The sequence below is a fragment of the Sciurus vulgaris genome, assembly GCF_902686455.1.
Source record: "Sciurus vulgaris genome assembly, chromosome: 13".
Classification (NCBI taxonomy): Eukaryota; Metazoa; Chordata; class Mammalia; order Rodentia; family Sciuridae; genus Sciurus; species Sciurus vulgaris.
The window spans coordinates 58,869,208-59,157,565 of NC_136474.1; the positions used below are offsets into that span (position 1 = coordinate 58,869,208).

The 288,358-nt window shown below is 34.7% G+C and overlaps 1 pseudogene across 1 annotated transcript; it reads left to right on the forward strand.

The window, feature by feature from the left end:
* Positions 1 to 41,019: 41,019 nt before the first annotated feature.
* Positions 41,020 to 187,657, forward strand: LOC306643122 (lamin-B1-like; annotated as a pseudogene). The gene is made up of 3 exons: positions 41,020 to 41,185; positions 181,827 to 181,969; positions 186,333 to 187,657. The product of its transcript is annotated as a lamin-B1-like (transcript).
* The last annotated feature ends 100,701 nt before the right edge of the window (positions 187,658 to 288,358 follow it).

The following is a 288,358-nucleotide window of genomic DNA, read 5'->3' on the forward strand; positions in this document are numbered from 1 at the left end:
AAGAACTATCCATCTTACCTCCATGGTGCCCGGACATAGGCATTTATTTAGTATATTTTTATTTCATGAGTAAATGAGTGTGTGAATGAGTGGACAGAAGCTGACATAGAAGAGGGTTAGTGGTGTGTGCATATTTAAGACAATAAAAGGCGGGAATATCCTATAGTTAATCTATGTAACAAATGGATCATTAAAAGAACCATTCTTAACATTTTTATATACATTTTTCTGATGTGGTAAAGGGACATCATGTCAGGCTGCCATATATTAAACTAAGTTGAGGAATGGCTTTCTCTTTTCTCATTCTACATTCTTTAAGTCATATGTGATTGCTCATTTAGTTTCCTGATGACCTTGTAACTGGAGCACAACCAATCTGTACAAATGGGTCCCCATAACAGGAGATGTATTGCTTCTCAACTTTTAGACAAGGAATATTTCCTATTATAATTAATAAGTGAAACAATTATTGAGTATTTACACTGTCAGATGCTGTGACAGGTGCCTTACTTCCACCATTTTTAAGTAAGTATCTCAGTAACTCTATGAAGTGTTACTTCTTCCCAGTGATACCTCTTCAGTGATACAAAGCAGATAAAACCAATAAATATGTTTCTAACACCTCTGAGTGAAATCAGAAGTCATGAAGACTCTTTTAATAACATAATTCAAGGATAAATATTAGTCCATAACACACCTGAACACCATCAACAAGTATACAGGTATACCATTGATTTACAACTGGTATAATGAGAATTCTGATAACCATTCATTTCATATTCTTAAATGAAAGATCCCACTATTGATATTGTATGTTTCCAACTCACTCTCCGTGGAAGTTGTATTGTTCTCCATTAAAAAAAAATATAGCGATACAAGGAAACCAAAACATTATTTATAGCTTTCTCTGATAATAAAGGATTTCATAAAAATAATCTAGCCAACATGTAGAAATTATTGAGATTCACATATCACCTTTCTAGTTCACTAAGGTAGTATTACTTGTGAATAATAAGAATAATTTGCACCCCTTAAGTACAGAAAAGATTTGCATTTATAACATCTATGCTTCAATTTTGCCTGTTTTTAAAATCTAAAATGATTGTGGATGTATATAGTAATCACTGAACATAATGGGACCTTAACTGTTGGGAATGTTTTCACCTTTATAAATCAGAGAATACTTAACATTGGAGTCACATTCTGAATTTCTGAATTTCTCCACTATTACATCACTGGTAAAAATAAAAACCTCCTTCCTGCCCACAGGGTGATCAACAACATTGATTTTTTTGATTTCCTAATTTAAACATCTCTAAGTTAATTCATTTAAAGCATTTAAGGTGGGCTTTACCTGCTATATTCATGAAACCACAGAATGCACTACTACTATTTTAAAATGCTGTGTCTCTCAGTGTCAAGTGACCTCAGGATACTATGCATATCATAGAAAGAAATGGGATATGATCCACAAATATATGAAGAAATGGGAATTAAAAATATGTTTATGAGACTCCACTGCAAAACAAGCAATGTAGGAATGATTTTATCATTTCTCACAAAGGATTCCAAGACTGCTGGTGTCACCAAAGCCACTGCAATAAAGCCACTGCCACCTGGAGGCTCAGAAACAGCAACTAATATTCAATATAGTCAATTCATAGATTCACTAATTGAAGTGACATAATGCAGAATACAACTCTGAATTGGGCACTACCAAAGAGGAAATAGTAATACTGGCAGAAAGTTTGCTGAAAACACCTGGATCTTACATACGTTCTAGGAGGTGGACCTTCTGTAAAGCTAGCAATTCTCATGTGACAAGATTGTTTCACTTCTGTTTTAAATCTTTACTACTTTTCTTGTACATTTTCATTATCTTTGCTATGGGCACTTTTGACTCCATGTATAACTATTTTAAAACTATACCTATTCCTAAAAAATAAGAAGCAGCTCCTTTCTTTTGGGGGGAATGGGGAGGTACTGGGGATTGAACTCAGGGACACTCAACCACTGAGCCACATCTCCAGCCCCCCTTTTTTTTTTTTTTTTTTGTATTTTATTTAGAGAAAGGGTCTCACTGAGTTGCTGAGTGCCTTGGGGTTGCTGAGGCTGGCTTTGAACTTGCAATCCTCCTGCCTCAGCCTCCCAAGCCTCTGGGATTACAGGCGTGCACCACTGTACCTGGCAAAAACTCCTTTCTTGATCATTGCTTTTTTTTCCTTTTTAATCCAAACTTCAAAGTACACCTCAGTTCTGACTTGACCTCCCACAACCTCAGTGGTTCTTATGAAAACCCCTTATAACCCTGGCCTTGAAACTTTCAAGTGCCCGTTGCTATCTTAATTTTCCTCTATTTATTGTCTTGACTTCCTTGTATTTTCTTGTCTCTTAATAATGACTTTCTCCCAACCTGCTCAACTAGATCCTCTCTCTTTCTTTGTGTATACACACATACACATACACATGAAATATATATATATATATATATATAAAAGTAAATCTTTATATACATGTTCTAAAAGCCACAGTTATATAATTTTCTTTTAATTTTAAAATCAAAACATGGCCAATTTGGAAAATTTAGGAAACAAATATATCAAAATACAAATACAAATACATAAAAATGAAGGAAATCTTTTACTGCTTAATTGTTCCTTGGTACATTTTTCTGCTATTTATGTAGAAAAAGAGATATGGGCATAATGTATTGGTCATTTACTCTTTGCACTAGACCTTTCCTCTCTCTGCTCTGCTCTCTGTGGAGGGCTGAACCTAAAAACATTATCCATGTTCTGACAAACACAGAAAGAAAAAGATAAAAAGAGAGAATCTTAGAAGATTAGAAAGAAATAAAATATGATAAGCAAAACATAGGTCAGTACTATATGCATTTGTTTCTTCTTGAGTTTCCTAAACTATATAGTTGTTTCTCAGTACCTGCAGTGGATTGGTTCCAGTTTGCCCACACCACCCTGTTCCACACAGATATCAAAATCAATGGATGCTCAAGTCCCTTTTATAATGTGGCATGGTATTTGCATATGATATATGTGCATCTTCCTATGTTTTATTTATTTATTGTTTTATTGAAATATTTTTATTTTTACAGACACATTTTGATTTATTGTACACAAATAGGGTACAACTTTTCACTTCCATGGTTGTACACAATGTAGATTCACACCATTCATGTAATCATACATATACATAGGGTAATACTGTCTGTTTCATTCTACTATCTTTCCATCCCTCACCCCACCCACCCCATTTTCCTCTACACCATCCTTCATTCTTATATATTTTAAATCATGTCCACATTACTATAATACCTCATACATTATAAATGCTATGTAAACAGTTGTTAACCGTGTCCTTTAGGGAATGATAGCAAGAGGAAAAGTCTGTACATGTAAGTACAGATGCAAACTTTCCTTTTGAATATTTTCGATGTCACAGTTGGTTGAAGATGAAGATGTGGAAACTATGAATGTAGAGGGTCAATTGTATCATATAATGTTAACAAAATGAAGTAAGTATCAAAATAAGATCAAATTTAATTTTATTTCAAAAAGTTTCACCAGAGATTAAGTACATATTTTATTTCAATCCAATACGCCAGAAAGATATAACAATTCTAATTAAGTAGGCACCCAAAAACATATCATCAGAAGATATTAAGCAAAACTAATCATATAGTAGGATATTAAAAGAGGCTGACCAAATTCCAAAGAAAGAAAGAAATCAGTTTGTTCTCTGATCTTAATGGAATAAAGCTAGAGGTCAACAACAGAAAGATAACCAGAAAAATAATATGCAAATATTTTTAAGTTAAGGAACAGATTTAAAAAATAAAAATAAACAAAAAAACACCAGTCAGAAAAGAAATCTCAAATCAAATTAGAAAATATCAAGTGTTACAAGTGTTAATGAAAACATATGAAATCTAAACTTACACTATGAAGTCAAATTATTCCTAGGCAAATTTAGAGCTTTGAAATTGGAGAATCGATCCTCTAAATTTCTGTTTAAGGAATATAGTGAAAGAATAACAAACTAATCTAAAAAAGACAGAAGAAAGAAGATAAAGCTAGGAATATTAAATAGGTATTAAAACCATATTTACAAAAGAGAAAGCCAGCAAAGCCAAATGTTCATTCTTGGGATAGATTAATAAAGCAAAACAAAACAGGCAACTGTTCAAGACAAACAAGTAAAAGAAAGCCAAACCATTAAGGATAGAAAAGGTGGCAATGAATCCAATGTAAAGAAGTAATAACACTATTATAAAAAAGTAATGAGACTTTTATAAATAAATTCATAATAAATTTCAATGAAATGGACTTCTTTAAACAATACAACTTTATCTGGACTGAATTGCTTTCCAGATTGGCTGCATCATTTTACATTCCAACCAGGAATGTCTGAAAATTCCCAGTTTCTCCACATCTTTGCCAATAAAATTATGTGTGTGTGTGTGCATGTGTGTGTGTGTGTGTGTGTGTGTGTGTGTGTGTGTTACATCTAGTGGTTATGAAAAGACTCTCATTATGGTTTTGATTTTCATTTTTCTGATGGTTAATGATATTGAGTAACATTTTGTGTTTTTTTAAAGTCTTTTTTTAGAGCTCTTAAAAGTCACAGCAAAATTGAAAAGAAGGTACAGCGATTTTTCCATGCATGCCTAGCCTCCCCTAGTATCAACATCCCCCATTAGAGTGGCATATTTGTTAAAATTCATGAGCCTACATGATGATAAACATCATAATCACCCAGAGTCCAACAGTTTACAATAGGGTTCACTCTTGGTACTAGGTGTCCTATGCATTTGGAAGAAAGTATAATGACATTTATCCACCATAGTAATGTCAACTACAGTATTTCCACTACCTTAAATTTTTCCGTGGGTCTAAAAACTTTATTTAAAGGAAAATGTTAAGTATTGACCTGGAAAGGGGGTGATTAACTGGGTGGTGTATCCTTTCATGACTAAAGGAGACAGCTCTTACAAGTTTATTTGGAGGGTGGGTGTGATATTTGCATTTTTGCCAAATGAAAGTTTATGTCCTCAAAACTTGAGTTTTGGCAAAAATATAGCATGTATATCCATCATTATAGTATCATACACTTTCAATCTTCTCAGAATCTTCTGTTCTCTACCTATTCACCACTCCACAGCTTTCGCTTCAACCCTGGAAACCACTGATTTTTTACTGTCTTCACAGATTTGCTTTTGCCAGATGTCATATAGTTAGAATAATACAGTTGTGATGTTTTTATATTGGTTTGTTTTACTTAGTAGTGTGTATTCATAGATACTCCAAGTCTTTTCATGGCTCGATAACTCATTTCTTTTTAGTGTTGAATAATATTCCCTTGTGTAGATGTATTTCCATTTATTTGTCCATTCACCTACTTAAGGGAATCCTGATTTCTTCCATGTTTGGGCAATTACGGATAAGACTGTAAAATCTGTATGCAGATTTTTGTTGGATATATTCTCAACTCTTTTGGGTAAATATCAAGTAATGACTGCTGGGTCATACAGTAAGAGTATGTTTAGTTTTGTAAGAAAATGATTAACTGCTTTCCAGAGTGATATACCATTCTGCATTTCACCAGTAAGGAAAGAGAGTACCTGTTATTACATATGCTTATTCACATATAACACTGTCAGTGTTCTGGATTTTGGCCATACTAATAGATATGTAGTGCTGTTCTCATTGTTTTAATTTGCCTTTCCCTGAATAACATTTGATGTTGAACATCTTTCCATATGATTATTTGGCATCTAGATATCTTCCTTGGGGAGGTGTCTTTTAAGGTTTCTGGCCCATTTTTAGTTCTGTTTATATTCCTACTATTGAGTGTTAATATTTGTCTATATTAGGTAATAGTCCTTTGTCAGGTGTGTCCTTTGCAAATAGTTCCTCCCAAGTCTATGGCTTGTCTTCTTATTTTTCTGTCAGTGTCTTTCACAGAACAGAAGTTTCAAATTTTAGTGAAGTCCAGTGTTTTAGATACAAGCCTTCGGTGTTGTATCTAAAAAGGATATAGGACTTCTGTTATCTTCTAAGAGTTTTATAGTTTTGAAATAATTTTCTGAAGAGGTGTAAGGTCTATGTCTAGATTGATTTTTTGGCATGCTCGTCCAGCATCATTTGTTGAAAATACTCTTTTCTCCTTCATATTGCTTTTGCTCTTTTGTAAAAGTTCAGCTGACTACCCTTATGTGGGCCACTTGTGGGTTCTTTATATTGTTTCATTGATTTATTTGTCTATTTTTTCAGAAATCCCACATTGCCTTGATTACTGTAGTTTCATAAAAATCTTGATATTGGGTAATGTTCATCTTCCAACTTTTTAAAAATATTTTTTAAGTTGTTGATGAAACTTTATTTTACTTGTTTCATTTATATGCAGTGCCAAGAATCAAACCCAGTGCCTCACACATGCTAGGCAAGCAACTCTACCACTCAGCCACAACCCCAGCCCTTGTCTTCCAACTTTGTTCTCAAGCTGGTTATTCTGTCTTTTGTGTCTCCACATAACCTTCAGAATCTGTTTATATTCACAGAATAAATTACTAGCATTTTGAATATGACTGAAAGATGAAATTACAGTGAACTTACAGATCAAGTTGAGAACAAGTGACATCTTAACAATATATGTTTCCTGATCCATGAACATGGAATATTTCCATTTATTTAATTTTTCAATTTTTTCATTAGTTTTCCTCTTGTCTTACACATAATTGTTAGAATTATCTTTTTTGGTGCTTATGTAATGGTATTTTGTTTTAATTTTCAAATTTTTTCTGTTCATTGCTGGTATATAAAAGTGATTGACTTTTGTATATTAACCTTGTATCCTGCAACCTTGTAATACTTGCTTATTATTTCCAGATGTGTCTGTAGATTCTTTTATATTTTCTATGTATATAGTAATGTTATTCGCAAAAGAAGACAGCTTTATTTGTTTCTTCTTTATTTGGTTCTATGATGTTAGTTAGTAATTCTAATGTGTTGAAAAGCAGTGGTGAGAAAGAACGTCTTTACTTATGTTTGATAGTAGTGGGAAAATGTCTACTTTTCCCAAATTAAGCATTATGAAAGATTTCTGTAGGTATTACTTGTCAAATTGAGGAAGTTTTAACATTCCATGTGCTTATTGTATATTTTTATATCTTCTTTGGAGAAATGTCTATTTGAGTTCTTTTCCCATTTTTTAATTGGGTTGTCCTTTTATTGTTACTTATAAGTGCCTTTGTGCATTCTGGGTAATAATCCCTTATTAGATAAATTATTTTCACTTTCTTGATAGTGTTCATTTAGACACCATATTTATAATTTTGAAGAAGTCCAACATATCTATATTTTCTTTTCTGCAGTTGTACTTTTTGTGTCATATCTAGGAAATATTCACCTACTCCAGATCATAATGTTTCATTCCTACATTTTTAAGAGTTTTAGTTTTACATCTTACACTTCGGCTTAAAATTAATTTTGAGTAACTTTTCGCATGTTATTTGAGGAAGAAATCTTTTGTTTGTGGATATACAGTTGTCTCAATATTACTTGTTTAAGAACAAAAAAAAAAACATCTTTCTGCATTGTCTTGGCAGTATTGTTGAAAACCAGTTGACCATAAATGTAAGCTGTTTATTTCCAGACTCTAAATTCAATTCCATTGATTTATCGGTTCATCCTTATGCCAGTATCACAAAGTCTTGATTTCCAGTTTGGAGTGAGTTTTAAAATCAGAAAGTGAATTCTCCAACTTTCTCTCTCTCTCTCTCTCTCTCTCTCTCTCTCTCTCTCTCTCTCTCTCTCTCTCTCTCTCTCTCTCTCTCTCTCTCTCTCATTCTCTCTCTTTCTGTCTCTCTCTTTTGAGGAATATGTTTATTTTATCTCTCACTCGCTGTCTCTCTCTTTTGAGGAGTATGTTTATTCTCTCTCTCTCCTCTCTCTCTTTCTTTCCCTCCCTCCCTCTCAATCTGTCTCTCTCTTTTAAACATGCTATGAGTATTCTAGATCCATCAAATTTCCATATGAGTTTGTCAATTCCTGGGGGTGGGAACAAAAAACAAAACTAGGGTTTTCATAGGGTTTGGTTGAGTTTGTAGATCTATTTAGGGATCTATTTGAACAATGTCCATAACAACTTATCCATGAATATGGAATGTTTCTCTATTTAGTTTTTAGGACTTCTTTATCTTATGTTAAGAATATGTTAAGAATATTAATTTTGTACTTATTTTTAATGATTACTTAGTATTTTATTCTCTGATGCTATACTGATGGGATTGTATTCTTAGTTTCATTTTCATATTTTTATTGATAGAGTATTAAAATACAATTGAATTTTATTTAAAGATACAATTATTTGTGCTAATTGGTCCTGCACCCTGCTGAACTTGTTTACTAATAATAAATTTTCAGTGGATTCCTTATGGTTCTCTATGTAAAATCACATCCCCTGCAAGTAAAGATAGTTTCAAATGTGAATGTTTTTTATTTTAATTTCTTGTGTAACAATCCCAGTTGGGGAAAGTTGCAGTACAATGTTGGGGAAAAAACTGAAAGTAGACATTACATCCTCATTCCTGATCCAAGGGATAAAATAATTAGTCTTTCATTACTAAATATTTCAGTTAATGGATTTTTTTAAAAGATGCTTTTTATCTGGTTAGAAATTTCCCTTCTATTTCTAGTTGGCTGAATGTTTTTGTGAAATGGTGTTTGCTTTTGTCAAATGCTTTTATTGTGTCTATTGAAATGATCATATGTTTTTTGTCCTTTATTCTATTGATGTGGTGTATTACATTCATTGATATCCAGATCTTTGACTGAATTTAAATTTCTGAGATAAATCCCATTTGATCACAATGTGTATTTCCTTTTACATATTGTTGGATTTAGCTTGCAAGTGTTTTGCTAAAGAACTTTAAATCTAATTTTTTAAGTTATTGATCAGTGGTTTTCTTATTTGATTTTCAAGGTAATGTTTTCTCATAGAATGCATTAGAAAGTGTCCTAATTCTGCTCCTCTAATTCTGGGGAGAATTTCTGAAGAAACAATATTAATTAATCTTTCAATGTATGGCAGAATTCACTAGTGAAGTCAACTGGGCTTAGGCTTTTTTTTGTGATAATTTTTTTTATTACTTATTCAATATAGTTACTTGCTATAGCTATTTTTAGATTTTCTATTTTTTTTTTTTCCTTAAGTCAGTTTTGGTAGGTTGCATCTTTTGAGGAATATGTTTATTTTATCTATGCTATCTACTTTTTGGGTATTCAGTTATTATACAATTCCCTTATTTTTCTTTATATTCTTAAGTTTCATATTAATATCCTTCTTTTTCTCTTCATTTTAGTAATAACTCCTCTCTCTTTTCTTCCAGGACCAAACTTTGATTTCACTTTTTTCCTCTGTTATTTTCCTATTCTTTAATCTTATTAATTTATTGCTTCAATCTTATTATTTTCCACCATTTGACCCAGTTATCCCACTCCTTGGCATATATCCCAAGAACAAAATCAGCATTCTATAGTGATGTGGTTCATCAATGTTTATAGCAGCTCAATTCACAATAGCTAGATTGTGGGACCAACCTAGAAACAGATGAATGGATAAAGAAACTGTGGTATATATATACAATGGAATATTACTCAGCCCTAAAGAGGAATGAAATTATGGCATTTGTGGGTAAATGGATGGAACTAGAGACTATCATGCTAAGTGAAATAAGCCAATCCCAAAAAAAACCAAAGGCCAAATGTTCTCTCTGATATGCTGATGCTTACTCACAATAAGCCAGGTGGGAGGTGGGAGAATAGAAGTTCGCTGAATTAGACAAAGGGGAATTAAAGAAATGGGGGATGGGAATAGGAAAGACAGTAGAATGAATCAGACACAACTTTCCTATATTCATATAAAAATACATGACCAGTGTAACTCCACATCATGTACGACCACAAAAATGGGAAGTTATACTCAATGTATATATGATATGTCAAAATACATTCTAAAGTCATGTATAATTAAAAAAGAACAAATAAAAAATTTTAATAAAGACAATGAGTGGAAAAGGAAAACATGATATATATATATACACACATATGTATACACTTATATATACACACATACATATTAGTTTTATGCATTCATATATATTTACATATATTTAGTTTTATTATATTTTTCAACTATAAAAATAAATTCTGTCATTGTAAGAGCATGAATGGATATTGAAGACATATGAAATTAAATCAGACACAGAGAGACAAATACTGTACGATTTCACTTATATTTGGACCAAAAAAAAACTGACCTCAGAAGCAGAGAGTAGAAAAGTGGTCATCAAGGACTGCAGGGTGGGAGAAATGGGAGATATTGGTCAAAGGGTGCAAACTTAAGTTCCAAGATGAAGAAGTTCTTGAATTTAATGTGCATCGAGTCTGTTGATATAGGTGTTATTAGTCTGGTTGTGTAATCATTACCTAATGCATACAGATTATGTGCATATACAATCATTTCAATTTGATATTTAAAAAAAGAATTAGGCTTGAACCAGAGTTCAAGGGAAAAAATAAAGGCAGGGTTTTGAAAAAGTACATATTATGACATTTTTGTAGGTGGATTAAAAATTTTTAAATTTCAAAGATTCTCTGAACTTCATTTTGTAGCAGCACTACAGCAAGAGTGGAGATTTGAGAATCTTACATGCCCTAGAGATCTACTTCTCGAATAAACAGTTATGTGGTATTTTGTAATTATTTCCCAAGTCACTGAACTTCACTCCAATTTGAAACAGGCACAAGAATGACAAATACAGTAGAATTGGCCTAAACTATTCAAGTATCTTAAAGGACACAGAGAGAGTGTTTTTCATGATTTTTATATAATTGACATTTATTAGAAGTAGTAATATGTAGATTACATGTAAATTAACTTAAGAAAATATACTTTAGCAAAAAACTATTTGCAATTCCCTTTGTGCTTCATTTGAAAAAATCTTTTTATTAACATATTCATTGGCTATTTAGGGATATATCAGTATTTGCCAGACCTTGTTGCTGATCTCAGAGTATAAACTGTGACCACACTTGATGCTGTCTCAGAAAATCAATACTTACATAACACCTGACCATAAAGGCCCCAGAGCAGTGTGTGTGTGTGTGTGTGTGTGTGTGTTGTGTGTGGTGTGTGTGTGCAAGAGAGAGAGAGAGAGCGCCAGGAAAAGCTTTCTGAAGGAGATGATACTGGCAATGAGGATCAAAGCTGAGTGGGAGTATAGAGATCTGAATGGGGGAGGCTTCCTGTAGGCAGGTAGCATGATCAGAACTGTAGAATGGGAAACATCATGATATACAAAGGGAACTACATACAACTCAGTAACGCTGGAACATAAAGCGTAAAGATGGGTGACCATGGTTCAAATCAAGGATGAGAATATGACAAGGCCCAGGTTGTTGAAAGAGTTTGGATTTTGGAGAACTATTGAAGGGCTTTACACCAGTGCAGAGAAAAAGATTTGGGGGAATGGTAAAAGGAAAGACCAGACATTTGGAGACAGAACAGGAAACTGTTCAGGTAATTCAGAAGAAAAATGACAACTGTATAAATAAGGACAATGATAATAATAATGACTAACAGAATATACTAAACACTTGTTTAGGATGTCAATTACAAGGACTTGAAATTGCTCACCTTTGTGTTTGAATGGAAGAAGAAGAGTCTGTGAAGAAGACTAAGAGTAATGCACGTAGTGGTCAAGGCGAATGAGAAAGGAACAATTCTTCAGGAACCAAGAGGATGTCAGTACAAGGATACATGGCATCTTAACCTGCGCCTGCGACCATCAGACATTACCGAAAGGCCTTGTAAGTTCGTGATTGAAATGTGGCTTGTGCTTAATCAAAATAATTTCTTGAAAATTATTTACCAAAAGCATATGTTGCCTTTTGAATGAGACTGATAGTAACAGACTCAGATATAATAGTGGTTGTTGGAATTGCTATATATTTTTGTTTACTCTCTTGAAAACACAAATTGTGTGTTAATATATTTCTAATCAATATTTTTTCTATAATTTTCCCCACAAAGTTCAGAAAGCTAATACAGAAATATTTCAGTTATTTAGAAAAACTCTTTCCAATTAGCCTTAGTTTCTTATTTATTCATTTGTGTATAAATCACACAATGAAAGTACTCTGTCACTTTTCTAACATAGCTGACTAATAAGTACATCTCTCTTTTAAAATTTGTGTTCTTGTCTCTTAGATTAGGTAGTGTTTGGAATTTCCTCTCCATAGTCCATCTGGAGGATGTGGACGCTCTTCTTCATTCTCAGACTTTTGGAAACATTCAAATCCATTGGATACATCAGCTCTTTAACACCCTTTTTTTCTTTCATGGAGCCATGTTAAGACCAAGAATACAGCTTTATTTGAAGCTAATTGAGCAATAAGTTTAAGTTGTTTCTTATTAACTGATACATAATAAAATCATACACATGAACGGGGTATGATTAATGTAGTCATATAGGATTTTCAATATATATATATACAACTATGTAATGTTTAAATCAAGTTAAATGTATCAATCTCCCAAAACTTATCATTTATTTATAGTCAACATTCAAAATCCCTTTGTCGAGCTTTTGAGATGTACAGTGTATAATCATTATCTATAGATGCCCTACTGTGCCACAGCACTCCAGAACTTCTTACTCCTTTCTCACTGTAACTTAGTACCTATTGGTCCCACCATTCCCCAATCCTGATGCTACTCTCCCTGGCTTCTCAACTATTATCAGATCAACTACTATAGATCTACTCTCAGTTATTATGAGATCAACTGTTTAGATTCCACATAAGAGTGACATCATATAGTATTTTGTCTTCCTGTGCCTGGCATCTCTAACTTTGCATAATGATATTCAATTCCATCCATGTGTTGCAAATGACAAGATTCATCTCTCCTGAGGTGTATGTGTGCCACATTTTCTTTATCCTTCATTCATTTGTGAATTCACTTCAGTTGTTTCCATTTCTTGGCTCTTGTAGTGCTGCAGTAAACGTGGGAGAGCAGGATGTCTCTTTTACATGCTGATTTTAATTTAATTTGGATATATGTCCAGTTGAGGGATTGATGGATCATATAGTAGCTCTGTTTTTAATTTTTTGAGGAACCCCCATACTGTTTGCATTGTGGATATGCTAATTGACATTGCCCCCAGCACTGTGTAGTCTCCACATCCTCTTCAGCACCTGTTTTCCTTAGTCTTCTGATAATAACCATAACTTACTGGGATGAGGTGATATCTCAATGTGAATTTAATTCACATATCCCTGGTGATTAGTGATGTTGGGCATTTTTTTTCATACACCTGTTGGCCATTCATATGTCATCTTTTGGAGAAACATCTATTTAGAATCTGCTGGGTTTTTCAATTGGGTCATTTGGTTTTTATGCTCTAAAGATTTTGGAGTTCCTTGCATATTCTGGATATTAAACCTCTGTCAGATACATAGTTTGTAATCATATTTTGCCTTTATATATTTTATTTATTCTTATTAGTTATACATGACAGTAGAATGAGTTTTGACATATCATATATAATGGAGTATAACTTCTCATTCTTCTGGTTGTACATGATGTGGAATTATACTGGTCATGTAATCATATATGCAGATAGGGTAATACTGTCCAATTCATTCAACTATCTATCCTTCATATCCCCATACCCCCTCCTCTCCCTTCATTCCCCTCTACCCAATGCAAGTACCTCTATTCTTCCCTAGCCTCCCCTCCACAACCTTATTGTGATTAGCATCTGCATATCAGAGAAAACATTCAGCCTTTGGTTTTTGGGATTGGCTTATTTCACTTAGCATGATATTCTCCAAACTCCGTCCATTTACCTGCAAATGCCATTATTCATTCCTCTTTAAGGCTAATATTCCATTGTGTGTGTGTATATATATGTAGGTGTATATACATATATCACATTTTCTTTATCCATTCATTTGTTAAAGGGAACCTAGGTGGTTCCATAGTTTAGCTATTGTGAATTGAGCTGCTATAAACATTGATATGACTGCATCACTGTAGTATGCTGATTTTAAGTCCTTTGGGTATAAACCGAGAAGTGGGATAGCTGGGTCAAATGGTGGTTCCATTTCAAGCATTCTTAAGAATCTCCATACTGCTTTCCATGGTGGTTGCACCAATTTGCGGTCCCACCAGCAATATAAGAGTGTACCTTTTCCCCAATATCCTCATCAACATTTATTTTGTTTGTAGTCTTGATAATTGCCATTCTGACTAGAGAGAGATGAAATCTCAGTGTACTTTTCATTTGCATTTCTATAATTGTTAGTGATGCTGAACAATTTTTCATATATTTGTTGACCTTTCGGATTTCTTCTTCTGTGAAGTGTCTGCTCAGTTGCTTTGCCATTTATTGATTGTGTTTGGGGGGAGGGTTTGGTGTTACATTTTTTGGTTCTTTATATATCCTGGAGATTAATGCTCTATCTGAGGTGCAGGTGGCAAAGATTTTCTTCCCATTCTGTAGGCTCTCTCTTCATGGTCTTGATTGTTTCCTTTGCTGAGAAGAAGTTTTTAGTTTGATACCATCCCATTTGTTGATTCTTTACTTCTTGTGCTTTACGAGTGTTGTTAAGGACATCAGTTTTCTGTGCCTACATGAGTGTAGATTTGGGCTTGCTTTTTCTTCTAGTATGTGCAGGTTCTCTGGTCTAATGCCTAAGTCCTTGATCCACTTTGATTTGAATTTTGTACAGGGTGAGGTACAGGTGTTTAATTTCATTTACTACATAGAGATTTCTAGTTTTCCCAGGACCATTTGTATGTTTTTTGGCACCTTTGTCTAATATGAGATAACTGTATTTGTATGAGTTTATCTCTGTGTCTTCTATTTTGTATCATTGGCCTATGTGTCTGTTTTGGTGCCAAAATGGAAAAAAAAATTGAAAGCTTTCCTTCTAAAAACTGAAACAAGATAAGGATGTCGTCTTTCAACCACTTCTATTCAACGTCATCTTTGGAATTCTAGCCAGAGCAATTAGACAGAAGGAAGAAATTAAAGGGATATCAGTAGGAAAAGAAGAACTCAAACTATCCCTATTTGCTGATGACATGACTCTGTATTTAGAAGACTGAAAATATTCCACCAGAAAATCTATAGAACTCATAAATGAATTCAGCAAAGTAGCAGGATATAAAATTAACACCCATAATCAAAGGCATTCCTATACATTAGTAATGAATCTACTGAAGGAGAAATTAGGAAAATTATCCATTCACATAGCCTCAATAAAATAAAATATTTGGGAATCAATCTAATAAAAGATGTGAAAAACTTCTTACAATGAAAACTACAGAACACTAAAGAAAGAAATTGAAGAAGACCTTAGAAGATGGAAAGATCTCCCATTCTGCTCTTGAATAGGCAGAATTAACATTGTCAAAATGGCCATACTACCAAAAGTGCTATACAGATTTAATGCAATTCCTATTAAAATCACAGTGATATTCTTCATAGAAACAGCAAATGCAGTCATGAAATTCATTTGGAAAAAATAAGAGACTCAGAATAGTCAAAGCAATCCTTAGCAAGAAAAGTGAAGCAGGAGACATCACAACACCAGAACTTAAATTATAATGCAGAGCTACAGTAACAAAAATGGCATGATATTTGCCTATTTTTAGCTTTGTTTCCTGCACTTTTGGGGGTCTTAAATGAAATTGAAGTTATAAATACTCAGTAGGAAAGCTCAACTGAGCCATTTAGGAAACCATAAATTAACATCACTCATTTTTATGACTCAGAGTAATTATTTAAAGTGAAATAGGGATTGAAGTATGAGGAAGAAGCATTATTTCCATATTAGAAATCCTTTCTGTTGGAATGCAACCATTACATATAGGAATCTATGCTATGTGTATAATAATTTGAACTTCTCTTATTTCTCTGTTCACTGGAGAGTCAGTGGTACTTTAATTTTTATTGCCAACTGTGTAGAAATTGAATTGACCAGAAAGCATTGCTTCCTGTTTTGTCAAGAAAAGCACAATCATTCCAAATCCCTACAGATATTACCATAGTGAAAGATTATAAACATTTTATTTCTAAAAGTTTTATTTTTATGACAAACTCTAAAATGCTAGAGACTCAACAGTGTTCAGTTGGAGTGTGTAGAATCAGATAGAAGTATGGGTAGATTGGAAATGTGTGAATGAGATGTTTGATCCTATCTCAAAAGTGTACAACTCTATCAGGGAAGTTTGGAGTTGGACTGCAAAGAGGAGGTTATATCCTAAAAGTTTAACATGTGATCCTATACCTTTAATTTTCTTGTATCTTTAAAATATTGGTCTTTGCCTCACTTGATTTTCATCTTTCATTTTGATAGATCAACAAATTTCAGGCTCTTATATTTTAAAAAGGAGCAATTTGGAATTATGTTTCTGAATCACTGCCTGTCAGGAAATTCTTAGAGACTGTCTGCTGCACAACAGCTAAAACCTAGAAGGGTGCACTCTTTGGGGCGAGAAAATCTCATCACCCAGTAGGTAATGAAGGTCTCAAAGAATCTCTTCCCCTACCCTTAAAAAACATTAGAACAAGGACAGAGCACCAAGAAACTGGGGTATCCCCCAGGCCTGAATCATGGGCAGTGGAGAAGGGAGGGACTGCTTAAGGAAAAAGGCCACATCTAGCATGAACTCAAAAGACAAATGGTGGAGAATGGGACACTGGGACTCACACGCACCTCAGCCTCACAAAAGAAAGCTTCAATTTGAAGGAAGACTTCCCTAATCCTTCACATATACCAAAGGACTCCCACCGCCAATTGAGTTTAAGCAGTGATCTTGCAATCATGGATAACTGAGTACATAAGAAGGCATGTCAGCCAAGACAACAAACGGCATACTTACATGGTCCAAAGCTCATATTTTTAAACTGCACTAGGCAAAATGTAGGAAAGCTATGTATAAACTATTTTAAAAATTCGAAGTCACAAAGATAACCAGTCAAAAGGATAATATCAAGAATAAACAAAGAGATAAATTGTAAACACAGAACCTTCTAGAAATAGAATATATAGTTCTTCAAATAAAAACTTAATCAGAAAAACAGTTAATGAGCTAAGGAGTGTTATGGAGAATTATGAAAGGTGAATAAGATTTCTAATTAGGGTGAAGAATGAGACTGAGAAAAGAAATAATGAGAGGATAACAACCTTTCCATACATCCATATGTCAAAAAGATGAGCAGACAAATCATACATAGTTCATGCTTACAGTGTAATTAGGAAACAGAGAGACTGAAAAATGTATTTGACATGAAAATAGGGAAACATATTTCCCAAGACCAGTAGGTCCAGCTCTAGAACATACTGGAGTGAAGCATTGGACAGTGACCACGTGGAGGAGAGCATCCAATCCCTGCTGGTGGCCTAACAGTTGTCATCAAGAAGGGTTTTCCCTCAGAGGAGAAGGTCCATTCTCAAAGCAAGACTCTCTCGCAAGTTTGGGACTTGATGGTTCAAGTACCAGCTATTAAGTTAGTAAGTACATGGATCTTGAGGTAGCAATTTTGGAAAGGCACCATTTCAGGATGAGAGAGCTCCTTGTAAGTCTGATGTATACCTTGGTGAACAGAAGGAAATGAATGAATACAGTGATCCTACAGGAACAAAACAGTATCAAATATTCTTATATTTAAAATGTAGGCACTGATTTTTTTTTTTTTTTTTTTTTAGATTCCATTTGTCCTCAGAAGAGGGAGCAACTAGTTTGTAAAGTTAAGAAAGATATCAATTGTTTTTTCAGTCTATCCATCCCACAAGATCACCCACTATGCTGGTTTAGAATAAAATAGCATAAGAATTACCTCCAACAAAAACCACAAGCTACTATAAGAAGAAAAATAGAAAGAGAAATATTTGACAGAAAAAGAAAACGATCAAGATTACCAGTCAGAGAAAAACTGAAAACATTACTCCAATTTAAGTAAAATATAATTAAATGAGCTGATATATGAATACTCAAAATAGAAAAGAACAAACAACAGGAATGTGTGAATAGTGATCTGATGAAATTAAGGTACAAATTTAAAGAATGGGATAAAAAATATCTGAGACATAGCTACAAACTTACAAAAGGACCAAAATTGTAAAGACATACAAGACGAAAAAGGAGACCCTGAAGTAAAGAAGCCATAAAGACCAAAAGAAAAGTGATAAAGAAGACAAAGAAAACAGAATATTTATATATATAATTGGAATTTCTAAAAATAAAAACTGAATCAATGCAACATAAATGAAATGTAAAACTATCGCCATCTGAAATAAAAGACCGTCTACATATTGAAAAATTGTGCTGTACATACTTAAAAGAATAGACCCAGAGTGGTTACCTTCTAGATGTATCTTAATTAAATTACTGTAATTACAGATTAAGAAAATAATCCCTGTGCAAAAATTCCAGTTATTTAAGAAGGAAATAAAATCAGTAACTTCTCAACATTGACATGTTAAAGCAAAGTGACAACAGAATAATTTTTTAAAGTACTCAGGAAAAGAATGAACCAAGGAGTTATCCAGCCAAACTATTCTTCTATTATCAAAAATATACATGAAGAAACTGGAAATACAGCACATGTTTAGTGCCTCCTAAGGAATGTGCCAGTGAATAGACTTTTATCTAGGAACCAAATGAATAAATATTCCAATGGAAATACTGATCATTGATTATAGGTGACTGTGGATCTAAATCAAAACAAAGGTAAGGATGAGGAAGAATGATATGAAAATGCTATGTGCTTTGAAAAGTTAAAGTAACTTATTATAGAATTCCAAGAACTGATTACCTAGTTCTTAAAACATAAAAATTCCATTGAAAGAAAATGTTGAATTAATACTGCAATGTGGATTACTACAATCAAATTATAGACAAGTGTGTCGATGTCAACTGTGTTTGTCAGTTTTCTATTACTTTGACAAAATATCAAGGAGGAAAGGCTAATTTTGGAACACAGTGTCAGAGATTCCAGCCCATGGCCACTTGGTCCTGTTCTGTTTAGGCCTGTAGTGAGGCAGATCGTCATGGTAGGAATGTGTAGTAGAGGAAGCAGCTCACCTCATGAGAGCAAGAAAGCAAAAGGAGGGAGAAAGAAACCAGCATCCCACAGTTACTTTTGAGGGCACACACCCTTGACCTTAGACCTCCCCCTATGTTCTGCCTCTTAATGTTCCCCCACCTGTCAATAGCAGCTCAGGCTACAAACATTTCATACATGGGCCCTTGGGTGACTTATTCAAACTGTAGTATTAATCCTTTTTAAAAACATAGTAGGGCTGGGGAGATAGCTCAGCTGGTAGAGTGCCTGAGTTCAATTCCCAGTACCGCCAAAAAAAAAAAACAAAACACATAGTATACACATCACATGGTAGCACACACCTATAATCCCAGCAGCTTGGGAAGCTGAGGCAGGAGGATCTCAAATTCAAACCAGCTTCATCAAAAATGAGGCTCTAAGCAACTCAGTGAAACCCTGACTCTGAACAAAATACAAAACAGGGCTGGGGGTGTGACTCAGTAGTCAAGTGCCCTGAGTTCAATCCCCAGTATCCCCTCCCCCAAAAATCTTTGGTATACAATTATTAGCATTATAGTGTATATTTAAAGGAAGACTAAGTCATCAATAGATACCTTCTGTCTTCTATTTCAGTGAACTAACTGAAAAATTACAAATATGTAAGCAACTATGGTCATATTCCCATTATACAGAAACTGAAATTGTACCAAGAATTACTATAGGCTAATATAATACATGTTTTTGTTTTGTTTTGTTTTGTTTAACACTGGGAATTGAACCCAGAGCTATATCTCAACCCTTTTTATTTTTTATTTTGAGACAGGATCTTACTAAGTTGCTGAGGGTTTCACTAATTTGCTGAGGGTGACCTTAAACTTGAAATCCTCCTGCCTCAACCTCCCAAGTTATTGGGATTATAGGTGTGTACCACTGTACCTGAGCAGACTAATAGTGTTTTGAGTAGTGATCCTACCCTTCAGAATCAGATTTAAAAAGAATTATGGTATTTCACTAATACTTACATTTTCTAGGTCTTATGTATTTATGCTTTTTTAAAAAAGCAAATTTTATGCCTTGGTCTAAATTTACCACATTTTATTCTCTCCCTCAATTTCTCACCCTTATATTATTTGAGTTTAATTTGATATGTAACTAGATGTGTAACAGTATACTAGAGGAAGGCAATACAAAATTTTGAGATAATAGTTGAAAGTTTGGAAGTTGGACAGAATTTACTACTTTTAGCCAAATATATTAGTTGGAAAAAATTAAGTCTAAATGCAATAACATTTTAATCAGGTATTTCCATCATTTAAATTGTATTTATATAGTGCCAGATTCCTGTAGGGCTTAATAAAAGACATTACTGTCTTAATGTCACAGTAAATGATCAATAAGAGATAAGTTATGCCCCATAGTGTAGATTTTATTGTTGTTAGTCACACTGAATTTCTGGTGTTGAACAGAATTCTGAGCATGTAGTAGGTGCTCAATAAATATGTGCCAACTAACAATTTAGAGTTATTGACTATCAGCTTTTCCTGGTCATGTGCAAAGTCCTTGGGTAGACAAATATGCCTTCAGATTTGTATCTAAATAAGAATATTAGATTCTAACACTCACTAAATGTATGCCAAAAGTTTAATCTGAACTGTTTTGGCTTTCACTTGCATGAATTCTGAGGTACCACCATTGAGTAATTCTATTATATTTACATAGAGTTAAAATATTAGAGTGTTCTCATTTCCTCTAATGAAAATGCATGCATGACTAACTTCCAGAGCGGAAGTATCACAGGGGCAGCAGAGAAGCTGAAAGGTATCCCGATAAAAGGCTTTCAATATTTAGTTGGATGGTAGAAGATCTTAGCCTTTAAGAACGTGAAATAAATGTATGCACATTTAAGAACATGAATCATGAGGAATTAGGATTGATTTTTTTTTAGATGATTGTCAAAGGAATAAGTGATTTCTTTTTATATTTCAATATCTTATACTTGCATCTAGGTCTAAAAACCTTAAGATCCCTTCTCCCCACACCTGGAAACCTTGGGTAACTTGTCCAGGGACACACAACTAGTATTTGACATAGCTATGACTTGATCACAAAGCTGATCACTCACCCATTTCTAAAACCATTTTTAAATTCTGGTTCGTGATAGCCTAAACTCCTTTTGGGCAGAGTGAGAAAAACAACATTTTATGTCCTGTTTCAATATAAAATAAGGACAACGCGTACTTATTCAAAATGAAAAACAAAGGTAACCATAAGCAAAACAGGATATTGTCATTTCAGAATCCAAATACTACTACAGAACATTTGAAATACTTTGGAAGAAAAAAAATTAAAGTACATCAACTTTGTTATTGACTACTGTCCATAATTCAATGAAAAATGAAACAATCTATGTTTGCTCTGAACATCTCTTTCATATTCTCATCCAAAGATAATTTAACCTTTAATTACTAAAGTAAAACCATAAGTATAGAAGTATAGAAATACCTTATATAGCTAATGTATGCCCAACTTGCAATGTACATGATTTCTCACTTTAACTCAGCTTTGACATTTATTATATATGGTAAAAGCTCTGCATTAGAAATGGAACCGTGCTGTCTTTTGTATGCAGATATTTTCAGCAGTGCCAAGCAACGTATATAATTATTTTATAAGCCTTACATAATGGCACACGCAACTGGCTTTGCCTTTATGTCACTTAAAAAAAAATCAACTGTAAAAGCAAAGATGTCACAACTTCTACTTTAGCTGCTTCAGTCAGCTAAATAATCAGAGCAGAATTGAGAGAAAAAATAGAAACAGCACAATAAAGAAAAAGTAAATTCAAACCCCAGGCTCATGATGTCCCAGAGCAGATATTAATTGTCCTGTTTTCTCCAAGTTCATTCCTTCCCTTCTACAAACTTCTGTGTCTCGTGGTTTTAACCATTAACAAAGTGTATGTGAACAAAGTGGTAGCCTATATTTTGGGGGTTTCATTTCTGTGATGTATGTGCATTTTACTGACTAAGTTTGCTAAGTAAGAAACTTCCAGTTTCCCAATTGATGCCTCTAATTTTGTATATTTTGAGGCATAAAATATTCTTTATGGATGAAACTTTGTCTGCTTAATCCATCTGCCAGTGAGTTCTTTTTTTCTGGCCAAATATTGCTCAGGGCCTTCAAGTGCTTTTTCATCTGTGAAATGAAAAGAGGTACTTCCAACCTAAAATGCCCTGATCTTCATGTCCCCTTGTAAGTTCAAAAATCTTTGTACAGAGTTATACACTGCACAGTAAAGAGCACAGGGTTCAGAAAGAACCCTTAAACCTTAGCTTTCTTTAAGTCTCTTTTGCGAAGACCTAATGAGGAGCTGGGGTTTGTGTGTTTCAGTATGTATACTTCTTTGAGGGTGCTCTAAGCCAGGTAATTTGCTCCTCCAAAACACACGCTTAAAATATTAGCTTTGTTTTTTACAGAAAAGTAACTTTTATGCTTCCAAATATAAATGATCAGCTTTAAAGGTCAATATTCTAAAATGGTACATCACATTAGCAGTGGAATTCTGTCCCCCCACACTATATGATGAAGTCCTAATGCTCAGTATCTGAGAATGTGTCCTTCCTTGCAAATAAAGGTCTTTGCAGAGGTGATCAAGTTAAACTTAGTTCATTAGTGAGGGCACTAACCTACTAAAGCCAGGGAAGTTCAGACACAGAAACAGACGTGCACAGAAGGAAGTAGAAGATGATCATCTCAGAGCCCCAAATGCCTTAAACTGCTAGAAGCTAAGAGAAAGGCCTGCAACAGATCCTTCTCTAGTTCCTTCAGAGGGAACATGCTTCCATTGATATCTTAATTTTGGACTTCCAGTCTCCAGAATTATGAGATAAAATTTTTTAAAATTTCCCAAGCCATCCAATTTAAGGTATTTTGTTATAGTGCCACGAGGAAACCAATACAATGTGCTCAAACATTCTGACTCAGTTATTCAGTAATTCAAAGTATAATTTCAAAGTGCACTATTCTAGAATTTTCTAGAAACTGTTCTGGCACTAGAACTCCTAGACCTCACTTAGAAAATGACTTATCCCATCTCTATGCCCCCACAGAAACAGAAGCAGGTAAATGAAAACACTATAGGGATATCTTTAGAGATTAAATTTAAAATTTTAATGACATTGGAATGGCAAAGGGTTGCAAACTGACAAGAAGATGATTATTTGAGTAGGAATATCTTACCAAAAACTTAATTTACTATAAAACTGAGACCCAAAACAGTAGAGGATGAGTTAAATGCAAATTTTACAATTGAATATGTCATCTTCTTCAAACAAAGTGTACCGATGTCTTTCATAATCTTATAATAAGAATTTTTATTAAAAACAAAAGATTATGTTTTTAATTTATAAAATCGTACACTGTTATGGCAAATACTGAGAAAATAGGAGAACATATAAAGATATAAATAAATCAAAGAAATACCTTGTAACTCAATTATGCATTTTATTTGAAATTTGCATTTCCTATTAAATACACACATATACCAAACACAAATATAAATACATAAGTATTTTATCTAACATTATTTAAAACTTGAATATAATTATGTATTCACATATGTTCAACTATTTTTACTTGTGTATAAAATTTTAGCACTTTATATTATATCAAGGTAATTTCCATAACATTTGTTAACTTAGAACTTAGAGTTTGAAGCAGTTGTTTTTATATTTGGTTGTATAATTGTTGTATGTTTTCCTTAGCCATTTTCCAAGTGTTTGGCATTTAGTCTTAAAGGCTGGAAATCTCAGTGTATTTTATAGGGCGAATACTTGATAAATACCATTCGGAGCCAAGCTTAGTATTCTTAACTAAAACAAATGTGCACTACTAAAGGGCAGTAATAGAAAAACCAGAGAACCCTTAATTCTGTTCCTCAATGGAATTATTTTCCTGGAGCATTTTAAAAAAAATACAAGAATAAAACTGAGATCAAATTATAAGTTTGTTTAATTCATTGATGAATCAATTTCTATGGGAAAATAACTATTTTATTCATTGTAGTTTTTCAAAGAAATATAGCTCAGTTCATTTTCTCATGCGTCGTTATATTTTCTTAGGTGTGCTTACTTTTGGAGGTCGAACAGCAAAATGATCCTGAACACTAAATTTACAATAGGAACTTCAAGTTTGAAATAGTTTAAAAATAATTTTTTCATTATTCTTCAGAGTGGTCTTGAAAAACACAAGGCAGTCATTATTATTTTCATAACTTAATTTCATTGTCAAAGTTTCTAAGAACAGCAGATCACATTACCAATTTCATTATTAATCTAAGATTCTAAGAAGCAAATTGAAATACCTGGTGATCTGGGATGTGTAGAAGAGTGGATAGGGACTCCAGATGATGCACAGGGATTAAGTAGTAAAGTAGAACAGGATAACCAAAACAGATGAACAGCCAACTCCAACCCCACAGTCAACCTGGGAGGCTGAGTAAGTCAAGATGGTTGACGTTGGATAAAAGTCTTATGAAATCTATTTAGCAACCTTGTGGATTAAGAAGATAATGTGTCTTCTGAAATAACACATCTCATTGTTAGAGAGTAATGAGGCATTTGGAGAATATGCTCATTGATGTATGAACTTACCAGAATGGTCATCAAGAAAGAATTTTTCTCTATGCAGATCTTGCTTGTGGCTAAGCTAGAAGAAAGGGAATAAGATTTCTAAAAGCTCAGTCTGTTTAACTGTTCAGACTTGGTTAGCTCGGTTTTTCCTGATTACCAATGCTTTTACTCCTCACATTCTTTATAAGATACAAAGTTAACATCAGTTAAAATGCAGATAAGTATTAATGTTGGATAAAAATTCTCTCAAGAAAGAAATGAAGAAATTATAGGGGAAGAAAAGGCAGGAAGGCAGATATTCTGATGAGGGTTGGAAACTCTTTTGACTTAATAAGCTCCTAAGAATAAGCACTCCAAATGCTCTTTCTCATAGAAAAAGGAAAAACAAAGCCACTTGAGAAAGGAATCATCTCACTTTTCTATAAATCCAAGTGGACCTGAATTTATGTGATGCTCACCCTTCAAATAAATGTTTTCTAGTGACATGAAGATTCTGAAAATGCTTCAACAGCAATAACTGGGATGGACGCTGTGTTGTAATAATTTGGATACACTTGACTAATGCAGTTATTTGCAATGAGGTTGGCTCAGTGCCCAAAGCAGTGAGCAAACAAATATAGCTCGACAATTGTTTCATGCCTTCCAAGACAGCCAGAGAGGTTTCTGCTTAGTCCAGGGGGGCCAGTGGTCACTGCTGCAGATGCTGGTCATGAAAACCTCATCAGATATATTTTTAAAAGAGTCTTTGTTAAATTCACCAATGTGTTTTATGTAAAAATGCTGGTGAGGCACGAGTGTTTTTAATCAAATTAGTATGCAACATAAGGCAGCTGTGTATTCAAATGGGTTTTTTAGCAATTTGGTTGTTTTCCTTATAATAACAGGAAAGAACATTTTGATTTTGAAGGTGACAGAGGCAATATTACCAGAATTAAACAATCTGAATTAGCTTTTTCATGAAATGTAATATGTTTTATGCTTTTAGATGGGATGCTCCGGTGCTTTCAGATGAGCCTGCCACTGTCACAGTCAATGGCCAGGAACAGAATAAGCTCTGGAGGTAGGATTATCCTCAAATTTAATTTTTTTAGAAGAAGCTAATGGCAAATGTTTCTAGCAACTTTAGGTTCATCTATGTTATAACTAGAGAACCAAGACAGGATATTAAAAGAACAGATAAGTATAAAATTAGTAAACAAAGTTTGACATTTTGCTTATTCTATGAATTTAATGCTGAAAATGGATATAATCCCTAAGATCATAAACAGCATGCGTGTCAGACAAAAGCTGCAAAATTTCATTTCTTTGTCAACTTAGGTAAATCAGGACTACCGGCACATTAAGAGAGTAACGAGATTACAAATTTAACTTTGAGTTCTATGATAATAATATTTCCTGTAGAGAGTTTGCAACTAAAGCTGTTTAAACATGGAAAGAGAGGCTCTTTTTTGTTATTTCTACAACTTGTTGTGGATTAGTATTCAAACAGGCAGTATTCAGAGTCCGGCCATACCACTATTAAGCAGAAAAAAATTCTTGTTTCATATTGATCAAGAGGAAACAAAAGCCCAGAAGAGGATAAAAACATATCATATCAAGTTTAAGGGAAATTTGGATTTCTTAGAATAAATAGCTCTCATAAAAATTGTTTCTGACTCTGCAAGGCTATCCTGGGTGGCTTTGAAAATGAGAAGGAAGTTTCTGTGATAGCTCCCCATAAACTCATTGTTTCATCAGCCTTTTAGGGAACAGGGGTCTTATGACTTCTTAGTAAATAGAACTGCCTGTTATTGTTGATTGATTGATTGAGAGAGAGAGAGAGAGAGAAGAGAGAGAGAGAGAGAGAGAGAGAGAGAGAGGGACCACTGATAAGATAGTTTTTGCAATTCCTGATAGTGGTAAGAGCATTTCTTTTCTTCATCTTCATGAGAAAAGGTGATCTGAAAGTTCTTCCCTAGAAGATGCACAGATAGAAACTTTTCACCCTGAGGCTGGGCAAATAGTGATTAATGCCAATGATTGAAACACCGCCTAGGAGTCCATGCAATCGAGCTTCAGAAAAATATCTGCCTAATAGAATATAAGCGTGCGCACTGGGGACACATAGATGCTCTACGAATACTAAAGAGCAATGCAGCTGAACAGGCTGCTCGTGTTCTGGATGAAAGGATTTTAAAGGCCTCTGGTGTCTGGACATCAGCCCGAAAAATCACAGGCTTCGATCCATAAGATATCCATTTACAACAGTCTACGTACTGTGATGGCTTTCCCCATGGATTTGTTCCATTATCCCAAATCAGTCCCCTGTAACCTGTGGAAAGGTCTAAGTCATCAAGATTACAGTAAAGAAGCACTTGTTATTTCATTTTATGGGAGACATTTGTTATACCATTCAGATAGTTGAGGATTCCATACTTGGAGCAATGGATTCCAAACAGGCCAACATAGGTGATTCTTTAACAATGGACACTGAATTTTTCTTTATGAATTAATGAATTAAGAATACACTCGTTTGTATGTCTTGTAAGAAGGGCAAATAACTTCCAAATGACAGTTTCCATTGGAGGTAAAAATAACATTCAAAAGGAAATTTTTAAAATTCAGTCAACATTTACTGACAATATATGTCAGTAGAGACAGAGAATAAGTTATGGGGGTTTTCTGGCTCTTCAGAGATTATAGTCCAAAAAGAAAAAAAAAATACACAAATGGACCAATGTTAGTGCACAAAGTGTGATGAAAGCAACAAAGTAATGCTCCATGTTTAAAAATTTATGTCTCGAATTGTAATTTGAAATGTAATTTAGGCTTTAAACTTATTTGGATACTATTTTCTGAAAGTTTTTTGTTTTACAATTATGTTCTTGCTTCTTCAGAAAAATACTTTCCCCACTGGTAAATAAAAACTATATAAAACCTTTAAATTGTAATAATAGCATATGGTTTTAAGTTAGGATATAATTTCAGTAAACTATTAGTTTTCTAAAACTTAAAATGATTTTGATCCCAAAATGTCTCCTCTAGAGGTGAATACACTCATGGCAGGGCACCCGATGATTTTCCTTGTCCTTTATGTGTATTCTATTTCAGTTAAAATACCCCCCTTACCATTTTTATTACCTACTTAAGCATTTTCCATTAGAATGAACTGTCTTAAACTGAGTTCACTTTGCATTGAATATTCCTATGAGCTATGTCATCAAGTCAGATAAATATGTCAATCACTGCATTATTTTTTATACAGTGACTGCATAAAATTGGATCTAATCTTCTATTCTTTGTGATCGTTCTATAGTTTTACGGTGAAAAGCCTCTGCTGGCACAATAGAGCTATTCCTTCCAAGAGGGAAGGACAGCTCCTAGTTATCTTGAACTTGCCTGCCACCAACCTCACAGGAGCCTATACAGAGGTAGATTATTATAACAAGTCAATGGATGGTTTTGCAGAAATAGAAGAAATTACTTACGTGCCGTGGCCATCATTCCTGAACTACTACATGTGACTGAAATGTCAACTCTAACCACCATCTGGCTTTTTTGCCTTCATCTGGGTGAGGGAACAGGGACAAGAAGAGGGTCAATTTCCCATCATCAACTGATATCATCTTGCTATTGAATTGATGCCCTCTTATACCTGACTCTGATTTTCTTCCCGAATTATAATCAAATTAGAATGTCCAAATTCTTAATATCATGAGTCCCTGAATCTGTCAGTTTCCTCTCAAGAGTCCCTATCTCCTCACTTTTACTACTTATCTCTACCTGTATTTTGGATTGTCTATCCAATTTTCTCTAACTTCAGATTTCTCTTTTCTTTAAAAGAGGGGCCTGTAGAAATCCAGGCTGGGGAGAGGTCAGGTTAAACATAATTACTGCCCGGCATGTTGGTGCATACCTATAATCCCAGTAATTCTGGAGGCTGATTCAGGAGAATTGCAAAGTTCAACAAGGCCAGTCTCAGCAACTTATAATGGCCCCTAAGCAACTTGGCAACCCTGCCTCAAAATTTTAAAAAATGTTTTTCTTAAAGGGCTGGGGGCTCAGAGGTAAAGCAGCACCCCTGGGTTCAATACCCAGTACCAAAAAAAAAAAAAAAAATGAAAAAGAAAAAAGAAGAAAAGAAAAAGAAAAAGTAATTGCTACTCTGCGGATCAATGGATCAATGGGGATTTATTAGGTTTTAGGATATTGCAAACTGTCTTGATGTGAACATCCTTCTCTCTAATATTACAAAATTTTTGATCAGTTTCATTCTGAGAAGGTCATCAAATGTAGTTTCCAGCTCACAAATTGTTGTTGGCCTATTATCTGTATTGTTACTAACAAATATTGGTGAAAAAATATTGCTAAATTGGACAGAGACACAAAGTTATCCCTGTTAGGAATGACTCTTTACAGTAGGCCCCTCTCCTAAAGAGAGGAATCCAAAAGCTAGACAGGATTGGAGAAAATCGATAGAGAGATAAGTAATAAAAGTGAGATTAAGGAATCTTGAGATTAAACTGGGATAGATTGAGGCACTCAGAATATTCAGAAGTTGGGCAATCTAATTTCATCCTAATTTGGAGAAAAAAATTAGAAGCAGGCATAAGAGGTTGTATGTTCAGTAATCAAGAGAGACCCAGTATCAATGGAGCATAAACTCAGAATAAAGTAAAATAATATATATTTAATTGAGCATCGTGAATATACTTCCTAGTCTATAGACTATTATGTGCAGGATAAATCCTCTTTTGTCAAAGATAGATTGGAAATATATATCACATAAGGCTAAAAATGTTGCCTTTGATATTGGTATTGCAATGTTTTATAATGCTTTCTTTCTGATTTCCATAATAAGCACACTATGAACAGTATAGACAGGAAAATATGAAATCTTAAGCTAACTAAATAATTAAGCAAAGAGATTCAAAGACAATATTTATTCAGTATATATGGTGAAAATCAAGAGTCAGGAATATTCAGAAGACTTACTTGGGGAGCGACAGCATGATTCATAAGTTTGAAAGGATCATAGAGTATACTAAGCTTATTTAATAAAGCTATAACAGCATGTGCTGTAGGGGAAGAATTATTTCTATTTATTTTTGGAGTTTACAACCTACAGAAAATGGGGCTATTTATGCCTACCTTAATGAGTTGCTTATAAATACTAAGTGAAATAGTGTTTATGAAATATTTAGAACAATAATTCCATATAAAAACATTATTTTGTTAAGTCTGGAAATATCTTGATGAATCGCCCAGTCCATGGTTTTCCAAACTGTGGGTTGCAACTCATTTAGTGTTATGATTTAATTTAGACGACCTAAACAGCATGTAGAAATAAAATTGTAAAAACAAAACAGAACAGAAATGAATGCTATATGTGGACAGCAAAAATCGTGAACTCACATACATTACAAAGTCTCTAGGAAATGCAAACTAAATCCACAAAGGGATAGTACTTCTACTCGTTAGGGAAGCTTAAAATAAGAGAAAGACAATACCAAAACTATTGACAAGAACATGAGATATTGGAGTACTAGTCATTTGGAAAAAAGAATGACAGTTTGTGGAAAGGTTAAAAAATAGAGTTCTCTTATGTCTCAACCCAGTAATTCCGCCCCTTGGTATAAGGCCCCACGGAAATCAAAACCCATGTAGACAAAAAAAACATGAATGTTGATAGCAGCATTATTCAGAGGAGCCAAAAAAGTGGAAACAAGTCAAAATTTATCAACTACAAATGGGTGAAGAAAATGTGATCTATCCATGCAATAGAATATATAGAGCGAAGAAAGGAATGAACTTCTAAAATGTGGCATGATAGATGAACCTTGAAATATTACGCCAAGTCAAAGAAGCTAGAAAACCAAGTGGAACTGTAACTTTGAATCCTTAATGTCTGTGGTCAATATGAAGAGATGTTTTAGTACAGATGACCATCAAAAGTCCAAATGCTGGAGGACAGCAACAGCAAACCACCCGACGTGATCCATGGGTTGCTAAACTAGCCTCTTCAGAAGGCAGATGGTCAAGGGCCCACCCATGCAGAGACTGCACACACACACACACACACACACACACACACACAAATACTGCAAACCCTAATCTTATGAGACTAAGTCAGTATTCTCAAGGCCCGATACTCAAAGGACATTCCAGACTTTGATCATTGAAATGAAGGTGTTAATAAGGCAAGATGTCAGGGAATCTGTGAAAGTTAAAATGATGGTTGCCTGTAAATTTCTTACCTCCTAAACTTACAGTTAATCATTTGGAAACAGATTTTAAAGCATAAAGATACATATAGAGAGCTCAATTAAGTGTTTTTATTCCTGTTCTTCCTTTAACTCATTTGCCAAAATGAGTAGTGTACAATAATAATAAATAATAATTCCTATCTCACACAGTTTTGAAGATAAAATTTGATAAATGCACAATAATACTTAGAAGATGATCTATTTAGATTTCATCATAAATGTTCATACTTCCAATAAGAATAATTCAAAGCAAAATCAAGAAGTGCAACCCAAGACTTCTGGGTGCATAGCCCTACCTTGCAACATTTCACCTGCATTCCAGTTTGGTATTGGCAGCTGCTCACTCCACTGCATCACTCCTCACTTTCCTCAAACCCAGCACACCCAGACAGGACACATACCTTCTACACCCGATGCCTGCCATTAAACTGTATGACTGATTCAACTAAAGTGCTCTGTAATTTACACAATCACCCAAACCAAGGACATTTTCATGCCTCTAGAGAGTAGACACATGGCCCCAAATGCAGTAAAACATTATAAAAACTTTGATGAGTTAATGCCAGATCCATACTTCTATCTTCCTTCTTACCTGCACGTTATGAATCTTTGAGTTGTTACTTCCTAAATATTCTTTTTCCAATTTATACCCTCCACTTTCTTCTCATTGTCATTGTTCCAGCAGAACCTGTCATTACCTTTAACCTGTAATACTTAGCTACTTCCTAAGGAGAATTTATGTCTCCCATCAAATTCTTAAGTCCAAGTGTATATTACTTCAGGGGTGATTATTTTTTGAAACATAAGTTTGGTCATGCCATAGTCAGACTCAAAAGGTTTCACTGGTTTTTCATTGCCTGGCAAATAAAATTCAAGGTTATTAGTCCCAGCATGTAAGACTCCTTCTGGATTTGCCTTATTACTTCCCAGGTCTTTGATCTACTCTTCTCTATCATCCAACATTTTAGGATGCTACCTGCACATCCTTCTGTGCAATAGATATTTGAAGTTCCTTGTTGGCTCAATGCTCCCTCCTATTTTGTGCTAGACTTATGAATACTTTTCTCTAAAAGGTGTTTCTCTCATAGCATAGGTATCTACTTCTCAGTGAGGCTGGGTGACTTATAAGGAAACTCAAGTTCTGTGATTTCTTTAAGTACTATTTGTAGATATGTCATTAGAGCATCATTGGTAAAATGAGCCAGTCAATGAGTTTCTGGTTGACACATGACATTTTAAGGAAATTTAAGTGTATTGTCTTTAATAAATTTAGTCATTCTTGAAACTATATGTAATTCTCTGTTTAAAAATACTGCCTGAAAGCTTTTATATATCTTTGGGGAAACTCCATTGCTAATGGTGTTAAGTAATCACCTCCAAGATATAACACTGTCTTGTCTGAATTTTTAATGCCTAGCCAACATCTTATTTTCTCAATCTTGATTGATGAACAAATAAACCAATGATTTTGTGTCCTCTATGTACTTCACAAAAGTTTATAATTTTGTTGTTCTAATTATTATTTTTTTTTTGAGGGACAGACAGGGGTCTAGTAGGAGGGCAGGGGTGGTCAGCATGAGCGAGGGGTGGGAAGCGGAGGGAGCGAGTCCAGGGGAGGGGAGACAGGGTGGAGGGATGGGTGCCACATTTGTTCCCTGCAGAGTTGGGGGTGAATGGAGGCAGCATGAGTCCGTGAGCAGTGGGGAGGGCAGAGCCTTCGGTCTGGCTGCCCGGGTCTGGATCTGCTAGGTGAAGCCTTTGGGAAGTAATTTCTTATTTTTTTTTTTATTATTTCTATTTTAATTTTTTTAATGTAAACAAATGGGATACATGTTGTTTCTGTTTGTACATGGGAGTAACAGCATACCATTTGCGTAATCATACATTTACATAGGGTAATGTTGTTTGATTCATTCTGTTATTTTTTTCCTCTCCCCCCACCCCTTCAACCCTCTTTTCCCTCTATACAGTCCCCTCCTTCCTCCGTTCTTGCCCCCCTCCAACCCCTCATTATGTATCATCATCCGCTTATCAGCGAGATCATTCATCCTTTGGTTTTTTGAGATTGGCTTATCTCACTTAGCATGGTATTCTCCAATTTCTTCCATTTGCCTGCAAATGCCATAATTTTATTATTCTTTATAGCTGAGTAATATTCCATTGTGTATATATATATATCACAGTTTCTTTATCCATTCATCAATTGAAGGACATCTAGATTGGTTCTACAATCTGGCTATTGTGAATTGAGCAGCTATAAACATTGATGTGGCTGTATCTCTGTAGTATGCTGATTTTAAGTCCTTTGGGTATACGCTGAGGAGTGGGATAGCTGTGTCAAATGTTGGGTCCATTCCAAGTTTTCTAAGAAATCTCCACACTGCTTTCCAGAGTGGCTGTACTAATTTGCAGCCCCACCAGCAATGTACGAGTGTACCTTTTTCCCCACATCCTCTCCAACACCTGTTGTGCTTGTATTCTTGATAATCACCATTCTAATCGGGGTGAGATGGAATCTTAGTGTAGTTTTGATTTGCATTTCTCTTATTACTAGAGATGGTGAACATTTTTTCACATGTTTGTTGATTGCTTGTAGATCTTCTGTGAGTGTCTGTTCATATCCTTAGCCCATTTGTTGATTGGGTTATTTGTATTCTTGGTGTAGAGTTTTTTTGAGTTCTTTATATATTCTGGAAATTAGTGCTCTATCTAAAGTATGAGTGGCAAAGATATTATCCTACTCTGTAGGCTCTCTATTCGCATTGCTGATAGTTTCCTTTGCTGAGAGAAATCTTTTTAGTTTGAATCTATCCCAGTTATTGATTCTTGCTTTTATTTCTTGTACTATGGGAGTCCTGTTAAGGAAGTCTGAGCCTAAGCCAACAAGGTGAAGATTTGGACCTACTTTTTCTTCTATAAGATGCAGGGTTTCTGGTCTGATTTCAAGGTCCTTGATCCATTGTGAGTTGATTTTTGTGCAGGGTGAGAGATAGGGGTTTAATTTCATTCTGTTGCATATGGATTTCCAGTTTTCCCAGCACCATTTGTTGGAGAGGCTATCTTTTCTCCATTGCATATTTTTGGCCCCTTTGTCTAGTATTAGAAAATTGTATTTATTTGGGTTTGTGTCCATGTCCTCTATTCTGTACCACTGATCTACCTGTCTATTTTGATGCCAATACCATGCCATTTTTGTTACTATTGCTTTGTAGTATAGTTGAAGTTCTGGTATTGTGATAACCCCTGTTTCATTCTTCCTGCTAAGGATTGCTTTAGCTATTCTAGGTTTCTTATTCTTCCAGATGAATTCATGATTGCTTGCTCTATTCTGTAAGGTACGTCATTGGGATTTAATTGGAATTGCATTGAATCTGTATAGCACTTTTGGTAGTATGGCCATTTGACAATATTAATTCTGCCATCCAAGAACATGGGAGATCTTTCCATCTTCTAAGGTACATCATTAGGATTTTAATTGGAATTGCATTGAATCTAGAATCTGGAATCTTTAATTGGAATAACACTTTTGGTAGTATGGCCATTTTGACAATATTAATTCTGCCTATCCAAGAATATGAGAGATCTTTCCATCTTCTAAGGTCTTCCTCAATTTCTTTCTTCAGTGTTTTGTAGTTTTCATTGTAGAGATCTTTTAGCTCTTTGGTTGGATTGAGTCCCAAGTATTTTATTTTTTTGTGGCTATTGCAAATGGAGTTGTTTTCCTCATTTCCCTTTCAGATGTTTCATTGCTTGTGTATAAAAATGCTTTAGATTTATGCATGTTGATTTTATAGCCTGCTATTTTGCTGAATTCATTGATGAGGTCTAAAAGTTTTCTGGAGGAGGTTTCTGGATCCTCTAAATATAGAATCATGTCATCAGCAAATAGTGACAGTTTAAGTTCCTCTTTTCCTATTTGTATTCCTTTAATTTCTTTAGTCTGTCTAATTGCTCTGGCTAGAGTTTCGAGGACAATGTTGAATAGAAGTGGTGAAAGAGGACATCCCTGTCTTGTTCCCGTTTTTAAAGGGAATGCTTTCAGCTTTTCTCCATTAAGAATGATGTTGGCCATGGGCTTAGCATAAATAGCCTTTACAATGTTCAGGTATGTTCCTACTATCCCTATTTTTTCTAGTGTTTTGAGCATGAAGGGGTGTTGTATTTTGTCGAACGCTTTTTCTGTGTCAATTGAAATAATCATATGATTCTTATCCTTAAGTGTATTGACATGATGGATTATGTTTATTGATTTTCAGATGTTAAACCATCCTTGCATTCCAGGGATGAACCCCACTTGATCGTGGTGCATGACTTTCTTAATATGTTTTTGGATATGGTTTGCCAATATTTTGTTAAGGATCTTTGCATCCATATTCATCAAGGTTATTGGTCTAAAATTTTCTTTCCTTGATGTGTCTTTTCCTGGTTTGGGTATGAGGGTGATATTAGCTTCATAGAATGAATTTGGTAGGGTACCCTCCTTTTCTATTTCCTGGAATACTTTGAGAAGTATTGAAATGAGTTCTTCTTTGAAGGTCTTGTAGAACTCGGCTGAGAATTCGTCTGGTCCTGGGCTTTTCTTGGATGGTAGACTTTTAATGGCTTCTTCTATTCATTGCTTGATATTGATCTGTTTAAATTGTGTATGTCCTCCTAGTTCAGTTTGGGAGGAGCATATGTGTTCTAATTATTATTAGTAGTACTAGTAGTTGTCTGAAGTAGCATGTTCTTGCTGAGAACAAGTTATTACTGAATAGCTTTTATGCTATTTGGAATCTAGAATCAGTTTGTAACTGTCCCACTATTAGTGGATTCAGTGAACCTGATGCTTAAGACAATCATAATTCTAAGATTGACTTCAAACTTTCTCATGATATAAAGTTTGCAAGTTTGAAGTTCTAAGGAAAAAATGTGATGTATGTGTATTAGAAATTTTATAAAAATGGATTATTTCTCTCAAACAAGTGTATTCTACATTTTATATTAAATTAAAAATATGCAGAAAAAGCATCTTAGATATAGGTCTGCCACCAAAAAACACAAAAAATAACAAGCAAAACCAAAATATTTCCTTTACTAAAGCGATAACCAAGTGATATAAAGATGGCCTCTTCCAAGATCTACAAGCAATCAACAGGCATATGAAAAAATGTTCAATTTCTCTAGTAATAAGACAAATGCAAATCAAAACTACCCTAAGATTCCATCTCACCCCAATTCGAATGGCAATTAGCAAGAACACAAGCAACAATAGGTGCTGGGGAGGATGTGGGGAAAAAGATACACTCATACATTGCTGGTGGGGTTGCAAATTAGAGCAGCCACTCTGGAAAGCAGTGTGGAGATTCCTCAGAAAGCATGGAATGGAACCACCATCTGACCCAGCTATCCCACTCCTCGGCCTATACTCAAAGGACTTAAAAGCAGAATACTACAAAGATGCAGCCATATCAATGTTCATAACTGCTTCAATTCACAATAGCCAGATTGTGGAACCAACCTAGATGTCCTTCAATTAATGAATGGATAAAGAAACTGTGGTATATACAATGGAATATTACTCAGCCATAAAGAATAATAAAATTATGGCATTTGCAGGCAAATGGATGAAATTAGAGAATATCATGCTAAGTGAGATAAGCCAATCTCAAAAAACCAAAGGATGAATGATCTCACTGATCAGCGGATGATGACACATAGTGGGGGTGAGGGGGCAAGAATGGAGGAAGGAGGGAATGTATAGAGGGAAAAGAGGGCTGGGGGGAAGGGAAAAAATAACAGAATGAATCAAACAACATTACCCTATGTAAATATATGATTACACAAATGGTATGCCTTTACTCCATGTACAAACAGAGAATCAACATGTATCCTATTTGTTTACAATAAAAATAAATTTAAAAAAAAATGGCTTCTTCCATTACACATCCTGATCTCTGTGAACTACTGATATTTATGTTGGAGAAAATCTTCATATATTGCCAAAATAAAAAATTGCATGTCATAAAAATCTAGAAAATTACACATATTTAACATGTTTTCCCACCCATTAAAACCTAGAAATATCTAAACTGTCATTATTAGGCTTAATTAAATTTTAAAAGCATGATTATATTTTTAAAATTTATTCTTATATAACCCAGTTTTTGACAGTATTTCTGACATTTATCCATTTTCTTTTTAAACCCAAACTAGACAGATTCCTGAATAGCTTTTATTTCTAAAATGTGGACATTAAGGCAGTAAATAGGTTAACTTAATATTTGTTTATTCAATTCATTATGTTAAAAATACAGTAATCATTTCCCCATTAAATATAAACATCACATAGTAAAAGGAAATAACAATATGGCCAAGTTTTGATTTTCTGAGTAATGAGTAATAAATAATCTGTTTATTTTAATTTTATAAGTCTAAATACACTCGATCACTTATTTTGATGTTGAAAAGAAGGAAAGGAATCTGTAAACCTATTTGTGGTATTTTGAAAAATGTTTGGAATACGCTTTGAGATATACTGTCTATTTGTCATTCACTCTACCTCCATAAGGAAACTCGTTAAAAATAAATATTAGAAACAAAGTAGCACAGATTACACCGGTGATGAGGTAAGGGGTTAGAATGGGAAAACAGCTCTGCCACATCTCACAAAGTGGTTTTATTTTATTTAAATTCTTAGATGATATACATAAATATTCAAATGAATATCCAAATAAAAGTTGTGGTTTAGATTATTCATAAATTGTAGATCATTAATACGGTTGATGTGATGCTTTTCAGAATTTTGAGATTTGAAATGGTATACATCTACAGGGAATGTATACAGGTGTATTAGAGATTTGATCAGTGGAAATCTTGGATTCAAATCAGATAGGGGGTGGGGTCACCCAGTTCTCTAGTGAACAGGCAATTCAAAGACATGACTTGAAGTTTTGTGGTCATTGTGGAAATACATTTTTATTATAAAGGTGACTGGATTTAGCTTGCTCTGATTTTTCTTGCTGTTAAATAGTTGAGGAAATGATGTCAGATGTGAGTCTTGAAGCATATGAATTGGTGAAATTGATTAAAAGGTAAAGGAAGATTTTTTTAAAAGTTTTTGTTAAATACCTTGTATGTGGATGCCACCCTCATCTTTTCATCTTATCCTCCTACTTAGCACAATGGATGCTCTAAATTGAAATAAGGAGGATTAGACAAAAGCTTTCAGAGGTGTACATACTTAGCTATGTTAGGATCCTTGCAAGAAACCAAGAAAGAAACCTAATCTGGTTATGCAATGGAAGGCCAGAGACAAAACGAGGTTAAACTCAGAAATCTTTACGGCATTCAAGACAAGGCAGAGTGCTCTAAATTTAAATTAATTTTCTGAATAAAGACAAAAGCAAAGGAAAATAGGCACAAATGCATGGAGACACATTACAAAGGTAGAACAGAAGCTATTACCAACAGAGAACCATAAATATGGAAATAAATCTTCAAATCAATTCAGGAAGGGATTAGAAAATAAACAATTATTCTAAAAGACAGGGAAAGAAAATAACATGTGCTCTGTTGATGTTAGTTTAACTACAGTGAATTATCGAACAAGGAGGTTTATATAGTAAGTGGCAAACAAACTGGAATCAGTGACTTCTCTGAACTTTGTTTCAGGAAAAAGTAATTGAAAACTGTTGATCAGGTGAGCTAGCTAAGAAGGGCGGGCACAGAAGAATGAGTCAGCCACATCCACACCGAATAAAAAAAAGAGCTGTCTGTACAGAAAAATATGAGAATAGGAAAATCATCTGTCTGTATTAAAATCAAGAGAAGAATAAACTTCTGTCATAAGCCTTCTTTTCTAAAGATGAAAATAATTTGAAACAAGGCAAAATTTCTATTTTTAAAGAGGCAAAAGGAATCTGACTTAGTTACTTGGTTATCTGGGAAGACACCAGATATAATCAATCAAATTTTAATCACCTGGAAAAGTATGGGTATTATGAAATACCAACATGGTTTTCTGAATAGCAAATCATGCCAGACCCATTAAATCGTGTCCTGTGATAGCATTACAGGCCACAGAGACAGGAGAAAATGATAGTGATAATCCATCTTGTTTTCAGAAGGTCTTGGAATCTGCTCTTTGTCACATTTTCATTGACAAACTTGTGGATACACGACCTCAGACACATTATTTTTAGGTGGATGGATGCACAACATGCTTGAATGTTCAACCAAAGGACAATTGAGGCTTTCAATTTCAGTTGCACTAGTATTTTGATGTAGTTCCCAGACTCTGGTCATGGGACCATCTAATCAACTGCAATTAGATGATCTGCATCAAGTAATTAAGAGCCTGCTCATCAATTTTCTAAGTAATTATAAATCTACTTAGTATAAGTAGGAGACAAAAGTTGAAATGGTGAATATAATGCAAATACAGAATAGATATCTGTGATAAATTTTTCTTAACAGAATAATAATCAACAATGTGATGCTATTGTGAAAATTGCTGATATTCTACAGAAAATTCTTAAAAGGAGCATGACCTTCAAGGACTTGAAAAATATTCTTTTGCCTTTACTTGTTTTAGTTAATCACCATTAAAATACTTGCTTTTAGGTAAAATATCTGTGGGGATTGCTTCCAGTCTTTCCCAACCCACGAAGCTTGTGTCCCTCTTACAAAATGACACAGTATTGGCATATAACCCATGCACATACTCCTATTACATTCACCCTTAAATTACTTATAATACATAATACTATTAAAATGTTATGTAAATATCTATTATACTGAATTGTTCAGGAAATAACAAAATAGTACGTCTATGTTCAGTATACATGCGATCTTTTTTTCTGAATAATTGTTATTTGAAATTGGTTGAATCCCATGGATGCAGAATTCATGGATATGAAGGACCAACTATATTTACAAGATGAATACAGTTCAGGGAGAAAACCATTACCTTCATTCCCAAAGCCTCCTTTGATTCCATTCTTGTTACTACTTCAGGTAACTACTCTCCTAACTTCTAATACCATGGATTAGTTACCCTGTTTATGTTGACCAAAAAAATCACACTGTCGATATGGACTCTTGGGTAGGATTGCATTTTTCCATGTCTGTCTTCTTATGCTTCGGTTTTTTTGTTTGTTTGTTTGTTTGTTTTTAGTACTGGGTATTGAACCCAAGGGTGCTTAACCACTGAGCAACATCCCCCTTTTTATTTTTTTATTTTCAGACTCTCCCTAAGTTGCTTAGGGCCTCACTAAGTTGCTGAGGCTGGCTCTAACTTGTGATCCTCCTGCCTCAGCTTCCTGAGTCACTGAGGTTATAGGCATGATTGTGGGTTCAACCATACTAAGGCATTCACCTGAAGAGAGGAATATGGATTTTTAAAAGTGAAGGGATTCCACCCCTGAGCAGTGGAATACTCCAACATCTGGAAGTTGAGAGGAACAAGAGTTGCTAAGACATATAGAGTATGTGGGGAGATAGGAGGAAAACTTGGAGATAATCACATCATGGCCAATGGAAAAGTACTTTAAGAAGGGGAATTATGAACAGTGATAAAAAATTGTTAAGGTATAGATCAAGAAGAGGTCAGATATATGCTGTAGGATTTGACATCATGGAGGTCATTGACAAGTTATTTCAAAGGACAGAATTGGAAGTGATGTAATGAAGACTGCAATTCAGACAACGGGGTCCAAAATTTTTAAGAAAAATTAAGTGAGACAGGCATGGTGGTGCATGCCTGTAATCCCAGTGGCTTGGAAGGCTGAGGCAGGATGGCAAGTTCAAAACCAGCCTCAGCAACTTAGCAAGGCCCTAAAGCAACTTAGCAAGACCCTGTCTCCAAATAAAATATTAAAAAGGGTTGGGGATGTGACTCAGTGGTAAGTGCTCCTGGGTTCAATCCCTGGTACCCAAACCCACAAAAAATTTAGTGATCGAGGGAACATGGAATGAAGAATAGTTTTGAGATAATAAATACTGTATCACATTTCTGTGATATATGATGGTGGGAAAGACAGTGGAGAGGGAAAATGGGGATACAGAAAGATGTGTGGATGATGACTATGAGAACATGAAAGAGGATGGAATCCAGGGCACCGTGAAGATGACTGTGTCGGTGAGGACAGAAGTACTTCCATTATATCAGGAGAGAGACAGCTGTGGAATTGGTAGGTGCACTTGGTGAGGGACAGAGGAATACTCTTATGTTGCACAAAGATAAGAACTCTTTTCCCACACACTCCCCTACTATCACTAATCACTCATTGATCTTTTCAAAAAATAATTTGAAAATGTGTACTTGCATTTCATTTGTTTATGATTTTTAGGGAGTAGAGACATTGTGCCTATATTTATTGGTCATCTGGAATTTTGAAACTCATTAGTCAATCTGCATTTGTTGTTTTTTCATTCAAAGATACCTTCCTCTTATCATATATATAATAATAATTTGACAGGAAGCAACCTTCCTGGGTGCTTTAAATGTCCTCTAAAATCATGTAGATATTTTTCTAACTACCTTCTGTCATAAAATATTGTTGATGTTAAGTCTGAAATTAGCGTGGCACTCTTTCTTCTAAATGAATGCTTTCTGGAATTTTTTTTTTTTTCTGTATCCTTGGATTTTGGAATTTGGTAAGGAATCACTAAAGAAAAGCCCTAAGACTCCTGTCTTTTTACCTGGTGTGGTCCCATGCCGCCCTCTCACACAGGTATATGGTGCTGTTGCCACTGACTTGCATGGTACCAACAATGACTTCCATGGGGGATACCTCCAATCCTGACATCTCCAGGTACAAAAGATTCCATCCAAACTAAACAATCTGCTTTTCTTTTTCTTTTTCTTTTCTTTTCTTTTTTCTTTTTTTTTAGGTACCTGGACTTGAACTCAGGGTTACTCTACCACTGAGCTATGGCATATAACTCAGGATCTCCCTGCCTCAGCCTCCCAAATTACTGGGATTACGGGTATGTGCCACACTGCAGATTTACTCTTAAGAATATAAATCTTCAAGCAAGAAAGGGGATTTGTATCACAGTCCTTACCTCAACTCATGTCTCCACTGTAGGAGGACATTGGAGAAGGGGGTTACCACAATTCCTCTCTTTGCTTCAGTGTTCTTTTAGGAATGGCAATTTCTTATTATCAAGTAACTTTCTTCAAAATCTGTACTGTGCTTTGCAGAAACTCTCCTATTTGTGTGATATATTTGCCTTCAGCCTTGATCATTGTAATAATTTTTATAGTATTCATTCATGACCCCCTTGGAAACATCTTCGGTTAACCTTTTCAGTTATTGCAATACAGTTGGGGAGAGGATGCCTAACCCTAGTTGTGCTGCCCTGATGCCCATAATCTGAAACTCAAGTGTCCCTATCATCACATTTCCAGAGAAAGCTTTGCTTTTCTCTATATTTTCTGCTGAATGGTAACCATGGTTGGAGCTGTGGTTCTCTCCCTCTCCCCCCCGCCTTTTTACATATATACCTTAAGTCTTTAATCTGATATCTGTTGCAATCTCTATGGGATCAAGATATTCTCATTTGGAAAGATAAATTGGTCCAAATCACAGTATTGTATGAGCTTTTATTGTTGACTTGATATTCAAGACAATACAAGAATGTATCTACTTCACCTGATTCTTAAAGATGTACCTTTTGACTATGATTGACATGAAATGTTTCTTGTCCAAAAAAATAAAAATAAAAAGATAATCCCCTTGGGCAAATACATGCACTGTGGTCTGAGGCAAAGGGAGGGGAATTTTAAAGTCCCTTCCATGGGAAAGGTATTTTTTTCTGCTTGGATCTCTGATCATTGACCAGAAACATAGTCTGCCACTTCCTGTGTAACACTGGGCTTAATCACTTCATGATACACGCGCCCAATATCACAGGAATAACAAAAACTATTCAATTATATATAACTGAAATGCTTTTTGTACCTAAAGAGAAACAATGATACATAGTATTTGGATGAGAGGCTAGGCAAGGTCATGAAAAGGCAGGTAAGAGAAGCTATGGAGTAGCAGAAAGTCCACAGGCCAGGGTGTGACTCCCAGCAGTGATTCTCATTTATGAGTGGCCTAAAGGTACAACAAAGTGCCTGCTACGGGCTAAACTGTGTCCCTCTCCACTCCAAGTACATATGTTGAAATCTCACTTCAATAGCTCAGAATAAGACTGTATTTGGAGATAGGATCTTTACAGAGGTAATTAAAGTTAAAATGAGATTATGAGAATAGAGCCTAATTTGATATGCTGGTCCTCATAAGAAGAGGAAATCTGGACAGATACATGTGGGTAGGATAACGTAATGGCAAAAGGAGAAGACAGTCATCTGCAAGCCAAGGAGATGAGCCTGAACAGATCTTTCCGTCAAAGTCCTTAGAACAAATCAACACTGCTGACACCCTGGTCTTGGATTTCTAACCTCCATACCTGTGAGACAATAATGTTTTGCTCTTTAAACCACCCAGTTTATGGCACTTTGCTACACCTGCCCTAGCAAAATAAAATAGACAATACCTTAGTTATTTTTTTAAGGAATATTCTCAGTTGTTTCATAGAATTTTACAAATTAATAAGAACTATAATGTTATTTGTAATTGATTGAATATTTGCAATACATGTAGTACTCTATGCAATGTCTAGCATGGTAACCTCCATAGAGTAGAGTAACCATTCTTACTTATTCTCTCTTATTTATTGCAAGGAAAAGGTGTTGAAATGAAAACATGCTGCAGTGAACAGGGAGAAATGTAAAATTACAGGAAGAAAAAAAACCAGATTGCTGAAAATAGAGAAAAGAACCTAACACATTCAAGGAAGAAGGGAACTATGTCAGAGACTTTTTATAGCAGAGAGCAGACACTGAAGCAGTAGTGAGACCAGTCGATACCCAGAGCCCAGGGTGAGCAGGGAGAATGTTAGAGTACTTTGTAGAGGTACTTGGCCAGGACTGTCACAACATATCTAAGCTTTTATTTCCATGCGAACCTGCAGTTTCCATAGTGTTTATGTTATAATTGTTTTAACAATGTTAATAGCAAAGGTTATCATGAAGTCATATGTAACATTATGTTGACTGAATTTTTATTTCCTTTTTTGCCTTCTGAGTTACTGACACATTATTGCAGCAAAACATATGTAGGGTCAATTCAAGCTGAATAGTTATTAGAAACCATGATAACAAAAGTCATTACACTGCAGTTCAGTTTTGACAGTAAAATTTCTGCAACATTATCACAAATCCTCATGCATTAGTGCAATGATCCTTACTATAGTTTCATATTAGAATCAAAAGATTGCTGTAGCATGCTTGATACAAAAAGTCAAGCAAGCCAAATTCTTTTCTGCTTTTACAGATAACATTTTTGTTCTTTTTCTGTGTACACCATGCAGATAGTGGCTTTGTTTTATATACTTTTCTCTATAACCTATGAGTATATTGCACATATCTTTCTTTAAAATGAGAAAATTCCCTTAAAAGTCTACACAAATGCCGATACTCTGCTCAAAGGAATTAATTGTAAAATGATTTAATATTTGATAGAATCTGACAAAATTCTAAACACTATATTATTCACTGCATTATATTTTTTTTCCTCAGGTAAGGTGTCAGCTCTGTGTATGTGTTTTGTTTAATCAGTGTTTACCATGGGGAACTAGTATAAGATTTTTTAAATAATATTTGTCATATTCAGGATTACTTTGATAGGAGAGCTCTGAAGGTTATCCTTCAGTTTACAAAAAGAAAAGATTTTTAATGTCTATCTGATCACAACATTTTATCATATCACTTCACAAAGTCTTAAAAAATTAGACTACACAGCTAAATTGCATATATATATTTATGTTTATATTTGAGATGTTAGTTTACTGATGATCCATTTTAAGAAAACAGATGAAAATATAACTCATAAACCAGTGTCTAATAAATGAGTAAAGGAACCTCCAAAAATCAAGTCACTTCTTCCTTAATAGGAGAATCACATTTATTCAGATATACACAGAATATGGATAATTAGAGCACATTTCACTTTATGCGAAATACATTTTCTGGTAATTTGAAGATATATAAAATTTTAGTTAGTTGAGTATAACTGAAATGATTGTGGGACTTACTATGTTATTAGAGACACTCATCAGGTAAGAATGCTTAGAAAATACAAATAATCATCCCAGTAAGCTAAAAACAAATTGTCCTCATGTTTAGAAAAGACAGAAACAATAACTAAATCTGTTTAATCATTGCATTGTTTATATGTTTGTTGTTAATAAATATTATTTCATGGAGCTCCTCTATTGTCTTTAATAAAGTCATGAATGATTCACAGAAAGTGACAATTTTACAATATATTTGGACTTCATAAAATGTTTCTTAATAAAAGGTAATCAACTTCATTCCTACAATGATTTCATTGTCATGGTACAGGTTATGTCACAATTGGTATACAAACAGGGATATTAACACCAGGTTTGAGTCTCATCATTTCTTTATATACACTAATCAATCTGTGAAGTATTATTGCATAATCTCATTAGTAACACAAAAATATAACTAAAATATATGTGGCACTATGTGCCATTTGTTTGAGATTTTTACACATATTAATTCAGTTGTTCGGAAAACTCTACGAAGTAGGTTCTATTATTCTTATTTTACAGATGAGGAACCATAGGCTCAGAGGGGTAAATGACTTGCTTAAATTACAACTAGTAAGAAGCAGAGCAGGATTCAAACCATGGCCCTCTGGCTCCATGCTAAACTGTACTGCCTACCCTACAATCAGATCTTTGTTGAAAACACTATCGGTGCACATTTTGATAGTATTCCCTAGAGAAAGGGGATATAGAAATATTAAGATTCTTACCATATATTATCAAATTTTTTCCATAGAGAGGGTTTCAAATTCAATATCACCACTAGGAAAACTGCAAATTTTAGTTCTTCCCAAAAATAAGCATTATAAATTGATATACCTTCTGCTAATAGGCTGGATGAAAACATGCTATGGTGTTGTTTTAATTTATATTTCTTAGTTTATTATGGATGCTTTCCTCCCTTTCATTCATAAACTGCTTTCTATTTAGATAAGACACACAGAAGCAATACCTGTTTGAAGACTTTTTCCACTGTTTTGTTGGAGAAGCGGTCTTTTAAGTGGTTTAGAATAGCACTCTGTGTTGTGAAAATATAAGTTCATTGTTGTCACAAATGTTGGAAATATTTTCCTATACTTTTAAACCTACAGACATTTTAATTTTCATGTCAGAAAATCTGTATGTTACTTTTTAGGATTTGTTGATTGTAACTACATTGATAAAAACTTCCTTTATACCAAAATCAGATATTCAACTCCATTTCATGTTTATATTTAACTCTTTAATGCATTTGTGTTTGTTAATCTGACATGAGGTAGTGTTTATTGTAATTTCAAATATATATATTAGGTCTTGTATCAATTTGTTTAAAATAATGTGATGTGTGAATTTCTGCATTCTATGTAAATAATTGTTTTTCACATGAGGACCTGTAGGCTTTCTGTGTGACAGTATTGACCTTTCTGTCACTTTTGTAACATGTTATAGCTTATTGCAGTTTTATTGTTTGTTTCAGGAAAAAGAAAAAAAAAAAAAACAGAACAAATGTGCCCTCATTATTTTCTCCATATTTTCTTATCTGTTTTCATGTTTCAGTGTAGGATTATTTTATCAGAATCCAAAAAATATTATTTTGATTTATTTGGAATGCTTTAAAATTATAAAATTAAGATGCCAGATCCCATCAAATGAAAATATTGAGTATTGTCATGGCATGTGTTGTCTCATTATCTTCTCCATCTGTAAAATATTACGGATTCTCCATGAAGTTTCTAATGTCATATTTCCTGTAAGCATATTTCTAGGAAATTTTTGTTATGGATATTGTGAGAAGGGGATACACACATACACACACACACACACACACACACACACATACATACATATATACAAATATACACACATATGTGTACTCTAATTAGTGTTGGTAGTACAAGACCTGGATTAATTAATTAGCCTCTTTTAGCCATTTTGTCATTGCTAACTCTATTTTTCATGCCTAGTCAAATATATGTACATATAAATGATTTTCTATTCCTTGACCCTTTGTCAGATTTACCCAGCCTTTAGGTATTTATCAGAGCTCAATTCTTCACACCTACCTGTTTTTCTTGCTGCTTACAATTAGATCACTATTACCCTATGCGCCTGTCCTCTCTACTCATAATTCATCCCATATTCTTAGGTTACACCAACTGTTTAATACATATCATGGTCTAAAAGGTCATTTTATGATCATATAGTCACATCAAAATTTGATGCAAGAAATAAGGGGCATGTATTTATCTAAAGCATAATATGAATATTAGTTGCCCTATGTTCTACATGCAAAATATATATATATTGTGAAACACTATTCAAGTGCTTCATATTTAAAATATATGGAGTGGAATATATAGAGGAAAGTAAACAAAATCATATATAAAAGCAAAGAATGTGACTAGACATAGTATAAGATTTATAAATGTTAACTATTACTATATATATTTCTTAAAACAGTCCCTCTGGGAAGACATTAATATTTCATGCTTTCAGAAGTGTAGAGGGGTTAAATAAGTTGTCCATAAGTACTCTACCCCACCTTCAATAAGAATTATATTCTAAAGGAAAAATAAATGATTAAAGAAAATATTTAGTGTATGGATATGCATTTTCATAATAATACTTATTTCAGTGAATGATTATAAGATACATCTTTTTATATTTGGGGAAATTATTACAAATACAGTTGTTATTCAAGTATTAGGCAAGTCTAAGTAGAAAATATGTATCATAGGAATTATGTGCAATGAATATTTTACTTCTTTCATTATAATCTGAAAATGGATTTTGAATAATAAAAACAATATTATTTCATTTTGTAGTTTCACTGAGGAATTCTTTTAAAAGGTCAACATTCTGACTATGAATGGAGTCAAAAGAACATAACCTATGCATTAGAAAACATTTCAAGTTTTTTTAGGCTTTACAGATTATATAGAGAATCAGCAGAATTCCATGAAAATCCAATTTGTGACCTGAAAATTCCTCCTATTCTACATAGAATATATTTTCCAATGTTTAATCTAACAAATACCATGCTAGTAAGTTATAAATATATTTCCTAATAAGAAAAGTTTGCAGGGACGAAAAGAATTCTAAAGTTAACAGAGTTGACAAACTTCTTAAAATGTAATTTCTCAGAATTTTTAATATGAAAATATAGATTAAATCTTTAGTTTGCAGTGCTGCATATTATATTTATATTACATATTTATGGAATGTATGTTACCTCTGAGAGTGTGTATATATCAGAGCATCTTAATCTCAGCTTTGTTGAGAGTTTTGGGGAGTGTGTATAGGCATGTCAGGGTGAACAATCCTATTCATTTTAGAATGTTTAGGAGCATCCTGGTCTCTGGCCCCAGGATGATAGGAACAACAAAAAATGCCTTCAAATGTTGTCATATATCTAGGTCTCTACTAGGGGGATGAAATAGTCCTCTGTGGAGAACCATAAGATATATGTAAAAGATATATATGAAAATGTATATGTGATATATACACATATACATATGCAACACACATAAAAATTCTTTTCCTTGAATTTCTTTGATTTGTCAATGATTTATCATCATCATATTCCATAAATCACTTTTAAGGTGTTTCTAATATCAAAAATCTGTTCACTGCTAAGCAACTCCACCAGAACATACTTTGTTGCAACATAAGTTGCATAAAAGATCCATAAATCTCCAATTCACTTAAAACTGGTGCTGCACTGAGGAATTGGTTTGATTTAAACCAAGTTTACTTCTCTAAAGTACTAGCCAGCCATAAACTCCAAGATTTCAGTGTTGCCCTCATGAAGTGTGGACAATGGAAAGGAGAGTCATTACGATAAAATAGATTATCAGCTGTCTGCCTTGTGTGTCTCCTGAATCACAAAAGCTCTTCAGAGAAGAGCTCTTCAGAGAAAGGGGACAATAGGAATTTAATGGAAACTTCTTGTGTGTATGGTAACTCCTTTAGAAAAAATGTGTTTGATTGTGAGTGGGTGTGAGTGTGTTCTAAGAAACAGAAGCCAAAGCAGTACATATGCTGGCGCACAGACTTGTCTTCTAAGAAACAGGCAGAGACACTGACAGTCTTCAAACAGCTGTTTTAGGCAAACACTTAAAGACTTGTATGATATTTTGTAGAGAAGGCATGAATTTCTGTCTATACTGAAACAAGTCAACAGAAATCACCACCCAAAGCACAATTTTAATATATGCATGATAACAAGCAATAGGAAATACTTATAAAAAGGAGAAATAAAACAGCTTTCACATTTCTCTAGAAAAACAATTTTGTTTATTGCTAGAATAGACTCTGACTCCTCACCAAATCAATCTAAAGTGTTAGAAGAAAACATGTTTGAAAACTAATGAAAGAAGAAAGAAAAAACTAATTCAATTTGTGGATATGAGATTTTGAGAATTTAAGGTGGAAATTTCACCCACTAAGACCAGGTAATGTAAATTAAATAACAAAAATATATGATTCTTTCTGGGTGGGGTGAAGAGAGGATGCTTCAGAGTTCTGCTTCTATGCTATACTCTAGGAAGGAATCCCTGGGACTGGGGGATCACAGCTTCTGCATGGAGTCTGAGATGAGGTGACACATTCCTGTGTAGTATCATAGGTAATTAATAACTTATTTTGAATAACTCAATGAATACATAAATGATTGAATATATAGTGTTTGAATTCTATGAGTTGGGAAGTATCCCCTAGAGCCCAGCACACTTCTTTGCTGACAGTCCTCAGACTCATGTCCCTGTGTGATTCCTTCACAGGCCCACATCACTTAATGATGCTGTTCTCATCCAAGCACACCCATGACAGTTACTCTGATGACATCCAACTATTTGTTCACTCACACTATCAAAAAAAATCATAGCACATGTCCATATATAGTCTATTGGAGAAAGTATTTGAAACTTGGTTAAAACAACTCTGTTCTAGACTAACTTTTCTTCTACTTAACTATATATGATAAATCACCAAGATAACCTGCCCCTTCCAAAGCTCCTGAAGTGTAAAATTATTTTTTAAAGAGGAAGGCAATATTTCTTTTTAAAATATTTGTTCTTTGTAGATATACATGACAGTAGAGTGTATTTTGACATATTATATATACATGGAGTATAACTTCCCATTCTTGTTGTTGTACATGATGTGGAGTTACATCATGTATTCATATATGAACATAGGAAAGATATGTTAGATTCATTCTACTGTCTTTCCTATTCCCATCCTCCATCTGTTCCCTTCATTCCCCTTTGTCTAATCCAGTGAACTTCTATCATTCCCTCCCTGCCCACCTTAATGTGCGCCAGCATCCACATATTAGAGAGAACATTTGGCCTTTGGTTTGTTGAGATTGACTTATTTCACTTATCATGATAGTCTTCAGTTCCAACCATTTGCTAGCAAATACCATAATTTCATTCTTTATGACTAACATTCCATTTTGTATACATACCACAGTTTCTATACCCACTCACCTATTGAAGGGGAGTTAGGTTAGTTCCATTGTTTAGCTATTGTGAATAGAACTGCTAAAAACATTGATATGGCTGTATCACTGTAGTATGCTGATTTTAAGTCCTTCGGGTATATACCCAGGAGTAGGATAATTGGGTTAAATGGTGGTCCCATTCCAAGTTTTCTGAAGAATCTCAATACTGTTTTCCAGAGTGGTTGCACCAATTTGCAGTCCCACCAGCAATATATGAAAGTACCTTTCTCCCCACATCCTCACCAACATTTGTTGTTACTTGTATTCTTGATAATTGCCATTCTGACTGGAGTGAGATGGAATTTCAGTGTGGTTTTATTTGCATTTCTCTGATTGCTAGAGATTTTAAACTTTTTCCATATATTGTTGATTATTTATATTTCTTCTTTTGTGAAGTGTCTGTTCAGTTCCTTTGCTCATTTATTTGGGTTATTTCTTTTTTTGTTGTTAATTTTTTTTTGAGTTTTTTATATATCTTGGAGATTAATACTCTATTTGAGGTGCAGGTGGCAAAGATTTTTCTCCAATTCTGTAGGCTCTCTCTGCATGTTTTGGATTGTTTCTTTTGCGGTGAAGAAACTTTGTAGTTTGATACCATTTCATTTATTGATTCTTGATTTCACTTCTTGTGATTTAGGAGTCTTGTTGAGGAAGTCGGTTCCTAAGCTGACATGATGGAGATTTGAGCATACTTTTTCTTCTACTAGGCACAGCATCTCTGGTCTAATGCCCAGGTCTTTGATCCACTTTGAGTTGAGTTTTGTGCAGGGTGAGAGATAGGGTCTAATTTCATTTTGTTACATATGGATTTCCAGTTTTCACAGCAGCATTTGTTGACGAGACTATCTTTCCTCCAATGTATGTTTATAGTACCTTAGTTTAGTATGAGTAACTGTATTGTGAGTTTGTCTCTATTTCTTCTGTTCTGTACCTTTGGACTTCATGTGTGCTTTGGTGCCATTACCATGCCATTTTATTACTATGGCTCTGTAGTATAATTTAAGGTCTGGTATTGTGACGCCTCCTGCTTCTCTTTTCCTGCTGAGGATTGCTTTGGCTGTTCTGGGCCTCTTATTTTCAAATTAATTTTAGGACAACTTTTTCATTTCTATGAAGAACATCATTGGAATTTTAATAGGAATTACATTAAATCTGTATAGCACTTTTGGTTGTATGGCTATTTTGACAATATTAATTCTGTATATCCAAGAACATGGGAGGTCTTTCCATCTTCTAAGGTCTTCTTCAATTTCTTTCTTTAGTGTTCTATAGTTTTCATTGTAGAGGTCTTTCACTTATTTTATTAGATTGATACCCAAATATTTTATTTTTTGAGACTATTGTGAATGGAGTAGTTTTCCTAATTTCTCTTTCAGTGTATTCATCACTAATGTATAGGAATGCAATTGATTTATGGGTATTAATTTTATATCCTGCTACTTTGCTGAATTCAATTATGAGTTTTAGAAGTTTTCTGGTGAAATTTTTTGCTCCTCTAAATAGAGAATCATGTCATTGCCAAACAGATAGTTTGAGTTCTTCTTTTCCTATTCTTATCCCTTTAATTTCTTTTTTCTAATTGTTCTAGTTATAGAGTTTCAAGGACCATGTTAAATAGAAGTGGTGAAAGAGGGCATTGGGAAGCAACATTTCTAAAGATGCTTCTAGGTCATAAGTTTTATATTTGAGAGTTATGAAACCTATCTATAATCCCTACAGGAATCAAATATCTGCTTATTAAATAGGTAGTCCTCTCTCCTGAAAACTGTCATTGAAAAAAGTAGTTTCAGTGAGCTACAGTTGGAGAAATAACTAGATCAAACAATCTTTTTCAGCTGAATACCAGAAACATCTTATATAATTTATGTGGATTCTGCAAGGTTTTGTGAAACCGATGAGACATGTATAGAATGGTTTAATTGATGATATGGTAAGAGGTAGTATTATGATTAGGAAATGGGTTGGATGTAAGAAAAACTTGAGTTGCATTCCCAATGCAATCAATCTCCCTTTATTAGGATGATCTTATGAGACACTCAGTCTCAGTTCCACATCTTATATGGGGTATGAAGATGATAATAACAATAGTAGAAATTTTTTCAGGATTATTGAGGGGCATAATGTTTGCAAATTGCACAACGTAGACACCTGGTTCACACAAGTGCTTATAAAATGCTGGCTGATTCTTGTGATCATTTTTATTTCCTTAGTTTAAAAGCACTGGGATTTGAAGTAGGCAAGAGTTAAACTCTACAAATGGTTTATAAAAGAATTTTAAGATGTTTTTAACTAGTTTGGGAAGAGATCTGGTTTTCAGCCAACAGACCACATCGACATTTGCATGCTGGCTTAACTTGTCTTTTTTTGCAGGTCGAAGAATTTCAGGTGGCATTTCAAACAAATACATGATGATTTCATCAAAATATTCATGGATTTTTTTTAAGGGAAAATATTAAAAATGTATTTGAAAGCATCTTATTAAAATAATAAAAATGTCTATATCCATATAGAAGTAAAACCTGTGTTTCAGATTCTTTTCCTTCATTCATTTCTGGTGTTATTTTTAATTTTGACATTTGAGAAGTTTCAGATTGGATTTTCTTCTATCGTTACCCATGAACAGGGCAAATAAGAATTTTACATAATTGCTTTTGCCTGTTTCTGACTTTTAAAGGGGAAAATATCAATCGCTGCAAATTTTTAAAGTACAGAATGTATCAAGAAACATACAAATAAAGCAAACAAATATTATCACTGAGAATGATATTATAACATTCTAAATTTGAAACATCTGCATATAGAATTGTAGTAAGGAAGGGGACATTAACTTTAAGTTGTTATTCTGTTCCATCAGACTTTCTTTGCTACTCTTAGACTTATAATACAAAGAAATATACAAATATGTGGTTTTTGTAGGGAGAAAAATATTCCCTAAGTACAATAATTATAGCATAATTCTTTATCATAAAAAGAATAATTCAGGTTCTAAAGCAATGAAATCAACCTAAAGCAGGAAAAATACACACAAAATGCACAAGACTAAGGTCCATTTTATCTGACAAAAGAATTCAACAAGGGAATGGGATTGAAGATGCTTTCGTGTACCCCAAAATACACTGGCCAAAGGACTAAAACCTACTTACTTAGGAAATGCTGCAATATCAAAGAAGTGGACGAAAATATTAAAGGGTTTTCTCATTTTTGATGGCCAAATTTCATCCTGTAAGCAGTGCATTAGACGCTAATGACATACGATTTCTCACTGACAGATTTAACAGCATCAATAAGGCCTCTCTGTCCATTGCAGCAAATTGATCCTACATGACACTGACAAGGGCAGCCTGCACTTAATGACCTCCATCGCTGAAGGATGGAGATGAAAAATGATTGGAAGTCCAAATAAATCTTTGAAAGTTTCCCTGAAACAGGTGTGCTGAAAGTGATTCGTTTGAGGGATCACAAACATAAACCCGATCTCCTAACAGCCTCCATTGTCTGCTCATGCCAGGGCCTTCCTCCTTGTGTCAAGATTTGCTTTAATTTAAAAATTGTGATCATGATGATTTTGTCCTAAGGATGGAAATAGAATGCTAGGGTTCGCTCTTAAAAGGCATGGTTCTGCATTATTTTTGCAGGAATCTAATAACTTGACATTGGCCACCAAAGGATTCTGTACCAACTAGAAGCAAAAGTCTGTACAATTTGGTTTTGTTTTCCCTTTGATTCGAAAAGAAAATAAGGTAGAGAAATTGATCATTTTTCTTCCCCAGTTTTCAGAAACACATAGAACATGTTGAACTGTAATAATAATGTCAAACGCATGAAATGATTTGATACATTCCCCATGCATGCAGAGATACCTTTTCTTTGAACCTTGCACAATGGTTTGAGGACACTAAGATTTGGGGAGATAGTTGTTTTCTTAATTCTTTACTGAAAACATTTACGTCTTGATCTACCTTCTACTACTGTTCTCCTACTGTTTCAACACAACTCAAATTGGTGAGAGAGAAATATACCCTTCGCTTTCCCTGTAGATTCAGGAGATTCTACGCTCATCTGAGCAGATGGATGAGAAACAGAGGGGTGTTTATAAGCAGCATACCAGATAAATGCATAGTTACTTACACACAGCCTCACAGCATCCTTTTATTATCCAACTAACTTAATATGGGTATCTTTTTTTTTTTTTTTAATTCCTGAAAAATTGCCTGGTGAGGTAAATCTTTACAGATGAAAAACTGTAGGTTTTTCAACTGAGGTTGGAAAGGTTAAGTAACTCTCTGAGATCACCGAGTTTGTGATGGGGGAGTCTAAACTCAAATTCCAGCCTTCTGCTCTCCCAGTCTTCATAAGAATGGGAGGTAGATGTAGCACTGGAATTCTAAAACACACCTTACAGAGCAGCAGCATGGGCAATACCCACAGGAGAAAAGACACAGTATACTGGTTGTTGTAGGCAGGTAAATTGTTAAAAAAAAAAAAAAAAAAAAAAAAAAAAAAAAAAAAAAATCATGCCTCTCTTTTTTAAAATTCAAATCCTGGGGGCAAAGATTGATAGAAAATAATTGTATCTTGCCACTAAGTAATTGAAGAACATGGAAGTAGCTATATTTTATCACTTGTACAGTGCAGCTGTTTCTTCCTCTTTGGTATGTGGCATATTGTGTGATTCATTCTCTTGCTGTCACCATTATAGGAAAGTTTTTACAAATTTTTAGAATATTTAGAATCCCCAGCAATAGCTATCAATCAGAGAGAGTCAGCTAGTTTTCCAAGTTTCTAGTTAATCCTTTTATCAGATAAGCATATATCAAAAGGGGGACTTAGAGGTCAATCATGGGAAGTTACCTATACTTAGGATTGAAATTTAAAGACTTTGATAGCGTATGTAAATCTGAAAAACAAAAAAAAGAATTTGGGATTCATGATCACAGCAACTAAAAGCAATTTAGTATAGGATGGAGTAGAAACTCAGTTTTTCATGCCTCGAATATTCTTTCAAACTTCGACTTCAAGTTTTGATATAAATATGTAATAAAACTTTACAAAGAAAAACATGCTATTTTTTGTGGCCTAAGGACCACCATAACATTGAAAACCCCAAAACTGACCAATTCCTGCTTTTTTGTAGTAAACATATCAAATAAGTGATTTTTAAAAAATAAAAAGTAATACCTGTTTCTTATCGCTAACTGAAGCATCAACTGATAACTGTCTGCTGTATATATTGAAGTATTTGTCTTTTTCTACTAAGAAAGTTTCCAGTAGTTTTTGATACTCTTGAGCTAAACGTAGATTTTCTTTCAGGGAATTATCTTGCAATTCCTAGAAGATAAAATTTTGATCATTTGTTTGATTTTTTTCCCCATATTTAGAATTATTTAAAAGGGTTCTAATATATAGTGTAGAAAAGTAACAAGATAACCAAAAATTGTTTCCCCTGACATCAATAGCCATCTTGAATTTAATTAATTTTCTTTCTCAATTCAGGGGTTTTTTTTAGCATTGATACACGATTTATCGATTTGTCTACGTTTTGCTCTCTGGGGTTCCCTCCATCATGCCTGGAAGGAATTAGGCTGGGGAGTCTTTTCAGAATCTCAGTAGTTATTTTCCAGTTGCCCTTCCTCTTTTCCTTTTCTCTGACCCTGCACTCAAACCATCAGAATACACTGCTTAGAGAAGACACTGCTTCTAGAAGACACTGCTAAGAGGTTTAGAGTGCTGGCACTCACAGAAAATATTCAAAGCAGGAGGAAAGAATGAAAGACAAAGAGTAGGGGATTCAACATTTAGAAGTACCCAGAGTCATTATTTATTTTTAATATATTTTAGGTATTTTAAAGGTTAAATCTGACTTTGTGAGAGGTTCAGAACTTTATACACTCTCATGACAAATTAAATATTTGTCAAATCTAATGCAACCACTTTAGAAAATAACTTTGCATCACTACCCAAAAGCAAACTAGGAACAATCTATAATTTTATGTTAGATGCATGAATTCAGTTTAGTTGATGATTCCTTATATTTCTTGCACAGAAAATTTTCTTAAAAAATATGAAATTTATCAACTGCCTTGAATATTTTCAAACCTGGTAATCTAGTTATTCCTCTTATGGGAATCTGTTCTAAATTTTAAAAATCTTTATTCATTACAATACTATACATAGTAGCAAAGAAGTTTTTAAAACCCATAAATGCATATAAATCATGATAATGATAATGATGATTAAATTACTAGATACAAAAATAACTATTATGAAGCAATTAGAAATGTTTCTTTGTGAAAACTGCCATCACATCAAACCTTTAGTATAAGTTGTTAAAAAATATATGTGGTATGAGAATGTACATAGGGAAAATGTAATTTAGCAGAAAATTGCCTGTACAAATATTTCTGTATTTACACTCTTGAAGATTTATTAAGGTCAACAAACATATTTCTCACAAAAGCCTTGTATCCATATTGATCCCCAGAGATTAATACTATGTCATAGGTGTTCTTCAAAAAGACAAAATGATAAACTGAGAATCATTTAATATGCCCTTGTCCTAATTCTGGCACAATAATTTAGAACTTTAGAAACTTATATCTAGTAAACTTGCCTAAAATCATAGAGAATTATCTTTGGTTAGAAGGACACAGTTCTATGAAAATATTCCTTTGGTGGAGACACTTTTTTAAAAAAATGACTGGAGTTTTTTTTATACTTTAACCCTAATACTGAAATCCAATCCTCAAGTTACTGACTTGACTTGACTGAGATGGTTTTTGCACTGCTGTGACCAAAATACCTGATGAGAACAACTTCAAGGAGAATAAGTTTATTTTGGCTCATGATGTCAGAAGTTCAATCCTTGGTTCCCCGACTCCATAGCTCTGGAACCAAGGTGAGGCAGGATCTCATGGTAGAAGAGTGTAGCCAAGGGAGTTATTCAGGACACAGCAACCAGGATAAACAGAGAGAGAGAGAACTGTACTCACCAGGGACAAAATATACCAAAGTCACACTCCCTGTGATCTTCTTTCTCAAGCCTTTAGTTACCACCCAGTTGATCCATATCAGAGGATTAATCCACAGATTAGGTTAAAGCTCTCATAATCATGATTTCATAATCTTCATAATTTATTGAAATGATTAATTTCACCTCTGAACAGTTTTGCTTTTTCTCACACATGAGCTTTTGAGGGACAACTCATATCTAAACCATAACACCACAATATTCAACTGGAGGCAGAAGTAGGACTCATTCTGATTTTGGGGCTGGTTTGTTGCATATAACATAAGCACAGATCATATTGTTTTTCAGTTACTTTTCTTTCAAGTCCTAGACGGCTACTATAAGCATTTAATTAGAAAGGAGTATTATAAAAGTCGTGGGATTGGCATTAATCATATTTAGTGGAATTTAATGAGGAAATATTTGTTCAATTATGCTTGTATATAATACATAGTTCTATTTCCAAATGCATATACTTTCAATTTCTGGATGACATCATTCCTAACACTTTATATGCTACAATTAGAATAGACACCATTATATTGAATTATGTGGTTATGCCAATTGCCAATAAATCGTCAAAATATTGTTGCATCATTCACAATATCTTATATTGTCATTCCTTAGTAATGAACTAAAGAAGGATTTACCAGTTCACTGCGTGGTCCTGAAAGTCAGTGACCGTCAGAGGTGCAATGAAGTTTAAGTTTTTAAAATTTTAAATCATAGTATTTAGCTGACATTGAAAGTGTTTTTTTTATGTTTTACTATGGTTCCATCTCACAACTCTGACTCATTTAATTTTAACCAATAGTATTATAGTGTATACTATATAGTAGTATGCACATGAAACAAAAGAGGAATGATCATTTTTGCTGGCAGTATGCCTGGGGAGAACAATACCACCACGACTGAAGTGGAACAACATGTGAAAGGACAGCAGTAAAAGGTAATTAATATGGGCACCAAAGTGGAGGTCAGAAATATAACAAGTAAGAAGAGAAAGAAAGAATAAACTAACGAGAGAAGCAAGATGATTTTTAAGCCTTTAAATTCAAATCCAGCTGAATACTGTTAGTAAAATTTTTCAAGTTCTTTCTGACATGCAGATGCTAACACACAGTGTGGGGAGGATGGAAGTTCATTGGATTAGACCAAAGGGAGCGAAGGGAAGGTAGGGAGAAGGGAATAGGAAAGACAGTAGAATGAATCTGACATAACTTTTCTTTGTTCATATGTGAATGACCAGTGTAACTCCACATCACGTTCAACCACAAGAATGAGATCCTAATTAAAATAAATTGTGCATGAATAATATACCAAAATACATTATACTGTCATGTATATCTAAAAAGAACAAATAAAGTATGTGACATTTAAAAATTTTTTAAATTTTAAAAATCTTTCAAGTTAAGGTCTTGGATAAATATGAATTTGAGAGTATATTTTTAGATCTAAAGGTATTAATGAAAAGTTTGATTGCCATCTCTGTAAATTAAAATAACTGCATTGAGTTGATTTAGAATATTATTTCACTTATTTATTCATTAATTAACTTCATTCAGTTATTTATTCAAAGCTTTTAATTTAGTAACAACTGTCTGCCAGATTCTCATACACAATAGTGTGCCTCAAGGAGTTTGTTCTATGGGAAAGATCTTTATATAAAAGTTGCCCAAATACTAATTAGATGGTAAAATTTTAAATCTGTTGTGCTTTTTGTTTTCCATATTTATTACTTTTATCCAAAATTTCTAAATATAGCACTTTCTCAAAACTAAATTTATTGCTATTTATTCAATTCACATTATTAAGGATGCTAGTATAATTGGAATACATCTTGATAAAGAAAACAGGCATGCCAAACCTCTCTTAACAGTTTCCATATCACTTAGAATTTAGTTAGGAAAATATTTAGGTGGAAGATGATTTTTTTTTCTCTATTATTTCAAATTATTTGTTAAACCTCAGTGTCTAGAGGATGTGACAACTTCTTATCCCACTGTTTTATTAGGAAATAAAAATTATGTTTATAAATAGTTGAACAAAAGCTAGATTGTGAGTTCCATGAATGGTGAGCCCATCATTTTGCTCACCCCTAAAATTTGTCTCACAGAGCAGAGGTGCAGTGAGTAGGTGTTTGGGGTTTCAGCAAGTGAGTGAATGAATGAATGAATACACATAGCAGTTAGGACACACATATGTTTTGCATGTTAAAACCACACATTTTATTTGCCACCATCAATGAAATAACCTACTAATAATTTTTAAAAACTACCTATTATAATGAGCACAGTCAGTGACACTATTTGATACCACACTATTGAGAAGTAAAGATTTAAATATATGAAGAGAATTCACATGGTAAGTTTATGCCCTGAAAATTACTCTAAGAATACACCATGACATCTAGGCCTAACCCGTTGTTTATCTGCAGTACCTCAGTGATTTTCACAAGCTTTATGAAACTATGGCTAACACTTTTAGGGCACATACTCTGCCTCTGATACTAAAGTGTTGGAGAAACACTGAAGAAGAAGTTGACTTTCTTTCCTTCCCTGTCAGTAAAAGTGCTGGAAAAAGAGGCCAGACTGAGACCCCAAATATCCACATAGTTTTCCTCTTATTATTTTTTTCACTTGACTTTTCTTATTCTTTAAGTCGTATATTTCGCCTTAGACATTTCCTCCATTTTCTCCACTTTCCATTTATATTTCTCACTGCTTCATTTTTTCTTTCCCCGTCCCACTGAGTAAGTGGGGAATAAGGAATTTCCATCAGAAAACTGGGTTCTTTGAAGCAAAAACATGAAGCATATTTTATGTTTTACCTTGTGGTACATAGCCAAGAACTTCAAAATGAGGCCTAACTTGAATGTTACTCATGAGTTCCACACCTAATTGAAAAGAACTGAGACTGACAGTCACCTTAGCAAGAAAGAATACTATCTAGGACAATAAATCTTTATTCTAACTGGATGTATGATATAAGACAATAAGAAAATGATAATAAGATGCCCTTCAACAGATGAATGGATAAAGCGTATGTATACACAATGGAATACTATTCAGCCATAAAGAAGAATAATATTATGGCATTTGCAAATAAATGGATGGAATTGGCAGATATCTTGCTAAGTGAAATAAGCCAAGCCCAAAAAACCAAAGGCCGAATGTTTTCCCTGAGAAGTGGAGAATGATATATAATGGGGATGGGGGCGGGGAATGAGAGAATAATGGGGGAACTTTAGAATATGTAAAAGGAAACAAAAGGGAGGGGGTATGAAAAATGGTGAAATCAGACATCATTTCCCTATGTACATGTATGATTATACCAATAGTATGAATCTACATTATGTACAACCATAGAAAAGAAATTATGTACCCCATTTGTGTACAATGAATCAAAATGCAGAGTCTGTTAAAAATTAAAAGCTAAATAAAAAAAAAAGAATTAGAATAAGAGTAGCAGGTACCATTAGGGAGTGCTTACTATAACCAGGAAGTATTCTAAGAAAGCAGTATTTACTGAATTTATCCTCATATAGCAATTGTCTGAAATGTTATTATCCCTATTTTATAGACAGGGAAGACAAGGCAAAAAAGGAGATAGGTAGGGCAAATTGGATTTTCCAAAAATAGCCACAGAAATATTTTCAGTTCCACATGTTTTCCCAAAACTTTGTCTCTTTCTCTCAAAAGGTGGAGTTCTTTTCTCCTTCCCTGGACCTCTAGTAGATATGCAACTTCTGCAGCTAATCAAGTATCATAGAAATGATGCTGTGACTTCAGTGCTAGTTTATAAGAAAGTGTACAGTTGCTGACTGACCTTCTCTTTGGCACCATTCACCCTTGGAACCAGCTATCATGTTGTAAGGAGCCCATGCCCCATGGAGAGGCCAGAAAGTAGATGAGCCAGTAAGCATCCCCAGCACAGGTCTTGGCCAATAGCACCCACTGTGAGTGAAGGAATCATCAAAAGAGGAGTTCAGACTCTAGTCTCCAAGTTGTCTCTCCCTGGAGAGAGCCTAAATCTATTTAACTTTTTTTTTTTTAATTCAAGATGAACTAGCAGCTAAAAAATAGTTTTAAGGAAAACACTTCAAACATTCTAGAGAAGTGTCTATGATTAAAGTATCTGCACTGTTTAAATACATATAGAACATCCACATAGCTGTCTATAATTACTTTATTGTTAATAAAGTCATTATGGTGTCCATGATTAAACTTAGGGTAATATGTCATCTATGTGTTCAGTTACTCTTAATAAAGGCATCTGGAGCCATTTCACCAGTCAGAGGGGCCAGGTACTTCTTTCAATTATGTGTTTTAAGAGAGTTGTCATCTTCTGACCCAGTTCTAACTCTCCGATCCTGATGTAATTATCTGCTGCTACCTCTGCTGATCTTTTCTGATGACCTGTCTGTCATCTCGTGATTCTTTGTTATTAATGGTTTACTGCAGATGGCTCTTTGCTTTCTTGCCTCTCGCTGGAGCTCTGCTGGATGTTAATGCATGTCTGTATTCTTATACAAACTGCACCACACTTGCTTCGGTCCCATGACATGAAAAGAATTGACTTCCTGCCGGAACCTCCAGAAAACAAAAGTTGTATTGCTAGTATTTATTGATTAATTTTACTCCAGAGCATCCTCACATCTAGCTTTTCATTCATTTATTTATTTGTTCATTCAACCGTGTGTTTAGCAAACTCTTGGTAAGTTTCCTCCATGGGTCCAACTCTACAGCTAGTGCAGGGATTAAAATGGATAAGATATGATCTTGTTCACCAGGGATTATAGGCCAAAGAGTGGGAGGGAGAAGGGTACACAAGTCTATTTGAGGTGCATTGTAGAATCGATTCTATACAGTGGGGAAGCAGGAACAGAAAAGCCTTCATAGAAGAAATAATCCATGACCTGAATCTTAGAAGAGTCATTTTACTGTTCAGGGATCAGAGCTGCCTTATTGCATGAGCCAGTAAACATTTCAGGAAATTTGAGGGAGTGAAGAATCAAAAGCAATGTTTTCTCATCCCCTTCAGGATTATAGATTGCTATTTGACTATCTGTTGATTACTATCTGACTTGTGAGTTAAACTTTCACAGATAGTATATTCTGCTATATCTTGACTTTAAAATATTATTCACAGTGTAAACAAGGAAATGTACCGGCACACTTAGTATCCCATGCTGCCTAGCATTGTCACTAACGCTCAGTTCCCAGCACCAGTGTTTCAGTGGCATTCATCCCGTACACATGCTCACACACTATTGATCCCATACCATTGAATCCCCATGGTCCTCACATATGCCTTTGGCACATCTCTGCCAGCCTGGGGCATTGTATTGGTAGTCTTGCATGCAGTGATGCTCTGATGTCGTTAAAGCAAGCGTTGGCACTAAGACTGACTCACAGTGCATGCAGGTGAGACTTTAGACTAGATATAGGGGGTCTCCAAGTTTCTTTGTTAACACTTGTATCAGTGCTCTCAATTCATGGGCATTAGTATGAGGAACATTGGGATAGATTCTATACAGTGAGGAAGCAGGAACAGAAAAGCAAAATATTCAAAATACACACTAATTCTCTAACAGATATGTATACTTTATCAAATCCATCACCTACTGTGTGCATAGAGGTATTATCACATTGCTGTTCCCTTAAAATCTATATGCCAATTACTACCAAAAGCAAGAGTTCTCCCCAGTGTTCCAAAGGAGCAAGTCTGTAAGAATGATATGTGTCGATACTCTGAAGTCTCAGAGGAGCAAATAACTGTTTTAACTCTCCCAGGACCCACTTCCTTGTCTGTGCTGCCATGGAAACAAGTCTCTTGTCCAACTCAAGTTCCCCGATAATTAGTCTTAAAAGAACATTCTTGATTTGTAAATGAACAAATCAGTCCCCTGCATCAAGGTCGTTACATGCCTCAATCTCCTCGTATCATCACGTTTGACAAAACACTTCCTATTCACTCATTAATTCAAAAATACTTACTGAGCAGCTGGTATATGCACAACACTGGGAGGATGCTGTGGAGGCCAAGGAGTGCTTTCATGCCACTGTTTGATGTAAGCCTACCCCACGACATCTGATGGGGAAACCTGTCCCTGCCAGGGCCCAGGGGAATACTCTCATTAACTGACTCACCCCAGCACCCATATGTAAGCACACACAGTACTCCATATCTTAGCTCCCTGGTTGGATTACAGATTTAGCTACTGTTTTATTTATAAAATTTTCTAGTGGGCTCCATATCATTGCCTTTTAGAACTCAGAAGAGAGTCTTTGGAAATTTATGAATACTTTGTATTAACCCTTTTTGTTCCTTATCAGTTTTTGTCTCTATTCGTCATACGTACTTGACCAGGAAGCATTGATACTATGTGGGAAAAAACGCATAGCTTCAGAGAAGAAGGAGTTTGCAGTCAGATAAGGAAATTGAGGCACTCACAAATCTCACCATATCAGAATCCACTACACATGAAGAAGGACAAAATACAGTAGAATAACAAGAGTAGTTCCATGACAGATTGGTCCCAGGGAAAGTGATGAACAAAGTTTGAGGGAAGAGTAAGCTTTTGAGCAGGTTTCTGAAGATATTTCATACATAGAGCTCTGTATGTACTCTCAGGAGGGAAAACTTGGCCTAGAAATATAGGTGCCTGGTAAGTATTAAAATGAGTGTTTGTTTAAAAAAAAAGAAAAAAAAAAGAATATTAACCCACATGATGACTATAATATGCCTGCTATGACAACATTAGGAAAACTTGAGATAATGCCACTTATATTAGATATTAAATAATTTCTATGTGGTCCATCTTTCTTTTATAATTGTATGACCCATCAAAAATTTTAGTATAGCTAATTACAGGAAAAAAATTATGTAATAGGAAAAAGAGTAAAAACTGGTGTCACCTAAACCATATCCCCAATGGTTTTTTTCATTTTAAAGTACATGATTTAAATGGTTATGTTGCATAAAGTATGTCTTTGAATAATTCCTGAAACATGGTACATCCTTAGTATCTAATATTAATGGTAATAATTTCCCTAACTTTATTTTTACTTATAAAATAAATTTTACATTTTAATCCTGAATATATATTTGGGTTTAACCATGTTTTCCTTTGATATTTTTTAAAATTCTTAAACAGAGACATATTTATATATTATTTCCTTGTTATTTCCATGCATTACCCTAATTTACATTTCAATCATCAACACTTTATATTTTTTAAATGTTTTACTTTTTTAAGGAGACCAGCTGAAAGTCTGAAAACCATTTCTTTCTCATGTGCACCTCCTGATTTGAATAGTTTAAGATTTAGAAAGGTTTCCTATTTACTCACATTTTAATGATATACATTTCTACTTCACTGGTGGAAAAGGCTGATCAGTCACAGAAAGGTCAGTTAACACTAAATAGACCCTTTCTTTATGTAATTACAAAGAATAATATCTTTGTGCTGATGGCACTGCACAGGGAGTGGGTGATGCAGAGAATTAATGTGCTGCCTTGTTGGCCCATGGGATACAGATTCCAATACAATAACCACAACTTATTCTAATTATGCAGCTTTAAAAGGTCATCAGCAAAAAGAGTTAAGGAATTATCAACTAACTTTATCATAAAGTAATAATGTACTACATAAATGCAGAAACTGGAAGAACAATACCCAGAAACTTCATTATGAAGGAGAGAAAAACTGGCATAAGAGGTTCTGGTATATATGTTATGACACAAATTGACAATATTCTTTGAAAACTTAAATAGTTGATATTTTTCAACTTGTTATTGATGTGGTCAGATAACCTGATCTCACCGTTTATTTGTTAAAAAAAATGCTTATTTCAAAAAAATTTAATAGTTCATTGTCACATTCATGTTATATCAGAATTTAAATATTTTTAAAAATGCATTTGTTTTAAAATAGTACATGCTGATTATATTATATACAAAATACCATAGAAGTGCATGAAGAAAAGAATTGCAGCCCCTTTTCTCAACTGCTGTCAATTTTATCTCCAAGTTAGCATTAACAATTTGATAAAAGTCCTTCAGGAATAAAAAGTTTTAAGTAGATTTACTGGAAAGAAAAGACCATGAGCATCTCTACATATTTGATGTTGTTGCTCACATTGGGGCACATTCCAAACTTTTCAGTGTAGCTCAAGTATAAGTATGAGTTAAATATCTACTCACCTTGGGATGTACACACTCTCCAAAATAACTTAATCCCAGTATGGAAAAATATTATATAATTTCTAGATTGGTGATTATCAAATTATAACTTTGCAGTCAAATGCAGCCCCTTGCCTGCTTTTGTAAACAAATTTCATCGGAACATTATCACACCCATTCTTTCACATATTGTCTATGATGGTATTTGTTCTACAGTGGCAGAGCTAAGTAATTGTAAGAGACTGAGTGAACCCCAAAGCCTAAAATATTTACTATCTGACTTTTCAGAAAAAGTTGGCTGACCCCTGTTCTAGACTCTTAGTTAATATATTAGTATGTCGCACAACCAAGTTTTAACTTAGACCTCTCATTCAGTATCTATTTGGGTCATATTTAAGTCTTTTCCTCTCCCCACCGCCCCTACACACCGCCTGCTAGGAGGCATTTTCTTTTCTTTCTTGCTTTCTTCTTCTTCTTCTTCTTCTTCTTCTTCTTTTTTACAGCAGTGGCAAATACTAAGGAGGCATGATCAATCAATACTAACTTCAAAGATGTCCCCCTAAAAATATATTGAGTGTTGTTCATGAGTTTTTAGGTATTCTTGAAATGGATTCAGTAATTTTGCAGAGTTGTCAGAACTGTTAAGATACCATCAATCATATGCAAATGCACCGACCCCACCCATGCCTTGTTCAGTTAGGCATGCTTCATGTAGGTGGTGCATTCCCAAAGGTGAGAGCTGCTCATTTTTCTATTCTGCAACCTCTATTTTGAGAGTCAGAATTAACTTTATTTTGCCAAGCTGAGGTTTAATTTTGCAGGCAACATAGGTGTTCATTCATTTGCAGAATGGTAAGGTAAAAATGTAGTGATCACCCACCATGAAAGACTGCACAGTGATTAGAAGAAATGGAGTAGATGAACATTATAGCAACACCCAGTGATCTTTAAAATGTAGCACTGAGTGGAGAAAATGGAAACAGAATGATAAATATTGCATAATTCAACACACAAAGAGCCAGCAGGCAATTAGAGGGAAAAAGAATTAAAAATTAAAGATGGGGGAAAAAAAGTTAAGAGTTAAAAGTTTGAGGACATGTAAGTCTACATGGTGAACAAGGACACTGTTTCTTAAAATGATTAAGTGGATGGATAACTACATCTTTCTGGTTGTTCCAGGAAAACACACACACACACACACACACACACACACACACACTTAAGGTAAGTCAAATATCCAACAACTCCAGAAATACAGCTCTGTGATGATAGGTCCTCGGGGACCACAACCAGAGGATTTATTCTATCTCCTAACCACAGCTAGAACAAATGAAAGCAAAAAGAAATGTCAGCAAGCTAGCTACCAAATTCATGGTGGTTTCAATGCCTGCTTTTCCTCTTCCTGTTTCTTCAATTTCTCATTTGTTTCCCTTTCCTGTTTCTGTTTTTCTACAGTTTTCTCCCCTCTGTTGTCTGGTATAAAACATTCAGCTTTCTCAGGTCTTCTTATCATTCTTCCCTCCTGAAGACACTACCTTCCCTTCCTATCATCACCTCTATCTTTTCACATTTTTCTTCTGACGTTGTGGTTTGGAAATAGAAGTGTGTCAAAAGAATTAAAATATAGGCGATATTGAAAGATCTACTCTTTTTTCCTCTACAACCTAAAATGCTTCATGAAACTTGAAGGTAACAGAAGGAGGATGGTAAGATGTCAATTGTGCAATTCACTCCATGGCTGCTTTCTTTTTGATGTTAGCTACACACTAATTTGGATAGTGGTGGTAACAAAGATTGGAGATATTTTATCCTTTTGTATCAATATGACATTTCGACCTAGCAGGGAATACAAGAATGAAAGTGGCATTTAGAAGAATACATTGGTTATTGGGAAGTAATGTTTAATTGATTGGTAGCAAGTACTGTGCGTATGTATTGATATGTGATGAGATGTGTAAAGAATGACATTTTAAACTTTTATTTTATAAAACAGGCACTAGGAAAGGCACTCAGTAGTCAGTATTTCAATACTGCACTGTGTTTATCTACACTGTGATTACTATGTTTTATTACAGTTAATCACTTTGTATTAATTTCCCTACTTCTGTTAACTGTGCCATATTAACTTTTTGTCCTTACGTTGGGTACATAGTAGACCCTGAATAAATGTCATTCAGTTTAATAGACGAGAGCAGCTACATAATACTCCCCCCTTCTTGAGCACAGAGGTAACTGTACAAAGGAAATGGGTGCACTAAACCGAAATAATTTTTAGTTTTAAAAGTATCCACTTCAGCCAAGTGTTCTTAAAGAGTGACTTTTCAGAGGACTCAGGAATACCATTTTATATGTGTATTTTTTAAAATGTATTCTGTTGAGAAACATTTCACAATTCATGAACATAAAAACATAGGAATTTATCCATTTACATTTCGACTGAGAAAAATAATAAGGTTTCCAGTTCTTTAAATCCTAGTTTGCAAAGGCATGTTACTGTATAATCTCTCTGTGTTGTATTCCAGTTTACTTGTAGGTTTTTCTTGGAAGACTGACAGAAATCTAAACTACCTGCTTTGCTACCTTTACACACCTTGCTAAGCTGGGTTCTTAGAACTCAGGAGATTAGCATTTCAAAAAAAAAAGTAGAGAGAGTTTCACATGAAATGAATATAGTTGATTTTTTTTTTTTAATTCAGAGGCTCTTTACAGTTGCAGATGGATATAAATGCTCTCAGCAAAGTGAGAATTCCAATTCAGATTACAAAAGTAGTATGCAAATTACCTTATCCCAAATATTTTTGAACATAGAAATCATTAATTTACTGCTTTTTTCAATTACCTAAATATGGAGAAGGGTCCTATCTTTTAAATGGATGTATACTTTATACTCTGTTTTCTCTCAGCATGAGAAAGTCAATGCTACTTAGTTTCACAGAATTCATTCTTTGTCCCAGGACACCAGAAGTACCATTCCCTACCCCTACATCTCTACTAATGTCAGTCTATATATTTTTCTCCCTTATAAAATGCTTCTTTAAAATTTTCCAAGAAAAGAAAGGAAGGAAGAGCAAGCTTTCTGGAATTACATGCTACATCTACTCCAGAAATATTTAGTATCACCCAGTTTTTACCTTTCTTTGATCTCAGAGTAGTGATTGTAGTGAAGTAGCTACTGGAGAATAGCTCTCAACCTCATCACATGCAATCAAGGTTCTAAAATTTGTAACCACTCAAATCAAGAGACCAATGAGCTCAATTTTGAATTCTAATATTCATGAATGCTATCTTCATTCTAGGCAGCCCACCCTTCTTCCAGGCACCTGCATCAGGTGAGTTCTTCAGAAATTGTGTCCTTGGGGGTTCTCATGCATAACTGTTAGAGCCCTCATCCCTGGAACCTGTGAATATACTAGTGTATGAGGCTAAGGGGACTTTGCAATATGATTAAGTTTACAGTGTCTTCTAGATTATCTGTGTAGGACTATCTAATCACACAGATTCTTAATACTGGAGAATCTTTCTTGCCTGTCTGAAATTCAGAGAAATGTGAAGCAAGAAGCAAGAAAAATTTGAAGTGTGAAATGGACCTGAGACCCATCATCTCCCTTTCCTGGCATTAAAGATGGAAGAAGAAAACTACAAGCCAAAAAATGAAGATGCTCTCTAGAAGCACAAAATGACCTTTGTAAGACTTCTGACCTACAGAATCAAGAGATAACTTTATATTGTTTTAGTTTCTAAATTTGTGGTATTTACCATGCTAGCAATACAAAACTAATATGGTGACTCAGGTATTATGTTAGGTAGTATAAACATAAAATTTAATAAAATATTGCATGGACACTGACAGTTTAATAGTAGAAACAAACCAAACCAAACATTGCAGACTTTTTGCAACAAGTACTAGTTAAAAAAAAAAAAAAAACTTTGAAACTATTCAGTTAATGCATTCATTTATTCATTTATTTTGCATATAACATTTATTTTTTAATGGTATGTGAAGTGACTTGTAACATGTCAATAACCACTGAAAATCAATTCTAACATGATATAGACTATGTCATGATCTCCTAATTAAATTTGTTTATAACTGTAACATAGATTAAACCATCATCCCTCCTTGAAATAAATTATTCATTCACTTGATGAATTATTGACTACATTTTAAAGGTCTATTATTAAATTAGTGAGAAAATTTTGAGGCTTCTGTTTTCCCATCATGAGTAAATATAAGCTTGTATGTAAGAAGAACTGGCTATTCTGCTGGTACCAAAGTCTCTCTGTTTCATACCTTTTAAATGACTGACTGATGAGCTGACCCTGCAAACAAAACAAAAGTGTACAGTTTGAAAGATTCTGTTTTGCATGAGTTGGAATTCAACCTAGACATTAAAAACAAAGAAACTGATAAAGATGTTATTTGTGCCAGGGAAATCAGAAAAATCAAAAACAAAACAGAACACAGCTAATGTGCAAGATATCCCTGCAGGTTACCAAGGTCTTGCTTTCTCCCAGTGGCTACTCTGGATGACTTCCACTGGTGTGGTAAAGCACAGTAATGTGCTAGCTCTTCTTGATGGTGACAGCAGGGTCCAGTGTGCTCCTCTTCCAAGTGCATTTACTACAAGATGGACACAGTACCTACACTACAGCTTTTGACATGGTAAGAACTAATTTTATAAACTTCAAGAATATTAACCAACTATTACAAATTATACATATAGACAGAGTGCTGGCTTCTCAGACAACTATACTGCTTTCTTTCTTTGTATATAATACAAGGAAAGTAAACTTGTCACAATGACTTAAGTCTCTGCATGACAATATGATTAAAGATATTTTACTGTGCTCTTTCAAATCCAGAATATGTATTTAAAACTTACCTCTATTCCTTGTTATTAAACAAAAGAAATGAAAAACATTTGTATTTGGCCTAGATCCTTTATAAAAGATGGCAGATCTGTTTTCTACCCATTAAAATCCCTGTTAATACCAATAGACTTTTTCAAACTTTTTTAAATTGAGGTTCAGTATACATACTAGTTACTGGGATTGATAACATTTTATGAATGAATATACTTATGTAATTAACATCTACATCAAGTCTAGAAGAAAATATACCATCACCCCAGGAAATTCCCTCTCTTTTGCTCCCTTTCAAAAATTAGCCACACTCCCAAACACTGAAATTTTGGTTATTTTTATACTCATATAAATAAAATCTCACAGTATGTACTTTTCTTGTCTGGCATCTTTTGTTCAAGATTCATTCTGTTAGATTCATCAATATATTTTAGTGTGGCAGAAGTTCATTATCATCTATATTATTTCATTGTATGAATAAACCATAATTTAGGTACTCTGCTATTGAATTAATTCAGGAGCTATTACAAATAAAGCAACTAAAAACGTTTTGTATAAAACACTAACATATTTTGGTGCACAGGTGCACTAATTCCTGACATCAGGAAATGGAATTATATATACAATATGTTCAGCTATGGTTGAATATTTAAAAACAGTTTCACCAATTTACCCTCCACCTGAGTTGTCTGAGGGTTCCTGTTGCTTTACATTTTTACCTACACTTTGAAATTTTAGTCATTTAGGTAAGAGTGTAGTCACAGTATCGTAGTTTAATTTTGCATTCCTTGAATAATAAGTTGAGAGCATTTCCCTATGTTCACTGGCCATTTGAATAGCCCTTATGCGAAGTTATTATTGAGCTTGTGGTCACTTTTCTTAATTAGCTTACTTGTCTTTGTTGTTTTGTTAGGTATTACTTATTTATCCTGGATGAGAGTGCTTTGTTGGATACATGTATTGTAAGTATTTTCTCCTAAGATGAGATCTGTCTTTTGACTCTTTAATCATGTCTGTTGAGGAAAGGAAGGTCTTAATTTGGAAAGCACAACTTATGAACTATTTTTTCATGGTTGGTGCTTGTGTCTTGTACAAAATATCTCTGGCAATTACGAGAGAAATCAGATGTTCTCATGTGGTTTTCTCCAAAAACTTTATATAACTTTAATATCTACATATGTAATACAAGTGGAATTGATTTTTATTCACATCATGAAGTAGAAGTTCCAGGTTCTTTTTCAATTTTTATTTATATATTCAATTGATCATATACTGTTTATTAATTCAGTACCATGCAGTATAGCCTTTTATACTATATCTTGGTGGCATCTTCCTACAAATGAAGAGGCCATGTTTACTTTCTGGGTCTATTTCTGGAATCCCTATTCTGTTGTATTGTTTTCTTATTTCTGTGACAAAATCACACTTCCTTATAACGTGGCCTTATAGTAAGTCTAGATAGCTTGTAGTCTTAGTCTGAAAAGTCAACTTTATCCTTTTTTAAGGCTTTCTTCACTATATTTTGGTCCTTTGCATTTTCTTATACATTTTAGGAAAAAATGCAGCAATCTTCTGAAAATTCTGATTGAGATTTTAATTAGATTTCCATTACACATATAAATAAACTTGGGAAAAATTCATATCTTTAAAGTACTGAATTCCCAGGTCATAAGCTTGGTAGATTATTCCATTTACTAGAAAATCATTTTTATTAGAGAACTTTTGTAGTTTTCTGCAGAAAAGATTTGTACATTTTTTTTAGATATGCACCTAGACATTTGATGTTTATTCTATTATCAAAAGTATCCATTTTAAGTTGTTATTTCCTAATAATTTGTGACTCCTATTTAGAAATACAATTGAGTTTTATCACAACTTTTAAAATCATCATTTACCACATTATACAAGGTTTTTCTATTTCTAATTTGCTGAAAATTATCACAAATGCTTTTTGAATTTCACTAAAGCTTTTCTGTATCTATGGTGATCATTATTTGATCCTTTTCTTCCTTTTACTCTTATTGTGACAAATTATTACATTTGTTGACAATCTTTCAAGGCTAGATATTGTTTGCTTTAGTTTTGGATAATCCAAAATCCCACTAGCCAGCTTTGACTTATATGAGTTACCTTCTCAAATTCTATTTTCCTCCATGGATCATAGAAAAATTATCATTTACTGCAATACAATTAGTATGAGGACAGCAGTAAGAGAAGATATAATGGTACTAACAGGTCTTAAAATCTTTTGTATACTAGCTGTGTAACTGCTATTATCTATTCATAAAAATAATGAAATCAGCCCAGATGCCTAACATGGTGTTTATAAAGATAAAAAGACTGAGGAGAAGTGAAAAGGCATAGTAAAGTATAAAGAAGGATTAATGTGAACTTAAGTGGTCAATTTTTATTACATTGTTTATTAAAGTTCTACTTAATAATGAAATATGTAACTGAATCTTTCTCCCTAATACATTTATTTTTCTTGAACATTAAAGCAAGGTTTATCTGCTGATATCCACCCTCGTGGGAGGTATCCAAATTGTCAAAGCTGACAAATGAGAAAATTTCAATTCAATGAGAACTTCCCAAAATGTTATATTAAATAATCAAGGTATTTGTTCTTATTTCATAAATTCACCATAGATATTGTGAATTAACACCTAGGGTATATTATGAACCTAGTACTTTTTATATTTTGATAAGAAAAATATCATAATTTCTATAAGTTTGTAGTCTACACATAGCTTTCTCCCTGACCTGAGTAACCTCATAATACACAGTATAAGCACAGTCTCCAACTTTCTTCAGAGTATTCCCCACAGGGAAGACAGACTCTAACCCAGTTCTCTGCCCCATTTTGTTAGATAATGTCATATGCTAAATTTCTTATTTCCAAACTTTTTACTCCCTAAGAGTGGTATTAAATTTAATGATGGTAAATTCAAAATAGATGCTAGATGATAATTTCCAACTTCAACCTGCTAATCATATTCAAAAGTTAGATGTCCTTAAAGTTAATTGCAAATTACTTTTTGGAGTTTCCTTTCTGCTTTATTTTCCAGCAACTCACTCCTTTTCCTTTATTAGACAGCCTGCTGATGGGGTTCCAGGGATAGACTATCTTTTCCCGAAAGGTAAAGTGAAGAGCTCAGCAGTACAAGCGCCTGCATGCACAGAGCAGAGCTGCACTGGCTCTCCACTGAGTTTCACTTTGTTAGCTTTCATAGCCAGTTAGCTTTAATGTCGGGATCATCATAGGAATGGGGGGAGCAAGATCAGCACTTGGCCTCCAAATATCTTCCCTATTATTATTGCTCCATTGGTTCTGGTGATTATTCTATACCCTACCACGCTTACTTATAGCCAGGACAAACAGAAGATGATGGGAAAATTCCTGCATTTTCTACAGAGGGAAAATATGAAAATCAAAGGAAACCCATGCTGATTAAGACTCACACCTATAAACAAAAGGTCTTTGTGGGCCTAAGTTGACTATGACAAATACTTCAAATTTTTACTCATAAAAACTAAGGGTGTTTTTGTACAATTTTTTTTTTCCAAAAATAAAGCCATGGTCTTAAATGAAAGACATAGTCTTACATGAAAATTCCTTAAAACTCAATTCTACCTAAGCATTTCTTTTAAATTCCTCATGGAATGTCTAAAGATGAAAGAAGACACATACTCATCCAATATTAAAAGTCTGCTGAGGGGAAATCACAATAAACTAAATTATAATTTAGTTTTCTTGAACATTAAAATTTTTTAAATTATTTTGTGCTTTTGTGTACATTGAATTATTTAGTGGAAATTACTAAAAATAAATTTAACACTGGATATATTGAAAGGTATTTTTCTTTGATTACTTTTGTTGGACTGTGATTTTGTTGCTAAGAGACTTAATGGCTTGTCTGTGTTATGAAATTCCTTAATAATTTTGGAATAAACTAGGGTAAAAATCTTAAATAAATATAAACTCTGAAATAGATAATTTCTGAGGATAATAGCTATCTCTAAATGGTCACAACTACCTACTAGATCTCACCCAAATGAAATTCATTCTCTTAAGATTGAACATCTTGACAAAGTCTTCATCACTAATTAAAATAATAGCAATAGAAGAGCATCTGCAATTACTCTGTTTAGGGTAAAATTACAAGGGCTATAAATCTCCAAGCTTCAGGGCATAGTCTGATCACCAGCTGGGGTGAGAAAGAAATGTGTACCTATTGTGTAATTTTGCAAAATTAGGTACATTATACGTTTTACTCCCTCAGAAACATCTGGCACATACTTACTATTTGAGGGACTATTGGACTACACACAAGGGACAGTACTTGACTAAGATATAGAAAATATAAATTAAAAAATATATATACATATATATTATATATATGTATATATAATATATATATCACCTAAAATCCAGGTGCTTGCTAAAGGAATGGTGCATCTTAATGATATTGGCTTCAAATTCTTCTCAGGCTATTGATCAAAGGTCATTGCAAACGTCTGAATATGAGAAGTTCAAAAATGTTCAAATTGCATTGTTGGTCCCTTTGCCATAAAACAGAGTCAATATTATTGCAGATGATATTTAGTTGTTTCCACATTCTATATTTAGAGTTCTCATGAACTTTTGAGTGTCATGGGAGATTGAAAGAAAATGGAGAGTAGCAAATAATGGTCTAAGACAGCTCACCTCCCAACCCTGTCTTTGCTTGATTCTCAGACCAAATAGATAAAAATCTGCATAAGCAGAGACTAGAAGATCCCTTCTCTCCTTTACCAAGTGGGGTGAGAAGGAAGAGAGAGGGTGATAGAGGCCAGCTCTCAGAGAACATCTGTAGCACATCCAGCATCTGCCCTGGGAATGCTGTCCAGGAGGCATTCATGGTGGCCCAGATCACCACACGTTAGTTCAAGAACATGAAGCAAGGTAATCTGAGAGGTGTAGGGATAAGGGCCCAGTAGGTGAGAGGGAGAACACTGCATGCAACTGAGATTGCACAGAGGGAATTCTGAGATGTTAAAAATGGTTAATAACCATTAAAAACTTGTTAACTAATTACTAATGATTAACATCTCATAATTATTGATCTGTCCCTAAGTTAAAGAAGTCTGAGAAAATGAAGAAGCAGAGTACAAAGCAAATAACTATTTTTTCATGTTCAACTACCATCTATCAAATTTCTAAATCATAAACTTGGCAATATGTGGTCTAAGTTACATGGCTAAGTTACTTTAAAAAAACTTTTTTTAAATTAACTTAATGCTTTTAGGGTAGTATCTTTCCAATTTACCACAGTTCCTAATATCCCTTACTCAGTCTTAGCCTTCTTATATCCAGATATCATACTCATGTTCACAAAAGCACTAAGGTTTACAAATATTAATACAATAGTATCGTTTCAATATAGTTTTTAATATTTTACATAACTTGTTTTCTTGAAATGTACCACACCCACCATTTGTTTATAAAGTTTATTGTAAGAGAAGCCTATGGGAAGAAAGCCAATTTTCAATACCTTTTTTCCCCATTAGAATCAACAGTGGTCTCAAGTTTGAAAGCCTCTATTGCTCACACTCTGATTACCAGAATATTCTGTGAAAAATATCAAAAAACCTTGAATTTTTCCTGAGCCAGAAAGCCTGAAAACTTTTAGTCACCACTGGAGAGGACTTGTGTTTTTCTCCATAGGTGTCCCTACAAGGTTCTGTGACCTTGGCTATATCCCTCATGTCAGTGCTCCTTTGCTGATGGTCAGTTCCCAGACGAACCCCAGATGCTTTCCTGCAGACCTTTATGCACTTTCTGCATCAGTCCAGGCACATTTTCAATTTCCTCTGAAAGGAACCTGCTAACAGTTGTTATTTTAGGATAAATACATTCCAAGTAATCACAGTATAAATGATGACTGTATTGCAGAATAGATGAATTTTTATATACTTAGTAAGTTTATTTTGACTAAATGCATGTCAAATGGAAGTTTTTAAACAGAAAATATTACTTACAGACATTTCCTAATATTTTCTGATAGTTACTCTTTGAGAAATTGTCGCATTTAGATTAGTCATCGCTGTGATTATTAGGATCTGTGAATCATTAACCTAGATCTACCCCGCAGATTCCCACACCAGGGGTGTCTGCAAAGACAAGCTCCTACAGAAGTGGATTTATCTTCCTGAACTGCAAGCTACCCCAGGGGCTTCTGAGGAATGTGGAAGATTCTGGTCATAACTGTGGTGGGCAAACCTTCTCCAGCCTAATGCTGCCAGAAGCATCTGCTTTGGAGGCAAAAATCAAGGTTCCAAAGACTAGCCTAAAAGCCTAAGTAGGGATGATCTAAATTCACCTCATGCGAGTGAAATTGTGAATAGGTAAGACAGTGGCTCTGAACTGGGTTGGAATTGCTGCATACCAAATCACCACAAATTTATCAGATTGAAACAACACCCATTTATCATCTCACAATTCTGTAGATCAGAAGTCTGGGCATGGTCCAGCTTTATCTCTGCTCAGTGTTGGACCTGCAAGGAGGCGGCAGGACTGAGTTCTCATTCAGAGACTCCACCAGAGCTATTGTCAAATTCCTGGTTCCCTCAGACGGCTGGCAGAACTTATTTTCCTGTGGCTATATGACTTGGCTGGTTGTCAACCAGGCATTGCTCTCAACTTCTAAATATGTACTCAGGTCCTTAGCATGTGGCCCACCGCTTCAAGCCAGCAGTGGAGAACCTCTTGTCAAAACTCCTCTCATACTTTGAATCACCCTTTTAAAGCTGACTTAATTAGGTCACACTCACCAGGGACAATCTCCTTTTCTTAAAAATTTACTGGTTTGGGACTTTAATTACATGTGCAAAATCCCTTCACAGCAGCACATAGGCTAGTGTTAATTGAATGGCTGGGAAAAGATGTGTGTACACCAGGTGGTGGGAATCTTGGGTACAATCAGGGAAGAAGTATATAATCATGGATATCATATGGACATTTTGGCCAACCTCAGAATGCATATACAATGGTGGTCCCATAGATTAAAATGAAGCTCAAAAATTCCTATTGCCTTGCAACATCATAGCTGTCTGTCATAGTGCAATCTGTTATTCATGTTTGTGCTGATGGTGCTGTAAACAAACCTACTGAATGAAAGTATAGTACATGTAATTACATATATTATATAATACTTTATAATGATAGTATGTTACTGGTTTACGTATTTAATATATCATAGTTTTAAATCATTATTTTAGAGTAAACACCTTCCACATGCAAAAACTACTTACAGTCCCATTGTTAAGTGATATGTAACTTTAGGTAAATGATAAACAGATATAATCTACCTACTTATCATCTATTCATAAGTAATTACCTTACACAACTGGTGGGTGCTAGCTAGGCAGATCAAAATCCATAGTCAGGAAGGGGCAATTGCAGGAAAGCTAGAAAGCATGGCTAAATAGCTGTCCACAGGTAGAAAGGTAGAATTTCTTCTCTCTCTCAAAACATGCCTTTAGTTTCAAGGGATGTTCCCCACCACAAGTTGATTGAAAATTAAAATATCTCAAATCTGGTTTATAAATGATTCTATATGATATGCAGGCACCTACTGAACTATTTGATTGTATGGAACAGACACTCTGAATAAGGATTTGCCTTTCCTTCTACAAAGCACCTCAAATGACTGTGGTTCTTTTTGGGCCCCATGATGTGATCCAAATCTTCATTCCAAAGAGTGATGGACCTTCATTCCTGATGTAATTAGGCCATTATAGTTTTTCTCTGACTTCAATCATATTACAGGGAACTACTATGAGATACCCTGTAGAATCCCCTGTATTATAGGCATAGTCCTCATTACTTCCATTGTGTAGGAGCATCTCAATTTCCCTTTGGTAGTCAGAATCATACTAGCCAGCATAGTAATTCATGTCAGGCATCCATGGACTTATAGGATGCCCTATCCACTATCACAGTAATCTGCATTGTTTTTTCTGACAATGAATTCTTTTTATGGCAAGTGAAATAAGAATTGGGTTGATACTCATGAAATTCATAGATCTCATCATGTTCCCCAACATCCTGAAGCAGCCACAGATACAATGTCAGAAGGACCCTTGAAAGACTCAACAACTGCACCTTCTAGGTGGCAATGCTTTGCAGAGCTGGTGCAATATCCTCTAGAATGTGGCATCTACTCTAAGTCAGTATGCAGTACATGTTTCTTCCACAGTTAGTATTTATTAGTGCATGAATTGGAATATGGAAACAAATGTCTCCACTAAGTATTACCCCCAGTGATCTGCTAGTAAAAATTTTCTTCCTACCCCTCTGAGCACAGGTTCTGCTGGTCCAGAGGTTGTAGATCCAAAGGAAAGATTCTTTTGCTAGTGGGCACAACAATGATTCTATTAAACTGGAAGTTCAGACTTATGCCAGGCCATTTGGTGTTCTTAATGCTTCTAACTCAACAAAGATGCAGGTTATGACATTTACTAGGACTATTCACTCTAAGTGCAAAGGGTAACTAACACAATGGGGATAATGAGGAGAATCTCCTGAATAATGTCAATCCTGAGATGTCTCTTAGTGCTCCTATGTCCTTTGGAAAACTACCAAGTGCAAGCCAATTCAGGCAGGCTGCTTAATGGTTTATACTCAATTGGAATAAAGATTTGGGTTAACCCCAGGCAAAGAACAATGACTAGCTGTGATACTTTCTGAGGGGAAAAGGAATATAAAATGGGAAGGACATCTGTAAATCCCATCTATAACCATATGATCTGGTGCACAAATGAAGACTGCAATAATTATAAGGATTTCTTTCTTATTTTTGACATAAAATACAAAAATTATTTTAGCTTTCTTCCTTTTCCTACCTTCTAACCATTATATATATATATATACATATATATATATAAAATAGCTAATTTTATTATCTCAGTATTTAAATTATAGGATGTCAAAGTAGAAGAGTGAATATCATCCTCTTCTCTGTATGTGGGATAGCTGCATAATGTTGGGTGGAAATATCATTTTATTTTGGTTTTCATTGAACTTCAAACTCTCTTATTATAAAGAGCACCATGATCCAACTACATCATTTAAAAGATTAAGAAATATTAAAAAAAAAAAAAAAAACTCAAAAGAAGTAAAAAGAAAGGTTGGGATTTTTTTTTTAAATGACAGTCAAGAAAATTTTATGAAGACCCCTTAATTAAGAATGGGAAAGACCAATTTCATTCAATTTAACAAGACACATATGGGTGCCCAGTTGACAAGGAGTGGACTGTGATGGCTTTTTGGATGTCCAGCTTTGCTAAGCTTTATTCCAGTTATTCAAAAGGTAATTAGGTATTGCTGTGAAAGAATTTTGTAGATGTGATTAATAATCAATTCACTTTAAGGGAACTCATTCTAGATACTCTGGATGAGTCTTATTTAATCATTTGGAACGACCTGAAAACAGTGCTGAAGCTTTACAGAAAAAGTAGAGAGATACAGAGAGACAACAGAAAAGAAATTCCACATCTGTCCAACAGTTTCTGCTTGTGCCTCGAATTCCAGCCTCCCCACAATATTCCCTTTCTGACTGCCTGTCCTACAAATTTCAGACTTATTTAGCTAGTTTTCACAATGGTCTAAGTCGATGTATTATAATAAACGAACACATATGCGTATGTACATATAAACATATATGTATGTGTGTGTAAATAGATAATAGAACACTAGATGCTGTCACAGACATAGACATAGACATAGAAATAGACATGGACAAATATTCTTCAACCCCCATGAATATAGGGGTGTATTAATCAGGATTTTTGCTATTGTGACTAAATGACCCAACCAGCACAATTTTAGTGAAGGAAAAGTTTATTTGAGGGTTCACAGTTTCAGAGGTCTCAATCCGTAGACAGCAGTCTCCATTCCTTGGGGTTCAAAGTGAGGCAGAACAACATGGTGGAGGTAAGTGGTGGAGTGAAGTGACTCATGTTATGATCAGGAAGCAGAGAGAAACTCCACTTTCCAGATATAAACTATATACCCCATAGACATGCCCCAATTCCCACCTCCTCCAGCCACACCCTACCACTTCAATTAATCTCATAGGAGGACACCACACATCAAAACCATAATAAATGACTATCTTAGAATTATGCCTACTACAGGCTTTTTTGGAATATAGTAAGGTAATACATCAATCACCAGAATCAGAACTAGAAGACCTAGGCTTGAGGTTAGGTATTACCACTAAAGTATCAACTCTAGTCAAATCACTTAACCTTTTTGAGCTTCACTTATTTCTTCTACATTTTGGGAAACTAATTGCAGAATTGTGGGCATCAGATAAGAAAAACACAAAAGTATCTTAATATGCATTTTGGCTAAGAAAGTCTGTGTTATTCATGCTAATCTGCTTGCTGAAGGTGAGTGAAATGGAAGATGACTTGAACTTGGAGGAGCTCTGTGGCATGGGTGTGGGATTCTCAGGAATGCTTTGGATTGATTAATTGTTGCCCCAGGATTTGGAATATGAAACCAGAAATACTGATACCCCACCTTGTAAGGAGGTAAAATGTATGACAACTTTGAAATTATCGTTGCAGAATTGTCATGATTTTTATTACATTTCATGTTTATTTAACTTTCATAGTATGCATGATGCTGTGCTATTAAAATGAGATTACCTATGGAAAGACAAGGATACAATAAAAATATCTTTCCTATTCCTCTGCCACTTAGAGAAATTACACAAAACCCGCTTTCCATTCTCTCATATGTGAGATCTTATTCCTCTAGGGAATGCAAAGCAAACTGCCATGACCATAAATGATCAACAATGCAACGAGCACTAAATGCTATTCCCAGAGGTAACTCATTTCCAGAGTCTGTTATTGGCCTACAGAATTTCAGTGGATCCACTGAGCAACAATTAGTGACTGATTGCTTGACTATTTAACAAGTCTAATTATATTTTTATTCTGAGGTTGTTTTAAAATGATTTATTAACTTCTTTCAGGTGACCCTCAATGTTCTCCACCACAGTCCTTCAAACAATCTATCACACTCTTAAACTCCTCTTAGACCTGGTCTGTATAAATAACTTCCATTTTTGGTTAACTGGAGCACAAAGAATGAAGAACATATGTTCAAGTTGGAGTTCAGCAAAATCAGATGCTCTGTGACCTCAAATAAATATCCCTGTCTATAAAAGTTTAGCTGTAAATGTACAGGGTACCATTTTTATTATAGCCTTACTTTAGGAATAATTTCACTTTTATCACCATTGACAGACAATCCAAGTAAGCAAAATTATTGTAATTTATGTTAAAATTTTATTTTAAGGACTAGAACAAAAATCATTATCATAATTGTGTCCAGGAAATATTCTTGTAATTGCTACATCAGTGTACAATATTGATTAAATTATCACTCAAAATTTTTCATAACAGAATCATCATAAAATATTATATTTCTCAAAAAATTTGAATCAAATATATTAGGGAAAGTACTTTGATTTCTTAAAAGTATCTGAAAATTACTGGCCAAAAGGTCATAGCAAGTTCATTCCTTTTGAGAAGAGTGAAATTGTTGAATTGTGACACAGTACAGGATCCTATAAAGGTGACAGAGGTTGGTGCTCATGATGCAAGGTCCCTGATATATCTAATAAAAATAGGCAAGACCTAGAATGAGATAACAGAGCTTCAAGGACATTCCACGTACTAAAGACAAATTATCTAGACTCTATTCTATTCTACGTACACGTGTGTAACTCTTAACTAACTTTGCTCACAGAGTTTTAGAAAGCATCAAACATTTCATTTTTAACTACCATATTTAAGAAAAATGTATATGATAACTTTGTAAAAGTTAGACTTCTGTGATCAATAACATTATTTTTCTTCATTACTATGTTTTCCAAAAATATGAATCCATATAAGGATTTGGAATGTCATTTAATTTAAATGACTACATCTCTCTATGACAATTTAGCCCACAGAAACTTGAGTTGTCATAGTTACGTCACTTCCAATCCAAATAACAGTTAGTTAGATAGATCTGTACTATCTAGAGAGCGAGATGAGCTTAGCAAAATTAGCTTCATGACTTTGTCAAACTCAGGATAAAATTATGCAATAAGTTAATTTGGAAATAATTTCAATAAATACATTTGAGAGGGATAGTGCTGTTTTTAAAATACTAAAACATTATATGAATGCAAAACACATAAAAGCAATATGGCTTCATACAGAACCAACTAATTACAATAAGATTCATTCTTACAACAATCCTGTTTGCCTGGGTGTACCAAGACAAGTAGTACTGTATGGAGACTAAAATGATTTGCATAAAATGAGGATAACAAGGGCCTTCATTAAGTGACCGACACACTCTCAACAAGGCAGGCTTTACAACTTCCTTCAAATATGTATGTCATTTTCAAGTTTACCATTGAACTGTAGATTCCCTTACTATAAAAATCACCATAATCCAACCATATCATTTAAAAGATTAAGAAAAAAGGAAGAAAATCTCAAAAGGAATAAAAAGAAAGGTGGAGATTTTTTTAAATGACAGACTAGAAAATTTTATGGAGACTCCTTAATTAAAAATAGGAAAAGCAATTTTCTTCAAATAAGGCAACAATTTTGAATCTTAGACATTCTTTACTTTTCATATAAAAGCATGAAGGCAATTCTTGTGTATAGTTATAACTGGTGTCAATTCTATCAAATTCCAGATGAGACTTTTTGCCAGTTTGAGAGCTAAGGGAATCTATTAACTCAGACCACAAAGGGTTTCCTAAAAGGATTGAAGAAAATGGAAATCCAACACTGGTAAAGGAAATCAGCAAATAAATTACAAAAACTGTCCATTTGCCTGTCCCTTTTAATCTTAATGTCGTATTCAAACTATTGGGCATGTAACTGAATATCTCAACTGTACCTGAAGAAATAATGGAGCGTGTCTCTGCAGTAAAACAGAACGGCACTAAACTGATGAGTTTAACCCAGCAGAAAGAGCGGCTGTAAACATGACAAATGCCTGCTATTGATTTCAGGTTTAATTACTCTGTGCAGCACTGACAAAGCCCATCAGATGTTGTTGTGAAGTGTAAATGGAACAGACCACACTTCACTGCCCATAGGAAACTGATGGTGTCTGCAGTTTGCATTGTTTACTTTATCCTCCGTAAACTTCAGCCTTGATCAAATTAACAAGTGCTACTAACCTCCAACAAACTACAATGCACTATGGTTTTACAGCAACAGCCTTGGAACAACAGTTCAGCAGCATCTCATTGATAACAAATGTCAGTCTCATGGTTGCTGGTGAACCCTTCAGCCCAGGACCTGTGGGTCCTGACTCTGGGGCCACCGGGATCTCTTTCCACAGGTTTGATGTGTAAGGGAATGGAAAGATGAGTTCTTTATGCTGCTTATGATTGTGGAGTAATAAATAGCTGGTGCGATACGGCCCTTACCAGAGAGCTCCTACCTTATTTATTTTCTGATTTCTGGCAGTAGTTTTTCAAGACCATTTGTGAGTAATTATAACTAACTTCAGGTTAATTGCTTTTTAGATTTTCTCTTTTCCCTCTCTTTCTCAGATACACAAGTTATTTGTATTTTTTATCTTATTCAATTGAATTCAACCTTTTGAAAGTAGTATTTTACTGAAGGATATTTCTAAAACAATTGGTAATTCACAATACTCACAAAAGAAAATTTGTCTTAAATGGGAGATCCCTTATTTGATCTGTTATTTGCTTTTCTCCACAAGGCTGTGTCAGAATTTCCTGTTTTATCATCAAAATATCAAGAGTGTACTAAATGTTTATATTTCCAAATATTTGTGCAAACAAGTAAAACAATGAAATGAGCTAGGGATCTGTCAAAGAGAAGATTTCTGATATACTGTCTTTATGGCGCTCTCCTCAGTTCACGCCTGGCCTCAGGGTCAACTAAGCCCTCGAACCCTACCTGCACACATTTGCTGGATACTGTTGACCTGTTAGAACCTGTTGCCAGGATTATTTCCCCTGCTCTTGGCCACACTTAGCACAATGGTGAAGTCTGGCAGGCTTCAATTTTTCATCCTACCTTTCCTTCGTAATCTTCAAACTCTCTGAAATCTCATTTCATTCTAGGTTTTGCATGATATAATACATTTCAGAACAAACACAGGAGTTACTAATACAAGGGAGATTATAATAAACATATTAGAGACCAACACAGCAAAATTTTTAATAAGTACTAGGTCTTTAGCAGAAGATACTGTAATCATCAGTAACAACTGATTACAAAAGACAATTTAACAATTATAAAAAGAATGTTGGTGATAATCTTAAAAAAATCTAGATTACCTCATAAATGCCTAATCATTATCAACAAAATTAAATGGTCCAAAATATTTTTCTAAAAAAATGTCTTCTTATGACTTTAAGGTCATTTATTTGAAAATATTTATTGAGTGCCTCCTCCCGCTGTGAGGTGCTAGTTATCCAGTGGTAAAGAAAACATATCTTACCTGTAGTGGGGTGAAAAATTATTCGAATAATTAACTATATAGCTAATAAATGCTGTAGAGGAGAGATAAAGGGAGCAATGGCAATCTGGGAGAGCACACCTGTTTTAGATCCAGCATAACTAGATTTTCTCTGAGCAAGTGGTACTAACGCGGAGATCCTGAAACTGACAAGAGTGCAGGACAAGGAGCGCATGCGCAAAAGCACTCAGGCGCAAGTTTGAAACAAATGATTTGCTAAAAGCATAATGTACCTGGAGTACAGCCAACAAGACGGAGAGTGGCCTGGAATAAGACTGGGGTACTTTAAATGGACCAATTTGCATAACATACAAATATTGTCTCAATAAAGCTATTATTTAAAAAAGAAAGAAAGAAAGAGAAAAGAATGGGGAGGTGGCCATTGCCTGGGTCAAACAGGAAGCATCAAGAAATCTGAATTTCACGTTCTCAAGAGTCCAGGGAAGCCTTCAAAATATGCTTAGCACCAAAGATCCAGACAGATTTTTGTTTGTTTTTATTTGACTTAAGTTCATGCAAATTGCTTTGTAAACAACTCCAGATTAATAGCGGACAGGTGTGGTTGTAACAACAAATTAGGAGACTAGTTCAAGCAAGTGATGGTGGTGGCTTGGTGTGGACTGTGGTTGTGGAGATACATGGATTCCAGATAGTGCTAGGAGGAAATCAGAATATTTATCTATGTATGTGTGTGTGTATACACATATATGTATATATTTATGAAATTTACTATATGTAATAAGTAGAATATATATTTAGCATATTTTGTATTCAGTATATATGCATATATACTAAATATATTTACAATATGTATACATATGTCTATAATGCATTTAATATGTGTATATACATAATGTGGCATTTACACATTGCATGTTTATATACACGTTGATATATGCCTATATAATGCATGTAATATATTACATGTAATATGTATACATACTAAATATATATACTTACATAATTATATATGTGCATAAAATAAGGTTGCTTTTATTTTTAGATTTCTTTACTTGTATATGTTGAAATCTTCTGTTATTTTAAAAATAATGATTCTGACGTTCATTTTCTGAATATATGGATTCTCTATGAGCTCCTTACACACAAGTGGAGCTCACTCTCATAGCAACACTAACAATGACAGCATATGAAAGAAGAGTTAAAGATTCTGGTTTAGTTAAAACATGTTAGAGATCAGACTACATTTCTAGACTTCATTCTAAAAGACCAAAGCCTCAGTGAACAGCAAAAGGAAATCCCTGGAACTGTCTACAAATTTAGTTGTCATGGGAGGACACCTCAGACTGTCTCATCTGCTCTAAATGAACCACACTCAGCTTGGGACTCTACTCTTGGGAGTAGAGAAAGTGATGCCCAGATTTATCCCCAGGCAAAGTGGAGGATCTATGGGATATTTTTAAAAGGTAACCCTAAGCCTCCAACCTAGATTAAAAAAAAAAAAAAAATTGGGCAGTTTTATGAATCTAAAACAATTCAGACTGATTTAGAAAAAGAATTTTAAGCTTGGAATCCAATTCTTACTGTTCTTAACCATGCAGGAAGAATGTGGATCCAGTTTCTGAAGCTAAATGGAGAACATTTTCTACTTCTCTGTTCCTATTAATTACTGCATTCCTTTCACTTAGTACATAAACCACATGTCTACACTTTGAAATTGTTATCCTTGGCATTTTAAGGGGGAAAAAAGTTAATATGGTTATTAAAACAGTAAAATTGTGTACTACTACATAATTTTAATGCTTTCTTATTAACTAGTAAATGCCTGTAAACTGAATTCATGTCTCAAAGAGACATTGACCACCCCCCAACAGAGAAAATCAGAACTGAAGGTCAAATTACATAATGATATGTAGAAAGCCTAGAAGAGTTGCATATAACAGGTTAAGATTTTCTTTTTAAAACACCAGTAATTTTCTCAAAAATACTTAGCACCTACCAAGCACAAAGCCCTGAACTTTCTGGCCACCAGGGTGTTGGAATAAATCAGCCAAGAATCCAGTCCTTGTGCAGCTTATTTAGAATCCTGGGCACATTAATTTAAAACAGCCCTTTTATTTAATTCCTTCCCTTCAAATTACTGAATTGAGATGTCCAGAACTGTGATCGAATGAATAGAAGGCGAAGTCTCCAACGAAGCCTTTGGAAGGCATAATCTCTCTATCTGGAGAAAATCAGTGACTAACATTTTGCCCCGCACCAGGGACTGCATCACATAATCTGTCACTGTCCAAATACAATTTTCTTTTTTTGTAAATGAGTCAGTCTCAAACCTCTGATTGCACCATTTCAAATGCAAATAATTCTGTTCCAACTGCCTCTTTACATTAGCTAAATGAAGTCATCAGTAACCAAAATTGGAGAAAATCTTAACACAACTGCCGTAAACAACTTTTAAAGTTTTATATCCCATAAGAATGAAACTGTTATGAGATAGTTAAGATTCATTAGAGATATCCACCCCTGATATAACTCATATTCAAAAACAATAATACTTTCCCCCATAACCAATAGTGGCCAGAGCAAATTATAATCAAAGATAGATTTCTTGGAGGGTGATGATACCATTAGATTTAAGGAATTAAAAATACATGAAACTTTTGAGTTAATGAACAGGGTCCTTAACTGCTCATTTAATTCAAACAGCTGTTTGTTAATGCCCTAAGCAGTGTCATAAACTGTGAAAATACTGTTGAGTGCAAGACACTAGTTAATGCTATAAAGCAACACATGCTCTAATATTAAAAGGATTTAATGGGATTAATAGAGAATAAAACATTAACTCCCTATTATGATGTTTTAGAACCCAAGGGCAAATTCTGGCTAAAAAGGACTCTGGTTCTAAAACCACAAAAAAGTAAACTCCAGCACTGTACAGCAAATCATGGCAATTTTATGCCCTTGAAAAAAAGTGGAACCCTGATAAGATCACATCTGTTCCAATCACATACTGGATAAAATCACTGTTTACTAAAGTCCTAAATAACTAAAAATGTGGAACCCCAACAAGATCCCATCTGTTATTGCTACAACTTGGATATGGTCCCATTAGAAAAATTCCATATAATAATGTTCCAGCATAAAATAGTGAAGAATTTGGATTTAATTTTATCAATTTTTACTATAGACCTATATATTGATTTCCTGCAAATATACTACTATGTGATCTATAATACATTTTATTATGGATAGTTACTACAATTTTAAGAGATGAGCTCAAAACCAATTTGAAATAACACATTTCAGTCTTTTCCCATGAATTCTGGGAACTTTAAGTCAATTTTTCCACTATATTTCCTTCCTTACAATGAAATAGGAATGATTGTCATAGGAAACCCATTATTTAGTTCATTTTATAATACAAAACTTTTACTAGTGTTCTTTTTAGACATTTTAGCTATTTGCAGCTACATGAGAATTTCAGTTCTGGATTAAATATACAATTTCACAACTCACAGAGAAATGCATTCATATTTAATATTCTTGTACAATGTAATAGTTAACTCTAAGTATAGCTAAATTTCACTCAAGATAGACTTAACTTTTAAGGTAGTTTTATATACACAGGATGCTAAATCAACATACAAAAATCAAGAGCTTTCCTATACACTAATTATGAATTTGCTAGAAAAGAAATAAGGAAAACAATCACAGTAGCCCCAACAAACAAACAAACAAACAAAGAGAAAAACCCTAGAAATAAATCTAATCAAAGAGGTGAAAGATCTCTAGGATGAAAGTCATAGAACACTGAAGAAAGAAATTGAAGAAGACAATAGAAGATAAAAACACCTCCCATGTTCATGGATAGGCAGAATTAATATTGTTAAAATGGCCATACTACCAAAAGCGATCTAGAGATTCAATGCAATTTCCATGAAAATATCAATCAATGACACTCTTAATAAAACTAGAAAAAATACTTCTAAAATTCATTTGGAAAAATAAAAGATTTGGGACAGCCAAAGCAAAGCAAGACTGGAGGAATCACAATTCCTGACTTCAAACTATACTACAGAGCTATAGCAACAAAACTTCATGAAACTGGCATAAAAGCAGACACACCAATGGAACACAATAGAAGACACAGAAATAAGCCACACAGATACCTTTGTCTAATTCTAGACAAAGGTGCCAAAAATATACATTAGAGAAAAGAGAACCTTTTTAACACAACAAAAAGGCTAGATATTCATATATATATATATATATATATCTCACCCTGCACAAAGTCAACTCAAAATGAATCAAAGATAGGAATTACATCAGAATTTTGCAACTGCTGGAAGCAAACTCGGGTCAACATTCCCACTTCCTTAATAGGACCCGTGAGGGCTAAATGGAAATCATGACAAGAGCTAAAATATGGGATGGCATCAAGTTAAAAAGCTTTTGTACAGTAAAACAATTAAGAATGTGAAGAAACTACAGAATGGGGGAAAATATTTACCAGCTACTCTTATGACAAAGGATTAATATCCAGAATAAAGAACTAAAAAAAATCTACTACCAAAAAACCAAATAACCCAATCAACAAATGGACAAATAAACTGGACACATCTCAAAAGAAGAAATACAAATAGCCAACAAATATATGAAGAAAAAATGTTCAACATCTTTAGCAGTTAAAGAAAAATGAAAATCAAAACTACACTGAAATTTCATCTCACTCATTCCAGTTAGAATGGCAGTCGTCAAGAATACGGACCATAATAAGTGCTAGAGGAGATGTAGTTGTGGAGGAGAAACACTTTTACACTGTTGGTGGAATTGCAAATTAGTGTGGAGCTTCCTCAAAAGGCCTGGAATGGAACCACCATATAACCCCCTCCTATGGGTATCCTAAACTTCTTGGTACTTGTCCTAAAGAATTAAAATCATCATACTATAGTAACATGTACATACCCATGTGTATATGGCAGCACAATTAACATAATTGCCAAATTATGGAAATAGCATAAATGTCCATCAATGAATGACTAAAGAAAATGTGGCATATATACACATTGGAATTTTATTCAGTCAAAAAGAAGAATTAAATTGTGTCATTTTCAGGAAAAGGAAACTTGAGAGTATCATGTTAAACAAAATAAGTCAAACTTGGAAAGTAAAAGATTTTATGTTTTACCTCATGTCTGAAGTTAGAGTGAAAAATCTGAAAGGAGAAAGTAATCTCATGAAAATCAAATGGAAAGGGTAGAGTAAAGGAAAGGGACTGGAGAGAGGGAGAAGGAAAGGGAAAGGGGAAAGGTTGGAGAACAATATTTATCAAATTATATTTTATCATGCATATGTTTGCATATATAACAAATCCAGCTATTATATGTAATTGTAATGCACCAATACAAATATGACAAAAATGAATTGTAAGCTTAAATATATGGTCATTCTTGAAAAATAAGGATTGGTGATCTAAAGAAAAAGTGAAAATAATTTTGGTGAAAATGATGAGCTTAAGTAATTTAAAATGTCTTTAAAACCAGATTATAGTAGATTATAATTCTTAGAATATACTCTATCTTTTAGTCATTGTAATATTTTAATTTTCTTATGTACTGTGAAAATGTAGAGTTTTAGGTTTTTCTTAGGAGCAAACATTTAAAGAAAATATTGCCACCATTGTATTGCTCACTCATATTGTGCTATACTCTGTGCAGAATCATTTTAATTTACTACTCATAAAAAATTTCACAAATACATAGCACTGCTATACCCATTTTACAGAAAGGAAATTGAAATTTAGAAAAATAATCCCCTAGGTTTTTCAGCTAGTATATGACAGACTCAGGACTAAATTCCAGGAGTGTCTGATTACACAGCTCATGTTCATATCCACTGTGATGAACTGCCCCAGAAATCTGTGCTTTCTCTTAAAGGGCTTCACATCAGGCATGTAGTATCCTGGGCAAGATGATACTTTTTCTCCTTTTCAATCTGTTCTTTAGATAAGCAGTGAGTTTACTTTCATTGGACAAAAAGGAGTTTTACAATTCATCAAAATTTTCCTTTGCTTTTGCTGCCAGTAAATTTGAAGCTAACTGTACTTAAACACTTATTTAATATTGATGTAGCTGGAATAAGGAAGGTACTAATAGGGCAGGTTGCTTTTTTCTACTTCAGCATGGTATGTCCTTTGGTAGGAACAAGACAAAATTAAAATTTGTCCATTATGTAAGGGAGTTGAGTGTGGAACTTTGAGATAATGGGAGCCATATTTCCAAATTATTCCATCAATGCTTTATTGAATGACATTTTAATGATAGAATTCATGATGATTAATTTTCTATCTGAAAATATTCAAGAGAAAGTTAAAAGGTCATTTAAACTATCGATTACCATAGGTGTTCTCAATATAATTCCAGTATTAAGTCAGTCATGTATAATGCAGCACATCTAAATTATATTAAAATAATTTTTTGCAAATAAGTTCATTCACTAGGAAACATTCTATTTTAAAATATGTGAATGCTTACCAGTAATGAACCCATCAAAAAATGGAGAAAAATACCAATTCTAAAGAAACTATAAATATCTTAAATTTATGAACATAATGCCTTAATAATAGAAGGAAAAGCTATATTAAATAATATACTTACCCACTAACATTGTGCATTTCTTATAGAATTTACTCATAAAGAAAATATTTGCTGTATTGAAAGATTGTTTCACAAAAATGATTATGAACTTGGTAAACTTGTACTGATTGTACAGACCTGTAGGAGTTACTTAGCCTCACTGAGCTTCAGGTTTTTTGTTTTTTTTTTTTTCAATTGTGAACAAGATTAGAACATACAACATGGAAAACCACATTGACCAGAATGATTTAGCTATAACAAACCTCTAAATATAATGCCCAGCTGAACTCAGAATCTTGTGTAAGTATAGCTAAATTTCATTCAAGATAGACTTAACTTTTAAGGTAGTTTTATATACACAGGATGCTAAATCAACATACAAAAATCAAGAGCTTTCCTATATACTAATAATGAATTTGCTAGAAAAGAAATAAGGAAAACAATCACAGTAGCCTCAACGAACAAACAGTCTTTGCTTTCTTTGTGATGGAGTATTATAGAATTCTTCACCTTTGTTTGTTTGTTGTTGTTAAGATTGCCACAAAATGCAAAGCTAAACTTATTAATTTGTACTACTTATGGAGCTGGGATATTTTTCTCCCTTTTTTTTAATATTAATTCTGGTTTCATTTTTAAAATGACCATTTCTCAACCCCATGATCTCATCTATACCTCAATGGTGGATATGGTTTCTGGTGGGCACATAACAATGTTAGGGCAATGATAGATGAGTAAAGCAAGGATGAGTTTCATTAAACTATTCCATTTCAAAAGAATAGAATTGGAACCGTGAAATTGTTCCCTTTAGAAATATCTCCAAATTTTAAAAGGAAAAAAAAATCTTAACATAAAATTAATTGACCATGTATCCTTTTGAAATTTTGAGTTACACACGACTTTTCGAGAATGTGTATGACCCCAAGTATGTCTTCCTAGAATGTAAGTGACGGAATGAGCTCTTGGAAAACAAGGTCATGGTTCGTTATTGATTATTCTTTCTATTTATTAAGGTGTCTTTCATTTTAGTAAATTAAACATACATCCCATTCTCTGGTAAAGATTTGGTTTAAATAATATCTCAAATAATTAAAAAATATTTGCACATGTAATATTAATCTATAGTATAAATGACTGACAACACTCAAGTCTAAGAAGATAACAAAAAACTTTTATTTATATAAAAGTAACACACATTTTTAAAAAGTGTGAGCTTCTTTCTCCATTTGAAAACTATCTCTCTCAATATATTGCATCTGTTTCTCTTTATTGGTAAGAACAGCAAACACAATTTTTCTAAATAGTGTTAATAACACACCATTAACACAGTAATTCCACAAATAAAACCACAAATTGTATGTAAACAGTGGTGGCTTGCTGGAAAAATGCTTTTATAGTTTACTCTCCTATTTCTTTCATTACCAATTGTAATTTGTAATGATGATGTAGTAATGCACTGGAATTAAAAAAGGAAAGAAAACTTTACAACTGATTTCAATTCCCTAACCCTAAAAGTTGTTAAAGGCATTTTAATTTCCCAATGCAAAGGAGACCATTGTACACACGATTCTATTTTAAGTCTAACCTTATTAAAAAATAAAAACAACATTAAAGAAACCTATTCTCCATTTGGAGCAAGTGGAATTTATGTTAGTAACTCCAATTAACTCTAATGGGAGTTACATGAATAAATCTCAAAAGTGCTGAAAAGAAAAAGAAAGGAGTTTGGTACTATGGGGGATTCAGAAAGAGCCTAGATATGATTTCATGTGAACTTGGAGATGCTATTGAGAACATTGGTGAAAATCAGTTAAAAATGACTGAAAAATATTTAAAACTTAGACAAAATCCATGTCACCATAGAATCAAGTGTAGAGAAAATTATTGACCTTTAAACAGAATTTTAAGATAAGTTTTATTATTTTTTCTGAGCCTATTTGAAATTGAGGAATGGAGCTAGGTTTAAGAGAAAATACAGATTTGATTATGCCTAATGTCAGTGCCCTCTGGATTTTATGAAAGAACCAAAAAAGTTTACTTCTGATTATTGTAAACATGCCTATTCCTCAGGGCCTGTCGTGATGTATGCTTGAACTTTTTTTTAATTGAAAATGTCACCAAATCTTTCATCAGTAAATTTCTACAAGAAGCATGTAAAATATCCATTACTTTTATAAATTTTATATATTTCAGTGATTACAGAATTTATTAATAATGTGCCCATATTTCCCAGGTGAACCCTATAGATGCCTCCTCAAGTTTTCAGATCCCTAACTTTGGCACAGAGAAACCACACTACATTGGGTCCTTTCCCTTACCATCTATTTCAATATGTACCTAATTACAAATGGTAGTTTTAAGAACAGTGGTTACAGGGCCTTGGGGATATAACTCAGTTGGTAGAGTTCTTGCCTTGCAAGCTCAAGGCCCTGGGTTCAATCCCCAGCACTGCAAAAAAAAAAAAAAGAAGAAAAGAAGAAGAAGAGGAAAAAAAAAAAAAAAAAAACCAGTGATTACAATGCTTGATTGTCAAATTGCTGAGCTTTCTTACAATGATTAAAATATAGTAATTCATTCCACTTTGAATAGAAAATATGCAGATATTAAATAAGGAAACATGATGTCACCAGTTTCAAATTTTTGAGATACACTTCTGCAAAAGAGTAGTTCATATGATATGGGAAAAGATAAAAATCATGTAGTGTATAGAAATGGTGATTTTGCTGCTGCTAGATGCTTTTTGTATTTAAGTCAATCAATTCTGCATGCAATTGTAAAAGAAGCAAAAAATATGACACGTACAAAACTATTGAAACTCACGGATCAAAGTTTACATCTGAAAGGTTAGTTATAAACAATAATTTTATAATAATAATTTTAATAATATAATAATTTTATAATATAATATTTCTAGATCACTAGATATAATCGTTTTATAACATGTAAATCTATTCTTTCTATTTCTTTACATTCTACTTTCATGTATGGTTTTAACAAAACATTTTTCCTACATTTAAGGAGTTATCTTTTAAATGTTATAAGGGAGTTCATAATTGAGAGGATAATTTTTTAAAGAGTCTACCAAAAGATTATCCAATGTCTGCTTAGTTCTCAGGCCTATTTCAACATGTGCTATTTACAAATGGCAGTTTTTAAAACAGTGATTACAAGCCTGAATCCTTAATTATCTCAAATGTTTTGAAAAATTTTCTAATAACGATCAGAACATTTTAATGCAATTGAGAAAAATTAATAGTAGCTACAAAATGTTAGCTACTAGCTACTGAAACATGTAATTTATTCTATCCACATACAAGGGTTTTTGTAGCTGAGTTTTAAGAAGATGGCCTCTGCTTTCAAAACAAGATTTGTATTTAAATCCTGTGATAGATACAACCAGAATGTCCCTTTTATTTCCCTCCTCCCCTCTTTCTTTACTTACTTCTTCCCCTCTAACATTTATTAAGCAGCTAATAGGTGTCAGATTGTATGCATACCACTTAGGATAAAAACTTGTTCCCAGTATAATACACATGTGAAAAATTGAGTTTTTCTGTGTTTCTCTTTCAGTAGCAAAAGAGAAGATGTCAGCACAGTCAGAGCAATTATTGTCTTTGTGGTGGAATGCCAGAGAGCAGGTGCCAATTTTCATAAATGAACAAAAGATATTCTCCATTTCTTCAGTTCATATTTGTAATGCTCTAATCCATCATCTCATGAGACTCAAAACTGAATTGTCATTCTGTGGAAATGCCATATTAACAAAAAGAAAAGTATTTTGGAAAAACATCAAAATTAAAATGCATTGTTATCATTAGAATTTTTATCAGTTGCCCCTAAAGTGCTAAATATTGGTGCAATCACCTTTGTCTAAATCTAGAAATATAAACTGAAGTTAAGATGAAGGAAATTATTTAACATATTCACAAAGTTTTTAATTAATAGTGAAGAAAAGCCTCTTCTGCCACAATTACAGTTAAACTTTGAAAGGGTAACTTGCATAGGCAATGGTAAATTAAATTTTTTTCATTAAAAAAAATCAGTGGTCAAGATGTTGGCAAATAAATATGCAAAGTTTAATAGGAACAAATGCAAGACATGTAATATTGTTATTGTATAATATAGCATAAAATATAAAGTAAAAACTAATTGCCTGATTTTTAAGTATGGAGAAACATATTAAAGATGAATGCGATCTAGTACTAGATATAAAAAAAATACTAAATTTTGCTGATGCAAAATAACTTTCATTACAGAATCACATAGAAATATGTCCAACTGAAAGACTGAAAGAAGAAAATAAAAATCACAAAGTGATAATCACCTGTAAGTGACCTAGCCTATTCTTAGGTGGGATGAAGTTCAGATATTGGGTGCCTTTTTTGGCATGTACATAGCTTTTAATGCTTGGGTAGTTTCACTAATGCTATTGAATAAAACTGTTTTGAACTTTGCATGATTCATATGCTGAATTTGCCTAATTTTGACCATTTTTGGAATTCTCATCTGACTTGCTAATTGGAAAAGTGAGGCACTGACCATAACATTTGCCCTCTATGATAGATTAACTCTTTATCTTCCCTAGTAGGCTTCTACAGTTCTCCTTTAATAACAGACTCGGATCCTTGTCCACAGAAATAGGTTCATGACCTGAAGAAATTTTAGTTGCCTATTTCTTAGAAAACTTGGAATTTATGTATCAGTCTATACAAATGACCCAAAATATATCAAGCTGGTACACATTCCTAAAACTGACTATGATGAGGAGGAAAATCTGAGCATGTTGGACTTGCTTGTTGGAGACCAGATTCAAAGCTGAGTCTGACCCAGCCTCCCTAGGACTGTGAGCATTCAGATCTGGGAGGATGACTGTTCAGCATGTAAACCAAAAGATCTGAGAAGACAGAGAGCTGATCTGTGGGCAACCCTGACATACTGTGGTATGAAGCAAATGTAACTGAGCTTATATGGTGACAGGACACGTCTTCTTTCTCCCCAGTGCACCTTGGTAAACTCCTCCAAGATTAGCAGATCATCAGACCAGAAGTAATGTGGGCTACCTTTATCAATGGAAAATGTCTGCCTCAACTTTGGGAGCTCTCCAGGGTACCTATCAGAGTTTGATTTTCCCTCTGCTGGTTGAGAACACCCAGAGTTGATCCCTTAGACTGAGTAGTAAACCTCTGGAGGAAGGGGTGCTGGATTTAGTAATGGCAGGAGGAACACCATGGAGAGAAGATTAGCATACATGTGGCCTGCAGGAAAAAGGCTTGGGATTTAATTTGACTGTTAAAGAAGTGTGACCTCATTTTGGAACAGGATACATTTTTTTGACTCAAAATATTTCAAGTTCAGTAATGTTTAAATTCATTCATTTTCTTTAGTAGTATCCTATTTTTATAAAAAATAACTAGCTCTCAATAAACTTGAAGATACATGTGTTATTAAAGAAAGTTCATATAAATTATTGTAGAAGAGATGGGGCAAATAAAGAAAAATTGATCAATGTTTAAAAATCTACAAGGGATTATTTATTTAATATACAGTTAACATATTATTTGTTGAGCACCTATTATAAGATACCGACCTATCTTTTAGGTGTGGAGATTACCATAGTTAAGTAAGCAAAGAGACTATATCACAGATCTCAAATCTATGTGTGTATCATTTAGACGATACAATTAAGGTAACATGCTTTTGCTTGGGACCAATTTAAATGAGAAAAATAATAAGAACAAGATCCTGAGAGGAGATAGAGAGAGAAGATCAATTTGGAAGTTTGAAATATCTCTATTTCTATTCCAATACAAAAATGATGAAAGAAATTAAAATGCTTACTTCTCCATGGAATGGATTTCATTAATTCATTCAGCCCATTCACCAGCATTCACTGAACATCTATTATGCAATGTAATTACCATGTGTGAGCATTTTTTAAAGTAAACATATTGGGTTTCTATAATTTAAACTGTTTTCAAAAAATGAAGTTTAAAGTTAAACAAAATATTTTATAAGGAAATAAGTAAAAAATATTATCCTTAAATCCACTAATATTAAAGTGAATGTAAACCTTTGTTTTAGCATTTTTGTATTCACATTATAAATGATATGAATTCCATCATATATTTCATCATTCCATTCTTTGTAAAGAATCTCATCTACATGGACTGATGTTCGCTCTAAGTGTACAAAGATTCAAAACCTTTCCATCTTTAATCTAGGTAACTTTGTTTTATGTTCTATTTATACTTCATAAATCCATTATAAGCCCATCTGGAAAAGCAATTATTTCCAGGCATCAACTAATTTACTAGACTTCCTTCTCAATGGATATGTGGTTTCTACTTTAGACAACCAATTTCCATAGCAAATCAGGTGGATTTAGTTTCTACATCCCTGTTTATACATAAGCTAAATTAAGAATGTTGCCATCATAGATATAGCTACTGGCCAAATAGAAGGTGAAAGACTCACAAGCCAAAATCACTTGGGCAATTAATAGGAACCATGCCCAGAACACAGGTCCCCTGCATTTCACTTCAAGGCACTTTCCCTACATAAGGTACAATGAACATCTCTGTAATTCAATAATATAATAAGAAGAGGATGAGGTGAATAGTTAGAATCTATTCTCCAGCCATTTACTTTTGTTTGTGCTCGTCTCTTATCTCAAGGTATTTGAAGGTGTACATCTATAAAATGGAAATAATCATCCCTAGCCTGGTTTCACAGAAGTTCAAATGGGAAAAGGTACGTGAAAGGCAAAAAGCATTGCCATTTATGTCCACCAAACATTGGTGCTAGATACAAAGCCCTGATAAATGAGTGCTATGCTCTGCTATGCTGGTGTTCTAAACCTCTAGGAGACACCCAGTGACTGAAGATCAGTTCTTCAGTTCTTTGGGTATCAATTACTTATTAATGGTTGTCTCCATCTGCATGAGAAGTGCAGAAGAGTTCCTTTTCAATTTGCTAAGTAAAACAGCACTCCTGGCTTTAGTGCCTTAACAAAGACACAGGGATTTATTCTACTTTTATTAATAGTAAGAAGAATTATATGAAAAGTTTGACAGAGTTACTCATACCACATTGGCAGTAAAAAGAAATGAAAAACCTCAAAGGTAATTTACTGAATGTAATGTAATAACTTATATATGTGTGTGTATGTACTTTATGTACTCAGATGTGTGTGCCTATAGATAAATGTATATGCAAAAATTTAGTATTTAGATGCTACATTGAAAGAAAACCAAAGGTTTTGATAAAGTCATCTGACCTGTCTCCACTCAATTCATTTCTATTATTATAACAACAAAATATATAAATTATAGTAATCAAAATTAGCAAACTTTATGTAAACTCTCCAAAAAGATTTATGTAGGATCACATCATTTGATCCATACCAAAAAAATTATTTACTCAAAATTGTATGCTAGATAAAACCTTATCCCCTTCATTGCTAGGAGATCTGTTGATTGCCTATATATGTATGAATCATTAGTGTTTTAGGAATACATGTAGCCACTATGTTTTGGACAAAAAAAAATTTTATACTTAATATTCTACAAACTCATTTGGGTTTTATAGTTTTCTCTCGCTGGTCTGTCTCCATCTAATGTACATTTGTAAATAAATATATATTTAAATGGAGAATTTAAGTTAATGTAATAATAATATAAATACTCTGTAGGCAACTTTCCTTCAATTATTTTAAAAATACTATGGAAATTACATAAAAATAAAAGTTCCTTAATTAGGTATTAATATTACATAGAAGTAAACTACATATGTCAAATTTTAAAATTGGTATATATTTGTAAGTCTAAGAACATGACAGAATTCTAGAAGACATCTTAGATTTTACCAGGGTATACATAAAGCTAAAATTCAGCTCTACATGTTATCCACACTGAAAATATTGAGCAAGAAATAAATAGTTACATATGTTTTTAAACAATAAGATCTGGAACATTTTGCTCTAGCTTCTAAAATTATTTGTCCCAAATATGGGGAAGATATGACATTTATGCATGTTAAATTCTATGATTCAACTCCTCCAGCTTCTCCTCCTTTTCCTGGATTTAGTATAGACCCAGGTCCCCTTGAAATTACTGTGGATTATGAAACACCCTCTGGTCAATGAGAGGTAAATGCAAGTTTCCCTTCCCCATTTGCACAACCTCCTCCTTTTCATGTGAAAGAGGATATAATTACCTAAATCTAAAGGGGAGATGCCAAGAGAATCTGAGATGTCTTCCTATTATTGAGCATAGTCCCAGCAACTTCTCAGTTATAAAATCCTGTCAGTACAAGCAAACAAATACCCTGTAGGTTTTAAACAACCATTATTCAGTTTGGCTCAATACTTGACACTGCACATAAATCGAACCAAAACAAAAGTTAAGTGGATGCAAAATGATGTCTCTCACCTAGGGATGGTTTTGTCCTCCCCACCCAAGGAATTTTAGGGAATATCTGAAGCCATTTTGATGGTCACAGCTGGAGGGATGCTTCTGAGTAGAGGTATACTGCACCAAGGACAGACTTCCACAGCAAAGGCTTATCTTGCCCCAAACGTTAATGCCAAGGCTGGGAAACACTGAACACTGAGCTTGAACATGGAAGGCCCTCCATTGCGTTCAAAGGTATCTGTCCTTCTTTGTAGGCAATGCTCAGTCAGCATAGAACTCTGAACACTACGATATCATGCATAAAATGTTGAAGACAGAAGAGTACTCGGGTTTTATTCAGAATGAGCAGTTGGAAAAGGAGTGATGCAAAGTGGAAGTCTAGGGTTCAGCAGTCCAGTTAAAGGGTTGGTTGTTAGAACCTGATTCTTGGTGGTGAGGGAAATAAGAAGGGGCAAATTCATGAATTACTAGGAAAGAATCTGATGATAGAATGAAAGAAGAACATGAAAGAATTCAAGATGTAGCAAACAGATTGAGATTAAACATGTCTGTAGAAAATGTAGACATTTAATCAGAAACATTATTTTAATTTTGGTCGACATTCAAACCTCCCAAAACAGTGAATGCAATATATCTCAACAGAAAACCTTCTTTTTCCTTTATGTTCTGAGCTGGATGAGTGTGTTAGTGGGAGTTAAACATGAAAAAATCATAGGATCCATATTTTGAATGAAAGTATAATATTTTCACTACTTGAGCCCAGTAAAGTTTTTCTATCATATTACTATATTCTTCTTGAGATTACAAAAAAAAACAAAACATAAAGAGAAGGATATAGTATTGAGATTAGAGAACGACAAACAGAATCATCGAAAGAGTCAAATAGGGACATTGATTCCTAAATAAAAAGCAGAGTGGGAAGCTGGCATTATGTAGAGTTGATTATGTGAAATAGTCTTCACAAATAGTATGTCTTAACTAAATTTTGAGAAAGGCGAAAGAGTTTGAGACCAAGAAATCAGAAAGCATCTGTGCTAACAGCTTTCTGTTACTGCGACAAATACCCGAAATAATGAACTTATAAAAGGTTTATTTTGGCTCTCAAATTTGGCAGTTTTAATCCATGGTTGGTTAGCCCTGTAGCTGTAGGGTCTCTGGTGAGGCAGTACATCATGGCACATGGTGAAACAAGCTACTTAGCTCATGGTCATGATGCAAAATATAAATAGACTAGGTCCCAAATCCCTTTTGAGGGCACATCATAGCCTGAGACTGTCCAGGAAGCCCCATCTCTTAAAGTTTTACACCTCCCTATAGTACCAAACTTGGGACCAAACCTTTACCAAATGGACCTTTGGGGAATACTATAGCAGTAGTCAGGCATGGTGGTTCATGCTTATAATTCCAGTCATTTAGGAGGCTGAGAAAGGGGGATCACAGGTTCAAGGCCAGTCTAGGCAACTTAGTGAGACCCTGTCTCAAAATACAGAATTTAGAGAAGTAGTTCAGTGGTATAATTCATGGTACTGCTAAACAAACAAACAAAACCTACAGCAATATATTTTGAAAAAAAGGTAAAACAAGAATTGTCTTGAACATGCACCTTTGGAAGCACCACAGAATCTAGAAGCAAAATACAAATGAACACCAAAGACTATCTTCATGGTTGTACTTGGTTGGCCATATATGTTCTTTTCTTGGATAGAAGTGTGAAACTGTACCTATGAATATTTTGGAAAGGATCTATGTAATTTTTTGTGAATAGGCTGTAATTAAATAAATGTTATGGAAAAGAGAAAGCTAACATTCCACAGTGCAGCTTCAGATATGCTGCGGCCAACTCTAGTAAAATACCTTTGCTGCTATCAATTCCCTAGTTAAATAGTGCTCTCCAAAATTATTATATATTATATAGGAATACCTAAAGTGCATACAACTTATGTGAACCACAGAAGCAGCAATAGTTAGAAATATATTACAAAACCAGGTTTGAGCAAAGTAGCAGCTTTATGGAATATTGTAAAAATGTCTTTCTTCTTCTGAATGTGCCATATATTTGTTTATAAAACCTGATAAACAATGTATTAGTCTATCAGAATTTCTCCCATTCCTTATGATCTTTACATCAAAATTAAAACTCATCTTTTTAACCAGGGAATTTTCCCCCCAAAGGCATTAACCTAAGATCTTATATTAAAGCCCAGTAGAAAGAATATTTACCTAGAAGGGCTTCTGAGACATTTTTATTGACTAAAATCAGTATTGATGGCCCATACTCAGTATCCATGCTATGAGATTAGTTTACTAAATCACCTTTGTTTCTTCACTGTTGTTGCTAACGTGTAACAATACCCAACAATTATCATATTTTTGTGGGTGATATTTTTTCCCTACCAAAGTTACACTATATTGAGGACAGAGTTTTATTCAATAAGACAAGGGATTCAAGCTGCTCCCCAACTACCCGCAAGCATCCTGAAAGTTAAATAGCTTGTTTCTCCTCAAATGAAAGACTTAACTAAAATAAGCAGTATGAACAATCTCCAACTGTGAACTAATTAAAGACAATTCCCTTTCAAGGTTTTTTCACTAGATGTCATTTGTGATTTTATTTTGCTTTCCTTAAATTTGTCCTATTTTACATGCCTGCTCTTTCTAAGATTTATCCTTAAATGGCATGATATTTTAATATTGGCATTCTAATGGGTCACACATAAATTAATATGCTGGAATTATAAAACCAGAAAGATATTATAATTTTATGAAGTTAGCAGAAGTATCTGGACTTAATAGGTGACTTTCTCCTTTTCTAAGTCCACTGTTGGTATGTCCAGAAAAGGCAGAACAAAGTGACAATAATTAAAGTCACTAAATTGTATGCTTTATTCTCCCATAATCTCAGTTGCTTGTGCCCTTCTTCTATTTCTTTTTTATATTTATTTTTATTTATTTTCTTTTTTGGTATCAGGGATTGAACCCAGGGGTGCTTGACCCACTAGCCATATCCCCTGTCCTTTCTTAGATTTTATTTAGAGATAGGGTCTCACTGAGTTGCGTAGGGCCTCGTTAAGTTGCTGAGGCTGGCTTTGAACTCACAATCCTCTTGTCTCAGCCTCCCGAGTCATTGAGATCATAGGCATGTGCCACCATGCTAGGCCCTTCTTCTACTTATACTGCCAAATTTCTAACGTGGAAAAGGCTGGGTGAAATAATTATTGGAATTGTTTGGGGAAAAATAATATCAGGTTTTATATTGCCTAAATAACAGAAAGTCAGCAGTATAAAAGCAACATCTGAAGAAACGTTATAAAAAGACTTAGGGAAAAAAAAAATGTGAGCACAACAAAGGTCAAATGCTTGTCCTAGAATAACAGTGTCAAGAACCACCCACTAACCCACTACCAGACCAAATATCCCTTATTACTTCCTACATGAATTTCCTTCAAAGGCTATTAATAATTTACTGAGAACTTAAGAACCAGGCACTGTTCATTATTTTATGTATAATCCAAAAAAATCTTAGGTTACCATTTTTATATCCATTTTTATAGGAAAGGGTTTTTAATAATCAGTACAGGTGAAATACAGGATCTGAGCAAAAGCATTCTGCTACCAAAATCCATGTGCCAAATTATTACCTCACTGATTTATTTCTGTGTAGCCCCCATACTCTTCAGCCTTGTGTTCAAAGAATCTCCTTATTTTGATGGACAAGTATGTTAGTCATCTTTGACTAACTTAAACTCTGACCAAAATACCTCACGAGAACAATTTAGAGAAGAAAGTTTATTTTGGCTTATGGTTCAGAGGTTCAGTTCATGGTCAGTCATCTCTATTGCTCTGGGCCCAAACTGAGGTAGAACATCATGGTGGAAGGTGTAGGGGAGAAAAGCTGTTTAGCTCATCACAGCCCAGAAGCACAGAGAGAGATGGGGAAAGGGACCAGGGACAAGACATAGTCTCCAAGGGCTTACCCCCAGTGACCTACAGCCATGCCCTACCTACCTACAGTTATACCCAGAAATCCATTCAAATTATTAATCCACTGATGTTATACCTCTCATAATCTAATCATTTCAGCTCTGAACATTGCTACATTGGATATCAGGTTTCCAACACATGAACTTTTAGGGGAATACTTCATATCAACTCATACAAGATTTGCAGTTTTACATTTGATAATCTTGAACTTTATTTCCAAACATATAATGATTATTGAATTTAAAATATTTTTAAAAGGGTTGGACCAATTGTTTTAAGAATTAGTTAATTAGTTTGTGTCTTAGTCTCTGCCCTCTGATTCCTTTCTACCAAAGATCTCTTATGAATCCATTCCTAAATTTTCTATTTCTTCCATATTAGTGTTTTTTTCCTCAAACACATTATGTTTTTAGAAAGCACATTTTAAAAAGTGTTTGAACTCATGCCATTTTCCAAGCTCCAGGAACATTCATGTTTATGCAATATCTCCACTAATTCCCTAACTTATCCCTTATTAATATAGTCTTCTTGCTGAGAATATTTTGGTCCTTTTAAACTTTAAGTATGATTTACTGTGTATAGTACACTTTGAATCTACACAGACTATTGAAAAGCACCATATTGATTATGTACACTTTTTAAAATTATGGTAGCACTTGTGGGACACGCCGGCTGTTTCTAAGATATCTTTGGCAATCCTCCCATTTCCTTGCCCATTGCAATTAGGAAGGGCCAAGAGGCTAGTTCTGACCAGTAGGTGATGAACATAAGGTGAAGATGAACCACCCTGGAAAATCGCAGAGACCCAGTGAACTTCTTTGAACTAGAAATAATCACCAGTACCTTGTCACCGAGATTTGAAAATTGTTGCTGAAGTACAGCCTAATGTATCCTGAAAAACACTAAAAATTGATGTGATAAGTGGGTAACTGCTGTTGAAAACACACCTAAAACAAACAAACAAACAAAAAAAAACAAACTTTAACAAAATTTGTGAAATTTGATGAGTAGTCCAGTAGAGGGTGAAAAGATTATGCTTTAGATCATGATCAACAGCAGTATCAGATACAGATGCTAGTGCTGTTTGCTGTGATAACACCTAATGCCAATCATGTGAGCAATGAGCTCTAAACTTTGGAAAGTGGAACCTTGTGAGCATGGGTTAGCTGCCACCAACAGTGTTTGGCAAAGCCTTAAAACAAAGATGATTCAGAGAAGACTATCTGAAATATTGAATATTTGGTATATCTGACTGAAATCATTAATTTGGGAAAATTTATGTAATCATAGACTCCTAATAGTAAGAGATAAAATTAAAAATGCACTTGGGAGCCAGAGATCCATTAAAACTTAGCCTTGAAGACAAAGATCAGATTTAGAGGGTGGTCGCCACATCTGTTTTAAAATCTATCTCTAACAGAAATGCCTAAAGAAAAAACTGGAACTAAATAAACTTTCTCTCCTGAATGTGTTGGCCTCAAAACAGCTCTTCCTCACTATAGAGGAGTGTGGCATGTGAAAACAAAGGATGAGGATTTAAGAATGGCTCAGGTGGAACTATGGGTGTGATTCCTGGCAAACAAACTATGGAAAGCCTATTGGGTTTTGGGGAGTCCCTCTAGGGGATGGAATGGATATCTATTTGAACTATTTGAACTTCCTGGTCCTTGGGCTTCCAACTTTTCCACAGGTAAGTGTCCCCACACATCCCGCATAAGTGAAGGAAAGGTTCCTGTAAGGGATGCGCTGGCTGCAAAATAAAAGGCTATGAAATTCATTTATCAGGAATAACAACAGAAGACAGAATTATCTTAGAAGCAGGGGCATAACCAATTCAACCCTCGAAAAGGATCTGGCTCTAAAACAGGAAGGAGCCCATGCTTGGTTTATTTATAGCAGTACAGATCAAAAGGGAACTGGTAGGAGTTTTTTTGGCGAAAGGCAGAATAGTGGGTGGAGTTAAGAAAGTTATTTGGCTTCAGCGAGTCACTTTCACATCCAGGGCTTTGCATTTGAACTTTAGCAGTGAACCAATGTAGGAAAACCACATGACTCAGGCAATCTTAGACAATTTTTCATAATTGTGAGTTCCTTGAGGCCAGATTTTCCTGTGTAATCGCTCAACTAAACGTGGTTCACATACAGGCCATGGGTGGCTTCCTACAGGTAAGAACTTAATTTAAAGATTAAATATGCAACTCTGATAAAGGCATATTCCACAACAGCCACTTCAGAAGGCCAATCCAGAAGAAGATTCTAGAGCCAGGAAGAATAGTGAACAAGATATTCCTACAGAGAGCTCTATCTAGAAGCTGATTTACCCCCAGGCCCAGTAAGACTTCAAGATCTCAGAATTACTATGGACCAGGAACAGCTGGACTTCTCTTTCTGGAATGTGTTTGCAGGTTTCATTCTAACCCATTTCACCATTAAACTCTGAGTGTCCTGAGGTCAAGGAAATGCCAAAACCTGTGCTCTTAGTTCATCAGTCTGAACCTACAGGTCAAGGCATACTGTGCAGAAACCCTGAAATTTGAACTTGAGGCAGTGATGAGCTGAAACTTCAGTTTATCTTCCTGGGTGCATGCCACAACAGGAAGCAAAGAAATATTTTGTAACCCGGAAGGTCAAATGTGGCATTAATAACTGATGCTCACTGAATAGCCGAGTGTGGTTTCCTCTTCCCCAAACCCACACAGGCTATTTTGCAGTCCCCTTGTTGGGAACCACATGTTTCTTTCTGGCCAATGTTTAGGAAATGATTTGTATAACTTCTAGGCTGAAATATTCAAGAGTGAATGTGCCATCATTCTGTTCTCTTCCTGGGTCAAAACAGTTGTGTAGGGTAAAAGTCAATCAATAGAAACAGACCACAAAATGACCTGGGGTCAGGAAGATGAAATTTAAGAGAACTTCAAAACATGTGTTATAAATGTACTGTGTTCAGGGAAATAAGGAAAAAATGGAAATAATGAGTAAAAAAAAAAATAGGAACTTTAAGTAGAGAGTAATATTAAAAATATGCAACCATGAATAATGTAAAATAAGTAGATAATAAAATAGTTTACTAAATACTAGTGCAAATATATATTGTCTATATGAGATGAACTTTGAATATAAAGATATGGAGACAAACTAAGAGGATGAAGATGTAAACATGAAGAAATCAGTACTGTCATAATAATATCAGACAAAATATACATTAAGACAAAGAGTATATTGGTGATAAAGGACATTTCATAAAGATAGAAGGTCAATTGATTAGTAAATATGTGTGAATCTCTAACAAAGCTTCAAAATACATAACAAAGGGAAAATTGGGTATACTAAAATCATAGCTGGAGATTTTAATGCCCCTCTGTCAGTAATTAATTGAATGATTAGACAAAAAAAAATTACTCAATTTAAAGAAGTTGTAGGTAACAGCAGTGTCTGAGCATCACTGAGTATGTAGGATGCTACTTCTAACAACTGTGAAATAAACAACCTTTCCAAATGTACAAAGAACTTTTAACTAAATAGACATTGCATTTGTGTAAATCAGTGTTTTGTTGCTGGGACAAAATACCTGAGAAAAACAAAAGAAGGGCAGATTTATTTTGGCTTATGGTTTTAGAGGTTTCAACTCCAAGGTTGGCTGGCTTCATCCTTTCTGGACCCATGTTGAAGCAGTACCTCATGGCAAAAGGGTGTGGCACAGTTAAACGGCTCACCTCTTGGCAGCCAGGAAGCAGAAAGGGTGGCAGAAGGAGCAGGGGACATCCCTCAGGGATCATCCTCAGTGACCTACCTCCTCCAACTAGGCCCCACCTCTATGGTTTCCACTCCCTCCCAATAATGCCTTCAAATGTTAATACATCAACAGATCAATACACTACTGAGGTCAGAGTCCTCATGATCCAATCATTTCCCAAGAACCCCTCCTCTGAACATTGCTTCATTGGGAACCAAGCCTTCAACACATGAGCCTTTATGGGACATTTCAGATCCAAATCATAACAAAATTACAGTATAATATAAGCCTCAGTAAACCAGATAAATTTGTACAATGTATATTCTCTGACCATCATAGACTTGATTTTAAACCAACAATACTAAGATATCTAGAAAAACCTTAAATATCTGTGGATTAAGCAACCAATTTCTGAATGTCCCATGCCTTAATATTGAATGGGAATATCAACATTTAGGTTAGAATGAAAATAAAAAGATGAAATATCAAAATTTATATGATATACCTAAAGCTTTGCTTAGATTACACTTTATAGCATTATGCACTTGTATTAGAAAAAAAAAGAGGTTTAAAATCGATGAGCTAAATTTTCACTTTAAGAAAAGCAAAGAGGAATTTAGCACAAAATCAGTAGCATGAAGGAAATAATAAGAATGGAAATCAATCACATTGAAAGTAGATAGTAATCAAGAGAATTTCAGGTGCATTACTTTCTAGTAGTCTAATTTCAAATGAAAAAAATAAGAGGAAAAAATATAGTTACAAACACATGGTGTGTTTTCGATTGGTTCTCTGAAATATTAGCTATTTCAAGCAAGTTTCTAACAAACACTTTGTGGAAAATACTTGATCATTGTCTTCTTTTAGAAGAACCAGAGGAGCGAATGATTTTATTGTGGATTAAAAATGAAGAGATGGAGCTAGGGGACAGAGCTAGTATGCACATTAAGGTCAGGAGCACAGACTAGTCCACCCAGATGTGGAACAGATTCAGAAGCATGAAATCCCCCCAAGTACTAGGGGAATTTCATAGTGGTTAACTGATTGGAAAAGGTGATGACTCATGCTTAGTTGTACATACAATGAGGCATTTAAAATGCATTTTATCAGGGCCTATTTCTATTGTAGATGGGGAAGTTTTATTTTAAAATGGTGACAACGTTTCAAGAAAAATCTTTGGTTATAAAAAAAAAAAAAGCAAGCAGCTAGGATTATCATCAGGGACATAGAACATGCTCTTGATGGCTGTTTTATCTAGAAACCCCTGTTCTTTTAAATAATCTGAAATATACATAGAATATCATCCACAGAGGAAAAAGAAACATCTTTCAGGTGGCAAATTAATAGACATGTAAAAGCAAAGAAATAATAGTGCTGACTACCCTGTTCGTGATTTTAATTCTGCTTCTCTACTTAGGGCTGTTCTAGAGCATTGTAGCCAGTTCTTTTTTCTTTTCTTTTTTTAAACAAGTCTTGTTTTCTTTATTTCTCTATCATTTTTGCCCCCTACTACAACCTCCCAAAATGTAGTGAATTGTTCAAGGTGGTATAATTAGAATTGAAAGGTTTGGACAAAAGCTGGCATTATAGGCAGGGATGGAGAAGATTTCCACTATAGAAGTTTGTGATCCTGCTTTCTAAAAAATATACTGAAGACAAAAATAAGCTGGACATGACTTCCCGGTTTTCCTTCACCTACTGCAAAGTCTGATGGCAAGTTGGCAACAAAAAAAAAAAATCATCTAGCCTTAGTTCATATAATCTAATTATAGAAAAAACTATGATTATCTTTTTCTTGTATTTCTCTTAGAAAGGAATACTCTATCCATTATACGATGGATTCAGAAAGTCTACATATCAATAACATTTATACAATCATGTATAAATCCTTATTTGGTTTTAAACATGTCTAGAATTGCTTTTTACCATTATTAATTTTATTATACTTGAATGAATCAAAAAGATGTTCCAAAGAGGACCAGAATGTAGCATTATTTCTTTCCTCCCAGATACCTGTTTAATTTCTGTGATTTTCCAGATTGAATCAAGAAATACTTTTGCCTTTTACTATCCAGTCATACACATTAAAAAAATGTGATTTACTATCTCTTAGTTTCCTAGATCCAAGCAATCACATTTCTTGCATGTATGAATATTTTAAATGAAATATTTTAAAGGGAATTCGTAAATGTCCCCAGGTCGAAGTAGATGTTAGGTCCCATGCTTTCTACAACCTCCTCTTTTAATGGACTAACATGGTTTGTTCTCGCCAAATAGTTTGGGATGATGTTAAATGCAGACTAAAATACTAGAAAATGATTGTTACAGAAGTCACTTTCAATATTGTAAAATATCAACACGATTCCTTTTCTCATTTATAAAAGCAATGCAACAATGGTGTTTTCTTTTTTTAATACATAGACATAACAATTTTAACTCCTTGCTGCTGGCCTTAACGCAAAACCTTTCTGGGACCAATATGTTATTCCTATTCTTGAGTCATTACCCTGAATTTCAGTAGCATCCTATATTGATTTTAAGATCTTGCTTATGGCTTTTTAGGCATTTCATGGTTTAAATATTCTATACCTTTCAGATTGATTACTTCTATATTATCTGTCACTTTCTTTATTGTCAGAGCAGGGGACTGCTTTCTGCTCTGTTGTCACAAATGGATTCCCATGAGGCTAACACTTTTCATGCATCCTGCCAACAGAAATTGCTACTTCTTCAAGTAAGTAATTTGGAGCCTCTTATGGCTTTATAAAACATAGGTGGAATTTTTTTTCTACTGGATTTGTGATGCTCACTTATCTGAGAGTTTGCTCTTAAACTAACAAATGATTCTGGAGAAGCTTTTGTAAATACTAGACAAATTTACTTCCTGATAATAGTGTTGCCTTCATCTATTTCCCTTTTCTAAAAGTATGTCAAACAAGCAGATATATTTTCTGCAATTCAAGAGCTGTTTAAATTGCTTTTTATCACTGTTTTTTCTAATATTATTTGGGTGACTTTCTCCAAGTAGATGACTGTATTTCCATGATTTCTAAGGTTCTGAGTGATCTTACTGTTGTATTTTCCTTCTTCTCTAAGAAAACTATGAAAATGCCAGCAGTTCCAGAATTTCCTCAGCAAATGTCTGCCTTCCATCTATAGTACACAAAACTAGCTGTTAAATATGAATTTGATATTTTGTACTTTATTTCCATAAGTGACCTAAGTCAATTGAAATTTAAATGTCATGTATTATAAAATAGCAGCATAAAATGAGCTAATTTTAGAATTAAAAAATATTTTCATAAACATTAACATTATAATTTAAGAAAGAGAAAATATTAGACCAATTGACATTTTGGTACCAAATATTATCATTCCCCAAAATTAAACATCACTATTATCAACATTTCTCAAAATTGTAGACTCTAAAGGGAGCTTTCAAGATCATCTCATCCAAATTCATTATTTCAAAGATGAACATGATTCATCAAGGATAACTATCAAGGGAAAGAAGTAGAAATTTCATGGGTTTTTATTTTTAATGCTATGACTAGTGAATTTTCTTTCTATTAATGTATCTATCCCAGAAAATTTTTCAGGTTATTGTCAGAGTGAAGACGGAAGTTGGAAGAAAAGTTAAAATAAAATTGTTCTTATGAAATCCCCAGATTTGTCTCCAATTTAAAAGATACATCATCTGTATGCAGTAGGTTTATGGGCTGATAACCTGACAGTATTTACTTTTTTGAAACTGATGAGGAAAGCTATTATCATATGATAATTTGTAATGATTTGTATGCATAGTACAAGTCACTCACCTTTGGGCTCTGGAATGATGGGGGCCATATGACTCATTTACAGTGGATCAGAGTTACATAATTGTGGGCCACAAGAACTCTGCAGTCTGTGTAATGAAGGGCAAAAGTGTAAAAACTGACTGCAACAATAAATAATTTGCCAGGTGTTAGCACTTCTGTTAAAGAAGCTCATGCCATCTAATTGTTCACTAGGAAATTACTGGGAGGCAAAAATGTAAAATCTTTATCACTGCCTAATGCCATGTTATTGAACATTATGGTATTCATGTGCTAATGCAGCTATAACAAGTAACACAAATTTCGTGGCTTGAAACAATTCAAATTTATTCACTTCCAGTGCCAAAGGTCAGAAATCAGAAATAAATCCTATGAAACTAAAATCACTAGTTCCATCTGGAGGTTTGGAAAAATAATTCATTTCTCAGGCTGGTGGCCCCAAATTACATCTGCCTTTCCCATTATCCAGTTGCCCCTTTGCTTCTGTTACCAAATCTCTCAGCTGACACTTGTGATTATATTTAGGGTCTACCCATGTAATGTAGAATGATCTTTCCATCTCAAAATCCTTAATGTAATCACACCTTCACAACCCCCTTTTGTCATGTAAGATTATATCTACCGGTTCCAGTGATTAGGATGTGGATTTCTTTAAGGACTTTCAAATGGTATCATTTAGCCTGCCACTGTTAATACTAATTTTAAGGCATGTGATTTCATTTAAACAGTGCCCATCAAGGGTGAGAATAAATACCTACAATATCTTTGGGGATGATTATTAAATTCTAACCAATCCAAAAAAGAAAAAAGAAAAAGATGATCTCTGGATTCATTAATTATCACATTCCTATTACTAGATTAAGACAATGGCTATATATTAAAAACAAATGCCTTTAACTCTCTCTTTTGAAAGTTAGTATGGCTTAGAGCTGCTGAAAGAGAAAAGCACTATCCAAAGAAGTGATTCAAGAGAGGAAAGCCTTCAAATACAGCCCTCAGGAAAGCCACTCACTCCCATTTTCCCACACAAATGAATCTTCGCTTCAATGATTCAAGATAGCTGGGAGGGGGACATCTATTTTCAAAGACTTAATCCTGGCATATAATTTCAATTGGATTAAAATTTCTTATTCACATTCTTATTCAACTCTTAGCACAGTGGTTGGAAAAGGAAAGGTATTGATCTTTATTTTATACAATTGAAATAAACACTTGAATTTATGTTCCTAAATGTCCCCTTTTAGCTTCTTTGCAGTTTATGAATTTTCAGTGATCCCACTGATAAACAATCTGCACAATTAAAAGCTGCCTGTATTACAAACCATTGCAAATATAATACACATTATAATTGATATTCATAAGATTTGATTCTCAGTCTTGCCTTCAGTACAAATTTCATAATTAAATTCTTGGTTAAATATTCTCTTTCTTGAAGATCTGCTTTAATCACAGGATGCAGGTCAATAACAAAAGTGATTTCTCCTAACACCCTGTTCATCAAGAAAGCAGGAAACTTTGATTTGGACTCAGGATTCATTTCCTGGTTAAAGGTCAACATCATTTGACATTCACAAAATCCTTATTAAGTACCTCTTTTGAATCTGATTTCAGTCAAAGCCAGGTTCTTAGATCAAGTGTTTTTCTTTTCTAAGGGGTATGAGTCTTCAGCTATCCTTGCTTTAGAAGCCTTGGATGACTTTTTCTAAACTTTTGTAAGTGTTCACAATGCTCCTGCATTCTAAATCTCCCTAAAATATAGAACTTTGGCAAACAAACTATTTTATTTCCCACTTAAGTAAAAAAAATCCACAAAACAATTTCTAAAACTTAAAACATATTAACTGGTTTAACTTTGTCAGATATATGATTTTAAAGAGTAGAATTTCAACCTTAAGCTACTGAGAGGCTTACGAGAATAGGGAGAGGTAGAAGGAATTCCAGGAATAAAGAATAGTGGAGTTAAGTGATCAACAACTACATGCCCTGGAAAGCAAAGTGAGCTTCCTTGCGACTTGAATTGCCTCAAAATTTTTCTCTAGTTTTCCTAAAAATAGTCTTTAGGACATAGAAAGCCTAATGCTTAAAAGTATATAAAATGTTTTACCCATTTCTTGTACCCAATTTCCACATTGTTCTTAGGCTATCATACCACAAGGGCATTAGGACTAATGAAATCTACAAGTGTGGAGAAGTACAGAAAATGGGTGACAGTGTTTATTAGGGTTCAGCTCTATGAAATAAATTAGGAGTTTTCTTTCTTTCATAGAATTTTCCAAAGTTTTCTTGTAAGGTTCATGATCTCTTTTTTACTGATTGTCTTCCTATTACTATGATGATGTAGCTATAACCTCAAATTCTCAGTGAGCTTCCTTGCAATTTGAATTGCCCCTAAATTTTTCTCTAGGGCTGGGAGAAGTCATTCTTGATCTTTAAGAAATAGAAGCTTAGCTCAGGAGACTGAGGCAGAAGGATCACAAGTTCAAAGCCAGCCTTAGCAACTTAGTGAGGCCTTCAGCAACTTAGTGAGAGCCTCTCTCAAAATTTTTTAAAAAGCAGGGTGGGGGAGGTGCTGGGGTGGGGAGAGGTGCTAGGGATGTGGCTCAGTGTAAAGGACCCCTATGTTAAATTCCCAGTACCAAAAGGAGAAAAAAGAATAAAAATAAAAGTTTAGAATTATCTGAAATTTCCATTCAGTTATCTTCAGATTTTCTAGAGACTTACTTTAAGAATTTGTCAGACCTGATCTATAATAACTATCAATCTGAGTGATGAGTCTAGCTCAAATGTTATTCTTGAATATGATTTCAACAAAACTTTAATGTTCAGCTTTCAGAAATCAAGGGTTAAAATCTATAAATGTATACATATGCATACACACATATACACGTATATACACACATCCATATAGAGACATATTTACCTATATTTCTATGTGCATAATATGTATATATGTGTTTACATATTTATATATCTATGTGTGTCCATGTGTCTATGAATATATATATCAATATATAGATATATGTGTGTGTATAAACATATATATGCATATATATATATATATGTCTCCAACACTCAATCAGTAAGCCAGAGTATCTGTGATCAAAACACATAGTCCAAGTCCTAGAACACTGATGTAATTTAAATGTCTGTTTTGTACTATTCCTAAAGCAATAATGGTAACATAGAATCACACTCCTAACATACAAGATGGAACCAGAATTTATTTTTATTAAAGTACTGTCTTGATTATCCATTTTTACAAAAAGCTCAAGTACTTGATAGAAAAGAAAATGTCAACTATTTCAAATGGTCAGGTTTCATATGCAATAAATCAATTCTGTTATTCACAACTCTTTTTAAGAATTTTGACTTTGTTAAATTGCTATAGTAGTCCTATATTAAAATAATTTGTATTTTATATAAGGAATAATAAAAATATTGACTAGTCATGAAAGTTTGGCAGCCAAAACTAATCACTTGGTTCAAAATGTACTAAATTAGCAAAATGTTTCTTTGGTGTCAGAACTTTGTTTTGCCAAGTGATAGTGAAGTCTTGTGCCATTTTAAAGTGTGTTAGCTATGCAGCAATTATTTTTTCCAATCCCACTGCATCAAAACAATAACATTTGTAGAAAGTCAAGGTGAAAATATCTTTGAACATGTGTAACTGGGACTGACTAGGCACAACCTCTACAACTGAGCTAAAGCTTACCTCCATTGCATAGCTGATTCTTGCACCAATCATCAAAACCTTTCTTCCATCATGTATAGAAAGATCTATGACCTCAACTGGGTAACCTGCAGGAAAAAAATTTCTCTAGAGAAGTCTTCCCCCAATTTTTTCTTCTCAGAATCTATTTCTACTGTAAAACTTTTTAGGAACTTGAAGGACTTTTGATTATGTGGGTTATATCTATCAACTAATTACCAGTTTGGAAATGGAAACTAAAAAATTTTTAAAGTATGTATTAATTCCTAAAAATAGCAATAATGAAAATATTTATGAAAAAATAACTTTCATAACAAATATTTGGAAATAAGAATGGCATTGCCTCAAATTTTTTTCAAATCTCATTAATTATCTGGCTTAATAAAAATGACCTGGATTCCCTTATCAGTTTCCACATTAAATATATTCACACACACATGCACATATACCCACTGACATATGCATACATGTTTTGGTTATAGTAATTAGAGAAAATCTCCAGCATTGTATAGATATGTAGCTGAAAGCAGGAAAGGTATTTTTTCATATATTTTTCAGATAATGATGGATATTTTTCTTTGATACCTCACTAGAACTCAGCAAGTGGTAATTTCTTAAATATTATTTGCAGTTTGGACTCTGAAGTCATGTCAATAAGCTGTTCATACTGTTAAATTAAAAATGCATCAGTCATTTTGAAAATATTAGTTCACTGAGATAAGCAGATTGTGTTTTGTGTGTATGTGTGTGTGTGTGTGTGTGTGTGTGTGTGTGTGTGTGTGTTTGTTGTTTTGTTTGTTTGTTGGAATTTTTTTGGTGCTGGGGATTGAATCCAGGGCCTTCCTTGCACATGCTAGGCACATATTCTACCCCTGAGTCCCAGCTCCAAATATTGACATATTTATTATATAGTATTAAAAAATATCTATTACCATACTGATCTCTTGAGAATTCTCTTTACACCTTGAAAAAGCTATATAAGCTCACAATGGCATCTAAAACCTTTCCAGAATTCTAATTTTCATTTGGAAGGTCAATTTTTTTTCTCATGGGCAACAAATAGATTTTGCTTCCTTAGTAATGATGGGATCATTTTGTTCATTTACAAGAAAATGTATATCCAATAGTCAAGTCTGAATAACTATAGCTTGCCTTTTGATTGTTCTTTTACGTAAAAATGATGTTCTATGAAAAAGTGACTAATTCAATTCCCAACTCCAAATATCAGAGGAAGTGCTTTTCCAGGAGACAGCCCCTTGCCTACTTTGGTGTGCAGCAGAAGTGTTTTATGTGTACTCCTCATTTCATCACAAAGAATATTAAAAAGACATGTACTCAAGTGTTGAAATTTAATACAATTAATATTTACTACAACACCAAGTAAATCTTTAATTAAAGCTGGCCACGCATCGGCATGGTAGTGAGCAAGACAATGAGTACTGTGGGTGCCGCTGCCTTGGTTCCTGCTAAGGTTCCAGCAGCCTTACCCACCACTGCTTTTGCTCTACAAGTGCAAATGTCAACACAGAAAAAGACCATACATCTCAGTATTATTTAAAACCAGTTTATCTCGTTCAGACCAGATATTTTAGTTATTTGAAAATAATTTTTATCTTTGTCAACCTTCCCTTCCCCACAAATGGTCTTATGAACTTCATGGGATTGTAAACCACACTTTGAGAACTGCTGGCCTAGACAACAAGAGACACTGAACAAACAGAAATGCTTGCTGACAATTTAAAAATATTGTTTTGAAAACGCAATGTTCAGTATTTTCTGTGTTTACATAAAATCAAAGAAAGCATAGTTACTAAAAATAAATATTAAAAAGATCCACAGTTAAAAACAGATTATTATAAGCAAGAGCATTTGAAATGTAAGGTGGGAATACAGCTGTCACATTGACGGAAATGATTGGCAATACTCACTGTTCTGCTTCTTTCACCTTAACTGACTTAGCAATATGTCTCAAGGCTATAAAAGGTGAGAACACAGAGCTCAGTTATTACTTACAAATGATTCCTCATAGTTTGTAAACCTTCTGAGTGGACAGAATTTATTCATGCTCCAAATTTTTTGATAAAAGCAGAACATAAAATAATACCAATTAAAAATACTATATATGATTTGGTTTTTCAAATGTGGATTTCTTAGCCTACCTCCAGTTGTGGTTTTTAACAGTTCAGTGCATTTAAAGCATATGGTGATCTTCGTGGTAATGGTAAAATGGTGACTTATACCTGCACAGACAGGAAGTGGGCAACACCCCAAAGATAGAAGCATCCTAATTAAATCACTGCATCAAAACAGACCACTGGGCCCAAGAATCTAAAACTGTGGTTAGATTAAATTTGCAAAGAAATATCCTTTTTTTAGTTATTCGAGTTTCTTCCTCTATCAAGCATTAAAACCTAAGTAAAATGTGCATTCAAATCACACCTGTTTCAGTTTCTCAAAAGTGCAATTTCAGCTAATTTAACAATTCATTCCTCTTAGGGATACATTTTACTGGGAGATTTAAGCTGGTGAGATCAGCCTGAGTAAATCATGCAGTTAACTGATTTTTGATAATAGAAAAATTTGGCTGGTTGGAAATGCTTAAAGACTGTAGATGCACACAATGCGCGGGTCACTAGGAAGAATTCTGCTTCTATAACCAGAAGGCAAAGGCCCGAGTCTCATGTCACTAACCGCAAGTGTCATTCTCTAACAACCTATTCTTGGTCTATTACCCAAAAACAAGAATTAGAAAGTTGACAGAAATAATAAATTCAGGGTTGCACTGAAATATTATACTGAGGAATGCTTGAATATAACCAGCTTCTGTATTCTTCTGTCAGATTCTAACCATTGGCTTAAAAGTCTTAGAAAAAATGATATTTATCTGAGAGGCTGATAGCACTGTGCTGTTTCCTGGCTACACATGTCAGATTTTAAGCTTCAGAACAGTGTTCTCTCCCTGTAGTGTGGGAATGCATAATAATGTAATCACTTTATTTGAGGAGGGGGGGAGCCAGTATTATCACTTTCGATTCAATTGTTGAATGTGATGTGGTTATTCTGGTGCTCAGTTTAGGGACCACCTCTATGCATGACTGCATAAAGAAAACATTCATCATCAATTTTAAATAGTAAACAAGACCTTCCTCAATCTTTGTAGCGACATACATCAGCTGATCTTTTTTTCAAGACAAATGCCAGTCATGAAATTCAGGTTCACAGATGTCATGTCTTGTAGTACATCCCAGGCATTTGTTTGATGAAGTGGCTCCTCTACTTGCAGAAGGTGAGGAAAGCCAGGAAACATTTCCTCAGGCAAAATCCACTCACGGTAATCCAGAGTCACCTGGATGAAGTTCTTGTTTATGAAATATTGGTACAGGCTAACAAAAAGGACTGCAGAATCCATGAGCATAATTGTTTTTCTTCCCTTCTGATTTAACTGGGGTGTATCTTTTGGGGTCTTTTTCATTTTTTAATTTTAGTAATCACAAAATAAAATAATTACTCTGGAAAATATAATTTAAAATCTGTAACTTTAACTTAGGAAATATTTGGGTATTATACAAAAGAAAAACACAATGAAGCTAGGTGTGGTGGCACATCCCTATAATCCCATGTACTTGGGAGGCTGACCCAGAAGGATCACAAATTCAAGGCCAACTTTGAACAAGAGATGCTAGTTTCAAAGTAAAAATAACAAAATGAAAAGGGGTGGGGATGCAGCTCAGTGGTAGAGGCCCCCCTAGATACAACCCCCAGTACTGCAGAAAAATAATAAGCTTTGCAACAAATAAGTTAAAATTACAAATAGAAGTTTGAGCTATAATAAAGTATGCAAATGGTTACAAAATTAAAATCAATTTTATATCATATATAGAAACTGCTCAACATAGCTCAAGTTTTCCATCATGGAAAAAGCAAATGTTGTGCTTCTTGCTTGACAAGAAAACCAATTAAATTGATGTCTTAAGTTTATTTATAATGCACTGCATGATTCTGACCATTCTTACAATAACTTCATTCATCTTGTGGCATATTATTTCCTAGAAAAAATACTGTTTCTCTTTTTTATTACTGTCTTTCTATGAATCACTTATCTATACTAAACTATAAGCTAACTGGAGGAAAATTTCTTCACCATTCTCTTTGCATTGTGATGTTTCGTATATAGTAGAGTCTTTCTTTCGTTCTTTCCCTGCTTCCCATTCTATCCTAAGACAGAATTCACCTCTATTTATAGCACAAACACAACAGAATAAAATAAAAACAATGAAACTATCTGAGGGATAAATGAAGAAATAAAGAAAGAATAAACAATCAGTAAGCCTTGGGCATAAAATTGAACCCATCTACTTTTTGCATGCAAGTCCAGCTTTTTCTAGCAGATACTAATAGAAAAGAAACCCAGTCAAATCAGTGCCCCAAAGATCAAACCAACAGAATCTTCAGGATAAATACTATTCACACAATTCCTGATACACCTGACGGAAAGTTCTGGTCTAAAGTAAGTACTGTGAATCTAATGGACAGCCTCCTCTTTTGCAGGAACACAACAGTGAGTTTCATTGTAGCCATTACTTACAGTGACCCTTAAGGTAGTAATTCATAAAGAGATTTTGTATTATCTAAAAGAAAGGATTACTGAATAGTCATTCTGACCAAAGACTGTTTCGGTCAGGGGTTCGTAGCTAGAGTTTGGGTTTGTGCTCCTGACAATACCTGCAACGATCTGTGCTGCTAATTATAGAGGAAGAAAATGACCCAGTATCTAGTTATGCTTGGGTTGCAATGGACACCTCTGGGGGAAGGTGCAGAGAAGAACCATCTACCCTCTCGGAACAGAGTGGAGGGGTGGGAACTCAATGGTAGGCTCAAGGTTCCCTCAACTTCCTGTCTCCCTAGTGCCTGGGACAATGGTCGCCAATGAATTCAATTTGCTACACTATCAATTTTATGTTTGATATTCAACCTACCCCTTCGCCCATACCATGATTCTCTCTTTTAAAACAGAAAAGGCTTATTCTTTTAAAAATATAATTGATACCATTTGATATCATTTTTCTAGATGTACTAGTTCTTGACCTCCAAGCTATTCATATTTATGTAGATAGATAACAAAAAAATCTTGTTCCTAAAATATTCATGATTCAGATAATCTTAAAATATATTTATTATATATTTACATACATAGTTAAATAAATATAAATGCATATAAAATATATAAATATAATAAATAAAATATATTTAGATACTTTGACTCAAAAGTGAAGTACTCATGAAAAATGTTTATTCTATCATTTTATTGATATGGTTTTGATATAAACATGCTATTTCTTAATCATTAGAACATTATGAGTGGTATTCTACTTCTTTGAACAAATTTCATGGCCTTACCACCCTACCAAAATTTCACACAACCCTGACTTTCATAGTATTTTATTTCATTATCTTCATACCCTTAAAAGTACATTTGTTTTAGATTCTTGTCTTCCAGAAGATCTATAGCTTCTGGGAAGGGAGGTTCCAGAGTTTACTCTATCTGGTCACCTGTTTAACAAAACACATTTTGCTTTATCACATATATTTCAGTTCTTTCAAAGTTGGTGTTTTTATTTGTTTGTGGTTTTCAATGAAGGACGCATGATTTTTCTTTTACTTTCACTTATAAAGGTATTTACCTAGTTTAATATTCCCTTAACTGAGATAATATTTGGTCTTTCCATCTCCTAACAAATAATCCAAGATTCTTAATAACCCACACATATTTCATGTAACAAATTCACATGCTTATTCTCTCTGAAGAGAGAAATCAAATTAATCTTAATTTTTTTTTTATTGCCAGGGATTGAACCAGGGATACTTAACCACTAATCTATATCCCCACCCCCTTTTTATGATGCTATTTTGAGACAGGGTCTCACTAAGTGCCCAGGCTGGCCTTGAACTTACAATCCTTCTGCTTCAGGGTCTGGGGGTTTCTGGGATTGCAGGCATGCACCACTGTGCTCCATTTAATGTTTTCTTAATAGTCATTTAGTACAAACCTACTTGTTTCCATTGTTTGAAATAAATACTTGGCAATATTTGAGAGTTGTGTTCAGCTCTATATAAGCTTCTAATTACTTACGATTTTATTCCTTCTACAAACTACGTAAGTTTTTCATAAGCAATGCTACTGTGCTTTTCCTCAAAAATTTCAAAACTACAGGTGACATGGTTTTAGTCACTGGACAAGGTCTTAAATGAAGAAAAAACACCATCTGCTCCAGATGTCCTCCCTAAGGACCCTTCCTATGCCTTTTCCCTTAAAGTTAGAGCAATTTCTAAAGTTAGAGTTTCTTCTTCTTTCTCATTCCCATTGTTTCTAAGTCTTCCTTCTGTCTGGTACAAAGTGTTATTAAAAGGCAAAGATAGTCTTTCCCTCCATGTCCTCACACATTTGTATATTTTGAGCTAAAATTTCTGCCATGGCTATTCTTCCTTTAAGTCTTAAACTCATTAGAACACCTGTTCCTACACTTCTCTCTTTCATGTGTCCTAGGTTAGTCTGGAACTTTCTCCTCACACCATTTAGCATTTTGCTTTTATTGTAGTTTTTCACAGCTGAATCAAAAGACTAAAATAAGACAGATGGCTCTGAAGTGGCAGCACACCTGACTTTTGCCATGTCATGATTCCAGACTCAGAGAAATTAAATTACTTGCTCAAAATTGCTCAAAACAAAGTCTAGATGGCGGTTTGATATGGGCCCATTGGGCTCCAGAGTTTGGTCTCTAAATGCTTTATCTATGTGATTTAGAAAAGCTTCCCAAGAAGTGTGAATGAGGAACAGAGTATGTTTGGAATCACCACTGAGAGAACTGAGAGAGACTGAAACCAGGGACAGTCCCAGCATCAGCCACTGCTGAAGCCCTACACGGGAACCAGCAGGGGAGAACACAAGTCCTTTATTTTAAAAAGGAGTTTTCTGGGCATGGTGACACATGCCTGTGATCCGAGGTATGCAGGAACTGAGGCAGGAGGATCTTGAGATCAAGACTAGTCTCTGCAACTTAGAGAGACCCTATCTCAGATGAAATGCAAAGGGGGCTGGGTATGTAACTCAGTGGTAAATGGTCCTGATTTCAATCCCCAGAAAAAGAAGAGGAGGAGGAGGAGAAGGAGGAAATTGGGACACAACTGTCAAAGTCGTTCTATTTTCATAGTTTCATACTCTTGATTTTCCCAAATTACATAAGAACAAGTATTTAGGAGAGATCCAAGATGGCAGAATAGAGGAGGTCATATTCCTGGCTGCTCTGTGTCATGAAACCAAGAAAGCAGACAGGCAGCTTCTCCACAAGGTGAGTAAACAAAAAAAAAAAAGGACTTTAGTGGAACTTAAAACTGGACATTCAAAGCAGACCAGGGACACAGGAAGTTGGATATAATAAGAAAAAATCCCCAGTGGCATAGCCACTGCCACAGCCCAGCTGGAAGCTCCACCCAGAGGGGTTCCCTCTATAAGCACAGTAGAAGTATAGGGAATTAAAGGAACCCGTGATTTTGGAGGACAGAGGCATGTCTGGGTATGGAGTGTTTAGAGACCAAGGACATTGCCCAACAAACCTGAAGGATGCACTGCACAATATCCATGTGTTGGGAAAGAAGCTGCCATCTCTCCAGGCGGTGTGTGGAGGACAAAGGAAGGAACCATTTTGCAGTTTCAGTTGGGTGGCTGGCAGCGGAGAAAGCCGATTCCTGGCAAGCCTGAGTTTGGGCCGAAAATACAGGCCCAGAAACACACACTGCATGATGTAGAATGTGCTTAAGTGACCAGAAGAAAATCAAACATGGAGAGGGGTTTACACAGGGGACAAGGGCTCAAGGAAACCCATCTGGCTCTATCCCTCCAGCTCTAATCCTACTGCTTGAAGGACCAGCTGGGAGAGATGCATCTGGCAACATGGGAGGGCAGGGATGGGAGAAATGGTTTGGAGACTGAAACCAAGACCAAGAAACATAGGGTCTGCAGGCGAGATAGGAGACAAAGAATTGGCTCCTGCACCTCACAAGTAGAACCTGGGGAGCTCTCTGGGGTCAAGTCTTGCAGCACAGACCAGCAAATACTAGGTGCTGGAGGTGCATTGATTTAAAATCTTCAGACCAATTAGCATAAAGCAAAGAGCCTAGAGCCTGCCTAAGCCAAAAGTTCCTGCTTCCAGGAACTTGGCCTATGGGATTACCTCTCTCTAGCAATCCAGAGGGTGCAGTATCACACTCTAGAAGAACCCACCTAACACTGCTTGAGAAGAGAAGCTGAGAATATTTTGAACTCCAACTGAAAGAATTCTTTAACTTTTCATCAAGGTTTTTCTTTTCTTTTTAAAAGTCTTTTTCATATGTACCTTAGTGATACGTGGACATTTATATAGTTTCCTATTTTTTTCCTTCTTATTTCTAGCAGTTTTGAAGTCAGTTATTTTATATGGATTTTTTTTAAACTAGGATGTTTGATTCATATATTTTAGTTTTGTATTCTTTTATTTTTAATTGTTTTATATTTTTACTTTATATATATTTTTTTCTCCTCTTTCCCTTGATTTTCTCTTTTTTTCTGCTAACAGTCAATCTCTCTTGTTCTCTTATTCTCTTTCACTCTTCCTTTAATCTTTTACTTCTGTTTTCTCTCCTCCTCCCTCATAATAATCACATCCTATATCACTTCTGATCTCTCCCTGCCCACCATTTGAGAGTGTAAACCCTTTTGTAAACTTGCTATTTTTATTTTAGGTAATAACTGATCATATCATTTCTGTTTATTGTGATAAATAACATTGTGGATGTCATAGTAGGAACTGTTTGGTTTACTGCTGTAAATTATTTGCATTGGTCATTATTATTTGTCTCCCCCTAAACAGTGAGGTGCTAGAAACCTTCAGGGACACTGTAGGTCCACAGGGTAGAAATTACCCTGAATCTACTGCCTCAGATACATACTGTTAGATGGATAAATACACAAACCACTTGAAAAAGCAAGGGAGAAAATTGCCCCAAGCAAACCAAGATACTCCAATAACAGAATCCATCAACACCACAGAGGAAGAAATGTACATAGTTAAACTGATCTGAGAAGTAAAGCACTAGGTAAGAGAGTAAATCCAGGTAGCAAAATATCACTTCAATAAAGAGAGATTCTGAAGAAACAAAAACAGAAATCCTTTAAATAAAGGAAACAATAGCCCAAATTAAAAATTCAATAGACTGGACAACTTGGAAGACAGAACCTCAGGCAATGAAGACAAAACATATCATCTTGAAAATAGTTGACCACGGAGAGAAGATGTTAAGAAACCATGAATGGAACTTCCAAGAAATATGGGATGACATGAAAAGACCAAATTTAAGATTTATTGGTATAGATGAAGGTGTGGAGATACAAACTAAAGTACTGCATAATCTTTTCAATGAAATATCAGAAAAATTCCCAAATCTAAAGAATGAAATGGAAAATCAAATACAAGAGGCTTATAGGACTCCAAATATAAAAAATTACAACAGACCCACATCAAGGCACATTATAAAGAAGATGCCTAGCATACAGAATAAGGATAGAACTTTGAAGGCTCTGAGAGAAAAACATCAGATTACATATAGAGGGAAACCCATAGAATATCAGTTGATTTCTCAACCCAGACCCTCAAAGGTAGGAGGTCCTGGAATAACATATACCAAGCTCTGAAAGAAAAGGGATGCCAACCAAGAATCCTATACCCAGCAAAACTATGCTTCAGATTTGAAGAGGAAATAAAAACCTTCCATGATGAACAAAAATTAAAAGAATTTGCAACCAGAAAGCATGCACTTCAGAATATTCTCAACAAAATATTCCATGAAGATGAAATGAAAAAAAAAAAAAAGTGAAAACCAGTGAAGAGAGGAATTACACTAAAGGAATAGTCAATCAAAGTGAAACTAATTCAAATTAAAAACAAGAAATAAACCAAAATGACTAGGAATACATATCATAGCTCAATAATAACCTTGAAAATTAATGGCCTAAACTCATCAATCAAAAGACATAGACTGGCAGATTGGATTAAAAAAACAAGACCCAACAATATGCTGTCTCCAAGAGACTCTCCTCATAGGCAAAGACATCCACATACTGAAGGTGAAAGGATGGGAAAAAACATCACTCACATGGAATGTGTAAACAAGCAGTGGCTTCTATTCTTATATCAGCTAAAGTGGACTTCAAGCCAAAGTTAATCAGAAGGGACAAAGAAGGACAGTTCATACTGCTTAAGAAATTATATATCAATAAGACATAACTATCATAAATATTTATGCCTCAAACAATGGAGCATCTATGTACATCTAACAAACCCTTCTCAATTTCAAGAATCAAATAGACAACACAGTAATACATTTTCATACATATATATGAATACAAATGTGAATATATATGTAAAAATATACATGAAAATATCTAAATGAATATAAATTTGTATATAGTTATCTTTCTTTTGAGATGTTTATACTTCATTTTAGTTATAGTTTATGATTATATAACTGAATATACATGAAAATGTATGAGCAGGAATTTGGTTGCTGTTAGGGCATATCATATATATATATATATACAGATATATATGAACATATATAAACATATATAGAAATATAAATGGATATTCAAATTTAAAAAATGAAAAAAGAACAAGTATTTATTCTCTTCAAAAGTAAACCTTGTTTATATTTGACTATTTTTATACTGTCCTAAGCAACATAGTTACTTTATTCCTCCTTTTTTTAGTACATTAACCAAAACTTCTTGTTTTTTTAACGCGTTGTGTTCCCCACTTTATGTCTCAGGGAGAATATAAGCATTAACATGGAATTGGTCTTAAACTTATCTTTGTCCAAAACTTTATACTTTAAAATCAATCTCTTCCCTGCTTTTCCACGAGCTTTCAGTTGTCCTTTCACCTTTTCTTTCACATAAAGTCATTATTGCATTTCTTAATTCACAGGGCTCCAAACGATACCTACTTTCTTCTGGTTCTGAGCTTTGCAGAGGAGGGCTTTGCTAGTGTTCTCTGTGAACCCCAAGCAGAGGCCATTGAAGTGTCTCAACTACCTACAGAGACAGGTCTTAAGCCCTGCCAGGGAGGCTACTGCCTGGGCAGAGAGCCTTTGCTAAGGAATTCCAGGAAGAGGTGTAAGCCTGTGCCTCTCGCAGTGATGCCCCCTCTTCACCACCTCCACCTGAGGTGGTCCTTCCTGTTCTCTTTTTTCTCTTTATGCTTGTTACAATGGCACTCTGCTACTGTACTTGCCTTCCTCTCCAAAAATGTCTGTTCTTTCAGGAATCCCTTTTCTCTGATAGAGCCCCCCCCACTTCATACTTTTCGTGGAACAATCCTACTAATTATTTTTTGTTAACTGTAACTTGAATCTCCACTCAGGACACACTTGTAATAAGGGGTGTGGTTCGTCTTTTTTTCTTTCTTTGCTATTTTTTGCTCTTTCCAAAATTTCCCTTCAGCCTCCTATTAATCTCTTCATTTATAAAACAGGACACCCAGCTCTGACACACCTGCTAACCCTTCTTTAAACCATGGCCATTGGAACTTTCCTACTTTTGCTAAAGACTTCAGCAGCTGGGTTATCATCTTCTTTATAATTTAAATGCTGTCATTATCTTTGGTAATTTCAACATCCATGGAGTTGTCCATCAGATGCTTTATCTCAGGGCTGTTCAGCTTCCTCGAAGATCACACTTCTATAACCATCCAAATACACTGGAGCACCCCAACCTCTTGCCACCCAAAAAATGTTCCACTTTCAAAATTTTAAACCAGCTTATTTCATTTTGCGGGTACCATTTTTTTTTTTTCTCAAACTATCTTAGTTTGCAATCTGTTTGCTCAACTCATCAAGAAAACTGCTTTCAATATTTCACTGGTAAATAAGTTTTAAGTTGAGACCTGAACTGCCTTAACTCTTCCTACTAGGCCTTGCACACTGAGGTTTTCATAGCCTTTTTCCATTCTTTCTAATGTTTCCTCCCTCTCTAATCCTTTTTTGTCTTTATTTTTCCGTTCCCTAGAAAACTTTATTTTCTTTTACTTCCTATTCCCCTTAGAGATCATTGATATTATTTCAATTTCTTGCTTTCTATCTGAAGTACACTTTTGTCTCTTGTCTGTAGTGAGGTCTCTTGCAACCTACAAAATTGAAGCTCTGAATCTACAGAACCACAAGCATTTTCTTTCAAATTTGAGCTGACACTGAAGAAACTGATCTGCTGCAGCCATTACCAATTCCAGGTCTGTAAGTCAATTTGTTCCTTTAAGGCTTCCTCTAAGTCCTTACACAAACTTTTCAGGAATAAACCTCCTCACCAAACTCCTGGCCTCAGTCTATATTTCCTTTTTTATTGAAAGAACAAGTCATTTACACACTGCCTGCTTTCATACCCCTCTCGTCTTTCATGGAAGATATCCTTTCCATCTAGAGCTAGGGCACCTACTAGGGCTCTGTATGACCCTCTGCCATTCCATATGCTTGGGGAACTGACCTCTTGAAACTGTCCTTTACTCTTGCAGAAAGCATTAACATTTCTTTATTAGTTTTTCCTTCTCAGCAAATAATATGCTCAAGTATTCCTACTTTTTTTTTAAAAAAAGTCCCTATGCTCTATGTCTGTCCTGTAATTTACCACTTCCTGACATAGCCTATGCTTTGAAAGCATAATCTATACTGAATTTGTCTGTGTTCCTGCTTTCTAGTTTCTCTTCAGCCCACTGAAATATGGCTTCTGCCTTCACCACTCAATTAAACTTTGTTGGGACACGTTAACTAACTCAGGCTGACTCCTTACTCCCTGGCGAGTGAGCAAGATCAAGGCCTCAAAGGCGGTTTCAAAGGTTAATGATGATAAATCAGACCACCGTCAGGGATTGGTTAACAACAGTTCCACGAACGTGATCAGCTCGTGCTTGCCATATAGTCCTATGGGACTCTCACCTGCGTGGACCTTAAAGCTGATTGGTTCCAGCCTAGCCCACCACCCTACATAAAAGCTGTGTGATTTCCTCAATAAACGAGATTCCTGCTGTGCCTCGTGGGCTGACAGACCTCCCGGCTCTGGTGTGTTTCCTTTGCCGCAGACACTCATCATCCTGCTGGGCCCACATTCTCCTCAGGCGGGTCCTGAGGAGGTACATCAGACCTTGTTGCCCGACAGGGAGCAACAAAACTTATTAGAGTAACTATGGTCTAACTACTTCTTTCCTGCAATATTTGATGTGTTTGATTACTTTTCTGTATAAATCGTGTTCTGAAGCTCTTTACATTGACACTACTTGATTTTTAGTTTCCTTGTTATCTCTTTGTTCATAACTTCTCATATAGTCGTTGAATATTCACGCTTATGGAAATTCTCATGTTCTCATGAAATAACAGTGTCCCCCAAACTATTCCATATCCTTATCAAACTGCTCGTCCCTTTCTGTGCACTTTTCTTTTGGTACTTCAATAAGAATACACTGATGCTGTACTAAACGCCATCGAAATTCTTGTTGTTAGGTTATAGATATGCATACCGACATCTCCATTTGAATGGGACAGGAAACTCAACTCAGTATTTTCAAAGCTGTGCCACCCTCCCTCACATTTGCTCTTCTTAACAAAAGGCACTGCCTTTATAAGCTAGAAACCTGAGATTTATTTTGAACTCCTCCTTCCCATTAGTTCCTACAGCCAATCAGTGATCAAGGTTTCACCAAGTCTCCTCAATTTTTCTTCCTGAATTTCTCTTTCTTCTCTTATTCATTCCAATTTTCACTCTTATCTTTTGAAATCGTTGTCACATCAAGCCTGGATTGCTGTAAGAACCTCCTACCTTGTATTCCTGCCTCCAAAGTTTTTAAAATCGATCTTCACATTACTGCTCAAATCATCTCCTTCATAAGGACTAGAAACTATTGTGCCCTTTAGCACCTTAAAACCTATGACTTGCTTCTCCTTTCTTTTAAGACGATGTTCTAAATTGGTTTACAGTGCCATTTGCTCTGCGCTTCTTGACTTCCCACTGGGCTGTCACACACACCTTTCATTTTTGCTGACCTGATCTGTTTAGGAATATACCACATTTTCAACTTTGCTGTTTTCTCTGCCAAGAAGTACTATCCAAGTTTCTATCATATATTGATTTTACATGGCTAAATCCTACATATTCTTAAAAATTTAGATCAAAGTCCCATTTTTGGAGAAACCTCCCTGATTCTTTGTTTTGATACAGATGTTTCTTTTTGAACTAGTCAATGCTCCTCTTATTTATCATCCTGTACTTGGTGGTGTTTCTTATTACATTTTTCTATCTAGACTGTAAACTCAATGCAGTCAGAAACATGGTCATAACAATTTCATATCCAAGCTTCAACAAAATCTGACACATGTCAGTCATTCAAGAACTATTTAACAAATATATTCTTTATTGGATAAACAAAGCATATTGCTTTGAGAAATGTGTAGTAGCATGGAAAATGATCTACTGCTAAGTGAAAAATTGTATAAAATTACAAGCACACAATCATTGGAGCTTTGGGAAAATATAGACATGAAAAAGGGCATAAAATTATTTCAAACATTAGTGGTTGAATTATGGATCTGGGTCATTGATGAGTTTTCTATTTTTAAAGGAATTCCAATAAAAATATTAAATAATTCATACAATATTAAATAAATTATGCTTTGTCTTCATGTTGCATTATTGTTTGATCAAATTTCATCTGTATTTCATTCTCCTTTGTCTTCTATTTTCTGTTATAATACAAAGGAAATATAACCCACATATGGTTTGTAAAATGAAGCCAGAAAAACGGTCTCTCCCCAAAAGTTTTCAACACAGTAGTATAGAGCAATGTTTACCAATCAAATTGTTTATGCAAATAACTGCATGTAGATTGGCTTGTAACTAAGTGCAGTGGAAACTATCATTCACCTCTGATGAGCCAAGCAGATAGCATATGCAAATCTCAGAGCTGCATAATAGCTTTTTCTGGACCTCTAACTTCAGTTTCCTTTCAGAATATTAGTTTTAACACCACTAGTCTACAAACTTCATGGACATTAAGTGGACAGATTTTGGCAAGGGGATTGTTTTTTTTTCTGGCAGAAAGTTTTTCAGGGTATAAATAAATACATTACATGCAAATACATTTTTTTTATCACCTCAAATTATGGGACTTTAGACATTTTCTTAGAGGCTATATTAAAGTAGGTGATCATTTTTTTTAGTCTTAGATTATGTGTCAAATGACTTGTATGTAAAACACTTAAGAATATGACTTGAAAACAAATTTACATTAAATTTTCATTAAAGGAGTCCATGATTTATTTATTCTTTCTTAGTACTTCACATTTTTCTATGGAGTTTTAAAAACTGGAAAAAAATCTTTTAGTCTTACTTTATTTTTGCTACTAGTGATCTAGATATAAGAACTTTACATTACATATAGTTACCTTATTTTTTCTCTTCATAGATAACATGATGTTTCTTTATTTCTATTTATCCTTAAAGAAAAATGTTAACATTTCTCTTTTAACTACATTATGATTATTAGTGACTTTTGTCACTATTAATTCATAGATCAGTAACTTTGACATACATCATTAGATTTAGTATAATGCATCATAATGATTTGAAGAGGTATGCTGAATATAAAATATAATCAAAGGAGTAATATACCAAATTTCTCATAGGCATGCTGGAAAATGGATTTAAAATGAGATATATCATTTTCTCTTGTCTATTATATTGTTAGAATTTTTTTAAATGCACTATTGTTCTTATCCAGAATCATGCTTTCAATCTCAAATTGTATGTGACTTATTTCAATAATTCCTTATATATCAATCATATGAACTAAGTTAATAATAATCTTAACAATCCATGCAATCACAACACAATTGGTTTATGCAACTCAGGTACAATTTACATTGATGCACAAAGTTTATTTGCAAATTCCCTTTAGAAGTATGAAACAAAAAGTCAAAACTTGAATGTACTGCTTAAATTGTGAGAGAATAGTGGGGTAATTTCCTTCTACCCTTGGCCTATGCCACTTGTCTATGACAATAGCTTGCTATCAAATTTAAGACCCTTATTCAGGAGGTTAATGTGAGGTAGGAACTCCATTCAGTGTTATTTTGGCTTAAGGGCATAATGTCACAATTTGGTGCATCCTCTAATGACTTTTTTTTCTAAAGGCAGCTTACAGCTTAGACCTAGTTCAGCGAATTTCCTTGTAAGGTCCTTGGAAGACTGGAGGAAAAAAAAGTACAATTGATTGCGTGGCCAAATTTCTGTTCATGCCTGCTTACTGATTTTTGTTCATTTCACAAATAAACAAGGCATGAATACATCAACCCACAAACCATAAACAATAAAGAACTTCATCCTGTAAGTTTGCTACGGCCAGCAGTTTGTGGCTGAATCTGCTATTTGTCATAAGATAAATGATAAAGTGATTGCCATTTGTCACTGAATACACAAGAGGAGTGCTCAGCTGTGAACCACTCAAATGCAGACAACAGTAAATATTGCCATTCTTATTACCCACTTCCTTGAAAAGGGCCCCCCAAAACTATAAAAACAAAAGCGTATTTGTGTTTTGGGTGAAAATTCTTATTCTTTTAACCTAAGAAGAACAGTCCATGGAGTGAGAACTGTAAGTCTGAGTATGCCCAGTTAAAAACCCTGCAACATGGAATGCGTGCAAACCCAGGCCATCTTTTACAAAGAAGGGTGTTTTATAAAGTTGAACGTGGAATTTAATTTATATGTATTGTTCCCACTTTTGTACTGTTCAGTGATTTTTAATACAAACTTTTTTATGTTTCTGAGAATCACTGGTGCTTGACGGCTTTCAACTATATTAATAGAGGTTATAACAGCACCCATACATTAATACAGTCTGTGTTTTATCTAAACTCTGATTGAATTTAGGGAGTGCCTAAATTCTGTGTTGCTGTTCTTGCTGCCAACTACACGAACTTCATTAATTTCTTTGAAAGGCTCCCCAACAACAAAAATAGGGAAATATAAAATGCAAATGATATATCAAGAAAAAGAAGTGATGCTTAGGAAATCTCTAAGCTATAATATTATTTAGTGGCAAAACACCATGCCAGATAATGAAGGAGCATTTTAACAACAGCACCTTATACTAAAATAAAGTTGCTCAAGATTTGTAACTTATATATAAAATATAAGTAGTGAGAGAATTTGGGGGGGTTTTGTCCTTGTGACTTATAAGAAAAAAGCAAAAGTGCAAAAAAATAGTTGACACATATTATTTGAGATTTTAAAAAATGTTTATAACTCTCAGTTTTATCATGGAATATATCACTTTTCACAAGAGAACTCAGATTAAATAACACATAACCTGAAATATCTTTACACCATTAGACACCGCTCCTTCAAGATTAAGGTTGAAATATGCTGGTGGAGAAATGTAGGGAAGTATGCACTTTATAGTATCTTTAAATCCAAGCTGAATAACAAGTAGAAAAATAAGTACTTAGTGGCAGATATTTCCAGAAGCCCATCTTTTAAGTTCAAATGATTGTAATTTTTCTAGTGTACTCTAATAAGATTAAATTTTGAAAAATCAAATTACAAGTTTATCTTTTTTCCAATGCAACAAATTTAGTCCAATGCAACAAATTTCACACTCTTCATTCAAAATGTATTAGAAATAACATTTAAAAATATCAATCTTTATACCTTGTACTTAGAGCATATGAGAAATCTTTCAAATATTTGGTGCTGGAATTTGAGATTCCCTGACATAAGCTAATACATTTTTCATCAAGTGCTAATGAATTAAAATGGTTAGTTAGATCAAAGGAATGTATGCATAGTCTCTCACTGTGTCAATACTACATATTAAATTAATTTCATAAATATTTGTTCAGTTATTGCTCTATTATGCATTATTGTGGTATAAGATTAAATCTAAAGTCATCTAATATTATTGTTAATTTATGAACACTAAAATGTAAAACTATTAACATTTGTAGTATATTCATAAATAAATCATAAGTATATATCAATGTCTTAAGTTTAATGATCAATTCTTAAGTAGGAGATAATACTATTGTTTATAAGATTCTAATGTACATTAAACTATAAGCAATAAAAATCTGTTTTCATTACATCATACTGATACTTATTTCTCATATTCTTTTTCTCTGAAGAATTTACTTCTCTGTTTATTTCGGCATTATCTACCAGTCACTTTATTTTTCCATCTTGAGAAATGCATTTTTTAATGGATTAGGTTATTTCACTGATATATGCAATTTATTGCCTTTATAACATTCAAAATATTGTTTCAGAGTTCTTTTTTTTTTTTTTTGGTATACAAACAGAAAACAGAAAAAGGAAAGGCTGACTTTTAGGCTTTTGACAGGAGTCTTGTATAAGTGGAAGACTTTTAATTCTCAAATTGTTTCACTTCAATAACTCTTTTAAAGTTGTTGCGCCAAGATGCCTGGCGGATTAAGCTCCATTGCCTTTTCTTGTTTTGAACTAATGTATTCTTGATCACCGTTTAATGAAACTATATACCACATGGAGATTTCACATTAGATAAGCCATGTGAAACCCTCATCAGACAAGTAGCTCGGGCTGGTGGTAATCCTTCAGATGAAAATTTCAGACTAGCAGGTTTTCCAATTTAAATGAGCCCCTTTAACTATAAAAAATTGGCACGGTATGATTGCTAAAAATTATTTTTAAATTTTTATGTTGCCAAAGTGCCCTGGTGGCTGTAAAAAACAGAAATACTGCCGTAAATACAGAAAACATTAACTGGTCACTGAGGGGATCCAATTTACAACCCATAGAGACAACTCACACAGCTCACTGACACTGGAGCTATTGGGTTTGTGATAGGGCATTCAGCTCTGCTCCCCCCACACAGAAGCAAAGCTCATCTTAAATATGCAATTAAATAGATTTATTCTACAAGTTTCTCTAGTCAGTGGTTATTACTCACTCTTACTTCATTGCACTCTGATCTATAGAATTTTCATGATGTGTTCAGGTAGCCTTTAGGAAGCAACAGTACTTGTTATGAATTTCCAGTGAAAAATTATTTGGGGTGGATTAATATGTGCTATTTAATTTTTTATTAAAGTGATTCCATTTATGTTGAAAGACCATCTGTCCTTTATTTTTAGTCTAACCTAGAATCAAGGCACCTATGGAATGTTTCTACAGCTTGGATTGTAACTGGTGGAAATCAGTTATTCTCAATTTAAGTTTGACTTGTAGATTTGGATTTCAAGCAAGAAGGAAAAAGAAAATGTGTAGCTTTGTTTTCCAGTGGGCACTGTATTTTGTTTTAGTCTGTCTCAAATGCCAATGGTGTGGGCACTAGCACAGAATACAGTGAGTTATTCTCTTTTGTTTATAGTAGTTAATATTAATAGGTATCAGTTTTAAAAAAGAACTGATGAAAAATTTACTCTGGGATACCATTGTTACCTAACTGTGATATACAGTTAAATGTTTTACAGAGCAATGACACTCAAGAAGTCAACAAAGTTATAAATACTTACAAGGAACCAAAAGCTAAAGGTTTCAAATGTAAGGAATAGCAATAAAAAATGAAATCAATAGTTCTATGCAAGCATTGAAGACAGGACCAGAAAGAGACTGCGTAAGAAGTGAATCCAATATGTATTACTACCACTGATACTGATATTCACTATCACAAAATGAAGGACCTGGTAAATTTGAAATAGAAATTTGCTGCAGCCAAAGACATTTAATGGTGCTCTTATTTAACTACTAGTTTATATGGTCGGGAGGTGGGGGATTTCACAGATTTAGAATTGTACAAAATTCTGTCTTGTGAATCAATGGCTTCTAATTATACTTCCAAAATTGATGGACTGGATGTAATCCATGTATTCAGTAGAGGTGGAGTATCTTATAATTCTCTAAACAAATGATGGAAAACCATGTGGAATGATTAGCATCAAGCATTATGAATTGAAAACAATAAAGAGTACATCTTTGAAGGAGCAGAGTGGCCATTATTCAGGTTTACTTAACCTGATCACAATCACTTAATGAAATCAGGTCACTGCCGTGTTACTGACTCTTGTAACTAGTTGCACTCAAATGAGGCACAATAGCAAGGTCGATTTGTGTCTGTGCCATATGAGAAAGGCCCAAGTGAAAATCTGGACACAGCCTTTCCTCCCTAAAGTATGACAGCAGCAAGCACTGGGAAGATACCCATCAAATCTCCTGGGGTGAATGTCCAGGGCATAAGATTCCTTAGAGCCCCTCTGGTTGGAAGGGTACACTGCAGCTTGAAGAAATCATCTGAGGGGTTTGGGCAAGAGGCAAGTGCTCATCCTCCATCACAATTACTATCAGGAAGGGAAAGTGGGAAATACAAAGGAAACTTGCAGGGGTGAGTGAGCAGAGAAAACCCCAATCTTTCCCAGAGTAAGCAGTGTGACAGGAAAAGCCTTGCTTTAAGAACAAATGAGTAAGGAACCCACCATGACAAAGGAGGGGATGCAGAAAAGAGATACGGTTGAAACTGGATAGAAGTGTGTTGTGAGTTTATCTTAAATGATGGCAAATATGGAAAGTTGAACGACAACAGAAACAAACAAGAAATACTCCAAGATGCTACTTGCTAGTATATATTATATTTTCTACTGTCTTGCTTATATCAGTTATAGTATTAAACCATGCCATCTTTGGAAAAAATAATAATGTTAATTTCTTCCTCAGAAATGAATAATAGAACGTAAGACATACAAAAGCCAAAAGTGGAGGTTACTACAAAAGGAGATCAAAGTAGACAAATAGAGAAGACCCATTATTAAATTTTCCTGACAAAATGAAATTTAGTTATATTTAGGAAGAGGAAACATTCTGAATTGGTCTTCTCTGAATTCAAGGAAATCTTGAATACCCTTAAGAAGGAGAGAGAATTTAGGGGCTTGATATGTAAATGTTAAGGGAGATCTTACACAGAAATTAGCACCTTAAAATACCTATGGATCAGTAATTCTTACATTATTTTCCTGTCCTCATGGTTTACTAGAATGATTATCCCTAGAGGGAGAAAGTATAGATGGAAAGGAAAAAAACCACCATCATTACCATCACCACCACCACCATTGACAACAACCAGTGTCTTTAAGTTTACAGAGTCCATGTTCCATCTTCTACAGTGATTCCATATTTCACCTGTTCAGCATGCCTCTTAACAAGATTTTGTTAATTGCCTCATAAGTGCCAAATATTATAATATGTTCATGTTAAACTCCTGTGTTGTAGTTGAGGAAGCCTGTTTCAAAATGTGTAGCACTCACATTCACATATACACAATAAGACTTGGTGTTTGCCATTCAAGATGTTTAGAATTACACATCCTCTCACGAGGCGATTACCCTGATTTTCAATTCCAATGAGTTGCCTGAGACAAAGTAAAAGAGCAGATATATATATTTCACTATTTTAATATTGAAGAGAAACTTACTACTCTAACAGCTGTTGTACATGGTGGCAGCCAGTCCCAAACCAACTCTTCTATCTGTTGTACAGATAACACCAAACAAAATGTATGTTAGCACTTTCTCACATGGTTGTTGACCAAAACCTGGCGGAGATTATTTTTATGTGACAGTGCTCTAAGTCTGTATAAATAATAAAACAGAAACAAGAACACAGTGGAAGTTAAGGACTATAGATCCCTCTGTCACTTCATCAGTAGAAAACCCCTCCTTTCAGAGTTTCCTTGCTTAATTTCACCTTGGGGTATTGAGATTGTTACTTTTTCTTTCAGCAGATCCTCAGGAGGGAAAGTGAATCTAACTAGTCTGTAAAGGAAGAAAATTGCTCAGAGACTAAGATTTGAACCTGTCACAGGACTGTGCTATTTTCAATTTTGTTAAATTACAAGACTGTTTCCCAGAACCCACCTCCCGGCCTCGTTCCAGAGCAGAAGTGACCATGATGTTAACAGATTTGGAAGCCTGAGGAAAGCACTGACTCTCTCTCTCATTTTAATTTTTTTTAGGAGGCTACTGCAGTCAAGTAGAGTGAAAGAGGTCTTAATGAACAGACACCGAGATGCCCAGCTTATCTTCACTTCACGGTGCCACATTCAGCTCAGCTTCACTCCTGGCCTCATTTGCCAATTAAAGCCATCAGTTCAAGTTTATGCCTGTGGTTGCATTGAATTTAAAAGGTTATCCCAAGGCAAGTTATGGTGGTGCATGCTTGTGATCACAGTGACTCAGGAGGCTGAGGCAGGAGGATCGCAAGTTCATAGACCAGCTTCAGCAACTTGGTGAAGCCCTAAGGAACTTAGCAAGACCCTGTCTCAAAAATAAAAAAATAAAAAAGGGCTGGGAACTAAGCTTAGTGATAAAGCACCCGTGGGTTAAATCCCTAGTATCAGGTAAATAAATAATTTAATTTAATTAAAGGGTGGGAATGTAGCTGTGTGGTAAAGCCCCACTGGGTTTAATTCCCAGTACTCACCCCCCAAAGGGGGTATCTTGAACAGAGAGAATAAACCCAATATTCTTGGACAAGCCCCCAAAGTTGGTCTATAATAAAAGAAGCTGAGATTCTAAAACTTTCTAGGAATATGGAAGAAGGTAGTCAAACCTTAGGAAGAGCAGAATTCTGGAGGAAATTCATCTACTTATCAGCCTCTGCTTATGCTCCTGTACACCCCTGGAGCATCCATAGGACATGCCCTTCACCGAGGATTTGAGAAATGCAATGAAGAAGTAAACACCAGTATTCTTAAAGGGCTCTCTGGTAGTTAGTCCTTCTAGGAGAGACCATGGGAAATATTACCCTCAAAATCACTTATTTGAACACAATAGGAATAAAGGAATGCTGGAGAGATAGGATCCAAATCACAGCATCAAGCTAGCAGAGACAACTAGATGCACTGGTACACGCAGTGCCAGGGCCAGTTGTGTGCAAGAGCATGCAGGGTAGGATGTCCTCCAGGATGCAGTAAAAGCTCCGTAACAGCAATCAATAAATGGCCCGGGATTCATGTTTATGGCAGTCAAAATTTTAATTTTTTCCCCCAAATTTCCATCTTTTGATCATTCGATCTCTAGTCTCAGTACTGCTGAGAAAGGACTTTATAGATGGAATTAAAGACACTAATCAAAATGCCCTAAAACAGAGAGATCATCCTGGATTGTCCAAGCACACCTAATGTGATCACATGAGATCTGCTAAGGTCTGGATATGGTTTGAGTGTGTCTCTCACAAAATCATGCATTGAACATATGGTCCCCAGGGGCTGGGGATATAGCTCAGTTGGTAGAGTGTTTGCCTCGCAAGCATAAAGCTCTGGGTTCAATCCCCAGTCCCGCAAAAAAAAAAAAAAAAAAAAAAAAAAAAATGTTAAACATATGGTCCCCAATACTACTGGGAAGAGGTAGGATCTATCAGAGGTGAGGCTTAGTGCAAGGTGACTTGGTTCCTGGAGGCATTGACATTGAAGAGGATTCATGCAGTTTCTTGGGGCCTCAATTAGTTCCCAGAACAAGTTGTAATAAAAGAGTAAGCCTGACCCCTGTGTTACTCTGGTTTCCTGTTGTGCAATGTGATCCCTCTCTCTTGCATATACTTTCACTATGATAGCATCCACTAAGTTCAGACCCAGCCAAAGGGCCCCCTCATCAGAGGCTGAACCAATGGGGCCACCTGATCTTATACTTTCAGACTTCAAACCTGTGAACTAAATGACCTATTTTCTTTACAAAGCATTAAACCTCAGGAATTTTATTATAGCCATAGAAAATGGACTAATACAAGACCTTGAAAGAAGCAGAAGGCAGAAAGACAGCAAGAGAAATGAAAAAGAAAAAAAAAGGTTGGAGAGTTCACAGGTGGGAAAGATTTGATCCAACTGTTGGTTTTGAGGCTTAAGGTGATACATGTGAGGACCAGACACTGGTCTCTAGGATTAAAAGTGACCTTAGCCAATAACCAGCAATTAAATGACGATTCTTTCTTAATCACAAGACACTGAATTCAACAAATAACCTAAATTCAAGTGGAGGCAGACCCTCCCCTACAACTTCCAGTAAGAAATGTAACCCTGACAACACCTTGATTTCAGCCAAATCTGCCAGACTTCTCATTTGAGAGAACCATGAGATAATGAAATAGGTATTGTTTTAAGCACCTTAGCTTGTGAAAATGTATCGTGTCTGCCACAGAATATGAATATGATGACCCAGGTATTAAGGGATCAAAATAAGAAAAGTTTTCTCAGATGATAAAGCAATGGTTCTAAAGGAACTTAAGTTCAAACTTCTATTTGGTCATTTTAGGACCCTCATGCCAGTGAATCAACAAGGAAATAGTTGTGAACTCTACTGACCATAACTCTCAGAGGGAAATTGTGTCGTTACATAATACAATTATGCACTTAGCACTGCTGTGGCCCGAAACAAAAATAAATGGAAAATCACAACGCACACGAACCCCATGGACATGAATATTTGGGTCATATCAATAGCCAAGGAACAACAATACGATGAGGTGTCGTTGAAGTCAAAGAGTAAGTAGTAGAAGAGTGTAGTTACAAATGCCAACTGTGAGCATATAAACACTTACAGAAGGAAAGGACCATAGTAATTAGTAATTCTTTGTTTTGATATAAATATGTCTGTTATACATATTTGTTTTCACATGCATTTGTAAGTTCTTTTTCAGTCCCAGCCATTTCTGGGAATATTTAACATGAGAAACAGTTATTAGTCCTATGTGTAGGGACCCAGCTTGAGCTGACAACAGCTGTCTTGAGTCATAGCTACCAGGATGCCCTATGTAACCCTGGTCTGTTTTGCCTACATAATTTCCATGCATACTTAAAGAGCACAACCATTGGAGGGGTATGTGGATCTTTACTCCAGGCTCAGGTACCATCAGCACCAGGAATACGCCTGACATCTCTGATGTTAGCTCGAGATAAACCAGCATGCATTCTGGCTTGGATGAAGCCACCTCTGTACTGACCACTTTATAAACACCCTCCTTCTGGCCCACATCTCCAGATCCACTGGTCTTGCTGCTGCCCAGAATCATGCTTCTGTTAGTAAATCCTCTAACTGCATTCTGTGCAATCCTGGATCTGGCTGCCTCTTTCTTTGGTTTTATGGAAGCTTGGGTCCGGTTCTTATACACTGGGAATGAGTTCTTCCAAAACAGTGATTCATGGTATGGTAAAGGCTCAACAAACTTTTGTTAAATAATGAAAGTTTGCTTAGGAAATTTTGTTCTATAAATCTTCCTCATGTATTTTATAAGAAATCATTGATAATTATTTTAACTTGAACTCATTTTCAAGTATTATAAGAATGAGTTGTCTATTTTCTATGCTAAGAGAATTTAGTTTACAGCAGGCACAGTAAAACTATTCTCAGGATTCTATGAACATAATGTATCATACAAAAATATATAATGTTACAGATGTATTTTCTTTATTAACATTATCTGGAAATCTCACTTGTTTGTTGGATTTTTCACAACTATGTATTTGAAACTATTTCCCATAAATCTTTAACTTTTAGTTTTTAAATATTTATTGGATATATATGCCTCAGCATTTATATTTTTGAATAGTAATCAAAATAAATGTTTCCAAAAATAATATGAGCCAGAAGAAAATAAAAATGGTACACAGACTAATTAAAATTCAAAGATCTGGGCAAAAAGTTTAGTGAAGTAAATATATTTAAATAAATATTATTGTAGTAGTGTATCATCAAGTTTATCAATTTAAGTAATAAAAAGGATTATCTTAATTTTTTAAAAGCAACTGAGAAGTAGTAATACCTTAAAACATGGTCAAATTGTAGGGTTTTTAAATATGATACAAACTGAACAATGGTAAATTTTTAGAACCTATGTTTAGCCACTACTATAGTTTTTACAATCCCCTTTACATTTAATTTAGTTAAATAAATAATATCTGGTAGATAATGTGGTTGCATAGAAATAGTCTCTTCCTCCATGGAGCTATAGTTGACCACTAGACTTATATTACCTACAACTTTTATATTAACATGTTAATCTCCCCCAACTTGATTGTAGGTTTCTATAATAATCAAATATAGTATATATTCAATAAAAGTAAAGAAAAAATAATAGCAACTGTTAGGATGAAAACTTAGATAGGTTTATGGGTTGAACAAGGAACTTAGGTTTGGCCTTGGGTAAAGCACTAACTTCACTAAACTTTATTTTCTCATGACTTAAAGGGTACACAACTATACCTTTCTCACTGTAGTGGTCAAGATGAAAAATATATGATACAGAGATTAATATATCAATTCTACACCAAAGTACTCTGCTAGAAAAAGCTGTCCCTATCTGAAAGGTGATTACTACCCGGAACAGAGGCAGTTCTTATGACAACATTAAAATATATTATAGAGTGTAATCCTCTTTGGAATCCAGGGGAAGCAGAGAGGATGAACAGTCAAATCTAACAAGGGGGTCTGAAGAGACTTTAGAGGAGGCAGCAGGGATGCGGCAGAGAAAAGGAATCATGGAAATTAAGAGCATCCAAAGAGTGACTTTGCTAAACATAATTTAAAGCCACCCCAGTAACACATATCCATGTTTACTTGGAGAAGGATTTCATGTAGTAGACTTTTTGCTGAGGAGTGCTTCATTTAAAATTCTTCAGGGGAAAGGAGGAACTTTGGCTTGTGTAGAAGGAAATGATGGAGGGAGGGGGAGGGGCGAGGTATGATAGTAGACTGAGTCAGACATCATTATTCCTGTACATGTATGATTACATGAATCGTGTGAATCTACATCATGTACAACCACAGAAATGAAAAGTTGTACCCCATTTGTGTACAATGAATCAAAATGCAGTCTGTAAAAATTTTAAAAATACATAAATAAATAAATAATAAAATTCCTCAGGGTATTATGATTTCTCATAATTCTACATTGTCCAAAATACCACAATGTTTTTTATATTTCTAAAGTAATTTCTATAAAGTCTTATTTAACATAGATTTCTGAATTGGTTTAAGAAATTAGCTTTTAAAATATATCAGTGTATTTCCTGAATATAACATTAACTTCTTTACCAAATACCTCTAATAGCCACAGTTTAACAGATAAATATAACATTAAGCTATATTTAAGTATTTATACCTCCTTCATTCTTGATTTACTGAGCCTGAGTATGTTCATTCATTTGCATACTGTCTTAGTTGATACAATTATAACACAATATATAGGATAATTTATAATGAACAGAAATTTATTTCTGGCTTGTGGCAAGGGCCTTTTTGCTGCATCATGACATAGCAGAAGGCAGAAGGGCAGAGAGACAAAAGAGGGCCAAAATCACCTGTGTACAATGACATTAATCCCTCCCATGAAAATAGAACCCTCAGGCCCCAGTCACCTCTCAAAGGTCCCACTTCTTAATATTGTTACAACAATTAAATTTCAGCATGAGTTTTGGTGGGAACAAATATTCCAAGCATAGCCTTAAGTAAATGTAAATTAACCTTTAATACATAAGCACCAACATTTATTGAGTGCTTCCTATCTTCCAGGCAATTAAATAAACACTTTGTAAGTATCTTAGATAATCTTTATAATAATCATACACTTAATGGACAATTGCCACTTGACAATTTCCTAACTTAATAAAATAGGTAAACCCTGGAGTCAGGATTAGAACCAGGAGCCATCTGACTCCAGAGTTTGGTCCGTTGACTGCTGAAGTGTGGTGCTGGAACGCGAGCAACATCTTATTTTTTATCCATCTGCACAGACTCATGGGCAAGTATCAATACTTACTCCTAAATTCAAGTAACTCCCTAATGCTAATCTAATAGCTTGACATTCACCATTACCAACTTCTGAAACACACACACACACACACACACACACACACACACACACAAACACACCACTCACTTTTTTCACACCCAATAAAAGCAACTGTACATTTCTATTTTGTATTTGCCATGCTACACCTTCCTGCTTTCTTACTTTCTTTTTGTTCATCTTCTTGCTTTCTCCAATGAAATCTTTACATATTTATATAATCAAGTTCATTCAACATGCAATTTACATGATGATAGTTTGTTTCATTTCTCTGATTAACTTTTTCTGTAATATTTGATTATATGCAAATAAAACACAATTTCAACCATCTATACTAAATAAAGGGTTAGTAAAGTATGTAATTCTAGATAAAACATAATTCATATATGCATCTACATAATCTCCTACTATTTTCTAATTGATCTTTTATATTTTATCTTTGGATCGCTGAAGCCAAACTACATGGATTTTATAGCTAACTCCCTTGAGCTAAAAGATTATACTGCCACACTCAAAAATTTTGATACTAGAAAGGACCCATGAGGCAGCGTTCACCTTGTCATCGAGAGGTTGTTAGACCTCTCATTCCAGGACCAGCCTGTGAACATCACAGTCAACAACTATGTGACTTCATTCTGCGTCTTCATTGGTCAAGCCTGACCTTCCTCCATGTTTGGCAAATATATCTCCACCAATGTTATCATCCAGAAGCATGGATACTTTCGCCTTGAATCCTTACCCCAGACTCTGGAATAGAACTCAAGTAGTTCTCATCTAGTAGTCAAGTATCCCGGATCATGCTTGACCATAGAGTAATAACTCAGTAGCTCACCAGACTCTCTATATTTGAGTTCTATGGTAAAAACCCACTACATTGATTAATTTTTCCTTTTTTTTTTTTTGTCTATTTTTTCTATTTCTCTTACGAGAACTGTAAGATATATGTAATTTTGAATATTTGTCTGTGTCCCCCAGAGTCTGGATGAGGGCACGGACTTATGTTCTAAGATAAATGCATGGCTATTTCAGCAATAAGATGTATAGTACAGAATTAACCTTACCAAAAGAGAGTCCTGGCCTTTGCTTTACATGTTGGGAGGTGATCTTTAAGAAACTCTCTTTACTTATTGGGGAGGGGGGTGGCCACTGGAAAGTCTCACACTGTAATTTATGATGGAGACATTGGGCTACACAGTATCAATTCCAACCTATGGAAAATATGATGATTAGGCCAACCCCCAGGAGGAACTGGAGACTAAAGATCAGCCAAGCGGGTAATATATAATTGAAAATGTGGACACCAATGACTTCCCAGGCTCCCAGTCCTCTATGTGTTTTGTCTCACAGAATGGGAGACAAGAGATAATATTGTCCTTGGCTTCACAGGGAAGGATGAGCTGGAACTCTGCATCCAGACCCTCCTGGACCCTGAGCTATGTTTCCCCTTGGCTAATTTCAATTTGTATATTTTCTTCATGGCAGGACTATAATAACCAGCATATGGTTTCCTGAGTTCTCTGAGCTTTCTAGCAAATTTTCAAACTTGGCAGTGACTATGGTGAGCCCTGAATTTGTAGCCAGCTGGTGTATGAGGAGTGGGCATGCCCTCTGACTGTGCAGTGTGTTTAACTTCTGCCTATTTATAGGTACAGTGCCACCACATGAAGATATCGAGAGCTGAGCTCAAAAGCAACTATGAATTTGGGGTGTAAATGCTGGGGTACACTCTCTTACCTCTTCACTTCTGACAGTACCCTACCTTGCCTGTCTCCCATCACACCCATCAGATGGACTGGCCAAAACTGGAAGACACTTTGGTCCTTTGTGCCTAAATGAATAGCTGCTTGTGAACAGAAGCCTCATTTGCTAACATTTTTGGAAAACCTTGATCTAGTGTTTGAACTCTGCCTTCAGAACACTTAATCACTCAAGTTTTTGTTAGTCTTATTGGGCTTATTCTGGTCCCTCCACCATACCCACACCCACCCCAAACAAACACACAAAAATGAGTAGCCAACACAAGGCCATCTGGCACTTGTAGCAATAATATCTGACAGTTTGACTGTGTACTGAGGGCTTTCAGGATATTTGGTGAAGTAGGGAAGATCTTAGAAAAGCAACCCTTAGATTTGCAGATGTGCAACTTAAATGCTGTGTGATTATGGGAAAGTCTTGTTCAGCGTCTCTCAGTTTAACTTCCTCAAAGGCAAGTGTAAAATTAGAAAAAATGAAGCGTTTTCTGCCTACCACACTGGGTTGCTTTGTAAGAAGATAATCCTTTCACTTGAACCCTGAAATAGCAACTAAAGAGTTGCCAAAGGTAGGAAAAAAAAAAGATCATCTATCTTAAAGCAGTTCTAATTCAGAATTCAACTCTAATCTCAACCTATAGGCAATAATGCAGAAATTTGAGTCAAAAGCTAAAAATCTTTTTTGCTAATTTTTTTTTGCTTAGTAAATTCATTGTCTTTTTCCATAAAGTGTGTTTCACATTATAAAAATCAACAAAGGTTATCGAAAAACATTTTCATTATTTTATATAGTACTGAAAATGAACATGACACTGTACAATAGTTTATATATTCCATTTCCTTTCTCTTTATAGCCTATTTCATTTTCTCTCAAACTGTTATTATTATCATGGCACCCAAATTTGAGAGATGCAGCTCCCTCAGGAGGTCAGGTATACATGTTCTCTATAAGCAAATAAATCAGACAGTGGGAGGGCTATTTGGGTAATGTGAACAATATGCCCCACAGGACACTGAACAAGTCACTTTTGTGATATTTGTCAGAGCATTAGGGCCAGATTCAAAACTCCTAAGTCTAAAAGGAACATGTGGTGCTGTTACATCTGTGGAAAGCCACTGCTAACTCAGTAAAGACAGAGCGAGAGCCTGCCCCTCCCTCTCTCTCTCCCCCTCTCCCTCCTCCTCGCTCTTCCTCTCCCATGTTCCCAACTGTCTCTCCTATCTCTCCCGAAAAACTTAAAGAAACAGAAGCAGGACTGAAAATAATTCCCTGCCTTTAGTGGAACACTTTAGGCTCAGATCTATGTTTATGAACCTTATAACCCTGTCGATCTCTCATTTCTGCCACATTACATACAATTTTTCTGAAAGCAGTGGTGACCTTCCTGAAGGTAACAACTCAGAAGGTCCTTTGAATTACATGAACAACCAAGATTAGAAATATGTGTTATGCTCTTCGGCACATTTAGTTAATTTTAAGAGATGCATTTTTTAAAACTATGGATTATAGTATAGGCACTGAAGTGTAAGACCATAATTATAATTACATGATATAATGTGATTTTTGAAGAGGTGACACAACACTATACCAAATCTTAGAGGTTCTAGTAACTTGCTTGTTTTTTAAAGACTTTTTTGTAAAAGAAAAAGTGACAACAATGCAATTCCAATTAAAATCCCAATGACGTACCTTACAGAAATAGAGCAAGCAATTATGAAATTCATCTGGAAGAATAAGAAACCCAGAATAGCTAAAGCAATCCTTAGCAGGAAGAGTGAAACAGGGGGTATTGCAATACCAGATCTTCAACTCTACTACAAAGCAATAGTAACAAAAACGGCATGGTATTGGTACCAAAATAGAAAGGTAGATCAATGGTACAGAATAGAGGACACGGACACAAACCCAAATAAATACAATTTTCTCATACTAGACAAAGGTGCCAAAAATATGCAATGGAGAAAAGATAGCCTCTTCAACCAATGGTGCTGGGAGAATTGGAAATCCATATGCAACAGAATGAAACTAAACCCATATCTCTCACCATGCACGAAACTAAACTTAAAATGGATTAAGGACCTCGGAATCAGACCAGAGACCCTGCAGATTACAGAAGAAAAAGTAGGTCCAAATCTTCACCTTGTTGGTCTAGGATCAGACTTCCTTAACAGGACTCCCATAGCACAAGAAATAAAAGCTAGAATCAACCACTGGGATAGATTCAAACTAAAAAGCTTTCTCTCAGCAAAGGAAACTATCAGCAATGCGAAGAAAGAGCCTACAGAGTGGGAGAATATCTTTGCCAATCATACTTCAGATAGAGCGCTAATCTCCAGAATCTATAAAGAACTCAAAAAACTCTACTCCAAGAATTCAAATAATCCAGTCGACAAATGGGCTAAGGAAATGAATAGACACTTCACAGAAGAAGATCTACAAGCAATCAACAAACATATGGAAAAATGTTCAACATCTCTAGTAATAAGAGAAATGCAAATCAAAACCACCCTAAGATTCCATCTCACCCCAATTAGAATGGCGATTATCAAGAATACGAGCAACAACAGGTGTTGGCGAGGATGTGGGGAGAAAGGTACACTCATACATTGCTGGTGGGACTGCAAATTAGTGCAGCCACTCTGGAAAGCAGCGTGGAGATTCCTTAGAAAACTCGGAATGGACCCTCCATTTGACCCAGCTATCCCACTCCTTGGCCTATACCCAAAGGACTTAAAATCAGCATACTACAGAGATACAGCCACATCAATGTTCATAGCTGCTCAATTCACAATAGCCAGACTGTGGAACCAACCTAGATGCCCTTCAATTGATGAGTGGATAAAGAAACTGTAGTATATATATATACAATGGAATATTACTCAGCCATAAAGAATGATAAAATTATGGCATTTGCAGGCAAATGGATGAAATTGGAGAATATCATGCTAAGTGAGATAAGCCAATCTCAAAAAGCCAAAGGACGAATGATATCGCTAATAAGTGGAGGATGACACATAATGGGGGGGAGGGAAGGGTTAGTGTTAGGGTTAGAGTTAGGGTTAGGGAGGGGGGCAAGTATGGAGGAAGGAAGTACTGTATAGAGGGTAAAGAGGGGTGGGAGGGGTGGGGGGAAGGGAAAAAATAACAGAATGAATCAAACAACATTACTCTATGTAAATTTATAATTACACAAATGGTATGCCTTTGTGCCATGTACAAACAGAGAAACAACATGTATCCCATTTGTTTACAATAAAAAAAAAAAAGTGACAACTTTATCTAGTATAAGATAACTATCCTGTACCACTGGTCTACCTGTCTATTTTGGTGCCAATACCATGCCATTTTTGTTACAATTGCTCTATAGTAGAGTTGAAAGTCTGGTATTGTGATACCTCCTGCATCACTCTTCCTGCCCAGGATTGCTTTGGCTATTCTGGGTCTTTTGTTCTTCCAGAGAATTTCATGACTGCTTTCTCTATTTCTATGAGAAATGTCATTGTGATTTTAATTGGAATTGCATTAGATCTGTATAGCACCTTTGGAAGTATGGCCATTTTGATAATATTAATTCTGCCCAAGAACATGGGAGATCTTTCCATCTTCTAAGGTCTTCTTCAATTTCTTTCTTTAATGTTCTGTAGTTTTCATTGAAGAGATCTTTCACCTCTTTGGTTAGATTGATTCCCAAGTATTTTATTTTATTTTTTTGAGGATATTGTGAGTGGAGTTGTTTTCCTCATTTCCCTTTCAGATGTTTCATCGCTTATATATAAAAATACTTTGGATTTATGCATGTTGATTTTATATCCTGCTATTTTGCTGAATTCATTTATGAGGTCTAGAAGTTTTCTGGAGTTTTTTGGATCCTCTAAATATAGAATCATGTCATCAGCAAATAGTGACAGCTTTAGTTCCTCTTTTCCTATTCGTATCCCTTTAATTTCTTTAGTCTAATTGCTCCGGCTAGTATTTCAAGGACGATGCTGAATAGAAGTGGTGAAAGAAGACATCCCTGTCTTGTTCCAGCTTTTAAAGGGAATGCTTTCAGTTTTTCTCCATTAAGAATGATGCTGGCCGTGGGTTTAGCATAAATTGCCTTTACAATATTGAGGTATGTTCCTACTATTCCTATTTTTTCTAGTGTTTTGAGCATGAAGGGGTGTACAATGGAGAAAAGATAGCCTCTTCAACAAATGGTGCTGGCAAAACTGGAAATCCATATGCAGTAAAAGGAAATTAAACCCCTATCTCCCACCCTATACAAAACCCAACTCAAAATAGATCAAGGATCTAGGAATTAGGCCCAAGACACTTCACCAAATAGAAGAAAAAGTAGGCCCAAATCTCCATCACATTGACTTAGGACCAGACTTCCTTAACAAGACCCCCATAGTGCAAGAAATAAAAGCAAGAATCAATAAATGGGATAGATTCAAACTAAAAAGCTTTTTATCAGCACAGGAAACAATCAATAATGTGAAAAGAGAGCCTAAAGAGTGGGAGAAAAGTCTTTTCCACACACACTACAGACAGAGCACTAATCTCCAAAGTTTATAAAGAACTTAAAAAACTTTACACCCAAATTACAAAGAACCCAATCAATAAATGGGCTAAGGAAATGGGCAGACACTTCACAGAAGAAGATATACAGGTGATCAACAAATATATGAAAAAGTTCTCATCATCCCTAGTAATTAAGAGAAATGCAAATTTAAAACACCCTAAGATTTCATCTAACTCCAATTAGAATGGCTATTATCAAGAACACAAGCAATAATAAGTGTTGGCATGGATGTGGGAAAAAAGGCACACTAAAACATTGCTGGTAGAGTTGCAATTGGTACAGCCATTCTGGAAAGTAGTATGGCAATTCCTCAATAACCTGGAATAGATCCACTGTGCTTTATTCCAAAAATCCTCAGAATAGTTAGCAGTGTATGTTATGTAGTAGGAACTCAATGTGTATTTATCAATTAAACTGAACAATTATCCTAGTCTAAACCTTTCCAATGTGAACTCTGAAAGTGCCATTCTTTGGAAAACAAGCTTAGACAATACTTGATCCTCATTACAGGGTACTGGAAACAACTGTTCCCATTAAGTAAATCTGACCTAGAATTAAAGAAAATTAGTATTTCAAGGCCCCATATGCTAGAAGGTGATCCTCGCATAACCCTAGCTCTCCATTATTGCCTCTAAACCATCACTCCTCCAGACTCATATAAAAATATTTGTTTTGAATTTTATATTGTTTAAATTGTCAATTAATGGATTTCTGTTCATTTTTTCTCTTCTTGTCTACTCCTTGATCCCCATCATTCTGTTTTACTTCAGTAGCAATCTGGATGACCTCGCCAATGTTTTAATCTTAGAATTTATGGACTCAGTCAAATCAAGTTAACTTAAATTCCAAGTTCCACTAATATTCACCACAGTCACCTTCTGACTGTTATCACCGAGCATGACACCAACGCCTTGGAGGATTTGGCTCCTATACCTCACTTCCTGACTAAACCTCTCAGTCTTTTGCTTCCTGACTATAAGCTCTCAGTCTTTTGCTTCCTCTAAACTTCCTCCCTTTTCCATCTCATGCTCATCCAGTTAGGCCTGTGTCCTGATATGTTTTCTCAGTCTTCCCTGTATTACTAAGATTTCCTGAAGCCCTCTGATACACTGCCCATGCATATAATTTCCACAACCATATCTCCATTCAAGCCCTTGTTCTGTGAGTTCTAGATCCTTATGTTATATTGGGTACTGAGCTCTGAATAAATCCTCCATGGGTATGTCAATTTGATTAAATCCAGTTTCAAATCTATTTCTCAATCTGCAATCTCTTATTTTTTAGATGCTGACACCATAAATCATCTGTTGTTAAAGTCAGAAATATATGTGTGCATATGTGTATGTGTGTGTGTGTGTGTGTGTGTGTGTATGTATAGAGAGAGGGGCATATATATGGACAAGTCCTCTCACCATCAGTACCCAAAGAGTCAAGTTCTATGTTAATAAAATCAAAAAGAAAACGCACTTTCATTTCACTGGAATCTCTTCATTTCACCGCAAAATTTATGCTAGCACATCTAATCCAATATCATACATTCTTCTCCAACTTACAATTGATGGTGGTCAACTATTTTTATGTTAAGGAATACATAAAAACATTTACCTCACCACACTGGCATAAAGGAACATGCTTCTTTGATGAAAGAGGCATTTGAGCCCAATTTCCAGCCTTCTTAGGCCCTTATCAAATGTGAGGGCTGACAGGATCAAAGTCTCAGTTTACCTGCAGTCTACTATGTCAACAACAAACTAGAGAAAATATCTGCTAACTTCAGTGGTATTCTTCTCAGCTGCTTTGTGATCTTTGTTACCTTTCTGATCAACTGTTCCTAATGTAACTCACACATACTCCTAAGTATGACATTAGAGCCTTCGAGATGTGGCTTGCACCTGTAGGTATGACCTTTCTTCCTCTACAAACATTATAAACTACCTGACATTCCCTAAATACACACTAATTTGTGACACCTGTATGTCTTTCCTCCTGATATTTTCACTACTTGAAGTATTCTTTCTTGGCTATTTGTTTCAATTTTCTAAGACTTGGTTCTGTCATTATATTCCTAGCAAGACTTCCCAGATTTCTTCAAGCCTTTTCTCCAAGGTTCCAAAGAATTCTGTGCATAAGGTAAAAAAAAAAAAAAAAAAAAAAAGCATTTATTACAACTTGTTTTACTTTAATACCTCTTCCTTCCACCGTTGCACAGGAAGGCTAACTGAGAGAAGGTGTTGCCTTTCATTTGACACTCTCAGAATCTTATGTAAATTCTGACATTCAACACATGACTTCAAAATAAATAAATGGATGGATAGATGGATGGATGGATGGATGGGCAGACAGATAGCTAGGGGAAAGTGTCTTTTATTGCTGCCAAAGAAAACTGAAATATAAATTCCAACCTTTCACTTTTATGAGTTGCATCAATTTATTTGGACTTTAATTTAGCAAATGTTGAGGACTTATTACGTCCTAAACATTGTGATGGAATCTGGAAGTACTTACAAGAGTGAGGCATATTGCTCTCCCTCAAAAGCTTCATCAATTGGAATGGGAACCAAACATTAAAGTAAAACTGTGCCATGAGTATATAATGCAATCTTTACTTCAATCTTGTCCCTTTTGATTTTGCTAGAAAACAAATCAGATTTATAATTTGCAAACAAATAAATGAACATATAAATTCCTTCTACTACTAAAGTTCTTTAAGAGTATTCTAAAGCTGCCTTCTCTGATTCTTTCCATGCTTTTGCTTCTTTCACCTTTATATTTGATCTTCCGCTTTCACCAATGGACGGATACCACTCTTTCTGTCACTGATGCTCTCCTCACAGCCAAATCAAGAATGTGACTCAATACTTTGGTAATGTGTGCAGTTGGATTCCCACCTCTCAATTAATCTCATGTTGCTGGATGGGAAGAACAAGCTCTGGGAGGCTGGGAAATTGACTTCTGAGAGTGCTCCAGCTGGCTGGTTCTGCTGTCTTTACGCAGGGCAAGAAAGACAAAAAAAAAAAAAAAAAAAAAAAAAAAAAAAAAAAAAAATGCAGTTCTCCAGGTGTTTCAAAAGTTAAAGTTGTATTCTGGTGGGGCTATCGGAAAGCACTGCTGATTCATAAGATGAAGCTAACAGGAGCTGAAAAGAGACAGCAGTCTGCAAGGAAGCCCACAGACAGCAGGCAGAAAGATGGTTCTTCTGTGATCTTTTTGATCTCCCTCTAGGGCCCCCTATTGGCGGAGCCTGACTTAGAGTCAGTTGACAAAAGAGAGTCTGCCGAGTTCCAGCCCCTGGACTCACCAAGGTGAATGCGTTAGAGCACAATGGAGAGACAACAATGTAACAACTAGCATCCCAAGGTTCAGTCTCCAAATGTTCTCTAAATATTGTTCTTCAAAGCTTTAATGTGCTCCTATGGCTTCAATATCAACAGAGTGGCTGATGCAGAGTTCATATTCCATTCTTTCTCCTGAACTCTAACTTCATCTGGTGAATTACTGGGAATATGTTTCCACTTACATATTCTCTAGAATGTCCAAAACAGGCCATATTCTCAGAAAATCCTGGCATCAAAAGTTCTTTTCATTGCAAAAGCCACATAGTGTTTGCCAATAAAACACTTGCCATATCTTTGCCATATCTCCTATATTTTATTCTGTTCCTCACATATCACATCCTATTTGACATCAGTCTGTTAAGTCTTCAATCTAGTTCTTGTTCCACCAGTGCCTCATCACTCCCCTCTGATTCCCACAACACTGTTTTGTAACTTATATCTGCAACTTGTGCTTTCAGTTCATTTCTGTTCATCTTATGTAATGATATCCAATTGATCTTGCTACAGCCTGCCTCTGAGCATATTATACTCTTTCATAGAAAATTCTTCATGTTTCCCACTATTTTACAAATTAAGTATAACCCCTTCAACTGGATCTTCGTGATATATTGTGACCCTACATTCTCAGACTTATCTCTCACTGTGTATTTATGTTACTAATAAAAGAGCACTTAGAAGGAAATTCCTAAATAACCATTTTTGTGTAATTTTCTAATCATTTTCATAAGACATATTTGTAATGTTGAATGGTAGATCATAGCATATGTTCTTTCACAAGATTTTGAATATATATTGCAAAATTTCCATCTGGAAGGAATCTACAAATTTACATTCCCAATGCAGCTATGATGACTCTGGGTATTAGCATAATTTTTTCTTACCCTATATTAAAGTATCTAATTGTTGTATTAATTCAGGTCTTAGATTATCAGAAATGTTTAGCAATTTAATATGCATATTTCTTCTGTGAAATATATTTTCATAATTTCTTGAATATTCTGTATTGCTTTTTTATATATGAAAGTTCTTAAAAAGCTAAGGACATTATTGCATTGCCTGCCATATATTTTGTAATTATTTTCTTCTTCCTAATGAGTCATTACTTTCAACTTGTTTCTAAGTTTTGCTTTCCCGACATAATTTGTTTTTGCATTGAGTATTTCTTTATCTTAATTTATTTAGTGAGTTTATCAACATTTGCCTTTATAGTCCCTGCTATTAAAGTTATACCTAAGTAACAGTCACAATCCAAAATAATTTCTAATATAAATATTTTTAGTAATATATTGATTTTGTTATCAGGATTATTATTTCCATTACTATTAATTTTCTAGGCAGGACATGAAACCATTTTTATCTTCCTAAATCGTCTTCCTATTTCCACCCTGGTTGTCCTCTAAACCAGTAGCATCTCAGTGATTCTCTTAAAACATGTCAGGACTTATTACTCCTCTGTCCTCAAACCCTAAAATATGTCCTGCTTCATTCAGAATAAATGTCAAATTCCTAAAAATGATCCACATTATCTTACTGGCTATTCTCCCCATACTGCCTCTGCCCCAAGCTTCCTGATTGTCTTGCTTTCCCTTGAAAGTATAGGCATGCTACCATCTTAAGGGTCTTTGCTCTAGAAATGCTCTTCTCTGAGATATCTGTATAAACTAACTAACTCCATGTTGTGATTTAGATGTACTGTCCTCCAAACACTCACATGTAAGATAATGCAAAAGGTTTAAAGGAGAAATGATTGGGTTGTGAGAGTCCTAACCCAATCAATGAATTAATCCCCTGATAGGGATTAACTGAATGGTAAGTGAAGTGATAGGGTGTGGCTGGAGGAGGTGGGGCACTGGGGGCATAACTTTGAGGCATATATTCATATCTGGTCAGTGTAGTCTCTTTCTCTTTCTCTGCTTTCTGATCAACATGTGGGCTGCTTCCCTCTGCCACATTCTTCCACATGATGTTCAGCCTAACTTCAAGTTCAGAGAAGTGGAATCAGCTGCCTGTGGACTAAGATCTTGAAACCATGAGCCCTTAAATAAACTTGTCCTTCTCTACAGTTGTTTGGGTCAGGTCTTTAAGTCACAGTATAGAAAAAGCTGACTAAAACACTCCACATCTCTCTTAAGAGTCTACTCACATGTAGCCCTCCCAAAGAAATTTATATATTAGGGGAAGCTTACTGCTTAAACAGACAACCTCAAAATCCCAGTGTCTTTGAAAAGTTGTTTGACACTAACGTGAAGGACAAAATTAGAAACTCTCTTAGTATGACAAAGGGAAACCAAAAGAGATTTCAATAGCACAGAAAACAGAAAACAAAATGTGAACCAGGAATAATGTTATAAAAATTTTGAAAATCAAACAAATGTAATAAAAAATAATCATGGAAGACATAAACAGAAGCAAATTTTCTAAACCTTGAACTTAAAAATTATGAGTTCAAAGATTGAATGTCATATTGATCTGAGCAAAAATAATGAAAAATAGTTAATTTAAGGTACATAAAGGCAACATTTTAGAATATTACAAATGGATGAAAAATAAAATAAATATTCAGGAATGAAATATCATCTCTAAGGGCCATAAAATAATACAGCTTCAGATTTCTTCTCCACCAAACTAAATAAACAAATCAGAGAAATCTGAACAGTTTTTTTAAGGAGAAATAACAATGAAAACAATAAAACTAATGACTTAATATACACACATTTTCTGCCAAACTGTTCTAAGTGCCACAGTTAACACATTTAATTCTCACAACAACCTTAGAAGGCAGGTCTTACAATTACCTTCACTTACAGATAAGGGTTGAAACTGAGATATGAAGAAATTTATGCACTCCATTTTTTGTTGTAAGTTAAGACAACTTGGGAAAAGAGAACAACTCAATTGTTTAAAGGGAAAGATACTGAAATATGTAGAATAATCATTTAAGAAATATATCAATATTAAGATCTCTGAAGTAGGCAATGTGATAGTGTTGAGGAATTGTTAACAAATATGAAATCCCACTATACATGTAGAATATAATATAAACAATTTTTTACCAAATGGCACAAAATTAAACACAAGATGCTGAACACTCTGGAAGTGGCAATTTATGTGTTAGTAACAACAGCCGCATGTTCATGATAGGAACACAATAATTTTTGGAACAATTATCCACAGCAAGGAAACAAGGCAGTAGAGAAAAGAGAAGTAAAATGGGTCAATTGTCCATAGTGCTGGGGTAAGGTAAAAGTTTTTGATTCATCACTCCGACAATTAATAAAAATAAATTTAAGATTCCATTTAATCACTTGAAACAAGATCATTTATAGTGTTTCTATATCGTATTATTATCAATTATAAAATCAAACCTCAATGGTCAATATAACAAAAAAAAGACAAAATAGATAAGTGGTAGCAACAGAGAGAATTAAGCAAGGTAATAATAATGGGGATCATAAAACAATCATGGAAATCGAACCATCTAAAAGAATGGGTTAAAAAGACACATCTAGAAATTAAGACAGAATTTTTGCTATTAAATTACAAAATTAAATTAGTATCACATGCAGAAAAGCAGAAGTTAATAATATTAACTTTGAAATAAAACATAGTAGAAAAGTCATTTTATAAAAATATTACAATTCAAATGATCATAACAGGACTTAAAAAGAAAAAAGTAAAATTTGCAGGAAAAAAAATCAAGTAGGAAATTCAATGTACCACTACAAGACTATGACAAATCAAGTAGACTAAAATATAACAACTTTTTGATATGAATCTTATGATTAAATCAGTTGAATTAATGGTTTCATTTGCTCAAAAGTTACCTATGGAGCAAAAATTGCAGGGATCATATTTGATTACCAGATTCAAATTAAATAAAAATCATTTCACTTAAATTTAAGTAACACCTGTTACCCTCTGCTCACAACATGCTAGAGAAGAAAAAGTCCTCTAAATAATGATTTGTTTTAGCTATACATTTAATTGCATTTTTCCTCAAAAAGGTTCAAGACAACTAAATTCCCTTAGTTGTGACTGTGTCCACAAAGAAGGGAAAACATTAAATGAGTGTACTATATACTGAAACACCAAAAATTACATTCAGAGGGAGAGGAATCTCGCTCTCCAACACTAATCCTCAGAGTTTGCCACTCCTTTTTTCTTGATTCCAAGAGGCTGCTGTGGAGCCCACCCGACCCCCACACCAAGGTCAGATGCTGTCACTGAGCCTGCCCCCCAACAACAAGGTCAGAGGCCGGTAGTTGAGCCTACCTGCCTGCCTGCTCCCCTACTGCTGAGGGACACTGCGTCTGCCTCTGTGCTGACTCAGCACAACCTCGCTGGGGCTGCCCAGCTTCTTTGGAGGTTGGTGCAGGCATTTTGAATTATTCCTGAGGGTGTGGCCATCATCATTGGAAGGGCAGCTCCCTTCCTGAGACACCTACAGGAGAGTGGAGACCCTTTGACAGGTACCTCTATTTACTCACTTATATCCTACACCCTTTTCCATCCTCTTGTTCACAACTAGAAATATTGTAAATAGTAATTGAACTGATCCTGTTTATTTTAAAAATGTTAAAGATTTTATAGGGGCTATCTGGTTCAGGGCTACATTTTCTTTGTATTGGATGCTATTGGTATTGATCTCCCCTTCAAAGAAGAGGTAGTGGAAAACTGCAGGGTCATAAAAAAGCCTGCAGGGGACAAACTTCAGTACCTCTGATAATTACTGCTAGAGGGGAATATACAGAAACAATATGAAAAAACAGGGGAAGAAAGTGTCCCTAACAAACCAAGATGCTATTGTGATAGACATCAATGACAGCATAGCAGTAGAAATGACAGAAAAATAGTTTAGAATCTGCATGATTAAAATGAGCCATGAAGCAAAAGATGAGATAAGAGAGCAAATGCATGCAATGCATGACCATTCCAGTAGACTGTTAAAAGAGCAAATGCAAGAAGCAAAAGAACACTTCAATAAAGAGATAGAGATTCTGGGGGAAAAAAAAAAAAAAGAAATACTTGAAATGAAAGAAACAATAAACCAAATTAAAAACTCAATAGAAAACATCCCCAACAGAATAGACCTCGTGGAAGACAGAACCTCAGACAATGAAGACAAAATACTCAATCTTGAAAATAAAGTTGAACAAACTGAGAAGATGTTAAGAAGTCATGAACAGAACCTCCAAGAATTATGAGATATCATGAAAAGATCAAATTTAAGAATTATTGGGATTGAGGAAGGTACAGAGATACAAACCAAAGGCATGAACAACCTGTTCAATGAAATAATATCAGAAAATTTCCCAAACCTGAAAAATGAAATGGAAAATCAAATATAAGAGGCTTACAGAATACCAGGTGCAGAAAATTACTACAGATCCATTCCAAGACACATTATAATGAAAATACTTCACATACAAAATAAAGATAGGATTTTAAAGGCTGCAAGAGAAAAGCCTCAGATTACATATAAGGGGAACCCAATACGGATATCAGATTTCTCAGTCCAGACTCTAAAAGCAAGAAGGGCCTAGAACAATATATTTCAAGCTCTGAAAGAACACGATGCCAACCAAGAATACTATACCCAGCAAAACTAAACTTCAGATTTGACAATTAAATAAAATCTTTCCATGATAAACAAAAGTTAAAAGAATTTACAAATAGAAAGCCTGCCCTACAGAACATTCTTAGCAACATAACTGCCATTCTCTAATTAATGGAATACAATCAGAAATGAACAATAAAATAACAAACAAAAACTACTCATATACCTTGAGACTAAATAATATGCTACTGAATGATGCAATGATAATGGAAGACATCAGGGAAGAAATAAAAAAATTATTAGAAGTAAATGAGAACAATAACACAACATATCAAAATCTCTGGGACAGTATGAAAGCAGTACTAAGAGGAAAGTTCACTGCATTGAGCTCATACTTTAAAAAAATAAAAATCAACAACTAAATGACCTAACATTACACCTCAAAGCCCTAGAAAAAGAAGAAAAGATCAACACCAAAAATAGTAGAAGACAGGAAATAATTAAATTCAGAGCTGAAATCAATGAAATTGAAATAAGAGAAACAATTTAAAAAATTGACAAAACAAAAAGTTGGTTCTTTGAGAAAGTAAACAAAATTGATAAACCCTAACCACACTGACAAAGAGAAGGAGAGAAAAAACTCAAATTACTAGAATTCATGAAGAAAATGGAAAGATCACGACAGACACCATTGAAATACATAATATAATTAGAAGTTACTTTGAAAGTCTATACTCCAACAAAATAGAAAACATTGAAGACATCAACAAATTTTTAGAGACAGATGATCATCCCAAACTGAATCAGTAAGACATACACAATCTAAACAGATTAATTTCAAGCACTGAAATAGAAGAAACCATCAAAAGCCTACAAACCAAGAAAAGCCCAGGACCAGATGGATTCTCAGCCAAATTCTACAAGACCTTTAAAGAAGTACTGATACCAATACTCCTCAAAGTATTTCAGGAAATAGAAAAGGAGGAAACCCTTCCGAATTCATTCTATGAGGCTACTATCACTCTGATGACAAAACTAGACAAAGACACATCAAAGAAAACTTTAGACCAATATCCCTGATGAACATAGATGCAAAAATCCTTAACAAAATACTGGCAAATTGCATACAAAAATATATTAAAAAGATAGTGCACCATGATCAAGTGGGGTTTATCCCAAGGATGCAAGGTTGGTTCAACATCTGGAAATCAATAAATGTAATTCACCATATCAACAGACTTATAGTCAAGAATCACATGATTATTTTGATAGATGCAGAAAAAGCATTTGATAAAATATTGCATCCCTTCATGCTCAAAACACTAGAAAAAATAGGGAAAGTTGGAATATTCCTTAACATTGTAAAAGCCATCTATGCTAAGCACATGGCAAGTATCATTCTAAATGGTGAAAAACTGAAAGCATTTCCTCTAAAAACTGGGACAAGACAGAGATGCCCTCTTTCACCACTTCTATTCAACATCATCCTAGAAACACTTGCCAGAGCAATTAGACAGACCAAAGAAATTAAAGAAATACAAATAGGAAAAGAAGAACTAAAGCTGTCACTATTTGCTGATGACATGATCCTATATTTAGAAGCCAAAAAACTCCACTAGAAAACTTCTAGAACTAAAAAATGAATTCAGGAAAGTAGCAGGATATAAAATCAATACGTGTAAATCTAATGCATTTCTATTCATAAGTGATGAATCCTCTGAAGGATAAATTAGGAAAACCACTCCATTCACAGAAGCCTCAAAAAAAAAAATACTTGGGAATTAATCTAACAAAAGAGGTGAAAGGCCTGTACAACAAAAACTACAGAACATTAAAGAAAGAAATTGAAGAAAACCTTCAAAGATGGAAAGATCTCCCATGTTCTTGGATAGGCAGAATTAACATTGTCAAAATGGCCATTCTATCAAAGGCACTATACAGATTCAATGCAATTCCAATTAAAATCCTAATGACATTCCTCATAGAAATAAAGGAAGCAATCATGAACTTCATCTGGAAGAACAAGAGACCTTGAATAGCCAAAACAATCCTGAATAGAAAAAGTGAAACAGGAGTTATCACAATACCAGACATTAAACTATACTACAGAGCAATAGTAACAAAAACAGCATGGTATTGGCACCAAAATAGACAGGTAGACCAACAGTACAGAATAGAAGACACAGAGACAAAACCACATAAACACAGTCACATACTAGACAAAGGAGCCAAAAAACATACAATGGAGAAAAGATAGCCTGTTCAACAAATGGTGCTGGGAAAACTGGAAATATATATGCAGTAAAATGAAATTAAACCTCTATTTCTCACTCTGCACAAAACTCAACTCAAAATGGATCAAAGACATGGGAATTAGACCAGAGACCCTGCACCTAATAGAAGACAAATCTTCATCATGTTTTCTTAGGATCAGATTTCCTCAATAAGACTCCCAAAGCACAAGAAATCAAACAAGAATCAATAAATGGGATGGACTCAAACTAAAAGGGTTTTTCTCAGCAAAGGATACAATCAGGAATGTGAAGAGAGAGCCTACAGAGTAGGAGAAAATCTTTTCCATACGTACTTCAGATAGAGCACTTATCTCCAAAATTTATAAAGAATTTACAAAACTTTACATCAAAAATACAAAGAACCCAATCAATAAATAGGCCAAGGAACTGGACAGACACTTTACAGAAGAAGACACACAGGCAATTAATAAATATATGAAAAAATGTTCAACATCTCTAGTAATTAGAGAAATGCAAATTAAAACAACTCTAAGATTTCATCTTACTCCAATTAGAATGACTTTTATCAAGAACACAAACAATAATAGATGTTGGTGTGGATGTGGGGTAAAAGGCACACTTTTACATTGCTGGTGGAGTTGCAAATTGGTGCAGCCACTCTAGAAAGCAGTATGGAGAATCCTCAGAAAACTTAGAATGGACCCATCTTTTGACCTAGTTATCCCACTCCTCGCTTTATACCCAAAGGACCTGAAATCAGCAAACTACAGTAATACAGCCACATCAATGTTTATAGCAGCTCAGTTCACAATAGTTAGATTGTGGAACCGACCTAGATGCCCTTCAACAGATGAATGGATGAAGAAACTCTGGTATATATATATATATATGCAATGGAATACTATTCAGCCAAAAAGAATAATAATATTATGGCATTTGCAAAGAAATGGATGGAATTGGTGGGTATCTTGCTAAGTGAAATAAGCCAAGCCCAAAAAACCAAAGGCCAAATGTTTTCCCTGAGAAGTGGAGAATGATATATAATGGGGATTGAGGGGTGGGGAATGAGAGAATAATGGGGGAACTTTAGAATATGTAGAAGGAAATGAGAGGGAAGGGGGTATGAAAAATGGTGGAATGAGACAGACATCATTATCCTATGTACATGTATGATTACACAAATGGTGTGAATCTACATCATGCACAACCACAGAAGTGAAATGATGTACCCCATTTGTGTACAATGAATCAAAATGCAGTCTGTAAAAAATTAAAAGCTAAATAAAAATAATAATAATAAAAAAAATATATTCAGCATATACTTGATCATTTAAAAGGGTTTTTATTAATCATTAAATGAGAAAGAATGAACCAGAGTAGAAAATTCAACAGGCTAAAACAAGAAAAAGAAGAAAAAAGATAAATAAATAAATAAAATTATAAAAAAAACCATTCAAAAGAAATAATAAGCTATAATTAATTAGAAAATGAAAGTAATTAATCTGTATAATAAAGAGTTTGAAATGTATAGGAAAGAATCAAAATGCAAAAATTTATCAAGATTAATCAGGTGAAGGGAAAAACATGACAATAAACAAAATAACAAAGGAATAAGAAAGGTTAATGCACAAGAAAAGAAGCATCACTGTCAAAGCAGAAGAGATAAACTATATTTCACCACAATTTGTGATAATAAATTTGTAAACTTTGTTCAAATGATCTTTTCTAGAAAAATATAGCTTTCCAATATTAAGATAACTGGAAAACATCAATCACACAAAAAAGCAAAGAAAGAAGAAACTGAATATATTAATATAAGCTTTCCTTTAGAAAAGGACCAAGTTCACCTATTTGTTGGGGCACAGTTCACCATTATGTATATATAGTTCTTGAAACAACTTTTTAAAAAAATGTGTTCTAATTAATTATGACAAAAGAATGGATTTTGATACATTGCACACAAATGGAGCACAACTTTAAATTCCTCTGGTTGTACATGGTGCAGAGTCACACCAGTCATGTACATGTACATAGGGTAATAATGTCCATCTCATTCCACCTTCCTTCTCATCCCTACACCCCCCTCCACGCCCCTCACCTCTCTCACCATTGGATAGACCTTCCAAACAAAAACTAAACCAAGAAACTACGGAACTAAATAATACAATCAATAATTCAGACTTAATGGACACATATAGAGTATTTCATTTTATAGCTGCTTTTATCTGCTTTTATCTTTTTTCAAAGATGACTATATGGCAAATACAATGTCTTCTTCTAAGGCAAAGGTTGAACAAGTTTGCCAGAGGTCCTCTTGTAGAATTAGGGATTCCTACATTCAGAGTTCAGAGTTCGTTAGCTGTGATGGCAGAAATCTACACATGTATCATGCACACAGATCATTTCACAACAGACCTCCTGAGACTTGGCGCCCAGGGGATCCTACAAGAACTCCAAGCTCACACTACCTGGTATGTAGTGAGTATGAGTCCTTGTCTCTCAGCCTGAGTTCCCTATCCTCTACCAGTATCTTTGAGACTGCCATAAGCTAACTTGTTTGCTTGCAAGTGGAGTAAAATCTCATCCCCTTCGCATATCTTGATATATCATGGGAGAATTTCTCAGACATTTAAGGAACTGAAATACCCAACGCTATTTAACATAGGAAAGGGTGGGGGTGGGGGGTTCCAGTTTTATTTTAAAAACTGAAGCAAGTCTATAAAACCAACATCTTTAACAAAGTACAAAATGGAAGAAATACAGATATTCTAGGTTAAATTATTACAAATTTAATCCAGTAACGTATTAAAATTTTAATAAATCCTAACCAATTAAGGTGTATTTAAGAATGCAATTTGATGTTTCTAAAATCCATATAAAATTATTTTAACTGATCAGTGGGGAAACGCATTGCAAAACTGGCAGTCCCACTGGAAAACAAAGGTTACCTGAAAAAAGATTGTAAATATCTAAACTGTGTTCACGGATACTATCACAGCTACATAAAAAAATACATAGAAAAACTGAAATGGACTACAGTCAACTATTGTAATAGATGCCCCTAGGTAGTTTTAAAAAAGCTGAAAGTGGTGATGGATTACCAGTGCTTAAAAAAAAAAAAAAAAAAAGTCAAATTTTATATAAATAGTGCCTTAATATTTTATTAGCAGTAATTCTGCAGCATAGCAGCAAAGAGGGACATGAGGCTTCAGAGAGATGTAAAAATAAATTTCCTCCTCATTTAATAGATCATGTTCTAAGTAAACATTCAAAACATATTAAATTCATATTTAGGATCCCCCATGTCTGTGCTCCCGTCTTCCTCTCTCTCTTGCATTAGAAATCTCCTGATTTCTAAGTACTTAAGGTCACTGCAGCACTAGGTCTGTGCAAAAGCATGAAGTGCCCTCTGATATGAAGTCAGCACTCCTGCCACCAGTCCTCAATCAAAACATTCACTCCTCTAGGAGTCATAAAGTATTTTGAAAAAAGCAATATCATGAGGCTGATTCATATTATTATGTGTGAATAATGGCTGCTTAGTTACATCAGAGACATTTTAAAAAGAAATATGAATAATGTGCCTAATTTTTAAAAAATTTCACGTGACACTAAAATGGTTTTGGTGGTAGAAAGGTTATCACAAAGGAAAATCATTCTTGCCTGGGAAATTCATTGGTGAGTTCTTCAGTTTCCAAGTTTATTGCACATTCATTTCCCACTGTTGAGATCCCAGAATGTGTAATGTGCTTTGCTTACAATAACCCCTTACATTTCAGGGCAGGGGACAAGGGGCACCATTGTTTGTTATGTGAGTGTCATCACTATATTTAAGTCGATTTTCACAACTTCCATCTGCCTGCTGATGAATTTTTTAAAGCGAGGCTAGGGATTTTGGCCATCCAGGGATGAATGCCTCCAACACAGAAGTACTCATTGAACAGTTGTATGAGAATGAAGAAATGATGAGTGGCCAATAGGAGAATAAGTTAAAGTTGTAACAATCTTTAAAATTATCTCAGATTAAATTTCTTTCTGATTTTTACTACTTTGGTACTCGGCTGCCCAGGGAGGCAGTGACCCACTGCCTCTGCCTTTTCTGAGTGAAAGGGTCAAGAAATGATTTAATAATCAAGTGTGAGGCTGCTATAGCCGGGGGAAGAGATGTGTCCTGAAAGAGAAAAACAAGAAGTAAAACAAAAACCAATACATTCTAGAAAAATATTAGAAGATTGTCTTTTCTGGTACTTAATCTGGAAATTGTTCTTCCAGGACAGGGCATTGTAGCCCTCTCCTATATAACCTAAATTATAGAGAGGAGAGCAAAACTAAGAGAGAACACTCAGAGAGAAGTGTTGACATAGAGAAGGCAGTGGGCCTTCTGAGACAGCTCTTAACAGATTGAAATGCTGCAACCTCTACTTCTATATGGATCTTTCCAAAAGCAAAGAACAGTAGCTAGAGATGTACTACTAGGACAAATACGGTAGACTGAAATTTTAACCCTAAGCAATTGCATTTACAAATGATAAGCACTTAGTAAAAATGCCATGACATAAACTAACAAACAAAAAACTACCATGGAAATATGATAAGGAATTGTCTGCTGAGGAGAGATTGAATTTAACTCCAGACCCACCTTATATGCTATCTCAAGTTTGTGTATGTTTTTTCTTAAACTATTTTTATTAGCTGTTAATATTTCTAATACTGTAGTGTGTTTTTTTATATCCTTTAATAATTCTACAGTGGCTTTTATAGTCTTTCATTAAAAATGTCTACAGATCATCCATAATTGTGATCAGTTATTTTGCCCAGAGGGGACTACATTTGTAATGATACCCTTGCCAGATTATTTTATTTCCAGGAAGTGCTTTATATTACATATAGTTCCAAAGTTAACTAATCATGTTTATAAGAGATAAGATCAGGTTTGCTATGAGGAATTGTACTGTCTTTCCACTATTTAACACTCAATAATCACAGTCATACATCAATAGCATTATTAATGATGAGGCATATTAATCACTAAACCTTGCATGTTTGGGTCACATAAGGTGAACTCTGTACTTTGAGTCACATAATATGAACGCATAAGAAAGATCTAACTTAGAAACAGGCAAGAGACAACTTCATATAAAGTAAAGGTTATTTGATAAAAAGCATTATGATTCTTCATGAAATCTTTCAATACTAGAAAACAATAGACAATGTAACCATTTCAATAGTGAGAAAAGACTGGATGGAAAATTTCTCATGTTATTATCAGGAAGAGAGAGATTAAGAGAGAGAAAGAGAGACCCTGCATCTGTACATAGCATGAGTGTTTGGTAAAGTATCCAGAGAATTAGGTTGGTGCAGTATGGAAAATACCTTTGAAATACCTTTTTCCAGCTTCTGTCATATATGTGAACAGCAAAATCATCTAAACAAGCATTCGTTCATTCATTCATTCATTCATTCACTCAACAAGTGGATTTACTGAGTGTCTCCCCTATGCCATACATAGTTCTGAGCTTTCAGGATCCAGAGAAGAAAGTGGCAGAAAATTCCCTGCTCTCTTAGAGAATACATTATTATAGCAGACCACCAGACAACAAACAAACACAAATGAGTGCCAAAACCAGATCGGGAAAAAAGTGGGATAGATCATATGAAGCTTCCAGGAGCCTGGGGGTGAGCCCTTAGGAGTAGCAAGGCAAGGACTGGTTTCTTGATAAAAAGAAATGAAAATGTCAATAGTCTAGGAACTGGTTATACAGGATTCCTCCACCTCCCATAGCTCTCCTGCTGACCGTATTTTGCCATTTCACTTGTTATCATTGCTCCACTAAAATGCTGAAATGCCAGTCAATAAACTATGATTGAGGTCCCGCTACGTTCTCAGCACCAGTACGACTAGAAAATGTAGTTGGGTTCAAATAACTAATTTCACTGCTGTGATAAAATAGGAGGTGAGGAATACACTTAAGTCAATAAATAGCTCGAATCTTCTTGCTCTGGAAGGTGCTTTTCAGTTTTAGCTTCCCAAATCCATTCATCCCTCACATATGTGAGTTCCGGGAATTCCTCCAAGAGGAGGCATCATTTATTGCCACTAGATGGCACCAATTATTTTCAAAATTTTAGGCAAAGAAAAAAAAAAAATCTTTTTTTCTAGGTAATGACCACATTTAAAATGGAAGAATGCTACTTAGTCCCACTATTAATAAAACTATTATTATTTTGTTAATAATTTTACCATAGGCTGGACCATAGCAATAGCAATAAATATGGTATGTTCATTCACTCATATACTAATTTACTCAATGCATATTTATTCCAAAAAATTTTTAAATGTGTTGTCTTTGGATATATGAAAAGGAAATCATAATTGAATATGCTAGTATTATTTGAATGTATAAAAATCAGGATCATATAGCTGATAAAATATATTATGACTACATATATATTAAAAAGTTTTGCAGAAAGTGATTTTAATAAAGAAAAATTAATTATATTTTAGAAAAATTTCCCATTGCATCTCTCAAAAATAAATCATATTTTCATATTGTAAAAACCATGGTATTTATTAATTACAATTAATTGTAACAAAAACTATTGCAAAATGTTAAAATGGGATAGGGATTACCTAAATATATATAATTTAGTTACAGTCTGTACAAAACTTTAGTATGTTTAGCTTCATAAAATTTAATGGATAAAAATTTGGATGTTAAATATACATCTTTATCATATTATTTCCCTGTTTTAAAAAAGTAAATTCACAGTGTCATCAAAATATTATGGAAAAATTTTCTAAAGAAAAAGAGCTTGAAATAGTCTCATTTATCAAAAAAGTGGTTGGTAAATATTTAAAGTATGTTTATTCAGAAACAAAACAGAACCATTCTCACATCACCATTAAAAACATGGTGATTCCAGAATAAATACAACCTGTTTTTACATTAGTGCAAATAAAATGAGTGCAATAGTAAAATGAGAGTATACATTACATGCACTAAAAAGTACAATATGCTGCATGAATATGTTAATTACTTAGGAGAAAAATAGAATGTTATGTTTATTATGCTAACAAATGTATTTTTAAAATCTAAACATCCTTGCTACTTCGGCATGAAAAATGTGTCTCAAATTCACTGCTAATTTGACTATCACTATATTTCTTTTACTTAAGATAGTCAAAAATAATACTCACTTTAATATCTTCCAGAGTCTTTTGCCTTGTATTAAAGAGCACTGTAAATTTCTGGTCTTCCTCAAAGATTCTCTCTTCACAGACTTTTTTCTTGTCCATGAAATGATCAAATATAGATTGTGCATTCTCCCTTTTAAATCTTACAACTAAAAAGTTCTCCCTGTGAAGAAAGAATTTCATGTGCCACAAATCAATTCATGTTGCCATATTTAATGTTCACATGTAAATGTTTATGATACATTTTAAAAGACACAATCTTACAGCTGAAAATGTTCTAGTTCCTTTCAAAACCCTATGTGAGTGAGTGTGTGTGTGTGTGTGTATGTGATTTTTCACTTGCAAATAAATACATCCTGCCTCAGAGGCAAAATAACATTGATGGTGAACTCAGTAGTTACCAAGGAACACTACTAGTAGAAAAAGCATCAGAAAGTGGTTAAAACCATACTGGCAACAATGAACAAGCCTAAGAAAAAATTGCCAGAGTTAAGCAGCAACCCAGAATACAGAATAAGCATACCTGCCAAAGCTCAGCAGTCTTATACCACCCATATTAGCTGATGCTTCTACAGATATAGAAAATTAAATCACTAGCATAGCTAACTCTAAAGGCAGCAAGGCTAACATTCTTGGAAAGGTTCAAATGTTAAAGTGCTTTTAATAACATCATTTAATACAACAAAATCCCTATGAAATAATAATTGTTATAGCCATGTGCAGTTGAGGAACCTAAATGCACAATTAGGTTGTATATCCTTCAAGTAGGTAGTAAATGACAACCAGAATTCAAGATCAGTCTCTCTTTCTCTGCTTAACTCAGCAGTGGTGTGCTGAGTACTCGGCTTTCTGTCTTCACCATGGCTATTTACAGAATTTGGAAACAGGACTCCTTGCTCACATTTAGTACATAAGAGCTTCTTTTACATGGAATAAAGTTCTCTTTCATCTGCCTTCCTTTTTTTCTTCCATTTCTTCATTCATATCAACAACACCCCAAATTCCTAAGGGATGACTTATTTACGTATCCAATAATATTGACATTGTGTAGCACAGGGAACAAAATAAATTCGTACTGGAAGAAGCAATATGACCTGAAACATAAAACGTTCCCAGATGCCCCTGACAAACACTGCTCTATCTTGACATGCACTTTGTTCTTTACGCTAAGTTTTTAGAGATTGGATTGTATTCAATAGAGTATTACATTAATTATATGACACATTATATGTGTATGTGTGTATACATTTATCTACATAAATCATGTTTCTCATAATAATAAAAATAGAAAATTCTGGTCTTATGGGTCTAGTTTTGATCTTTCTACTTCCTGGCTATGAAGCAATTATAAAAACCAAATGAGAACCAAGGATAGCTTTGTTTATTATGGTTAACATTCCATTTTATTTGTCTTACATATACAAGATTTGTCTCTAATAAGCTCTCTTGCCACTTGAAGGTACACTTTTCATTTGCCATTTCTTTGTTGGGGCCCATGACTAGGCCTAATATGCATTCTCAATAAACAATTAATAATTTGATAAGGTCACCTATTGAAAATACCAGGAGACTACTCCTAACACAGCCTGTCTGCAGTCAACTTTCTTGGCAATCCCAGTTTAGAACGCTGGTATGCACAGTTGAGAAAGGCACATAGGTTGGAACAGAATGAAGCGAAACTGGAGCTGGTCCTACCACTAATTGGCTGTGTGATTGTAAGACAGTCATTTAAATTTCCTAAGTCTTTGTTTTCTTAACATTTATTAGGAAATAATGTATAATTTAAGAATTTGCTGTGAGAATTAGATGAAATGAGGGAGAGATTGCCCAACAAGTGCCTGGCCCTTTGTCAACATAGCTTTAAATATTACTGTATGTTATCCATCATGGACATTAATCTTTAACTCTGTTGTTTTCAGAGCGATACCCCAATATTGGCTTAATCTTTTTTCTCCTTTGCCTGTGGGAAGGCAGAATCTTGTCAAAACTAGAGAGGGAATTGATTCACTGGGACCTGACTACCACTCTTATCTGAAAAGCACTATAATGTAGCCATAGTATAGAAGAATAGTTTATGACTAAAATAGTAATAATCCTGAAGAAAATCTTCATCAGCTCCTTATTTAGGTCTTTATAAGTTTAGTATAAATTACATAATTTTAAGTTTACACTTTCGAATCCCATTATATTGTTATGAGTGTTTAAAAAATGCAGAGAAATGACTTTCAAAGTAAAATTTATGTTTCCTTACTTTTTTTAGAAGACACATCAAATATAATTTAGCTTTTTTTTTTTTTCAGATAAAGACTGTATAAGCATATGAAAAAAGGTTTTTTAACCTGATGATTATTGCCACACAAATCCTTGTTTGTGCATTGATTTGACTCCACTAAAGTACATAGTATCAGGCTATGCATTCTTTTTTTTTTTTTTTTAAAGAGTATTTATCCCTCGAGTAATATGATTGTGTAATGTTTATAATAACCTTCTATATTTAAATCAAACTATCATTCCTAAATGTGACCAGTACATATTCCTCCAATAGGTCTTGAAGCCAAGTTCTTAATGTTTTCTAAAAATAGGAAATAAGAACCAAAAGAATGGAAGAGGACATGAGTTCCAGGTGAGGGTCCATGGACACCCTGTGAAGTGCAGAGTGTGGTCCTTCTCCAAATCAGCCATACTACCTGGCCAGGTTTAGCCCCAACTGATGAGGTAACTGAATAACAAGATTTTGAGAACTGTGTGATTGAATTGTGAGACTTTACAGAATATCTATTCCTAAATTTTTACCTCAGAACTTTAAAAAAATGGTTAGGTAAAAAAAAAAAAACCCAAAATTATTAAAAATGGCACATAAATACTGAGAAATAAAAGAATATTTTAATATCATAAAGAAAAAAGTTCATATACTTGAGAAAGGAGACACATCTCCATTTATTAATAAAATAATAAATCTAAGGGAGCCATGAAGAATGAAAGCAACTTATAATTAAGCTTGTATAAACTGAAATGATTAAATATCATATATGTATTCAGCATAAAATTATGATGGAAAATGTAGATCATTTTAAGAATAAAATTTAAATATGAGTTTTATTTCTTCTATCCATAATATGCATACAGTTAATATTTGGATCAACTTTACTTACTTTAACTGTTCAATTTTCTTTTCAAAAGCTACATTTTCATCTTCCTGTTCTTTTAATTCTATTTTCAATTCACTTATTTTTACATTAAAAGCATACGTTTTGCCTTTAGTCGACTCTAACTCTTGAAAAACTGCTGAACGTTTTTCCTGAAAAAAATTCAGGGATGTTTTATTTAAATATTTAAATTCTCAAATCTTTGCAATTTAGGAGGAGACACAATTACATTGACTGTGTGAAAAATTAGAAACAAATAGTAACTTTTTATCAGTTTAGGTAACAACTCTCACGATTCCTTGTTTTACTAATATAAAGTCTATTTAATAAAACTTACTTTTAAAAATTAAGTTTAAAATGATGATGATGATGATGATGATGAAGAAGAAAATCATTCTAAGACTTCCAATGCTGATTAATCTTTTAGGTATTTCATTGTATTAATATCTCTGTTCTCCACTACATTGTGGCAAGACAAGATTTTAACCTCCATTTATTCATTAGCAATTCTCACTATTCTAAGACTGCACCTCCTCTGCAAAACTTCCCAATTCCCTCATCAGCCCCTGCCCCACCCCATCCTCTCACACAGTACTGCACTACTTTCATGGCTGTGCTCACAATATGTTGAGGTGTCTCTTTTCTGGTCTATTCCCTCCCTTGGCTAAAAACAATACTGATTCTGCCAGTTAAGCTTGGGGTCAAACTTCATCTCCGATTGAGATGGAAGTTTGCTTTTATCTAACTAATATTTTAAAGTATTCTTGATGCTCAGTTTGGGAAAACACAAAAAGAAAGAAACACATAGATGGACATGAACCAAATATGAATGGTAACTTCAAGAAACTCAGGAGAACCATTTCATTCTTACAGGGCCCTTGAGGCATGGAAGAGAAATGCTGCTTGGGGGTTATGCAGATACTACTATAATGCAGGTCACAATGTCCTTTATGAAATGAAAATAAAAATACAAATCTTGAAAAAGTAATTTTGGGCCTTGAACTGTACTTCTGATCCATGTATCTCTTATGTGAACAGTCGCTCCAATATGGTGTCACCTGACTTAGAAACCGTAAGCTCCAGGTTATCTTCACCAATGAAAACACAATGGATTGATTTTCTCTGGGAAAATAGAGCATCATTTTTCCATGTACAATGAATTATTTTATTTAAACCAACAAACTAAATAGAGTCCTTGCATACAGGCCAGCACTAGGATGAATTTTTAAAAAGTGACTTCATTTGGCTAAGTGAAGATATTTCTGGAGGACAAGATCATACTGGAAGTTGGTTTAGAATTTAAAGAACTGTATTTATTTTTATTTTTTTAATATCAACCTACATAACCAAATTATATTATAAATTAATATTAAAATAACTATGCTACATCAATGATTCAAAGTACTACATCTGAAAAGAAACTATTTACTTGTTCATAAGCATATTTATGTTAAATGTGAAATTTTGTAGTTTCAAACTGTCCCATTGGTGGATTTGGAACTAAAACAATAGATCTATGGCAATAGAAGTTTCCATTCATTAAATAAAACTACAATAATGTTATCTTTTACTAAGTTCAATTTCAACTCCTTTTTCTCCATTTCTTCTTTTCTTTTTCCCTCCCTCCCTCCCTCCCTCCCTCCCTCCCTCCCTCCCTCCCTCCCTTCCTTCCTTCCTTCCTTCCTTCCTTCCTTCCTTCCTTTCTTCCTTCCTTCCTGTTTTAGATCATTCAGGCTGCCAAAACAATATACCTCAGAACAGGTAATACATAAACAACATAAATTTATTTCTTACAGTCCTAGAGACTGGAAAGTCCAAGAAAAAGGCACCAACAGATTTGGTGTCTGGTGAGGACCACTCTGTTTCAAAGATGGCACTTTCTTGCTGCGTCTTCATATGGTAGAGGGGTGGGCAAGCTCACTTGGGCCTATTTTATAAAGGCATTAATACCAATCACAAAAGTGGAGTGAGCCCTCATGAATTAATCACTTCCCAAAGGCCTCACCTCCTAATATTTATTATTGCATCAGGAATCGTTTCAATATATGGATTTTGGAGGGACACAGACATCCTTTTTTCCTTTCCTTCCTCCACCCTCCCTTTGCTCTTTCCTCTTTCTTTCCATTTCCTCTTTTTCATTTCTTCCTTAAAGCTCCAGGCAATAGAAGCCTGCATGGCAGTTACAGAAAACAGTAGACTTCTGCGTTAGACCAATATGAATTTTGCTTTGAATTTTATCCTGAATAGGGGCTATGGCACTGAAAAACTAGACCAGTGGAAAAGATCAAAAGAATGCATGTGTGTGTGTGCTTATGTGCACAGAGGGTCCACTTAGTGCAAAAAATGATCGACTAGTTTTCATTGACACAGAGAAACTGCAAATTCAAACTTTTTGAAATTTAATTTCTCACCCCAGTTTCTATTAGTGCCTCACGGGTTTTCTTCCCCTTTCTTCGCAATTTTTTCTTTGTTTTTTCCACCTTCTTTCTAACAAATTCTCTTCTTTCAATTATGTCGTTCAGTAACTAGAAGACATTCCAATATTAAGTTGTACAACATTTACAACTCAATTTTAATAGTTTAGACCAAATAGTACCTAAATGACTGTTTTAATAATGACAATATTTGTTTCAGTAGAGGGAAAGAATCACTACATGGATTACGAAAACATAGTACAATGTCCCAAATCTTAATATTCTATTTGTATTACCTGAGAGAACCAAAATCTAATCCACTTTAGTTATGTAACAAAAACAAATAAAATTTCATAGAAAATACTAGATCTCATTATGATATTTAAGATTCTTTAACCAAAATTACAGGTCTAAAGCACAAATTTCCAACAATCATGACTAAAAAGTGTATAAGAACATACTTTTCTGGAGTTTGTGCCAAATGACTTGTTCTTAAAATTTATTGCCTATTAAAATACAATAAAATTTAAAATGATCACTGAAGTACAAGAAGATGTAAAAACCTTGGCTATTACAAACTAAGGGGAAACAAATTCATTAATCTTTTCTGGAATTCATTATCATACTCAGACAATTACACTGATGCTTTTGATGTAATTAATAAATTTGTATCATTAATGTTTAAGGGGAGCCATTACTGAAGCAATGTATCTCACTAGGTGTTACTACTGGTTACATAATCGTTACATGATCACTAGGATGGCATTGACAAGCCCTGAACAGTACTCAGAACTTGTTACTTCTGTGTATTGTGACCTTGTACAAGTGAGCCAACTTGGTTAGTACCAAGTTTTCTCAAGTTTATGATACAAGCAGACTCCCTCTTGTCTGTTTCATGGGTGGGGACTTTGAAAATCAAAATAAACATCCATAATACCAATGCTTTGTAAATCACAATTTTTAAAAATAAAATCAATTTGAAAATTATTTATGACTGGGAATATAAAGTTACATTATCATTTGCAAAGAAAATAGATCTTGCACCAAAATGGCCCGAATAAATAAATGAATATCCTCCTGCAGGGAAGGACAAGAATGTATAACTCTTACCACACCCTCAACATCTCCATAAGACTAATGATACAATGTATACATATTTTTCTAGTAAATTTTCCTTTGGGAAGGGCTAATAATATTAGTTATTGCCATGAACTTATAATTTTGACAATATTTTATCAATGTTTGCTTTATTTTTCATCCTAGCTAGCTTCACTTGTACATGCATCAAAAATTTACCTCGAGAATGCCAAGATATCTTATATTAATATTCAAGTAAATATAACTTCAGCATTTCATCAGGAAGCTGTGAAGACTCTGAATTATGTTTTCTACAGTGGGCAATCACACCAAATAAGTCACTGCTCACCCATCTGAAAACTGCTCTTCCTACATACACACTAAGATAGAGTGTGGGGTTCTAAGAAATAGGTCTTGCTAGATAGTTCCAGTGTACATCTGTGGAGCAGTCCTGAAAGGGTTACTTAGTGTGTTCAAGATGTTCCTAGGTGAAGCCATAATTTCCCAAATAATAAAGTGAACTCACATGTCTAATTTAGGGACTTAAATAGTCCTACAAATTAGTTTCTGGATTAATGATAAATCCTTACATTATACTGTTCTTGATGGACAGTGTCAAGGTGTATAGCATCACTTTCTAGTCGGAGCAGAGGTTCTTGTATTTCTTGCAGAGCTAGAGCATATACTGCTTTCTGTTTCAAAAGCTCTTTCTTCTCATTCATCTGATCATCTTGAACAGAATACATTTTTTTCTGCCAGCAAAGATTTTAAGTAATTCATTATTATTAATTTTCCATTTATGCCCAGTAATTAATAAATTACTCATTTATTAGGCCCTGTTCTATAGCCAGGTAGTCATCTTTTGGTCATCTGAAAATCAAATGATAGACTACACCATAAAAAGCAATAGGCATAAATATACTATATTTAAGGAGGGCATAGCTATGGAGGGCACAGCTATTGTTAGAAGAAATGAGAGAAAATTTTAACAGACAATAAAATTAAACACTTAAATGAGGGTTAGGGGACAATAAGTTAGAGAATCCACTGATAACTCATATCAGAACTCAGGTCATTACTGCCTTCTAAGACCACATAAGCTCAATCAATAAGTAGAAAGTTAATAAGAAATATTGGGCAAAAATGTCTGAAAACACTAAAAAAGATTATTGAACAATATGTATAAAATCACAGAAAAAAATCACAAAATGTGTCTTTGCTGCAAAAAGTACCAAAGGCAAAAATAATTCACATAACACTATTTTAAACTGCTTTGTCTCTTGGTTTTATTTTTCTTATAATGATAATAATGACTTCACATATATATGTATTTCTAATGCGGAAGCATTCTAGCCCCATGACATGGGTCAAAAAAACCTGACCTGAGTTCCAAAGGATATTCAGGTGGTAGATAAAAATTTAAAAATTAAAGTTAGTTTTGCTAGTTATCATGCTTTTCTTTCAAAAACTTTACATATAAATATTATAGTGTACTTTTACTTTCGGGGTTAAATAAAGAAATTCCAGTGAGAGACATTAAAGTAAAGAAAACATCATCATAAAGCAAACTAAAGAGTTAGACACTTAGGAATAAGATCCCACTGCCCTTTTACTAGACTGGCAGAAATTCCCATTAAGCCACAAAATGAGATATGTGTATGGGAGGTCAGTTTCTTTATGCATGATCAGACACTGCTAGTTGTACACAGAGGGCAGCTGTCATCAGCTAAGAAGAGAAAACTGCTGGCTTGCAAACCAAGCAGTGACAAGATGCCTCATTACAGGCAAATTTAAAATGCTAAGTAAAATGCAAATTAAAGGAAGAATGAAATATCAAAACCAAATGAGTATTACCTGAATCATCATCCCAGCAGCCACTTCACTTCGCATACGTCTTTTCAAGAAATCTTCTCTATTCTATGTCATGAAATTTTTAAAAATGGTGGTATTACTCACAGACAATTAAAACACATTTTGAAGGATAATTGCGAATACATGACACATTTTACTTGTGTTGTAATAGCGAATAAAATGTTCACTATAATTTGTGTATTATAAAAAATTTAAAAACCTTGATGTTATTTGAGGTAAAGTAATTAAGTGATATAACACCAGGAAAGAAACATACTACAGAATTTCAGTTTCATTCAGTTTATACCTGAAGAGTCCTGAAGATTAAAAAAAAGAAAAAAAAGCCCAGGATAATCAGAGTAAAATCTAGACAGTCATAGATTCCCCGAAAGAAAAAGAAAAAAAAAAAAAAAAAAAAAACCTATCCGATTACTTTTTTTTTTATTTATTTATTTTTTGGTTGTAAACAAATGGGATACATGTTGTTTCTCTGTACATGGAGTCAAGGCATAGCATTTGTGTAATCATAAATTTACATAGGGTAATGTTGTTTGATTCATTCTGTTATTTTTTTTCCTTCCCCCCCCATTACTTTTAAATATTAATTTTCAGAATGATCACAACTTTGAAAACATGAATAAAATTCAAATGTGAAGGTTGCAAAATGTAATGGGATTCATCAAATTGTCTTTAATTATTAGAGTTTTGCTTTAAATTATCACAGAAACCCAAAATGGGAATAGTTCAAGTTATCACACAAACCCAAAATGGGAAGTAGTTCATAAAGTTCCTTCTACTATAGGATTACATCTTAGAACCCCTTATTTTAGAGAGGAAATGGCCTGAATTTAGGCTATCATCCAGATTCAAAAGAGATATGTTTTGGAAAGCGGAAAAGAGAAGTTCAGCTATGTGTTTAATTTCACTGCTTCATTACTAAGTTAATCTTCACATCCTACAGAAAATATAAAGAAACAAGCATGTAGGGTTTTCTTCCAACTATTCCCCCACTTGGTACATCCACCAATTAAGATTATGCTTTCCTAAATAAAAGAATAATTCCAAAGAAGAAATATCAAGGTGATAAGTAAATCAATAACTTTAATATAATATTGTACCTGAGTATATCCACATCTAAAACAAAAGCAATAATATATGTATGTTGATAATTTAAAAGAAATTAGAAGTCCCTTCTAACATGATAACAGATATAGTTTATCAATTTATTAAATAATGCAAAGGGAATGAAATTTTAAAATGTTTCAATATCCTGGAGAAAAATATATTACATTCAACAATACAGTTTCACATTTGACCTTTGTCAGAAACTAACTGAAAAGTGGGACTGGACATAGAGGCACCTGCCTGTAAACCCAGAGGCTTGGGAGGCTGAGGCAGGAGAATTGCAGGTTCAACTCCAGCCTCAGCAACTTAGCAAGGCCCTAAGCAATTCAGTGAGACCCTATCTCTAAATAAAAAATAACCAAAAAAAAAAAAAAAAAAAAAAATTGGCTGGGGATGTGGCTCAATGGTTAAGTGCCCCTGAGTTCAATCCCTGATACCAAAAGAAAAGAAAAATGTGGGGCCTTGGGGGCATGGAGTTTTCTGTTGGAATGATGAGTTGGTGAATAGGAAGGCATGAAGTTGAAGCTAGAAACAACTATCAGATTTTTCAAGATCCTTTTTTCATTAAGAAAATGATTGAAGGGTGTGAAGCAGTGTGTTCTAGAAAGATTGCTCTGGCTGCAACATGAGGAATTGGTGATGTGTTACCTTAAAATTCATTTATTCTTTACAGTCATTAAAATTGTCAACTCATGAGAGAGTAACCTACTGTTTAAATGAATCTAAGTCTCTTAACTTGGAGAAATAGTGTATAGAAAGAACGTGTGGAAATACGGTTAAAATAAACTGTAGTCAGCAAACAAGAAATTATAATAACATGGACAAGCAATCTGAAGCTATAAGAGGAAAACAATTGTACCTTTTTGAAAAGAAGGAAAAGAGTACGTTTGAAATCTGTGTATCTATTTAAAAAATCAACTCTGCTTGTTACCAATAGACAAACTGCACTCTCCCTAAAGAAACCATGTAGCGTTTCTGTCCAGAACTTCCAAAAGCTTCCCCAAGCTCTCTGCTGAGCACTGAAGCCCTGTGATTCAAAGGCAATGTCACATGACTGATCACCAGGAGAGAAAACATCTACCACTGGCTGAGCTGCCAATTTCACTCTTGCATCAGTCCCAAGGCCACAGGAGTGTTTCCAGATGCTCAAGACCTTCCTAGGATATTGTCTTCCTTACCAAAATCACAACTGGTCCATCAAGGCTCTGGAAAAGTACTTGGAAGCTGCACAGTTCCTAGGAGCACTACAGAGCTAGTAATACCTTCACAATACCTGGTAGTGCACCAATGTCTGATGTAAGGAAACATCTGAGCATCAAAGGTCTGAGGCCACAGAGTGCAACGTCTGAGTGAGGTGACTTTGCTTCCCATCCTGTTGTCTCAGGCAGTGCTCCTGCAAAGCTGACTCTGGATTGTGAGTGCACAGGTGATTGATTATTAGCTCCCGTGTTTGGGTGAGGAATAAAATGGGACTGGGCAGAGAGATAGGCTGAGCTGCGAAATAGTCCCTATGACAGCATCAGTCAACCCCACAGGTAGCAAGAATGGGCTTTCAGATTTGTTCTAAGAAGAAGCAACGTGGCAAGACTACGTACGCTCTTGTATGTAGCCATCAGATGCAGGCTGCTAGGAAGGGGAGAGACCTCAAACAAAGTGATCTAACAGACTCCTGATGGGGAATCTGGGAAGTCATGTCCACCAAGCAATACAAACACACAGTGCCTTAAATCCAGTCTTGAAGACTGGATTCAAGAATTCAGGTGAAAAAAAGTGACAATCTTCTAGTGGTGCCATAGTTGGTTCTGAAATAAAATCTGCTGGGAAAGTTATGAGCTCTAGGGAAATTCTGACTTAATTAAGCAACATGAATTATGTACCTGCTGAGAACAGAACCAGGATTAAATGAGCATAAATTACCAGGAGGTTGAATTAACATTAGAGCTAGAATACGATCTGCTTAGTAAAGTACTGACAGTACCATCATTGGAAAGGTTTGAAGAGGAAGAGCTGGAGAACGACAGAGCTATAGCAGCTATAAAAAAGGGTTTCTAATTTAATATTATGGGTGCCACTTTTGAGAAGTTGCTGTATCCCAGGTCCTTTACCCAGTGTTTTGTACATAAAGGCAGCTCTTGTTTCATAGGGCTCTGTATTAATGGCAACCTATGCACATTGGGTTTATACAAATGAGGACCGGCTCAGGTGGGCACACATTGCAGTTAACATGGTGCTGTGCAAAAGTAGGGCTACTTGTATGTGTGCATGAGTGGGTGTTTGCGCCTCTGTAAGTTATTCATCATATCTATTTAGTGACATAGCTACAGTGTTATCTTTCGCATCACTGTAACAAATACCTGTATATCTGAGACAATCAACTTACAAAGAGAAAAGGGTTCATTTTGGCTTATGTTTGAAGAGGTTCAAGTCTACCATCGTTGACCTCTTGATTTTAGACCTATGGTGAGGAAGTACATCACGGTGACAGCATGTGGTGAAACAAAGTACTCATCTCAGGGCTGGGAAGAAAAAGAAAAAGAGGAAGATACTGGAGTCCCATAATCCCCTTTAAGGGCATACCAACAATGACCCAAAGAGCTCCTACTAGACCCCACCTATTAAAGCTTCCACCATCTCCAAATAGCACCACACTAGTGACCAAACCTTCAACACTTGGGCCTTTTGGAGACATTCCAGATTCTATAGTATCAACTACTATAATTTGATTTCAAAGATGACAAATTTGAGGTCATTGAGGTCATGGAGTTTGTCACCAAGGACCTCCATGTTATAGCTTGTACATATTCTATAGCACTTCACAATACGTTCCCTCCTCTCTTTCCTCAGCATCCAGTGCTGTGTCACGTATTTGTTGAAAGGATAATTTATTGAAAAAATGGGTTCATGATGATTAACAAACAAACTGCAGTTGGTCTCCAGGTTAAGAAATTAAAAATTTCAGGTTCTTTTAAACTCAACAGTATGTTGCTGTTGTTTGGGGTTTTGTTTTGTGTTTTGGTTTTGTTTGTGTCTTGTCTTATATCATGAGAAATTCAGGGCCCACTCATCATGATCAGACACATTTTTATTTGTAAGTGGCACCTCGAGAATAAGTGACATAATGACGTCTATGAGATGTTTTTTCCTGAAATGTGGGGAAGTGGGAGAGACTGTGAGAAGGTCAAGGAGGCTGACCCTGACTTAGGATTCATGGAGTAGGAACCTGAATTGGATCTGAAGAAAGGCTGCCTTCTCCAGCAATGTGGCCTGTGGCCAGGCCTCTGAGTTCTTCAAACTGCCAGTTCATTGTAAAGGGAATGAAAGCTCAGAAAAGTTGCCAAGTCACCACTGTTTCAATAACTGGTTCACCTATGCATCATTAATAGATGCCCGGTCCACTGGGAGAATATTTGTTGGAGAAAAAAGTTTCAGATTCTTAAAATATCAATTTATTGGTTACTATTTCCAACTTGGATAACCAAAGTGCTTAACCTGAATCAGATCATTAGCAAACTAAAAGATCAATCTATACTGAGAGAAATTCTGCCAAGTAACTGGCCCTGACTCCTACGAAATGAAAGATATGATTTTTTAAAATGTAAGAAACTACTATTTAAGAAGACAAAAATGTTGTAACAGATAAATGCCAGGCATGGTGCTCAAGTATGTAATAACAATCCATCGAACTAGAGAAATTTGCACATGGCCCACATATTTGTGCGTGTTAACAAGGTTTTGTCCGTTGGATCTAAATCCACTCTGAATGGTGTTTTGTCTGTTTGTTTGTTTGTTCAGTATTGGGGGTTGAACTCAGGGGTGCCCTACCACTGAGCTATACCCTCAGACCTTTCCATTTTATTTTTTGAGACAGGGTCTCACTAAGTTGTTGCAGTTGGCCTTGAACTTGTTACAGGTGTGTCTTACAACTCTTAGCAAATCTACTTTGTGATTTGCAATATGGAGCTGGGTGGTCCTGTGAACCCTTTCTTTTCCAGATGGAGTGAAGTTAGGGTTTTTCAGTGGAAGGACATACAAGGCAAGGCAAGGAACTTCACCTCCTTGTTCCAGTGGGCTGTTGTTATTCTCTTTCCTCCTGCAGAACTGCTGTCAGCAGGCGCATGGGGAGATGATGGCCCTGACCCTCTGATAAGGTTCTCTGCTCAGACATTTCACTCAAATCCCACCAAGTTTGTCCAGCACTGGCAGGTGGCTGTGGATGGAGACATGGCCATGCCTTCTGCAGTAAGACTCACTCTGCTTGTGGAGAGGGCAGCTCCTTCCACTCTCCTCCCTTCTTCCTTCTTCCACCTCTCTCCCCCACAGCCTTTGAGACAGTGACTGCTGCCCACATTTGCTGTTACTCAATTCTTTAGAGCAGAGGGTTCAACAACATTTTCGTAAAGGGTGAGAGAGTAAATATTTTAAGCTTCTCAGACCATAGGTCTCTACACAACTATTCAATTGTGGTTCTGAAGAAAAGGAATAAAAGAGATCCAAAGATCATGTTGAAGAGCTTGAAAGAAGCCTGCAGAATCACAACAGTTCTGCAGGAAATCTCAAGCTAAACATCACCTTTGACCTGGTTGCTGCTTGGTTTTAGCAGACAGAAACCAGAAGGTGGCAGCAGAGAGCTATTCTACCGGGAGGGACTCCTGTACTAGGGAAAGACCACTGAAGAATAGATGGGACAGGCGCGCTGTTTTTCTGGAAACACACTGGAAAAGAAAAAAGGGAGTAAACACCAACCATAAACAGAGCTCAGCTAGGAATCAAGGAGATAGCATCAGTTTATTTCCAGGGCAGAGAAAAAGCCAGAAAAATGTTGGAAGACTCATGGAAGGTTGAAATCAAGAATGAAAGACTAAAATCTTAAAGTTCTGGGATTTTTACAAACAACAGTGGATTGCAATGAATTCCTGGGACACAGCTCTGGCTTCAACTGTGTGTTGTTGGTACACATTATGGTGGCCAAGATTCTCTCAGGTCTAAAAATATTTTTTTTCTTTTTTCTTTATACTTGGTGCTTTTGTAAAAATGTTTTCTTTGGTGGGGGGACAGGGATTGTGACAGGGATTGAACTCAAACACTGAGGCACTCAAACACTGAGCCACATCCCCAACCTTATTTTGTATTTTATTTAGAAACAGGGTCTCAATGAATTGCTTAGTGCATCCCAGTTGCTGAGGCTGGCTTTGAACTCACAATCTCCTGCCTCAGCCTCCCCAGTCACTGAAATTACAGGTGTGCATCACCATCACCGGCTTGTAGAAATGTTTTTAAATTATAAAAAGTTACATCAATTAAAGTAGTGTGAATCCCCAAATCCATATATATTCATTGTGACCTTTTCATTTCTCTTTAGGTTCTGAGTTTGAAGTTGTTATATTTGGGAGACAAGCTAAGATCTCTCTCAGCCACTAAAATAGAGTAGAAGTCCCACTAATTTTTAGAAATCCCACATGGAATTCATCTACAATTTATTCTGATACTCATATATTTAACCACTCTTCTATTTTCTTATTTAAATTTTCCTAGCACATTTTTCAACAACATATTCATAATTTCCATAAAACTCTATTATCTGTTTTCTAAGCCCTGGGAATGCAGCAGTGTGCACAAGATAGATAATATTGTTGCCCTCATGGACTTCATTTTCTGTTATTATATTATTATGTAACCTGCATTATTATTATAGGCTGCTATTATGTAACCAGTTATAAACATCTTTAAGCATGTATCTTTGTTGGCTTATTTATCTTTGCTATCTGGATATTTTCTTAAAATTGTTAATTTTGAATAATGTTAAAATTACAAATTATGTATCTATTCAAAGTTTCTTATATATATTAATGAATTACTTCCCAGAAAAGCTTGGCTTACATTTAGCTGGACACTCTGACACATACAAATGAGTATATCAATATATCTTTATCATTATCAAATATTAGTTTTCACATATGTGAAACTGGGATAACAACATGTTCTCTTCCATGAAATGACTGTGGGTGGTCGGAAAAAGATAATGTATAGAAAGTAATTTACCCAAGGCATTACTCTTACTAGGTACTCAACAAATAGCTACTATTAGTTTCAATGTGCTTTTTAGAATCTACACATTTATCACCTTTGTCAGGAGACCAACTCAAAAATAAATTGTGTGAATTGTTAAAGATATATATATATTTTAAATCCTGAACAGTGAAGATAGTCCCATACTATGGAGTACTTTTTATTTTATTTTTTTCCTAGTATTTTGGGGAATACATCATCTGTCAGGCTCCAAGTTAAATGTTTTATATATAATGCTATTTATTAATCCCACAGAGGTACAAGACAGACATTGCTATATTCATTTAAGACATGAGAAACTTGAACTAATAAAAGTGACATATATTCTCAATAGCTTCAGAGCAAACAATTAGCAGAACCAGGATTTGAAATAAGAAGCATCTCACTCTAATGTCCAAGCTTTTTCAATTCAACTACATTGGCCTTGGCAAAGGAAGGAGAAAAATAGGAAAAAAGTTCAGAGATTTAAATGGAAATAGTAAAGTGTCCTCTTTTTAAGTTGATTCACTCACACGTTTTGTTATAATAATGGTAGACTGACCAGTGCAGCAGGTACAGTGGAATTATACCAAACTGGTACTTAATCCATCAACACTATTTTCTGACATCAGGAAAGTTTTGAAAAATAAATAATGCAGTGTAACAACCCTCTCAGTAAGTGAGTATCTCACATAAATGAAGCAATTTATCTAAAGAATTAAGTGCATTTTGTGACAGCTTTAGGTAAAATGTGTGAATGATTCCAGGGTTTATAGGCAATTGAAAAAATAAAAAATACATTGTTTAGGGGATAATGAGGTCTTTGATGATATTCTCAGTGGAAAAAAATCATTCATAGCCATAGAAAAATGAACATTAATGAACAATTAAATTATAAACATCTATGGATTTATTATAGACACCAAACCATACAATTACATGCCTTATATTTTAAAATATAATTGTCTTAAGTCTAATGTTTGCTCTTCATAATATTCACCTTACTAACATTGGAACATGAAAAATACGGCACATCCATTGAACACCCATTGGGGAGACATAAGTACAGTGCAGTTGGATTCAAGGTGGGAACAACCTGGTCTCAGCAGAGAAACATCTGCTGGCAGAGGATTTACTTGTCCTAAATATAGATATTCTAAGAGACCATCTTTACTAAGATAATGTCAGCAACAGATCTATGACACGGAATACAGATTACATGTTTACTAGATAATTTTATGTTCAAACGACTTTAATAAGAAAATGTCAAAGATGGCAGAAGTGTGGCTATGTTGTGTGATGGAAGGAAGCAGCTTGTTGAAGTGGTCCCCCGGTTGTAAAAAGTGAGGCTGACTTTGCAACAGATGGCAGGGGGTGACTACTCATTCTGTTCAGTGACGAGTGGATTTGAGGCATGTGGGCAGTTCTTTTTGCAGCACTGTGATCTACAAATTGCCTGGTGCTCTGGAATCAGTAACTCAGAAGCCTGATGTAGGCATTCCCTATCCGTATGTTACACAAGGTGCAAGGGCACATCTCAGAATCTCCTGTTCATACCAGAGACGGAATTATTATGTGTTAGATGTACAGAAGGAAGTTGAACCAAGCACCACAAGTAGTTTATAATTAATAGCAAAAGATAGACACAAATATTGACTGGCTACATTGAAACTCTCATGCTCTTTATGTCAGCTGCATTTCTGCCAAGATGTGATTTTCTTCTATTTATCAGAAATGATTTTTTTAAAACCTACTAACCTATAAGCTAAAATATATTTCTCAAGATTTAAAATCTAATCCTCAAGATTAACTCCGTAAATTTCAGGTTAATGACTTTTTTCTCATAATTAAAAAAAATATATAAAAATACACAACCTTGTATTTTCTTTTCACTTCTGCTATTTTATCTTCCAATTCTTCTATTTTATATTTGGCCAAATGAAAATGAGCACCAACATGATATGCATCCTTGTAGAGATATTTGATAAACTCTTCATTCTTTGCCTTCGTTTTCAGCAAAGATTGAATCTCAGACTCATAATCCTTTTTTCTCTTTATACTGTAAAAATAAAACCAAAAGATTAACATAATTATCATAAGATGACATATATGTATATTGGGGCAAATTAATGTGGTTATTTTAAGAAAATAGGTACTAGGCAAATATATTTAATTAATAATACAAAAGGGAAAACATTATATTTTATGTTTCCAAAAATATGAAATAACCAGTTAACTAAAATTAGAACACAGAAAATGTGTCCTAAGATTCTGTTTCTTTTTCTGTATCTCCTATTGGTTAGCCCTAATTGTCAGGCTGTGTCCCATCTCAAAACTTCAACACCAAAGAATTGAGGATAACTTTCCTTCGCCACGCTCTTCTGCCATGATGCTCTGCCTCATCTCTGATCCCAGGAGATGGAGTTGGTGAACTATGGATTGAACCTCTGTTTTCGTGAGCCCCAAATAAATTTTTCCACCTGTAAGTTGTTCTTGTCTGATAAGCTGCTCATAACTAGGAAAAGATTACTAAAACAATGGTATAATTTATACTAAGAAAGAATCTGATCTTAATGGAGCCCAGATCAAGCTTGGAGAATATGAAGTAGCACTGAACTCTAAAGATGCAGCTCTGGCCACTGCATTTTGTGATGCAAAAAGTTTGGAGGGAGATTTAGAGGATTTGAAGGATCAGATTTCCTGGTGGAAGCCTCTTTAGCTGCTACCAAAAAGCAGTTAGCAGATGAAACTTCACTTAAAGTGGAGTTGGAGAAGCATTGTCAGAGACTTACTGAGGACTTGGAGTTTCATAAAAACATGAACAAAGAGGAAAGCATGAAACGCACTCGATTGAGGTGGTTCTGGGTGTTAGGTGGAGTACAAGCTGGCTGAAGTACTTCAAGAGACAAAAAAAGCAGTATGTACAAGTGAGGTTGTACAAGGAAGAGCTTGAACAGACTTACCATGTCAAACCTGAGAACACCAGACTGTCCTCAGAGATGAAGACTTCTACTGTCAACAGTGCCAGGGAAGAACTGATGGAAAGTCATCTGAGAATTGAAAAACTTTCATCTCAACTTCCTAATCTACAAGAGAGAGTCTAAAACATGTTTGGAAATGATTTAAGAGTTGGAGTACTGTCTTGCTAAAGAGAGACACAACTCCTGTCACAAGCTATCTGACACAGAGAGAAAGAGAGAGATGATGGAAATAAGGGATCAGATGTAGGAAGAGCTGAATGATTATGAACAACTTCTTGCTAAGCTAGCCCTGGACATGAAAATCAGTACTTACAGGAAACTCTTAGAAGGCAAGGAAGGGTGGTTGAAATTCTCTGTAAGCCTTTCTTCCCATGTGACAGTGTCCCCAGCATCCTCAAGTCGCAGTGTGGGCACAGCTAGGGGAAAGCAGGAGAGAGTCCATGGGGAAGAATCAGTGGTCTGCAGAGGTGTTAGGAACTCTCATTCCACTTCAGCCACTGAGGATGTGTGCATCAAAGAGGTAGATGTTGATGGGAAATATAATCAGTTGAGGAATACTTCTGAACAGGATCAACCAAGGGGAGGTTGGGAGATGATCAAGAAAATCAGAGACACATCAATTACAAATATGCCTCAAGATATGTGCTGAAGGCAGGCCAGATTGTTACAATTTGGGCCACAAATGCTGGTGTCACAACCAGTCCTCCCACTGACCTCAGCTGGAAGAACCAGAATTCTTAGAGCACTGGTGAAGACGTGAAGGTCATGTTGAAAAATTCTCAGGGAAAAGAGGTTGAGCAAAGTAGTTTTTAAAACAATCAAACCTGAAGAGAAGAGGGAGGAGGAGGAAGAGGAGGAAGAACCAACCAGAGTGGTTGTTGAGGAAGAACTTTTCCACTAGCCCAAGTTCTAAGAGCATTCAATAGAAGCTGGGCAATTATATAAACTTCTCCAGTTGACTGTCTCCCTCCAGATAAGCATATATGGTAATTCTCACCTATATACCATGCTTTCTTAGAAGCACAGAATAGTTTTACATTTCCTTTCCATGAATTTTTAAGCTGTAGATCCTATGGACTTAATTTCCTTTTGGACTCTGAAAGTTTTGTAAAAGAAATCATACCCATATACTTTGTTGCAAGATATGAATTAATGACACTGTACCAATTGTGTACCATTTGGAAAGGGTTCCTCAAAATTTTTGGCTTCTTTTCTTTTTAAACATGTGTATGTGTTTTCTTTAAGATCCTATGAGAAGGGGAGGGGAGAGTAAATAAACCACTTGGGTCTAGGAATAATTTGAAAACTGCTCCATCTAAATCAGCAATCTGCTCTTGATTGCTTTCTGCTATAAGTAACAATGCTGCAAGGGAGGAAGAAAACATTTTCAATACACTGAACTTTTGTGCTGAACTCTTTGTACTGTAATAAGCAATCAAGGTTCAAATTTTTTTAAAGGAAAAGAGAAATTTTTAAAGAAGGGAATATTAACTTAATCATTATGTAAGCACTCTGGATGAAGGATTCTGCAAAACATTGTTTATGGTTACTTCTCTTAGGTTCTTCACTCCTGAGGAAAATGGGAGTGGGGCTGTGGGTGGGTGGGACTTTTCTACTAAAATGCATTAGTTGTGTTTAAAAAATAGTGTAACATGCTGAAATCTCTTATGTGACATTAACAAATAAAAACACTGTTTTACTATTTAAAGAAAAGAAAGAAAGAAAGAAAAAGAATTGGGAAGATCCAATGCTTAGGTGCCAGAAACAACCTAGTATCATCAGCATCACCTGGGGGCATAATTGTCAGGTCTATACTACATCTTTTGAGTCATAACCTGAAAGTAAAATTCCCTCTGTACTCCCTTGCATCTCCTGTTTTGCCTTCCATGAAGGTGTCTTTACTAGAGGGCATTTTAAATGGAATAGTCAAACCAAAGCATGAACCAGAGCAGAGTTTCCCAGCCTCAATACTATGACATTTGGGGCCAGATAATTCTTTGTTATGGGAAAAATCTCCTGGGCACTGCAAGATGTTTAGCAGCATCTCCCCACTAGATAGCTGAATAACCATCTTAGTTATGACAAAAATGTTTCCAGACATTGCCAAATGTCTCCTGGTGAGAGCACAACATCATCCCAGTTGAGACATACTTGACTAGAACAGGGATTCTCAACCCTTTCTGTACAATGCATTTAAAGATGTTGTGCTTCCAGATAATCTGATATAATTGGTCTAGGGTAAATCTCCAGAATCACCACTTTTAAGCACCCCAAGTGGCTCTAACATGCAACCCAAAAGTGGGCTACCCATATTGACTATATTGACTAATATTTCTCAAATTGAATAGACATAAGGGTCACAGGGGATATATTAAGTCAGATTCCTAGACTCTATTTTCAGGATGCAATTCAGAAGTTGTAGTACAGATCTGAAAATATGACCCAGGTGATGTCGATGGCGCTTAGTTGCAGACCATACTTTGTTCAAGCAGCACTACTGTGGAAGGCAACATCAGGGTGAACATGCGTGACTAGCACTTGTTTAACAGAACACAGAGAAGACTGAATTAATGTGGCCAACTTAGCTGGTGGGTAAACAACAAGGAATAAATACAACTTATGAGGAGCTACTTTGATTCCTCATTCTTGCCTATTCCAGGACAGGAAGTAAGGATGATGTAGGAAAAAAGAGCATGCATTCACAGCTTGCCCAAGACATCTTGGCTTACAAGTGGGGTAATTATCGCTGTAGAGTAGAAATGGGGTGGGGGTGGATCCAAGCAGGATTTGAAGCAAAGCAGCAGAAAACTAACTGAATTATCCCATCAGATGAGTGACCTGGGCAAGGTGCCCTGATTCATAGCAGAGTTCTGTATGAGCTGTGGTTGCTTATGAAAAGACCAATTCGCTAGCGGGGTTGTAGACTTAGAGAACTAGAACCTCAGACATTGAGATGACTAGATCCTGAGGTCAAGAACTCAACCAAGCTGCCTACTATGTCGACACCTACATTAATATTATCCCTGAAATTATTTTTGAGCCATCACTGTGAATCAGAAAAGAGGACCATAAATGACAGGCTTTAAAGAGGGGAGAGTTGGGATCAAGCAGGGTTAAGCAGAAACAATTTCAAACCTTCAATCAGAAATAGATGAGCATGGGAATGTGCGTATATGCGTGTGCACATGTGTTTATGTGAGTGTGTAGGAGAGAGGGAGGGAGGGAGGGAGGGAGGAAGGCAAGGAGGGAGAAAGACAGAGAGAGAGATACTTATTTAAGAAAAAGTCACAAGGCACATTAAGAAATATTCTTTTAAAAAGACCCAACAATCAGAGTATGAATCCAACCCACTCTTGGTTCTATTAGTTTTATGATGCACTGACAAAGATCTTAAAATGTTCAAAAATATAAATAAAGGAATAACTACACTATAAAAGGAAAAGAAATGGTGACACACAGCAGAAATGAAACCAAAAAAGTAGATATGGAAGACAACAAATTATAACAGAGGAGGGAATGGTTTTGAAATAGAAAGGTCAAAAGAATGCTTTAGATTAAAATGTGGGAGTAAAGTACTAAGATATTCAGCCAGAAAGGATCAGAAAAAGTGTGTGTGTGTGTGTGTGTGTGTGTGTGTGTGTGCACACATAATGCATATATGTCATTTGGATACACATATAGTACAGGTATAAATATGAGTGTATGTGTGGTTGTTTGTCCTGGCTTAATGATGGTTCTACTTATGATTCCTTGACTTTAAGATGGTGCAAAAGCTATATGCATTCCATAGAAACTGCATTTCAAATTTTGAGTTTTGATCTTTTCCTGAGCTAATGATACAATACTCTCTTGCAATGGTGGGCAGCAGCCGCGAGCCACAACTCCAAGTCAGCCACGTGATCGCAAGGGTAAACAACCCATATGTAGGGTTATATTAAAATCCAGTAGTTATACTCTATGACCTACTATTTGCCAACCTATGCTGTTTGGTAGACTTGGTGTGTTAAATGTGTTTCCAACTTACAATATTTTGAACTTATAATGGGTATATCAGGATGTAAGCCCATTATAAGTCCATGAGCATCTGTATATATTTTTGTGTCTATTATATGTGCATATGTGCATTTGAGTGTGAGTATGCATGCTTATGTATGTAGGTGGATATTTGTGTGCATATTGACATATTTCTGTGCTTTGTGGAACACAGAATGTGTGGAGTGGAAGGTAAAGTGTGTGTGAGTGCCTGTTTGTTAAGAGGCAATGATAAGGAGATCTGTTGTGGAAAGGGCAGAGAATTTCTAGACTCTAAAAATCAGAGCCCACAGACCAGACCACAAAATGGGCTGGTACTGAACATCACAGAAGCAAAACTTTACAGCTAAAGATGTGGTGACAAAACATACAGTTGTATGTTTTAAAGATAAAGAGAAAATAGGGGGAAAATCACAGGGAGAAAAGAGACATCAAGTGACACAATGGATACCAGAAGAAAATGACTCTTGAAGCTAAGCAGAAACAGATCTCAAACTAGAATTCCATACATGTCCAAATTATTATTCAAGATGGATGAGCAAACTACGAGTCAAGAAAAAGTCAAGAAACTTTACCAAAAAGCTCTCATATAAAAACCATCAAATAATTACTTCAGATAAATGTAAAGTGAACCAAAAGGGTAAATGAGAAGGTACACATACAAAAATGAATAAGAAATATCAGCAAATAGACGTAAGTATTGATTTTGAAAATTGTATGAACACACAGCTAAAGCATTAGGTAATTGTGAAAAGATGGGACAATTGTAAAAGTGTTCAATATACAAATAATTTTTGTTAAAACATGGGTAAGGCCCAGAATACTATGTGGGATCAACTCCAGATTTTATTAGAGATTTTTTTTTTTTCTCCGCCTGAGGGGTCGGGGATTCAAACTGTGGTCCTCGTGTATGCTAGGTGAGTGCTCTCCAAACCAAGCTATTTCTTCAGTTCCTATTAGAGATGTTTATAAAAAACATGCTTTTGAATTAAATGGTATCACCATCTTAGTAGGTGTACTTTAGATAGGTATACTCAAAAAACATCAGATTATACTTAAATAAATTTCAGTGTTATCTGAAAAATAAAAACCTAAGACTAAACCACTCAGGAAATTTTAAAATAATCACTGTTGCAGCAATATTATTAATATGAAAATTACTCATAAGAAGATGAAAATAGATAATAAACAATCCAACAAAAAAGAAATAATTGATTCTATGCCTCTGACTACATGTTCTTAACATATGTAAGCAAAAATGCACAATTATAAGAAGCAATTGACAATATAAGAAGCAGTTGATAGATTGACCTCTATCAGAACATCATAGAACAGAAATTACAATAGAGAGGAAGTGTGTGTAACAAAATTACAGCTGAAAATTTTTATATCTAAAAACCAACATTGATCATCAAATTGAAAGACTCTACTTAATGCTAAACTGGATAAATTACACACACACACACAATTTTGAAGTTTCAGAACTCTCAAACAGGAAAAGAACATTCTAGTTTTCAGAGAGAAAAAGATGATCTATTTATGAAGGAATTATATCTAAAATCCATCAGATGTCACACCAAATGGAGCCAAATAAAAGAAAATAATAAAAATATCTTCAAATTAATAAAAAAAAATTGACTTGGATCTAGACTAGGGTAGCTTGAGAAAAGCCTGGTGGAAATAGGTTGAATAGAGAATGAACTACTTCCTATGAGTTTGTGGAAACCGGAGTTTTATTTTATATGATTTGCTCTAAAGAACAGAAGAACAGAGATGGGATGCAGGACTAAGGCTCATTTTATATCTACTTTTTCCATAATGTAAGCAATATTATATAATTCTTAAATGTTATCAAGGTAAAGAGAAATAATGACTTGTGTGAAAGAGATGATTGTATTGTGTGTGAGCTGGCTAGTGGGAGAACAGAAGGAATTTTCATTTGATTCTATCTATCCTCTATAAATTATATAGGAGATTATTAGCCAAAAATGAGGGTTATGAGGGTTTTACAATTGAAGAAAGGGAGAAGGCACATAACAGTCATCAGAAAAACTGAATATCTAGAAGTGTCTTGGAAATGATATCAATTGCCATTTAGAGTCATAGAACTTAAGTTCTACTTACAAGTAAATTTATGGTGATGCTAATGAAACTTAAACATGACATGCTCTAAATGATCCCAGCTCATTGCAAAGTCCTTGTGGTCCTAGGAGTGTTTTCATATACCTATGTATTTTATATGGTTATGTATTTTAAAAATTTGCGAAAAAAATTAAGACTATTCTCTTTAATTATGACATACCCTCTGGCATTGTAGTGACTGCCTGCATTTTGTTTTCATAATACTGTATTCTTTTTCATAAATTGGCCACCATATGCTCTACCTTTAGGGCCAACCAAGACAACATCCATCCCTGGTGAGAATAATTAGCACAGTTATTTTACTTCAGTCACATTCAACTGCTAGAAATAATTCAATGAAGTAAGCTTTGTTTAGATCAACAATAGGCCTTTTTAAGTTATAGAAAAAATGTGTTGAATTTTATGTAAATATGTACTTATTCTAATCAAGCATAACAAGACTCTGTAAGAAAGGAAAGAAGAACCAAAGGTAAGATAGACAAATGTATTAAGGACGATAGATTGGTTGTCTTAAAGTGTCAAATAATTTCAGGGGTCAGGTAAATTGGAAAGAGTGGATTCTTAAATTGAGATCAGGAAGTGTTATTGGAAATGATGAGATTTAAAGTGAAACCAATAAGAGAGGGTCGTTGGTGCAGGACAGGAAAAAATATTGTTGGAAAGGTGTTCCAAGATCTTCCATGGGCTATCTACATGCCAAACTCACATTTTCACTGCCTCTGCAGAGGTAGAAAATAGGAATGGAAGGGGTAATTTAGTCATATTTTAACTACTTAAAAGGAGTTCTAAAACAGTCTAACATCTGAGTATGGTAGTTAATTTCAAATGATGTGTACATGTTTTTTAATGTGTTATTTCAATATTCTTATTTTTAATGCCTAAAATTTTATCATACATTATAAATATTTTCATTAATTTAATTTGGATAAAACATTTTGGGATTTTTCAGCATGCACATTCATTTTTTTGCTGGTGTTTAAACTAACATAAATAAGGAAAAAGGTAACTATGTCAGAAAAATTCAATTAAAAGTTCCAATTAATTAGGTTTGGTTTTTTTTTTCAATTTTCACTTGTTGATAATTTTAATGTTTTTATTAGTGCATTGTAGTTATGCATAATATTTGGGTTCATTTTGGCATAATCATGCATGCATGGATATAATTTGCTTCACTTCAGTCCCCAGTACTTTCTCTTTCCCGTTCCTTCTTCCTCACCCTGTTCCTCCTCCTCTACTCTACTGTAAAAGCAAATAGTTTAAGACTATTTATTCAAAAGTTTGCTGTGAAATGATGAAAATATATTCTACACTTCTGTGAAGTAACACAAATTAATAGGCTGGTAAGATATAGCTAAATGGGTATGAAAACACAGTACCCTGTGGATTCATTCTATGTATTCCAGGCTATTTAACAACTTCAATAATATTCTAATTGCAACCTTTACAAATAAATCATCATCCTTTTAACTCTTGACAAACACATTTCATAAAATATAAAATATATCTTTATGGTGCTCAATAGCTTTGTTCCTCATTTCCTTCAATTATCAACCCCATCTTTGGATCACTGCTGTTACAATGGCATTGTCTTGCTTGAAGTACAGTAGAGCATTAGAAGTAGATATTCAGAATATTTTACAGAGCTTGAAGGTAAGAAAATGACTATATAGAAATTCATGTCACACGGTTAACTTCAAGCAAACTAAATCTAAATTAATCAATTGCAAATCATCTTAAACAAGTTCATTTTCCTCATCTTTGGTTATTGAAGTCTGTCTGCCATGTGAATAACCAATCAGGTGAAATTGTTTGCTCAAGTCAAATGTCCCAAATGTAAAAGGTCCATTTCTAATGAATACTGGCTGTTTTTTTTGAGAATCAAAATTAGCAAAATTATATACTGCTGCTATAAGGCCAATAATCCTCTATCATCATCATCATCATCATCATCATCACTAAATTGTCTAACAAATATTTGTGTGCACAGAATACTGAACAAAGTTTATTAACACTGGTGGCATCTAGCTTTTAATGTTGCCATTTTCAAGATGAACTATGTATGAGCAATAGATCAGATATTAAAGGAATTATGTCACTTATTTAAATAGCATGACAATCTGGGGATGGCATAAAATGGTAAGCTGGTGTCCTGGTGGAATCTTAATGTGTGTAACGATTCTGATTTGGGGAGTTTCATGAAGGTATCCACTAGACTTAGAAGGTCAGTGATTTGCTTTTAATTTTTAAAAATAATTTTTGTACTTCACAAAAAAAGGAGAAGCTGGAATAAAGGGGAAGGTGATACAGATTGATGGAAGAGTGAAATGTAAGGGAGGAAAAATAGGAGAGAGTAAAAAGAGCAGATCTTTTTGTGAAAAACAATGGATAGAGCCAAATGGATAGAGACAGAGAACTGAGGAAAGTCCTAAGCTTCTAACATTTTTCTGAAGTAGTTAGTGTCTAAAATCTTCTGTAACATGTCAGAAATAGGAACCTTCTCTAACAGAGGAAGAAAAGTGGTGGTGTTAGCTGGAAAGAACATGCATTTTGAGTCAGACCTGCACTCAAAGTCAAGGTGCTCCTTATGCAATTGTAGAGAGGTTTCATATGCAATTTCCTCCTCTGTAAGACTGACATTAAATATCAAGCATCAAGGATAATATAAAGATTAAATCTAAATAAATTCAGAGTAATCTATACATATTGCTTACCCAAACTGAATAACACAAATGAGTCAATAAATAGTTTTTTGTTAATTAAAAACGTAAGGACATAATCTTTGTAGTGCTGTCTGGTTTAGTGAGATAGAATATGAGGGGGAAAAAAGGCAAATATAAAAATATAAATAACCATTGGTACTGCCATGGAAGAGAAAGGGACATATTATATGTGGGCATGACATGAGAACACATAGCAGAGATAACAGAAGCACAGACAACAAAGAATAAACTCTTACAGTCAGCGCTCTCAGGTATTTTATTCAATATCTATGGAGAACCCTCCCTGCCTCCTCTTCCCCACATGATGCCTGCAAGCAAGGAGTTAAGTCCAGAGAGGAAGCAACCAATAAGTAAACCAACATGAACCACACTTACATAGTGCGGCAAGTGCTGGGAGAAGAGTACCTGCAGTCATTGAAGGTCAATTGAATTTTTTTTTTCTTTTGGTACCAGGGATTGAACCCAGGGGCATTTAACCACTGAGTCACAGCCCCAGCCCTTTTTAAAAATTTATTTATATTTTATTTTGAGACAGGGCCTCGCTGAGTCATTTAGGACCTCGTTAAATTGCTGAGGCTGGCTTTGAACTCATGATCCTCCTGCCTCAGCCTCCCACGCTGCTGGGATTACAGGCATGGGTCACCATGCCCGCCAGAGGGTCAATTGAATTGCTGAACACTTATTACTTGTCAAATGCTGTGCTAGGTTACTAAACTTCAAAGATGACTTAAAACAAATGTTCCCAGTTTATACTCTCATGAAGGAAGAAACAAATAACAACAAATCAGATTTCCCTGCTGTCATAAGTACAACCACCCAGCAAGCACTTGACGCTGCCTTAGTTTGTGAGGAAGATAAGTCACCAAGAGGGGAAGCTTCTGGGAATAGTTTGTATTTGAGCTATGGTATGAATGTTCAATTAATCAGATTTGAAAAACAACCTGAATAGAAGGAGGAGATGGAGTGCAAGAGGAAGGAAGGGGATGTTTAAGAAAATTCCAAGCAGAGGAATACCAAAGACCAAGTTGCAGATCTAAACAACACGAGTTTGAATGCACGGGCATGTAAATATTGAACAACTTAAAGCTTATGGAAGCAAGTGATAAGAGACTCAATCGGACTGGGAGCTGGGGCTTCATCCCATAGCTCGTAGGGAGCCTTCCAAATTTTTTTTAAAGCTGCTGAAAGCAAATAATGATTGACCCTTTGCAGACATACTGTGCCAGTGACACTGTGTATGTAGAATCTGAAGTCTCAAACTTGGAATGAGTTAGATGGAAAGGTTTGGTGCGTTTTATTGGTAACTGAAACAGAGAGAAAGAAAGGCACCCATTGGAGAGATATCTAGAAGATAAACTTAATAGAAGTTAGTAAGATATTGGCTGATGGCCAGGAGAAAGAGATGTAGGATGATGCCCCAAATAGATAATTTGGTAAATAACCATGTCAGGAGACGTGTTAGGGGATATTTAAAAGGATAGATATGTGTTGGTATTTAAAAATGGTACTATAAAGAGAAATAAAAATAGGAGATTAAAAAGTGAATATGCTTATGTGTGTGTGCATGTGTGGGTGTGTAGGTGTGGGTGTGTCTGTGTCTGTCTGGGCCTAGAGGAAGAAAAAGGATGCAAATAATCTGATATTGAACCCTAAACTAATTCCAGAGGGGGTAGGTGGAAGGAAATAAGTGAACCCCTCTAAGAGTCCTAAAAAGAATGACTACAGAAGGTAAAGGAAAAAACTAGGAGAATGTTCTGAACCTCAAAAAGCATCAAACATAGATTAAAGAGGGTACACACACAAATGTTTAAATCTCATGTAGAAAGGGGGATGAGGGAGAAATGCAAAAAGACTAAAAAAATTACTAGTGAGCTCAGGAAGGAAATTCTTTTCTGCACTTAAGTAAGATAAATTTTGGTAGCATAGAAGTTTCAGAAGCCAGACTGCTGTGAGTCAAAAAGTGATTAATAGTCAAGTAAATATTACTGACTATCTAGCAAATATTGCTAATCATGTGGACATTTTAATGAGAATAGAAAGAAAATAACAAATGATTGCTAAAGGCACAAACAGGATTAAAGCCAATCTTTCATTTTAGATTGGAAAAAGATTAATGATGTCTATAGCCAAAATAGTAAGTAAGTAAGGATAAAATGAATGAAGATGTCAAAAACAAAAGTGATACATATTAAACTATGTCCTAAACAGGGCAGAAGAGGTTGAAACTAAAGACACATTGGTCTTGAATAGGAAATACCATTTAATGCCTTAAATTTAAAAAGAAAGGAAAGCTAGTTTCAAATATTGCTACTGTAGAATAAATTTGACAAAAAGCATACCATGTCTATAATTTCTCCTTCTAATATAAGTATAAATAAATTTTTATTTCTAAGTTTATCCTGTATGGAATTTACTATGATAGCTAAATCTGATTTGTGCTCTAAAAACTATTTGCCATCATATTTCTGAATATTGCTTTTCTTTTTTTCTCATTCTCTTTCTCATTCAGAACACTTTTTCTTTCACACTTTATCTTTTCCTCTGTGTGCTCCATTCTACATTCTACTTTGTTTATGGGTATGCTGATTATTTTACCCAGTTGTATCTGTTATTTAATTAAAAAGTCTTTAGTAATAATGAATCCCATTTACTTTTTATAAGTTTTGGGGAGGGTTGTTTTTCAAAGCTGTCTGAACTTCTTTGAAACTCGTCTATTAGTTCATTGTATTGCCTTTAGCCATTTACACTTAGTTAGGTAGGATAAACCTAATAATTCTGTTATTTTAAATTATTGAGGATGATAAATACACTGCAGGTTAGTCCTGGTAACTCTCATTCATGGTGTATTTTTTCTCATGATTTTCTTAATTTTTGTGAGCTCAATTTAAAAATCCTTATCTATGAGAATCTTGTTTGGCCTCAGTCTGGAGTTTATTCCTCTAGAAAATATTTGAGCAGAGCAGGATAATATTTTTATATAATAATTTCTTGGTTATATTTCTCCAAGATGCTTAGGTGGTGTAAATTAAAACATCAAATCAGCATGAAGGGGCCCTCACCTAGTTTCTAGGCTTTGGACAGACACACTTTCTTGTCTCTGCCTTTGTTTGTGGGTGTAATTCCTCTGGTCCACCCATTCAAGTGTCCTCACTTAATCCAGCTCCCTCACTTGTAAAGATCCATGGCCTTTGACCTATGCTGTGAAGTAAGCAAATTTAATTCCCTGCTTTACCAAGCTCTGCAAGGCTACTTCCCACCTATATCTTCAGGGCATTCAAGTATCAGCTGGGAATTTAGTTGGCAGACTTTCAATTCCTTTCTTTCTCTTGACCCCTGGGGTGTTTTTGTTTTGTTTTGTTTTACTTTCCTGTAAGCACAGCACTTCATTTAAAGAATGTAGGTCCTAATATGCTACATTTATGAAAAAGACTTTCCATATTCTTTACTACCCATCTTTGCAGGATACACATTTTCATACTTTCCTTTCTATACTATCTTTATAGATGTCATGTCCAGTACCATTGTTTAATTTTATGACTGCAAATTTGTCTTTGATATCCTCCTCATTGCTGGGCTATAAACCAATGTATCTAATTATGACTTCTCATTAGCATTTGGAAAACTAATAGAAATATGAAATTTAATATGACCTAAGAAGTTTTATCTTCTCCCTCCAAATCACCTTCACGTTCTCTTCAAGCCCTTGTTATCTCAGTAGTGTGACCATTTTTCTTCTCTCTATATCTTGTATCTCATCTATCAAAAGGACCTGATGGCACCCCTTCCAGAACATACACAAGAATCAGCTATTTCTTGCCATTTATACTACAAAACCTTAAATTGTGTCATCATTATTGTAACTTCTCTGAACCAGTAAAAAATATATCCTTCCTATATGCACCGAAGTCTGTCCTTCACTAAGCAGCCCAACCAACCAAGGGTAAGATTATAAAAAGGGTTTAAATCTATTTGCCTTTAATGCAGCTCATTTATGGGCTTGCCAGTGTTTGTCTCCCTGAGTTACCCTCTCACACAAAGTTTTCAGGCAACACTGGACACTGTTCTGTTTTGGAACACATAGATATTTTATCTATCTCAGGGCTTAGCATTTTCCGTTCCTTCAGCTTGGAATTCTTTTCCCTAGACTTACTCTAGGGTGACACATCATTCAGATCACCAAATAATACTTTCTGTAGAGAGGTGCTAACTCTTTAATGAGTTATAAAATGGCCATTTAGAGAAGAATTTTGCTTAATGCAAAACTAGAGATATAAGAAGTTAAATGTCCTTGCTAAACCAGAGCCCCCAACCTTCCTCTGACCTGTCAGTCCCTACCACATTACCTAAGTCATAATCCTCACCAGAGTTACCAAAATGGACTGAATTTTTAAAAATTGATTGGTTCACATCAGTTCAGTTACATATTACATATTTCATCCTAGGAGAATGTAAACTTAAATGATGTCCCCAGCACCTACAACAGTGTTGGACGCAAACCAGGTGCTCAGGAAACACACACACACACACTTTTGGTTATTAGTTCCACATTTTTTAAAATTATAAACACTAAGTGTAAGCCATAGTATAAAATTATATTATTAGTCCATTAGTCATAGTTATAAAATTACCATTTGGAGGAGAATTTTGCACAAAGTAAAAATACAGATATAGGAAGGTGTTTCTCAGCTAAAGTGATATATTCTAAAAATTATTGACCTTTATATTTAACATATCTTATAGTGAAGCCAGAATTGGGGACAGGCAGTTAGCGTAGAAATAGGGGATCAGGTCAAATAGGGGATCGGGTCAAATAGAGGAAATGGAGGCCATGAAAGTCATCTGCCTCTGGAAGTTGGAGACTACCCCTGGGAGAATGGAATGTCAAGGATCTCTGGAGCCCATTGATTACCAAATTTACCTGCCCTTATCAAGGACTGCAAGCAAGGAGCTGCTAATTATTGTCCCCTAGGCTCTTATCTGGCTGAATCACTTTGGCCCTCCCCCTGCCCCATCTGCTTCTCATTTTTTACATTTCACCTGCAAAACCAGCTTCTCACTTTTTACATCTCACCTGCAAAACCAGGCCTAGTAAACAGGAAGGAGAGATAAGGGGGGAGATAACTGGAGAACAAAAGAGACCTTAACCTATAAAAGATGTAGGGTGCACTCACTTCTTGGGATTCTAGAACATGAGCCATGGCCCCTTTCCCCCTCCTGGGACAATTCTGTATTATTACTACTTTTAAATAAAACCTGCTTAATATGCTTGCCTTGGCGTGCTTCTCTAGTGCTCAAACTTCAGCATTAGAGGGAGCAGAATTCGTCATAGGTAAATGGCGGTATCAGTAGTATGTAAAGATATAGTGTACTGCAAATGAGTATTTTCTACTGAAATTATTATTCATAATTCATGCATGATAACAATGCATCAGGCACTCCGTTAGTCTCTGAGGACCCAAAAAATGGGGTGAGGGAAAGATACATAGGCCCTACCTCTCTGAAAGCATTCATAGGACAGTAGGTGTGTGGACATGGAAAAAAAAGCTGCGGATTTTATTATTTTTCACATCACATGTGGAAACCTCACTAAGCTATATTATTTCTAAGAGAAAAATAAGTCAACATATTTGGCATCTTCATAGAAGAAATGGATCTTTAAAAACTGCAGGTAATCATCATCACTACAGCTAATATGAGCTGTGGCTCAGAAGATCCTACTTGCTCCTTTTCTGAATTTCTTACTGTACTTATTAGTCCTCTTAGAAAGCATCACTTCCTTAATAATTATTTGTTTCCTTGGGGGCTCAGGAAAGGCAAAAAGTTTCATATATATGCGTGTGTGTGTGTGTGTGTGTGTGTGTGTGTGTGTGTGAACTTATGTATTATCTGGGTGTATCAAAAATTCAATAAAAAATAATACATTGTAGTTGGACTGAATTAATAGGCTAGGAAATCTAATTTTTGTTTTAAAGCAATATTTTATTAAAAGAAAAACATTTACAGAAGAGTATAAAACCTAAGAGTCCAGCTCAACCTATTTTCAAGAATATGTCAGTGCCATCCTCCTTCAGATTTAAAAAATAATAATTGAGCATGTCCAGCAGAACACTTGGTGTGCGCTCACGCAGTCACTACCACCCAACAGGAAATGCAATCTGGCCTTTTGTGGCCATTATGAAATTGTTTTTGAATAGGATCATATGACACGTAGTGTTATTTTGTCTTCTTTTGCTCAATATTATGTTTAGGAGATTCATACAAGTTTGTATGTAGCTAAAATCTTTTCATTCTCATTGTTGCAGAGCATTACTTTGTATGACTAAGTGGTATTTCATTTACTCATTCTACTCTTGATGTTAAGTATTTTATAGTTGTGAAAATAAGAGTGCTATGAACCTTCTTGCAAGTGACTTTTTGGGAGGAAGGAGGGTATCAGGGATTGAACTCAGGGGTACTCGACCACTAAGCCACATCCCCAGCAGTATTTTGACTTTATTTAGTGACAGGGTCTCACTGAGTTGTTTAGTGTCTCCCTTTTGCTGAAGCTGGCTTTGAACTCGTGATCCTCCCGCCTCAGCTTCCGGAGCCACTGGGATTATAGGCATGTGCCACCGCACCCCGCCTTGTAAGTGACTTTTGATAGACATATGTATGAATTACCATGGAACATATACCTCGGTGTAGATTGTATTTAACTCTTTAGTAGATAGTATTAAAATATCTTTGAACTTTGTTGTACAAAACTCCACTCCCACTTGCAGTGTTTGAGAATTCCAGTTCCTCCAATTTCCTGTCAAATCTACAGTATTGAGTTTCTGCATTTTAGCTGTTAAGATGAGTAGTGGTATCTCCTTGTTGTTTGAATTTATATTACCTGATGACTGAAATCAAGGATTTTTCCTGATTATTGTACATTTGGTTATCTTCTTTATGCAAGATGACTTTTCAAGATTTTCCTTTTTTTTTGAATTATTTGCATTTTCTTTATTTTTTATTTTGTGCTCTTATTGTATTAGTAATTTAGTATTATACATTGGTATTTATAATTTATTACATATTAAATTTTCTTTATTGATTTATTGGCTTATTAATTTATCTTTTCAGAAATATATATTACAAATATCTTTGATCAGTCTGATTTTCCTTTTCATTGGCTTAATGGTGTGTTTATTTGAATACTTTATGATGGTGTTTATTTTCCTTTTTAAGGAAACTTTGCCTTACTCAAAACAGTTTTGTTTATAGTGACAGGTAGGTATTATGGTTTGAATCTGAAATGTCCCCAAAGAATCATGTGTTGAAGACCTGGTCCCCAGTGCAGCAGGGTTGGCACTTTTAGGAAGAGATTTGATCATGACTTCAACTGTGGATTAACACATTGAGGGATTCATAATTTGAATGGAGATGGTAGAAAATGTCAGAGGTAGGACTTAGTAGAAGAGCGTAGGTCTTGGGAACATACCCTTAGGTACCATATATTGTCCTTGGTTTCTTTTGCTCACTCTCTCTCTCTGTTCCCCAGTTGCCACAAGATGAGCAGCTTTCCTCTGCCATGGTTTTCTGCCTTATCTCAGGCCCACAGCAATGGAGCTGGCTAACCATGAATTGAAACATCATAAACTATGAACCAAATTATATTTTTGCTCCTTTAAATTGTCAATTTAAGGTATGGGTCACAGTGACAAAAAGCAAACACAGTAGGGACCCATAGCTAATCCAAAGGGTGGATTTCTATAGTTCTCCACAATAGGGGTAAGACTATTAGAAAGGTCCTTCACTCTCTGCGGCACTGAAGTGGCACATTTGCCATAAATCAACCCAACATACACATATGGATCTGATTCTGGACCACCTAGTCAATTCACTGATCTATTTATCTATTCTTGCAACAATAACAAGTCATTTTACATATTGGGGTTTATTATAATTTTTGAAAAAATGATAATATAATTTCTTGAACTCAGTCTTTCTTCAACAGTTTCTTGAATGTTGATGTGTCTGATTTTCCATATATAATTTAGAATCAGCTTTTCAGTTGATACATACACACACATACACACATTTGTGAAGAAATTGCTATTGTGTGAACATCTTTACAATAGCAAGAGTTTCAATCTTTGACTAAGACACATCCTCCACTGATTTGCATCTTCTTCAATTTGCCTCAATAATAAAACAATATTATGTAGTATTCTACGTTGTTCTTTGTGGAATTACTATATATTACCTGGAGAGACTTTTTGGATTGATGTTTCCAAAACATACAAGAGGTATCTTCTAAAATTTTATTTCTAATTGATTGCTGCTGGTGCCTATTGAGATTTCATTTTTTGAGCTATCTCTAAAGTGAACAGTAGTGTTGAGTTTAATATTTATATAATCTTTTTCACATTTAAATATACTATAAAGCTGTTTATCCCCACAAATAGTTATTTTATAACTATCTTGGTTACTTTAACCTGACAGCTTATTATAGTATAATATAACTTCAGGAGTTTAGTTATAATCAATAAAATTTTTAATTAACTTGGTTAGAGCTTCACTTTTTAAAGATTTAATTAACTTTTGAACTTCAATTTTATCATGTATTTTATCATTATATTTTACTTTTAAATCATCATCATATTCAAATTTTTGATACATCACTCCAACTCCCACTTTTAAAAGTAAATGTTAATCATATGTAGTGCTTTTTTATAGAAGGTTCCCATTTCCTATGTATGTCATATCTTTTTAGTTTTATTTTGGTTTAATTTTCTAATGAATGAGATTTCTTCCCACCATATTTCTATGTAAATATTAGTGATTTCATGACCAACCAAACTGCAGGCTAATGGATAAATGTGATGAAAGCTGTCTACTGCATTTCTTGATTCTGCCCTAGTAGATATGGGAGAATATTATGTTATAATGACATATGGCCTAGTGGTATAATTTATGCCATAAAATTTCCATCTCCTAAAAATTCGAATCTTTAAGAAACAGATAAAGGGATAAACATAAAAATGCTTGCCTGGCAATTTAAGGAGCTTCTGCAATTAACATCTAATAAATATCTCTATGGACGTCTTTTCACAATTTTAAACTCACAAATCTAGGTAATTTTTAGGCATTGACACTTGTATCATGCCATCTATAATTCCCAACCAAACATATCAACATTTTGCCTCCAATTTTTTTTCCTCTATACATTTTTCATTTTCTATCACCACCAAAACAATTAAACAAATCTTGACTCATCCAATTACTACTATGATGACATCATGAAAAGAGAGGTCTGAGTATATGGCTTCTTTGGTGGATTTCTATAGTTCTCCACTGAGTCTGACCACTGGACAATTCATCATCTGATGCATGGCTCCCTGGCTTTAGTATTTGCTCCTGCCTGCCTACCACATAAAAACAGTATGCACACCACACAGGTACACAAGTCAGATAATGCACTTGGTCTAAAGCTCCAGTCACACCAAAATTGTGACTTATTTTTATCAGTGCCCTGATATTTTAACAACAATTTTAATATTAAGTTTACTATTTTTTGTAATTGTCATCACTAGACTAATATGGCAAGCACAATTGAACATTATTAAATATCAGTCATATTAAATTATTTTAAAAAATTGATAAAAGTGAAAAAATTTGAATATGAATATAGAAAATCAGGTTTCAAATTCCAGCTGTGCTTACTCTGCCTCTTGGGAACTTGAGCTCTTCATTTCTTCCTTGAAAATATGCAAGAATTATTTATAAAAAAATTCAAGGAAGAATATAAATATTCAATCTCATTAGTAATTTAAAAAGTGGAGTTTAAATCAATAGTGAGACTATAGTATTTCATTTCTCATGGGGGAAGCAATTTTTTAACTGTAGTAGCACTCATTGTTAGCGTAGGTTCACAGGACAAGTCCAAGTACCAGTCAGGCCCAATGGCTGGTGCAGGCATTTAGAGATGTATTAGGAGTTTTAAAAGTATCATTGTCAATCTACTTTTATAAACCTATTTTAAATTGAAAACAGCCACAATGCTGAGAAAGATTTCAGAAGAAAAAACTCACCAGAATGATATTTACAACATGATTCAAAATTAAAAACAACCTAAATTAGAATAATTATTACATTAATCATAGTCTATTCATATAATATACTCATATAGATATGTACATGACATATATGAAGTTTTTATTATAATGTGATCAAAATTTTATTATATCATGTGGAGAATTAAAAACAGGACTTAGTCAATTACTCATTAAGAATGAAAAAAGCAGTAACAGTAACATCTCTATATTTTAAAATGATTTTCGGGTTTCACTCTATTCCTGTCCTTTTTTTTATATTTTCCAACTTTTGAACAACAAACATGTACTATAATCAGAGTGCTCAGTAGATCATAGAAGACACTATTGCCCTGAAGAAATTGCAAAGTTTATAAAATGAAGTTTTTAAAAAATCATTATTTGGAAAACGAAAGCAGGTTTTTGAGAACACACAAGTTAAAAATATAGAGCCTCACTCATAAATATAAGTTGGCAAATATTAACGAGACTTCATTACAGGACTCAAAGATATTTTGCACAATATAGTAGCCAAGGGAAAAAGGCACCAAAAGCATGAACTGAAAGAATAAGATGCAAAAGTACATTGCAAAAACTGCCAATTATAAAATACCTGCTTATACAATGTTTAAGAGATGAAAGATAAGCTTAAATTATCTGTGTCAAGCATAAGGTCATAAAATGACTTAGCAGATTTAGAAGAAAAGCAAATAAAACTTTAGGAAAAGAAACATTACATTGGCCTATAAATGACATCTTCCAGTGTTATCTGGGCAAACAAGATGCTTCCCATGCAAATCCTTCCCTGTTACCAAGTCTACACTCCCACTGCATGTCATAGATCGATGTATGTTTCCAATTATTCACTGTCTCTTAGGAGAATTAGACTTCTCACCCTGGTGACCATGAGACCAGACTGTGTGACTTGCTTCATTTCAAAGGAATGTCAGCAGAAGTGACAGGTATCACCTTTCTGTGGATATTGTTGAAGCCGTTGAGGGATCTCACAAGTGCAATTTTCCCTATAATACCAAAACCACATGCCCAGAAGCATCCAAATCTCCACTATATTCCTCAGAAGAAATAACATGAAGTACAGACATAGGAGACACAGCTAACTTGCAGTGTGGGTGAGAAACAACTTCACACTTGCAAGCCACTAAGATTTGCCTACAAATCTTAAAGGTTACTTGTTGCTGCAAGATAAGCCGATAAATGCTAACTCTTGCACAGTCTTATTCTCCTCCAGAGGGTCACTCTTCAGATATCTTTTTTTCTTTCTTTTTTTTTTTTTTTTTTTTTTTTTTTTTTTGCTTTTGCTAGTTTATAATAATACTCCCAACTACAATTTTAGGCTATCCTTTTAAAAATGATCCCTTTTCTTTCTTTCTTTCTTTTTTTTTTTTTTTTTAAATGTGTATAAGGTATAGAGAAGTTTAACCAATAGCTCTATTCTATAATTTCCAATGGTAAAACAATCACCAAGAAACTAACAAATTTTCTATATATTCAAATATGATGATTGCCTCTCCCTTTTATCTCCTTCCCTCCCTTCAGCACTTGAAACTATGCTGGATGGTGAGACATAAATCAATCAAACATTCACACAATGCAAAACTGCAAACATGACAAGAGATATGGAGGAAAGGCACGGATGTGCCACTCGTGGTTATGATAAATTAATTTCACTGGATAGTTGTGAGAAACACACTCACCTGCCCAAACCCAACGAATGGACTAAAAGATACCAGGTACAGAGAAAGTGAGACTTTTTATTGATGGTCTTGCAAGACACAGTGTCTGGATGAGCAGGCACACCAGAGCAGTTGCAGTCAGCATTTTATCCCCTAGTGCACAAGGTCCCTCTGCCGGTTCCGCATTGGCTGAATAGCAGGGGATGCAAAATCTTCCTAAACAGTCGCCTAGATTTTACTGTCTCCTCTTGGATTATTTAAAGAAATATACGTTTACTTGTCTCCACCTCCCTTTGTTCTCTTGTAAATGGAAGAACTTCTTGGTGTAAGTGTATCTTGCCATATATAAGTTTATCTCTGTTGGTCAAGAGTTTCCTTTCCCCTCACCTCCTATTTGTTAAGGGGCTGTGAATTTGTCACACTCCCAGGTTAACTATTTATAACTTTCCATTCTACTCTCCCCTCCAGCTTACATTCCAAGTAATTTTACATTTAAGGCTAAAAACTGTATTCTGAAAATGGACCACTGGACTTTTTATTTTTCATATAGTTATGACTTCTCATGAGAAAAGTGAAGCAAGAGGCATCACAATACCAAACCTTAAACTATACAGAGCTATAGTAACAAAAACTACGTGATATGGGCACCAACAGACATGAAGACTAATAGTACAGAATAGAAGACACAGAGACGAATCCACATAAATACAGTTATCTCATACTAGATAAAGGCACCATGAATATACACAGGAGAAAAGATAGCCTATTCAACATGGTGCTGGAAAAAATGGAAATTCATATGTAACAAAATTAAATGAGACTCCTGTCTCTCATCCTGCATGAAACTCAACGCAATGTTGATTAAGAATCTAGGCATTAGACCAGAGACCCTGTGCCTACTAGAAAAAAAAAGTAAGCCCAACTCTCCATCATGCCATCTTAGGAGCCAACTTCCCCACAAAACTCCTAAAGCGCAAGAAGTAAAATCAATAAATGGGATATATCAAACTAAAAAGTTTCTTCACAGTAAAGGAAACAATCAAGAATGAGAAGAGAAAGCCTATAGAATGGGAGAAAATTTTTGTCACCTGAATCTCAGATACAGTATTAATCTCCAGGATATATAAAGAACTCAAAAAAAACCTTAATACCAAAAAATAAATAAATAAATAACCCATCAATAAATGGACAAAGGAACTGAACAGACACTTCACAGAAGAAGAAATATGACTGGTCAACAAATATATGAAAACAAATATTCAATATCATTAACAATAAGAGAAATGCAAATTAAAACTACACTGATATTTCATCTTACTCCAGTCAAGAATACAGGTAATAATAAATGTTGGCAAGGATGCGGGGGAAAAGGTACACTCATACATTGTTGGTGGAGCTGCAAATTGGTGAAACCACTCAGGAAAGCAGTATGGAGATTCCTCAGAAAACCTGGAATGGAACCACCATTTGACCCAGCTATCCCACTCCTTGGCATATACCCAGAGGATTTAAAATAAGCATACTACAGTGAGTCAGCCACATCAATGTTTATAGCAGCTCAGTTCACAATAGCTAAGCAATGGAACCAACCTAGATACCCTTAAACAGATGAATGGATAAAGAAAATGTGGTATATATACACAATGGAATATTACTCAGTCTTAAAGAAGAATGAAATTATGGCATTTGCCAGTAAATGGATGGAATCAGAGTATATCATGCTAAGCAAAATAAGCCAATCCCCCAAATCTGAAGGTCAAATGTTCTCTGTGATAGGAGGATGCTGACTTAATAAGTGGGGTGGCGGTGGAGGGGAGGGGAGGCTCACGGGATTTGACAGGATGGAGTGTGGGGAAGGTAGGGGGATGAGAATGGGAAAGACAATAGAATGAATTAGACATAACTTTCCTGTGTTCATATATGACTACACGACCAGTATAACTCCACATCACGTACTGCCAGAAGAATGAGAATTTATACTCCATGTATGTATGATATGTCAAAATATATTCTACTAGTTATGTATGACTAAAAAGAACAAATAAAAAATTTTTTAAGAAATGGCTTCCCAGAACTCATTCCTAAGCTGTAATCTTGTGGGTAAGTAGCAATTATGTAGAAAGAGCAGCAAAAATATTCTAGGAGAGAAAAACACCATAAAAATGCTATATGGACTGAAAAACTAATGTGATACGTAGGAGAAATTAAAGTAAAACCACTATTTGAACCAAATAATAAGGGTGAACCAGGTTCAACTCGGCCTCCTCTTGGGACTTTGTGGGATATATGGAGGAAGAGTTTTTATCCCTTCATCTCTACTAAATTAAAGCAGAAATGGAAAAGAACTAATCATAATTAGTTTAAGAAAAGGAAAGACCATCTACCCCAAAATAGAGAAAATGGATTAGAAAGGAAGCGCAATGATTGCATATAGACCAGTGCTGGAAATCACTTTAAGTTCATGCAAGAAAGCTTGTTCTAGAGCTGGTGGGACAGTGAAGTAGACAGACTAAAAATATTTTTAGCATGCGGATAGCATGTAGATAAGTTTAATATGAAGTATGAAATAGAGAGAGGTCAAGAAAACAAATGTGTCTGAACCAAGAAAAAATAGTGTCATAGTTCCAGGGAAAATTGAGGGCTGACCAAAGAAGATCATGAGCTTTACTAGACATTTTTAAGTTTAAAGTATCTTTGAGTAGAAAAGGAATGCGCAACAGAGTGGAGAGGAGTGTGTGCTAAACTTCTTGTAAGAACAGTTTTCCATTCTTTTGGCTTCTTCTAAAGTGATCCATAGTGATTAAAGAGCAGCATTTGGAATAGAACCAAACAAAATTTAAGTCAATGATGAATACAAACATCATCCTATTACCCCAAGGACACAAACAGGAGAGGCTTATTGTGTTTTACATATTGGGTATGCGGTATAAAAAAATTATTTGCAGAATTACCTGTCATTGATTTCCTTTGTCATGTTCTCCAAATCAAGTAAAAGTCTTTCATTTTCTTCTGTTCCTTGAGTATGTGCTATTGAAACATCTGAAAAGTCTTTTGCCACATTAGAAAGTTCAGTATCCCATGAACTTTTCTTTAAAAAAAAATAAAAGAATCATTTATACACACTTAATAATCAAAAAGGAAAGTATATATGTAATAAAATCTTAATTACAAGAGCCAATATTTGAGAATAGTGTGTGGAACTCTACTGGGAAGTAGGTAAAGGTCAACTTACTGTGGCATAGAACTTATTAAGTACTTCTAAATAGTGCTGCTGATAATTACTTTTCTTCAAGCACTGTTCATCATAAAGTTTCTTCAAACCTGCTAGCTAAAAAAAAAAAAGCACAGAAAAAATATTAATTGTGGAGATTCCCCTATTTTTATGTAGTGAGAAGTAGATTACATTAAATCTTATATAACTTCCAAAATTTAATAGATATTGAATAAAATGGTATAAAATAACACTACCAGATGCTTCCATGTATGAAAATGGATGTGAGATTCTAATATAACAAATTGATATAACAAATTCTGATATAACAAATTGAGTCTAAAACCTGGCTTTCAAGTGAATAATTATGATAACACGGAATGTGTTTTGGCAATATGAAAATTGAAAAATATTAGAGAATTTTGAACCATAATTTATAACATTAACAAATTAAAGGAGAAAAGAACATGAACATCATTAACACTTTACAAAATAACCATTTGATAAAGTCACTAATTTTCATAATTTTAAGCTAATATAAAGAAAATCTTCTCAAATACAAAGAATCAACAAATATCCAAATAAATCATGAAATGCTGAATGCATACTTATTAAAATAAAATCATATTACATTTTATGACCACTGTAATTAATCACATTTTGTGGAAGACTAATCACAATTAGATAACAAAATCAATAATGACAATGAATAGATAACATATCTTTCAACTTCAGATGTTAGATACCTGGGAAACAACATTCTATTTAAAATTATGATAAATGATTTTGATAAAATGACTGGATACAAAAATGAGGAAATTAGCAGCTTTTATCTATAAGAGTAATAATCTTTTCAAAATATAGTAACAATAAAAGTTTTGTTGAAAATATAAAATATTTGGGAATACATTTTAAAAAAAGAAAGAACCCATATAAAGAAAATAAGAACTCTTATAAAAAGACTTCAGCAAGATCCATAAGAAAAGAATGGTGTGTAGTGGAATGTTTTAATAGAATATAGTGTTAACTCTCTCAGAGTTAATATAAAAATATAACAGATGTAGTATTATCAATTGCATAAAATAAAGTTTTTAATGGAAGAACAAGGAATATGAACAACTAGTCATGAGGTATCTGAAGATGAAATGGATGTTGGAAACTTGCTACCAGATACTAAAATGTCCTATAATACCACTGTATTGTAATACTTTTTATTTTTGTCATTTTAACAAATACGGATCACTGGAAAACTAGGGACCAGAAATAGATCTGAATTAACATTTTTAAAGGTAGTGTCTGAGTTCAGTGGGAGAGAATTTATTTAATTAATGTGACTATAATAACATGGAATCTGTTTTAAAAACACAGTGTTCTCTACCTCACATCTAGCTCACATCATAATTATCATAACAAAAATAAATTTCAAATGGATAAAAAATGCAAACACAAAACAGTACAAACTATTTGAGGAATCAATCTGAGTTTTCTCGTGTAATCTTTAACTAACAGAGAGTCACCTTGCCAAGTAAAGTAAGAGATCTGTTGATATGTTTGATGACATATTTTATAAAAGTTGTGTAGTAAAAGACACCATAAACAAAATGTGAAGGAAAAATGAGACCATGAAAAATGTGAAATATAAGGCCAACATTCTTAGAATTAGTCCTTTTAAAGGACATCGGCGAAAACAGTGGAGTGAAAAACAGAAAACTCACTCTTCTCACTCTTTCATAAATGCAAAGAGACAACTAGCAAGAAAGAAAGACAGTCCAAATTAGCCCTCTCAGAATTCTGGACATTAACCAAAAGCACTTATTCAACAAAAGTGACCTAATCTTAGCAAGAAGAGTGAGTTTTGTGGTGCTTTAATTTCTCCTCATCCCTCTCTCCAACTCTGTAGAAGCCTGGAAGAATTAACAGTTACATTTATGGTGAAAGCCAGAACTTGGAAGTCACCAGAGGAACAAAAACAGCTGGAGTGCTTTCAAGGCACTGTTCCCAGAGAATTCTCCTTAGTGAAACCGTCTGGTGTGTTTCTGCTTGCTTTTGTTTTTGTTTTGTAGGACTCCACTTGCAGGGTTCACCCAGTGTAAAAAGACCTTCCCCAGAAAGGTCTTTCCCCAGGGCATGATTGTCAAAATATTTAAGACAGTTCATGGACAGCCTGACAATAGAGTAATAAAGTTAAAATGAAAGCTAAGGAATTCTGTCCATAGTAGCTTTGTAAAGCTCCAACACACTCTTGGGAACCTAGAAGGCTGCAGAACCTAGGATGGGTCAAAGCCCAGAACTATTCACACATCTGAGTGAATGAGGGCCCCAAGAAAGTAGGAAGCGAAAACTAAGAGTTGACAGCTGCCTGGTTGAGTACTGGTGTCTAAACAAACACACAGTTTCCCAGCAAAGACAGGGAGACTTCATGTTTCCAGAATTTTGAGAATCACTGTCCATCATTAACTAATCACTAAGCTGAGAAGAGACTTCAGTGGTTACAGAAACCAGACTTTACAAAATTCTTCTAGAAAGGTCTCTAAACAAATGGCAATGTTAGTAAACAGCAACAGGAGCAAACTCTGAGGAAGAGTGAGAATCAGATGCCTAGTGTCACATTATATTATTTAAAGTGTCCAGTTTCCAACAACAACAAAAAACATATGAGAAAAAAAAAATATATGAGACATGAAAACAAGAAAGTATGGACCATAGAAGAGAAAAAAGCATTAGGTAGAAGCTGTCCCAGATGAATCTTAGACATTGCTATTTTAAATATCTTTAGAGCTAAAGGAAAATGCTTAAAGAACTAAAGGAAAACATTAAAATGGTGTTTCAACAAATAGAAGATACTAATAAGTTTATAGAAATTATGAAAAGATTCAAACAAATTCTATAATTGAACAACTACACAAAAATAAATTGCTATAATGGCTTAACAGTACATTTGAGCAGGCAGAAGAAACAATGAACAAACTTGAAGATGAGTCAAATGAGATTATCTTAGTTGAGGGAAGAAAGTTAAAGAAAAGAATGACATGAGGAAAGGGTGGGAAAACAACCAGTCATTCCTTTCAAATTGGTGTGCATTTTTTCCTTTTCTTTCCTTCTTCTCTTCCACATTTAGACATTTAGGTGCACCCTAAAAGCCAGAATATTGGTGGCTGATATCTCCAAGAATAAACTAAATAACTACTGCTCTGTATCTTTCACCAAGAAGAAATACCTTGAAAAACACCACACATTATAGATGTGAAACACCAGATATTAGCCTATCCCAGCAACGTGAGGAAAAGCTGGTCCCTTCTACTGTTCAGGAGCAGAGTGGTCCTCTTCTGATTCCATGTGTTTTCCTTGACCTAAAACTCCCATTAAAGACTTACCTGTGTAGGCTCCCAGTATTCAGCTCCATCTTATTTCTATCATTTCACACCTAAGATACTATCTTTAGTAACATTCATATCTATCTAAAAACATGTGACTGATTCCATCATGTTCTTCACTAGTATCTTTACCTCTACACTTAAAATCCCTTTATAGAAGGGTGAAAATCAGAAATAGACCCAATACCCATTTCTAATGCACTTTCTAGCTTCAGAGGTGACAGCTATGATACATAAAAGTATACATATTTCAGGCATCAAACAATTGTCAATCTCTAGAAGAGGGCTTCCAATGTGTTTTCCACATTGGAAAAACCTAAACTTGAAAATTGAATACATGAGGGTCAAAAGTAATGCTATGTACCACCACACCTCAGATAAATGTTTGTGGAAGGCTTACTGAATGAAGTTCTGAAACATTCATGAGCACTCCTTAGGCGTTGCATGTGTAATTCTTGCAATTTGCAACTTTTGGATAACTGCTATTACTTTAGCCCTGCCCTCAGCCCTAAAAATCCATGGAATCACTGGTATTATGAGCTAATTCCTTTCCTAATATAAGTGATAATACATACACAACTTTGAAAACATTAGTCATTGGAATATCTAATATTTTGTGGTAGGTCATGAATAGTAATCTTTACAATTAAAAATTGAACAAATCTGAATGGCTACTAAAAAGCAAATATTTCACTATGAGGCAGGAAAATGAAAATTAATGTAGCACTTGTTAACCCAACCATCACGTTGATTTACTTTAAAAATGCCCCCAGTGCTGAAAAAAAAAAAAAATGAAAGAAATCACTATTATTTCTAACACCCACAAACACACACACATACAACAAATATTTCAGACGAGATCGGGCACTTTCAGGGTGGTATGGCCATAGACACACATACAACAAATATTTCAGAAAATATTTCAGTATTATCTATTTTGAAAAATATAGCTAGTTCTAAGCCATCAGTCCAACTTTTATGAATCTACATCGTGCACAACCATAGAAACAAAAAGCCATACCCCATTTGTGTACAATGAATCAAAATGCAGTCTGTAAAAATTTTAAAAATTTAAAAACAAGAATCTATCCCATAGAAAGAAAAAATCAGCACGTAATGACAACAAAAATAAACTTTTCATTTTAATACTATTTGTAGTTATTATTCAGTCTGAATTTATGCAAAAAGCAAATAATTGAATAAGTTGTCTTTGAGGTGAATTAATGGTTCAATAAACCTCCTCTTTGCCTTTCTTCTAATGTACATTCCTTTTCATTGAAGCCCAAGAAAAGGAATGGAAAAACGGTAGGAATGAAGGAACAAAAAAAGGAGGTGCAGTTTCCAGTCTAATTTGATGAAAGGATTTAGGATACAAACTGCTTTTAACCAATAAGAGGTCTAGTCTTATACATTATGGAAACTAGAGCTGAGGTACAGGACATCTTCCTGATTTGGGGTTGCTTTTGTGTTATTGTATTTAGTTTGTTTTCTTCCTACTGGCAGGTGAGGTCATGGCACGTGAATATTTTGCAGCTGAGTTTTGGTGTCCATCTACCAGCTGCTGAGTGTTGAGTCACTGTGGCAACAGCGGCAATGGTCACATCCTCGCAACCCAGTTTCCTGATGTTTGGAGTAGAGATGGACTCAACACAGGAAGTCTTGAGCTAAGACGTCAAGAGTTCACCTCAGAAGCCATTGCTTACATATTTATCAATCTGGGAAACAGGGTGGCTTATTAGAGTAGGGCAGGGCAGCTAGAGTCCTCCCCAGGCAGCCCTGAGCACTCTGGCGGTGGGCTCCTCCCACAGGACCAGATACTCTAGCTTCTCGGAGCAGGCCCCCCAGTGAGAGCCTTTCTGCACACAACCAGCTCCAAGTCCCTGATCCAGTGCGCAGTGAGCTCTGGCCAGCCCACACGCTGCTTCAGAGACCAGGACAGGGCAGCCAGGGACTTCCCCAAGCAGCCCGGCTCCCTCCAGCGGGAAATGCCTTTTTAGGCTAGCTTCTCGGAGCAGACCACCCAGTGAGAGCCTTTCTACACAGAGCCAGCCACAAATCCCCTAGCCAGCGGAGACCCCCGACCCACAAGCAGCTTCTGGGACCAGGGCAGGGCAGCCAGAGACCTCTCCAGGCGGCCCTGCCCCGCTCCAGCCACAGGCTTTTTCAACGGGGCAATCCAAGATGGCGGACTAGAGGGTGACTGCATCTCCAGTCGCTCCAGAACCCAGGATTCAAGAAGGAGGCATTGAGAAACTCAGACTAAAATAGAACCACGGGGTGAGTCTCCCCCACCCGGTGAAGCTCGGCCCGGGGGGCAGACCCGGATTCGGGCAGCTTATTAGAGTAGGGCAGGGCAGCTAAAGTCTTCTCCAGGCAGCCCTGGGCACTCCAGTGGTGGGCTCCTCCCACACGGCCAGCTTCACAGAGCAGGCTCCCCCAGTGACAGCCTTTCCACAGAGCCAGCTCCAAGCCCTGGAACCAGTAGCAGGCTAGGGACAGCTTTCTTTGGAAGTACTGCATTATCAAGTTACTCCAAAACTTCAGGCTACTGAAGGCTGGGAGGTGAAACACTGGAAATCTACAGGGACACTATAAGCCAATAGAGGAAATCTGCAATATCTCAGAGTCCCACTGACATCTGACCAATATGAGAAAACAAGGGAAGAAAATGTCCCAAACAAACCTAGATACTATATCAATAAAACTCAATGACAGCACAGCAGAAGAAATGTCAGAAAGGGAGTTCAGAATGTACATAATTAAAACAATCAGGGAAGCAAACGAGGAGATGAAAGAGCAAATGCAGGCATTGAAGGAGGAGATGAAAGAGCAAATGCAGGCATTAAATGATCTCACCAATCAACAGTTAAAAGAGCAAATACGGGAAGCAAGAGATCATTTCAATAAAGAGTTAGAGATACTGAAAAAAAAAAAAAAAAACAGAAATCCTTGAAATGAAGGAAACAATAAACCAAGTTAAAAACGCCATAGAAAGCATAACCAATAGGATAGAAAACCTGGAAGACAGAACCTCAGATATTGAAGAAAAAATATTTAATCTTGAAAACAAAGTTGACCAAACAGAGAAGATGGTAAGAAATCATGAACAGAATCTACAAGAATTATGGAATATCATGAAAAGGCCAAATTTAAGAATTATTGGGATTGAGGAAGGCTTAGAGAAACAAACCAAAGGAATGAACAATCTATTCAATGAAATAATATCAGAAAATTTCCCAAATCTGAAGAATGAAATGGAAAACCAAGTACAAGAGGTTTATAGGACTCCAAATATACAAAATTACAACAGATCCACACCAAGGCACATTATTATGAAAATACCTAACATACAAAATAAAGACAGAATTTTAAAGGCTGCGAGAGAAAAGAATCAAATTACATTCAGGGGGAAACGAATAAGGATATCAGCAAATTTTTCAATTCAGACCCTAAAAGCTAGAAGGGCCTGGAACAACATTTACCAAGCCCTGGAAGAAAATGAATGCCAACCAAGAATCTTATACCCAGAAAAATTTACTTTCAGATTTGACAATGAAATAAGATCCTTCCATGATAAACAAAAGCTAAAGAAATTTACAAAAAGAAAGCCGGCATTACAGAATATTCTCAGCAAAATATTCCATGAGGAAGATATGAAAAACAACAATGCAAATCAGCAACAGGAGGAACTAGCCTAAAGGAATAGCCAAATAAAGGAGAAACCAAATCATGTCCCAAAAAAAAAAAAAAAAAATGAGTCAAATGACTGGGAATACAAATCATATCACAATAACCACCCTGAATGTTAATGGCCTGAACTCATCAATCAAAAGACATAGACTGGCAGATTGGATTAAAAAGAAAAATCCAACAATATGCTGCCTGCAAGAGACTCATCTCATAGAAAGAGATATCCATAGACTAAAGGTAAAAGGATGGGAAAAAACATACCATGCACACGGACACAGCAAAAAAGCTGGAGTATCCATCCTCATTTCAGATAATGTGGACTTCAAGCCAAAACTAGTCAGAAGGGATAAAGAAGGGCATTACATACTGCTTAAGGGAAGCATAAATCAGCAAGACATAACAATCATAAATATCTATGCCCCGAACATTGGCTCATCCATGTACGTCAAACAAATCCTTCTCAATTCCAGAAATCAAATAGACCACAACACAATAATACTAGGCAATTTTAACACACCTCTCTCTCCATTGGAATAATGAGGCAAAAAAGTAATTTGGAATGTGTTTAAGAGAGGTTGGGGGGGGACTACATCGCCAGATGACATTTATTCTAGCAGTTCAAGATCCAAATTAGGAAATCCATTAAAACATTTCATTACATTTATAGATACTAAGAGAAAATATGACAAGAGTGTCTCCCTTGATGTACATAAGACTCTTCACAATACTCAATCTCCACTCCCAATGTGGAAAAGCACTTAATAAATTGAAACTGACAAGCATAATAAAATAAATATTGAATTTTACAGCCAGCTTTCTATTTAAGGGGAAAAACAAAATCAAAGAAAACAGCAGTAATTCCATTAAGAGGTGGGCATTGCAAGGATACCAATTATTTCTACTACTATTTAATATTGTACTGGAAGTATTAACCAATGTAATCAGATAATAGAGAACAACTAAAGGCATAAAAATTAACAAAAGACTAATAATGTTTCTATGGCAGTATTCCTAGAAAATCCAAGAAAAAAAAAGATAAAATGGACATAAATAATTTTAAGAATCAGTAAATTCATACAATGTTAATTACCATTACTGATTTCATTTTCACAAACAACCATTTAAAAGAAATAATGAAAGAGAAATCCACAATTGCAGTTCCACAAAATAATTTAATTATAAATAAACTTCTCAAAAAAATGTAAACCTCTATGAGGAAATCTTTTTTAAATACTCCTAACTGACACAAAAAAATAGCACTGAACAAATGGAATGGTATCCTAATGGCTTAAAATAAGGCCTATTTATTATCTATAAGTCCGTTTTTTTGTTGTTGTTGTTTGTTGTTTGTTTGTTTGGCAGTGCTGGGGATCAAACCCAGGGCCTTGTGCTTGCAAGCACTCTACCAATTGAGCTATCTCCCCAGCCCTCTATAAGTCCAAATGCTGGCAGATTGTGTTAGCACAGATGCCCTCTCTAGTCACGGTTTCTGCAGCACCAACCTTGGATCATAATTTTTGGGGAAAAAAGTTGTATCTACACTAAACATGTACACATTTTTTATCATTAGTCCCTAAACAATACAGTATAATAATTATTTCCATAGCATTTGCATTTGCATTAGGTGTTAAGTCATCTTGAGATGATGTAACATATACAGGAGGATATGCTTAGTTTATGTGTAAAAGCTACATCATTTCATATAAAGGACTTGAGTACTGGAAGATTTTGGTATCCACAGGGGTGTCCCTGGATGTGGGTACTCTGCTTAGAGTCTTACAAGCTGAAAGGAAGGTTTCAGGTGGTTTGGCTCTTCTCTGGCACCTCTGGGAAATACAACATTTCTGATCTCATTAGGGTTGTAGGCTGAATTCCTTTTCTTTTAAGTTTCTATGTGGACTTCTCTACATTCAAGTCGACAATGGTTGGCTGAATACTCTTTGGAACTCTCTGACTCTGCCCTCTGCCACATTTCTGACTTTTTCTGCTCTCAGCAAAAAGAAAAATTTGCTTTTAGATGGCTCATATGATTACCGTTACAATTTCCCAATATAGTGACACTGAATATTAAACACACTTAGATGTGCAAAGTCCCTATGGCCACGTAACCTAATATGTTTAGAAGCATGACACCAATGGAAAATGTCATGGGAGCCCAAATTCGACCTACTACATGGATCCCATGATCCACTTTGCTCTCACATGCAAAATACATTCATGTTCTTTGGGAGGGTGCAACAATTTCAACCCCCAAACCAAACTTTCGTCTAAACATTTTATGGCTAATGTTCAAAATCTGAGTCAGGTGCAGATGAAGTTCTGGGCATAATCTATCTTGGGACACAACATCTTTATCTACAGATGTTTTAAAATTAAATAAACAAAGAATGAACAAATTCTCAAGGATTGAAACATAAATATGTGATCACTTTCAGTCTGAAGCCAGCTCCATTAATCCCTGTAGAAAATCTCTCCCCTGTTTTCAGGGACAACAAGGTAGTTGAACATAACACCCCTGAATTTCCTGAGGTCTTCTAGTTGAAGGCAACTGTGACTCTCACCCATCTAAAAGGAATTCCAATTAAAATTGATTGAATAATATTTATAAATTATATTAACTAAAATTTTAGTATTGATATACAGAATACAGGCTCTTTCCAGTCATGCACAAAACAAACATAATTAGAAATTAGGTTGTAAACACAAATTTACAACCTTACAACATGTCTATCTTTTAAAGAATATTACCAATTTATAGTATATAATATATAAGAAATACCTCTAAAAGCACTGTAGAACACAAGAAATCTACTGAACAACATAGAAAGATAACAATTTCAAAATCATAATGAATAGAATCATCTAGGAGTTAGTAATAGGGCACCAAATGCATACACGATAACTGTAATTTTAAATATATGCTATTTATTATAATAGAAATAAACTATTTCACTCAAATCAGTCATAAAATTTTATAACACAGATAATGTTTGCTTAAGACAAATTTGTTTGAAAGGAACAAATGAAATAAAATCCTATGTAAATGAGATGAAATCCTAAGTAAATGAAATCACAAATCATATTGAAGAAAGGGAACACTTTAAACAATGTAATCATCAAAAGACATTTTATGGTTTTGGTTATGTTTAATGTTGAATTTGTAATTCAAAATTTTTGGTCCAACAATGTCTTTTAGCTTCAAAGAAACAATGCTAGTTAGTACCAATGACCTCTAAATTTACACAATTGGGGTAAAGAGCAGAAACTGTACAAACTCTGCTCTTATGTTGTAAAATTGTCACACGTTCCACAGATAATAGACACGTTTCTTATAATTGCACAAACTATGAAGGCCAATACATTCAATGAATCAAAATGTCATCTCAAAAATTGAGAAAAGGCACAGTTAAAATTTTAAGACTTTTGAAAAATGTAAAAATGCTGATTAATCATTTAAGTCTTAAGAGAAAGAGAAGGCATAGAATTACCTATGTTTCTGGCACTATATCATAATTCATCCTTCATTATTTTTTCATCACAGTATTATTTTGTGAAAGTCAGTAATAATTGGAGCTGAAAATATAAACATTCAAAAACAAGGATCTAAGAAACTCTCAAGTCATTAAAATCATATCTAAAAATATAAGATGACATTGAAATAAATAAATTTTTACATAGTATAATGACAACCGTATCATCAATTATTGGATACCTGTGACAATGTATAATTTTTTAAAATCTACTAAGAGGCCTGTGTTTATATACAACAAAATATTAACAGTGACTACATTTGCATGGTGAGATAATAGATCAATACTTTCCTCTCTTTAAGTAGCAGCTTAACTTTGAGTAATGAACATTATTTGTGCCATTCAAAACATGCCTTAAGATAATTTTGGCTCACAGTTTGTGCAATGAGTCCATCAGATTTTATGAGCGTAAGGAAAACGGGTTACATTAACAGCAATTGCCGTAGAGTTGTGGGGAAGCCTGACGGGAATGATCTTAAGTGAGACTACAAGGAAGACCTTGGAGGTTGTGAACAAAGAAATGTCTTTCAAAGAGTCTGACACCAAATATGACTGCAGTTACAGTGACAACAGTTACAACGACAGCTCTTGAGAACACACACACACACAGACACATATACACACACACGCATTTACATTAAGCCTTCAACCAGAAAAGTGTACTATAAAAAGAAACATAATAAGCCTTAAGAAATAAGAAGAAAAATTATAACCATAAAAGCACACACTAACATATTAGAATTCAGAAAACTGCAGAACTAGTAAATCTAAAAGCCAGCTCTTTTTTAGATGAAATCAGACGTATTCAGGGTGGTATGGTTGTAGACAAGCCAGCTCTTAAAAAAAAAAAAAAAAAAAAAAAAAAAAAAATATATATATATATATATAAACTTAAAAATCTAATGTAAAAAGTAAAAATAAATACATTTGCACAATTAGGAAACTGGTACAGCAAAAGTCTAAGAGCATTCTATATCATACTATGGTAATATATTAAAAGAATCCTAATCCCATAGATTATTTCCTGGGTCATTAAAATATTACCAGATATCTTCAAGAAGAAATATACAGCCTGAAATGACAGACATGTGATGAAATAAAACATGAAAGAGAAAATAATAATTCAAACAATGAAAAAAATTCACTAGAGCTATATTTTCACCACAGTATTCTAATAGATTTCCAAGAAAAAAGTTACTAAATATGTATTATTTCTCCAGGTAATAGAAAATGAAGAAAGCTTCAAAATTCATTTTATAAAGCTAGCATAATCCTTGTAAGAAAATCTATCAAAGATAGCACAAATTAAGAACACTGAAATACAGATTCACTTATGAATATGGATGCAAAATCTTAAAATACTTCCAAATCAAACTCAGCAGTAAATTAAAAGAACAATAAACCATAACCAAGCAGAGTTCATCCAATGAATTTAAAAATGGTTTAATATTAACATAATACATCATTTTAATAGGTCAAATGAAAAACTCACAAAATCATCTTGACAGATGCCCACAAAGTCTTTTCTATAAGTCAACATTAATTCCTAATAAACAGCTTTTAAAACCTGGATATATTAATAATCTTTAATATGGTACTTAGCACATATATGAAATCAACATTTAGATAACACTAAGCACTTCTTTAAAATGAGAGAATATGCCATGTACATTCACAAGACTGGGATCCTAATTAGAATAAGACATATTCCATGCTTGTATAAATATATCAAAATAGATTCTGCTATCATGTATAACTAAAAAAAAAATTAAATTTTTTAAAACAATATGAAAGCAAATCTCACAGATCTCATTTAATATCATCTATATATCTACATACCACATAATAAACATAAAATGGGATCAAAATCCTATGATAAAAATTAGTCATAGGTACTTTTATATATGTCATCAATTTGATCCATAAATTACATATAAGTATTGTATAATGAAATATTATTATTATTTTTATAGTCCAAAATACTATTTGGCATTTGGCTCTATCACTTATTAGCTTTGTGTCTGTGAGAAAATCACACAGACGAACTAAGCATTTTCTATTTGGTAAGTTGTTAAAAATAATTATTGTTTCATCTATTTTTGAAAAGGAATTTGCTTAATTTGAAAGATATTGAGAAAAAAGTATGAAACAAAAGCCACGGTTAGGTGAACAATTCGCTGTATTAGGATTCATACTGTACTGCACATAAGCAAGTAGGCAGTCATAAAAATCAGCTTTCTAGTAACCAAAGCGTTATCCAAAAATTGTGAAAATGCAAGTTTCTATACAAAAGGAATCTATTTACTGCCTTTATCTGTAAACTGAATTATGAAAAATAATTTTGTTTCTATGTCATTTTGTTCAATGACATGAAAATCACAAGTATTTTTAAATCTTTAAAGTTATTTTTATCATTTTATTAAGTAAGGAATAAATTGTAGATGAATTTCTGTATCACAAAAAGCTAAGGTAACAATTATTTTCTGAAAATTTCTGAACTGTGGGGAAAGTTGACTAGAAAGAAGACCAGGATATATTCAGAAAAACCTATACTTTCACATTTAAAATTAATTTAATTTTGACATTATTTTAAAATACTTAACCAATTTTAAGGTGTTTTTTGGTTTACCAAAGCGATTGTTCATAGACATGAAAAGGGAGAGCTATGTTTTCATAGATCTAAGCACAATACAAATTGGAGAAAAGTCTATATTAATGAGGTAAAGACTCTAAATTGGAAGCAAAATATGCCTTGAAAATTTTAAAAATCAGTTGAATTATATGTGCAATTAGGCAGCACAAATCTTATTTTTCTCTTGAACTAGAAGTTTCAATTGCATCCCCAAAAATAATGCATGGCAATAATGCACATCATTGCTTTTAATTGAGTGTTTAACATGTGCTCTTTGACAATGTAGCTTAAAGGCTTTTATAATGAGCAAAGTGCAGAAAAAATTAATATATCTAAATTTCATCATGTTCTCATCTTCCCTAGAAGGTATGTTAGCTCCCAAATGACTTCTATAATTGAAAAATATTAGTAACTTTATGAATATACTCACAATTTCTCACCAGAAATACACTGTTCTGACATCAAATTAAGGAGGACCAGACTTGCCATTTTAAAGATGATCAATGAAATTTTTTAAAAAAGATTGTAGGTTTAGTGAATAAATAAATTTTCCCTTTTTGAAAATATTTTGCTAATAGGGATATTTGCATAGATGACAAATTTAAGTATGGTTATTAAATTGAAGTTATAACTATGTAATAACATTATATTTTTAAAAACTTTTATTGAGTGTGTCATACTTCCCTGGTGTTTATAGTAGTCCCTGAGAAGGAATTTTGCATAAATAATCAAAATTTACGTGAATGGCCATGTTCTACTTTCCACTTCACTAAGACATTTCCAGAAACCCAAGGTGCAGTTCCCTGCTTTACCTGACCCCAGTTTATCCTTCCTTTCTCCCTGCCTTCCTCTTCCTTTCTTCCATTTATTAAGTGTTCTCTTATTGAACAAGACTTGTTTATAGGCAATATGCGAATTACCCAGAAATTAAACAAAAATTACAATGTATCTCTGGACCTTAACAACCTAACACTTTTAAAAGAAGCAAATAGGCAGTCATTGCTTTCGATAGAATGTTACAAGTATGAGTGCAGGGGTAAACAGAGCACAGTTAGAATTCAAGGCAGACAAAAGAGAGGGTTTCAGCAAGGATTTTCTGCTTTCTAAGTTAAACTAAGAGGCCTCAACCAGACAGTGGTGAGACTGAAGGGATGAACAGTCAAAGAAAGATGTTATAATCAGAGGGAAGGGTATTTGTGAAAAACTAGAAGAAAAAAAGCACGTGGTGTATCCTTGGGTCTTCAAGTTGTCCCCAGATAGCGAAATACAGAGTTAGAGGAAAAGGGATAGCAAGAGAGAGGCTGGAGAGAAAGGTAGGGCAAATTGCAGAAAAACGCCTATTATTATCTGTTCTGAAATCAGTTTCCACTCTGATCCCACCTCATCTCCTGTAGTACTTCAGTCCAGTGTTTTTTACTTTAGTATTTTTTTTTAAGTTCAGTGTTTTCAGTGTTGTCTGGGTTCTCCTCCATGGCCTATCCAGAGGTACAAGCTATTCTCATATTAACTCGTGCATATTCCCCACATTGCATGAATGAGAACAAAATAAAAACTTTTTAAAATAAAAAAATGAAAATAAGTGATAGAAAATTTTGGGAATCTCAAATCTAGACTTTCTCTAAAGAAGTTAATGAAAGTTAGAGTTAAATAATAGGGGAAAAAATAAGGCCAAATAGGAAGGTCTAAAAAGCATAAGGAGTTAGAAAAGAGTTGGCAAAGAAAATCTTAATCTGGGAAAAATATGAATAAAGATTTCTGGTGTAAATTAATAATAAACTATCTTAATAAGTTAATTAGCAAATCAAAAAGGCATGAGATGGTAGGAAATGAAATATATGTCAGAAAGGATCATACAATCCTTAAAACTGTCCAGGAAGGAGTAAAAGTTACTGATTACAATTCACTTCTGATAAGTAAAATATGCATTCCAAATATTCTAGTAATTTATAACTTCAAATCTTATAAATAGAAAAGGATTTTTAAAAAATAAGCTCAGAGGAATAAGAATTCAACTCAGTGGTAGAGTGTTTCCCTAGATTACGCAAGACCTGGGTTAGATCCCCAGCATAATGTGTCTCACACACACACACACACAAATTGGGGAATGGGTCAATTCCAAACATCCTAAATTTAATTTTATCAAATAACATGAATTTAAATTATATAAAAAAGAACCAAAAAATTCATAGAGAAATCCACCTCTCACTGAAATATTCTAAATAGTTCTCAAGAGTAATCGATAATCAATAAAAAAAAATTAGAAATATAAAAGATTTAAATAGCACAATTAGTATAGCTGGCAAAATGAACCTAGAAGAATGTCTCCAAATCAGAGCAAATGTTTTCTCCTAATTAAATATTAAATGTAAATTTTCCTTGTATGAGGATACAAATTAACCTTAATAAATTTAAAGAATTTGGGTCATATACATCACTTTCATGAACATGTCATAATTACATTAAAATTAATTTTAAAATAGCTATGATTTGAGGGAAGGTTTAATTTATGTAAGACTAATCACAGAGGCTGACTTTGCAGAGTTTGCCTGTTAATAAGTTCTAAGAAAATTAAGGTTCAATTTAGAAAAACTACATAAATAAATGAAGAGATAGATCATGGGCATGTTTAGGAATCCTTAATATAATGATTTCATTTCTCCCCCAAATAATCCATAAATGCATGCAGTAAAATCAAAATTCTAACAAATTTTCTAAAGGAAATAAACAAGATAATACTGAAATGTAAATGGAAGGGCAAGGGTCAAGAATGTGATAGAACTCATTAAGAAATATAAGATTGGATAATTCATTATGATAAAATTCATTACAGAAGTTTAGTAATGTAGACAGAGTGTTGAGGCAAAGCTGTTCACACAGAATGAATAACATAAAAAACAAAAAAAGATCCACACAAATATGGAAGCCTGATGTGTGTGAGAGAACTGAGCATTAAAATATAAAGGAAACCACATCATAAATTGGAAGAATTTGTTTTCTACATTAGAAAAAAAATAACCAGAACCTCACTTCACATCATAATTATATCCCTATATTAATTTTATATTATGTTTCATATCTGGCAAGTGAAATATTCATTTTAAAAATTCTAGAAATAGTTTATTATTTCTGAACTTTTCAATAAAAGATAGAATAAGAGGGACAAATCCTTTAATTTTGACCAATCTAAATATAGTTCCATCTAAAAGCAGAATAAAAAGTAGAATTCAAATACATTCAGAATAAAATACTAAAGGATATTTTTATGACTCAGGATGGAGAAATTTTCTTTAAAAAAGTACAAAGTTCAAAAGTAAGGCATTTATAATTTATACCACATTAAAATTAAAACTTCCCTTTATCAGAATTTATCACAAAGAAATGAAGAAAACTGAAGAAATTTTTAATATGTAATGTAAAATGTTTAGTAGACATCATATTCAACAAATTCTTAAAATTCAGAGAAAATATAAAAAGTCACTCAATCTCAATCTATGGGGGGAATCATGAGCAAGATTTTTATGGAAAAGGAATGCAAATAATCATCAAAAGCCATAAAAATATGTCAATTCCACTAATAACTATGAGTTAGTAAATCATAATAAGATGCAATTAAAGAGTCTTATAATACAAAGTGTCAAAGAGTCCTTTATCTAGGTAGGAATACACAAAGACAGGAATTGTATATTATTTCCTTTTACTGTGCTATTATTTCCTTTGATTATTTCATTATTTATTTTTACTACAGTGAATGAGATATGAAAGAAGAAAGTTTCATCTTCAGGACAATGCCATCAAAACGGGAGGTCAGGGTGGTTCCAAGCAGGAGAAGGACTCAACACACCATTGCTGGCTCTAGAGGAGATCTCAACCAGTCACACAAAGAAAACAAGGACCTCAGTTAGGAAAGGGACAGTCTTGTCAAAACTGAAGGAGCCCCAAAGCAGATTCATTCCAGTATCTCCAAAAAAAAAAAAAAAGAAAGAAAGAAAGAAAGAAAGATGAATGCAGGGTTGCGGGCACCTTGATTTCAGTCTTATCAGACCAGGAGCAGAGGAACCTGTTGGGCCAGACTATGCCCGGACTTCAGACAAAGAAACATCAGCATAATAAATGGTGTGGATTTTAAGCTACTGGATTTGTGGTAATTCTTTATGCAGCAATAGAAAATTAACATAAGCAGAAAATTGGCTACATGCTATTAAGTTATTGACAGAGAAAATTTACTACTCATCACTCAAAGCCAAATCACTATTTTAATTTTTAAATATGAAAAACTCACTTTTTTTGACAAAGCAGATAATTCTGATGATGATGACTCTGTTTCTTTCAATGCTACACTCATTGCCTCTTGTTTTTCTTCTATATGAGTACTGGCACTTTTTATTGATGAAGAGTAGCGAGTAAATAGATCGTTAAGTCTATCCAGATCTCTCCTAAGAAAAAACAGTGATTTTATCCACATTGAAAAGAAAAATTATATTTAATTTATCTTCTGACTTACTGTGAATTGATAGAATTTATTCTGAAAATAATCCAGGCCCAGTGTCTTATGCATCTACTCTGATTACATGAGTAGAGTCAACTTAAACTGAAACAACATAATTTCTGCACAAAAACTAAAATTAAAGCAACAAATAGGCAAGAACAAGATTCTTCTTTACCTTTCCATGTCTGAGTAGTAAAGGCTGAACTATCAGAATTCTAGAAGCCACATAAGCAATGAGAGGTGGGAAGACTCAAAGTTCAAAATTTATAAGTAGGTTTGGCTAAGTTTCCTTCTATTGAAATTATTTTTTCTTCCTTCAATGACCTCTGTTATTCCTAGTCTTGAGACTTGACTACAGACTATTACTTGTAAAGTGGACAATTGCCTAGTGTCTTGCAATGGAGGTCTACTGCAGTGGTTCCTCTATACCTATTCCTTGTTGAAGTAGACACCACCAATCCCTCAGCCTTTTGAGGATTTTTTTTTTTTTTTTTTGGAAAAAAATTTGCTACTATTCTTGTCTCCACTAGTAGTCTAAATTTTATCATTCTCATATCTACTCAATCAGAATAAAGGTGGAAGAATAAAATAGAAAAAGTTACTGTGTTAAGAATTACTTATAGTACAGTGATCAATCAAGTGTGATATTGCAGAGTAATAGACGTACATATCAATGAAATGAAATAAAAGACTCAGAAATATATCCACACAAATATGCCACCTACATTTAACAAAATTATAAACACAATTTAATGGAAACGATTTAACATACAGTGGGTTAGAACAATTGAATAATCACAGACAAAATGGAAAAAACTGAACTTTTGAAAATGAATAACTCTCACACTTCCCACACAATTTAACTAAAAATGTTCATGTGTCTAAATATAAAATATAAAATTATATTATTGTTAGAAAAAAACCTAGGATAAAAATCTTTGTGATTTTAGAGTTAGGACAAGGGGTCTTACATATGACACCAAAGACATGATTCAAGGAAGAATTGGTAAACTGAATTTCATCAAAATTAAAAACTTTTGTATTATAAAATACCTTCATAAGGTGATGAAAAGGCAAACTTTTTATAAAACAGAAGTATTTGCAAATTACCTGATAAAACACTCTTTTATCCTCAATATAGAAAGGATCCTTTATACTCAACCATATGAAAACTAACAATTCAATTAGAAAATATGTAATTCACAAAAGAGAATACAATAATAAGACCATGAATAATTTGAAAATTCAATGTAAATTAAAACTATAATGAGGTATCACTACAAATCTACTATAATAACTAAAAAAAATCAGAAGTTATCTATTGTGAATAAACTGTCTCATATATTGTTGATGAAAAGTTAAAATGGTAAAGTGACTCTGGAAAAAAGTTTGACAGTGTCCTACAAAACTAAATTGATCTTTCACACATATTCCAAGAATCACCCTCTTAGATATTTATCCCAGAGAAATGAAAACTTACGTTCACACAAAAACTTGTACATAAATATCCATATAGGTTTTACTCATAGCAAAGAATTGTAAGCAAACTAAATGCCTCTCAAAGGTTGATTGGATAAACAAACTCTGGGACACCTCCACAACGAATTCCCACTCAGGAACAAAAAGAAATGAATTCTTGATACATCCAACAACCCAAAGTGATCTCAATGGCATTATACTTAATGAAAAAAGGCAAAAATCAAAAGGTTACCTCTGTATGATTTCATTTATATAACACTCTCAAAATGAAAAAAAACTCTGAAGACAGAAAAGATTAGTGATTATCAGGAGACAGAGAAAGGGCAGGAGATGTAAATGAAAAGGACAGCATGGAGATGATTTGAAACTGGATTGTGGTAGTGGTTACCAAATCTATACAAAGGTTAAAACTGTATACAACTACAGACACACACACACACACACACACACACACACACACACGAGTGTGTTTTAGAAGAAAGATGAAAATGCAGTAGGGCATAGGCCAACAAGAACTAGTCCTGCTTTTGATATAATGCAATAATTTTAATCTATATGATCTTCCCTTGGGAGAAGTTAGGGAAAGGCTATACAGGACTCTAAGACTTCTATGAGTCTAATTATTTACAAATAAAAAGAGCAAAAAAGCAAAAGCTTGGATAAAATGGACCTGCATGAATTACCAAGACTGACACAAAACACAGAAAATATGAATATACTGCATCTGTTAAAGGAATCATCTTATAACTTCTCTCTTTCTCTCTCTCTCTCTCTCACACACACACGCACACACACACACACACAAATACAGACACAGGAGGCTTTTCTAGTGAAATACTCGAAACACTATGGAAGAAACAATACTAATTTTATATAAATTATATCAGAAAAAATAAAGATGAACACTTGATAAAGCAAAAAGCAAACAAAACCGCGATAACAAAGTGCGACAAGAAAAAATTATATGACATTAGTTTCATGATCATAGATAGAAAAAAACATATTAAAAATTAGTCAATTTAACCAGAGATATATCCAAAATTCACTACATTTTAACCAAATGGATTTACTCCAGAAATATTATATTTATCTAACATTTGAAAATTAATCTAATTCATTCCATTTACAGAATAAAAGAGAAAAGGTACTATCATCTCAATAAATTTAACAGGAAATTAATAAAACCTAAAAGTTATTTATGACCATAGGCCAATAGAATAAAAAAGAAAATTTAGTTAATATTGTAAATGGTATACACACATCTCTTATCATCTTGTTAGTCAGCTTTGTATTGCTGTGACAAAATACCTGAGCAAATCAAAGTAAAGGAGGAACTATTTACTTTGGCTCATGGTTTCAGAGCTTTCAGTTCATAGTTGAATGGCTCCATTGCTTTGTGCCTGTGGTAAGTTACAATATTATGGTGGAGGGTCTTGCTCACAAGGATCAATTACCTTCAAGCAAATCCCGCCTCCTACACTTTCAACTACCTTCCAATGGTCCATTCTACTATGACTCCATCAAGGGATTAATCAAACTATTGATGAGGTTTAGAGAATTTATGATTCAATTACTTCCAAAAAGCCCATCTCTAAAGGTTGCTACACCTTGGCCCTCCCCCTGTCCATGGCTTCTCGCTTAATGCAAAAGCAGGCCTAGTCACGTAGTCAGAAAGGAGTGATAAGGGGGAGAAAATTGGAGGACAAAATAGAATTTAACCTATAAAAGATGGAGGGTGCGCTCACTTCTTGGGACTTTAGAACATCAGCCATTGCCCCCTTCTTCCTGCTGGGAGAAGTCTGTATTATTACCTTTAAATAAAACCTGCTTAATATGCCTGCCTTGGCGTGCTTCTCCAGTGTTCAATCTTCAACATTAGAAGGAGCAGAACTCATCACTGGTGAATGGCAGTAACAATGTCGTGGAATATAAGGGTGGATGATGATGGCTGAATAGTTTAAGAATGTTTCTTCATTGAAGTCGGCTTTCAGCACCAACAAAATGTCCTTGCTCTCCTTCTTTGAATATTCTCCATGAAAGGTTTACATCAGGGTCCTTTCAGCATGGTGCATGTTCCAATCTGGAGTTCTGCCATGTGAGGCTGTTTGTTCTTAGTGACATCAGCTAGCTCTTCTATGATCCACTCACTTGTAGTTGGCATCGTCCTGGGGCTGCTAAGAGGAATTTTGGAAATTTTCCAGGAGACTGTACCAGGCTGGCACAAGTCTTGTCAAGAGAAAGAATACACATGTGAGCACAGATAGGTCACTCATTTCTTCCTCACCAGGTTAGTTGAGGAGGCCCTGGAATCTTTCAACAGGTAAATTTCTGAAAGCATCATAGTTTGAAGGCCACAGCCAAGGAAGTGTGGCCTTGCAGGTGTAGTGACCACAGAATATCCCTCCTCGCATGTCAGCACCATCCTATCCTCTATCTGAAATCCTGAATGAATGACTTCCACAACACCACTGAAGCCTTCAGAAGATGCATCCAACTTCACCTAGAACACCCAATTCCCAGGTTTCTGCTGGGCCGGGCTAAACTTTCTAGGAAAAAGGAGCAAACCACAAATTGGGTGTGAATTTTTCCAAATCAAAAATCACATAACAAACCATGTCAACTGCATGCTCCACCGCCATGGGCGGCTGTCACCAGCCATCATATGGTATGGTTACTAGGGCCGTAGGCTAGTTTCCTGACTAGGATATTCCAGGTGTGCCCAGTCCTGGAGGAGAGAGTTAGGAAGAAAATGGTGCTGGAGCCAGTGCTCAGCTTGGTTTCCACCTTAAGTAAAAAAGGGATAATTCTTTCCCTCAGGACACACCTCTAGACTGTGGGTGTTCAGATGTAAAAAAAGGTATTGGCAAGATTGTTGTGAAAAGGAGAATTAAGTATTACTTAGTCTTCCATTGGCTTTGTCTATGGTTGCTTCTCCACATAGAACTTCAGAGACAGAGAACCTGACTGGATCAAGTCACGTACCTCAAAGGAGCTGTTGCTGTGCTGAAGGTATAGGCCATCCCATAGGGCACTGGCTTTGATGTGGAAAGGCCAGAGTTCAAATCTCCAGCACAATGGGATGGAAAAAAGAAAAAAAAAATAACAAGAAAAGACACTTTGAAGGTTGCCGGGGACCAAGTCTTTAACACATAAGCCAAACCATAACATCATCCATCATCATAACTGATGTTGAAATACTGATCCACTTCTCACAGAGAATGAGAAAGAGACACAGATACCTTAACTTCTTTGTCATTAGCACTTTTATTTAATATTTTATGAAATACTTAGCCAGTGATATATGGAAATAAAGGATAAATATTAAAAAATGAAAATATTGTTATTGTCAGATAAGATTTTGTATGGAAAAATATTTTTAAAATTTATAAACAGTTTGGATACATGAATAAGTAGGGCCACTGAATATGATAAATATACATTAAAATCTGGTTTCTATATAGTAGTGTAATAAACTGAAAAGTATTCTCCAGAAATTCCATATACTAATCCTTGAAACATGTGAGCATTACCTTAGATGGTGTTTCAGTCAACTTTTTCTCTACTATGATGAAAATACCCAACAAGAACAATTTCTGAGGAGGAAAATTTACTTGGCACTCATAGTTTCAGTGGTCTGTTCACAGATGACCGACTCCATTGCTCTGGGCTTGAGATAAGGCAGAACAACAAGGCAGAGGAAAGAAAAGCAGCTCGAAATAGAGCAACTGGGAAGCAGACAGAGTTCTGCTTACTAGGGACAAACTATAAACCCCAAAGGCATCCCCCCCAGTGATTTGCCTCTTCCAGTCACTCCCCATCTGCCTCCAGTTACCCCTCAGTTAATTCATATCAGTGGATTAATGCATTAATTAGGTTAAAGTTCTTGTAATATAATCATTTTACTTTTAAACTTTCTTGCATTGTCTTACATATGAGCTTTTTGGGGACACCTCATATCTAAACCATAACATTCCACCCCAGGCCCCCAAAAGCTCATGCTCATCTCACAATGCAAAATATATTTAGTCTATTTTCAAAAGTCTGCATAGTCTTAACAGTTCTAGGATTACCCCAAAGTCCAAGTCCAAAGTCTCTGAGACTCGAGGAAAACTCTTAGATATTTTACCCTGTAAAGATCACAAGTTACATATGTCGAATGTATAAAGGCAAAGAGTAAACATTGCCATTACAAATTGGAGAAAAGTAAGCATAGAAAGAGGATGGCACCAAAGCAAGACCAAAACTCAACTGCGTAAAAGTGTTCTGTATCTCCATGTCTAGCATCTGGGGCACATGGCATTGTGACTTCTCTCCAAAGGGCTCCAACTCTGCCCCTATAGACTTGCTGGTGGCAGCCCACATGGCCTCTCTCTTGGCTTGTTTCTGCTCAATTCCTGCAGCTTTCTTCAGCAGACATCCTATGTTGCTCGCATCTTTTAATCATGGGGGTCTCCACTGCAACTTTGGTTTCCTTCTTACTTCTTCATTCATCACCTTTGTAGGGGCTGAACAGTTTTCCTGACCTCCCAGTTCTTCCTTTGAAATCTTGGTGGAAACCTCCATGACTCTTTTAACTCCAGCGTCCTGCATTCCTGCAGAACCAGCACCACCTCTCTGATGCTAAGATCTGCTGCCATCTAGAGCAGTAGTCAAGACTCCTGGGATCAAGGCTACAGCAACTGATGAGTGCCCGGGCAGTTGAAGATAGTGAGACAACTTCCTAGACCTCCTGTTCAGGAAGGGTGCCCACATGATCTCTTCTCAAAGAAAGTTTCACTTTTATACCCTTGAGACTGAGATGGGTGTGCCCTTGCTAATTCCTGCTTGCAAACCATCTTTCCTATTATCTCTGGGTGAAGTAGTCAGCATCTTTTTAGTGTCTGTCATGTCTTTAACAACCACATCTTGTTTCACCCAGTTTTACTCCCACTTTTCTGGTAAACTACAACACTCTCAAATCTTTCTGCTCTGCTTTCTGCTTCTGATTATCATAGTAAACTTGTCTGAAAATTGCCATTTATTTTCATGCCACCACCTGAATGCTGTGCTGCCTTGACCTTTCTTCTGCTGGATTAATCAGTCCATCACCTTTAAATTGAGATTCATAGAAAGTTTCAGGACAAGAGAAAAATGTAGATAACGCCCTTGCCAGAATGTGACATGAATGGTGTCCAGTCAAATTTCCAGTGGAGTCCTCTTTATCCTATGAAACCTCATGGACCCACTCTTCACTGTCCACTTCTGAGCTCTTCTGAGCTCCCACCAGAATTGCCCATTAGGTTCCACTTACAACAAGTTTTTCCAGAGTGCATCTCTAAACTTTTAAAAAGTCCTTTCCCCACAAACAAGTTCCAAAGACTTTTGAACCACATGTTAAGTTATTCCAGGCAACAACCCCATTTCATGGTAACAATTTGTGTTTTTGTCAGTTTTTTCAACACTGTGATGAAAAAACCAGACAAGAAAAATCTTAGAGGAGGAAAAGTTTATTTGGTGCTCACAGTTTCAGTGATCTTAGTCCTTAGACGGCTAACTCCACTGTGTTGGGCCAGAACATCATGGCAGAGTCTTAACCTCCCAGTTAATCCATATCAGAGGATTAATACATTCATTAGGTTAAGGCTCTCATAACCCAATAACTTCACCTCTAAACTTTCTTGCATTGTCTTACACATGTGCCTTTGGATGACCCTTCACATCTAAACCATAACAGATGGCACAAAGTTGAGGGGTGTCTTTGCAGGAGTTAAGGACCTTGAGATGGAAAGATTATCCTGGATTACCTCGGTGAGCAACAAATGAAAGAGCCAAGGGAGATTTTACCATATGTGCATATGCCCATGCATGCACAAAGGAGGTGATGTAAAGGTACAGCAGAGAGGTTTGAAGCTGTTGCTCTTGGGCTAGGCAGATAGCTCAGTTGGTAGAGTGCTTGCCTCACATGCTCAAGGTTTGTGGGTTCAATCCCCATTACCACACACACACAAAAAGATGTGGACCTTAAAGATTGGAGTGATGTGACTACAAGTCAAGGAAAGTTGGCAGTCACTCTAAGGTGAAAGAAACAACTTCCTACAACTTCCAAGGGTAGTGTACCCTGTTGAAATATTCATCTCAGCTGATTTCAGACATTTGGCTTTCATAACTGTGAGAAAACAAAATTTCTATTTGTTTAAACCACCAAATTGGTGTTCATTTGTTTGGGCAGGAACAGAAAACTATAACAACAAACTAGAAAATGAAATAATAATGCAACGTCAATTAAACTTCAACAGTTAGTTGTTTTTTTGTTTTTGAAAATTTTTGTAATTGGTAAACTGGATTCTATAAGTGTCATGAAGAAAAAAATCCAGAAGAGCTAAGATAATCTTAAAGAACAATAATAAAATTGCCTGGTTTAAATCACTAGGTTATAATATTTAGTCAAGAGCTACATTAGCTAGGAAAGTTTGGTATTAGTGCACACATAGATCCAAAAATAAATGATTAAAGATAGATGATAGTTAGACAGGAAACAATATTTTATAGCCTTAGATCATTTTATTTAAAATTATTCTAGAAAAATCAGTCAGAAAAATTGTCGAATTGAACATCACTAAAATTAATAAATTTCATAACAAAAAAAGACATGATTGAAAAAATGAAAAGTCATGCCACAGATTTGGAGAAGATATTTATAACACATATATCTAAGAGAGTACTTCTGTTGAAAATACTTGGAGATTTCCTTCAAATCCATAAGAAAAACATAAAGTAAAATAAGTTTTTATGGTCTGTCATGGAAGAGGGCATCAAGATAGCCAATAAATAATATAAAAGAGTTTGGTATCATTACCTTTCTGGTAAATTCAAATTAAAGCAGTAAGGAGAAAACATTGCATAGGAGACTGGCAATATAAAGAGCTGATGGGGTTATGGAGCAGCTGGAAATGTTGTATACTGCTGGTAGAACTGTAATAGGGTACAACTATTTTGGAAAGAAATTTAGCAGTTACCTCCTAAACTGAAACATATGCTTATAGTGAGAACATAGCATAACACAGTGCCCAATATATATCTAAGAGAAATCAGCACTTATGTATAAGGAAACAAAGGTTCAATAACATTCATGGTAGTTTCATTCATGAAATTCCAAAAGAGAAAATAATCTAAAAGTCCATAAGTAGGTAAAGGATTAAAAATTACATTATATTTACACTATAGACTACTTCACAATAATAACAAAAGAACAATTTGTTGATCCACAAGGACATGAATGAATATAGTCGATAGCATAGTGAGTGAAAAGAGGCTAGACACCATAGTACACATGCTGTGTGTTCATATAAAATCCAAGAACAGGCAAAATTAACCTATGGCAATAGAAATTAGAATTATTCTACACCTTTCAGGGTGGGGTAGAGGACAGTACAGAGAGAGAAAGAAGTCTTTATTATAACAAGAACAAGAAAGAGTTTGAGAGAAACAAGACCTAGAGCCAAATCTCCCCAGTAATCTCAACTAAGGCTTCCCTACATCAGCAGGAAGGAACCCAAGTCCAACAACAACAATAATAATAAATAATGAAGTAAGTACATCTATTAAGAAAACAATGCACCAATTTGCACATCCTCACCAACACCTATTGTTTAAATTCTCGGTAATAGTCATTCTACTTAGGGTGAGATGAAATCTTAGGGTAGTTTGATTTGCATTTCTTTTATTACTAGAGATGTTGAACATTTTTTTGGTATATTTGTTGATAATTTGTAAATCTTCTTCTGTGAAGTGTCTGCTCAATTCCTTGGCCCATTTGGTGATTGGGTTTTTTTGTATTCTTGGTATAAAGTTTTTTGAGTTCTTTATAAATTCTGGAGATTAGTGCATATGGTAAAGATTTTCTCCCACTCTGTAGGCTCTCTCTTGACATTGTTGATTGTTTCCTTTGCTAAGAAAAAGCTTTTTAGTTTGAGTCTATCCCATTTATTGATTCCTGCTTTTATTTCTTATGCTTTGGGAGTCTTGTTAAGAAAATCTGGTTCTAAGCTAACATGATAAAGATTTGGGCCTATTTTTTCTTCTATTTGGTGCAGGGTCTCTGGTCTAATTCCTAGGTCTAATTCCTAGTTTTGTACAGGGTGAGAGATAGGGGTTTAATTTCATTCTGCTGCATATGAATTTCCAGTTTTCCCAGCATCATTTGTTGAAAAGGCTATCTTTCATGCATTGTATGATTTTGGCACCTTTGTCTAGTACGAGATAACTGTATTTATGTGGATTGTACCGTGTCCTCTATTCTGTACCATTGGTCTGCCTGTCTATTCTGGTGCCAATACCATGCTGTTTGTGTTACTATTGCTCTGTAATACATTTGAAGTTCTGGTATTTTGATACCACCTGCTTTGTTCTTCCTGCTAAGGATTGCTTTGGTTATTCTGGTTCTCTTATTCTTCCAAATGAATTTCATGATTGCTTTCTCTATTTCTATGAGGTGTGTCATTGAAATTTTCAGTGGAATGGCACTGAATCTGTGCAGCACTCATACATTGCTGGTGGGATTGAAAATTGGTGCAGTCACTCTGGAAAAGTAGTATGGAGATTCCTCAGAAAACTTGAAGTGGAACCACCATTTGATCCAGCTATCCCACTCCTTGGCCTATACCCGAAGGACTTAAAATCAGCATACTACAGTGATGCAGCCACATCAATGTTTATAGCAACTCAGTTCACAATAGCTAAGCTATGGAACCAACCTAGAGGCCCTTCAACAGATGAATGTATAAAGAAACTGTGGCATACACACACAATGAAATATTATTCAGTCATAAAGAAGAATAAAATTATGGTATTTGCAAGTAAATGGATGGAGTTCTCTAACTGAGAATATCATGCTAAGTGAGATAAGTGAATCCCAAAAACACCAAAGGTTGAATGTTTTCCCTGATAAGTGGATGATGATACATAATGGGTGGGGGAGTGGGTAAGGGAAGAATGGAGGAAGGATGGATTGTGTAGAGGGAAATGAGGGGTGGGGAGAGGGGAGGAAAGATAATGGAATGAGACAAACAGCATTACCCTATGTATATGTATGATTACACAAATGGTGTGACTTACGTACAACCAGAGACACAGAAAGTTGAACCCCATTTTTGTACAATGAATCAAAAAATTAAAAAAGAAAAAAAAGAAAAAGAAAAAGAAACGGGCTTAATATCAAGATGGCAGAGTAGAAGATATTACTTTCCAAGCTGCTCCACAGTGTGAGACCAGCTCCTTTTTGAGGTAGGTGAAAAGAGAAATCTTACTGTGGGATCTAACAGGGACTCTCAGAATTCTCTCTCTAGCTGCAGAAGTTTGGATAGAATAAAATAATTTTTAAAAGGAAGAAAAAAACCCATCGCCGGCACAGAGGGCCACCAGTGCAGATCCACTACAGGTAAATCCGAGAGGGGGACTAAGAAATCCTGCATTTCAGGTGGCAGTGTCCTGAAATGGAGAAATCAGTGACCAAGGACATTGTGGAGCTGATCCAGTGGGTGGACTACCCTATATCCTCCCGTGGGAGAGCCGCCCACACCTCCCGGTAGCCCAGGAGAGTTAAAAGACAGCCACCGTCTTCGCCCAGCCCGGGGGAATTCCAGCTGGGTCTGAAAACCTGACCTGGCAGAGGCCCACCACCACACAACCCCGAGTGCGACTGGAAAACCAGGTGAAAATTAGACACAGAGAGTGTTGTACCCAGGGGACTTCAGGGCTCTCGGCCCCAGAGATTCCAGGTGCCTCTCACACTTTGAGTCTCCTGGTGGGTTCGCAGGACCAGCGAGGGCGCCCCGGGAACTTCATGGGCCGGGAGCGGGGCAGTGAATGTGGCTTTGGGACTGAGCGCAAGAGGCAGAGAGATGTGGATGGCAGAGGGGGCGAAGGACAGACTCCTCCACTGCACAAGAAGAAGCCAGGGGAGACTCCTCCAGGGGTGCAGACTCCTAGCAAGGATGGCAAGCAGCTGTGCTCCAGGGGTGTGCTGATTTAAAGCTTCAGATCAAACGTCATTCAACAAAGCACCTAGGGTCTAGCTAGACCCACACTCCTGCTCTAGGAGCTCCGCCTCTGGGAATTCTCACAGAACTCTACAGTGGCCGCTCTCTGTGAGCGGAGCAGACAGCACCCTCCAACCCGCCCCACCTCATTCTGCAGAGATGGGAAGCTGAGAACCAGCAACTTGACTAGCTCCACAAAAAGAAGGACTTGACAGACTCTGGCTACTAATCTTGTGCGCAATACATACCTCAAGAAAAAAAATGGAAAGAAAGTTTATTGGGAATGGACAGAATTCCAAGACAAAGAAGGCGTCCGTCAGTATTTTAGGAAGATATAACAACTTAAATTTGAATGCATCTGAGAATATAGCTTCCAAATACATAAAGCAAAAAGTTAATGGAATCACCAAAAATTAGGTAGACAGATATATCACTATGGCGGGCAATACTGTAGTTCTTTCTCAACCCTTGAGGGAAAAGTAGTAAAAAATCAGTAATGATATAGAATGGTACATCTCCAAAATCACCTTGAGATCTTTTAAAAGTACAGATTCTTATTCAGTAGGGCTGGGTTGAGCCTGAAATCCTATATTTTGAAAAAAGGACCAGATAATGCTAATGTTGTTATGCAAAGGTTAATCTCTATGATAGAAAACTTGATTCCAGAAATAGCTGAAAATATACTCAACAAATGAAATTAAATGTTGTATTCAATTACATGAGAAATACTTAACAAAATATATGTATATGTATACAACATATATACACACATATATATACATGTGCATATGTTTCTATTACATGTATACCTGTGTGTATGTGTGTGTGTGTATACTATGTCACTAAACCAGCTGTTAAGACTTATAATTTTTAGGGCTAAAGCTCTATAATGTTCTCTGAGTAAAATACAATTTAACTAGAAAGTAATAATAAAAAGATAATTAGAACTTACAATTAAAAATTTTTAATACATATGTTTAAATATATTTTTAATAACCCAGAACTGAAAAAAATCACGATGAAAATTTTAAAATATATCTGGGATTGAATGATAATGAAAATACAATAGATCTAGTGAGTTAAAAAAGAGATTTATCCATTAAATAATAGATCATCTTTAAGTACATTTCGACTACATATTGGATGTGAGGAAACAGAAGCACCTTAACAAATGGATGTTATCTAGTTCATAGAATTTTGTATAAGTTGTGTGTTCATTTTGCTCATATTTATTTGAAAATCCATAATTAATGAATTGATTAAGTAAGTGAAATTTTATGATGACAACCAGAACCATAAAGAATTTAAAGTCATAAAGAATGAAAGCACCTGGAAGAAAATCAGCAAGTACAAATACATCAAAAACAAATGTGAGGGCTGGAGATATAGCTCAGTTGGTAGAGTGCTTGCCTTGTAAGCACAAGACCCTGGGTTCAATCCCCAGTACCACGAAAAAAAGATAAAAATACCTTATTAATAATAGGTAAGATATAATTGATATGCATATTTTTAAATACTCCATTTTATTATTAAGCAAATAAAGTTAAATAAATGCTATTTATAATTAATGCATTAATATGTAATATTTCATAATATCTCCTATTTTTAAAAATACAAGGTAGTCACTTTTGTACATGGATAGCAGGGATATATATTGTTATCCTTAGACAATTTGACAATCTATATGAAAAGCTTTAAAGGGATAGAAATATACTGCTTTAAGAATTTACATAAATTTACAAATATAAAATGTACATATTTTAACATAGAACCTTGTCGATAAGCTAGATATAGGTAATTTAAAATCTTATTATCTGAAAATTTTTGAACCATAATATACAGTACATTTTGAATTAGAATTTTATTTCTAAATGCTATAAGTAGCATTTATGAAAAATTCTTACTTGTATTTCTCTATGCTTGCTTCATCAAGGGAAATATCTTTATCCATTCTTTCTTTAGCTTCTTTAGCTCTCAATTTGGAATTTTCAAAGGCATCTTTAAGTTCTTCAAGTTGTTCATGAACTTGTCTGAACAGTTCCACTACCTAGATGTAAAAAGTACTTTTTCTAACGTATGTATTTAATGGTTAATTAAAAGAAAGAACTTTAACTTAGGGAACTTATAATTTAGATAAAAAGTTCTTCATATACATTTTCTTCCCATATTTAGTCAAAAATGGAGTTTCAGGTTTCCTTTACCCTGGCCACTAGAGGTATACAAAAGTTGTTAACAAAATAACATCAATATCCAGATGAACGTGTCCAAAATAAAATCACTATCTTTTCACCTTCCAAAACATTGTTCTTTATTGTTTTCACTGTGCAAATAATATTTCTCTATAGAAAACTATGAAAACACAGATGAATAAAGAAAATCACCTGTACTTCCTTCAATCAGGAATAATCATTTTTATCTCAGTGTAATAGTTCAAAATATTTAATTTTTACCAGTTTCATTCATTAATGAATATCATAAACAGTCCCTTTTACTTCTGCAACTCTCCCTTCTATGTCTCTATCATCAATCTACCTACCTCTGAAACACATCATTTTTGTATATTCTTCCTTCATACACATATTTTTCCTCCCTCAGCTAATTGTTACTTATATGAACATCATGCACAACTTGATGTGTACAGCATAGGAGGGGTGCATAGCATAAGCATTACTGTGATGGAAGACTCTTTAGTGAACTGCACTACCTGAAGCATTTTCCTCAGCTGTATTGTTACAGGAAAATACACCAAGTAAGAAGATAAGGATTTTTATAAATATTGGTTGCTAAATTACTCTCCAGAAAAGGAGTAACAATTTGTATTTTTACCAACAGAACAAAAGAGAACCATGTTTCATAGTCCTTTCCATTTTAACTTATTTTGTTCTAAAAAAGTTTTCAAATTAACCGACTAAAGAGGTAAGTTGTCAATGTAAATTTTATTAGAGTTTGATGATTCTTTACATAACAATTTTGGAATGTCTGATATTTTATATTATAGTGAGCCTTCCTGTCTTAGAATATATATAGATGTACATATATATACATATAGAGAGAAAATATGTATTTATATATCATATCGTATCTTCATATTTGTCACTAAGAATTTATAATCATACTCCTTCATGTCTGCCTTTATACATTTCTTAATAAACATTTAATTACTACTATTAATAATATAAAATTTCCATTTGTATTCTTAACGATTGACAATAGGGAGAAAGATTGTTCATGTTGGTAAATGTATGTGGCATTGGGGAACTAAAATAAACCCATCCCTATCTTTCTCTCTGATTCTTGAAGGACCCTGACTAATGCAGCACCTTGACCCTAAAGACTGTCCTATTGTTCCCACATCACTGTACCACTCCTGCATCCTGCATTCCTGGATCAGAACTTCTGCTTACCCACCTTTAGTTCAACTTGCCACCTTCTAGCTATTCAAGGGTCAAACTGAACGAGAGAGTCTTGCCCTTGTGGTTTCTGCAGTGGAACCAGGAACTGTGATGAAACTATCTACTATGAGTGGACAACACAGGGGAAAGTAATTCCCCACAAGGCTGATGGGAGGCTCTTACAAAAGGTTATCAAGGTTATCAGGGCCAAGACCTGAAACCTCCACAGCAGAGTGGAAGAAAAGTGATTCCTTAGGAAAAGAAAACATTTTTCATTTATAAAATAAACATAACTGACCAAACGCAAAAAATGAAAAGCAGAATTATGAACAATGAGAGGATCAACCCCTCCTTAGAGAGAAATAGAAATGCAGGCACGGAGACTGTAGGAGAGTGGGATAGAATAGCTCTTCAGAGCACAGGTTCTACACAGGAGTCTTTGTGTTCAATCCCTCCTATGTCTTTATTATTTCGATTTTGGATAATTTATTTTAACCTTTGTGCCACAGGTTTTCATTTACCAAATAAATATAAAAATAGTGCCTGCATTCATGTGTGTGCTTGAATGAGATACACAGAGATTATCAGATACAGTAAGAGTTGTGTTCATAGGGAAAGATCCCATTTCCATAACTTACATAAGCCCCCTGGGGGGGGCGGGAAGCCTAGTGTGATGGGCTGACAGATCTGACTCCATGAGAATGTTATAGGCCAGAATATAAGGGAAATGACTAAACAGACTCCATTTTGCTCAGAGACTCCATGTAATATAGGAAATAAGCTTCTCCCATGGGAGCACCCCACCTCTGTGCCCATCATCAGTTACTTATCATGACATGTTTAGGAATACAAAATGACAATTCTTATGAGATGAAAAATTGTTCTCTTTTGATTCCTATTGCTCCTAAACAATGTACCATGTGAACAGTGATTGTGTGGATGTCAGTAACCATTCTTTAGTTTGTACCTAGGTAAGAGTCGTTTTGACCCACTTCCACCTCTGTTGATGATCTCATGATGTTAGTTTGTAATTTCGAATCATAGCAATAGACACTTATGATTGATGTGATTTTTGGTATAAGAACCCCTACAGCCCTATGGTTGGGGCTGTTCTTCCAATAGCCATTTTTTGGGGCATTGTGTGAGACAGTCAGGTGGCCAGCTTAATAAAGACTCTCAAATTTGAACTTCTCAGTGGTGATTGGTCTGTTCTTAAGTTGTGCCCCATAATACTAGAAAAAGGATAAGACGCTAAACCCAAAAGCAGAAGAAAGGAAATGATAAAGATCAGAATAGAAATATTGATCTCCCCTTAAAGAAAGGGTTTTGGAAACCTATAGGGCCATTATAAGCCTATAGGGGGAAATCTGCAATACCCCAGATCTGCACTGCTAGAGGGGAAGATACATGAACAACATGAAAAAACAAGGGAAGAAAATGATCCAAACAAATCTAGATTCTATAGTAATAGAACCCAATGACAGTATATTAGAAGAAATGTCAGAAAAGGACTTCAGATTATACATGATTAAGATGACTCACGAAGCAAAGGATGAGATAAGAGAGCAAATGCAGGCAATGAATGATAATACCAATAAGCTGAAAGAGCAACTGCAGGAAGCAAAAGATCATGTCAACGAAGAGATAGAGATTCTCAAAAAAAAAAAAAAAAGAGAAAATCCTTGAAATGAAGGAAACAATAAACCAAATAAAAAACTGAATGGAAAGCATCACCAAAAGACTAGACCACTTGGAAGACAGAACCTCAGACAATGAAGACAAAATATTTAATCTTGAAAATGAAGTCACCCAAACAGAGAAGATGGTAAGAAATCATGAACAAAATCTCCAAGAACTATGGGACATCATGAAAAGACCAAATTTAAGAATTATTGGGGTTGAGGAAAGCTCAGAGATACAAACCAAAGGAATGAGCAATCTATTCAATGAAATAATATCAGAAAATTTCCAAAACCTGAAGAATGAAATGGAAAATCAATTACAAGAGGCTTACAGATCACCAAATGCACAGAATCTCAACAGATCCACACCAAGGCACATTATAATGAAAATGCCTAACATTCAAAATAAAGATAGGATTTTGAAGGCCGCGAGAGAAAAGCATCAGATTACATATAGGGGGAGACCAATATGGATAGCAGCCAACTTTTCAACCCAGACTCTAAAAGCTAGAAGGGCCTGGAACAACATATTTCAAACTCTGAAAGAACATGGTTGCCAACCAAGAATCCTATACTCAGCAAAACTAACCTTCAGATTTGAAGATGAAATCAAATCCTTCCATGATAAACAAAAGTTAAAAGAATTTACAAATAGAAAGCTTGCGCTACAGAATGTTCTCAACAAAATATTCCATGAGGAGGAAATGAAAAACAACAATGTAGGTCAGCAAAGGGAGGAACTACCTTAGAGAAAACCCACTCAAAAGTGAAACCAAGCCAACTTAAAAACCAAAAATAAGCCAAATGACTGGGAATACAAATCATATCATATCTCAATAATAACCGTGAACCTTAATGGCCTAAACTCATCAATGAAAAGACATAGACTGGCAGAATGGATTAAAAAGAAAGACCCAAAAATATGCTGCCTACAAGAGACTCTTCTCATAGAAAAATACATCCACAGACTAAAGGTGACAGGATGGGAAAAAAAACCTACATCACACATGGACTCAGTAAAAAAGCGGGGGTGTCCATCCTTATATCAGATAAAGTGGACTTCAAGCCAAAGTTAGTCAGAAGGGATAAAGAAGGACATTTCATACTGCTTAAGGGAACCATAAATCAGGAAGACATAATGATAGTAAATATTTATGCTCCAAACAATGGTGCATCCCTGTACTTCAAACAAATCCTTCTCAATTTCAGGAATCACATAGACCACAACACAATAATTCTGGGTGACTTTAACACACAACTGTCACCACTAGATAGATCTTCCAAACAAAAACCAACCAAAGAAACCATAGAACTCAATAACACAATCAATAACCTAGACTTAATAGACATATATAGAATATTCCATCCATCAACGAGTGGATTCACTTTCTTCTCAGCAGCACATGGAACCTTCTCAAAAAAAGACCATATGTTATGCCACAAAGCAGCCCTTAGGAAATGCAAAAAAATAGAGAAACTGCCTTGTGTTCTATCAGATCATAATGGGCTGAGAGTAGAAATCAATGACAAAATAAAAAACAGAAATTACTCCAACACTTGGAGACTAAATAATATGCTAGTGAATGAAACATGGATAACAGAAAACATCAGGGAAGAGATAAAAAATTCTGAGAGGTCAATGAGAATGACAATACAACATATCAAAATCTCTGGGACACTATGAAAGCAGTACTAAGAGGAAAATTCATTGCATGGAGCGCATTCCAGAAAAGAATGAAAAGTCAACAACTAAATGACCTAACATTACAGCTCAAAGTCCCAGGAAAAGAAGAACAGAATAACAGCAAAAGTAGTAGAAGACAGGAAATAATTAAAATCAGAGCTGAAATCAATGAAATTGAAACAAAAGAAACAATTCAAAAAATTGACAAAACAAAACGTTGGTTCTTTGACAAAGTAAACAAAATAGACAAACCCTTAGCCACACTAACAAAGAGAAGGAGAGAGAAAACTCAAATTACCAAATTTTGTGATGCAAAAGGAAATATCACGACAGACACCACTGAGATACAGAACATAACGAGAAACTACTTTGAAAATCTGTAGTCCAACAAAATAGAAAGTACCGAAGACACAGACAAATTTCTAGAGACATATGCTCCTCCCAAACTAAAACAGAAGGACATACACAATTTAAACAGATTAATATCAAGCAATGAAATAGAAGAAGCCATTAAAAACCTACCATCCAAGAAAAGCCCAGGACCAGATGAATTCTCAGCCGAGTTCTACCTTCAAAGAAGAACTCATTCCAATACTTCTCTAAGTATTCTAGGAAATAGAAAAGGAGGGTGCCCTACCAAACTCATTCTATGAAGCTAATATCACCCTCATACCCAAACCAGGCAGACACATCAAGGAAAGAAAATTTTAGACCAATATCCTTGATGAATATAGATGCAAAGATCCTTAACAAAATATTGGCAAACCGTATCCAAAAACATATTAAGAAAGTCACGCACCACGATCAAGTGGGGTTCATCCCTGGAATGCAAGGATGGTTTAACATCCGAAAATCAATAAACATAATCCATCATGTCAATACACTTAAGGATAAGAATCATATGATTATTTCAATTGACACAGAAAAAGCGTTCGACAAAATACAACACCCCTTCATGCTCAAAACACTAGAAAAAATAGGGATAGTAGGAACATACCTGAACATTGTAAAGGCTATTTATGCTAAGCCCATGGCCAACATCATTCTTAATGGAGAAAAGCTGAAAGCATTCCCTTTAAAAACAGGAACAAGACAGGAATGTCCTCTTTCACCACTTCTATTCAACATTGTCCTCGAAACTCTAGCCAGAGCAATTAGACAGACTAAAGAAATTAAAGGAATACAAATAGGAAAAGAGGAACTTAATCTGTCACTATTTGTGGATGACATGATTCTATATTTAGAGGATCCAAAAACCTTCTCCAGAAAACTTCTAGACCTCATCAATGAATTCAGCAAAATAGCAGGCTATAAAATCAACATGCATAAATCTAAAGCATTTTTATACGCAAGCAATGAAACATCTGAAAGGGAAATGAGGAAAACAACTCCATTTGCAATAGCCACAAAAAAATAAAATACTTGGGTATCAATCTAACGGAAGAGGTAAAAGATTTCTACAATGAAAACTACAAAACATTGAAGAAAGAAATTGAGGAAGACCTTAGAAGATGGAAAGATTTCCCATATTCTTGGATAGGCAGAATTAATATTGTCAAAATGGCCATACTACCAAAAGTGCTATTCAAATTAAAGATTCCAGATTCTAGATTCAATGCAATTCCAATTAAAATCCCAATGATGTACCTTAGAAGATGGAAAGATCTCCCATGTTCTTGGATAGGCAGAATTAATATTGTCAAAATGGCCATACTACCAAAAGTGCTATACACATTCAATGCAATTCCAATTAAAATCCCAATGATGTACCTTACAGAAATAGAGCAAGCAATCATGAAATTCATCTGGAAGAATAAGAAACCCAGAATAGCTAAAGCAATCCTTAGCAGGAAGAATGAAACAGGGGGTATCGCAATACCAGAACTTCAACTATACTACAAAGCAATAGTAACAAAAATAGCATGGTATTGGCACCAAAATAGACAGGTAGATCAATGGTACAGAATAAAGGACATGGACACAAACCCAAATAAATACAATTTTCTAATTCTAGACAAAGGGGCCAAAAATATGCAATGGAGAAAAGATAGCCTCTTCAACAAATGGTGCTGGGAAAACTGGAAATCCATATGCAACAGAATGAAACTAAACCCCTATCTCTCACCCTGCACAAAAATCAACTCACAATGGATCAAAGACCTTGAAATCAGACCAGAGACCCTGCATCTTACAGAAGAAAAAGTAGGTCCAAACCTTCACCTTGTTGGCTTAGGATCAGACTTCCTTAACAGAACTCCCATAGTACAAGAAATAAAAGCAAGAATCAATAACTGGGATAGATTCAAACTAAATAGCTTTCTCTCAGCAAAGGAAACTATCAGCAATGCGAATAGAGAGCCTACAGAGTGGGATAATATCTTTGCCACTCATACTTCAGATAGAGCACTAATTTCCAGAATATATAAAGAACTCAAAAAACTCTACATCAAGAATACAAATAACCCAATCAACAAATGGGCTAAGGAAATGAACAGATGCCTCACAGAAGAAGATTTACAAGCAATCAACAAACATATGAAAAAATGTTCACCATCTTTAGTAATAAGAGAAATGCAAATCAAAACTACACTAAGATTCCATCTCACCCCCCCCAATTAGAATGGCGATTATCAAAAATACAAGCAACAATAGGTGTTGGCGAGGATGTGGGGAAAAAGGTACACTCATACATTGCTGGTGGAGATGCAAATTAGTGCAGCCACTCTGGAAAGCAGTGTGGATATTCCTTAGAAAACTTGGAATGGACCCACCATTTGACCCAGCTCTCCCACTCCTCGGCCTATACCCAAAGGACTTAAAATCAGCATACTACAGAGGTACAGCCACATCAATGTTCAGAGCTGTTCAATTCACAATAGCCAGATTGTGGAACCAACCTAGATGTCCTTTAATTGATGAATGGATAAAGAAACTTGGTTTATATATACAATGGAATATTACTCAGCTATAAAGAATAATAAAATTATGGCATTTGCAGGCAAATGGATGAAATTGGAGAATATCATGCTAAGTGAGAAAAGCCAATCTCAAAAAACTAATGGGTACAAACAGAGAAACAACATGTATCCCATTTGTTTACAATAAAAAAAAATAAATTATAAAAAAAATAAAAAAATAAAAGTCTTATATTCAAAAAAAAAAACTAATGGATGAATGATGTCACTGATAAGCAGATGATGACACATAATGAGGGGTGGGAAGGGGACAAGAATGGAGGAAGGAGGGACTGTAGAGAGGGAAAAAAGGGGTGGGAGGGATGGGGGGAAGGAAAAAAAGCAATAAATCAAACATCATTTCCCTATGCAAATGTATGATTATGCAAATGTATGATTACGCAAATGGTATGCTGTTACTCTATGTACAAACAGAAACAACATGTATCCCATTTGTTTACAATGAAAATAAATTAAAAAATAAAGATAAAAAAACTATTCCATAGAATTAAAAAAAAAGATCAGAGTATCAGAGTAGAAATAAAATGAAGAATAGGAAAACAATAGTTAATAAATATCAAAAGGTGGTTTTTGAAAAGATAAAATTTGGAAAAATTTAGTTAGATTAATCAAGAAAAAAATGAAGAAACTCAAATTACTAAAATCAGAAATGCAACAACCCAATTGTCTGCTGTGTCAGACCCCTATCATATTGTAATGTAGTGGTACTAAGCTCAAGCACACTGGCTAGGAGTCTGGCATTATTTAGGCAATTGTGTAACTTCAGTAGGCCTGTGGCCAATGCCTCAAAATTGGGTCAGGATAGCACATGAAAAAAAAAAAAAATGATGTTGTAAACAAAACACTACAAACCTTATATTACATTCCTTCCAGTCCTTGACAATTGTTAATATGCTTTCTATCTAATATAAAGCTGCTCCCCCACCCTTTCTGCTGCAGTCATTTCCCCACCTCCCAACTACTTGTCAGTCTGTGAACATCCTAGCTACTTATAGGTTCATCAGTCAGCTTGCAAGTATCCTTCTCCGTTATTGGTCCCGTTAACCCACGGAATTTGACTGCTTAAGGATGGCTCCCTGCCATTCTCTCTCTTCTCCTCTCCTCCCTTTCATGCTGTCTCCTCCATTTCACTCTCCTGCGCGCGTGCCCTTACTCTTTTCTTCTCATTTTCTCTTACCCTGCAGGGAGACACTCTGTCTGTGTGCTTAATAAACTCCCTTAGGTGAGTCTCCCATGTCGGGCGAGGTTTTCTGGGTTCTTACACTCTCTTTATGGATTTGTCTATTGGGAATGCCTGTTGTGTCTCATGGAGAGACTGCTACAACTCTGCATGTGAGAATCCCAATCCCTGGGATGGATGAAGAGCCTGAGAGAGAGAGAGAGTTGCCTTGCAGGAAGGCCACTGAGCCCTTCACTCCCTTTCCTAGAATCACCTAGAATGTCCGCAATGTGAGATAGCAGATGGAGACTGATACTAGAAGTCCAAAACTAGAAGAAAAAAAGAAAGGGGTGGGAGAGGGACCCAAAAAAAAAACCAAAAAGCAAAAACATCACAATACAGGGGAGAAAGTAAGAATTCTTGAAATGTCTTCCTCACAGATTCCCAAAATGTAAATCAAGGTCATGCAGGACACTCCTTATTCCCTTCAGAATTCAAGACCTTACACATTTTACTTCTCAGAATCTACAGCGTGTTATAATTTTTTTACCTGGTTTTGAGGCCTGGGCTCACAGTTGGCCATTCTTCTCTGTGAGCAATGCATTAAATCTGTACCCCCCGCCCCCCAACCGCTTCCTGAACTCTCACATTCTGGGTCACTATATACACGCCCATCCCTAGTCTCCTCAAGGACAGGTCCCAGACAAGTAGGGAGAGCCTATATGCTGAAGCCTGTTGAAATTACTCAAATTAGCCACTCCATGGGGCTCACAGGATTAGGATTATAGGGGTATAAGCCTAAAAAATCTATAGTGTAAGCTGACAGGCTGGAGACCCAGGCAAAACTTGCAGTGAGATACAAAAGCAGTGTGCCAATGGAACTCCTTCCTGCTCTGAGTAGGTCAGTATTATGCTAAGGAATTTAACTGATTGGATGAGGCCCACCCACATTAAGAAGGGTAATCACTGTAAATCCACTGATTTAAATGCTAATCTTACCCCCCAAAAAAAACTTCTTAACTGAAACATTCAGAATAATGTTTGGCCAAATAACTGGACACTGTGGTCCTACCAGGTTGACACATAAAATTAACCAATATAGTGGCTCTGATAGGCTGTACACACAAGTTTGCTGTTTTCCTGGGGTGCTAGACGAGTTTGTTGTTTTCCTCCCAAGACCCTGCCTAGTCTTCCAACCATCCAACCACTCTGCTTTCTCTGCCTACAATATTCTCAAGTTCCTCTATCAGCAAAAAACATACTAAAACAACAAAGGGACACTATTTAAACACATGTGGGCCAATTTTTTTAAGTACGACAATAAAAATGTTGACAAAATATGAGTTCTAAGATCACTTAGGATTGGGTTTAGTTGGAAGTAACAGAAATAAGCCAAGTAAGTTGCTTACATGAGAATGCAGGTGTACCTTTTTCTCACAAAAAAGAATTTGAGTCTCCTTTTGCCTTTCTGTCCAGCCATCTCTACAGCTGGTCTCTATCCCTAAAGTTGCTCCATGCCATACAATGGAAATTAGAGCTATAGCTATCATATCTAGGTTGCTTTTAAGTCAAGAAAATTCCAAAAGGTACTTCCTTTGAGTGAGTTCATTCATTTCAAAGAGCTTTCATAGAAAACTCCATCCAATGATTCCTACCTCCAATCATTAGAAACAGTGAGAAAAGGGGAACTGGGAAACAACTTGACACTGCCTTCCAGCCATGCCGAGATGAATTATTAAGAAAGGACTGGAATTCTTGCCCACAGAGAAAACACGAGATGTCTTTGGCACTGCCACTTCTCAAGTAATGTGAATTGTTAAAGGTTCTTCAGGGAGAAAGTTGGTATTATCAATAAAATTGGAAATTAGTGTAATCCATATCCCAGTAAACACCCTCCTTGCTAAGAATACCTAGCTAAGAAAAAATTCACGTCAAATCAGCAGTTTTGTCAGCAAATTTTGGAAACAACTTAAACATTCAAGAGAGAAAATGGTTAATAATAAATTGTGAGGTATCTATTTGATGGAACACAGCAATAAAATCAATGATCAGAGTATATCAATAATAGCTTGATTAAACTAAGGCAATGTCAGATTAAAGATACAAATTGGACAGTTACACTATTTGTGATACTGTTTATGCCATTTAAAATGATATAGATTATTTTTTAAGCTTATTTGTATATAAAATTATTCAAATTTTTCCTAGAAATAGATGAAATTTATATTAGTTGTCTTTGGGAAGGAGGGTGAAAAATGGAATTGTTAAGGTGAACACAGAAGACATGGAATAACTTATTTTATATACTTTGAAATAATCAAAAAAATAAATATAACACAAATTTAAGCTTGGTTTTTGTGATAAATATAAATAAATAAATTTTCTATAATATGATCCCATAATAAGAGAGGTAAATGTTAATCAATCATTGAAGACTATTTCACTTACATTTTTTCATCAACAATTAAATCACTGACATATTCTACTTGCATTCTCCCTCAGTTCAATTATGGCTTTAACAAATATCAGGCTGGCAGGACACAGTGGCACACACCTATAATCCCAACACCCTGGGAAGCTGAGGCAGGAGGAACTCAAGTTCAAAGCCTGCCTCAGCAACTTAGGAAGGCCGTAAGCAATATAGCAAGACCCTGTCTCAATATAAAATATTTTTTAAAAGGCTGGGGACATGGCTTAGTGGTTAAGCACCCTAGGTTCAATCCCTAGTACCCCCAAAAAATTTATTTATATGTGCCAGGCTGTTTTGTCTCTCCAAAATGTCACTAACAGATTGACTGATATTAATCTTCCTAGGTATAAAGGTAAATGAAGAAAATATAGATAAAATGAGTACCAATAGATTGTAGTACATACAGTCTATTAAGTCCTATGGAAAATAAATAGCACATCAATTTGGAGAAAAAAAATTAAACCTTTAAAAATATGTTAATTTCTTATGGTAGAAATATTTTTGCATAACTAAGCACCAATCTCTGAGATGCATATCCATGAAATTATTCTTTTACCTCAGCTTTCTTTTGATAACGCTCCTTCATAGCCTGGAGCTCCTGCCTCCGCTTTGATTGCATTAGAGGACCATGTTGAAGCATGTAATCTATGTCTGTCTGAATCTTTGCATTGGCTTCTTCTAGCTTTGTCTTTTGTTTCTCCACATGTTCCAGCTGATGAGTTCTACTTTCGAGATGCCACTGCAATTCTATAATATCTCTCAAATAAGCATCATGTTCTAGAAGGAGAATCACAAGATCAAAAGAAAATCAGATTTTGAAACAACACATCCAGAAAGAAATCTTTGAAAATAAATGAGATGTTTTTGCTTCAGAAATTACTTTGTGAATTTTACTGATTTAAATCTAAATCTAAATAAGGATTATTTTAATATTAAATTGTAAAAGGTTTATTTTAATATTAATTATAAACTACATTGCTTTCTTCATTCATCACTAAACAAATTAAAATGTGTTTTATAAATTAGTATTTATGTACAAATCCTACTCACTGATCATTATATGCTCACACTCTATGTATACAACTGCTCCTAAGTGAAAACATTGCAAGAGTATTGGCCTTCTAAAACCATCCACATGTAAAATGATGAAATTAGAGTTACAAACATCAGAATGGAAAAGGCAAAAATGACTACCGGTGATACAATTATATGACAAAACACAAAAAGAATCTGCTGAAAATCCTTACAAATATAGGATTGTTCATGTAAAAGTAATATACAAAATAAATGTTGATATAAAGAATATGCTGAAAATAATTTTGCACCAACAAAACTATTACCTAAAACAAGCTGCATAAATCCACTAATAATCATAACATGAACCAAGCAAGGCTGGAAGGCAGAAAACAACAAAATGCTATCAAACAACTCAAAAGTGAATTTGAATAAATGGATAAATACACTTGTTTTGTATAAAAATGTTTGAAATTTTTAACATGGAAATTTCCTTTGATTGCTTTATAAATTTAATTAAATCCCTTCAACCAACCAAGGCAATTTTAGACTAAAAAGATGTCCTCATTGTATTAGCCTCTTAACATTAAAACAATCTTGCATTTTTGGAATAAAACTAGGCAGGTTAGTTGCTGCTTTTAATCTTTTTAAAGAGATTTCTTGATGGAATTTGCCGATGTCTTCACAGGATTATTTTTCACATTTATATTCATGATTGATGCTTATCTGTGAATCTTATTAAATCCAAAAAACTTATTTTAATATTGCATTATAAAATACATTGCTTTCTTCATTCATCACCAAAGAAATTAAAATGTGTTTTATAAATTAGTAATTGTTTTAGTAAACTTCTCGGTTACAATAGACATACTTACTGCTCCTTGTAAACAAGCACTCTATGATTCATCTTGCCATTGGTTTTCCATATTTACTCTTTCTATTAGTGTCTTTTAAATGAGCCAACATTTAGCTTTGTGTATCTTGTGAATTGTATATTTTTCACTATTTCCCACTCTGTTATATATGTATTTTTTTCATATTTGTACTATACTCACCTAATTTTGGTTTATAATTTATTCTATGCTTCTTATATCAGCTTCACTTTCTTTTCATTTCTTTTCTCTGAGATTTTATAGAATTTTAAAATTACATATAAACTCCTATTTCTCTATCGTACATGTGACTATTTTGGTTATCTATTCATCAATCCATTTTTCTGTGCACTTACTTAGTTCATCAAAATTTAAATAATATTCTAATAAATTTCTTACTGATATCTTTTTTACTATTAATCAGTGCTACGTCTCTCTGTAATTTCATTCCAAATATGATTCATGGATATATTCATGAATGACCTTGATTTTGAATGACCTTGGAATTGGTTCGCCATATTCACTCTTTTCATTAGTCTCTTTTTAATGAGCCAACACTTAACTTTGTGTATCTTCTGAAAAATGTATTTTTTCCATTTTGTTATTGGTTTTCTTATTTTTCTTTGCATTTATTATTTTTGCTTTTTAAATTCTAAAGTCATATTTTTATAATTAATCAGTCCTTTTTGATGCAACAAAATTTCTCTTTAAATAATTGAGTTTTCTCACATATGTGAAGATGGTTTTAATAAGTTTTTTATTTTTTAAAATTTGTTCTAATTAGTTGTACATGATAGCAGAATGCATTTATACATTTTGATAAATCATGCATAAATGGAGTATAATTTCCCATTTTTCTGATAGTACATATTGTAGGATCACATGGGTCATGCAGTCATATAAGTTTTAATAAGTTTTTAATGATACATTTCTGAATATCTTCTAATTTCTTGGATATATGCAATGTTTGATTCCATTTTTTTCTTACTTTATCTACCCTCATTATAGACAGAAACATGCTTAGAAGTGTACTACTGTGGTATTAAATATCACCATCATTATTTTCAAGTTTATCTTACAGTAGATATTTATCTACCCTCTCATTCTATACTCCAGGCTTCTAAATATTTCATTTTCCTACTCCTTCTATTGCAGCAATACATTCCATGGAATTTCTTCAAATTTTAATTACCAATTACATTATCTTCTGAGTCTAATAAAAAATGAAGCAACTATTGAACTGGTTAGTAATATATTTTTCATTTCTAGTAACATTTTTCCTTTCCTTTTAGCTGTCTTTAAAAAATTATCTTTGCTTTTGTTTTCAAGCATCTCTTTTTAGTTCTTGAAACAAATCATACTTATTTTATAATCTCATGCATAATACAATATCTAAAATTTTTAAGTAAAATTCTGTAGTTTATTTCTACTCATTTGCATTCATTGAATCAGAATCTCTGTATGTTTTATGGAATTTTATGCTGAGCTACTCCTCCCCCCCGCCACCCACTCACCCAGAACTTTATCTGAGCTGATTCCCTGGTGCCTACATTGAAATTTTTATCTTTCAGAGAGGAAATTTATTTTTGCTCCTGCCAGATGCTTGACTTTTCTATCGACCAACAGAACATCTACATAATATTCTCCACTTAGTTTGCAGGCACACAGATAGCTGGAAGTTGAGTCACAAATTCGTTTGAAAGCAGTACATTAATAAAGCTCAGGGACATTATTTTCCTCCATTGACTAAATGAAACAAGCAAGTTTGTTGTTTGACCTGAGTGACAGGTTTATTTATGATTTGCTCTTTACTAAGGATGTAGATCTTCTGATGCTCAGTTTCTTCATCATCTCTAATTAGACTTGTCACTTTGGTTTAGCCTTAGGCTTTATTTCTGGTCTCCTCTACCCTTCAGATATATTAAAATGGGGACCCATGAACATCCGAGTATCCCTCAAGACTAAATCTAACACCGATGCCTAATTATCTCCAAAAATTTCCATTCCAAACATAAAAGTTGGTACTGGTGTGTTTCTTACTTTCTTGACAGCTTATCAGGGTATTTTAAGGGATTTTTAAAAATCTAAATAAACAAAAAACTGACAATTAGAAAAACACTTTGACATCATTTTTTCCCCTAATTTTAATGTATTGTTGGAGATTTCAGCATCCTATCTTTGATAATTCAACAAACAACTAGACAGGAAATCATTAAGGAGACAGAAGACTTTAACAGCAGTGTCAACCTAACTGACATTTCTAAATATTCTACTCAACAACAGCAGAATATATACTAATTTCATCTATAAACAACATTTTCTAAAGGTGTAGGCAATTCTTAAAGTATAAGTAATTTTAACACAACTGGAACAATTCAAGAATGTCTTTGAGCAAATAAAATTAATTTAGAAAGAACAAAATTATGAAAATCTCATTAGCAAATTAAGCAGCAACTTCTAAATAGATAACAGATCCAAAAATCTATTGCAAGGGAATTTTGAAAACATTTTGACTAAAAGAAGCGAACTCAGCATATAAACACTTATGAAATGCAATTACTACAAATGCAATTAAAACAGTTCTTAGGAAGAAATTTATAGATATTTAAAATTTAAAATTCATAAATATCAATTTTAAAAAAGTTACCAAGTGAAAAATCAAAGCTTCCACTTCATGTGTGTGTGTGTGTGTGTGTGTGTGTGTGTGTGTGTGTGTAAATGTAAATTACTCCTAAGAAAGCTCCAGCTGAATGTCAGAGAAAAGTCAATGATATAAAAGTAGAAAACAATAGAGAAGTCAGTAAAAGAAAAAGCTGACTTTTTGAAAAGGTCAACAAAATTGACAAACCTTTTGCTAGACTGAGAGAAGGAACAAATTACCAGTACTAGGAAAAAAAGAGGTGTTATCACTACCCTTGCTACAGAAATTAAAATAATTATAAGGGAATATCAAACAAATTTTTGCCAGCAAATCAGACAACTAAATAAAATGTATGGATTCCTCAGAAAACATAAATTATCCAAACTAGTTCAAAAAGAAATAGAAAACAGAAAAGACTTAAATCCAGTAAAGAAGTTAGCTATGTAAAATAAGTTGGTGTTTTAGTCAGCTTTTTAACTGCTGCAACTAAAAGACCTTACTAGAACAATTTTAGAGGAAAAAAGTGTATTTGAGGGTTCAAGGTTTCAGAGGTGTCAGTCCATAGACATGCTGAGGGCTCCAGGTGAGGCTGAAAATCATGATGGAAGAGTGGCAGAGGCAGCTTACATGATGATCAGGCAGCAGAGAGAGACTCCACTCTCCAGTTACAAAGAATATACCCCAAGGCCACACCCCCAAGGGCCCTCCTCCCCTAGCCACACCCTACCCACCTTCAGTTACCACTCAGTTAATCTCTCAAGGGATTAATTCACTGATTGGGTTAAGGCTCTCATAACCCAATAATTCCTTCCCTGAACCTTCTTGCTTTGTCTCACATGTGGGTTTTTGGAGGACACTTCATATGCAAACCATAACATTCGGCAACTTTAGACTAAACTGCATGGTCATGGATATAAAAATTGTTAAGTGGACCCTGCTAGAAAAAGAACAACTTCAAGAAAATTAAGCAAACAAGCAAAGAAAAAACCCTCAAGCCTAAAACTTATGAAGGTTTAGAGGTCAAATTCAAATTATAAATTAACGCAATTACTGGTCCAGATCAGTAAATATACTAGGATCGAAATAGAGGCAAAAACAGCAATCAAAAACTCACTGGACTTCTACTGAAAATAGTAAGAGGTGAAGATGAAAAAATACACAGAAACCATAGTAAAAACAACTTACTATCAAGATATGATATAACTCATTGTCGTACCCTTGGGATAAAGATATATTCTTAGCAGATATTTTATTTGGATGTATTGTTTTGTTTTTTTTTTTTTTTTTTTTTTTTTTTTTTCATTATTTTGGCTAGGCCTTTAGGAAGGCATTTGGCTTGGACCCAATGATGGTGTTTTGCTTATAGCTTATAAATCTTTTTTTTTTTTTTTTTTTTAAGGATGAGAAGAAATGAATGTATGCCTCTTTCAAGCTGATACCTTGAGCAGCATACTATATTTCTATTCACCTTTTTGTACTCTTGCTATTTGCCCTGTAAGAACTATGTGGGAAGCTGCTTGCCCATGATGTTGAGAGACTCATGAAGCAGCCCTGAGCCCAATGTACAGACTCAACCCAAGCCCACTGGATCTGCAGCTTGAAGAGGAGACAGCCCAGCTGACCCACAAACCCTTGAGTTAAAAAGCAAACTCCTTACGGTTGCAAGGTGATTTGTTACAAAGCATTATTGCAGCAATAAATGAATAACTTGAAAGACACGCCAATGTAAAAGAAAACATAAAGAGATTTAACATTCTGTTAATTACTGAGACTTCTTTGCATATAGAAGGTACTCCATGTAGCATTCACAAGGAACACAGTTATCTTCCTACTCTGTCCTTCCTGGAAGTTTAATCTCCCAAACACTCTTACAGAGTTCCTTTCACCAATCTTAGGTTCAGTTCATCTTTCCATCTCCCTGCCATTCCTTTTGCCACTTCCCATATGTACTGCAGGCCACCTCTACTTCTTTGAGGAGTACATAAAATTCTGCCTATTGGGGAACTCTTCCTTCTCCCCTTTTTATATAAGGATGCAATGCACTTGCTCTCCAAACTGTGTCAACATACTGTTCAAATCCATTCATAAATCAGGGCTGCAATTTCTTCCTCTTTCATTAGATGGTCATAGGCAAGTACCCACATGGCCCTAAATAGGTATGGGAAAGACAGGGAATCTATAGAAACAAGTACAATAGGGTACCAGGGGAGCCCGAGTTACTAGCTTCTGTGTGCCTTAAGATGCTGCTTTGGTATGGTATAATATTTATCTCTTTTTATTTTACAAGGGAACACTGCTATGCATATGTAATTTTATAATTTATAGGATTATATAGCATCCAATTCATGATGGAAAACTTATTTCTGATTACCTTTTGGATAGGGAAAAGAAAATGCATTTGCTAGATATTTGGCTGCATACCAAATGTCAGGAACTGTCATTTTCAGCAATTTGGTTCATAGTGACCAGGTAAAGAGGAAGGTAGTTAAGGCTATAAATACCACAGCTCACTTTTTCTCTATTATCTCCTGTGGTCTCGTGCAGCTGATTCTTACTGGCTGACCCCAGGAGAAAGACAGAGGTAAGGTTGACATCTTTAATGCAGTTCATATTAAATCTGCTTCCTGGGTCACAAAAGAAAATACATATGTGGGAATAGGGGCTTGGGGAGGGATGGATCTGGAGGAATAAGCATAATATATAGAAAAAGATGGATTCCTAAATACTATAAAAATTTTACCTAAATTTATAACAAACATCATAGTTAATGTGAAGGTTAAAGAATGTAGAAGTTTTTCCTGTTTCAGTATGCTAAAAACTTTGTGAATCTAGACCATGATAATACCAATCATATACTTTATAAACAGATTCATAAAGTCTAGAGAATATATCCTACATTTATCAATACACAGGCAACAGATTCCTAAAAGCACAATATTTTCTGGAAATGTTTCAAACAGAAAGCTCTTAAGTTAATACACAGTAATAATGAATTTAAATTTCATTGTATATGATGACTACTTACATAAAATAAAGCAGATAAACATGTTTCAATTTTTGAAGTAGATCTTTAATGTTATCGATTATAAGGCAACCCAAAAGAATGTATTATTATCCATGAGGATGGATTCCATCAGTTAAGAACCATTTGTTAGTTATCTAGAATGTGTACACATGTACCTTAATTTAATTTTGTTTGAACAACTGAAGTATAAATCCACATAGACCCTAGATAGATTATATACAAACTTATCAGCAAATAAAATTTAAATAAAACTAGGCCTCAAATTAACTTTTCTACTATACTAACAAGAAAAAAACCATTAGGAAAAGTGCAGATGACTCCTTGTGGGTGTGAATATGAGTCTTCTCAAGAATCTCCTGTGACCTAGGATTTCCCAGGATGTCCATGCTGACCCTAGTGGAACCTCATTACTTTTAAAACACAAAAGTACACACATACATTGCATGCATTTATAAATCACATAGTTATGCTATTGCATAGATAAGAGTATACATACTATAAATTCTATTCAAAGAAAAAATTACAAAAAGAGTAACATTCAATTAAAAAAAAGAGAGAGAGTAACATTCAAGAGTATGAACAAAGGATCTAGTGTTTTCTTGCAACTTCCCTGAATGTGTATACCCCATTTTGGAGACTACAGTTTACAAAGACTCATGACATGACAAAAGTATATGTATGGATTCACCATGATACATAATTTGAGTTAATAGCTATTGTCTCAGAGTAATAATTAATAGTATTCCTTTTTCTCTCAAAGTTTTCTTGATTTAAATGATAGATTACATGGATGTCCCATTTAAAAAAATAAAACATGAAGTATGCGAATTCTGAATTTAATTTTTCACCTTATGAAGGGGTAAATATCTTCAAGCCTCAGGTAAAATCAGGTAGTTAGTTAGAATGTTTTGATAGGCACAGGGTTTAGAGCACAAAACAAACAAACAAACAAAAACAGCATGTTGTAGATTGTGTAGCACTTCTGCACAGGTCCCTCACTCTGCAATGTAAAAGACATCAGTTTCTTCTTAAACGTTTGTTACCTACATGACTCAAAATATTTTAGGTTTCCATCCCTAATACAAATTCCTTTCAAAGTAAATTGACTTTTGAATTCTCAAAAGCAGATACATGTAGTTTCCAAGGTATCACTGAAAACTCTCAATTTTCCTACATTTAAAAATATGAACAATAATATCAACTAGAAATCTGTTTAAATTTCTAGTAACCTAAATACTACTGGCAAGGTAACAATATGTACCAAATGTCTGCATGCCCCTGGGATATCATAAATTCATGGAATTTCCAACAGACCCAAATGACAGCCAGCCCAGGTTTGCTCAATGCATTTCCAGTTTATGCCTGTGAATTCAGCATTCTTAATAATACCATCTTTCAAAAATGCCCTGGTTTATAAACAAAATACACTCACTCTAAACAGGTAATTTTGTACACAGAGTTACAAATGATTATCTGTGCTTCTCCAACAAAGTAAATGCAAAATGGAAAATCCTTATTATTACCTTTCTGCACAGCTATTGGGAGCTCTTGAAGTTTCCAGATTGACCATGCATCAATTTTTGTGGTAATCTTTCCCTTTCTTAATTTTTGTTGATTTAAAGTTTCTTCAGCAATTGCCCTGTCAGTTTCTAGACATTTAATAAGGTGGATCGCCTCTGATAGCAATGTTTGCATTTCTTTCTTTAACTCAGAACACTTTTCATCTGAAAATAGGAAAATGTATTCACATTTGTTAGCGAGGCAGCCAGAAGGCTGTGTGATAGAAGCATGACTCTTAGTTGGATTATTATTCTTTTAAATATTTATGCATTTAATAAGAGAATGTTAAAAAATGAAATAGCCTTTTAAAGACAGTCTTATTATAATACAATCAGAACACTGATTATAATCTTTGAAGGCAGATTTTTCAATGAGCAATTTCTATAAAACATACATCATGTACAACCAGAAGAATGAGAAATTATACTCCATTTATGTGTGATGTGTCAAAGTGCATTTTACTGTCATGCATAACTAAGTAGAACAAATTTTAAAAATAGAGCTAAATCTCTACCCACATCTTCAAGAATAATTTAATTTTATTAAATGGAAAAAACACATGTGCAATGCACAAACTGTGCTATACAACTTTATTTTTAATTAATTAATGTGCTTCCTACCATTCTATAAGAAAATAAGTCAACATTATTACATCAGATAAATATTGAAGAGCCTCAAATGGTTCCTAAAAAAGAACACTTGATATTCTTCAATCTTATCAGACAATAACTTCTCTACTTAGCCTTACCAGTAATTCATCAGGATTTTAAAATTCTATTTATTTTCTCATAATTCAAATGAACTCCTTTAATGATAGATACTTGCAATGCCTGGTTCACAGCACTGAAGTGATATGGCTTAATATTAGCAAAAATATGCCATGGTATCCATTCATCTATTTACAGAAGAAATGTATACAGAGGTTATTATTTTCAGGAAATAGTTTCTACCCCTGGAAATAAGAAGGTAAAGAAGACAGATAATGGTCCCATCCATAGGGATTTACATGTATAAACAATGACTTTTGCCAAAGTGTGACATGACAAGAATACATACACCCAAAGTGTGGGGCTGAGGCGGGAGGGAAAATAGTATAAAAGCAGAATGGAAAATGGCAATTAATAAATTTCCTTTTTGTTTTGCTTGTTTTGCTTTTAGACAGTAAAGTCAATGATTTTCTGCTCTATGATCAGATTCCATAAGGGTCACATAATGGTTATAAGGGTAAGCTCAGCAGTCACTCAGTAGATCCAGCCTATTGGGCTTGTCAGAGAAATTCTGCATGGTGCCAAAAAGAATTCTTGACAAACAGGTTTTCTCTATTTTAATGCATAAAAATGATTTTCTCTGGTCTGGTCCTTAAATTGGTCTCTTTGAATCAACTGTTTTCTTTTGCCAAATTCTACCACATCTTGGGTACTTTATATTGTGAATCAAAAAATTTTTAATGAAAACATTAAACATTGAACACTCTGTTCTCCCGCCAATTTATGACTCACTCTATGATCAATTTCAGTAAGAGTTCAGCCTGAAATTCACAAAGAGGCAAAAACTACTAAAAATAAAACATTATAAACTAGATTTATATGTGTTTTGCCAAAATTGGTCACTGCATTTTAAAAATTATCTTGTTCCTGTAGTAGCATTCTCAAATAATTGCTGTACATAGATAACTTGGGGTGCCTCTAATTCATTATATTAAACATCTCTCTAATTTTTTTCCTACAAAAAAATTACATTTACTGTTTCATATTGACTAAGTAAACAATATCCTGCAATTTTTAACATAGACATTTAATTATAATAAATCTCACTCATCCTGCTACTTCTATATGTTTTAGACTCAAATGTACATATTTATAATAAACATAATTGTGGATAATTTATCTATGAATGTGACCATTAATATGTTAATCTTTTCTTTCAGCATTTGTCATTTGAAAACTTGGGATGTAAATACTGAGGTTGTCATCTTCATTGTAGACACAAAGAGTGAAAAGGAAAACATTAAAAACAGAGTCCCGGGCTGGGGATATAGCTCAGTTGGTAGAGTGCTTGCCTCGTAAGCACAAGGCCCTGGGTTCAAATCCCCAGCACTGCAAAAAAAAAAAAAAAAAAAAGAAAGAAACAGAGTCCCATTATGATAAGAGCTTTGAAGAACAAAATAGTCTTCCTCTTTAAAAACTCCTGAGTTTATCACTTATCCTCACTCACATTTTTTTTTTTTTTACAAATTTCTGTGGTGGGTGAAGAAGAAGTATTTTAGACAATCTTGAGAATATATTCAAAGTAATGTTAACACAAATTTTAGGCCAGCATATAAAACATTGTATGTTTTATAAAATGTAAAATGTATAGTGATCACAACTGAAATACAAACTAGTGCTGCAATGTCCAACATGGTAGTCATGAACCACATGGAACTATTTACACTTAAATATAAGTTAACTAAGATTAAACTTAGGAATTAAGTTCCTCAGACTCAACTAGCCCCATTTTAAGAGCTCACCAGCTATATGTAGTTAATAGCTACTCTACTGGACAGTACAGATATAGAGCACTTCAGCTATCGTAGAGTGTTCTACTCAACAACCCCAAGCTGCAATTATCTTCTTGAAAGCTGGGCAGGCACCATTACATACTCAAGATCTAGAGCAGTATCTGGTACATGATTGTGTTAATACATACTGTTGAAGGAATGCCTCATTGAATGAGATGGAGGACTCCTTACTCAACACTCACAAGAATTATAGAACTCATAAACATGAATACTGTGAAAATTAGAAATATAGTAAAAGAAAAGTCAGTGAGCTCTAAGTACAAAGAACAAATTCACCTCTCTCTTCTGGCTTGACTTCTTCCACTGGTGCAGCAATACTCCAGTCTTTTGTGGAAGAAGTTATGCTCCTACATAAGAAACATTCGGTCAGTAAAGGAGAAATGTTCTTACAGTTAGTAAAACAAATTTTAGGTGCTATTCTTACATAGAATTCTTTAAATGTTACTGGTAAAATGAACTATATGTGGTAATCCTACTGTAAGGAACTAATGTAGGAAAATTCTAATAGGTGATAGGATTTACACTTAATGATAAATTAATAAAATTTTGTTGCAAAAGACTTGAAATTTCAAGAAATTGGTTTTCTTTTCCAAGAATATTGCTATTAGGAAAAGGGTTTTGATTAAAAATAACTTGGATGAGATGTTTCTCTAATTTCAGGTCAGCCATTTCTGGGAAACCAGTATAAATTTATAAGGAACAAAAATACCACTTCAGATTTTAAGTTAATAAGCTTTTAGAGAAATGTTATTTCTAAAGTATCTTTCTAACTAAGCTACTATGTGTTGAATAATGAAATACTTCTCATCAGTATTTCTCTGGTTCAATTCTAGGATCCTAAACTAGCCTTCATTTATTTTTAAAAGGTATTTTCTTACTGATAAAAGTTAAGAAAATTATTATTTTCAACAAAGCAGGGAGTTTCCTTTAGTTTTTATTAATCTTTTAATAAATAATTATTACAAATTTGAAAAGTATATAAAAAATCATAAATCATATAAAATAATCCATATTCACTTATTCTCTTCAGAGATAACATAGACTATAAGTCTAGTGATATTTTAATTTCTTTAAAATCGAGTTTTAAGAACTTGTACCCTGCTTTAGTTTACATGGCACTGTTTCCAGTACATTTTAATGTCATTTAATACTTCTGATTGTTGCATATTCTTCTTTGCATACTCTTGTTCCACAGTTTATTTAGGAAATCCTGTCTTTTTTGGAGATCAGGAAAATATTCATTATGTTTTCTTCCTTTAGTTTTAATTTTCTCTTCAAAATGTTTTTGTTTAAAAAAAAGGAAGGGGCTGGGGAGATAGTTCAGTCGGTAGAGTGCTTGCCTTGCAAGCACAAGGCCCTGGGTTCGATCCCCAGCACCGCAAATAAAAAAAAAAAGGAATCTTTGTTTGCTTTAAAATATAGAAAAATAATTGTCCCGGCACCAATTAGTAAGTAAGTTGGATTTTAATGCCAATTACAAGATATGATAAATAATTATTATACACAGTTAGATCTATTTTCAAGTGTTGTCTTTCAATGTTCAGTTCTAATTCTATGTTCATTCTTCTATTACTTTGTATTGAGGTAAGTCACATCATTTAAAATCAACTATCTGAATTAGCAGTTTCCTATCTTCCCCCTCTCAGTAGTCCTTAATTATGACTCATTTGCTTTCCTTCTTTGTGGATATTTTATATTAACAGAATTGTATGAATGTGAACTTTTGCAATAATATTTCATTTTATAGATGAAAGATACTTTATTAATAAATACATTGATCAATTTGGTTTCATTTCTACCTTTTAGCTATTGTGAATACTGGTATTATGAATATTTGTAGATAAGGTTTCCTCTGAATGCTTGTTTTGAACCCTTTTTGGATAGAAACCTCTGGGTGAAATTTCTGGCTCATATGATAATTTAGTATTTTACTTTCTGAGGAACAAACTGTTTTTCACAGTATCTGAATCATGTTATAGCCATACCACCAATGTACAAGATCTTACAGTTGAATTTAAGTGATAAGAACAGGCATCCTTACCTTGCTCCTGGTCTTAGGTTGAAACTTTCAGTTTTCACCATAAGTATAATGTGAGCTGAGGGGTTTTCATAGACGTCTTTCGTCATGTTTAGAAATGTCCTTTCCAATCCTAGTTTTTTGGAGTGTTTTCATTATGAAATGGAGTATTGTCCTTTGCCACATGTTTTTCCCCTCAACTGAGATATTCAGGCAGATTTCCCCTTCATTTTATTATCATGGGTTATTGTATACGCAACCATCCTTATGTTCCGAAGATAAATTCAACTTGGTCATGATGTATATTGTATTTACATCATGTTGCTGGATTTACTACTGTTTTGTTGAGGATTTTGGCATTTCTATTCAGAGACATTGCTCTACAATTTTCTTGTGATGTCTTTATCTGGCTTTGGGATCAGGTTAATACTGGCCTCAGTGAGTTAGGAAGAATTTTATTTTCAGAAGAATTTTTAAATGATTACTATAAATTCTTTGAGTATTTAGTAGAATTTATCAATGAAGCCATTTGTTTCTTTGTCAGGAAGATTTTGATTATGGTTCAATTTCTACTTCTTATAGATCAGTTCAGATTTTCTATTTCTTCCTGAGTCAGTTGTAGTAATGCATGTGCTTCTAGAATTTAGTCCATTTTATGTTGATTATTAAGTGATATGCAATTGTTCATAGTATTCTCTCACAATCCTTTTCATTTCTGTAGAATATGTTGTAATTAATCTAATATTTCAAAATTATTATTATCATTATTTTACTTTATTTGATTTTATTTTGATACAGTCTTACTAAGTTGCTGAGGCTGGCCTCAAACTTATGATCCTCCTGTTTAGCCTCCCAGGTAGCTAAGATTACAGGTGTGCACCACCAGCACATCTAGCCTAAAGTGTTATACATTTGAGTCTTCTTTTTCTGTTAGTCTAACTAAAAGTTTATGAATTTAGTTGATGTTTTCAAAGAAACAACTACAGTTTTAATGGAATTTTTTGTTTGTATTTTGTTTTTTTTTTAATCTCTGTTTCATTTCTAATTTTTTAAAAATTTCCTTTCATTTTCTAACTTTTGATTTAGGTTATCCTTTTTCTATTTTTTTAATGTTAACTTAGGGGACTTGGGGGGTCTTATTTCTTAACATAAATTTTAAGGTAATGTAAATTTCCCTCTAAGTACTAATTTTACTGCATCCCATAAGTCTTGGTATATTCATCTCAAAATATTTTCTTATTTTTCTGTTATTACTGCTTTGAATTACTTCTTTGATTCATTGGGGTTTTTTTTAAAGGCTATTTGTTTAATTTCCATATATAAATGAATTTTCTAGGTTTCCTTCTTTTATTAACCTCTAATTTCATTCTGTCAGAAATAAACATTTTATGAGTTTGATCTTTTTTATTTCATAAAGATTTGTTTTGTGGTCTAATATGCTCTATCTTAAAGACTCTTCCCTTTGCATATGAGAATGTTCTTGCTGCTGTCGGGAGGAACACATCATAGAAGTTGACTAGCTCTAGCTGGTTCTTGTGTTATGCAAGTCTATTTGCTTATCAACCTTGTGTTTAGTTCTTTCATCCATTTTTGAAAGGAGAGGAATTGAATTCTCAAGCTCTTATAGAATTGTCTATTTCTCCCTTCGTTTCTGTTAATACTTCACATATTTCAAAGTTACAGTTAAGTGTATGTATATGTTTATTATTTTATAACTTCTTGATAGAGAAACACTTAACCAATATATCAAACCTTCTTCCCAGGTTTTAATGTAAAGTCATTTGGGTGTGATTTTAGTACAGCCTCTCCTATTCTCTTTTGGTTACTCTTTTGTAGGAAATATTCTTTTTTTCCCCTCAACCTTTGCAATTCTAAACGACTTGTGTCTTTGGAATCCAGGTGAGCCTCCTCTATGCTTACAGACAGCACACAGTGGGATCATGTATGCTTATCCATTCTACCACACCTATCTTTTAATCAGAAGTTTTAATTCATTCTCCTGTAAAGTAACTACTTATAAGGAAAGGTTTATTTCTGTCATTTTGCTACATTTTTCTACATTACTTAGGTCTTTTTCCTTTCTCAGCTCCTCCATAATTGCCTTCTTTTGTCATTATTCAACTTTTTTTCTACTATGTTATTTTAGTTTCCTTTATTTTTCTGCATATTTTTAAAGAATCTTAGTGTTTACTCTGGTCATGACAACTGACATTTTAAATTTATAAAACTTAAGTTTGAATTAAAATCAAAGTAGTTTCAATAGTATAAAAAAAAAAACTCTGCTTCTTTACAGCTCTGCCCTCCCCTGAGTTTGGTCAGTCTTACAAATCACGCAGTTATACATCCTGTGTCAATAAACATAAATTCATAATCGTGGGTTTTGTCTATTTGTCTTTCAAATCATATGGGGAAATAAAGAAGTTTCAAGACAAAAATACAATTATAATAAGTTTTATATTTACCTTTGTAGTTATTGTTACTGAGCAAAAAATTAAGTAAACCCTCTAGTTTCACTTGTCTTTAAAAATAACTAATTTTGGAGATCATACAGCTGAGCAATACATTTTTAGCCTCTCACTAATCACTCTGCCATGTAGTTATGACAATAATGGTTGCCTATGTTACTTTACAGGATCTTTTTTAAAAATATTTTTTAGCTGTGAATGGACCTTTATTTTATTTATTTATATGTGGTGCTGAGAATCATATCTTTTTCTACATTATTTTTTTCTTTATTTCTTCATATGTTTTCAGTCCAAAGGATTACTTTGATTCTTATAGCACAGGTCTATTAGTGATGCAACCTCAAGTGTTTATTTATCTGGGAATATCTTAGTTTTTTCCTTCAGTTTTGAAAGTTACTTTTGTAGAATTGTAGGATGCTAGAACAAAGGGTTGTATTTTTGTATTTGTCTTCTCCTTCCAGCTCTTTAAAAATGTCATACTTACCTTCTGGCTCTCACAGTTTCTGGTGAGAAATTAACTGCTAATCTGGATGAAGATCTCTTGTACATGAAAAGTCACTTATTTATTCTTGCATTTAAGATTGTCTTTATCCCAGCTTGAATACAGTAACTAAAATGTGAATCAGCGTAGATCTCTTTGACTTTATCCTATTTGGAGTTAAGTTTAATGAATGTGTAGATTCACGTCCTTATCAAATTTTGGAAGTTTTTTCACCAATTTTTTATTTGTTCTTTTTAGTTATCCATGACAGTTGAATGTATTTTGACATATCATACATATATGGAGTATAACTTCCCATTCTTGCAGTTGTACAGGTGTGGAATTACATTGGTCATGCATTCATATATGAACATAGGAAAGTTATTTCTCATTCATTCTACTCTTTCCCCTTCCCTTCCTCCCTCCATTCCCCTCACTCCACCCTGTCCAATCCAGTGAACTTCCCCTCCTCCCTACTCCCCCAACCCCCTCCTCCCCATTGTGAGTCAGCATCTGCCTATCAGAGAGAACATTTAGCCTTTGGTTTTTTTAGGATTGGCTTATTTCACTTAGCATTATAATCTTCAGTTCCATCCATTTACTGGCAAATGCCATAATTTTCATTCTTCTTTACAGTTCAGTCAATTTTTTTGAAAATATTCTTTCTTCTTCTTTTACTCTTAGAATTCTAGTGTGGGAATATTTGTGCACTTCTTGTAACAATTCCCTTAGGCTTACTGGATATATTTCATTTTCTTCATGCTCTTGTCTTACTTTTCAGACTGGATGATCTCTATTGACCTACCAAGTTTACTGATTTCTTTCTTCTGCCTGCTCACATCTGTGGTTTAACCACTTCAGTGAAGTTTATAGTTTCAGTTATTTTACTTTTAGTTTCAGAATTTCTGTTTGATTTTTATAATTTCTCTCTTCATTGATATTCTATATTTGTTGAGACATTATTCCTTGGTTTCATTTAGTTGATTGTCTATTTTTTTTTTGTTTTTTTTTTTAAATCTCATTGAGTATACTCTTTTCTAAGAATATTTAAAATAATTGATTTATAACCTTTGCCTAGAAAGTCCAAATTTTGGGCTTCCTTCAATACAGTTTACGATTTATATTAGTGAATTATCTTTTTTTTCTTCTGCATTTTTGTTCCTTGCTATGAATAGGCCAAACTTTCTTTTTTTTTTTTTTCCCTCAATTTCTATGAAAATTTTCACATAATTTTTAATTTCAAACTTTCTATTTTTGTGTCATATTTGTTGTAGGAAACTGGACATTTCTCACATTTTAATGTGAAATGGAAATTAGATTCGTTTTTCATGTTTGTTCTGAACTGCTGTTTGCTTGTTTAATGACTCGTCTCTGTCGGTTTTTATTTCTTCCATATAATTGTGAAATTTCTTTATTCTTTGTCACGTGTGACCACTGAAACCTGTTTCCTTAGCTAACTTGTAAGCTACTGTTTTGTCTGAGTTACTTTAAATACCTGAAAACAAAGAAAAGGGAAAAGAAAAAGTTCTCCCGATCTTAGCAGGCTGCTCTATGTCGGGGTGCTCCTTTAGGCTGTTGCAATCGTGCGGCTGCTTCCAGGTCCTGCCTGTGCCAATCTCTAAGATCAATTGGAGGGAGACAATTGGGGCATTCCTGGGTATTTTCTAGGCACATTTCCAGTCCTCATCATATTTGTGTCTTTCTGGACTTGCCAGTCTGTCGTAAGCTTTGAGACCTCTATTCGCTCTACCTCCTTTTCCAACTTCTTCAATCCCGGGCATTTGAACTGTCTAATGTTCATTCCAGTTTTTAATCCATTACCTCCAGGCTGTTGTGCAAGTTTGTGACTTTACATGCTTTCAGAAAACACTGCCTGAAAAATATCCCAGGCCTGTGATCGCTCCAAGTGAGGAAAAACAAAGGAAAGCATTTGTGCTGGTCTTTTAGGGATTAATCTCGCAGGTCAAAGCACTCAAAATAGCTATTTGGAAATAAGGTCCCTCTTGTTCCTTGTGGCACTAGTAATTTCCACCACAGGCGTGAGATGCTCTCTTCCTGACCACCCGTGATACAAGCATAGTATCACTGCAAGCAGGCATTTTTAAATGCCAGGGTGTTCTCCTAGTACAATGTATCAGTTTGAAATAGATTTTCCTTGGTTGGTCTAATTTCTTTTACTGGAGTCCAGATTTACACAAATAACAATCCTGATTCATCTATTTTATTTATTTATTGTCAATTTTCTCATTGTTTTTCTGTAGGAATGGAGTCTTAAAGACCCTTATTGTGTCACTTTCAGTGAAGTATTAATCTTTACATTTTTAAAAGTGTTTTTTTTAATATTTAATGTGAAAAATCCTACTTTCAATTTCCTATTCTTTTTGAAGTCTACTTGGTTAACTGCAGATTATCAAAATTTCAACATGAACAAAAAACTATAAAAGAAGCATAAAGTTTCTTACCATTCTTCAAAAGAAGTTTCAAACTGTCAAAAAAAAAGATCTCAATAAAAATCAAATTTTAAACATCTCAAAAAAAAAATTGGGAAACTTGACTTAAACTTGAACTCACTGACAAAACAGTCAGTTCTCTATTTCACATACTTGCTGTATTTTGGTCAAACTATGCACTGTTGTTTCCCAAACCAACTCAATCTTTCTATGATCACTCATATCCAATTTTTTCTCACTTTTCATTTCTGTGTTTCTAAATGTTACCCATTCATCAAAGGCCAATTCAAATGCTGCTTACTCCCCAAAGACTTTCCACCCAATCGGAAATGCCTGAAATCTACTGTATCCTAATTTACTACCAAAAAATGGTAAATATAAAATTATATGCAAGTCCACAAATACTTAATTTTCCATCATATTATGTCTCTTCTGGACTTCAAAGGCGCCAGCGTCATGTTCTACAGATAAATCTTAACAATAATGTGGCCTGTAAAAGGCAAACATTACCAAAACCATAGGGCTATATAATCAGAGGGGTATGTATTTAATAAATAATTTTATTAGATTGGTTATACATAATTAATTCTTCTCAGTTCCCATAGCCTTCCAAAATCTGGTTACAAACACACACACACAACCACCACCACCAACAACAACAACAAAGCAAAATAATCCGTGGATATATATTCTAGGAGAATTTCCGGAAATAGAAAGCAGTCAGATTAGAATGATAGTGAAAACAGAGCAAAAAAAAAAAAAAAAAAAAAAAAAAAATCAGTTCAGAACAGACAGAAGGAAACTTTCAGGATAGGGTCAAGTCTCTGTATAGCTCCTAAGGAACTCTTAGGTAATAAAAACTTCACTTTTACCTGCAAATGTTCAATGGGTATCTAAAAGCAGGATTAAAACTGCCTCCATTTTGCATCCTTCTCTTTTGCTCTGAGTCCCTTGGATTTCAGAAAAAAAGTTCTGATCCATAAACATCCTGTGATAAGTCTAAACTACCCACTAGGCAACAGCAACTTTCTCACGACCAACGAGGCATGGCGTGACCAGCCCTGCGATAGTGTGTACCTGACCATGCCTGACGAAGATCACCTGCTTTTCCAATTGTGCATACCTCTCTAACCATGTAAAGCCCAACCCTTGCTCTTGTACCCCTTTCTATAAAACCTCAACGTCATTGTCGGCCACTCAAAGTTAGGGCTACGGATGCAGATCCTCTGGTCTTCCTGGTGTTGCTACACTGATCAAAGATCCTTTCCTGTTTTATACCATTACTTCTGCTTGGTTTTTGGATTGGATGACTGGACCCAATTTGTTGGGACCTCCAGAATCCAGCCTCTGACCTATAACTCCCAGTATCTAGAATAAGCACATGATAGTCAAAGTAAACAATTGAAAAAATACAGTGGTTGTGGGGAACGAGTCTTACTGCTTTGTATCCAAAGAATCCAGAATACAGGGCTGAAAAAGTGTCTTCTAATTGTTGCCACAGATAAGCTCTCTAACCACATGGGAGATTTGTCTAAAATGGAGAGGTTGGCCAAGCACAGAAGTGATGGTTCTAAAGAGAAGTGAAGCAAAACCTACATAACTAGGCTAGATTCTCACAGTGGTCACACAGGCAGGTGATTAAAAAAAATTAATAAAGGCAATTCATTCAGGAGTAGACCACTGCAAATTTCTTTCCTCAATATACTTTCTCCTACTTTCAAAGAGACTCAGTAAAATGGTTATTTAGGTGATAGCAAACTTTGATACAGGTATACTCTGAGAAATGCCAAAAACCAATGAACCAAACAAAAAAGTCCAAAAACATGCTTGAAACCAGTAGTCAGTCCAATCTATCACTTACAAATTCAAAGGAAAATGAAAATTATACAAGTATCTGAAGAAAGATTGTAGCATAAAAAATGAAAAAATTCACTTCAGATGTAACAGAAACATTGGCATGAACAAATGTTAATGTCATAATAAATTCAAGGCATGTGTCTTTATTCTTTATAATATTCAAAATATAAAAATGAAATTTGTTACAAAAATATCATTCAAACATGGAATAGTTTATAATAAGTGATGATTTCAATAGAACACCATAGGATGAAAAAATCTACATATATAAGAGAAATTAGTTTGCTAGAAAATTAACATTTCAAATCAATGGAGATTGAAAATTCATTGTATACTGGGATAATTTCAATTCATGTGGGAAAAATTAAGTATCATATTTGCCTCATTCAGTAAGCAAACTTCAAAAGGTCTAAGAGTTAAATACAAAATGTAAAAATTATTATGAATAATACAAATTTTAATAATCTTGAGGCATTTTTAAACAATTCAAAATCACCCAGACTTGTATGATTGTATGATTTATGTGACCAGTTTGCAAAAAAATTTATATTTTTTCTGTATTAAAAATGACTATAGTTAAATGACTAGTAAAAGTGGATGAAATAAAGTTTGCAATGAACATTGCAGATTACTTTCAATGTTTCTAAAAATATGGAAATGCAACAAATGAGAAAAATTAAAAAGATATATGAACAGGAGTTAACAGAAAATTAAATGCAAATAGGCAGAAAGCAGAAGAAACATTATATATGACTAATTGATCTATATGTGCACGTGTGTGTGCATGTACACAATTATGTACACACATGCACAGATTAATTACTATGTTTCAGAATCAATAATTTGATTTTATCTATTCAGTAATTTGCCTATCTTTCCTAAAACCTCCTGCTGTGTCTTCTCTTAAACGGGTGTTGGTGTTTGATAGTCTGCTGAAATTTTCTTGTGCTGATAATATAATAGGCACAATGGAATCTAAAAAACTCTGAAAGAAACTAAATTCCTCTACATAACAGCAAATAAGTGAAAAAGGTTGTATTGGGGCCTGGGGCTGTGGTTCAGTGGTAGAGCACTTGCTTAGCATATGTGAGGTACTGGGTTCAAGTCTCAGCACCACATATAAATACATAAATTAAATTAAATCCATCAACAACTAAAAACAATTTTTAAAAATTTTATTGGCAATCCCAATGAATATTTTCACATAATATTATAAGTTTATGCTATGATATGTGGAAGAACTATACACCAACAATACTGACATAACTAAAAAATAACACTTTCATGTCAGATATCAAAACATTATGAAGCATTTAAGGGAGTGAAATAATCTATTGAAATAAAAAGTTAAAACTGGGCAGTGGGTAGAAGTGGCATATAGAGATAAAGTCATATTTGAAAACTTGATATACAATAGATGTGGATAGATAGTTTCTAAGAAATGACCAGATTTGCAATAAAATCCATGTGGAGAAAAAAAAAAAATCTTTTTTTTTTCAAAATAGCAACATTTTTTTCTTTCACAAAAAGTCAATTTTGTGTTTAAGCAATTAAATTTCAAATGGAAAACTAAAATTTTAGAAAATATGAAGGAAATGTTTTGTATGACTGTACTATAAGATTTCTTAAGGCACAAAATACAGGTAAAATGATAAATTTAAGTGCATTAAAATTAAAAATACTTTTATTAAAAGATGTCACACAGTAAAAATAAAAGGCACAGAGAAAATATTTCTAATACATTTAATTTACTAATGGTGGTGACTTATTTGTACCTATCAGTCAATAAGAAATTATGTGTAAACCCAAAAGAATATGTGCAAAAAGTAAATGTGCATTTTGCAGAGCAGAGATGAATATTCAGTGAGTATGTTAATAGGTTCAAAATTAATTAATAATCCAGAAAATATTATCTCTTGGTTTTGGCAATCTAGGATCCTGCACTTGTATCAGACTGATTTACATGATAGTGCTTGAAGTCACTTGAAATCAGGTATCAGAAGAATGAAGAGGCATTTCAATGAATTGTGATATAATTACACAAAAATTTTAAGGTCCTCAACAAGTGAGCAATGCTTAATATTTTATTAATAGTATATCAGAAAATGATGCACTATATAAAGATAAAAACAGTTCACCCAAATTTTTAGAAATAGAGATGAATTTGGTACAGAGAAGCACTTTAGGATAATATATTCAAAATATTACTTTAGATGACTGCTTTGGCAGCACATATACTAAAATTGGAATGATACGGACAAGATTAACATGGCCCCTGTGCAAGGATGGTATGCAAATTCGTGAAGTGTTCCATATATTTAAAGGCCAAATGTTTTCTCTGATAAGTGGATGACAATACATAAGGGGGGGGATGGTAGCGGGGCAGGGGGAAGAGAAGAATGAAGGAACTTTGAATGGTGTAGAGGAAAATGGGGTGGGAGGGGACAGGGGGAGGAAAAAATAGTAGAATGAGACAGTGTTACCTTGTATACATGTATGATTACATGAATGGTGTGAATCTACATTGTGCATAATCATAGAAATGAGAAGTTGTACCCCATTTGTGTACCATGAATCAAGATGCAGTCTGTAAAAATAAAAAAAAATTTTTAAAAAGAAAAAAATATTACTTTAGTAGCAACTTTGTAAAAATATGTGATGAAAAAAATAAGAAAAAAAAATCTTATTACATCTTTAATCTGATGTGAGGAGCCAAACTTCTAGGTACCTGGTATTCAAATGCTAATATATAACAACAAATGTCAATGTTATGTATAATTATAATACACCAATGAAAGTAAATAAATAAATTTTAAAAATAATAAGTACCTCCTCTCACTCATCCTCCAAAACACAGGTCATATACCTTCTCTTTCTAAATATATTATTCACAGTAATAAATTTAAAACCGTCCCCTAAAACTTTCTTGCCATAGTGATTAATTCTCATTTTGTGGCATGACATAAAAAACCTCTTACAGGATAATACACATTCTTAAGCTTCATGTCACTTCATCTACTCTGCCCTGCCTCTGGTTAACTCCCTTCCCTCTGGGCCCCCACTCCTGCAATTTCTCTCTTACCCTATTTAATCCTTACTTCTTCCCACAATGACATCGTTGCCCTCTTGAGCTCAGGATAACTCTTACCCTTAAAATTTCATGTGACATTTTCTGTAATCATTAGTACATGTGTTGTGGTTGTCTGTCTGATTTTCTCACATTAGATTGAAAGACCCTGGATGTAAAGAGTCTACACTTAATTCATCATTATCCATAGTACCTACTAGAACTTGGTACATTATAGGAATGACACATAATGTGAATTAATCACAGTGGCAAGGGAGATATATAATATCTTGTCATGAAGAATTAAATGCACAACCTCCAGATGGGAGGAAAAAAACAGAGCATTAAAAAGAAAGAGGAACATATGGCCTATTCACAGGAAAAAATAAATTAACAGAAACCAACCCTGAGGAAGCCCAGGCCTTGTCTTTTCAACAACTTAGGGGAACCCATGGACAAAGAACTAAAGGAATATAAGAGAACGACATTTCAACAGAGAAGTTTTCCACAAAGAAATAAAAGTTAAAGGGTAAAAAAGGGCCAAATAGAAATTTTAGAACTGAAAATGATAAGAACTGAAATATAGAATTCATGATAGGGCTTCAGTAGAAAATTTGAGCAGGGAGAAGGAAGAATCGTTGATTTTGAAGATAGATTGGATGAAGAAAATAAGTAAATAGAGTCTAAGATACCATCAAATGCATCAACATACACAGAATGCAAGTTTCAAACAAAAAAAGGATAGAAAAAGAATAAATAACTTGAATACTTCTCAAATGTGAAGTCATATATCTACAAGTCTAAGAAGTGAAATGAACTCCAAAAAGGATAGATTCAAAGAGATCTACACCAAGATACAGGTAATCAAACTTCTGAAAGACTCTTGAAGCTACAAGAGAGAAAGGGCTTGTGTATAAAATATTCTCAAGATTAACAGACCACTTCTTTTTAGAACCATGGAGGATATAAATCACAGGGAAGATGATTTTAAAGTACTGAAAGAAGCAACAACAAAAACTACCAACCAAAAATTCTTTGCCCAGCAAAACTATATTTAAAATTAAAGAAATTAAGGCATTTCCAAATAAACAAAATCTGAGGGGATAATTCATGAGTAGAACAGAAATAACAAGAAATTCTAAAGATATTAGGCTGAAAGAGAAGAACACTAGATATATGAAACCAAACAAAGAACAAAAGAAAACTATTAAAAGTAAAAATATAGCCAGAGAGGAACCTATTTTTAATACTTACAAATGTTTACTGTAAGCTTGAGCCAGAGCAATTAGCATAGAAAAAGAAACAAAAATCATCTAAATTTGAAAAGAAGTAAAACCATCTGTAATTGCAGATGACATGATCGTACAAGTAAGAAACCTCCCCAAATACACATAGACAGACAGACAGACACACACACAAATTATGAAATCACTAAACTAATAAAAAATATTCAGCAAAAATTGTAGTGTACAAGATCCATATGGAAAAAAATCAGTGTGTTTCTGTACACCAGCAATAAATGATCCCAAAATGAAAATTTAAAAACTAATCTTATTTACAATTACATCCAAAAGGATAAAATTCTTAGGAAGAACTTTAACAACAGAAGTGAAAGAGTTGTACACTGAAAACAATTAAACATTACCAAAAAATTAAATAAAAAATCTAAGTAAATGAAGGAATAATCTATGTTCATGGATTTGAGTGCAATGTTGTTATAATAACAATATTTTTAAAGTAATATACAGATTCCATGCATGCCTACCAAAATAAAAATTCTTTCTTTTATTTTGCAGAAATTGAAAATTTTATTCTCAAATTCATATGGAGTTGCAAACACCAAAGACAATCTTAGAAAAGAAAGAGTTGGGGCACCCTCATTTCTGATTTCAAAACAGAGAAATACTGGCAAAAAGAATATAGAAATCAATAAAACGAATTAAGAGTCCAGAAATAAACTCATGAATCTACAGTTGATTGATTTTTCAACAAGGTAATGAAGACCATTCCATGGAGAGATACTAGTTGTGCCTGCTAGTAGTTCTGGGACAGCTGGATATCCACATACAAAAGCATTAATTTATCCCCTAATTCACACTATAAAAATTAATGAACCAAATACATACATCTAAGATCTAAAGCCATAAAACTCTAAGAATAAAATATAGAGGTTAATCTTAATAATTTTAGAATTAACTATGGTTCCTGGATACATGGCAATAAAAGGGGAAAAAAGATTTAAATTGGATTTAACTTTTAAAACTTTCATGAGTCAGGGGCATAATCAAGAAATAGAGAGAGAGGTTTCAAGATGGCGGCCTAGAGGGTGGCTGCATTTCATGTTGTTCCAGGACTCAGGATTCAAAAGAGGAGATATTGAGACACTTGGGACCAACTCAAAGCAGCCGGGTGACTTTCACCCGTTGGGAAGGCGTCCCGGATGGGACGGTGGTCCCGGAACACAGGAAACTTTGTGAAGTAGAGCTGCCTGCGAGACACCCCTCCCCCCACTGGAGCAGTGACCTCAGACAACTGGGAGCGCCCTAAAGGAGGCCGCTCGGCACAGCGCTGGGACTTGGAGCAAACACTGGGGCTCCGGCGGCTGCCCAGGGGAGGAATGGCGAGGAGAGCTGTGTGGACACAGAACACCGGGGCCTGCCCTGAGGACGAGGAGGAGGAACGTGGCCGTGTGGATTCGGAGTGACTGCACCAGAGCTACAGGCGGTTGCCAGAGGAGAAGCTCCGCGGCGAGCTGTTTGGACTCAGAACGACTGCTTCTGAACCCCGGGGCCTGCCCTGAGGACGAGGAGGAGGAAGAGGAGCGCGGCGGCTTGGATTCAGAGTGACTACACCAGAGCTACATGCGGTTGCCAGAGGAGGGGCTGCGTGGCGAGCTGTTTGGACTCAGACCCCGGGGCCTGCCCGGAGGAGGAGGAGGAGGAGGAGGAGGAGGATTGCGTGGGTCGTGTGGACTCGCAGTGACTGCATTAGCGCTCCAGGCGGCTGCACAGAGGAGAAGGTGAGTGGTGAGTTGTTTGGACTTAAAGTGACAGCTCCTGAACACAGGGGGGCTGCCTGGAGGGGAAGTGTGGTGGGTCGCTTGGTCTTGAGTGGCCGCACCAGAGCTCCAGGCGGTTGCCCAGAGGACGCGTGCAGCGGGTCACGTGGATTCAGAGCCACTCAGAGCGACCGCTCCTGAACACCCGGGGGGTTATCTGGAGAAGGAGGAGGAACGGGGAGGGTCACTTCAACTCGGAGTGATTGATTGCCCAGGGCTACGGGTGGTTGGTGGGAGGTGGAGGCACGCAGTGAGTTTCTTGGACTCCTAGTGACCGCACCAGAATACTGGGCGGCTGGCTGGAGGAGGCGTGTGGCAGGTCTCTGGGACTCAGAGCGATTGTACAGGGCCCCAGGTGGCTGCTCAGAGGAGGGGACGCATAGCCAGGCAATTAGGTGCAGAGCAGGGTCCCAGGATCTAGGAGGCTTCCAGGTGGAAGAGCCGCACAGAGACAGGCTTAGGGTGGAGTTAAGGTTCCAGGCCTATGGGCAGATTCTCTGAGGAGGGGCAGCCTAAGGAGATTCACCTGCAAAGGGTGAGGCTCCCAGGCCCAGGAGGTAGGGCCGGGCCCCTGGGAACTTTGCAGAGGAAGGCAGCCCAGCCCAGGCGGTAGCTGTAAATTGGGGGAACCCCTAGGAGGGAACTGACCAGCAAGACCTCCCCACCGGGTGAGTCTTCCCTGCCGGGTGAGGTTTCTCCACAAGGACGGTAAAACCAGAGACTCAGGCCCAAACAGGCCTTGCCTCAGCCCGCAGCCTAGGTCCCCTTTGGATGATCATTGGTCAACAAGTGGAGGCACCTCTGCCCACTAGCAGGGATTATACCCCACCTGAAGGCCACCACTCCTAAAGAGGCAGCTTCCTTGTGGAACACAGCATTATCAACTTCCTCCAAGACTTCAGCCTACTGAAGGCTAAGGGAGGATATATATAGAAATCTTCAGGGACATTGTAAGTCAATAGAGGAAATCGGTAATATCTCAGCGGTCTGCTGATACCTGAACAATATGAGAAAACAAGGAAAGAAAATGCTGCAAACAAATCTAGATGTTACATCAATGAAACCCAATGACAGCATGGCAGAAGAAATGACAGAAAAGGAGTTCAGAATGTACATAATTAAAATGATCAGAGAAGCAAACGATGAGATGAAAGAGCAAATGCATGCACTGAATGATGAGATGAAAGAGCAAATGCAAGCATTGAATGATTGCACCAATCGACAGTTAAAAGAGCAAATACAGGAAGCAAAAGATCATTTCAATAAAGAGTTAGAGATATTGAAAAAAAACCAAACAGAAATTCTTGACATGAAGGAAAGAATAAACCAAATTAAGAACTCCATAGAAAGCATATCCAGTAGGATAAAACACCTGGAAGACAGAACCTCAGACATTGAAGACAAAATATTTAACCTTGAAAACAAAGTTGAACAAACAGAGAAGATGGTAAGAAATCATGAACAGAATCTACAAGAACTATGGGATATCATGAAAAGACCAAATTTAAGAATTATTGGGATTGAGGAAGGCCTAGAGAAACAAGCCAAAGGAATGAACAATCTATTCAATGAAATAATATCAGAAAATTTCCCAAATCTGAAGAATGAAATGGAAAATCAAGTTCAAGAGGCTTCTAGGACTCCAAATACACAAAATTACAACAGACCCACACCAAGGCACATTATAATGAAAATACCTAACATACAAAATAAAGACAGAATTTTAAAGGCTGTCAGAGAAAAGAACCAAATTACATTCAGGGGGAAACCAATACGCATATCAGCAGATTTTTCAATCCAGACCCTAAAAGCTAGAAGGGCCTGGAACAACATTTTTCAAGCCCTGAAAGAAAATGGATGCCAACCAAGAATCTTATACCCAGCAAAACTTACCTTCAAATTTGACGATGAAATAAGATCCTTCCATGATGAACAAAAGCTAAAAGAATTTACAAAAAGAAAGCCAGCATTACAGAACATTCTCAGCAAAATATTCCATGAGGAAGAGATGAAAAACAAAGAAGCAAATCAGCAAAGGGACGAATTATCCTAAAGGAATTGTCAAATAAAGGAGGAGCCAAGTTGTGTCAAACAAATAAATAAATAAAATTTAAAAAATGAACCAAATGACCGGGAAACCAAATCATATCTCTATAATAACCCTGAATGTTAATGGCCTGAATTCATCAATCAAGACATAGACTGGCAGATTGGATTAAAAAGAAAGATCCAACAATATGTTGCCTGCAAGAGACTCACCTCATAGAAAAAGATACCCATAGACTAAAGGTGAAAGGATAGGGAAAAACATACCATGCACATGGACTCAGCAAAAAAGCTGGAGTATCCATCCTCATTTCAGATAATGTGGACTTCAAGCCAAAGTTAGTCAGAAGGGATAAAGAAGGTCATTTCATACTGCTTAAGGGAAGCATAAATCAGCAAGATATAACAATCATAAACATCTATGCCCCAAACAGTGGCTCATCCATGTATGTCAAACAAATCCTTCTCAATTTCAGAAACCAAATAGACCATAACACAATAATACTAGGTGATTTTAACACGCCTCTCTCACCACTGGACAGATCTTCCAGACAATAATTGAACAAAGAAACCATGGATCTCAATAACACAATCAATAATTTAGACTTAACGGACATTTATAGAATATACCATCCAACCAAGAGCGAATACACTTTCTTCTCAGCAGCACATGGATCCTTCTCTAAAATAGACCATATATTATGCCACAAAGCTAATGTTAGCAAATACAAGAAGATAGAGACACTAGCATGTATTCTATCAGATCATAATGGATTGAAGTTAGAAATAAATGAAAGAGTAAAACACAGAAACTATTCCAACATCTGGAGATTAAACAATATGCTATTATATGATGAATGGATAACAGAAGATATTAGGAAGGAAATTAAAAAATTCTTAGAGGTAAATGAAAACAAAGAAACATCATATCAAAATCTCTGGGACACTATGAAAGCAGTACTGAGAGGGAAATTTATTTCATGGAGCGCATTTAATAAAAGAAGTAAAACTGAACAAATAAACACCCTAACACTACAGCTCAAAGCCCTAGAAAAAGAAGAACAGAACAGCACCAAAAGTAGTAGAAGACAGGAAATAGTTAAACTCAGAGCTGAAATCAATGAAATTGAAACAAAAGAAACAATACAAAAAATTGACAAAATAAATAGTTGGTTCTTCAAAAAAATAAACAAAATTGATAAACCTTTAGCCACACTAACAAAGAGAAGACGAGAGAAAACCCAAATCACTAAAATTCGGAATGAACAAGGAAATATCACAACAGACAGGATTGAAATACAAAACATAATTAGAAGCTATTTTGAAAATCTATACTCCAACAAAATAGAAAATTTCGAAGACATCAACAGGTTCCTAGAGACATACGAATTGCCTAAACTGAAGGAGGAGGACATAAACAATTTAAATAGACCAATTTCAAGTACTGAAATAGAAGAAGTCATCAAAAGCCTACCAACAAAGAAAAGTCCGGGACCAGATGGGTTCTCAGCCGAGTTCTACAAAACCTTTAAAGAAGAGCTCATTCCAATACTTCTCAAAGTATTCCATAAAAAGGAAGAGGAGGGAACCCTCTCAAACTCATTCTATGAAGCCAATATCACCCTGATACCTAAACCAGACAGAAACCCATCAAGGAAAGAAAATTTCAGACCAATATCCTTAATGAACATCGACGCAAAAATTCTCAACAAAATTTTAGCAAATCGCATACAAAACATATTAAAAAGATAGTGCACCATGATCAAGTGGGTTTCATCCCAGGGATGCAAGGTTGGTTCAACATCAGGAAATCAATAAACGTAATTCACCATATTAATAGACTTAAAGTCAAGAATCACATGATTATTTCAATAGATGCAGAAAAAGCATTTGATAAAATACAGCACCCCTTCATGCTCAAAACACTAGAAAAAATAGGGATAGTGGGAACATTCCTTAATATTGTAAAGGCCATTTATGCTAAGCCCATGGCTAATATCATTCTAAATGGTGAAAAACTGAAAGCATTCCCCCTAAAAACTGGAACAAGGCAGGGATGCCCTTTTTCACCACTTCTAGTCAACATCATTCTTGAGACTCTGGCCAGAGCAATTAGACAAACCAAAGAAATTAAAGGGATACGAATTGGAAAAGAAGAACTCAAAGTATCCCTGTTCGCTGATGACATGATTATATATTTAGAGGAACCTGGAAATTCCACCAGAAAACTCTTAGAACTCATAAGTGAATTCAGTAAAGTAGCAGGTTACAAGATCAATGCCCATAAATCCAACGCATTTTTATACATAAGTGATGAATCTTCAGAAAGAGAAATTAGGAAAACTACCCCATTCACAATAGCCTCAAAAAAAATAAAATACTTGGGAATCAATCTCACAAAAGAGGTGAAAGACCTCTACAATGAGAACTATACAACACTAAAGAAAGACATTAAAGAACACCTTAGAAGATGGAAAGATCTTCCATGTTCTTGGATAGGAAGAATTAATATTGTCAAAATGGCCATACTACCTAAAGTGCTATACAAATTCAATGCAATTCCAATTAAAATCCCAATGACGTACCTTACAGAAATAGAGCAAGCAATTATGAAATTCATCTGGAAGAATAAGAAACCCAGAATAGCTAAAGCAATCCTTCGCAGGAAGAGTGAAACAGGGGGTATTGCAATACCAGATCTTCAACTCTACTACAAAGCAATAGTAACAAAAACGGCATGGTATTGGTACCATAATAGAAAGGTAGATCAATGGTACAGAATAGAGGACACGGACACAAACCCAAATAAATACAATTTTCTCATACTAGACAAAGGTGCCAAAAATGTGCAATGGAGAAAAGATTGCCTCTTCAACAAATGGTGCTGGGAGAATTGGAAATCCATATGCAACAGAATGAAACTAAACCCATATCTCTCACCATGCACAAAACTAAACTCAAAATGGATTAAGGACCTCGGAATCAGACCAGAGACCCTGCAGATTATAGAAGAAAAAGTAGGTCCAAATCTTCACCTTGTTGGTGTAGGATCAGTCTTCATTAACAGGACTCCCATAGCACAAGAAATAAAAGCTAGAATCAACCACTGGGATAGAGTCAAACTAAAAAGCTTTCTCTCAGCAAAGGAAACTATCAGCAATGCGAAGAAAGAGCCTACAGAGTGGGAGAATATCTTTGCCAATCATACTTCAGATAGAGCACTAATCTCTAGAATCTATAAAGAACTCAAAAAACTCTATTCCAAGAATTCAAATAATCCAGTCGACAAATGGGCTAAGGAAATGAATTACACTTCACAGAAGAAGATCTACAAGCAATCAACAAACATATGGAAAAATGTTCAACATCTCTAGTAATAAGAGAAATGCAAATCAAAACCACCCTAAGATTCCATCTCACCCCAATTAGAATGGCGATTATCAAGAATACGAGCAACAACAGGTGTTGGCAAGGATGTGGGGAGAAAGGTGCACTCATACATTGCTGGTGGGACTGCATATTAGTGCAGCCACTCTGGAAAGCAGTGTGGAGATTCCTTAGAAAACTTGGAATGGACCCACCATTTGACCCAGCTATCCCACTCCTTGGCCTATACCCAAAGGACTTAAAATCAGCATACTACAGAGACACAGCCACATCAATGTTCATAGCTGCTCAATTCACAATAGCCAGACTGTGGAACCAACCTCGATGCCCTTCAATTGATGAGTGGATAAAGAAACTGTGGTATATATATACAATGGAATATTACTCAGCCATAAAGAATGATAAAATTATGGCATTTGCAGGCAAATGGATGAAATTGGAGAATATCATGCTAAGTGAGATAAGCCAATCTCAAAAAGCCAAAGGACGAATGATATCGCTAATAAGTGGAGGATGACACATAATGGGGGGGAGGGAAGGGTTAGTGTTAGGGTTAGAGTTAGGGTTAGGGAGGGGGGCAAGTATGGAGGAAGGAAGTACTGTATAGAGGGTAAAGAGGGGTGGGAGGGGTGGGGGGAAGGGAAATAATAACAGAATGAATCAAACAACATTACTCTATGTAAATTTATGATTACACAAATGGTATGCCTTTACGCCATGTACAAACAGAGAAACAACATGTATCCCATTTGTTTACAATAAAAAAAAAAAGAAAAGCAACCCTGAGTTCAATCCCCAGTATGAAAATAAAATAAAGCAAAAAAATAAATAAATAAATAAATAAATAACTACTGTTAACAAGGGTATGAAGAAATGATAACCCTCTGACATTATTGGCGGGAATTTAAAATAATTCAATTATAGAATATAGTTTGATGATTACTCAATGTATTAAACACAAATACCATGGAACAAGGCAATTCCTCTCTTACGTATATACTCAGAACTAAGAGCAGGTATTCCAAAATTCCTTATATGTGAATGTTTATAGCAGCCCTATTTTCAAAAGACAAAAGGTAGAAACAATCAAATTGACTATCAGCAGATGGACAGATAAATAAGTTGTGGTATATCCAAACAATTCAGCTAGAAAAAGGAACGAGGTACTCATGCATACCATAATAGGGATGAGCCTCAAACATTAAGTGAAAAAAGACATATGTTGTATGATTACATTTATATCATATGTTCTTTATAGGTGAATCTAAATAAATAGGAGATTGATAGTTGCCAGATCTAGGTTCTTTTAGTCTACTTTCTGTCACTGTGACAAAATACCTGAGATAATCAATTCAAAAAGAGAACAGGTTTATTATGGATTATGAGTTCAGAGGTTACAATCCATAGTTTCTTGGTTTGCTTTTAACCTGTAGCAGCACAGTGCATTATGATGGGAGTGCATAGAGAAGAACTTTTAACCTTATGCAGCTGCAAAACACAGAGAGAAAGGGTCTAGGGTTCCAATACCCTCACCCAAAGGGCACACTCCCAACAATGTAGCTTCTTCCTACTAAGACCCATCTTGTAAACGTTCCACTACCTCCCAGTAGCATCACAGGCAGGGAATGTAGCCACTAACACATGAACCTTTGTGGGACATTCGAGATCCAAGCTATAGCTTGGTTTGAGAGGTGAACAGAGAGTAAATCTTTAATCATTGTGGGGTTTTATTCCAGAGTGGTGAAATGTTGGGAACTAAATAAAGGTGGTGATTACACAGCATTGTGAATACTTCTGTATTTAGAACATGGTTGTTTTTATGTTATGTGAATGGCACTTCCAGAGAAATCTGAATAAAGCATGAGCTTTAGTTAATCGATGTATCAATATTGGTTCACTAATTATAACAAAGATGACATACTAATGTAAAATATTAAAGGAGGGAAAACTGAATTCAGGATGTATATGAACTCTGCATTACCTCCCCAATTGTTCTGTAGTTTAGTTTTGTATTACTGTGACCAATATATTAAGCAAGAACAACTTAGAGAAGGAAAAGTTTATTTTGGCTCACAGTTTCAGAGGTTCAGACCACGATCTGCTAATTCCACTGCTATGAGTGTAAGATGAGGAGAACTTCATTGCAGAAAGACAAGGCAGAGGAAAGTTGCTCAGTTGATTACAGCCAGGAAGTAGAGAGAGTTTGAGTGCAAGGAGCCAGGAATCATATAATCCTCAAGGGCATGTCCCCAGTGACCTAGTTCCTCCAGTCATTTTCTACCTGCCTACCATTACCACCAATTAATCCTTTTGAGTTATTAATTCAACATAATCTAATCATTTCACCTCTCAACATTCCTGCAATGTCTCCCACATGAGCTTTTGAGGGACACCTTATATCCAAATCTTAACATTCTATAAGTCTAAAATGCCCTAAAATGAAATTAATTTTTAAAAAACTCTTTAGAAGAACACAAAACATTATTTACCTAATCAAGAGAAAATATATTTTTTTTAGAGTTTCAGTTTTGAGGGCAGGGAATTAAGCCTCATCAGATTCATATGAAACCCCCAAATTTTTATGAGAATTGTTCCATCTTGGACTATAAAGCAAGAAAAGACAGTTCAAAATGCAAAGAAGTTTCTGAGTTTCAAACTTATTGCCTGCAGGAAGAAGTT